Consider the following 288,358-nt stretch of genomic DNA (forward strand, 5'->3'; position numbering starts at 1 on the left):
TATTATATGCCCTTGTTCCCAACATTTGTACCTGCTGCATAAAAATCCAAGTTGGCTGATGAGTTTCCTGTACATGCACGTTAGTCTCTTTAGACTACTCTCTTGTTTCTTACTCATCAGAATTATTATTCCTTGTGGTTTAAGGTTTTCATTCTTGAGAACTTCCCTTGAGGATTTTAGGCCTTTGGATCCTATTTATCTTTTGAAGTCCTCTTCATATTTAAAGAACATTTCAGATGATACCCAACTTTCTTCTCATTTTCTATCATCCCTGGTCCCCCCAACCCACTTCCAACCCTGCTCAATCCCTGCTAAGGTTTCCATAATTTCTACTTCAGCATTCACTTGCTCCTTGTTGGAAAAAATTAGGTCCAAAGTTTCCCTTATCACTTCTTCTACTTTTACAAGTATGAAAACATCATTTCAGTAAATAAAGAATGTATAAGCAGCTCTTATTTTGGAGGGGGAGAGAGAGTGTGTGTGTAATATTCATTAAGGTGGGACTTTTTTTTACTGTGCTAAAGTAATCAAGTGCCTTTGATTAAGTCTTACTAGGTGCAAAACCCCAGGCCCACACCCTTTTGCTGATTAGATGTTAAGCCTTCAGGCCCTAAGAAGGGTATATAAACTCAGAGGTTAGCATTTTCTTTGGGGTTCTCACTCACTGGAAGAGTGTTGGTGTGGAGACTCTGGGTAGCCATTGTTAAAAGCCTCCCAGATTTGAAAAAAACCAGATGTTGGTGCTTCTTTGGTAACTGTATATTGTGATTTTGTCAGACAGAAATCTGTCTGTTGATTCGTGTTTATTTGCTCTGTTTATATAATGTATGTTTGTAATTTCCATTTGTATTTGCTCTGAAGTTCAGGGTTCTGGCTTTTCCCCCTGAACTAAGTAAATGATATATGTATGCTGATTAAAATTGTGATTGTTAACCCCTTAAAGTTGCTTTCCTTAGAAAATCAGATCAAAGAACCTGTGCTAGCAGCCCTCTTGTGTGCTGGTGTTTTTGGTCCTACATAGCCACAGTGGTGGCAAGTAGCATTATTGTTACAGAGAGAAAGAGAGAGGAGAGGGTGAGAAAGGAAGAGACAGAGAGAGAGAGAGAGAGAGAGAGGAGAGAGAGAGAGATTACTAGATAATTTTCTATTACTATAATATGCCTCTGTGAAAGGTTTGTTGTCTCTTTCCCTAATTCTTCATATAGTTTCTCCTTATGTTCAGGCGGTCTGTATCATTGCCTACTGCTTCTGTTTCTCCTTCTATTCATCTTTGCTCAAATACTCATCACTGTGTTTACTCCTTCTTGATCCTGGATTTCCTCACCCAAGTATATATTTCCAATATACAATGCTATTATGCTCACCCTTTATCCCTTTGTTCTCTTTTGGATAAGTTAAAACATTCCAGAGTTGTATTACACTCATAAAAGCTGTTTCACCAACTCTGAGTGATACTTATGAAGTCAAATTAGCCTCCTTATCTAGATTTTCTGCTTTGTTTTGTTTGTTAGCCATGCTAGGGCACTTGTTTTATTGCTGGCTTCTTTCTTAAATTTTTTGCCTCCTATAAATTACTGAGCATCTCTATTGCTATTCTGCTTGTACGGAAGCTATCTCAAGTAACTAGCTTGATAGGCAGTTATATAGCTCTACAGAAAACCTGTAGACAGTTTTCTTCCTTCCCTTCTACTTTCAATTTCAAGTATTTTTAATGAGAACTATAAGTCTAGGGAAATGTATTTTTATAAAGCCGCATTAAGTGTATTATGTCCTTTGCCAAGAGTCCATCATCCCTGCCTTTTAAATTGTGGTCTAGAAATCCATAACGTCTTATCAGACATCATCTTCTTATCTAGTGGCTCACTTTGCAAAAAACAAACAAAAAAAAACATGCTCTTGATTGGCATCATTGATGAAACTAATAATAATGGAGGCAGCTAGCTGGTGTAGTGAATAGAGCACCAGCCCTCACTTAATCTTGTTTGCCTCAGTTTCCTCATCTGTAAAATGAGCTGCAGAAGGAAATGGCAAATCACTTGAGTATCTTTGCCAAGAAAATTCCAAATGGGGTTAAGAAGTGGCAGACATGACTGAACAACAACAAATTATCTTCAAAGGGTTATAATGTTTGTGTACTAAATAATAAATTGTTAAAAGCAGCCCAGGTCCATATGTGTAGTTTAGGAAAATATATGTGTAAGTCAGGGTTCATTTAATACTTGACCATAGCCTTGGCAAAATGGAACATATTATTGGGAAATCTAAAGAAGAAGGAGCTTTATTTTCAGGCAGAATTCATGCTTTCTACAAAATGTTCTGTTCCTTAGTCATTTAGCAAATAATCTACTGTAGGCCTGATGAATTTAATCCATGTAGGCAACCAATCTATGCCCATAGTAGACTTTTAATAAATGCTTTTTGATTTATTGACTGGATTCAGGCAATAAATTCCAGAGTTACCTTCAAGAGAAGCATGTTTGTTGAAATCATTCAGATACTTGTCTGATAGCCTATTCTACTTTCTGCCAATGTAGCATAAAGTTAAGATTTGCCACAAAATTCAAGATCATACTACTTTAGAGCTGGAAGGGGGAGGTCTAACATTCATTTTACAGATGAAATTATAGCAACTTATAGTCTATGGACCAACTGCCACTTCATCCTAACTCCTTATACACAAACCAGTATTTTAGGAAGCCAGATTTGTAAAAGTTCTTTATTTCCCAAAATGTACATTTTAGTAGAATTTTAATAGTAAGAAATTATCTTCTTACTCACATCTTGGAATCTTGTACGATCTTAATGTATGCATAAGGGATAACTTATTTGACCTGCATTTTGTCCTACTAAATCTAATGTTTTTCCCCCTCTCAAATCAGTAAAGTGTGGAGAGTGCAGGTAATGAATGACTGGGCAGAACTCCAGAAAGAGATGGATGAAAAGGTTTAAATTTCTGCCTCAGCTTTTGGTGTGGGGCATAGGATCAAACTTCTTTTATGGAGAGTAGGGGGCTGATCACAGAGCAAAGAGTGATAGTTGGTTACAGCCAGCAGAAAGAAAACAATCTAACAGCAAGATGATGGGACCCCATAGTGAAAGAATATAGACAGTCACACTGTTGGCCATCTTCATTAAAGGGAGGGGTTAGGAGACCTGGTTCCCCAAGAGCCTTTCCTCCAATCAACACTTGAATAGCATCATGACACATCCAAAGTCAAGAGTTCAATTGGTGTTCATCATAGCAGTGAAGATGTATGGATGAAGTGAGGGTTTTTTGAGGATGGGGGAAACATGAGCAAATTTGTAGGCAGCAGGGAAGAAGCCAGTAGACTTGGCTATTGAAGAGAAATTGAAGATAAATGATAGTGAGGATGATAGAGGAGGAAAAGATGGGATGGAATAAGATCACTTGTGCTTGTAGAGAGGTTTGCCTTGGCAAGGAGAAAGGCTACCTCATTATGTGAGACAGAAGTGAAGGCAGAGATAGTGGCAGAAGGTGTCTGGGAGGTACGAATTGAGGATTAGGGGAGAAGAGGAAGATCTCAGTGAATGACCTCAATTTCTTTTCAGTATAGCATGAGGACAGGTTCTTAGCTGAGCAGGGAATGAGAGGGGAGCTATGGGAAGTTTGAGGAGGGATGAAGAGATTTGGAAAAGCTTTTGTGGTGAGTAGGATAGTGGGTTAATTAAGGAGGTATAAAAAGATTTCCCTGTTATAAATTTTGTAGTGGATCTAGTCAGCACCATTTGGAGACTTTCTGCCTGAAAAAGGGCTGACAATTGGAGGTACAAGGACTTAGGTGTCCATATACCAGGGGTATAAACTGACACTAATTGGAAAGTTTTTTTTTTCTCCCAAAAGTTTTCAAAAAGCTGAGATATATAATAACTAACTGTTTGTTGGAGAAATGTGATCTTTCTTTTCCTTTCTACAGCAAAGCTAGAAGTAGGTAAGAATGTGACTCCATGAGACCTCTCTGTAAGTAACATTCAAATGTAAAACATAGGCCAGTCTTGGAAATACTGGCATTTCTTCTCTTGAGAGCCCTTCATCACTGACCTCATACTAATAGTTAACTATTCTCTATCCACAGGCAGGTTTCCTTTTCGTCACTCTCCACTTCTGGACCCTGGCATAGATCATCATACACACACATATGTATACATATAAATATACACACATATGGCACATGCTTCCATTTGTTCATTAGATCTTTTTCCAACAATTCTACAAAATCCTTCTTATGAGATCTGATGTAGAAAGCTAACAGATTAAATATAGCTTTCTTCTAATATACATGTTCAACACTATTGTTTTAATTTTGTGTATGTGTATGGTCTTGTGTGAGTATAGTGTGACATATATAGTCTTATTTAATGATTATAAACACCTTGAGGGCAGGAATCATTCTTCATTCTCCTCCCCCAATCTCAAATTGCTTGTTACTAAAGAAATGTTCGTTAAATTTCTGTAGATGCGTATCTGAGTTTATAGTATGAATCAGCCAATAAAAAAGAATTTATAAAACATAATAAAAATATGTATGAACAAATACATAAAATATATAATAAAAGTGATTATTATATGCTGAGTTGCATTAAGTGCTAGGAATAAAAAGGAAAAAAAATAATACTTGTCCTCGTGGAACTTTCATTCCAATAGGGAGAGAAATATATAAATAGGCAAAGCACAAGTAGCTGGTGGTGAGCAGGAAAGATCTCTTGTGCCAGGTGGTGTTGACGGGGTGGTGGGACCTGGACCTCCAAAAGTCTTAAGACCATGTCTCTGAAAGTAATCCAGGTCCCCCACCCCTTGTGAGAAAATTTTCCCTTGTTGCAGGCCTGACTCTGTAATTCCCTTATCAGAGTAAACACAGGGGTGCCTGGCCCAAGGATTTTTTGTCCCTGGCTGGCCCAAAGACTCTCTTGGAGCCAGATTCCCAAGGCCTGTGCCTCTGAAACTCTCTCAACGTCTGGTATACTCTCTATACTTTCCCACCCATAGCTCTCAAAGACACCTGGACCCTTAGATTACCTAATTAGCATCCCTGGCATTCCTATCCCTGCCCCCTTTCTATATAAGCTCTAGATTCACCCCCATCAAGGAGTGTTCCCCAAAGGAACTTCACCCACTTCTACTGGCATTATAATAAACTGTTTCTTGACTGAAAGACAGCTTGAATGTGTGAATTCATTCCAGGTGACTCTGCCTTGGCACTCTTGGGGTCCCAGAACCCTTAGCCTCTACCCCAAATTTCATTAGTGTTTGAGCTGAGTCTTAAAGGAAGTCAAAGGTTCTAAGAGGTAGAAATGAGGATGGCAATCATGTCAGACATGAGAGAGAGCTAGCACAAAAGCACAGAGCAGGAATGTCATATGTGAAGAACAGCAAGGAAGACTAAGACTGGACTATGGAGGGAAGTAATATGTTAGAAGACTGGAATGAGAGGACAAGCCCAAGTTGTAAAGAGCCAATGAATTTATATTTGATGCTAGAAGTAATAGTAAGCCACTGGAGTTTATTGGATGGAGAGTAACAAAATCATACCTAAACTTTATTGTTTGGTTGTTTTGAGTCAGTTGTCCTGATCTATCTCACCATTAAACTCCAGTGACTCTGGAGGAGAGAGTGAAGCTGATGATTTGCACAGCTCTGCCTCACTTAAGTCCAACTCACTTGCAAGTCAAGACATCACCCTTCTGATGTCATTGCTCCAATTCGAGATGAAGGAAGAACAACAACGTCGGACTCTTCACGACTCCATTTGGGGTTTTTTGGCAAAGACACTAGAGTGGTTTGCCATTTCCTTCTCTAACTCATTTTATAGATGAGGAAGCTGAGCTAAGCAGGGTTAAGTGACTTGCCCAGGGTCACACAGCTAGTGTCTGAGGCTGGATTTTAACGCAGGTCTTTCTAATGCCAGACTCAGAGTATCTGCTGTGTCACCTAGCTGCCTTGCACCACCTAGCTACTCTAAACCTAAACCTTCCATATATCATTTTGGTGGTGGTTTGGAGAATGGAGTTAAGTGAAGTGATGCTTTAGGCGAGGAGATCCATTAAAAGGCTATTGTAGCAGTCCAGGAAAGGGAAAGGAACTAGGGTGATGTTGGTTTGGCAAACAGAGGAAAGGGGACATATCTGAGAAGAGACTGTAAATAAACCTACCCTTTATTTGATCTCCCCAATTGGTCTGTCAGAGCTTTGGAGGCAAAGGCTTCATTGTTCTTTATTTTGGCACTACACAGAGCAGAGATCAGAGGTATGTACCAAATAATTTAGTTTGTGTTTACAAACATTTAATAAATACCTACTATGTGTAAGGCCCTGGAGAAAATACTAGAATGGATAAAACATAGCCCCTATTAGAACCATAACAAGGTTGAACAATGAAGATTTGTTCTAGAGAACCAAAATTTAGAGGGTGCTGGCAGCAACTGATGTCTTCATCATACCAGAGATAACTTTTTTTTCCACAATTATTTAAGCAAGAGTAATTAAGAATGACGTTACTAGATCATGGATTGGGGACTATGACTCAGGTGAGCTCGTCCCTGACCTGCTGGAATGGTACCTCCTAACCAATCTGCAGCAGCCCCTAGAAGCATTTTAGGGAGTGTGTCATGTTGTGTGTACTGTTACAGTACTCTCCCCCCCACACACACACCCTGGTGGGGACATGGGGGTGGTGTGTGATGATGTCCACAAATCACTACTTACAGCTGTGCTCTCTACCTTTACTAAGCCTATAGTCTAGGTCTCTAGAAGAGGAGGTATAACACATGCAAAGCTAATTATAATTTTGGAAAATAAAACCTTGAAGCGCCCAATCTCAGTAGAAAGTACTATCTAAGAGTTGAGGAAGGATGACTCTTGACCCGGAGGATTTACGGAGGAGAGGGCATTTGAATGGGGTAGTGTGCGATGAGTGAACAGGCTTGGGTGGGGGCATAAGTGATGATTTTTCAGCAAAATTAAGGATATTTCTGCAAGCAATTCAAATAACCACTCGTGTGTTCTGACACATCCTTTAGTTGTTTCAGCATGTTCAGAAACATTGTAAAAGCATACCTGAAACCACAAAAAAATCATAACTTTTGAACAATAGTCTGTATATAGGGCTTCTCTCCTGGAAGATGTCTTGTTCTTTGTAACCATTCAGTAAGGTTCAGGTGAGAGTGTTTTGCTTAGAAAACAAACAAACAAAAAAAAACCAACTCTTACATTTTTGGAGTCAAGGTCATAGGTTGTATCTAAGTGTAATTGTCTTTAAGTCACATGATTGATTTGGTAGGAAGAAATATAAAAGTATGACAAACCCTGTCACTTGGTAGTGAAGATGTTTATTCAAAATATGTCAACAAACCATACACTTCAGAAGAGTGCAAAAATAAAAGTCAAGTTCTGGTAACTTAAAAATAAGCACCATCTACAAATAACTATGTAGCATCTGTTGTTTAACTATAAAATCTTATAATTCAATCTAACCTTTGACACACTTCAGCACTTTCTTCACAGTTGAAGGTCCACTTACCCTCCCCCCTCCCCATTTCTGTGCTAACCTTTCACTTTTTTTACTTTACAGGAATACTTATATACTTTTTTTGACAAATGATACAGACTATTGTTATCTTCTACATAGAATTTATCAAAATAAAAAGCAGTTCAAATGAACTAGAAACTATCTTTGACTATCTCAAAGTTAACAGGTTAGTGCAGAATTTGTATTTCAACACTAGGTGTAATACAGTATTTTGAAAACATACGTGAGATTCTTTAAGGGAAGTAGCTATAGGACAGAAAGGAAATCCTGAAAAACAAACTTCCAATTAAAAAAAAAAGCAAACCACTAATTATTGTAATGAGGAAGAAAAGGGGGAGGTATCTAAAGAGACTGGTTTGAATGTACAGGTTCCCCATCAACAAACTTAGAATTCTAAAAAAATGTACAGAAAATCACTGACGTTCAAATTTACATAGTGTTTGCAAAGCACTAGACAGGAAAAATGAATATAAGTAATACAAAGGTCAGACCAAGCTGGGGCTAAAAGTAAATCCCTTTAGTATGTTTTGTTGGAATACAATGACAACTGAAAAAGAGATAGACCCCCCTTTGCTTCTCTTCTAAATCCTCTAGATTAAATTTTACCCCCTGCCCCCAGCCTTTTAGCTCTCCTTTGTGGTTGTCTTGATGTCTCCTCCATCCCCCCATTAGACTGTAAGCTCCTTGAGGACAAGTATTGTCATTTTTTGCTTGTATATATAGCCCCATTCCTTTGCTCCCTTCCTCCTGTCCTCCCACCCTCTTTTGTCCTTCCTTCCTTCCTTCCTTCCTTCCTTCCTTCCTTCCTTTCTCCCTCCCTCACTCCCTTCCATCCTTCCATCCTTCCTTCCTCCCTCCCTTCCTTCTTTCCTTGCTTTCTTCCTTTCTTCTTTCCTTGCTTTCTTCCTTTCTTCTTTCCTTGCTCCCTCCCTCACTCACTCCCTCCCTTCTTCCTTCCTTCCCTCCCTCCTTCCTTTCTTCCTTTCTTCTTTCCTTCCTCCCTCCCTCACCCCCTCCCTCCCTTCTTCCTTCCTTCCTTCCTTCCTTCCTTCCTTCCTTCCTTCCTTCCTTGGCACTGATACTCTAAAAGGAGGTGTTTTCTTCCAATTATAGGCCAATGAATTTGATTTCTCTTATTGACAAAGCTCAAGGATGTGTTACTGAAGGGTTGGTTGTTGGTTTGTAACCATTTAGAGAGGGAAGTATGATTACTAAGAACATGGGTTGATCAAGGACAAGTTGTACAGATTAAGGCCATTTTCCTTTTTAGATGATGTTATCAGATTAATAGATTAATGGGAATTCCACAGAAATAACATACCTAGATTTTAACAAGGCATTTGGCAAAGCTACTCAGCCTATTCTTTTATGTGATAGAGAAATGTAGGCTTGATGACAATAGTTGGGTTTTCTACTCAAACAATGGTCACATATGCACATATGTAAACCTGGAGAGAGGTCTTCTGTGGAATGCTCTAGGACTCTGTTCTGTTGAAACCTCTTTTGAATCAATTACTTGATTTACTTGGCATATTTAGCAAAACTGAAAATGACATGTAAATGAGGGACAGTTTGAAAGACTCAAGATCCCCAAAGATCTAGAAAGGGATCGATCTGAATATTTAAATATGAAATTAAATAGGAATAAATATAAAAGTCAACACTTGGGTTGAGCGTAAGTACACAATGGGAGAGACATGGATGGACAGTAAATTTATAAGAAAAATACATGGGTAATTTAGTGGATTCTTACAAATCAACAATTTGATATGTTAGCCCCTGGAAAAGCAAACAAACAAAACTAGGGTTTTAGGCTACGTTACTAGTTTTAGGCTGCCTTATTGGTATATCCAGAACAATGGAAGTTATAGTTGTACTGAACTCTTCTGCCCTGCTCAGACCCACAACTAAAGTGTTGTGTTACATCCAGTGTGCCTGTTTGGAAGGCTGTTGATAAGTTTTTAACACCTTCTGGGAAGGAGAAGGAGGAAGAGGAGGAGGAAGAAGAGGATAACAAGGAATTTGCAAGCCATGTCATATGATGAGCAATTGAAGGAATTGGAAATGTTTAGCATAGAGAAGATGGTACAGTGGAAGCTGTACTGACTCTAGAATCAGATGACCTGAGTTCAAATCCTACCTTTGATGTGGAATGCCTGTATGAACTTGCTTAAGTTTCTTAAACTCTGTGGGACTCAATTTTATCAGATTTAAAACAGGATAGTTAGATTAGCTAACTTCTAGGTCTCTTCTTATTTTAGAGCTATAATCCTTTATAAATGCTACCTCTGAATCTTCCCACTTGACCTTGGAGTCTCTGAACCTTGGAGAGGCACCTTGGTGGTACAACGGATGGAGTCCCTGGGCCTGGAGTCAGGAAGACTTGAGTTCAACTTTGGTCTCAGATACTTACTAACTATGTGAATCTAGGCAAGTCATTTAACCTCTGTCTGCCTCAGTTTCTCAGCTATGAAATGGGGATAATAGCACCTACCTTGCAGCTTGTCATGAGGATTAAAGGAGATGACAGTTGTAAATGCGCTTCACACAGCGCTTGGCACATAATAGGCACTATACGAATATTTGTTCCCTTCCCTTCTTCATTGAAAGAATTGGGCTAGAGAACAGATCTATTATCCTATGTAAGTAGGACATCATATTTGAAATGCCTAACAATTAGACCTAAATAAAAATGGAAGCTGACTGCCTTGGGAGGTAGTGGGTTCATGTTTTCTGGGGTTTTCAAGGGAATGTTAGGTGCCCACTTGTTGAGTGTGGTATGCAAAGGAATGCTGTTGAAGTTTTGGTTGGACTAGATGGTCTTTGAAGTCCCTTTGACATTTGGCACTGGGGTTCTATTAGTCTATAAACTACTCCTGAAAGCTGAATTTACAAAGTGCTTTTATAACACTTACTGGTCAGTTTTTGTAAAACCATTCTATTATGAAAAAGCAACTGTCAACTATCGTCAAATTCAATATAGAAATAAGAGAGACACAGGTGACAGTGATCTCACGAAAGGTTTTTCAGGAAATTAGTAATGTAGGCAGAGTATAAACTCATAAGCTTCTGACTCCCTTTTTATGGGACAGATTTGTCTTTCTATGATTTAATTTCTATAATCTTTATGAAGAAAACTTTGTCATGAGACAGTATGCAGATCTCAACAATTAAATTTAAAACAGAGTTTCAGACCTAGATAACCTAAAGAGGACATTGTGTAGGGTATTAATGGGATAAAATGTGGAAGAAAGAATAGACTTGACCAGAAACAAGTTTTTAGCTATAAAGAAAGCAAAAGAGGGCTGTGGAGGGGCATGAACACACAACAGGTACAGAACATGTTCAGCTCCTTGTGACCCCATTTGGGGTTTTTTTTTTGGCAGAGACAATGGGGTGGTCTGCCATTTCCTTCTTCAGTTCATTTTACAGATGAGGAAACAGAGGGCTGAGTGACTTGTCCAAGGTCACACAACTAGTTTCTGAGGTCGGATTTGAACTCAGGTCTTCCTGAATCCAGGCTTAGCATTGTATCCACCGTACCTTATTAATCAAGCTGCCCTTATATTTCCAAATTAATTAGCTATATTTTCATAAACAACTTTCATAAGTCTCACCTCTCTTGGAGTACCTCATCACATTTTATTTTTCATTACTCCAGCTCAGTTATTTGTCCCAATAACTGGTAAGGGGGGCAGCGCCATTTTACATATGGAGATATGGAGGTGTAAAAATTTTAAGGAAATTGCTAAAGGCCATAGGGGAAGAAATCAGTAGTTGGAGCAGGTATTATAATCTAAGCTGGTTTTGAGATGGAAGCAAAGACTAAAGATAAGCAAGAACTTTAAGGTCCCTGGTGGTAGCGCACTACCCCTTTCCTCTCACTTATTTATTTTTGACATCCTCATTGGCACATAGGATTATGTAATAAAGGTTTGTTGAATTTAGAGAAGTATAAACAATTGAGGAGCCCACAGGAATTAAGCATTTTTTGATATTTTTAATAAATAATTTAGAAGCAAGAGTAGGCAGTGATAACTATGGCCATGGAATCAAAGCTAAAAAGGCACCCTACAAGTTAACCACCATCTTGTCCATTGTCTTCGTTTTAAGGATGAAGGGACAGGGGCTCAGTGAGGTTAAGCAATTTACCTCAGGTCAAACAGGTGGTATTTGAACCCAGGTCCTCTGACCCTAAATCCAGAGCACTCTGGGCTATTTACATTCTTCTGGGCAGCGAAATGTTCAATAGAAGTGATAAATTATAGGAAGTTTTTACAAGGGAGACTGAGTGGGGAGGGCAGTATCCAATAAGCTTGACTGTCAGTGCATTTTGGGGAACTGTACTTAAACTATTATAAGCACTGAGAAATCAGGTACAGCTAAGAAAAAGAATCTAGTACTCATTTTATTTCCCAATATGATCGGCCCAATGAGCAACTGCTGCAGAAAATGTAGCTTATTTTCACAAAGGTCTTAGATATAGCATGGGGACAGGGAAAGCTGGATGCAACTCAGGCTCATGCCCTGCAAGAAGGGCAGAAAGGAACTGGAGAAGATCTAAATAGTATCCAATAAAGGGATGCAAGGAATGCATCGTGTTCCACAGGAAAAGAGACGTCCAATGATTGGGACCCTCCAGTCTGGGGTGGGGGTGGGGAGGCTGAGGGGAGATACTTTAGAAGTTTATCAAATGATGAACTATATATACATACATATATATATATATATATATATATATATATATATATATTGAGAGAGAGAGAAAGAGAGAGAGAGAGAGAGAGAGAGGATGACCACATTATTTCATAGCTCACCTCTGAATACAAGAATCAGGGAGCATCCCTTGAAACTTGAAAGAGGTAGTTTTGAGGACATTTTTAAAAATGCTACTTTCACAGCCCTGTTATCCTAAATGGTTTTTCAGCACAAAATTACAAATGGATACATAAAGAGTTCTTTCTTATCAATAATACTGAGAAAGATGCTCTAGAGTTCTATATGTACCTCTTTCTTGGTCATCAGAGATAGATTTTCATTTCAATACCTCTGTTATACCAGACTCCTCAAAGATATTTTCATCTCCTTTAGAAAACTTTCACATGTCCAGTGCAAGAATGTCAGGTCTATGTATCCATCCATCCATCCATCTATCTATCTAACTATCCATATACATGTGTGTGTACATATGCATATACATACACATATACATACATAAATACAGAGAAGCAGAAAGACAGAGAAAGAGAGATATATATGTGTTTGTATATAAACCCTTCTGTGTCCATAAATATTTTGAGCATGCCTTAACTGCTTTAAATTCAAGGAAAAACATTCTCCGCCTCCCTCCTGCATCCTCAAAAGCAGGGTATTAAGAGGTAATGGAGCCAGCTTTGGCAGTAATGAATATGGGCATTTTTGAATGTGAGTACGAATGAGAATGCATGGATTTAGGTTTCAAGTGAAGAAGACACTCGACCTCTCTAGATTTTGGTCCCATTTCTAGTTGCATAGTTATGGCCCCACGATTCTATGATCTTGTTAATGGAACAAGAATAAACCCTAATGAACAGCAATACATTTCCCATGATAGGGAGTGTTAGAAAGCAAAAAAAAAACCAGATATAATACTATCCTTGAATATCATTGACCTACGGAAGAAGAGGCTCCTCTCTCTAATCCTGTTACATCCTTTGCCCCTCTTGTCCTTAACTGCTGGTAATTAGCAACCAAGATGACTAATCTTTGGAAAGGGACACAGAATCATAAATCTTAGAGCTAGATTTGGAATGGGCACCAGAGATCATCTAGTCCAAACACCCTCATGTTACAGATGAGGAAACTGAAGACTAGGCAGAATAAGCGACCTGCCCCAAAAGTCAGACATCACTGAAGAACGAATGAACGACAAACTGTGACTCCAGGGCTAGTGCTCTTTCCACAGTAGACATAAAGCAAAGCAGGGCCAAGACCAAGGATGGGGCAAGTTGGCAGTCGCAATAATTAAAGGAGGATGAGATGGAGGATAGAGAACATAACAAGGGATACTTAGAATATTATTACCATTTTTTACAAAAGCACACATTGTTAGTGCTACTATTTAAAAATTGCAAATAATTGAGTCATGAAGTGACAAAGATAATCAATACTTTGGAACGGCATTTAGTGGCAAAGAGGTTCAGACATCAGAAACAAAGTAGACTGACTCACGTAGAGTTACTAATAATTATTAATCTTGCCCGGGTGCTATGGGGCTATACCTTTGGAGACTTATCCAAGTGCAAAAATAGCATTTTGCATTATTAGTTTTTGTTATTGTAGTTGAGTCATTTCAGTTGTGTCTGACTCTTGGTGACCCCTTTTGTGGTTTTCTTGGCAAAGATACTGGAGTGGTTTGCCATTTCCTTCTTCAGCTCATTTTTCAGATGAGGAAACTGAGGCAAACAGGGTTAAGTCACTTGCCCAGGGTCACATAGCTAGTGTCTGATGCTGGATTTGAACTCAGGTCTTCCTGACTCCAGGACTTGTGCTCTAACCATTGTGCCATCTAGCTACCCCATTTGTTTTTACATTGCTACTACTGAATCAGGGAAATAGGAACAAACTTAAATTTTTTAATTATTTAAATATAACATACGAAGGACTGCCAAATCTATGTTGCAGTTACTCAAAACACAAAAAGGTGGAGGGCACTGGAATTGACAATTGCATAAGGAGTTACGATTTTGCTGTGCTGCTGTTATACTTCTAAGGTGATAGACTCTTTTAAAGCAGTCAAATTGTATTCATATTTTCATGGGGATGGAAGTTACACATTTTAAACCCTGATGAGGCACATACACATATACCTCAAACCAGCTCTTAAGAAAAGACATGGAGGAAATATTCTACTGTGTACAACTCTAAAACCCACAGGGAGACTGATGAGAGAAGGCTAGCAAAGGCTATGCTTGTAAAAAACAACCACCAAGAAACATGCTGTCTCTTAATATGGAAGGGGATTTAGAAAACACATCACAAAGGGGGAAGGAAGAAACTAAATGTGCTCCCCCACTGGGCAGATAAGGCCTGGGAAACCTAATGAGGGGATTTATTTAATAAATACTTATTGAGAACCTACTATGTGCAAGGCACCATGCCGAGGGCATCAAAGACTCTGATTCTTTTCCTAGACTAGCAGAATTAAAACTTCCATATTGTACTCATAAGACCACAGACATCTTCAAATATGGGAAATGTAGAAAGAAGGGGGGAAAAAGCTTTTTGAGAAAGGGTAAATCACTGTCATTTAAGAAAAAATCCAAACTCATCTCTTGCACATCTGGCCAATCCCAGCTTTTGAAACAGTTACATTTAGTGGGACTTACTGAGCAGCTGGTGGGTTGCTATTACAGCCACCAAATGCATTTGCTCCTGGAGCCTGGGCTGCCTACAAAATGAGCAATAAAGGATGTGTGTTTAAGATGGGCCTGCACACTTCCCCTGGAAATGCAAAACTGCCAGCCTAAGCGGGTAAGTGCTCTGGGGATTTATTCTAGTTTCACTGTGTCCTAGTAAATCAGTTATAGGAAGAGTAATCTAATATTAGCCAGGGATTACTTCTGTAAGCCTCCCTCACCTGCCTTGTAGAGCCAAACTTCCAAATTTAAATGGACACCGTCAAGTTGTCTGGGACCCAAATTTAGGGACCAGTAGGTCACTTTTGGATGACATTTCTCAGTTGAGGATAAAGCTGAATATCCCTTTTGAGATCCTCTTCCTGCTCAGCTCAATATTTAGAAACAACAGACAGAAGGCACCAGGAAACACTACTACAAAGTTTATGTGACCTAAGTAACTATGGCCAACAACTGCAAAAATCTATGGGTGTATTTTAGAAAAAAAATCATTCATTTTAAAAGAAAAAGGGAAATTGCTTATTAGACTAGTTAGCTATGGGAGAAGGCATTTAAATGGAGGCAACTCATCCATAATCCACTGAGACGTAATATATAGATGGGCAGGGAATGGTGCAGAGCAGAGAGAATTAAGAAAGTAATGCTTAAGAGTTTCTGAGGTCCAATGTACAAATGGCAACTCCACAATTCTGTGTTTTCCTTTTCATTCATGTTGCACTAATGAGGGACCATAAGGCTAACCTCATCTAACATCTCATCAGGCAGGACCACATATTCAGTCCAGACCTAAGAACATATTTTTAACACCTCCTAAAGAGCAAACACTCTATGGTGTTGCTCAGTAACTTTCATGTATTTGTGCGAGTATTTATATGCTTTTTGTATATGTATTCAACTCCCATCCTCCCTTTTCTCCACCATTGTAACCACTACTCCCTCCTTCCACCCATTTTTATTTAGAGATATTGAAGGGGAATGAGGAAACTTTGGACCATTTGACACAATTAAAACAATCCACTGCTTGAAAAACAGGTCAAATCAGTGCCACCATTTTTCTTTGTAGTGTCCAAACATTTTTTTGGTGGAAAATTCAATGATCCTTGCTCTGCTAACCAGGTAAACTACTGGCAGCCCTTCAAAGCTCTCAGGTTGAAGAGAATTAAAGGCTAGAGCTTGGGGTCTGTGCACACAGATGATATAAAAGTAGAATTTTGTTAGTTTTAAAACTCTCTTTCCACTAGACCTCAAAGTGAGGAGCTAATTCAAAGGTGTCTCTGTAGCACAGAAATGTAGTAGGCAGTTCTGAAGTAGGTGTTACATAGAAGATAAGGAAGGATGAATTAAAATACAGACATGGGGCAAAGGCAGTTGTCTGGAGGTGGCATAAGTGGGTTGGATCAGATTTCAGTAGCAGAAGGTGAACATGTCAGATAGAATAAAGTGGGAAAAAAAAACAAAAAAGATGTTGAAGTCTAGGACAGTTTAGAATAGGTTCTAAGAACCTAATATTTGGGAAGGATATTATGAGGGGTATAGAGAGTCTATAGAATCCATAGGAACAATGATAAAAGAAGAAAACCACACCTGGTCATTGATAGAAAGGTGGACAAAGCAGCAGCTGAATAGTTTAGGTCATATTCTATACTGAAATTCTTTCTTCAAAGTTGTGGTTGAGAGACAGCTGGGTGGCATAATGGATATAGCACTGGCTCTGGAGTCAGAAGAACCCAAGTTCAAATCTAGCCTCAGACACTTACTTAGTAGCTATGCAACCCTGGGCAAGTCACTAAACTCCAATTGCCTCCAAAAGAAAGAAAAAGGAGAAAAAAAGTTGTGGCTAAATAGAAATACACATATAGCAGCCTCATAAGGGTTAAAACCTTCCAACTAGCTTTAAGCTGGAAAGCTGCTCTCTCTTGCTCTCTCACTCCCCGCCCCGCTCCCTCCCCCCTTTTGTGGTGGTGGTTGTTTTCCCCACACAGAGCAAATTATGCCTCTTTCCTTGGGTCTCTATTTGTACACAGGTATTGTAATTTTATTAAGCATGTCAGGGAAAGACAAATCCCAGAGAAATAATTAGTGGAATGGATTCTAAACTCATTTTCTGCACGTTTGAATTACAGATGAATGGGCTGGCAGGCCTGAAACCCAGTGAGGCTAGTGCAGCCAGCTGGGGCTCTATTTCTGGAGACTCACAGCAGCTATCACAGGCACACACTGGAATTTTAAATGAAAATGCCATTGCAGGCCAAATGTTACTAGTTTTTTTTTTAAATGAAACACACACACACAGAGCTATACTCAAATTCACAGATACAGTCAGTAGTTGAGGAAAATCTATTCAAGGCCATAGGCTGGCCAGTCAACTCTAAGTCATTCATCAACACTCCAGATGCACTTGGTCCAGCCCCATGAAAGTCAGAGCTAAGAGATACTCTGCTTGGTGTTTCCTTCTCCCAGTATAAGAATGAGTATTTTGTCAAGATGTCCATAATTACACGTAATGTTCTCGGGGGTTGATGTAGGATCTTCCAGGATCTGAGTTTTGCTGATGTTTGTCACAGCTCCAGTCTTTGTAACATGTCTGACTGTAAAGCGGATACATCTGCTGAAGCCCATCTTCACCCTCTGGATGTTCATCTTCATAGTCGAACTGTCTGCCATTTACCACAGTCTAAAAATTCAAACATTGCTTACATTAAACAGATCAGCTGTTTGCATTCTTCTCTTCTTGGTTACTCTCAGGTAAGAATATGACTCAGTCTATTTGTCCTTACCTCTCCCTCACATTCACCTCCCTGGCAATTCTTCCACCAACAATTAAGTTAAAACTACAATTCTCTTGTCATTTGGGGATGAAACAGAGATCATTCTTGGGGCAAAAGTGGTGTCATTCCCAGGACATAGATATTAAAAAAATTAGGGATATTTAGCATGTGACCAGGTTCAGATTTTTGAATTTAAAAACAATGTCATTGAGAATATCATTGGAAAGGCAAACAACTATGGAAGACTTTAGAACTCTGATCAACAGAATGACCAAATGTAGGACTCAAGATGAAATGTGCTACCTACTTCCTGACAGAGAGGTGAAGAACTCAGAGTGTACAGTGTAGACCTAGACTATTTTTGTACATGGGTAACAGGGTAATTAATTTCGCTTGACTATACATGTTTGAAACATGTGTTTTTTATTTTTTCTCATTTGTGGTGGAGGGAGGAGGAAATGGGAAGGAGAGAAGGTGAATTGTCATTGATTGAAAAAATAGAAATTTAATATAAAAAGAAAGACAATGTCACTTCAAAGGTTAGCTAACTGCATGATAAACTAGGACAACTGAAGAAATGGAGGCCCAAGGAATCTGTGTCTTAGCCAATATCATATATGTAGTTAATGAAAGAGGCAGGATTTGAATGCAGGTCTTTTAACCCTAAATTGTATATTCTTTCCACTACACCAAGAAAATCTATAAATAAAAAATGGAACCCCAGTTCACATGCCTTCCTCCAAAAAACTCCCACAAAAATCCCTTCCTTGTTTTTTTTTCTAGCTTATATCAGGACTGACACCTCTTACATAATTCTTAATAGTGTCCATGCCAGCGTCTCCTAACTTCCAGTCCAAGGCAAGGACTTATGAGTTCAAAAACAATTTTAAAATGGATTCCCTCCCCCTTGCATTTAGTTTTTCCCTTCTATAATAAGGCCTACTATACTCCAGCTTTCATCCTTACACACCAAGCAATTTGAGTATTTAAAAGATAGAGTGGTTTGTGGTGAAGAATCGTAATACTTTACTGGTCAGCAGTATAGTTTATGTAAAGAGACACTAGTCTAAGACACTATAAGCAGGTAATGTTCCTCTTGGAAGAGTTATTTATTTCATGGGACATCATCTCATAGACATCATGTCTACTGCTTAGGATGGACAAACCCTAAATTTTTATCAAATTTTATTCTATCAGACACTCAAAAACAACACTGAACATAAAAAGAAAAAAAAAAAAGAAGAATCTTCATAGGCTTAAAATAGCACTTTACTACTATGAAAACTGTGGCCTGGCCAAGTTCACACCTAGAATATAAGCTTATTACTTACAGTATGCTGCAAGCTGCCTATTTCTCTTTCTTTGTACTGACTCTGCAAAGGAAAGTGTTCTCTCTGTAGAAAAAAACAAAACAAAACACAAATATAACATATTTGCTTTTATCACATATACAGAACTATTGCAAACCACATCCATATATAATATAAAGAATCGCATATAAAAGAACTGGCTTTAAATCTTATTAAAATGTATTTAATTCACAAAAATCTCAAGGGCAATATTGAAAAAAGTAGGAAGAAACAGGGCCTAGCAGTACCACATCTTAAAGCAGTAATTATCAAAATTACATGGTATTTGGTTAAAACTTAAAGAGGTTGATCAGTGGATCAGATCAGGCACACAACATAAAGAAACAAATGGATATAATATTTGATAAGTCCAACTTTTGGTATAAACTCATGTTATAAAGACCCATTCTTCAAATACAAAAAAAACCTGCTGGGAAAACTGTAAAGCAAACTGCTAGAAATTAGATACAGACCAACATCTCACACCATATACCACCATATGGGCTTTCAAATGGATGCATAACCTAGCTAATGATCATATAGTACAAGAGTTCATGACCAAATAAGGGATAGAGAAGGTCATGGAAAATAAAATGGGCAATTTTGATGCTACAAAATTAAAAGTTTTTGTACAATCAAAACCAAAATAGTTAACTGGGGAAAAATCTTTACAGTAAGTTTTTTGATAAAAGACTTCAAAATAAATAAGGATCTGCTTCAAATGTATGAGAATAACAACCATTCCTACAATAAATAAATAGTCAAAGATAAACAGTTTTCTTTTTGTAAAGTTTTTAATTTTTAATTTCTGAAATAAAACAAGCATTTCCATAACAATTTATTTTTTAGAAAAAAAAGATGATTGTACATGAAATTGCAAACCTGTGTATTACTTGCTATTCCTTATATATATATTCATTATATATATATATGTATGTATGTGATAGTGATCATGTAAATAGTGATCATGTAAATTTATTTTCTTTCTCTTTCTTTTTCTTCCCTCCTACCCTCACCCTAGAGATGGCTACCATTACATATAAATAATTCAAAGTATCAACAATCATATGAAATAATGTTCTAAATCACTAATAATCAGAGAACAACAAATTAAAGCAATTATCATGTTCCACCTCAAACCTATTGACAAAGGTGACAAAAAAGGAAAATTATAGCTGTTGGAAGGTCAGCAGAAAATAGGCTCACTTATGTACTGTTGGAATTGTGAATTGGTCCAGCCATTTTGGAAAACAATTTGGCACTATGTCCCAAAAGTCTCTAAACTCTTTGATTCAGTGATACCACTACAGTTTGTAAGACAAAGAAATCAAAAGAAAAAGAAAATGATGCCAATGAACAAAAATATTTATCTCCACTCTTTTTGTTATAGTGAAGAACTGGAAAACTAAAGAGGTGCCTATCAACCGAGGAATGGCTGGAAAATTATGGTATATGGATAGGATATAATGAATAGTATAGTGCCATAAGAAGTAAGAAGATTTACATGAAGCAATGGCAATTGGAGTGAGCAGAACCAGTCGTGCAATTTTCACAGGAGTGGTAGTTTTATAAAGATGGATAACTTTGAAAGACTAAAGAACTCTGAACAGTGTAGCAACCAATCATGATTTCACAGGACTGATGATGATCAGTCAAACCCACCTCCTGACAGAGAGGTGATAGATTCAAAATTCAGGATAAGACATAAACTTTCGGACATGGACAACATGATTTGATTTGCTTGACTATGCATGTTTATTACAAGGGTTTTGATTTTTTTTTTCTTCTAAATTGTGGGGGAGTGGTAGGAAGAGGGAACAAATGGCTTTTAATTGAAAAATGAAAAGGAGAAAAAAAATCTCTGGTGCTGGCAGAAAAAATGCAGGAAAGCAATATGCTGTATGGAAGAACTTTTTTTTATACTGGAGGCGTGGCTCAAAAGAAGGAAATCTCTCAGCTGGCCTTAGTCTGATATCTTGGATAGGTTCAAAGTTGGGAAAATATGTTCTGCCCTACACAGTGGCCTTTGTTTTTACGCTGAACTCTCCTCCATTTGTTGTTGTCTGTCCCATTTAGAGTAGAATGTGAGTTCCATGACAGAAGGAGATCACTGCCTTTTTCTATTTGCATCCCCCCACAGAGTTTGGCACATGATAAACACTTAATAAATATTTTTGTTCATTTGTTCATTTATCCCTTCCTCTACCCCACCCCAGCAACACAAGAATAACATAGGGATGTATCATACCATAGAGCAGCTAAGTGGTGCAGTGGACAGAGTGCTGGGCCTGGAGCCAGGAAGACCTGAGTTCAATCTGGCCCCAGATACTTACTAGCTATCTGTACTAGCTGGGCAAATCGCTTAACCCTGTTTGCCTCAGTTTCTTCATCTGAAAAAAATGAGTTGGAGAAGGAAATGGCAAAGCACTCCAGTATCTTCATCAAGAAAACACCAGAAAAGTGGTCATGAAGAAACAGGTATGACCGACACAAATGAACAAGATACCATACCAACCCCAAACTCGTGCACCAAGCACAGTGCTTGGCAGCTAGGAGGCATTTAACAAATTCTTGGTAATTGATTGATTAAAGGAATAATTATTTCTCTGCTCTTGAAGATAATGGTCAGTTCTTGATCATCTACAGGGGGATTACTCACTTCATAATAAGTGTGGTTCATGCTTACATAGAACTTTACAGTTTACAAAATGCTTATCTTCTAGCAAGTATATATTTGTTGGCAAATGTTCATTCCACCAATTTCACTAATCATCACAGACCAGCTTCTAGTTTACCTGTCCTACAGTCAGTGTCTACACCAGAAATTTAAACTGGTACAAGCCTAGCCAAGTATAATTAGGAAAGTATAATTGCTTCCCTAGTACACCCAAGGCAGGCAAACTTTACTATTTCTCTGTTGTTTTATATTATTCAGGCCGTTGCTATCCCTCCTTTAGTCTGAATCACGCAAAACTGCCTCTATGCATCTAAATGGAAGACTGGAAAATTTCCAAAGGCATTATAGTTATTTTAGTATGCCTTATTCCCTGTGATTGAGTACCAAGAGGCTAGGACTGTGTCTTTTTAATCTGTAAATCTCCCACAGAACTTTGGAAGTGTTCAACACATGTTTGTTGAATTGAATCAAAGTAGTTCAGGGCTCTGATCCAAGGCCAGATGCACAAGATGCCTAAGCTACTAAAAACTTAATTCATTCTTTTGATAAGGTGTGTCTGGATTTTTAAAAAGATAATCCTAGTACTTACTGTTTCCTTCCCTATATTTAAGCACCCTTTATGTCACAATACTAAATCAGGAAGGAATAGGGGGAAGGAAGGGACAACAAAGCTTCTCTTTTGCAAATGGCAGTGATTTTCAGCAACTAGCACATCCGAATCAAGTATTTTCTATAGCAGATCACCTGTCTGTTTCTAGATCTCATAGCTTTGTTTTACAACATATATAAAAAGCATACTGAAAGACCCTCAGGGCTTCTTAAATTGTGGGTCATGACCCCATATGGGGTCTCGAAAAATTTGGCAACAGTAAAAAGTTTTTGAATGTGCAATGACCAAAAATTAATTAAAAATCAAACGTGTAATGAATCCAAGGAGTTTCTGGCAGGGCTTGTCACAGCATGCTGCACTTTGGACTGCAAATGCCCTCAGGTCATGCAACAGCTGCCAATATGCAAAAAGGGCTACCCAGAGGAAAAACTTTAAGAAACTCTGCTCTAGACAACCACCAGTCTCCAAAATGTACAAATCATTGTTCGCAAATATTGGGCTCAGAAAAGATGTCTGGGAACCTTTACTGTTCCCAATGTTTCTCTCAGGTCTACGTTTCCTCTCCTCTGTGTTATTCTGGTGTAGAGAACCTAGTCAATTGTGGTGGAAAGGTGAAAAAGAGGGAAAAAAGAACCTACGACCTTTGGGAAGCAGTAATAAAACATGGACTTGAAAAGTCAAGTCCACACAGCATCTACTATGTGCCAGGTACAATGCTAACCACTGAGGGCAGTTCTTACTCTCAAGGAGCATAATGGGGAAAATAAATTCAAAAACTATGAACAAATAAACTATGTATACAAGATAAATAGGACATAACAAACAGAGGGAAGGACTCAGATTCAATCTACTTCAGATTCAATCTGGCCCACTTGTTGACACAAGCATCACAAAAGCTCAGACTCTTTGGAGTCTACCAATATGGCGAATCTTTAATAAACTTTGTTTTTCTCTTTGGCTGTAAGAAGGCTTGAGTCGAATTCATTCTGCAGGACCCAGAGTCTCAGTATTTTGTGGTCTCAAGCACCCCTAAACCTCTATAACATATGGTTCCCTGACCAGGAAGAACTGCTAATCTCAAGTTCTCCAGCCAAGACTGGAAGTTAGAGTTATACTGTTGTTGAGAATGAAAATGCATAGAAGTTTCCTATGTGATGCCCTTTTCTCAGAACCCCATCCTCAGAAAAGATTGTCTAGAAGAATCCAAGCCATACCCAGGTCTCAGAATCACCACATTTCAGAGTTGGGTGAAGCTTCAGAGGCCACCTAGGACAGCCAGTTACTGACCCACATGCCCTTCTTAAGTAAACTTGCCAGTCCTGCTGACTCTTCGTGACCCCATTTGGAGTTTTCTTGGCAAAGATCCTGGAGCCATTTGCTATTTCCTTCTCCAACTCATTTTAGAGATGAGGAAACTGAGGCAAACTGGGTAGAGTGACTTGCCCAGGGTCACAGAGCTGGTGGGAGTCTGGGGCCAGATTTGAGCTCAGGTAGATGAGTCTCCCTGATTCCAAACCCACCGCTCTGTGTTCTACTCCACCTAGCTGCCTCAGACAATATAAGATACCTGGGAATCTACCTGGGAATCTATCTATACAGATAAAGTCAGATTTAAATAAAAAAAAGAAAAATCTGGTAGAAGGTGGGATTTTCACTGGGACTTGAAGGAAGAGCCGGAGATAAAGATGAGGAGGGAGAAAATTCCAGGCATGAGGGACAGTCAGTGAAAATGGCTAATCATTGGAAGATGGTGTATCTTGGGTGAAGAAGAGCAAGGAGGTCACTGTCACTGGATCTCAGAGAACACAGATGGGAGTAAGGTGTAAGAAGGCTGGAAAGGTTGGAAGGGGTCTGGTTACAAAGTACTTTGAAATGCCAAACAGAGTATTTTATATTTGATCCTGGAGGTAACAGGAAACCACATGGATTTTATTGGGTAGGAGGGTGATATGGTCAGACTTGAATTTTGCCTGATCACTTTGACTGCTGAACGGAGGATGTACTATACAGTGGGGAGAGAACTGAGAGCAGGCTATTTCAATAGTCCAAGCATTACGCTATGAGGATCAATGGTGGGACAGTGGAAGTCTCAGAAAAGCACCCAAGAATAGAGCATCCTTTCTGGGGTAGGTTTATGCAAATAATACACAGTCTTATAAATGTATACTGCTTACAGATGTCTATTTTAATACCTGAATGTAGCCATTGTGAAAATACTAGGAGGGATAACTGAGTCAAACTATCCAATGCAATTGACTGACTTTTCCCTTATATCTAAGCATCCTAAAATGACTGATTTAGAGTTGGAACATGATTTAGAGGCCACTGAGTCCATCACCCTCATTTTACATGTGAAGAAACTGGGGCACAGAAAAGTTAAGTGAAATGCTTGGAGTCATACAGGCAGAAAGAATCTGACAAGAACTGAACCCAGATCTTCTTGATGCCAAGGCCAGGGCCCTACCCTCTATAATATGTTGCCTCCCAGGTGCCCAAGGAAGAGAAATCCACAACAACAAGGAGGCCTTTTCATTTGGCCATTCTTCTTAAAGTGGATGCTAATAGTTTTTTTTCTACGATACATTCTCATTTCATAGTGGCTTTTAAAATGCATTCTTATCTAGTTGTATATATAACATGCACTTAGTTCAAGGCCCTGGGGATGCCAGCAACAGAAATAGCTGTGCACCTGAGGTTTCAGGGTCATGGACACAACTGCTCACAGCTTTCCAGGGCTATTTAGAAAGCATAAAGACATAAGGTTGATGCTGGCGTGAGGCAGGAAGCATGATAACAGAAACTAGCCCCTGGATGTGCAAGGCTAGTGTATGGACAGACAAAACTAGGTTCAGGAGTCCATGTGGAGGACATTAATGTGACTGAGAGGGAGACTCATTTCAGCTGTGTTAAGTATCATATAGGACTTGAGATCCCTGGCAGCTCTTACGTGGGCAAGCAGATAAATAAGACAAATTACATCCCAGGATGCTACAAGAACAAGAGCCACTGTCAATGATCTTTCAAAGATCATGGGGAGAGATGCCCTCTGGGACTGGAGAGCAGGAATATCTTATTTTTGTAAGGGAAAAGAGTGTAGTTAGCAACCATAGATCAGTGAATTTGACTTCAACTCTTGGCAAAATTCTAGGATACATTATTAAAAGGATGGTTAATGAACATCTAGAAAAGGAGAAAGAAATCACAAAGAGATCACATTTCTCATCAAGAACAGGTCATGCCAGAATAACCTCATTTCCTTTCTTGGCAGGGTTGCTAGATCAAAGGAACATTTTAGATAGGGTTTACTTGGATTTCAGCAAAGTATTTGATGGAGTTTCTCATACTATTATTGGGGACAAGATGGATAGGTGTGGGCTAGAAAAGAGTACATTTACGTAAATTCAGAACTGGCTGAATGATTGAACAACTAATAAGCTTTTTTTTGGAGGGGGGAAGGCAGGGCAATTGGGGTTAAGTGACTTGCCCAAGGTCACACAGCTAGTAAGTGTCAAGTGTCTGAGGTCAGGATTTGAACTCAGGTCAACTTAAGTGACTTGCCCAAGGTCACACAGTTAGTAAGTGTCAAATGTCTGAGGTCACATTTGAACTCAGGTCCTCCTGGCTCCAGGGCTGGTGTTCTATTCACTGTGCCACCTAGCTGCCCCAAATAATCATCTATTAATGACTTGATATCATCTTAGAAGGAGGTTCCTGGTGGAGTGTCCCATGGATCTGTGCATGGGTCTGTACTGTTTAACATTTTTATCAATGACTAGGATAAAAGGATAGATCCAATGCTTATTTAATTTGCAGATGACATAAAACTAGGAAGGATAGCTAACATATTGCAAGATAGTCATGATACAAAAGTAATCTAGATAAGCTAGAGCACTGGGCCAAATGGAATAACACAAAATTTAAAAGGAATTTGGATTAAAAAACAAAAACAAAAACAAACCAAGTTCAAGGCAGGGAGGCATGACAAGATGGTAATTCATCTTACAAAAAGGTCTGGGGGTTTTAGTGGAACTAAAACGCACAGCAAGCTCAATTCAATTCCTGTCAGCAGCATGATGCAGGATCCAAAAATAAAACCATCTGTTGTTTTATGGGGAGCCAGGGGGGATAACACCCAGGCCTAGGCATCAGTTCACATCTGGAGTATTATGTTCTGTTCAGGATATCCCATTTTAGGAAGGACATTGATAAGTGGGAGATCATCCAGAGAAAGGTGGCTAGGACGAAGGATTTTGAGGTTATTCTGGATGAATTAAAAGAAATGGAGACGTTCAGCCTAAAACAAGAGATGGACCAGCGTACAATACATAGGAGAAATATTACCATTTTCTTCAAGTATCTGAAGGACAGTCACTTGAAAGAGGGGTCAAACTTGTTCTTTTTGGCTCATTAGGTAACTATCAATGGGCGGAAGTTGAAAAGAGGGAAATTTAAGGTAACTAGAGGACAGGGGAATGTTCTTAACATTCACAGGCATCCAAAAGTAGCACAGAGCAGCTAAGTGGTATGGTAGATGGAGTGCTAGACCTGGAGTCAGTAAGACTCATCTTCCTGAGTTCCAATCCAGCCTCAGACACTTACTAGTTGTGTGATCCTGAGCAAGTCACTTAACCCTGTTTGCCTCAGTTCCTGATATATAAAATGAGCTGTAAAAGAAAATGGCAAACCACTTTGGTATCTCTACCAAGAAAACTCCACATGGGATCACCTAGAGTCAGACACAACTGAAAAAATGACCAAAAACAACAAAAAGTTGAATGTGCAGTCCCAGAGAACAATAGCTTACCCTTTGTTGGCAGTCTTCAAAAAAAGGTAGAATCATCACTCCTGGAGTGTATTGTGGAGGGCATTCTTGTCCAATAATCAATAAAGCATTTATTAAGTGCCTACTATGTGCCAGGCACTGTGCCAAGATTGTTCAGAAATAAGTTGGAAGCTAGACTAGTGAGTGTCTGAGGTCCCTACTTACTGCAAACATCTGTGGAAGTTTAACATGTGTGTGCAGAAGGGACGGACTATGTTTGGTTACAGCACAATATTTATGTAGATTTCTTGATAAGGAGTGGCCCATTAACAATCAGGATTTAAATTCGAGATAAGGTGATGAAATATATCTGCTCTTTCTTCATAGTGGTTAATGAAGACTATATACCATAGCTTTACTGGTCTTGGGGATCAATATGAAAAAAACAAAACCAAAACCAAAATTAGTAAGATTTTGTTCATTCAAAAGGGACATTTCCAAGCTGTCAATCTTACATGGGAAAAGAAAATGCCCAGAGGTAGTAGGGGTGGGTTGGGTTTGTGCATCCCATGTTGAGCCCAGAGTTTGGCACATGAGCGTGAATAAGTCAGTATCTGAAACACGGCACTCCCCTAAGGACCCATCTCCAACTTGGCCTGAGGTAAGTCAGCAAGAAAAGGTTTGGAAGCAGGAATCAGCCACAAGTAGAATTTCTCCAGAAAAAATGTGCTTTCATTTTAAACAAGTGATGTGAGAGAGTAAATGGTGATGAGTGGGAAAAATCTGGAGGGGAGGGAAAAAAGGGAGAGGGAGGTATGGAGGAAAGAAGGAAGAGAAAGAGGGGGAAGGGGGAAGGAGAAGGGGAGGGAAGGAGAGGAGACAGACAGACAGAAACTCAGAGAGAGACAGAGACAGAGAGACAGAGAGAGAGTGAGAGAGAGAGAGAGAGAGAGGAGGTAGGAAAAGCCAGACAGGCAGACACTCATAGCAGGATAGATGCAAAGCTGACTAAGGGATTAAAACTAGAGATGATTATAAAAGTCTAATTATATCAAACTGAGTGAAGAGAGGCCATGGCGTACAGTGAGACAAACACAGGAAGACCGGGCTTTAGTCCTGGCTCTCCCATTAGCCAGCTAGCTGGGTCGTTCCTTGATGTTAAGCCTCAAATGCCTTGAATGAATAATTTGAATTCTTCGGGCTTCATTTTTTTCATCTATGAAAGTGGGGTGGGAGCGTTGGGTTTGACGACTTCTAAGGTCCTTCCTCCTATAGAAATGTTATGACTATAATTCTAACTTTATGATCTTCATTAATCCACTATGGAAGAAAGAGCAGATATATTTCATTAATTACTAGTTTAAATCTTGATTGTTAACAGTTGATTCCTTATCAAGACGTTCTTTGTGAGCTTAACATACACAAAGGATGTGCCTTATTCCTGGAACAAGGAGAGTCTTTAAGGCCTCTAAGGGACCCAGCCTTAAGGGGCTACCAGAGAGGCACAAAAGCACAGAAAGCTTGTTTGCTGTGCATGGTAACCCACCACTAGGAAATAAGAAATGGTCATATATCCTGGTGCCATAAGATCATAATTTTCTAAAAGGGGAATAAAAAATTTCATAAGTTTATAGACTTAATGCTGGAAAGGCTCTAGAAGAGCAAACCCCTTATTTTATAGATAAAGAAACTGAGGCCAAGATAGATAAGTGACTTGTCCAGGGTCATATGGGTAGTAAGTAAGTAGCAGAGCTAGACTTTAAAGACAGGTTCTCCAACTTCAAATCCCTTCTTTTTTATACGGTACCATACTAGTAATTGACCCAATCTAGCCAAGCTTTAGCATTATCTAGGACTCCGAAAACATTTAATAATAGGCCCAGCTCAAGCCTATATGGCTCATTGTTTAGGTTTTGATGGGTCAGAATTAGTATAAATAACAATTTTTTTTTCTGGCCAGAAATTTTGAGGGTCTTCTCCTCCTAGATTAATATCTTTGGGATGGTAAATTGGACTATCTTTTGTCTCAACTTTTACCTAGCCTTTAGTCATTGAATGGGTGTGGCTTCAGACAAACTGAGACCTGGGAAAGACCTTAATTTAGAATGGCCAAGGTCGCCCATTGCATCTTGGCCATTGCCAGTACTCTTGGCCTTTGTTTTGTCACTGGATTATGATGGCTCTGGAAAAGAAAGTGAGGCTGATGACTTTTACACCTCTGCCTCACTCAAATCCAATTCACCAGCCAGTCAAGACATCACCCTCATGATGTCACTGATCCTCTTCAAGAATGAAGGATAAACAACAACAACAAAATTCAACTGTCCTCCCTGACCCAATCCCCAGATTACCTTGATTTCAGGACCAGCATTAGTGTAGTAGCAATTTAGATTTGAAGATCTTTCCCACCCATTAATAGGCCACGTGACCTGCTTACATCATAGGAAGCCTAAGTTACATGGTGGGAGGAGCTACCTGACAGGAAAAGGAAGTTATGTCACAGGAAAATGCTGAAAGACAGAGAGATGTTATGGCTGCTAATGGCCACCTTCACAATTGTTAGAACTGAACAGGCTGACTTAGGTGTACTGTGAGTTTATTTTGGGGAAGACTCCAGCAGGGGATCAGAGAGGTTTTGGGATGGCAAGGCTCCACGTTGTGATATTCTGTATTGAATGTTTGGGGTTCCTTGCTGTTATGATGAAATGGACTGACTGGCTGTGGGAGCTGAGCATTTGGTGATGGGATATGGTTCTCTGGTGTCTGAATAAATGGTTTACTTCTTCTACCTTCTATGTGGAGAGTCTTGTATACTTTGTGATACAGAACTACACAGGCATTTTGACAATTATCATCTACATTGTTATTATTGCCTTACTGTTTCAACTAGAGACAGTATGATTTTAAAAGTGAAGGGAGGGCCTGCACTATGTTGGGGACACTGAAGGACTAGAGCCCAACTCTCACATAAGAACACCAAGTCACAAAAAAGGCAGGAAAAATGAGGAAAAAAAAGCTTGACTATAGAAAGTTACTATGGTGACAGGGAGGATCAAGGCATAAACTTAGAAAAGGACAATAGTGTCAAAATGGTTACATGTAAAGCTTCAAAGAAAAATGTAATTTGGTCTTAGGCTCAAAAATAATCCCTGGTAGAGCTCAAAAAGGATTTTAAAAAGCAAATTAGGGAAGTAGAAGAAAAACTGGGAAAAGAAATAAGAGTAATGAAAGAGAATCCTGAAAAAAGAGTCAATGGCATGAGAGAAGACATACAAAAATTTACCAAGGAAAGTAACTCCCCGCAAAATAGAGCTAGCCAAATGGAAAAGGAAATACAAAAGCTCACTGAAGAAAACAAGTCCTTAAAGATTAGACTGAGCAAGTGGAAGCTAATGACTCTATGAGACATCAACATACAATAAAACAAAAATTTTTTAAAATAGAAGAAAACATGAAATTTCTCACTGGAAAACTAGCTAGCCTAGAAAATAGATTCAGGAGAAATAATACAAGAATATTTGTAACACCTGAAAGCCATGATTTAAAAAAAAAGGCCTGGACAACATTTTTTGAAGAAATTATCAGATAAAAATGCCCTGATATATTAGAACCAGAGGACAAAATAGAAACAGAAAGAATTCACCAATCACTTCCTGAAAAGGATCCCAAAATGAAAACTCTTAGGAACAACATAGCCAAATTCCAGAGCTCACAGATCAAGAAGAAAGTATTATAGGCAACCAAAAAGAAACAACTCATAAGTGGGTCAAAGTACAAAACATAGAAACAATAATTTCATTAAAGAAAATGACAAAAATGAGACAACATATCAAAATTTATGAGATGCAGCCAAAGTGGTACTTAAGGGAAAATTTTACCTCCAACTGTTTACACGAATAAAATAGAGAAAAAAGCAGATCAATGAATTGGACAAGCAACTAAAAAAACTAGGGAAAAAAACAAATTAAAAATCCTGAATTAAATACCAAATTGGAAACCCTGAGAATCAAAGGAGAGGTTAATAAAATTGAAAGTTTAAAAAAACCCATTGAACTAATAAACTAGAAGCTGGTTGTATGAAAAAAAATCAGTAAAATAGATTAACCATTGGCTAATTTGATTAAAATAAGGAAAGAAGAAAATGAAGTTAGTAGTATCAAAAGCGAAAGGGGTGAATTCACCACCAACGAAGAGGAAAGTAAGACAATTTTAGGAGCTATTTTGCCCAATTATATGCTAATAAATTTGACAATCTAAATGAAATGGAAAAATATCTAGAAAAATATAAACTACAGATTAACAGAAGAAAAATTAAATACTTAAATCACCCAATCTTAGAAAAAGAAATTAAACAAGCCATCATTGAACTTCCTAAGAAAAAAATCCCTAGGACCACATGGATTCACAAGTGAATTCTACCAAACATTTAAAGAACAGTTAATCCCAATACTACATAAATTATTTTTTTAAAAATAGGCAAAGAATGAGCCCTACCAAATTCCTTTTATGATACAAACATAGTGCTGATACCTAAACTAGGGAGTGCCAAAACAGAGAAAGAAAATTATAGACCAATTTCCCTAATGAATATTGATGCAAAAAATTTTTAAATAAAATACTAGCAGAGATTACAGTAATATATCACAAGGATCATACACTATCACCAGGTGGGAATTATACCAGGAATGCAGGGCTGGTTCAATATTAGGAAAACTATCAAGATAATTGATCATAACAACAAAACCAACAGAAACCAACAGAAACCATATGATTATCTGAATAGATGCAGAACAAGCCTTTGACAAAATATAGCACCCATTCCTATTTAAAAACATTAGAGAACAGAGGAATAAATGGGGATTACATCAAAATGATAAGTAATATTTATCTGACCCAGTCAGCAAGCATTATCCATAATGGGATAAGCTAGAAGTCTTCACAGTATAATCAGGAGTGAAGCAAGGATGACCATTATCACCTCTATTATTTAATATTGTACTAGAAATAACAGCTATAGCAATAAGAGAAGAAAAAGAAATTAAAGGAATTAGAACAGGCAATGAGGAAACAAAACTATGGCTCTTTACAGATAATATGATGTTATACTTTTAAAATCCTAGAAAATCAACTAAAATTGAAATTATTAACAACTTTAACAAAGTTGCAAAATTCAAAATAAGCCCATATAAATTATTAGTATTTCTATATATTACCAACAAAGTTGAGCAGCATGAGATAGAAGGAGAAATTCCTTTTAAAGTAACTGTAGACAATATAAAATACTTGGGAGTCTACCTGCCAAGACAAACCCAGGAACCATATGAACACAACTATGAAACACTTTTCACACAAAGTCAGATATAAACAATTTAAAAACTATTAATTGTTCATGGGTAGGCCAAGCCAATACAATAAAAAAAAATGACCACTCTACCAAAATCAACCTATTTATTCAGTGCCATACTAATCAAACTATCAAAAAATTGTTTTATAGAGCTAGAAAAAATAGTAAAACTCATCTGGAACAACAAAGCTCAAGGATATCAAGGGAATCAATGAAAAAAAATGTGAAAGAAGATGGTCTAGCCATAACATATCTCAGCTTGTATTATAAAGCAGAAATTATCAAAAACAATCTGGGAGAGCTAAGAAGTAGAGTGGTAAATCAGGGTAATAGATTAAGTACAAATCACACTATAGTAAAGGATCATAGAGATCTAGTATATGATAAACCCAAAGATCCAAGCTTTTGGAACAAAAACTCATTATTTGAAAAAAAAAAACTACTGGGAAAACTGGAAAACAGTATGGTAGAAACTACCGTATTTCCCCATGTATAAGAAGCACCTTAATTTTGGGGCCTGAAATTTGAAAAAAAAAATATTACATAAAGTTATTGAACTCAAGTTTTATTCATCTGCTTATAGCTTTCAGGAATCTTTTGGGCAAGTCTGGTGCATGTACACATGCTTAGTCCATTCTGTTTCATGAACCTGAAGCACCAATTGTGTCCTCCTTTGAAATCAGTAACTTCTTTTTCATCAGCAATACTTCTTGCCTCATGCTGAGCCGTCTTTGTGGACACAGGAATTCCAATTACCCTTTGCTCTTCAATCCATATCTTCAATTCCCTCTCTAAATCAGGCCACTTTGTTGACTTGCCTCTCATGGCCTTCTTCTGCCGTGGCATTTTCAGTAGAGTTTCTTCTTCCTATAGCCAGTCTCGGATTGTTTTCTCAGCTGGAGGATGACAAAACTTACATTCAGCAGCATGATTTCCATTCACTTTTGCAAACTGGATCACTTTTAACTTGAATTCAGCACTGTATGAAAATCTTTTCTGAGCCATTTCTGGGCAGAATGTGGCAAAATGTAACCTAATATACCGGTAACAAATGAGAAACAATGAGCACAAAGACAACATGTGTGAAAAAGTGGGAAATGCAAATACAAAAAGCTACACCCACTGTACAAGACACACCCAGATTTTAGATCCCAAATTTTTCGGAAAAGGGTGCATCTTATACGTGGGGAAATATGGTAGGTATAGACCAACATCTCATACCATATGTCAAGATAAGATCAAAATGGATACATGATTTACACATAAAGGGTAATACCATAAGCAAATTAAGAAAGCATGGAATAGTTTATGTCACATTTATGGATAAGGGGATAATTTAGACCAAAGAAGATACAGGGAGCATTATAAAATGTAAAACAGAACACTTTGATTATATGAAATTAAAAAGTTTTCACAAACAAAACCAAATCAACCAAAATTATGAGGAAAGCAGAAAACTGAGGAAAAAATTTTGCAGCAAGTATCTCTAATGAAAGCCTCATTTCTCAAACATATAGAGAACTGAGTCAAATATATAAAAATACAAGTCATTCCCCAACTGATAAATAGTTAAAGGATTTGAACAGGCAGTTTTCAGATAAAGAAATCAAAGCTATCTATAGTCATATAAAAATGCTCTAAATCACTATTGATCAGAGAAATGCAAATTAAACAACTTTGAGGTACCACCTCACACCTATCAGAGTGGCTAATATGACAAAAAAGGAAAATGTTGGATGTTGAAGGGGATGTGGGAAAATGGACATAATGTATTGTTGATGGAGTTGTGAACTGATTCAAACATTCTGGAGAGCAATTTAGAACTATGTCCAAAGGCCTATAAAACTGCATGCCCTTTGACCCAGTTTTACCACTGCTAGGTGTATATCCCAATGACATGCAAAAAAGGGAAAAGGATCTATTTGTACAAAAAATATTTATAGCTGCTCTTTTTGTGGTGGCTAAGAATTGGAAATCAAAGAGATATCCATCAATTGGGACATGGCTAAACAAGCTATAGGATATGATTGTAATGGCATATTATTGTGCTATAAGAAATGACAATCAGGATGGTTTCAGAAAAACCGGGAAAGACTAACATGAACTGAGGCATAGTCAAGTGAACAAAACCAGGGGATTGTTGTAAACAGTAACAGTTACATTGTTTAATGAAGAACTGTGAATGACTTAACTATTCTCAGCAATAGAATGATCCAAGGCAATCCCAAAGGACTAATGATGAAGCATATTAACCGCCTCCAGAGAAAGAACTGATACTTGTTTGAATACAGATTGAAGCATGCTATTTTTCCCTTTCTTTGACTTTTTTCTTTTATTTGAGTCTTACTGTACAAAATGACTAATATTGAAATGTTTTTCACAAAAAAAAGTAAAAGGAGGGCTTCCCTTGCAAAAATTTTCCTACTATCTAAGATTCTTTTAACAGGAAACAGACAGCACTTTTCATTTCACTATGAGAGTTAAAAGTCTTGAAAGTACACATGACTGAAAGATATATTCCTTTGGGTGAAATAAAAAGTATAAATGAGAGTATAAGATATGTGCTTGTGCTCCTGCCATGGGGGAATTGAGAAAGGCACAGGGATCCTGAAAGAATCCCTGAAAGGGAATGCCACCAAGAAGGAAAATGTCACTAAGAGAAGGCTAGAGATGCTCCTGAAGACTCTCAAACTTCTAAATCATGCCTTGGGCCTCAATTTGGCTTGTACTAACAGAAATTGTAAGCCCCTCATATCCATCCCCAAAGCCCCACCTTAGCAAGAATTATTCAAAAAGATGAAGTTTGCATTCTGGGTCTTTTGTATTTTCAAACTGATGATTTCTTTGGTCATATTAATACTCTTCAATAAAATAGATAAATACTTCTCAAATACAGTAAAATAAAGTAAATAAAATACCTTTCATTCTGCTATATGAAAATATAGAATATGAAAATAATTGAAAAGGGCATATTACCTCTCTTTTACTAATTTCTCAATTTAATTACTGAAATTGAAAAAGCACATTCTCTCTCCCCACCCCCATAAGGCATAATAAGAAAGTATGTAGAATATAAGGAGGTAGTGACAACAAGAAATTGCCATGGAGAGTATACCTTTATAATTATTAAGTCTAAGTTTAATCACAAAGTTTATCTATTAGATTCTATTAACTCTTTCGGACCAATAGAGTAGCATCTAATTCTTTTTAAGGTAACATTCAATCATTAAATAGTATCCTGAAAATATTAATTATTTTTCAAAAGGGGAACAGCTTTTCCCCAATTCACTGGTAAGATAAATTTAATTACTTCTATCATGTATAAGTTCATTAATTTAATTTTGCAAGAGCTAATTTTGAAATTAGATATATCTTAATTGATTTTTCTTATCTAGGTTTACAGTCTTGCTTCATCCTTATATTAAAATACGTGGAAAAGAGACACATCACAACTAAATTGTCACATGTATGCAAAACAAGGTAACTAGAGCATGTAGATCAGAAAAGTGGTATGGAAACTTGTGTACATCTACGAGATATCCCTGAACATAAACTGTATCTGCCAAACAGTACAAGTAAAAATACAATGTGGCCAAATTACAAACTTTAGAATGACATATTGTTTCAACAATCAGGCTAGCAGCTTCTGTGGGGGTATAAGATCCACCCACAGCCAGCACCCAGAAAGCTACCAACAGCACAGGTTCTTTTGATCTGCTTAACTAATGAAAGCAAGGTGAAGGGGTTGACAAGCTTACTTTAATTCAGCATACAAATATCATTCACTTAGTTCAGAGGAAAAAGCCAGCACCCTGAATTTCAGAGCAAAAGACAAACAAATTACAAACATCGACAGACAAACCTTGTCTGATTCAAATCCCAATACATAGTTACCAGAGTTCAACAAAGTCTCAGCATCTGGGTTTACAAGCTGGAGGGCTCCTTAGCTATAGCTGCCCAGAGTCTCCTCATCAACACCATCTCGAGAGCCCTGCACAAATGGCTGTGTCCTCCCTTCTTATAGGGCTTCAGACGTCATCAAACGTCATCTGAATGACCAGAGCTGGTGATTGGTTCTTGACTTGGCCCCTGGGAGGTTCACATCCACATAGATTAGGTTAACACCTAATAGGGCATGGCTCTGGAGTTAGCACCTCCCCTTAGCCAGGCCCACCTTAGGTCCCATCTTAGTTACCAATACACACCCACATAGGTTTTTACACCTAATAGGGGTTTGGGCTCTGGAGCTTAGCACTTAGTAAGACTCAATGAAAATACACTGAATTACTCAAAACAAAAGCCAAACTCTTCAAGGGCACTTGTTGAACTAAGTGCTAAGGAGCCATTTTGCTTACCAACACACATATATACATATTATACACATACATATACACATATACATATTTGCATTTCTAAATATCAGCAAAAATAATAAAGTGATATTATTGTCTCCCTCATCTTCCACACTCAATCATTAAGTCCTACTGTTTCTACCTCTTCAATCTTCTTGGCATGCATCCTTTTGTTCTATTCCCCTTGCCACCCAATTGAACTACTGCGATAGCTTTTTTTTTTCTTTACTGTGTATCTACTTACTTGTGTGCACATCATATCCCCCAGTAGCATGGGGGCAATACTTGAGGGCAGAGACTGTACTTTTTGACACTGTTATTTCCGGCCAAGCACAGTGTCTCACAATAACCTTTTAACAGATTACTACTCCTGCACTCTCTTCCTTCTCTAATCTATCCTTCATATAATTGCCAGATTAATTTTTTCTTATGCACAAATCTGATCACGTCATTCTCCACTCAGAATCCTTTAATAGCTCCCTAGTGCCTGATGAAAGACATTCGACATTAACAGATTTTCGCAATTTGGCACTATCAAACCTTTCAAGTTTTTTCTTATGTAATTCCCCCATACATATAACATAAGTTTAACTGGGTTATTTACCATTCATTTTAAAGTCTTATCCTGTGTACAATGTTGCTTCTACTTGGAAATCTTCTTCTATACTTTTGTTGTTCAGGTGTTTTCAATTGTGTCTGACTCTTCATGACCCTATTTGGGGTTTTCTTGGTAGAGATACTGGAGTGATTTGCTATTTCCTTCTCTAGCTCAATTTACAGATGAAGAAACTGAGGCAAACAGGTTAAGTGACTTGCCAAGGGTCATCCAACTAGTAAGTATCTGAGGCCAGATTTAAACTCAGGAAGATAACTCCAGACCTAGCATTCTATTCACTTTATCACCTGGCTGCCCAAACATCTATACTATCAGCCCCCTAGACTTTTGTCATCTCCACCTGAAGAAATCTTACTCATTCTATAATGTCCAGTTTAAGCCCCACGTTCTTCCCAGGACTCCTAGAGCCATTCATGATCCACACTCTATCACCCCCTTAGACTTTGCATAGCATTCAGTTTGCACCTCTTATTTAAAAAAAATGATATATTTGGTTTTGATAGACATTTTCCCCAAAATATCCAATTTGTCCTAACAAAGTAATGCACATAAGTCTTTCCTGAAAATAGTTAAGCAAAACCACTTATTAGAGTGCTTTTAACTAGCGGCTCTTTGCATTTTCATAGCTTACCATTTCTTAAGCAAAAGGAAGTTGTACCTTTCTTTTAATAATAGAAGCTTACATTTCTATAGCAATTTTTTCAGTACACTTTCCTTTAAAAAAATTGTGAGATGAGTAATAATAACATTTTTTTTTCTATTTTACAGGTGAGACTTGCAGAACTTATAGTTAGTCTGTGGTCACATTATTGGTGACAGAGTCAGCATTTGAACCCAGAACTCTTGGGTTCAAGTTTGGTGCTCCTTTTACTACATCACTCAACAAGCATTTGTTAATCACCCTCTCTATGTTAGTCACTCTCCAAGGTGCTGAGGATACCAGGAAAACAATTAAATAGTGCCGAGCAGCATGTGTCTTATGTAACTTTATTATGACCTTCGGGTGGCTATCACAATGCTCTGCATGTAGGAGGCATTTTTAAAGTTTGATCTTGCCAAAAATGACATAAGTGAATAAATAGATCTCCAAGAACAAACAAATATGTCTTAAAATGATTCAGAATCTCCCAAATATGGCACACTTCACTGCATTTATTTCTCTTGATTAGATTATGGGAAGATAAACCACCTCTTTTTCATCCTCCCTAATGATTCTTCTTTTCTTCTGCATATAATGCAACAAATATAACTAAGATAGAGAACCTATAAGTTATCTGTTCCTTTGTGGAATAGTTTCTTCTCCTATTAAACAAAGCTGGATAAGAGGATCTCTGAATATTCCCAGCAAAAGACTATACTTACTTTCACTTCCTGGTTCTGATATTTATAATAGGTGCTTTTCAAATATCTCTTTTTTTCTTTTGAAAAGTTGCATGCAACCTGATCTACTGGTTTACCTCCTTCAGATGGAATGTAGGTAAAGAAAAGGAAAGAAGGTGGGGGAGGAGGAAGAATTTCTTGCTATAGAAAGATGCAGGTCTAATTTAACTTGCAGGTACACTGAGAAACACAATTTGGGAAACAGGATGCCCAAAGAATGCAGTTTTCCTTTGAATTAGTGAAGTCATTGTCTGGAATTGTAGTCTGGCCCTTTTCTCCACAATGGAGATAATGCTTAAATGACCTGCCTATAGAGCACCTTGGGCTAGAATCCAGCTCATAAATTAGGCAGGATCAGAATGCATCAGCTCACCAGAAGTGGGGGCCCACAATTGCTCCTGCAATGCAGGTGGAAAGTATGGGGGAGAGAAAGAAAGAGAGAGAGAGAGAGAGAGAGAGAGAGAGAGAGAGAGAGAGAGAGAGACAGAGAGACAGAGAGAGAGAGAGGAGTGTGTGTGTGTGTGTGTGTGTGTGTGTGTGTGTGAGTGTGCGCGCGCACGTTTTGATGGGAGGACATGAAAGGCTCTCCACAGTGAAATCTGTTGACTTCAATATTGATGCTGTTTGTCCTTTGTTCTCGAAGAGGTGGTCATCAGGAAGGTGATGCCATGACTTGCAAGGATTTAAGTGAAGGTGGGCTGATTTCAATATTATAAAAAAAGGGAGTAACTTTCCAGAAGCCAGACTTTAAATGGAACTACTGTTTGGATGAGATATTATTCATGCTCAGTGCCAGTATAATTTACTTTTCAATGTCAGTGTTAAACCATACTGCTAAGGAAGCACCACCTTGTTAGGTGCCATCTTTACGAGAGGGCAGGAAATATTCTCCATATGCATCAATGTAATGGCATGTCTGATAGGTGAAAAGAGCAGCTTATTGAGATCTAAAGCCACACAAACAGAGACAATATCTTTAATATTCTCTTGGTAACACCTAGTACAAACTAGAGAATTGCTGCCCAACAGGATTGACAACAAGCCACAGCCCTTGTTCTGCATTCAACTCAACATGTACTTATGGCGTGCCTACTATGCACCAGGCACTGTTTTAGGTGCTGGGGATAGGAAAACAAAAATGAAGCATTGCCTGCCTTCTTCAAGTTTATAGTCTGATAAAGGAAAACAAGATGTACACAGATAAGTATATAAAAAATATTAGAGGGATAGATATAGGGTCTGGACCTATATTTCAGCGGTATAGGGACTTCCTGGATGAGAAACTTCCTTTCTCAATGCCTATCAGCAACTTCTCTGATAATTACACTCATCAATGATTGATTGCCTGGAAGTATTGAGAGGTTAATTAAGTGACTTGTCCAGGATCACACAGTTAATATGTGTCAGAGGTGGGAGCTGAGTTTTCTTGATTCCGAGGGCAGCTAGCTATCTACTTGCCTCTAGCTATTTATGCTATACACACATATAATAGATATAAAGTTTATATAATAGGTATTAGAAATATATATACACACACACATATATATATATATATATATTCATGCACATACAGATATGTATGTGTGTGTGGATAAAACTCAAATTCTAGGATAGGAGAGCATTAACAACTGGGGAGATTACAGTTATCCTTCCATATCTCAACTTTCCCCCATTGCAGTTTCAATATATTGCTGGTCAGCATAAGAAATTAAATGGGAATTTGGGGGGAATTTTGAAGAAGCAGCAGACAGCCCATAAAGACCAGAAAACAACACAGGAAACTGAGAAATGCATAAAATATATGTGTAGTATTATGTAATATCAACTTATTTTATGCTTTAATATCATAAAAATTCAGACTTCTCTGGCATGAAGGGAGGGCCAAAAATTTTGGGTGGATCTTCCAGATCACAGGGGGTACCATACCCCTAGTCCCCAAGAAGTGAAAAGGATACCTTGAGTTGAGTTGAGCCTTGGAGGAAGCTAGGGGTTCCAAGAGGTGGAGGTGAGGAAGGAGAACATTCAAGACACCAGGGATAGCCTATTGGAAGTTATGGAGGCAGGACGTTAGAATATTGAGTGAATGAGGTAGAGTGATGAGAAATTAATCTGGAAAAAATTTAGAGCCAGATTGTAAAAAGCTTTAAATATCAGACTGAGGGATCTGTGCTGTATTTTAGAGGCAACAGGGAACTAATTAAAGTTATCAAGCAGAAGTGTAATATGTTCACAACTGCATTTTAGGAATATTCATTTGGCAGCCTCACAGAGGAGAGGTTAGAGAAGTAAGGGCCTGGAGGCAAGCAGACCCCTTAGGAGGCTATTTTAATGCTATGGGTGAGAAGTGAAAGAGGGCCTGAATTAGAGTGCTGACTCAGTAGAGAAAGGAGATGAATGCAAGAGATATTATGGAGATATTATTATGTCAACTGATTGGATAAAAGGAGAGGGTGAGAGAGAGGAAAGAATCAAAGATGATTCCAGAGTAAAGAAAACAAAACAAAACAAAACACGGGTGGCTACGAGGAGGGTGGTTACTGTGATAGAAAGAAAAGTCAGGATACAGGATAAGTTTTGGGGAGAAGAAGAGTTATTCAATTTGAAAAGTTAATGGTATATCAAGCGGGAGATTATAAAACAAGGAAGTGGTGTTACAGAATTGTAGTTCAAGAGAGAGGTTTGTATTGAAGAGGTAGATTTGGAAGTCAGCTGCATAGAGTTGATTATTAAACCCATGGAAGCTGATGAGCTCATTGAGAGGACATAGAGAGGAGCTCAGGACACAACCCTAGGGTATCCCTACATAAAGCCAAGGTGGTACATGGATTATGATCTAGCCAAGGAGATAAGAGAATGAATGGTTAGATAGGTAGAAGAACGAGGTAGGAGAATGAAATGTCAGGAAGAGAGTGGTCAACAGTGTCAGAAGCCACAGAAAGGTCAAGGAAGCAGAGGACTGAGAAAAGGCAGGTGGATTTATCATTTTGAAGATCACAGGCAAACATGGAGAAAACAGTTTCAGTGGAGTGATGGGGTCAGAAGCCAGACTGCAAGGGTGAAGAATAGGGAGGTGAAGAAAAGTATAGACAGATGTCTATACTTTGCCAGTGAAAGATTATGGGACAATATTGCCTGAGGTGATGGCAGGGTCAAGAGAAGGTTTTTTGCTTTTGTTTGTTTCCTTTCAGGAGAGGGGGTGATAGGCATATTTGTAGGCAGTAGGGAAGGACTTAGTGGATAAAGAGACACTGAAGATTATTAAAAGAAAGGATATCCAAATAAATACACTCTAAGAGATGGTAGGGAATGAGGTTCAAGGGCCCATGTACAGGGCAAAGGCAATGAGGAGGATCACAGCTTCCTCTAGGATTGATAGAAAGGAGGAAAGAGCAAGAAATATGTTGAAAGGAATTGAGATAGACAAGAAGTTCCTGAATGATAGTCTCAAATTTTCTCTATAAAGGATGCATCAAGAGAACCATGGAAACAGACACTCTCAGGATCTGAGTTTGAATGGACCATTGAGAACAGCTTGTCCAAACTTGGACTTCATTCAGGAATCCCTTCTCCAACACCTCTGACAGATGGCCATCCACCTTCCATGTGAATACTTCCAGTGATAGAGGTCTGACTCATGGGGAAGCACATTTTGTTTGGGAGCAATTCTGATCATTAGAAAACACTGTATTTTCTGTTGAGCTTAAATCTACCTCCCTGTAATTTTGCCCACTGTTTTCTGTTCTGGACCCTCTTAAAACCCTTCCAGCATCTGAAGGCAGCTACCACGTTTACCCCAAGGCTTTCCTTTTCTAAGCTAAAGGCGCCAATGGAAGGATGTCATCATGGCCTGATGAACTGTCTGCACTTCTTCCCTGAGGTGACTTGTCAAAAATAGGTATCTGTGGGTAAGTGACTCCAAAGGAACAGACTATGAGCTAAGGAGTAGGAATGAGAAAGGAATTTGTGAAGGATTAAGCAAGAGGAGCAAGTTTAAAAGCAAACGACTGAAATTGGATGGTTGTCCCATTTTAAAGGCCCACATCTGGATTAGGGAACAGGAGCAACAAGGTTGAGATTCCAAAGAATCTAGATAGCCATTGAATGAAGAACAAGGAATGTACAAAAGGTAATGAAGATAATGAAGAAACATGCCCCCCCCCAAAAAGAAACTGCTATATAATACATTACTAAAAATTGGGGGACCTCAGTGTTTCTCAAGAAAAAAGCTGGTTCTCTGTACTTGAAATTCTTTAGTTTTTAACATCTGGGTATCTTTGATCCGTATCTGCTGGCTCAGATTCGCCCTAGACTGGGACAGGTCTAGACATAGCCACAACCAACACAGGGGAAAAGAGGAACTGCTCCAGGGTGCCAACATGTTGTGATGGCTTATTTGTTCCACAGGAGGGCACATTTTCATACCTCTTCCATCTTGCCATCTGTCATATCCCTTACCCTGCGGTCCTCCAGAAGTACACTGCAGAGCCACATCAGTTTCTGACTCTCTCCTTCCCACTACAACCCCACCCCCTACTAGGCTGTCCGCTTGGATGAAGCACCTTGTGTCCATGGGGTCTCCACCAAGAGAATTTGCCTCCAAGTGAATTTTCGGCAAGTTAAGGCTCTAAATCCAGACCTTAAGAGGAGAACCTGGATCTATAACTCAGCTGGGTCAGTGGCAGTTCAAGCTTGCTATTGGTTCCACTCTCTCCTTTTGGGTCGTTCTTAATATAAAGTTCTTGACTTAGTACTTGCAACTAACTCCCAATTGGTATTTCAGTTCCCACAAATTTCTGCCTTATTCTTCATGCCGAGGGTCCTACTTGGCACTTCTGTTTCTTTGGGACTGATGTCCTGCCTTCCCCCTTCTTTCCTTGGGTCCCCAGCACCAATGGCTGGGTCCCCATTACCATACTCAGATATCCTTATGGCTAACCTTTTAAGGTTAGCCATTTTTTCCCTTCTGTTTTGAGTCTTGGTGGAACTCTGTGAAACTTCCTGCCTGCCTACCTGAAATTAGTGATACTGCCTTCTGGGGTCACATAAGCTGTATGAAGGATTGGGGAAGGCTTTTGTTCAGCAAAGGAGAATAAGGTTGTTTTCAAGAATACAATAATAGAGAAAGGAATTCCAGTTCAGGGGGAGGAAGGAGGGGCAGGCAAAGGAGGAAAATAATTGTTCTTATAGAAAAGAGAAAGGCTGTGATACCCTGGTAGCAATTGATCAGTTTACATTACAGACACATAAAAGACTGTCAGGATGGAAGAGGAACAGATGGGGGTAGAGCTGCTCTGGAGAGAAAAGAAAGGGAATATTGTAAAACTCATTTGCAGAAGGGGAAGCCCTTAAAAAAAGAGAGAAAGCAGTAGATAGGAAATGGGAAATACAAGTCATTGTTATTAGTTATAAGACCTAAAAAAAGTCAGAAGGAAATAGATTTTTAAGGTAGAAGATCATGAGTTGAAAATCAAAAACCACCAAAAAAGAATGAGGTTAAATGTTCATGGAAAGGATGGGGGTGGGGAGGGGATGGAAGGCTCATTCATGAAGATGAGGAGCAGCTGCTTGTGCAGAAAAAGACCCTACTTGCTTATAGACATGAATGAAGTTCTTTGTATTAAAGAAGTTCTAACGCACTTGGAAGAGGAGTAGTGTTTTTCTTTTTCTTTCTTTGGTTTTTTTTTTTTGAGGCAATTGAGGTTAAGTGACTTGTCCAGGGTCACATAGTTAGTACATGTCTAAGGCTGGATTTGAACAATTAAACCAAGGATGAGTGCTTTATCCACTGTACCACCTAGCTGCCCCAGGATTAGTGTTTTTCTAAGATGCTGACCTAGGATGGGTAATGTCATTCATGTATTAAAGTAAAAGCCCCATCGACAACACCCCCCCCCCAAAAAAGGTGTTTTTGATTCTGGTTTGTAGAAAAATGCAAAAATCTCTACGCAAGTTGCATGGGAGGACAAGAAGATGAGTGCTATCAAGACAAGGGGTAGGTAAGATACGCACTTGCTTACAGCACAAAACTGGTGGGAGTGTGTTTGTGCTGATTTGCCACATGTGGCAGGTGACAAGTATTTTAAGACAGGAGATCCTAGAACCTCTGAAATTTTAACTTGCAAATATTAAAATAGATAGGTATACAATTCCTAAGGTCAAGCAAAATAAGAGGGTTGGCAACATAGGTAAATGATAATAAATTACGACACCTGACATAGTTGTGCAAAAAGCTTTATTCATATGATTTTGTTTGATTTTTAAAACATCCCTATGAGGTAGATACCACATTGTTACTGTCATTGCTACTTGGTAGTGTCTGACTCTTTGTGAACCCATTTGGGGTTTCCTTGGCAAAGAGACTGGAGTGGTTTGCCATTTCCTTCTCCAGTTTATTTTACAGATGAGGAAACTGAGGCAAGCAGGGTTAAGTGACTTGCCCAGGGTCACACAGCTAATGATTCCTTGAGGCTGGATTTGAACTTCAAAAGAGATGTCTTCCTGACTCCAGGCTCAGCATTCTATGCAACATGATGCCACCTAACTGGCTGGAATCCAACTCTACCTGACTTCCAAGAGTGGCCTACAGTCTGCTATTCCAGGCTGCATATATTCTCTTTATATTCTTGAGATGGCACGGAAGTGGATAAAGCACTACTCTTAGAGTCAGGAAGAGCGGGGTTCAAATCATACCTTAGCCACTGACTAGTAGGGTGATCCTGAGCAACTTCCCTAACTTTTCTGATCCTCCGTTTCCTGAATCTGTAAAAGGAGGATAATAGCCGCACATACCTCACAGGGTTGTTGTGAGGGCCAAATGAGGTAATGTATGTAAAGTGCTTTGCAAATCTCCAAGTCCTGCATAAATGTGAACTGCTATTATATTAAGAAGCTTAAGTAATCCAGATTCCTCTTCATTGAAATAGGATCTGGAATGACTGACTGAATTTCAAATTTTCAAAGTTGATGGAAATGATCATCTTCATATGTGCCCCCCACCCAGATTTAAATTTCAAGCTCATTTGCATTTATGAATGCTTATTTAACTTGGCTACACTACTAAATATTTCATCTGAGCTTCCAAAAGTCTCATAGTGACAAGCACTAGACCAGGGGTAGCAAACCTATGACCTCAAGGCCACATGTGGCCTTCTAGGTCCTTGGGTATGGCCTTTTGACTGAGTCCAAGTTTTACAGAACAAATCCTTTTATTAAGGGGATTTGTTATGTGAAGTTTGGATTCAGTCAAAGGGACACACTTGAGGACCTGGAAGGACACATGTGGCCTCGAGGCTGCAGGTTCTCCATCACTGGACTAGACTAACATGTGTATGGTTTGGGAAGCAAGGGAAAATGGGAAGAAGGTGAATAGGGCAAGGGAGCATTGTAGGAAATCAGCTGCCATAAGAAAATGGCATCATTAATGTGGAAAAGAGGATGAGCTAAGATTATAGGAATCAGTAACATACTTATCAAAATCTAATGAAGACAAACAATAGAACATGGCCAGAAGAGGAAGAAGGACAGGAGGACTGCAAATGGAACGGTTTTATGGCTTTACAGGAAAGTTGTTTTAGTGGTATCCTGAGTTCTTGACTATCACAGATGGGCATTTTGACAAGAAGACATCAAAATCTTTAGGTGGCCAAGGCTAAGCAAATGCACAAACATCTGACTACTTTGTGAAGTTTTTTTTTTTAATTTACCTTAATGTATGTGCTATAAAGCTCTGTAGCAGATTTTTTTAATGAGCCAGATTGAGGAGTGAGCTGCCTTGAAAAGACGTATGCCCTTCAAGTTGTAACCAAATGTTCCTCACCTACCCTAAGGGTGACAATCCACATGCCGACTGTTTTCAATTGAATAGGTTTTCCAGCCCTTCCAGCCAACCCCTGCTGGCATCCCATCCATATTTACTGTGCGGTCATATGATATCTTCCTATTAATAGCTTTCAAATGGCAAGATGCACATGAGTCTGGGGCATTGGTCTATAGAGATGTAAAGACACCTGATGTGTGTTGAAGCCATTCTGTATTAAATTGCAGCAGCTGGGTGTCTGAAGGTCATGACCTTGAAGGCTGTTGGGTAATCTGGCTCAGGACAGACTAAGAGAGGGATTCTATTTCTCCTTATCAACCGACAAACAGCAACAACAAAGTAGTAGACTTCCTTGGTATCACAGGCTATTAATAGATAGGAATGTCAGAGCTGCAAAGGACCATGGAGATCATCTAATTCAAACCTCTCACTTTACAGATGAGGAAACAGTGACCCGGGGAGATAAAGTGACTTGTCCAATGTTGCATTTTCCTTTGAGGAATCACCACTGATAATTATAGAATTTCATATTTGGAATTTTATTTAAGATATGTACCTCTCTTCTCCAGTTCCTTCTTATGAAAAAAAATTGAGTTCATAAGAGATGATATATTAAAAATGCTAACTATAGCAAAAAGATGAGCATGAAATTAAAGACATAAACATTTGCAAAGGGGAAAAGATTATCCCTGTTAGTAGACAATATGAGAAAACTCTATAAAATGAGAGATGAAACTGGAGTTGAATAATAGCTTTAGTAAAGTTGCAGGAAACAAAACTAATTCACAAAAAAAATCATTTCTATAAATTACTAACAAAAAACAGGAAGAAATGATAAAAGAGATTGAATTCCATTCAGAAGAACTACAAAATACAGACAATATCTAGGAGTCGGCCTACCAAGACACAGGCAAGGTTTATAGAAATATATTACCAAACATTCTTTGTAGAAATAGAGGAGACTTGTGTAATTAGAGAGAGACCCACTGTTCATGATTGGGCCATACCAATATAATAAAAATGGTGTTGCTAGCTAAATTAATTTATAGATTGTGTGCTATATCAATTAAACTATCAAGGGGAAACTTTATAGAACTAGACGAAGTAATAACAAATTTCATTTAGAAGAACAACAAGTCTAGAATCTCAAGGGAAATAAAGAGAGAGAAAAAAAACATGAGTAAAAGGTGCTTAGCATTTGCACTAGACCTCGAACTTCATGATAAAGCAGTAATAATCCAAACTATTTGGTCGTGGCCAAAAAGCCCCAGAAAAGTTGATCAGTGGAAACAGAATCAATTGAAAACAGTAGTCTAGTGTGTGATAAACCTGATTACATGAATTACTAGGGGAGGGCTTCCCTCCTTAACAAAAACTGGTGGTAGAACTGGAAAGGTAGCTCTCAAACTTTTGGCTGGGGGCAGAATTATTAAACAAACAAAGGACAGGGCAGATCATAAGACAGGAAATAGACAATCGTGATGGCATAAAGTTAAAAAGTGTTTACACAAATCAAGGAAGATAGAATAAAAAGAGAAACAGAAAAAGTAGGGGAGATATATGCACCAAATAATGCTGATAAAAATCTAATCTCTAAGATATATAGGGATTTGGAACAACTATATGGCACCAAAAGATATTCTCCAATAGATAAGCTGTCAAAAGGAATAAAGTTTTCAAAAAAAGATTGCAAACCATAAACAACCATTTGAAAACACATTGCCAATTGTTAATAAGTGAAGAACAGACGTTAAACCATTTTAACCATACTCCATACTTTTATTTACACCATCTGGTCCCAATCTATCTTTCTGGTCTCAGTGGACGTTACTTTCCCTCCTGTACTCTGCAATCCAGCCAAACTGCCCTCCTTGGTTCGTCATACACATACCTTTTCACTTGCCATTCAGCATGCCTGGAAAGTACTCCTTCCTTACCACTATCTCATAGAGTCTATCTTCTTTAAGATGCAACTCAGGCACCATTTTCTGCATGAAGCTTTTCCTTATTCCTCACCCCACCCTACCCCAGTAGGTAACTGCTAGTACCTTAGGGATTATTTCATTCTTTGTATTTGTACCCCCAGTGCCTCGTATAATACCTGGCACAACAGAAGGCTTATCAACTCATTCATTGATTGATAATCATTTCTACCAACTGCTAGATAATAGAAGAGGCAAATCAGTCCAGCTAAAGCAGTAAGACATATAAAGGGAGTGACAGGAGGAAGCACTTCTCTAACAAGTCAAAACACCTTGACCACTACTTCCCCTCAGATACTAATGGAGACAGTCTAGGACAATGAACACAAGAGTCTTGAGAATTGCAAAGCTTATAGAACAGTGTCCCTTCTTCCAGCCCAACTCCTGCAGCCATCATCTGGGAAAGCAACCCTTGTAAAGAAGAGGATGACTATCTCCATTAACCACCAACCAACTGCCACCTACAAGGCAAGCAAGCTAACCAAGCAGATATCACCCAGACCACTGGTCCTGCTTCCAACCTGGTCCCTGAAGCCATAGCCCAGAGAAGCATCAACTCTTGTGGGGAATGTGACCTAGCAACTTCCTCTGAAGGTACTGGAGCCCCTGCTTCCTCAGCAACCAAAGCTACGGAAGACCCAAAAGAGAAAGTACTCGTCATCAAAGTTCTTGGTAGCATCAGATTGCTCAGCATCAGAGATATGATGATATTAGTGGAAATGACATCAAACTAGATGTATATCACCTGCTTGGTCACTATACTATAAGGACCATGAGACCTTTCCACACGACTTGCAGCTGAAGTCTTAAGAGGTATAAGAATGTAAGCCTTTTGAGAGCAAGAGAATACACTGCTTTTCTATTTGTATCCCTAATGCTCAGTACAGTGCTTTGAACATGATAAAGCTTGATAAACGGTTTCTCATTCATTCATTGGTTCATCTATCCATTCATGCATACATTTATCTATCCATCTATCCATTCATTCTCAGTGAACTTTTCTTTCCAATGCCAACCCTTCACTTTGCTCCAGCTCATTCCTGATGCTCTTAGGCACTATTTCCTGGCAGGGGCAGAACTGTCTAAATGCAAGTGAATTCTCTGACTTTGAGTACTGCCATTCCAGAGAATGCCACCTCTTCTGCCTTGCTGGTGAGAGATGCGGCTGCTGGCACCACAGGCATCTAGGACTTTTGACAAATCTCAAGGCCCAGTACCAAAAGAAAGACCACAGAATAGGGATACAGCCTTATGACAGTCATTGGTTTGACTAAGAAAAGATATGTGATCACAGTTTGGGGTGGGCAAAGGTATTGATAGATCATAGTCTTTCTCATTAACCACTATTATTAAGCGTTTACTATGGAGAAATAAGAGTTTACTATGTGTTAAGCTCTATGAATACAAATACAAGTAGAAAGTCAGTCTTTGCCCCTTAGGAGCTTATATGCTAACTGGGAAAGATGACACATGAAAGAAGGGTGAAAGGAGAAGATGTCTGCGGAGGGTATGGGAGAGAAAATTCAGTCGAGAGTGGAGATCCAAGAGGAATGAAGGCATAGCTGGCCTGGACACTTTTCTCAAAAAGATAGGTTCTTTCTGGAAGGTATCAACAAGAGGAAGGAGCTGTAGGGGGCCGAGTGCATTTCCAGTTGAGAAGGATGGAGAAGCATGACAGAGAAAGTCCAGATTAGAAAGTCTTCCTCACAATTGGAAACCAGAAAGAAGAGGGCAAGGCCTGGGGCAAGTCACCCCTTTAATACAGCATATCCACAGAGTTCTAGCTCTGCAGCCAATAAGGGGATTCACACTAGTAATGAGTCATGTATGGACAGAAGCAAGCTTCCACGTGGTCACCAGAATAGCTACTAAGCATGCTCCAAAATGGAGGGCACCTGCTACATAAGTATATGTAAAATATAGACAGAATCAGTATAGTGTAATTGCTGGATATAGGATTAATGACTGGAGGGATTAGCAAAGGGTTTATGTAGAGGGTAGAACCTGAGCATAGTTTAGAAGGAAATAATGAACATATCTGTTTAAGAGACAGAGAAAAGGAATGTACTCCCAGCATTTGAGAGGTCAGTGAAAAAGCAAATAGAAGATGCATGTCCAGCAGGAAGGCCAGTCTGGTTGGACTAATGAGTGGCAGAAGGAGAGTAATGTAGAAAAAGAACAGAAAAAGACCCAGTGAATGTTAAATTTCATTAGGTTAGTACAATCTCATGTGCTAGCATTAAAAAGTGGAAATTAGCAGAAGGTCAAAGGGTAGAAGAGAATTAAAATGGCTGAAAATTTGGTCAAGACTAAGGAAAGGTGGTTTGATTATCGTCCTTTGTGCTGAAAGAGGATCAAAGTGACATCACTTTGTGTGGGTCAAGGTACAGTGTGTCCAACTGGCTGATCAGATGAATATGAGCTCAGAGCATAGGTCAGGTACAAATAGTCCATATGAACATTTGGAGTGAAGACGTTTTGAGCTATTGCAAAGAGAGACAAAGACCTATTTATTGGGCAAAAGCCAGATTTCAGTAAGCATTAATATTTAAGGTAGGAGCATGGTTAAGAGGTTTAAACATCATTCCCTTGTTACAGCTCAATAAATTAACACAATACGGCTATAAGAACCAGGGTAAAGCTGGAAATAAATCTATTTTCCTGATTAAGTTCATTCTTCTAGCTCTAGGATTACTTTGTCAATATCTAGTCCAAAGGTGGGGGGAAGGCAAGGTGGGGTGCTTTATAGGTCAGTGATGTTCTCCGAGAAGAAATATCAATTGATGTCAGGTCCTGATAGGTTAAAGTAAATGAGGAATTGATCAACCATGACTTTAAAATGTGCTTGAGCAAGGATACTTCTAATCTGTTAATAATCTGGTGTAGCAATACTATTTTTCAAAATGTATTTCTCTCATTCTTTAATTTCTAGTGCAGTCTTCCCCCCCCACCCCAGATAATTTACTCATTGATACGCTCAGCTTGTTTTTATTATGCTTTGCTCAAAAATTTGATGGAAAAAGTCAGGCATTTTGAACAGCCTGCTTAACTATCTTTTTTTGTCAGAAACTTTTTAATCATCTTTAGGTTGTTTCTCAGTCTGGTACAAATCATCTTTTATCTTGTTGGTTTTCTTCTGCAGAATAAAGATAGATGCGTTTACTTTAGTCTTTCACTAATCATTGTTCTGTTCACAGTCAGAATAATTGAAAGCTCCTACGATAAGGGATTTTCATGTTTTCTTTCATTTATACACAGATCAGAGGAAGAAGATGCTTCTATTCCACAAACCCACATCAACTTCTCTTCGGTCATTTTACTTACAATCTTCCATCTAGGTGCAGTACGAATTTATGGATGAGGGAAAACCCTCTGCCACCATCCCCTGCTCTTTCTGGTATTCCCATTACAGGATCCCAAAGCAATAAAGTACTATAGAAGATGTGCTACAGAAATATAGTGAGTTTCACTAACTAGATCAATCAATTAACCCATTCACACACATATTGATAGAACTAACTCTAAGGGTCATCTGTTCATCTTCAGGTTATAATATAGGTAGTATGACTTTTTCATCTGCTTTTTTCCCCAATATAGTTAGCTAGATCTCTTCTGCATGATTGCATCAAGAGTCTGTATTGTTTGGCTCTTGAAGCAGTTAGGACAATGTCAGATGCAAATAGGATTTGAAGAGTGTTAGAATAGATGGGGAATTCTATTTGGTCTCTGTGGAATATCATTCATGATAATGGTGAACACCTTAGGGAAACATGCTTTTCTATTTTCTATTTCATTTTATATCAAAACTCAGAAGATTATTATTTTAGTGGTCACTTAATAATAGAATCTTGTGTGGTTTTAACACCTGTGGGAGATACTTTGTTTGAGAAGTGCCTCTAAAGGTGTATTCTGCTCTGTCAAATGCTTTTTTTTTTAAATCAACCTATAGACACAGTAGGATCTTATATTCTCTAGAGTTCTCAGTCAATTATGAGACTTTAAAGATGTGATTTGCTGTAGGGAACACTTTTTGAAAGAGGGTTTTTGGCCTTCTTGTGTTTTCAAGGATATCCTTGACAACTCATAGACTACTATAAAAGATTTTATAGGGAAAATAAAGTAGCCAAAGAAATAGGAAATGGCAAAAAATTTGCCCCTCCTACTCCCTGCCCCCTCCTCTGCCCTTTTTTGGTAAAAGCGCCGCCTGTGATTATTTCCATTCTTTTGGAATCTTCCTGACTTTGAGGGGTCATTGGATCATAGACCTCCCTAAAGTGCCTTCAAAATTGTTTTACCTCTAGCAAGATTTCTTCTGAATATATTTGGCTACTCTGACTTCAGGTGCCGTTAACATTTCTTCTTGGAGTACATCGGGTAATACAGATGATAGAGCCCAGATGTGATGGGTGTACTATCACTAGTGATGAGAGTACATAAATAAAGAAATTCAGATCTGTTCCATTTTACACTTAGTCAATGGCGTTCTTCCAGGTTCATTTAGAGATATGCTAAGGATGATCTGACTTAGTTTGAGAGCATGTTTTTTTTTTATTTTCCCCAATTTTTCCCCCATTTGTGAAGTGATACTGCTCTTGACCTTCCGATACCCTCCTGCATAATGTCTTGGAAATGAGATTGTCTTCTATAGGGCTATGCCTTTGACTGCTATGACTGCTTGGCCAGGAGATCAAACGTTTGCCAGAAGAAATGGGTTTTGAGCTCTTCCATCCTCCACATTGTGTTGATTGTTTTGTTTAGTTAGACTTCCCCAGGTAATGATTATAGAATCAATGCAGAGTTCTTTGTCCATTGCCCATGTTTTTTTTTTTTTGGTTTGTTTGTTATTTTGAATCAATAGCTTGTGTTAAAATGGAACTTACAATAAAATTTAGTGCCTTCTCATCTTTATCTTTTTTTCTATTGATTTTTACCTTTTCCCAACGTCAATGATTTGACTTCACATTACAGATTCTTAAACAGCTCTTACATCAGTAGTCCATCATTTTCAAGTCACCACTGCCATTGATCCTCTCAACACTGGTTGGTTCTGATCAACTATTACTGCCTCTGTTCTATGACTGGTATGCTTATGCCTTGCCATGCAGGCCAGAATAGAAATCAGGCCCTGGAGAACCTAACTCTCTTGTATGCAGTTCTCTTGCTTCAGTCACTTGCTATACTGAGGACTTGCTTCAGCCATGCTTCACTTCACTCTCCAGACATCTCATCTCTAGTCACCAAGCTACTGTATGTCTCTCCCAGTTCTGGAACCATAATCAAATCAACTCTGTCATTGCTCCTAAAAAAAGGTGTCAAATTGCTTCCGTATGTCTTTACATCTCTTTCCAAACTGAAATATTGTTCCAAAACAAAATAACTTTCCAAACCAAAATATCACTCTAAAGTCATCATTCCCCTGTTTCTCTCTATCAGAATGAAAGTTTCTTTATGGCAGAGACTATCTTCATTTTGGAATTCTGTATCTCCAGAAATTAGCATAGTGCCTGTTACACAATAAATGCTCAATTTTTTTTTCACTCCTTTCATGTTAATATAATCCTTGTAACTCAGTCATCACCTGATGAGGAAAAATGCCTCACATTTCCCAATACATTTTCATTTATACCTTTCTCTAGTCTCATCTGCTATCTTTGCCCTATATCCACTAGAACCTCCAACCCTACAATTAAATTCACCACCTTATTTTTATACTGTCGCTAATCTTTTCTTCACAGAAACCAGATTTTTCCAGAATGTTCCTCAACCCCTATCACTAGCTACTTTTTTCATGACTAACCCTGATATGCTGGGACAGGAAGAAGAATCAGAATATTCATTTTCCTTGAAAACACTTATCCCTTCTGTCATCATTCAGCATCTCCTTCTTTGAGGTTTAATCTATCCATTTATATTACCCATTTGAGATCCTTGTGATCAGCTATCAGCCTCTAAGTCATTATTTCTCTGTTCTTCAAGAATACCGGGCTTACCTAACTTTTCCCCTTCCTACCCAATCCTTAGACTCATTCTTGATGATTTCAACATATACAATGATGTCCCATTGACACCCCAGCTTCCCAGTTCATTAGCCTCCTCAACTCTCATGGCCTCCCTCTCCAACCTACTTTATTCATGCAAGAAAGTAGTAATGTCTTAGTCCTCACCATCACGCCAAATTGTTCTGTCCCCTGATCTCAAACCTAATATTCCCTGTGATCCCAATTTCCTTTCCTTCCATCCTTTCTCTGTTTTACTCCTAAAAACCTGTGACTTGTCCTCTTCTTTACACTCTATGACTTCATTCACTAGCTATTCCCAGAATACCACATTCCATCTCCCATCTTCCTGTTTTTGCCCAAGCTGTCCTTCATCCTTGGAAGGCATCCAACCTTTTCTTCTGTCTCTCAGAATCCCTAGGTTCCCTCAAAGGGTCAGTTCAGATGCTAGAAGTGATCCAAAGGATTTTCTGATCACTTAAGTCTTCAGCGCTCTCTCTCCACAAATTATCTTCTGCTCAAGTCATATGTATACTTGCTGATTCCTTCTCTCCCCTCCCTGCCCGGTTTTATTTCTGGCTTTGTGACCCCAGCACTTAACGCAGTACCTTATACATAGTAAATGGTTAATGTCTGTGGACTTACTTGAATTGAGTTTCTGTAATCATACGTCCCTCAGTTTTCCCTATCTATCCCTTGATTCTACCCTAACTTTCATTGCTTTTCAATCTTAACCCAATAGTTAATCAGTTCAACAAGACATTGTCTTCCATGGTTGAATCTCTTGGTTGTCTCGTCGTTGTTCTTTTATGCCCTCTCAGTCCTCAACCTTAGGCCACTACTACCCCATCTGTCTTCTCCACACTGACTACTAATCACCTGAAAGCAGCTGCTGGAAGCTGTGAAACCATAGTGACTGGAGCTGATAGGGCATCTAAATGTCTTTCAGACTGTGCTTAAATACTTTTAGGGATGAGGAACTTGGCAACCCATCTCATTGTTGCATAGCCGTAATTGTTTGGTGGCTTGTAACGAAAAGAACATCAGACTTGGATCCAGGCCAGAACCGTGTTTGAATTTTGCCTCTGATACTTATTTGATGTGTGACCAGGAGTAAGGCACTTTATATGAACCTCAGTATCCTCATGTATAAAAAGGAGATTAGACAGTAGAACCTATATCACCTAGCTGTTGGGAAGATTCAATGATGTCACGTAAGTAATGACTGCACAAGCTACAAAGCGTGATATAAATGTCAGCTATCAATATTATATTTAATTAAAAAAATCATCGCCCTCTACCTACTAGTCTCTCGCTCATCCCTCTAGAGAGAACTACTTCCATTATGTGTAATCCCAACAAGATAAATACTACACATCTTCATTTCAATATTTTCTAATATGATCCATTGGGCAGCAAGTATTTATTGAGCCTACTAAGTGCTCGGCCTTATGCTAAGTCCTATGAAACAGAAGAGGGAGTCAGGAATAATAATCGTACATTTGTATAAAGCCTTAAAATTTACAAGGGAATTATAGAAAAATGCAAATCCTAATTCATCTACACAAAGGACACATCTGTTCAACTTCTCTGGGCCTCAGTTTCTATATCTATGAAATGAGAGCTTGGACTAGACTTTTCAGGTACTTAACAGTTCTAATTTTATCATCTTAATCTTAAAATTAGACTTAAACACATCAAATAATCAGAAAATACAAGACATTGAATAATCAAGGTCTGAAGCATAAGGAAGTTCCACCATAGTGACCAGGTGGCCAACCATGTTTTCTTGCCTCGGTGGTGGGAACATCTGTTTATCTAATCTGCCAAGAGCAATGGATAAAGATGACTGCCCCACTAAGCTTTTCTTTGGCTAATTCCTACTTTAGTCTTCATTCCTATAAAAAAAGATCATTTTTTCTAGCCTTTTTTCACCAACTCTTACCTACAACCCTCCTCTTCTCCTTCCTCACTTTACTCATTGTAAAAGAACAAATACTTCAGGTCTTTGCAAAGTGATACATAGAAGAAGGGAGACAAAAACAGTTTTAGGGAAAAAATGGTCATCTCTAATTTGTTCCTTAGTTAAATCTTTTCCTCAAAAGCAATATCATTAAGTCTTCTACATAGGAAAAAAATACATTCAGAACCAGTCTGGTGGTCCTTGATTCCCTCACCTGTAAACTAGGGATCATAATACTTATGCTTCCTTATCAGTGTTTCATTGTCAAATGAGATAATGTATGTAAATATACTTTATAACCATAAGATATTGTATAAATATAAGCTATCATTATGAGTAAATATATATTTGAATAGTAAATTTATATACCTACAACTGGAAAGGACCTTAGAGATCATGGAGTCCATCCATCTTGTTTCACAGATAAGGAAACTGATATGAATCCACATAATTAAGTATATAGACACATGCTTACCACAGATTTGGACAATAAAAAGAGACTGTGGCCTATGTTTTAAGGATAATATTCAAAAAGACTAGCAGTTTGAAATTCAAGATTTGGAATAAAACCAATGAATGAATGGCATTTTCAATATTCTAAATGTTTTCAAAAGAGCACTTATCCCATAGAAACCAACCTCCATTAGTTGACTTCTAGTATTTGTTATATTGAGACAGACTTTAAATTAGATTGGGTCCATCTAGCACATCAAATCAAGTACAATTATGAATTGGACCATGAGATAGTGAAAGAAATAACATTTTTTTAAGTATTCAACCCCCATTACAATGAATGGGCCTTGCATTTACCCTTAGATAAGATACTTTTATTTTATTTCTCAAGGTCACATGCAAGTCATCCAAAGAGTCCAGATGGGAGGAACACTGGTAGATTGCTAGGTCTTAATAACTAGGGACTGTCTATACTGTTTATGGATGATCCAAGATCCCCTTTTCTCCTTCTACTCATTCTCTGCTTGTCTTTTGGCCATTTCACCAGAAAATTGTCAGGGGAAGGGAGTGAAGCAGGAACTGAAATCTCATAACCAGTTGATAGTAATGGAAAAAAAGTTTGGTGGGAAAGTTTAAAACCCATAGGGAGATTCTTGCTTCACTGTTCTTTTCTCCTACTCCCAGGGTAACTGAAAATTAATTCTGTTTTGGATCAGTGGAAATAAAAATGACCCTAAATACTTTTGATTCAATATAAAAATCCTCAACATTAAAATTATTTACAATGTGGGATAACTTCAAAGCACAGATTCAAGATCACTGGACTGGGGCTGAGAAGATTTTGGTTTGAGTCCTGGCTCTTTGATTTATTACCTGTTTGTCTTTGGCTAATTCATAGATTTCTGGGCCTCAATTTCCTCATCTTAAATGAAAGCATCCACAAGATGGTTGTAAGGTCCATTTCAAGCCTAAATCCCATGAATGCCCATGAATGAAGGATTCCATTCTCTTTACAGCTACCATGGCCATTTTTTCATCTTTGTATCTGCAACACCTAGCACCTTACAGTAGATACCTAATATGTATTTTTCATTTGGATGCTAAAACTTTTATTTTCAAACCATTGTTGGTCACAATGCTTCCCAGGCAGCTTTTCCAGACACAGTTCTCTGTTTTGCATTAGAGTGTGCTTCACCTTTCACCCAGGCTAATGTCCTGCATCACAAACTGCCCATTGCCCATTTTGATCCTGGGTGCTTCGCAGGAGTCTCAAACTCAGCATGCCCAAAACAGAATTCATCATTTCCCACAAACTCGCCTTTCTTCTGAATTTCTCTCTTACTGCAAAGGGCGGCACCATCATCTCAGTCACCCAGGTCTTCAACCTCAGTATCATTTTCAATGCCTCCCTCTCGCTCACTCCATATAGTCAATCAGTTGCCACATTTCATTGTTTCCATTTCCACAGCATCTGTCGTATACATCTCTTCTCCTCGCTTACACAACCACCACCCTATTTCCAGCCCTCTTCATCTTTTGTCAGGATGAGTGCAATAATCTCATTGGTCTCCCTGCCTCAGGTTCCTTCCCACTCCAATGCGCTCTCTGCAAATCTATTAAAGTACAGGTCTAACCATCATTCTCATTTTCGATAAACTCTGGAGGCTTCCCATTACCTCTAGGATCAAATACAAGCTGCTCTGCCTGGCATTTAAAGCTCTTTCTACCTTTCCAGTTTACTTACCTTTTTTCTTCTAAATGAACTCTATGATCCTGCTCCACTGGCCTCCTTGCAGATCCTTAGACATAGCTCTCAATTTCCCACCTCCATGCTTCTGTGATCGCTATGCCTGATGCCTGGAATTGACTTCTTGACTTATGATGAAAAATGCTGTCTACCTTCAGAGAAAGGACTGAGGAGGTCTGAATGCAGATCAAAGCATACTTTTTAAAAATCTTATTTATAAAATTTTTATTTAAAATTTGGGTTTTTTTGTTTGTGTTTTCTTTTACAACATAACTAATAAGGAAATATGTTTTGCATGACTTCACCTGCATAACCTATATCAAATTGCTTGCCTTCTCAATGAGAGGGGAGGAAAAGGGGGGAGGGAAACAATTTGGAACTCAAAATTTTAAGAATGAATGTAAAAATTGTTTTTCCATGTAATTGGAAAAAATAAACTATACATATTTATATATATATATATATATATTTAAATAATATACTCCTTAATTTCTGCCTCTTAGAATCCCTGGCTTCCTTAAGACTATACTCAAACATTACCTTCTGCAAGAGGCCTTTTCAGGTCCCTCAGTTATTAAACTACTTTGCAAGTACCTTGCATATGCTTATAGATGCATGTGCCTACCCCATTAGAATGTAAGCTTATTGGAAATCAAAGACTGTTTTTATTTTTTTTCTCTCTATCTTCAATGGCTGTAACAGTACCTGGAATATTTTATTGTTGTTCAGTTGTTCGAGTCGTGTCCACCGCTTCATGACCCCATCAAGAGTTTTCTCGGCAAAGATACAGGAGTGGTTTGTCATTTCCTTCTCCAGCTCATTTTACAGATGAGGAAACTGAGGTAAACAGGGGTAAGTGACTTTCCCAGGGTCATGCAGCTAGCAAGCGTCTGAGGTCACATTTGAACTCAGGTCTTCCTGACTCCAGGCCCAGCACTCAATCCGCTACACTACCTAGCTTGCCCTATAGTGGCATATGGTGTGTTATAAATCCTTGTGGACTGATTTCTCAAATTCTGATTTTCTCGAACAGTAAAATCATGGAATCATCATTCTCGAGCTAGGAGGGACGTTAGTTAGCATGTAGTCCAAACCCCCTCTGCTCTCATGACAACACCCAGATACAACTCCTGAGATTTTTGCCGTTCTAACTCTGCCACTAACTTCTGGCTATACGACTTTGGGCTCATCCTTTCACAGCCTCAGTTTCCTCATCTGTAAAGTTAGGTCAGGTAAGGATCTGATGGGATCATGTCTAAAGGCCATTCAAGCTCCAATGATGTCTCATTTTATTGCTGAATTTCTTTTACTAATTATCCTATAACTTTAGATCTAGCCCCAAACCTGTAAGAAGCAAGCCAACTTCTTACACATGCCAGTTTCTCCTTCTTACTTTTATGTTGCGATTGTTGATAGATCAGTCCAAATCTCTGTTTAAAAGTCGTTACAAACTGTGTTGAAAGTTTTATGCTATAAAGGCTACTGGCCCCTTAAGGAAAAGGTTTGGAAAACATTTTTTTTCTGGATACCTTAAGTTACTGACTCAAGGTACTGCTATTTGCAATCTATTAGGAAAATAAGCAAATATTCTACAAGCCAAATGAAATTACATCTTTGCACTAGACAAATGAGTTATTAAACAGTCAATGAGAGGGAGGTTAACTCACAGGAGTCAAGTGAAAAATATTCCTACTTTTAATTGGAAGGGGAAAAAGTTACTGAGCTGGGGTGGGGTATGTTTTCAGAAGCAAAATGTCCTACTTTTCTACAGAAAGGAAGCAGGGGTGCTGAGTTTGAAAAGGTAAACTTGGGCTTTCCTTATGATTAGCCCAAATATCCTAGGCAGAATGAATAGATGGCCCATGGTTAAAAGGAAGAGTAGCTGCCCTCTGAAAGATAAGCGGTCAAGGGCACTTTGATGAACAAATCCAAAGGCTGGGGACAAACCACTAGGAAACACATTTGACTCCAGGCCAGGATTCAGGGCAAGTAATAAAGAAAAAAATCAAAAGATTAGGTCCTCAGGATGCCAGGATACAAAGGCATATATTTCTTTAAAAATGCTGCCTTATAGCCAGGTTTCAAAGCCCTGGGGTCAGTCAGATCTAGGGGCTCCAGGAAATTTAAAAAAAAATGTTTCAGAAATTACATGGCTATGCCAAGAAGAATGAGTTTATTTTCAGAAAAAACTACAAGCCTAGGTACAAGGCACTTTAAGACAGTTCTACCCTGAGGTGCATCAAGACAGGTCATCTCCCTATACAAAGTTCTGTTTATAGGAGGGATAGCTCGGACTTTGATCTTTCTAGACTTTTATTACATCATTCTATCTGCAGTTAGATACAGTTATAAACTCTCAGACCTGGAAGAAAACTCAAAAGTCAAATGATCACTTTCTAGGAATTTGGCTGTGAAAAGGAAGAGAGATATAATATAGTTGCTTGAAGACATGGTAGGGTTCAGTAAAGGTTTTTAAGGATGGGAAGACTTGGGTTCATGTGTAGGCAGTAGTCATTCAGTCAATAGACATTTATCAAGTGCCTACTATGTGCCAGAAACTATGTTAAGTGCTTGGGATACAAAGAAAGGCAGAAGACAGTCCCTGCTTTCAAGGAGCTCACAGAAAGAGAGGTGGATGACTGAGGAGGAAGGGCAGATGTAGATCTGGAAGGGACCTCAGAGGTTATCTATTCCAATTCTTTCATTCTAAGTATGAGGAAATTATGTCCCAGAGAGAAGAAATGATTTATCTAAGGTTACACAGGAAGTAGGTAGTGGGGTGGGAATTCAAATCCGGATTCTCTGACCATGAATCCTAGTTCAATTCCTACTCAAAACATAGTGCCTTGCTACACTATTTCCGACAAGGGTCATCTAGTCTCTGCTTTAATACCTTCCAAGATAGAGAACTCACTACTTTCCTCCCCTGCCTCAATCCCCTTGAAGTAGCTCATTCCATTCTTAATTGTCCTAATTATCAGGAAGTTTTCCTGAATGTTAAATCAAATTTTTTTTGTCCATTTATTGGTTCAAGTGCCACCCTCTGGGGCTATGGCAAAATAAGTCTATTATTTCCCTCTTTCGCTTCTACCTGACAACGCTTTATATCATGCTTCCCTTAAGTCTTCTCCAGAATAAACATGCCCAGTTCTTTCAGCTAATACAAACCTGGCTTTGTTTCCACTATCTTCAACATCCTGCTGTCCCTCCAACGAACACGCTCAATGTCCCCTCTAAAATGCAGCCCTCAGAACTTGGCACGATGTTTCAGATGTGGTTTGAGGTGGGCAAGGGAAAGTAGGTCTCTCACATCTCTTGCTCTAGACACAATTCTTCTAGTAATCCTGCCTGAGGATGCATTACATTTTTCACTGCCATATCCCATGACTGATTTGTCCTGAAGCTACAATCCATTAACCACTTGCTGGCCATCCCTCTCCAACCTATAATTGTAGTTAATTTTCTGAACATAAATGAGGGGCTTTACATTCATCCCCCACAAATGTATAGTGTTAGATTTAATCCACCATGCTAGTCTGTTAAGAAGATTTTTGGGTCTTGATTTCTATCATCCTACTTATTAGCTAAACTTTGCTACTTCTGAAAAGTTGATACCCATGCCCTCTATGCCTTCACTCAAGTTTGTTGTTTAGTTGTTTTCAGTCACGTCTGACTCGTTATGACCCCATTTGGGGTTTTCTTGGCAAAGATACTAAAGTGGTTTGCCATTTTCTTCTCTGGCTCACTTTACTGATAAGGAAACTGAGGCAAATGGGGTTAAGTGACTTGTCCAAGGGCACACAGCTAGTAAGCGCCTGAGGCCAGATTTCAACTCAGGAAGAGGAGTCTTCTCTATCAACTCTGTCACTCTAACTGTCTCAGGACACTGGAGTGGTTTGTCATTTCCTTTTGGTGAACTAGGGAGATGTTTACCGCAAGTATGTGAAGACTTCCCTGGTGAAATGGGTAGATGAGAACAATTTGTTACAACAGCCATGAAGGCAGCTGAAGCAGGCGCTGTGGAGCTCTTAGAGCTTGGTCAGGCACAGAAGATGCTAAGGACATCCACTGCATGCTGGGCCATTGCCGGTCCTCTTGAATTTTGTCCTGCCACTGGACTTGAATGGTTCAGGAAGAGAGAGTGAAGCTGACAACTTTGCACAACTCTGCCTCACTTAAATACAATCCATGCACAAATCATCACCTGTGATGGCACTGGTCCTCCTTGAAGGATGAGCGATAACAAGGCAAACGGAGATTAAGTGACTTAAGTGATCCAGGGTCACAGTTAGTATGTGTCTGAAGCTGGATTTGAACTCAAGTCTTCCTGACTCCCAGCCCAGTGTTCTATCCACTTTCATTCAAGTCACTGACAAAAATACTAGCACAAGAGGACTGAGAACAGTGAGATGCCATACCAGAGTCCCCCCTTTCTGGTTGACAGAGGATTGATCATGAGTTGGAACTGACTTTAGAGACCATATGGTTCAATACTCATATTTTATAGATAAGGAAGAAGAGGCAAAACTCATCTGTTGAACCCACATTCAACTAATTATAAAAGTACCTAACTGTACTATCTAGTCCACATTTGTTCATTTTTTTAGAAGAATTTCATGTGAAGGTATCAAATATCCTTGTTGAAATCCATACGGCATTACCTCAATGACCAAGTCTAAATAACGTATGAAAAAGGGAGTTAGCATGGCACGGCCACCTCCTTTCATCCAGAGCAGCTGGGTGGCCCAGTGGAAAGAGTACTGGTCCTAGAGTCAGGAAGAACTGAGTTCAAATACAGCCTCAGACAGCTACTAGCTGAGTGACCCTGTACAAGTCATGTCACATCTGTTTGCCTCAGTTTCCTCACCTGCCAAATGGAGATAATACTAACACCTGCCTCCTATGGTTGTTGTGAGGTTGTAAAGCACTCAGTATAATGTATACAGTAAGAGCTATATAAATGTTAGAAAAAGGTAAATTAAGTGACTTTCCCTGCTAACTAGTAAGTAGGAATATGTATTGGGATTCAAATCTAGATCCCTTGACTTCAAATCAGCTTACTTGTCTTCCTCCAGGTTGAATCTGTAAAACTAAAGACTTGAAATAGCAGTATCTGTCAAAAAGAAAAAACTTAAAAGTCGATCCTGGAAGTAATTAGGTCAAAAAAGTTTCCCTGGATCCTACCATAAGGCCTCATGTATTGTAGCAAGCTCTCCACTCACAGCTTCAATTTTATTACACAACTACTTGCATGGTGTTTAATTTACAAATTAAAAAAAAATTTCAGATAAGATGTGATAGGGTCAAACAAATCTAGCTCCACAGCCCAGTGTTTGGGACCACTTTTTTAAAGTCAGCAGAGATAGTAAACAATGGCTGAGATTTACAAGAACTATAGGGATGTCTATCTCACAGTTGGGTTTAAACAGATAATTTCCAGCACATTTACTGGGTTAGGTCATTATGCTTCACTTCCTGTGAAGCTGTTAAACTCAGGATCCCTAAATGGTGAGCAAAGGAGTTCTTACGTCTCTTGTTTCTCATCATTTTTGGTCAGGCAGTGAGGTTCAATAGATGCCATGTGCACAAATGTTTCTGCAGATAGTTTTTAAAATCTCAAATGGCCCACATGATTAGTATCCCTACGGCATCAACCTCAACTCCCTCAGAAGAGTTTGATGGGCTAGCTCTGCCAGTGTCCTGAGGGTGGGGCTTTTCATAAATCCCAGAAATTAAGCAGCATTCGCTTTGTTTCTCTTGCACAAACATCGGCCACTAGAAATAGGAGCAGCAACTGACCCACCAACAACGCAGCTAATCAAATTCCACTCTACAGTGTTTCCTAGGGAACAAATAAAGCAAGGGACTGGGAGGCCCTACACAAAGCAACAGCAAAAAGAAGACAGACTGCATTTCTGCTCTGTCCTATGCCCCTCCTCCCACCTATTTACCTCTGTGCTGCACACATGAGAAGTGTGAGAAAGTTATTTCTAAAAGAACATAGAATCTACAGCCTCGAAAGGATAGCCTGAGGATAAAGGGTTTGGTCATTGAAGTTGGGCTATCACAGCTTCCCCAACACCCACTTTAGTGGTATCCTCCCTCTTTTTAGTTCCCCTTCTCCCCTCCATCCTGCTGTCTACCCACCCCAGTGGAACCCTGGCCAGACCCCATTCCTGCTTCCTCCATCTGTGTCCTGCCCCCCTTAATAGCTTGTCTGTCCTATTTCCTCAGGGTTGTTCCTGGTACATGATGGGAAGGTAGTGTGGTTTAGCAGAATGCGGGGTTAGGAGTATGAAAACCAGGGTTCTAGCCCTTAGCATTTGTGTGACCATGGGTAAATAACCTCTCTGGCTGGTTTTCTACTTCTGCCTGGCCTATTTTCTCAGGGTTTCCATATGAATCAGACTCAACAATGGATATAAAACTGTTTTGTTTTGTTTGTTTTTTATCATCCTCTTCCCTCTCTCTCAGGTGAGGACCTTACTCATACTTTAATTGGGAATATTAAGAGACTGTTCTCAAAGAAACCCCCCTTCTCTTCACACAACCCCTGGACATCATCCCTTATTCTCTCTTCCTTTACCAGTCTGCAGGGGCAGGTTTCTAGCTTGTTTACTGTGCTGGATTTTCAGATGGGAGTCCTTTCCCAGCACCCTCAGGCTTCTGGCTGTCTTTTTGTTCAGGCTTGGGCTGAATAGAAGCACTTACTGTACTTTCCCTTTGGACTTATTGATCATTAACTGGTGCTCTTTTTAGATCTTTGCTGGTTAGGCTCCTATGTAACTATTCACACAATCATCTTAAATGGAAATCACGGCATCTGACATCATTCACCACCCTCTCCTCTTGGATACTCAAGCCGCTCGAGATTTTTACGTTGTCTCTCTCGGTTGGTTCTCCTCCTACCCAGCCGACTCTATCTTCTGGGTCTCCTTTGATGGCCCAGCAACCATATCATGATCTTTTGACTGTGGATATAACAAAAAGGTCTATCTTTGGCCCTCTGATCTCCCAATATTTGTTGTCTTGGTGACTTTTCCATCTTACATGGGTATAATTATCAACTCTATGCAGATGACTACCAATCTACACATTTAGCACTAATCTCATTCCTAAGCTCTTTACCCACACCATCATCTGTCTATTGGACATTGTTTTTCTTTTTAGACATACCCCTATTACCTATATGTATATGCTTCGTATATATCTATGTAGTGTGTATAAATACATATCTATGTAGTGAATATATATACATATGTGTATATATGGATATATACACACACATGATATAGAGACATAGATATATATTATAGTCTATGATAGAAGATGAGTCTATATAGTCTATGAATATGGTCTCTATAGTCTATGATGGAATATAAGGTCCCTGAGAGTGGGGACAATGTTTACTTGTCTTTGTATCCCCTGCCCCCAGTCCAGTACCTGGCACATAGGACTGTAAGATCATAGGGGACATTAGAGGCCATTGAGCCTAACCCCTGCATTGTACAGATGAGAAGCTGAGGTTCTTGTCCAGAATTATAGAGCTAGTCAGCATCTGAAGCAGGATTCAAACTTGCCTTCCTGACCTCTTTCTATAATTTCTCTTACTAATTGTTAATTGATTTCTAACCTCTAAAGCTCTATAGAAAAGTAAGGTAATATTATTATTAGATGACAGGTAATAGAGTGATGGAATCAATGTCTGAGCATTGGAAAGGACTGCAGCGGTCATTCAATCCAATTGCTACTCAAATCATGAATTACATTGGTAAGATTCTCAGGAAGTAATTATCCAAACACCAACTAAGAGCCTCCAGTTATAGTAAGTATAATAAGTGGGATGGCAGTTGCCAGACTTGAGCTTAAATCTGAGGTCTGATAGTACCTGTTCAACGTTAGGCGAGACAACTAACCTTTTTTGGCTTCAGTTTCTTTATCTGTAAAATGAGGTGGTTGAATTAGATGACCTTTGAGGCCTCTGCCTCCTTCTTCTTCTTTCTCTTTTCCCACTATCGCCTCCCCAAAGTGAACCATTTCATTTTGGGATAACTCTAATTTTTAAGAGGGCATCTAGGTGGTGCAAAGGAAAGAGCACCGGTCCTGGAGTCAGGAGGTTCAAATCTAGCCTGACACACTTACTAGCTATGTGAGCCCGGACAAGTGGCTTAACCCCGTTTGCCTCAGTTTCCTCATCTGTGAAAAGAGCTGGAGAAGGAAATGGCAAACCACTCCAGTATCTTTGCCAAGAAAACCCCAAATCATGAAGAGCTGGACATGACTGAAGTGACCGAACAACAACAAAAATTATCAAGAAGATAAGTGGAGACACGTGGAGACAAAATCTATCCTTAATTTACATACGCTTGCCTTCTGGGACAGAGTAAAATAAGTCTAATCCACCTTCCAAATGACAACCCTTCAAATATTTGAAGACCACCCTAAAAGTCCTCTGAAGATATCTACTGCAACCCATCTGAGCTTTCTGTTTACTCTTTTATCTTGGCTAGACTTCGCTCATAATGGGATAAACGCATTTTATCCTTCAGTTTTAGAGTTATCCCTCCTAGGTGGCTGATAAATTTTAAGTGTTATATATACGTTTTGTGCTGTACTCAGAGTAGCTGCAGTAGCTATTCCCTGGGCACTAGGCACATTGTTCCTTCAGGGCATCATAGCCTTGGTGGTAGCAGTTATTCTTCTCTAAGAGAAGATTCCCCAGGAGCCCTTATGTGCTATAACATGGGGTTCCAGCAGGGTAAAGCCCTTTGGAAGCCGCTGCCTCAGTGTTAGTACTTATTACTGCCTGAGAAAAACATAGTTCTGTTCAGGTCAAGAGGTTCTTGGCCCTTCAATAAAGCTATAATTCCCATCCCAATGATTATTTCTCTTTCTACTTTGGTCTGTACAAGCCTGCTTCTCTCTCCTGAGTAGCTCCTATCTAGCACAAAGAGATGGTGAGATGCAAAGGCATGCATGTGGCCATACTTAGTACTCCTGTCCACCTTCACATCATCTCCCTCCAAGCAGAAGTGAATCCTGAGCAAGGTTCTTTCACTCCTCTACCCCTATAGTCTTCATCATTTGCAGTCTTGCTATTCACATTCATTGTGATTTAACATTTATTAGATATGTTGTAAATGAAAGACACAGACTAGGAATTGGAGAGAAAAACATAGCCCCTTCCTTCAAGAAGCTGATGTGCATATTCATACTGTAAGAAAGGCTGGAGAGAAACATATTACAAATATAATACTCTAGCTCCTTGGGGATTATATCCTAATGGTCAGAAACCTTTACTAGCTGTGAAAAAGTGCTTTTGCCATTCATTGTGAGTATTATATAAAGGCCACTAAATTGTGGCTGCTCTGACAGTGACCACCCAAGCCCCATCAACTGAGGCAATGATTCCTCTGTCTTCCTTACATTTCCCTTTCTCCCTCAAAATTCTGAGGATGACCTGGCCTCAAAGATGACCTGAGTTTCATCACCACATCTTCTTTTACTGTGCTTGTTTTCCTTCCCTTCATCCTTTGGGTCCTACAGCCTCTCTTCTCAACCAGGCCCATGGTATCACGCAGCACTTTTGTACAGAGCACGTACTTTTGAAAAACATCAGATTCCAGAAGAGCTGCTTGAAACATATAAACATATGAATATAGCACTGACTGCTGTTGTGTTCAGTTGTTTTTGACCCCATTGGGCAAAGATACTAGAGTGGTTTGCCATTTCCTCCTCCTGCTCACTTTACACATGAGGAAACTGAGGCAAACATGGTTAAGTGACTTGATCGGGGTCACACAACTAGTAAGCATCTGAGGCCAGATTTCAATTCAGATTAGTCTTCCTGACTCCAGGCCAAGCACTCTGTCCACTGTGCCACCTAGTGTCCCCTAACAGCACTTACTGACTGCCATGGAAATATCAATGTAGCTACCTACATAACTGTCAAGAAAGAAGTATTCAACTGTGCTGATCCAACAATTAAATTAATTAGTTCGCTAGGTGATATAGCAAAATTAAGTTGTTATCATTCCTTTCTTTTGCCAGGCCTATGATTTCATTTGTATAGTGAACCTAAGAGAAGGAAAGTGTCTGACAGGGGAAGATCACAATGATCTTTGTAACCTATTCTAGAGAGTTGTGTGGGGCACTGAGAGATTGAGTTACCAGGGTCACACAACCAGGATGCAGCAAAGAGAGGGCTCGCTCTCAGGCTTATTTGACCATCCACTATAATATGTTGTTCTTATCTTTTGCTACTGTTCTCATCACTGTGCCTTAAACCAATGGCTGGAAATCTTCTCTTTCCAAATATGCATTCTATGTTCAAGTTAAAGTTGAATGATAATGCTGCAGAAATATTCATTTTTTCATTTACTTTTCCTAATATGTATGTGTCTTTGCAACACTCTTACTCTGATCACATGGCTCACTCTATTATCAAACATTAAGGGCTGTTAAGCTCATTACATCTTTGGATCGCCTGAATTATTTTAATACCAGAATTTGGCATAAGAGATCCGCATAGCGGAAATGATAATTTGACAATCATACTCTAAAGATGGTGCTACTCCAACATTTGAAGAAAAAGAATAAAATTTTTCCACTAAAACTTTTGTTGTTTTGAATTTTAAAGGTACGAAGATGCCGCCATTTTTGTGATGTTGAATGTCTGGGAGAGAATCATAAGGGTTCATTTCATAGACTATGATAATATAGAAACCATCATTAGAAGTGTTTTAATATCAAAGATTAATTATGTAATACACACGTACTTATACAGGGCATCCAAAAAGTTTTGTGCAGATTTTAGTTACAATAGCTTAAATTCAAACTTCTATAGTTTAAAGCTACACTTAGGCTTTGTGACATCCTGTATCAAGCAATGATCAGTTAAATTCACATTCTAAGAGACATTCAGCCAAACTACTTGATAGGATGAGAAGCACTTAAATTTCTAATAAAAAAGGAACTTCTTAAAGTAATTGTGATTTAAAAAAAGCACCAGCATGCTGATATGCTTTCCCCCCATTGGTAGACCACATTAACCTTCTAAAATACTTTTTTGTTAGAATTACTGTTGTTGGATACATTTGCCAGCTATAATTACACTTTACTCTTCAGTTCAATTTTAAAAATATTGTTAAGGACCTTACTCTGCTAGATTCTGGGGATATAAAGTAATAAATCAATAAATAGATAGATAGCTAAAAATAAATAAATAAATAAACAAATGAATGAATACATAAGTAGATAGATAGATAGATAGATAGATAGATAGATAGATAGATAGATAGTGGATGTGCCATACCAATCAAACTACCAAAAATTATTTTATAGAGATAGAAAAAATACTAACAAAATTCAAAATCAAAAATTCAAAATATCAAAATCTGGAAGAACAAAATGTCCAGAATATCAAGGGAATTAAGGAAAAGAAATGCTAGGGAAGGTGGCCTAGCCATAACAGATCTTATATATTATATGTTACATGTATAATATATAACATATATTATTATAAAGCAGCAATCATCAAAACTACTTGGTACCGGCTAAGAAATAGAGCGGTGGATTAGTGGAATAGGTTAGGTATACAAGACACAGTAGTCAACGACTATAGTAATTTATTGTTTGATAAACTCAAAGACTCCAGCTTCTGAGATAAGAACTCACTATTTGACAAAAACTGCTGGGAAAACTGGAAAATAGTATGGCAGAAACTGGACATAGATCAATGTCTTACACTTTATGCCAAGATAAAATCCAAATGGTTATACCACTTAGATATAAAGGCTGATAGTATAAGCAAATTAGGAGAGCAAAGAATAGTTTACTTGTCAGATTTATGGAGAACAGAGGAATTTATGACCAAACAAGAGATAGAGAACATTATGAATTGCAAAATGGATAATTTTGATTACATTCAATTAAAGTTTTTGCACAAACAGAGCTAATGCAAGCAAGATTAGGAGGGAAGCAGAAGGTTGGGAATTTTTACAACCAGTGTCTCAGATAAAGGCCTCATTTCTAAAATATATAGAGAACTGAGTCAAATTTATAAGAATGCAAGTCATTCCCCAATTGCTAAATTGTCAAAGGATATGAACAGGCAGTTTTCAGAGAAAGAAATTAAAGCTATCTATTGTCATATAAAAATGCTCTAAATCACTATTGATTAGAGAAATGCAAATCAAAACAACTCTGAGGTACCATATCACTCCTGTCAGATTGGCTAACATGACGAAACAGGAAAATTATAACTGCTGGAGAAGATGTGGGAAAATTGGAACATTAATTCATTGTTGGTGGAGTTGTGAACTGATGCAATCATTCTGGAGAGCAATTTGGAACCCAAAGGGATATAAAAATGTGCATACCCTTTGACCTAGCAATACCACTTCTAGGGCTGTATCCCAAAGAGATCATAAAAATGGGAAAAGGACCCACATGTACAAAAATATTTATAGCAGCTCTTTTTGTGGTGGCAAAGAATTGGAAATTGAGGGGACATCCATCAACTGGGGAATGGCTGAAGAAGTTGTGGTATATGAATGTAATGGAATACTGTTGATCTTAAAGAATGATGAGAAGGCAGACTTCAGAAAAACCTGGAAAGACTTGTATGAACTGATGCTGAGTGAAGTGAGCAGAACCAGGAGAATACTGTACACAGTAACAGCAACATTGTGCCATGACTGACTTTGATAGACTTAGCTCTTCTCAGCAATGCAAGGACCTAAAACAATTCCAAAAGACTCATGATGGAAAATGCCATCCACATTCAGAGAAAGAAATATGGAGACTGAATGCAGATTTAAGCATACTATTTGCTCTCTTTTTTGTTTTGTTTTTTCTTTCTCATGGTTTCTCCCATTCGTTCTAATTCTTCTATACAACATGACTAATGTGAAAATATGTTTAATAAGAATGTATATGTAGAGCCTTTATCAGATTGCACACCATCTTTGGGAAGGGAGAGGAGAGGGAGGTGGAGAAAATTTAAAACTTATGGAAGTGAATATTGAAAACTAATAATAAATAAATTAATTTTAAAAAACAATAATAGGTTCCTACATCTAAAGAGCTTGGTCTAAAAATTATGATATTTTCCTTCAATTTAAGTTGTTATTTTATGTTGTTTATTATTTAAATTTTTAAGAACTCTTATTTTAAGCCCTTTTTTGAGGGTTTTTTTTTATTGTTTTACCTCATCCTTCACAATCATAGAATCACAGAACCTTATTGTTGTGGAAGCAATCTCAGGGGTCAGCTAGTCTATGCTACCTGAATTATAAAGAAGTTTCACAACAGTAGTTCTCTATCTTTTTGATCTCTGGATTTAAAAATTATTGAGTGCTTCCACTCTCATTTCAACAGCTTTTGTTTATGTGGGTTGTATCTATTTCTATTTACCATATTATAAAATAATACATCTTAATGTTTTTATGAAAATAGTTTTGATCTCAAAGACCCCCTGAAAAGGTCCTAGGACCCCTAGGGATCCTCAGATTACATTTTGAGAATCATTGCTCTACAATATCCACGAGTCATCCAGTCTCTTCCTGAATCCTACCAGCGTCTCAGAACCTAATACCAAAGGAGGTGACCCATTCCATTTCTGAATAACTAATTTTAGTTCTTCCTTATACTGAGCCAAAATCTGCCTTCCTTTAACTTCTGCCCATTGATCCTAGTTTTCTTCTCTGGATCCAAGTAGAATAAATTTAACTTTTCTTTTACATGGCAACCTTTTCAAATATCTGGAGATGGTGATGACATTCTCCCCTAAATCTTTCTTCTTTCTAGGCTAGAAATGATTTTGGGGTTATTCTAATCCTGGTTATACCCTCTTCTGGCCAATCTTATGAAATGGGAGGTCCTTTCCTTCCTTCAATATAATTTCTCGGTTTTTCTTTTAAATTTCTCTCTCCATACCCCAAACACTTCCTTCCTGAAATATTAATGCCAGTAGACTTCCATGATGCTTCAATGTCATTTTGACAAATCCTGCTTGGCCCTTACAGTCTGTTTCTAGAGTTCCCTTTCTGAATTATTTTATCTATATTGATATTTATATATTCATTAATTAATGCTGCATTTGCATATTTCAAATAGCTCTGGAAAGAACAGAAAAAAAGAGTATTGAAATGAAGTCAATTGGTTCTACAAGAGACCAACTCTGAAGGAGACATTTTGCAATATGAAGCAAGGTAATTTAAGGAAACCAAGTAAATTTATAATGAGGCACTGAAATATGAAACAGTAAATGATAAAAGCTGGGCATGATCCTACATTAAAAATTTAAGGCTTTTTTTGTGAAAATGAAAAGTAGTTGGAGAAATCCTGAAAGTGTCTTCCTTTCAAACAAGGGGCCTCACTCAGTCAATAAATATTAAGTGCCTACTATGTGTACAGGAGATATTTCTCTTTGAATAAGCTAGTAAGGGGTTGGGAGAGCATTTCAGTAAATCAGAAACTGGGAATTAAAGATAGACATGAAGCTCTCTCAGAGCCTAGAGTACCTACTGTGACTAGGAATTCAAATATTACTGAATGACCAGGAGTTAGGTTGTAAGTAGATCTATGACTGAGAGCTAGAAAAAACCATAGAGGTCATTTGGTCTAAAGCCCTCATTTTACAGATGAGGGAACTGAGGTCTAGAGGGATTAGCTAACTTTACCAAGGTTGGCAGAGCTGCAATTTGAACTTGGATGCCATGATTACAAGTTTAGTGGAGTTCAGCATTCTTTTGCCTATACCCCACTGCCTCTGGTATAGACCAAACATTAAACCCTCTTTGCTTGCAGTCCTCCAAGTGCAGCCACATCTGTTAAAAATATGGCACAAAGTGATGTCTTCTAGACAAAGTACTGACCTGGAAATGTTTATATTAATATGAACAGTCACTAATATGACTTTGCATTCAGATTCTCCCATCTGCATTAAGAGAAAGCATAGTGTAATAGAAGGGCAGCTAGGTGGCACAGTAGATAAAGTGCTGGCTTTGAAGTCAGGAAGACTTATCTTGGTGAGCTCAAATCCAGCCTCAGACACTTGCTAGCTGTGTGACTCTGGGCAATTCACTTAACTCTGTTTGCCTCAGTTTCCTCATCTGTAAAATGAGCTGCAGAAAGAAATGGCAAACCACTCTAGCATCCTTGCCAAGAAAACCCCAAAGCGGGGTCAGGAAGAGTGGATATCATGAAAAGACAGACCAACAACAACAGTATAATGAATAGAGATCTGGCCTCAAAGCCAGGAAGATCTAGGTTGAAAACATAATGGAGCAGAAGGGCAAGGGGAAAGGGGGAGGGGGAGGAGGAGGGGGAGGTGAGGGATATAAATATATAAATAAGGAGTCCCCAAACTTTCTCTGCTCAAGGCACCCTTAGTGTCACAGTAATTTTTTCACCCCAAGGTCAAAAGAAATACTGAAGAATTCCATTTATTAAGGAGTTAGATCTAAACAATTTAATAAGTATTTATGGCCTAACAACTTAGTAGGCATTTGAAAGAACAGTGCATATAAATTGAAAGAAAAAAAGTGTCTATTTCATTCTGGAATGACTACAATTACTTACAAAGAGGATGTGTGTAGTGTTGAACACTGCACAATTTCTCAAATCTTAGAATTGGAATGGACACTGCCACCCTCATTTCCTGTTTAACATTGATTTTTCTGTGGTATTTGCTTTTTATCACAGTAACCACTGAAATCCTAGTTTCGAAAAGACATGATGCTGCAAATGAGAAAGGTCAAGAAGTTACTGGCATAGCCAAAAGTACAAGTAAATATAAACATTTTTTCTCGAACATTAAAAAATGTTCTTGAGAGGAATGTAGCTCAGGCTGATGTTGAAATTGTAAACTACCTCAAGCTAGTAGTTTGCACTGTATGCTAAAGATGTTGAATACTGCTGTTTCCCTCAAAACTTTAAAATATACTAGGGAACTCTTGTGAGTTGGCTGGGGCATATTGGGGCACTGCTGATATAGTTTGGTAACTATGGGTATAAACTATCTTTCTGGTTCTGCTCATTTCATCCTTCATCAATCTATATCAGTTTTCAAAACTATGCATTTTTATATTCTTGATGTGACAATATGAATTGTTCTTTCGGTTCTGCTCACTTCACTCTGTATCAGTTTGTCCAAGTCTTTCTATGTCTCTTTGACATCATCTATTTCCCTATTTCTAATGGCATGATTGATGGGGCAGGGAGATGGTGCAGTAGGTAAGAGTGCTGGTCCTATTTGCCTCAGTTTCCTAATCTGTAAAATGAGCGGGAGAAGGAAATGGCAAACCACTCAAGTATCTTTGCCAAGAAAACCTTAAATGGGGTCACAAAGAATAAGACGACTGAAAAGACTGAACAACAAAACTGGCACAATAATATTCCATTACATCCAAATACCACAATTCGTTCAGCCATTAAAAAACAAACTGGAAATTAATGGGACTTCTCTTCCTCTCACCTCACCAACATTTTTAAATGGATGAAAAGTGATTAAAATTATCAGATGCAGCTGTGTTTGAAGTGCCAAAAAAAATTGTCAATGAAAGTATGATTTATATACTGACTCACTGTTTTTATCATTTTGACCACCACTACCTCCTCCTGCTACCTTGACTCATTGTGCGTGTCTGCTTGGTCCCTTTATCATTTCAGGTCCCCCAAAAATCAGGGCCCAGAGCAATAAGGCTCTGCTTGTTGTTATATTATTAGTTTGTAACCGTTCATCCTCCTTCATATGTGATGAAACCATATGAGCATCAATAAGAAATGACAAGCATTGCTTGTCACATTGTTCATTAAACAAACAAACAAAAAAATCCTAGGGATGATAGAAAGTATAGCATGGGAAATGAGTAAGCAACAGGATGCCTGAATTCTTCAGATAATCTAGATCTCATATACAGTACTCAAATGGATCTTTTGTGTCATCTACCTAATTTCCTCCAATATTCAGATGACAACACATCCACGCCTACTCATCCTGTGCCATTTTTGTCCACGTCTTACTCAGCAGGAAGTCCTCCCAATGTTCGGTTGGTCTTTCTTACTTTCTCCTGACGTGGAGAGAAGCAAAGAGAATTTTGACTGTCTATGTCCTTGGTGACCGGCCTATCTCCTTTGCCAATCATATACTTTGAAGACACTTTTTATTGTTCATTTCTTATATGTTACAGCCTACTCATATCCATCATGTATTTTTTCCATTGCCTGCCACAAATATCCTTTTTTAATTCTTCTTCTACTTTCATTGCTGTATACAAAAACTGGTAACGTGTGCTTTTCTTAAATGAGCCTTTGCTTCCATGGGAACTTTGACATTGTTAAAGGAACAATAGGCTCATCAAGCTAGCCTATTCACTTCTTTCTCAATGGTGGATCCAACTCACTATCTGTGATGAATTGTCTATGTCAGATATAGATACATCCAAACGCATGTTAGAATCTTGGCAACAGACATTCTTCATTCATTTTGTCTTTCCTATGTTGATAGGCAGGCCAAATTCTTTTGAATGGTTACAGGTATCTTCCAGGAGTCCACATAAGTAGCTTAAAATAGACTAATACTGATACTGCACAATATAAAGTGCATATTATTTATGTACTTTGTGGCATATAAAATATTTCACATAAGTTATTTTAGTTGGCCTTTACCATACCCTCATAAAATTGGCCATACAATTATCCCTATGTAGATGAGGACAATGAAAGAAATTTAGATTAGGATTAGATCTTGGGTGAGGAGCTGGGGTGGGGGCGGGGAGACTTTAGAGACCATAGGCCAACTCCCTTTTTTAACAGATGAGGAAATGGAAGGCCAGACAGTACAAGTTACTCAACCAAGCTCACACTGTGGTTTATTAGCAGAGCTCAGATCTAAAATAAAGTCTTCTCACTCTCTATTTGGAGCTCTTGGCTCTTTACCACAGCTACTTCAGATTCATAGATGTTGTTCAATGCAGCATTACGTACTGGCTCCAATTTAACTAAGGTCTTCTGATTCTGGGCACCCCGGTGGCACATCGGACAGTGCCGGGCCTGAAGTCAAAAAGAATCATCTTCCTGAGTTCAAATCTGGCCTCAGACACTTACTGGCAGTGTGACCCTGGGCAACCCTCTTTGCCTCAGTTTCCTTATCTGTAAAGTGAGTTAGAGAAAAGAAATGGCCAACCACTCTAGTATCTTTGCCAAGAAAACCCCAAATGGGGTCACGAAGAGTTGGACATGACCAAAATGACTGAACAACAGCAACAACTTCTGATTCTGAGTACAGAGCTCTTTCCATCTTGCCATTTCATTTTCCAGATGAGGAAATCGAGACCTAGAGATGGTAAATTACTCATCCAAGGTCACACAGCTAGTAAGCAGCAGAGCTGAGACTAAAGCCCAGGCCTTTGGGAACATATAATCACATATTGTATAACTCCCCATAAAGATTCATATACATGCGGATACTTGGATCAGTGATCTTTTCAGTTTGGATGTTACTTTCAGAAATGCAGATCCTTGCCTGTCCATCCTCAAATCAGCAAGCATTTGTTTATTTTGTGTGTCTGGTATTGTGCTAGACTCTGGGGCTATAAACAAAGGGGTTGAGAGATGGAATTTCTTCTGTGAAAAACAGCAGAGAGGCTAGTGTCACTGGACTGCAGAGTATGGGGAGGGGAGGAAAGTATGAGAAGCCTAGAAAGGTAGAAATGGACCAGGTTGTAAAGGGCTTCAAAAAACAGAGGGTTTCTATTTGATTCTGCAGGCAATACAGAGCCATTGGAGTTTATTTTATGAGGGAGCTACATGGTCAGACCTTGGCTTTATGCAGATCACTTTGGGGGAAGTGAACAGAACCAGGAGAACAATCTACAAAGCAAATGCAACAGTGCAGAAATAATCAACTGTGAAAGACTTAGTAACTGAACAAAACAGTGATCCACCACAACTCCAAAGGACTCATAATGTAAAATTCCATCCTCCTCCAGGCAGAGAACTGATGGTCTCAGAGTGCAGATTGAAGCATATTTTTATTACATTTTTTAAACATAGCTAATGTGGAAATGTTTTTAAAAAAGCAAGAAAAAATAAAGGGAAAAAATATGCTAAAATATGGCTAATGTGGAAGTGACAACTAGGTGGTGTGGTAGATAGGTTTTCGGGCCTGGAGTCATAAAAACTCATCTTCCTGAGTTCAAATCTGGCCTCAGACACTTCCTGGCTGTGTAAGCCTGGGCAAGCCACTTAATCCTGTTTGCCTCAGTTTCCTCATCTGGAAATAACAAACCACTCTAGTATCTTTGCCAAGAAAATCCCAAATGGCATCACCAAGGGTCAGACATGACTGAAACTACCGAACAACAACAACGATGCAAAAACATGTTTTTAAAAATTTCATATGTATAATGAGTAACATATTTTTTACTTTCTCACTGAAGATAAAAGGGGGAAGGGGAGGAAAGAGAATTTGGAGGTGAAAATAAAAATAAATTTAAAAAAAAGATCACTTTGGCAGCTGAGTGGAGGATGGACTGGTGTGATGAGAGACTTGATGCAAGGAAACCAACCATAAAGCTATTGCAATGATCCAGGTGAGGTGATGAGGGCTAGTATTAGGATGGCAGTAGTGTCAGAGGAGAGAGGGGGGAAAATACAAGAGATGCTCTGAAGACAGAATCAGCAGGGTTTGAGTGATACTGAAGAGTCAAGGATGACTTCTGTGTTTTAGGGCCAGGGGACTGACTTGGGGATGGTTTTGAGGAAAAGGTTAGTTCAGTCTTGGTCATGCTGATTTTATGAGATCTAAAGGACATTCAGGTTCAGATGTCAAAAAGGAGATGAATGACTGGAGGAGAGGAGTTAATCCTAGAAAGAGAGATCTGATAATCATCTGCACAGAGATGATCTTTGAATCTATGACAGTCAATAAGATCACCAAGTGAGACAGTATAGAGGGAAAAGTGAGACTCATCCATGTCCTTATTCATGTTTGCCATACGAGTTCTACTCAAACTGTTGGGAGACTTTCCTCAGTTTCTCCTGATACTAAGGAGATACTGAAAAGATTCCTTGGGCAAAAATGAAAAGCAATGTAAGAGTGCACTTTGAAGCAAACCTGTTAAGTGAAAATAAAAATTTGCATAACAGATAAACAGAAAGGGGGAATAATTCTTCACTTTACAAAATGATTCATAATAGGATTCCTTTAAATGTTATAGATTTAAAACACATTTAAAACATTAGATTCCTCAAGACTTAATTTACACAACAGTGTTCTGATACATATTTATTGCCCAAAATGAAGTATATGTACAAAGATACTTTCTTATACAGTATAAATAAGAAATCTACTAAGCTCTTAGGTGATATTTTTAATATCGGAATGAGACACTAATAAGAATTACATCTGAAATTATCCAGAGTAAAACTACTGGCATCCTTGTTTCTAGGCATACACTAAGCATCAGGTTCAATCAGGAATAAAGAGGCCTATTGTCATGAAAATAATTTAATAAATAGTGGCTTCACAGTAATTTAATTCATGATGACTAAAGGGCATAAAAATCTTTCTCCATTGTGTAGCACACTACAAAAAAAATCATTGATATTTTGTATTTCTAAGCCATTTCACAATGGTCATGATCAGAAAAAAAGAATACTGGGTTAGGCTGACCACTGAGGCATTTTATTATTTAATCTTTTGAATTTAAGAAGACTAATATAAGGGGTAGCCCATCAGATCTACAGATGTTAAGGCACCAACAAAAACTAATTAAGTAATGCTAAAAAATTGAGTCGTCATAAATATCTAGGCATAAGTGGAATTATGGATGGCTAGCAGAAAAAATCCCTAAAGGAGAAGTTAGGATACCTGGCTTCTGGGTATTGGACTACTACAAATAAGAATCTCAGAAAAGCAAAATAATCTCCCTGGGGTTCTGAGCCATCTACATTTCATCCATATATTGAATTGGGGGACTAAAAGTGAGAATAATAATGATGATGGTAATAGCGGCAGCTAGCATTTATATGGAACTTTAAGATTGGAAAAGTTTTTGTAAATATTATCTAACTTTACAGATGAAGAAACCAAGGTAGACAGAGGTTTAAGTGACTTGCTCAGTCTGGATTTTGACTCACATCTACCTGACTCCAGGTTTAGCTCTCTACCCACAATGTCACAGAGATATAGTCTTGGTTGTTTTCTGATTGTTTTCTGTATATTAATTCTACTTGATTATAAGTTCTTTGAGGGTGCTACCTCTGTATCCCCCAGAAAGTTTAGATAGTGCCAGGCACATAGTAGGTGCTGAATAAATACCGGTCAGTGGATTGATAATATAAACTGTTTTGAGGATCTTTTGAATAAAAGTCTTATGTGGATGGAGCTGTCCTTCAGAGATAAAAACTGAAGTGGAGAGGGTAGCGGGGGAAGGAGACCTGCCCCGGACTGTGCTTTGAAACAGGGAAATGAAGGGAAACCAAACTCCTAAGGCCTAAGAGGCATAAAATAGGGAGGATGTTAAAACCAGACTCTGTTCTGGGGTTGGGGTTGGAAGGTACATCATAGAAAATGAGGTCCACAAAGATAATGGACCTAACATCCCTACGATCATCACAGAACCTGAGAGAGTATACTGCTGATGGCTGCCTGGCAACCGTACTCTACAGCCCTACTTCTCATGTATCCCTCGGGCTACAAGGCCTTTTGTGGCATTTTCTTTTCCCTTCAAGTTAATTTTTATCATATTTCACTTGTATGAAAAAGAAAAGGGGGTATAGAAGAAACACAGCCTGTGACTTACCTAGGACACTGCCTAGAGGAGGTCCTGGATGTAAATACATTATTAACAATGCTATGATCTCAAAAGAAATAGATCTGCTTACTTTTTTAATGTTTTCCCTTAATTAAATCTAACTGAAATGCTCCATTACTTTAGTTCATAGAATAATTATGTTTATTGATTTTACTAAGTTAACTCCCTTATGCAAATAAGATACAATTTGAAATCAATGTTTTTCTTTCTTTATGTCAATTGTCAATTGTTACTGAAAAAGGAAACCAAAATAATAGAAAAAAATGCATGCAATTATTTGTGGCTGATTAAAAAAAATCTCAAATACAATCATACAATATTTACAACAAACATTGATCCTCTCCTCCCCACTCTATCCTCCCAAGTAAAATTCTATCATAAACTGAAAGGTAACTAGATACAATCAGAACACTTTCCAGATGTGCCTCCATAGATCAGCACATGTGAATGAATACACACACAGTTTAATATGTGCTGTCGTCCCTTTCACACTCAAACACATGCACCCAGTTTTAAATGTAATTCATCAAAGCAGAAAGAGGCCAAAGTAAAATTTTTCAACTTTGCAGTTACATTGTCTCCAAAAACACCTACAATTTCTCAGGGCCTACTTACAAGTAAAGCTACATTTTCACACCATCCTCCTAAAGTGTAATTTGTGGTTTCCATGGCAACATATACATCAATAACGAGACATTAAAATGTTTCAACCAAATACATTTACATGCCATTTCCTTTAAGAAGCAGGATGGATCACCTAAATAATTGTTGAGCGCCAAACAATTGAAATCAAGATTATTACCTTCTCTAGAGTGCCAATGAATTTATAATAGAAATCATTACAAAGTCGAGCATTTAAAGGCCTTTTAACAATTCTTATCCTATTTTTCCCATGTACTCACATACAGAAAATTCCACAGTTCACAAATTTTCTCTCTCATCCCAAATTCATTACAGTTTAAGCAACTGTAAAGATATCACTCAAATCATGCTTTAGATTTTTAGTACCTATGCAAGCAGTCAGACAGTCATGATTGTGACAAGGCCATAAAATAAGTACATAATTCATACGTTCAAGGACAAAAAGAGCTCATCTCTTTGGCAAAGAAACAAGGGATCATTCAACAAAATAGTTTTTGCCTCCTCAAGATACAATGGTGCATTTTGGAATGTGGCAACGATTGCCTAAGCGTGGAACAAAACACAAGGTGAAGTGACTCACCTGCCGTGTGTACGCCTTCAACGGCTGATTGTCTAACAAACAAACACTATTGATCTGTGTGCCTAACATAGGATCAAAGATCTCTAAAGTCAATCTTTAGCTCCTAGAGGATTGTATTTAGACTTAATGTCAACATTGCTTTCCTACCATCCACTAGACATTCTCATTAAGGAAAAAAAAATCACAGAACCTCAGTGTAGGAAAGGGATTTTAGAGGTCATTTAACCTCCCACTCCATGTAAGAACCTATTGTACCACAGCTTTGATGAATTCTAGTTTAAATATTCCTGGTTAGGAAAGCTCACTCTTCACAAGGCAGCCTATTCCTTTCTAGGTCATCTCAGACTGTCTGAATCAGAATCCAACGCTCTGTAACTGCCACTATTCCCAATAGTTCAACTCCCCAGTGCTACATAGAATGGACTTAAATCATGAATACTGGCTACTTATTCTCATCACATCTTTTTGCTGCCAGTTGGGTCACTTACGAGGTTGATTCTTCACAGATCATAATGTTCCGTGACTCATAGCCATATAGCGTCACTGTAAGCTCAGTGTTAGCATGGGCTTTTGTAGCTGGAGATCATTTAAAGCAGGACATAATTTCCCAAAAGTACCTTAGCCCACTCTCCTCTCATTCTATTCTGGGCCTAACTCATTGTCTATATGTAATCACACACACACACACACACACACACACACACACACACACACACACAATCAATGGAGTAACTCAACTACACAGCATGATCTGAGCAGTACGTTGGTTTATCCTGTGTAGATGCCAGTCTGATCTCTTATGAATGCCCAGAGATCACTTCAAAGGAATGTGGAACAAAAATCCTCATATTTAACTTTATAGGTTTAGGTATTAAAATAAGTATGTTAAAGCACAATTTTCTGGAGCAAGATCCCAGTGGAAATAGCGTAGAACAGAAAATCCAATAAACTTAAGTTCTAGAGGTAGGTAGGTGTGTAATATATAGACTGCTAGCCCTGCAATCAGGAAGAAATGAGTTCAAATCTGGCCTCAGATGCTTACAAGCTGTTACCTGGGCAAGCCACTTAACTTCTGTCTTTCTCAGCATCCCCGACTGTAAAATGGGAAAATAATTGCACCTACCTCAAAGTTTGTCGTGAGGATCAAATAAGATAATATTTGTTGGGTTTTTTGTTTGTTTGTTTTTTGGAGGGGGGAAGGCAATTGGGGTTAAGTGACTTGCCCAAGGTCACACAGCTAGTATGTCAGGTATCTGAGGCTGAATTTGAACTCAGGTCTTCCTGACTCCAGTGCTGGTGCTCTACTCACTGCACCACCTAGCTGCCCCAAGATAATATTTGTAAAGTGGTACTTATCACAGTGCCTAGCATGCTAGGCAACAGGCTCTTAGTAAGTTCTCCCTCCCTGTTTCCTTACCTACCTTCCTTCCTTCCTTCCATCCACCCTTTTAGCCATCCATCTGTCTATCTTGGCTTGGCCACAAACTCACCCTGCAACTTTTTAAATCCCTTGTCCTTTCCAGGTCTCTATTTCTTCTGTCAATTTTGGGGACTCAACTAGATTATCTGCATAACTCCTTCTTGCTCTAACATTCTATGTCTCTGATCTTAAATTAAATATTATTCTCCTTCCTCACTAAAGGCAATTTATTTCTCTGTAAAGTTTAAAACTATTCTGTCAATACATTAGAGTGGGGGCATGCCTATTTGCTTTGTTCACAAACAAGAAGGTTAACAAAGAATTTCAGCAGGAATTAGATGTGCTAAGTACCTTCTTGAAATTAGGCAGCTTTTCAGGTAGACATAATGAATTCATAACATCAAATGAGCATATCCTATGGAACATTAATTTAACATTTTGTTTCTAACAAAATGGTGTAAAACCTCCTAAAATTTCTGTCTCTACTTATCTATTTTATAATATAGAACTGTTCTCAATAAGGAAAATCTCTTGTGCTTTTTTAGATAAAGAAAGCTATTAGGTCCTCTCAAATGTGTGGGGAAATTTCTACATCCTGCAAGAAAACATTGTATTTAGCTTCAATAGTCCTTTTGCTTCTACTTATTCAGGAGTCAATCAAAAACAGCCTCTAATTAAGACTTGCAGTCCCCTGATGTCACTGTGAACTTAACACAAGTCTCAAATAAGCCACTCAAAATTTAATGTACTGATCAATTCTCAAATATGAATAGTCTAAATTTAATTCTTTAAAAGTCAAACCACAGAATACAATTTAAGTAAATTAATAGTTACAGCAATACCTTTCTGTATTAGCTCTGAAGTAGCTTTAAGCCATTAAAACAGCTAGAAAAAATTCAAGAGTATGTATCAGAGTTAAAATGCAAGCTTTTTCTGTGACATGTATTTTTTCTTTTAAATCTTTTGATGGCAGGATAAAAAGGACTTTTGTTGTTGTTTTTTAAGGTTATAATCTGATGGTAAGTCTTGTAACTCGTAAAGGATTATGGGAATACAGCACTTTTTCAAATGTTTCACCAATCCAACTAAGATTCCAAATTTTATACATACATATATACATATATGTGCATATATATGTATGTGTGTATATATGTATATATACACACATATATTTTTCCTTTTGACATGGACATTGGAGGAATTTGTTCTGTTTGACTATACATGTTTGAAACAGAATAGCTTGTTTTTCCTACTTTCTCAGTTGGAGGAGGGAAAAGGTAAGAGTGAGAAAATGCAAATCTGAAAATAAAATGAAATTTAATTTCATTGTTGGAGAGGCCTTTATTTTTTTAATATTTTTTAAAATTTCTTTATTTTTTCCCCAATTACATGTAAAAATGATTTTAACTTTTTTTTTAAAGATTTTGAGTTCCTAATTCTCTCCTTTCCTACTTCTCCCCCCTCATTGAAAAGGCAAGCAATTTGATATGGGTTATGCATGTGTAGTCATGCAAAACATATTTCCATGTTAGTCATGTTGTGCAAGAAAACACAGACAAAAAGAAAGAAAGAAAGAAAAAGGAAGTAAAAAAAAACAACAAAGTATGCTTTGACCTGTGTTCAGACTCCATTAGTTCTTTCTCTGGAGAGAGATAGCATTTTTCATCATGAATCCTTTGGAATTATCTAGGATCATTGTATTGCTGACAGGTTAAGTCATTCACAGTTGATCATCATACAATATTGCTGTTACTGTATACAATGTTCTCCTGGTTCTGCTCATTTCACTTTGCTCATATAAGTTTTTCTAGCTTTTTTTTTCCTTCTGAGAGCATCCTGCTCATCATGTCTTATAGCACAATAGTATTCCATCACAATCATGTACCACAACTTGTTCAGCCACTCCTCGATTGATGGACATCCCATCAATTTCCAATTCTTTGCCATCACTAAAAGAACTGCTATAAATATTTGTGTATATATAGGTCTTTTTCTTTTTTGTGTATCAAATATGGATACATACAAATATATACATATTTGTGTACATAGAGGTCCTTTTCCTATGTCTTTGGGATACAGACCTAGTAGTGGTATTGCTGGGTGAAAAGGTATAAATGGTTTTATAGTCCTTTGGGCATAGTTCTAAATTGCTCTCCAGAATGGCTGAATCAGTTCACAACTCTATCGACAATGTATTAGCGTCTTACTTTTTCCACATTCCCTTTAACATTTGTCATTTTCCTTTTCCATCATATTAGCCAATCTTATATGTACAGGGTAGTACCTCAGAATTGTTTTAATTTGCACTTCTCTAATGGATAATGAGCAATTTAAAAAATTTTTTCACATATGACTATAGATAGCTTTGATTACTTCATCTGGAAACTGCTTGTTCATATTCTTTGAATGAATCCACCGGATCACCTCCTGAAAGAGATCCCAAAATGAAAACTCCTTGAACTTCCTGGAAGGAAGAGGGAATGGAATACAACTGGGTCTAGCTATTCTAGACAGAAGGTAACTGGGCCAGGGTTCATTACAGATGAAAAGCAAATTCTCCAACATGGGAAAAAGCACTGAGGTACAGGTATACTGGGAGGGGGGAAGGGGGGCTGGGGAGGAAGAAGAAAATTAGCTCACTAAAGGGAGAGAAGCTAGAAAGTGAATACCAAGGGAATATAAGGGGAAAAAGACCAAAATCACCAAAGACTTCAAGAGGAAGACAATTCAGTTAAAAACCTAGACTCCAAGCAGTTAAAATAGAGGGATTAATTCAATCAGAAGAGAAGATGAATATCAGAACATCCAAAAGATTACAGACCTCTATAAACAAACATTTCAGAACAACAGGAATTGAACTAACACCTGATTAAACATAGAACCCTGTGGGGATCTCCAAGAGAGCAAACTCAGCAGTATTCTCCAGAGTGCTTTAAGAGAAAGATCACAATCTTGAGAGCAGTTAGGGGGAAATAAAGGGCAAAATTTCTGACCTACACAGCAGAAATAATTAGGAAGATAGAAAAAATTTGAATCTATGGTGCATAAGTCTTTCCAAAGAAATAAAAGAGAGAACGGATGGGAAGTCAAATATATTGAAGTGAAGAACAATCTGGCAGAAGAGAAGTCCAAAATAGTATAATTAAAAGAACACATGATCTCTAATTGATTTCAAAGACCAGGACATACAGAGACAACTTACAAATCATAGTCCTTCCAGAAGAATATGACGTGCTAAAAAACAAAACAAAACAAAAAACCCTTAAACACCACAATGCAAGAAATGACATAAGAAAACTGCACAGAACTTCTGAATTTAGAAAATAAAGCCCAAAAAAACCCAGATCATTTGAACCCCAGATCATTTGCAGAGAAAAAAATGTTTAAAACTCCAAGAGAAACAGTGGGTAAATTGAACAATTCCAATGATAAGCAACAAATTCTGCAAGTGACTGGGTGAAGATAAGTATTTAGATTATCCAGAGCCATCTCCTAAAATACAGACATACAAGTGTCAAGTTGGGTGGAAAGGGAGAGAATTAGAAGGATAAAGAATGATGATAGTTTTATGGAGTAAATAAGCCAAGAGTCATCAGTTTAAAAACAAACAAACCCTTTGTGGAAGAAATAAGTCTTCAAGGAAAATAGACATGTTTCTGTCAGGTCTGGTCAACGTAAGGATAAAGCCTTGAAGGACTCTTTTCCTATTTTTAATCTCTTATTTCTTCTTATTTTTCCACACACTTTTTCTGTCTTCTTTGGTACTGTAGGATTGTCATCAAATTACACACACACACACACACACACACACGCACACACGCACGCACGCACGCACACACAGAGCTGTGTTTTTTTTTGAAAAAAAAAAAACCTAGAAGAAATGAGGGAAATGAAAATCAAAACAACTTACAACTGTGACACTTACTTCACACCCTGCAAACTGGCAAAGACTGACAAAGATGGGAGTAGTCAGTGTTGGAAGGGTTGTGCAAAGACAGGCCCACTAATACACTGTTGGTAGAACCATGTATTAGTCCAATCATTAAGGAAAACAATTTGGAATTATGCTAAGAAATTGACTAAAAGATCCATACCCTGCAAAGGATATGGAATCAAAGAACTGGAAACAAAGTAGATGTTCATTAATAGGGGAATGATTAAGCAAACTGTGGCACACAAATGCAATGGAATATTTCATGCAATAAGAAATTACGAATATGAAGAATTCAGAGAAGCATGCAAAGATTCCTATGAACAGAAGAAGAACTAATAAAACAATACTATAGTGACATAAATAGAAATAACAATGACAACAACATAAAAATGACCCTGAAACTGAATGTTCCATTATGGCAATAGCTAAGTTTGGCCCTCAAGAGGAGAGGGGCCACATCCCTCCCCTCCTTTGCTGATATGGGATGAGCTCTGCATATGGAACACTGGGTATACTCTTATACTTAACTGACGTAACAGTCTGCTGAACTGCTTCCTCCCTCCCCCATACATACACCTTTTATTCTCTGAGACAAAAGATGGCTCTCTGAGGGATGGTAGAGGGATATATTTGAAAATAAAAGTGATATGAAAACAAAAGATAACATAAAAATTAAACAGAAAAAAAGACAGGAAAAAAAGATATGAAAAACGTGTATCATTTAGGAGAAAAAAAAAACAAAAACTAAATATGACCTAAATTGCTCCACTCAACACAAGGCCTATCCTCAAATCAGAAGCAGATAGGGATGAGAAATAAAGATCCTTCAGTCCAATTCCTTTGTGAAAATTATATACATGTTTAATGTGTTGATGTTGGCAGAATTTTTGTACATTTTCATGCCAATAAAAGTTATTAAAACTGAATTGAACCCAGACTCCCTTGGCTGGAAACTATAATATTCAGCATTCTCGGGCCAGTAACAGAGAGCAGACATGGAATTTAGAAGTACCAAAGCACAAGAATTTTGGATGTGGAAGAGAACTCATATGTCATCTAGCCCAGCCCTCTCCTTTTTAGAGATGTGGTAAATGAGGCTCAGAAAGATCATGTGCCTTACCCAAGGTCACAGTATCTAGTTACTTGCATAGCTAGGACCATAACTAGGTTTCCAGATACCTAGTTACAGTGCTCTTCCCACCATACTGCTAGTAAGTGGGTATCAAAGCTGCCAGTAGTCATATTATCTCTTTTGGAGTATTTATACAAACCACAAGCAGCATAATATTATGCTTGGAGTCAGGAGATGTGGGTTTAAATCACATATCAGATGCTTACCAGCTATATGATCAAAGGGAACAACCTCCCTGGGCCTCAGTTTCCCCATCTATAGTAAGGGGACACGACTACTCATATTTCTTTCTTCACAGCGTTGTGGTTAGGAAAGTACTTTGAGAACCTCAAAATGGTATATAAATGTGGATTATTACCAGTATTGTCCTTTGTTTAATGAATGAGTTATCATGATTTAAACATACTCTCTGACTGAGAATGAAATGGCTAGTTCACAAAATTGTTCTACTGGTTACTAGTAAATTAATGTTTTGGTTTTTTATTCTAAGATGCCAGTTACCTCCTGTCCTAGATTGTGACTGCTACACCTCTGAATGCTAAGCATCCACAATGTCACCCCGATACCAACACAATGTAATGGTCCTGATACCAAATTTTCCTTTCTGTCTGTGTTCTCAGGTGAGATGTGGAGGAACTATGCTACTTGAAATTTCCCTTGAGAATTCTGGAAGGAAACGTGAAAACAAACCACTTTGCCTCTTGGTGGATAAGATCTGAAGGAACCCATCATGATCAAAGAAAAACTATTTTCTTCAAATCACGTCACTAATTTTCATAATTTGTAATGGAGGTTTGCACAGGAACAACACTGAAAAGAAATGATACATCGTAAAAATATATTATCCAGATGGTTTTGATTTAATAACATAGCAACAAACTCAAACAGGCATTTTGCCTCATCCCAAATAGAAAGCACAAGACATTAAAATGTCATCATAGATGTTAGAGACAGAAAAACAGTATGATGAATAAAAAATGTAGACTGTGTGCAACATTAATTTCACTTCATGTAACGTTTAGACACAGTATAAAATATAAATAATTTACAAAGGAAACGTGCAAGGCCTAACTTTGAAAAAAAAATATGACTTGTATTATTCTGGTGCAATAATAATGACTTTGTCCATTAGGTTCTTTAACTAGGATACTTTTAGAAATCCATTTTTAAAGAACCTCTAGGTCCATCTAATTGAATGCACTGTTTTTTTAAACAGTTATTGTCATGGAATTAGCTGAGAAATGATCTATTAAATTGATGCTGATACTCATTTAGAAGAATTTCTCACTTTTTTAGGGGAAAGGCATACACACGCATACACACACACACACACACTCACGCATACACACACTCACGCATACACACACATTTTTTAAAACAGCAGATTTATGACTGACCTTGGAACCTTTACAGTGACTTTTCATGGCCTTCCATGTCAAAAATAAACTCCTCCCTTCCCATGAAAGCTTTTCACCTGGCCTCTCTTTTTCTCTATTCCCTAACTCTTTTTGTCCCTTTCATTCCTGGGGGGGGGTGGGGGTGGGATGTATTTTATCAATTTGTTACAATGTCTAACACATATGGGCATAATGTAATGAGAGCCTAGCAGAGGGTCTACCACTTAGTACTAGCTTAATAATTACTGGATTGATTGACTGATTGGCCCTGGAATACTTATGAGTGAGCAAAATTTACAATTTTGTAGAAAATTCTATTTCCCTACTGCTCCTCTCTCTATTGGCTGATAAGCCATATCAGGTTCTAAACCTAAATCAATCAGAGTACCTTACTTAACCAAACCAGCTCTTGCTGCTGAGTTCCCTACTTCTGGTAGTGGCACTGAGATATGGAACCTCAAAGTCATCTTATACTCCTCCATCTCATTTGCACTCCCAGCCCCCATTCAAACAATTACCAAGTTCCATTTAATGTGTCTCCTCGATGTCTAATGCATGTATTCTGTCTTTTCCATTCCCTATAACATCTACTTTGGATCATTAATCTCTCAATGAAAATTTCTTTTGCTTGGTCTCCCCACCTCTCCAACCTAAATCATCCTATACATCATAGCCAGATCATCCTAATGCACATCTCCAATCACATTACTTCGCTGCATAAAAATTTGCAATGGTTTCCCAAATAAGATTTAAATTCCCCAATCTGGCATTTAAATCCTTCCATAATATAGTCCCAATCTATTTTTCTACTCGGTTCCTCTATATGTACCTGGAAGTAATCCTCACAAAGCCAGTTCCTTTATTTGTCTCTAAATACAAGCTTTTCTTCCCTCCCTCAGAATTTTTATTTATACTTTCCTTTCTCTACAAGAGACTGCCTCCATCTTATCAGCCCAAGACCACCCACCCATAGAAATTCCACCCATTCTGGAATACTGGATTTAAAATCAGGAAGGTATGATTTTGACTCTAACCTCAGACACTTAAGAGTTGGGTGATTCTGGGCAAGTCATTTAACTTCTCCAGGGCTCCTTTTTCTCATCTTTAAAATGAAAATCATAATACTTTAATACTTACCTCACAGGGTATGTGCATACGATATATACATATATATATATGTATACATGTGTGTGTATATTTGTGTATGCATATATGTGTGCGTGTATTTAAAAAGATAAATATGCATATATAAACATACACATATATATCTTTATAAGCTTTAAAATGTTATATAAATATGAGCTATCTGAAAAACTATCTCCTTCCTGAAGTCTTTCCTGAACTCCCTATGCAGATATGATCCCTCCCTCCTCTGAAACCTCATAGCACTTTATGACTCTCTTATTATACTTTGCCCTGTGTAATGATAATGATGATATTAAAATTTGATGTTTGTATGGTATTTTAAGGCTTACCAAATGTTTTTATTGACTATCTCACTTGATCTCAGTCATACATTTGTCATAGTCTAACTACTAGACTGCAGACTTCTATTGACAGAGACTGTGCTTTAGGAGTATCACAAGGTATTTTGTATCAAAAAATCTAGCATTACCCAAAAGGCAATCAAACTGCATACCATTTGATCCAGTAATAATACTACTAGAGATCAAAAAAGGGGGGAGGGAGAAGGACCTATTTATACAAAAAGATTTATAGCATCTCTCTTTGCGATGGTGAAGAATTGGGAATTGAGAGGATGCCCATCAATTGGGGAATGCAATGGAATACTATTGTGCTGTAAGAAATGATGAGCAGGATGCTCTCTGAAAAACCTGGAAAGACTTACATGAACTGATGCAAACTGAAGTCAGCAGAACCAGGAGAATATTACACATAGTAACAACAACATGGTGGGATGATCAACTGTGAATGACGTAGCTATTCCAGCAATACAATGACAATTCCAAAGGTCTCATAAGGAAAACTGTTATCCATTTCCAGAGAAAGAACTGATGGAGTCCGAATGCAGATAGAAGCATACTATTTTCACTTTCTTCATTTTTGTTGATGTTTTTTTTTCTTTTGGTCTGTTTCTTCTTTCACAACATGACTAATATGAAAATATGTTTTGCATGATTGTACATATATAACCTACATCAAATTGCTTACTATCTTAGGGACTATCTTAGGAACTGAAGGAAGGAGGGAAAAATTTTGGAACCAAAATTTTCAAATGAAAATTAAAATTTTTCTTTACATGTAATTAGAAGAAAAGTAATACTATTAAAAAACACAAAATCTAGTATTGAAAGAAAACTTAGAGAACATTTAGTCTGATCTCTTCCTTTTACAGATGAGAAATTTGAGATACAAAGAATTTAGATAACTTGCCCAGATTTACTTAGGCAGTAACAGGTCTGGGATTTGAACTTAGGTCCTCTAACTTCAAATTCATGCTTCTTTAACTACACTATGTTCCCTTCATCTTTGTACTTCCCAAAGCAGTGTCCTGGGCCCTCTTCTTCTCCTCCACTCTTTTTGTCACAAGGGTTATGTTATCTTTATTCAAGAGACTCCCGGATATATATTTGTGTGTTGCCTTGAGACAAAAATAGAAGAAACTCCTAGAGAATGGTTCCAGCAGCCTTAAGTCTGCCCTGGGCACCCTTTCTCTCTTAGAAGTGGGAAACCAAAGACCTTTACTTTAGGTCTACCCAAGCCATGGCTAGATGAAAAGTTCTCACCACTACTGCTCCTGGGCTTCCTTAGTTCACCCATTTCATCTAATTGTGTGACATGAGAGACACTGGCACAGGACCGCTCAGTATGGCATATCCACATCAGAGAAGGTGCTGTGCTCTATAAGCAAAGCAGAATTGAAGTAGCTCAAAAACAAAAGAGAACAAAACAAAAAACCACAAGATGCACAAATTTAGAGAATCCACCCCAAATGTTCACATGGACTATTTGTGCCTGACCTGTGGTAGAACATTCCTGGCTTGTATTGGTCTGATCAGCCACAGTCAGACACACTGAAACTTGACTCTAGCATACTGATGTCTTTTGGTTCTCTTCAAGAATGAAGGACAACCACCAACCAATCATCTAATCTTCATCTAGTCCTGCAAACCTCACTCATATGCCTTGTATAAAGACTCTCCAGAAACCCATGCAATGCTTCACCTAGACCAGCCAGGTCCTCCAGAAATTCCTCCCCTTCTCTGTGCTTCTGATGGCTAAGTTCCCTTCACTCATACTGTTTCTCCAAGTTCCCCACTGAGCAAAATTCAATAGTGGAAACCACTAAAAGAGCTGTGCTCTCTTGTGCTAGAACAAATCTTAAACTGAAGGCAACCTATATTTGGGGTGCACACACAAACATATACACACACACCTGTATGTGTGTATGATATATATTCATATACATGTACATGTATATCTTTATATGCATTATGTATATGCATACATCCATGTATACACATGCACTCCAGTGTCATATTGCCAACTATTTGCCGCACATCTCTACCAAGATGTCCCTTCAGTATCTATAACCCAACAGGCCCAAAATAGAAGCTGACATCATCACCCAACTTCACTATTTCAAGTCACCTCTGAGATTTGGATAGTCTTCCTTCTCCTTCACCTAGATAAATTCTATCTCTACATATCTCACCATTCATGCTGCTATCTCCAGTGCCACTCCCTACCAGGGGTGGGGAACCTGCTGCCTGGAGGCCCCATGTGGCCCTCTAGGACCTCAAGTGGCCCTCTGACTAAATCCAAACTCCACAGAAGAGATTCTCTTAATAAAAGGATTTGTTCTGTAAAACCTGGACTCAAGTCAAAAGGTCCCACACAAGGACCTAGAAGACCACATGTGGCTGCCCTAGATCATTGGCTTAGCTTTTATCATTTGCCCTACAGCCATCATTCAATGAAGCAATCTCTATGGACATAAGGTTAGCCATCACCACTAACTGCTAAGCAATTTCCACCAAGGGGCAGGCAAACCAACCTAACTGAGGTCACAGGGCACCCTGAGGAATATACTTGAGGTGGCATACACCAGGCATGCAAAACCACTGCCATCACCTCACTTCAAATCATAATAAATACAACACAGGATCCTGAATCCAAGAGCCCAGGGAATATCAGTGTCCTTCGGATCACTATTCCTGCTTCCAGACCTGTCCCAGAAGTCATTGCTCTGGGAACCAACCCTGATACAGATGTCAACTGGCAGCCTTTGCCTTCTCAGCAGCCACAATTACTGAAGACCGAGAAAAAGAATATTCTGTCATATGGTTCAACATCAGAAATAGATATGGTTTTATCAATGGAAGTACCATTAAGATTCATTACCATAAACTTTGCTGATGCTATGACTCTGCAGTCATGGGCTTTTCAATCTGACTTGCAGCTGAAACCTCCTACATGCTCTCTCTCTCTCTCTCTCTCTCTCAGTCTCTGTGTGTGTATGTGTGCACATGCACGCATCTGTCTATCTCTATCTCTCAATATGTGAACTGAGTGCAGGGGGTCTGCCCAGCTTCTATTTTTGTATCTCCAACATTTAATTAAGTCAATAAGTATTTTTAAGTGTTTCCTATGTGCCAAGTACCATGCTAACCACTAGAAATAAAAATATAATCAAAAAGAAAGTTTTTATCTTCAAGAAGTTTATATTCTAATAAGGGAAGATAACATATAAAAGGGAGTTGATTTTTAATTGATTCTGCTATCCATTTCCATTTTGCAGGTTAGTTCATCACATTCACATCCAAAGTTATCATTACTATTTGTGAATTTTCCTCCATTTTATTTTTACTCACTATGTCCTTCTCAGCCTCTCTTTTTACCCTATCCTTGTTACCTTATCTTCTCCCCTTACCCTCCTATTCCTTATTTTACTCACCTCTCTGAGTCCCTCCTTTACCTTCTCCCCCATCCTCCTAAATCTTAATTTATATGCTCTTCCAAAAATCCCTCCGCAACTTTGTCCCCCAAGTATTCTCACCTCTGTACAAGTTTAGAAGACTTCTACACACTTCCAGATGTACACACTGTTTCCTCATCAACCCAGATAAAAGTAAGGTTCCAACATTATCAGCCTTCTACCCCCACCTACTTCCTCTGTATCAGTTCTTCCTTTCACACCACAATTTTATGACATCATCGCTCCTTTTTACCTTTTCCTACCCAATTTTGTTTGTTAGAATCACTTCATCATACACAACTCAGCCTTCAACTTTTCTTTCACACTACCTCTGGAATGATGAGTTTTAAGAATACTGATAACATCTTCATATATAGTAAGCAAGCAGTTTGACCTTAATGAGCACCTTAAAATTAGTCTTTAATATACTTCTTTGGATCTACCATAGACAATGAAGCAATATCAATACTGACCTATATGCGCCAAATATAATGGCATCTCCATTTTTAAAAGTTAAATGAATTACAATTGGGGATAGGTGGTAGGACTGTAATAATCGGGGACTTTGAACTGTAACAACCATTCTGGAGAGCAATCTGGAATTATGCCTAGGGAGTTATTAAATTGCCCATATCCTTTGACCCAGCAATACTACTACTAGGTCCATTTCCAAAGATGATTAGGGAAAAAGGAAAAGAAACTCTCTATTCTAAAATGTTTATAGCAGTTCTCTTTGTGGTGGTAAAGAACTGGAAATTGCAGGGATGCCCATCAATTGGGGAGTGGCTGAACAAGTTGTAGTGCATGATTGTGATGGAACACCACTGTGCCATAAGAAATGATGGGCTCTTCTCGTTCGGTGCCGCCAACATGGTATTCAAGTGCTACATGGAGATTGGCCGGGTGGCCTACATCTCCTTCGGGCTGCACGCTGGCAAGCTGGTAGCTATTGTGGATGTTATTGACCAGAACAGGGCTTTGGTTGATGGCCCGTGCAGTGGTGTGAGGAGGCAGGCCATGCCATTTAAATGTATGCAACTTACAGACTTCGTGCTCAAGTTCCCCCACAGTGCTCGTCAGAAGTATGTCCGGGCTGCTTGGGAGAAAGAAAAGATCAATACAAAATGGAAAGCCACAAGATGCGCCAAGAAGATCGAAGCCAGAGAGAGGAAAGCTACGATGACAGATTTTGACCGTTACAAAGTCATGAAGGCTAAGAAAATGAGAAACAGAATTATCAAGCATGAAGTGAAGAAGCTCCAGAAGGCATCCACCCAGAAGGGCTCTCCTAAGAAGGGAGCTGCCCAGAAGGCACTTGACGCAAAGGTCTCCGCCAAGAAGATCCCCTCAAAGAAGGCTGAGGGCCAGAAGGCAGCCCCTGCCCAGAAGGGTCAGAAAGGCTCTGGCCAGAAGGCCCCAGCCAAGAAGGGACCTGCCCAGAAGGCAGCCCCTGCCCAGAAAGCAGCTGCTCCAAAGGCCAAAAAATAAGAGGCTGCCAGAAATCAAATAAAGATTTTGCTACACACACACACACAAAAAAAAAAGAAATGATGGGCTCAATGATCTTAGAAAGATTTCCACAAAATAATGAAGAGTAAAATGAGCAGAACAAGGAGAACATTGTATACAGTAACAGCAATATTGTTTGAAGAACAACTTTCAGCGAATAAGTCACTTTGACTATTACAAATACACAAATTAATTATAAAGGACTATGAATGAAGATGCTATCTGCATGCAGAAAAAGAACTGATAAACAGAAGTATGTAGAGGACAATTTTACATATCTATGTATACGTATACATATGCATATATATGCACATATGCATATGTATATACATACACACATACCTATTTGTATCTAATGGTACCCATGTCTAGGGTGTGAGGAGGGGAAAGAAAAAAGAAATTTACACAATAACTTTATTACACATTTAAAAAGAATATCAAGTTGTACACAGTAGATTTGCAGTTTCATGTGAATTTTTTTATTATTACCATGTTAAGGAAATGATTGTTTTATTCCACAAATTAAATTTTTTTTTTTTTAAAAAGGGAATTGAAGTGGGGTTTGGGGAAGAAGGCATGCACATGGCTGCTTAAGTCTGGTAGGTGTTCCATACATAGTAAGCCTTAATAAATGCTATTTCATTCATCTATCACCTCTCAGAGGACTATTTCCAATAGCTTTTTAGCTGGTCTCCCTACTTTGATATATCTTTCCTCTCTCCAATCCACTGTCTTCTGAGATGTCAAAATAATTTTACTAAAGCATACAGCTGTCCATATTTCTCCCCTGCTCAAAAAGCCTTCAGTTGTTTCATAATGCCATTCTCCTAAAATACAAAATCCTTAGTTTGTCATTAAAGGCATGCATGGCTTGGCTCCTGTCTCTCTTCTCTAACTTATTTTAAATGATCATCGTGGTATACATGTTAGAGGGCAGGGAGGGGGAAGGTCAAACTACTTGCTTACTTGCTTACTAGGCTTTTGTTGTATCCTCAATATTTAGCACATTACTTGGCACACAGTAAACACTTAATAAGTGATTATTGACCAGCTTCTTGAACATTTTCCAGCCAAAATGTCCAGAGTATTCCATCTCTCAAGTCTGCCTTTGCACTCACTGTCATTGACGCCTGGCATGCACATCTTTCTCACCAGAGTCAATCTTGTAGAAGGCCTACCTCAAGGGTGGCCTTTCCCAATCTCTCTCTCTTCACCCCCTTCCCAACCCTAACACATATATACAAACTTTAGAACATAAACTCTTAGAGTTCTGTTTCCCCCACCTTGGTCTTTATATCCAGGGCTTTTTATATAGTAGATGATAAAAAACGTTAAGTTGTGCCCATCCCATCTTCTCTTCCTGCACATATACTGCCAGTTCTTGACCACTCTGGCAATCATCAGCATAGCCACACAATACCACAGTTGAGCTTCATTTTACTCCTATTATTTTTTTTCCCTTTCTCTGCAAAAATCTCTGAATCTCTGTGTAGATTCAACACACAGTTATAGATTACCTATTAGCCTGAAGGCAACTGAAGATCACATTCTCATATTCTAGTCCAAACCAGTGAAACTTTACACAAACCCAGATCTCTTTGTTAGTCTGTTAAGTGCCTCCTTAGTACTGGGCTCCAAGGCAGCTGCACACAAATTACTTCCCCACTTCTTCAAACCTCCCTCCTTCCATTCTATACCCTTGGGGAACAAATTAGCAAAGCACCAGAACAAAGGCTCCAGAGGTCTACTCTGCTCTTGGAGGGTTCAAAACAATTTAAGACCCTAGACTCAATCTTCACCCTGACAGCGGAGCCAAAAGTTCTGAGGCCTATCCCAGAATATTGCAAGGCTAAAAGCCAAAAGAGAAGTTCTATGGGAGTCAACCTCTAGGTGATTCAGAATCCAGATGGAGGTTGGGTCCATTTAGTAATGCACCTTGATAAAAATCCCAAGTTTACATGGAAGATTTTGCATGTTCAAGTTACTAGTGTGGTCCTATGACTCCAAAGAAGGCATCAAATAAAAAGTGTTGAATACTGAGGGCCAGGATCATCTAATCACAAAGTATTAAGTTCATAATTACTATAGTTCCTTTTAGCTTGGCTAGATAAATGACACAAACACAACCTGTGAGTAGACCTAGCTACCTGAATGGGGACCCAGATAGTTGGGTAACACAGTTCATCCTCTCCCTCTCCCTCTCCTTCTCTTTCTCCTCTCCAAAGGAAGTAAATTTTGATGGCCAAAAGCTGCCCACTTAACTTGAGGTTTACTAGCTAGATTTCTTCCTTTCCTTCTTTCCTTCCTCCCTCCCTTTTTCTTCTTTCTCTCTCTCTCCCTCTCTCTTTCTCTCTCCCTCCCTCCCTCTCACTCCTTCCTTCCTTTCCTTTCTTTCATTCATCTTTCACAAAATCTTAGACCCAGTTTACTATGAAGCTCATACATTGGACCACAATAGTTCCCTGCCCAAGCTCCACTTAATGGCTGTATTTTGGGCTTTTCTACCTTAGAGTGAACGTCAATGGTAACTGTTTCTTTGGAACAGCAACCCTGGGGATCTTCCCCTCCCAGCTTGATTTTTTTAAATCTTTTTTTTTCTAATAAAAAGGGCCATCATCCCTTGACTCACTTCTTAAAGAGGCCTATTCACTGAATGAACATTGCCTCACTCTTAAGTGAGTACATGAAAAGGCCTTAGCCTGAAAGGGCCAGGGTCTCCCATTGCATCCTGGGTCATCTCCAGTCATCCTGATGAATACCTGGTCACTGGATCCAGATGTCTCTGGAGGAGAAAGTGAGGATGGTGACCTTGCACAGCCCTCCCTCACTCACATGATGTTATGGTCTTCTTCAAAAATGAAAGACAAAAGATAAATGACAACAGAATATTTAAGTGCAGAGTTGGCTTTCTGTAGGAGCAGAGTAGCAATGGCCTATATAGTTTGATTACATGAGTTACAAGAAAGCCCCAGGTCTCCCCACCCCCAATCCATCCAGCAATGGCCAAAATTGAATGGTTAGAACTTTATTCCTTTTGTTGTCCTCCTAAAATGCAAACAACCCCCTGGGAAGGTGTCATACTCAAAGTGCTATCTGTTGTGTCAGTATAAATGTTATTCGGATCCTTTCTGGAGAGCTGGGAGAAACAGAAAGCTTTCCATGGAGAGGAACAGGGATTGGGTACCCGAGGAAGAAAAGTACTAGACAATTATCAAAGGGATCCAGAATGGGGAAACTAAGGCCAAACTTCACCTCCTTCATAATTATGCCCAGTTTGAAGAATTTATTTAATGAGACAAGTGCCAGAGGAGTAGGCTGGAAATAGAGACCCTTTTTCTCTTGTCTGACCATGAATGCATGCATTCTCCAAAAGCTAAACTTGGAGCCAGGAGTCCTGGGTTCCAGTACCAGATGGTATTTATTAGCTTGGGTAGCAAGGTGGCACAGTGGATAGAGAGCCAAGCCTGGAATCAGGAAGACACATCTTCCTGAATTCAGAGCCGACCTCAGACACTTATAGGCTGTGTGACCCTGGGCAAGTCACTTTACCTTGTTTGCTTCAATTCCCTCATCTGTAAAATGAGCTGGTGAAGGAAGTGGTAAACCATTCCAGTATCCGTGCCAAGGAACCTCAAACAGGGTCAGTCAGAGTCAGACACAAATGAAATGACTAAACCACAAAATTTATTAGCTTAGGAAAGTATTTTCAGGCTCTTTGGATCCTTGTTTTTGCATCTATAAAATGAATTGGGACCACATAGTGTCTAAGATGCCTTCCACCGATGACATTGTGAGAATCTACAAGGACAGAGGTACAGACTATACTATTAAAATACCAGCCACAAATGTCAAAAATAGATCTAGACCTATCACCACTTTTAAGGTTAAATTGACTTAGTCTTTTAAAAAAGGAAACAACACCTACACCTTAAGAAACGCTTTTAATTATGATCCTCATAATAAGTCACATTTATATAACAGTAGTGACAAAGCTCTTTTACATACATTATATCCTTTAATCTTCACAATTACCCTGAAAAATATAATTATTCTCATTTTGCCTACAAGGAACTTGAGGCTTAATGGGATTAAGTGACTTACCCAAGGTCACACAGCTATCACATATCAGGGCTAAGACCCGAACCCAGTTTTTCTGACTTCTGGTCTAATGCTTTTCCTATTGGGTAATACTGCCTCTTTTAGGGGTCTGGGAGAAAATGGTAAAAGTCCTTCCTAGTAGGATAGTTCTCTGTTAATAATAATGCCTAAGGGAGAAAAAAAATCTATCTCTTTCAATTTAACAAGCATTTTAGACATATTCTTGGAGCAATCATTCCAACTATTTTTTTCCTAATTTATTTTCACTTTTTATTTAGTTAAGACTGTTGTTTAAAAATTGACACTTGTTCCTAGCCAGTTGTATCTTGAAGTGAGACAAAGGGAGTATGAATGCTGGCATTTAGTTTGATTAATGAATAGTCATTTGATTCCACCAGCCATTATATTTTATTAAATAAATAAACTATTTCCTGTTGAAAGAGAATATTAATTAACTTGTTTGGCAGTTATCTGAGTAAGGCCATCACAAACTGCCCCTGATGACGGTGTCCCTTTCTCTGGCTCTCAGTTACGATTTTTGCCCCAAGGCTCAACTGTAGGTGACAACCATCAATTGTTGAGCATCATTACCCTTTAAACTCATCACTGTATTTACTCTAGTAATTAACCCCTTCACATTTTCTCCTCCCCAGCGTGGAGGAATAAAGACTCCCCCTCTCCCTGCTCCTGCTTGAGGACCATTACAGTTGGCAGTCTTTGGAAAGCTGCCAAAGGCAGGAACTCTGCAGCTTGCTCCTGAATACTGTAGCTACCAGAAGTCTTTTGTTACCTAGCAGACACTGAGGACCATCGCTTCTAGAAATTAAATCATGCCCAAGGGTGAATTTGGCCAGGGGTGACAACGTTCCAGAAATACAAAAGGCTGAAGGAGTTTTTCAACCAAATTGCAAAAAAAAAAAAAAAATCTTATGGAGCAAACATTGACTTATTCGCCAAATCTAGGAATATTCAAAGTGAGGGAAAGGGAAGGGGGAGTGCTGGAAGCTCTAGGTGGCTGTTGTTATCTGTCCTTCCTACTCAAAAAGGACCAATGAAACCACAAGGTCAGGGTCAATGTACAGTGTGTTTCACTGCGGCTGATCAGTCCAATAGAGCTCAAAATGCTCTATTACAGGTTGGCCACAAATAGTCCTTTTAAACATTTGGGATGGCGATGTCTCTGGATTTGTGCATCTCATGTTTCCTTCGTACTATTGAGATTCTGTTTTGTTCACAGAGCACAGCACCTTGATTTGGGCATGCTGTGCTAGGCAGTCCTGTGCCAGTGTCTCCCATGTCTCCCAAACGATCCCAAAGTTCTTCAGAGATCTTGAGAATGTCCTTGTACTGCTTCTTCTAACCTCCATGCCCACACTTGCTTCATGTGAGTTCTCCGTAGTCTTTCAGGTAAACATACATTTGGCATTCAAGCGACATAGCCAGCTCATTGAAATTGCATTCCCTGCAGGAGAGTTTGAATGCTTGGAAGTTCAGCTCAAAAGAGGACGTTGGTCTAGTACCTTATCCTGCCAGGTGATCTTCAGAATCTTCCTAAAACAATTCAAATGGATGGAGTTCAATTTTGGGGCACCGTGCTAGTACACTTTTCAGGTTTCACAAACTTACACAATGAGTTCAGCACCAAGGTTCTATAGACCTTCAGTTTGTTATGTGGACTAATACCTCTTTTCTCCCCCACTTACTTTTGGAGCTTCCCAAAAGCTGAGCCAGCTCTAGCGATGCATGCATCAACCTCATCATCTGTGTGCGCATCTCTGGAAAGTATACTGTCTAGGTAAGTGAATTTACCCACAGCATTTAAAATTTGTATCTAGGCTTAGAACAAATGAAGAGAAGTCCTGCCAAATTCAGCAGGTATAAAACTCCACAAAAAAGGCTGTATAAGCTGGGACTAGAAGAAGGCTTAAGAAGTATTTCCATACGTTCACTGAATGAGTGATCAAATCAATTAACCAATAATCATTTGTTAATTATCTATTTTGTACCAGGCCTTGGGCTGGGTGCTGGAGATTCCAAAGACAGATATGAAAGTCCCCAACTCCAAAGAGGTTATTTTCAGTTCAAGAAGGCAATATGTACATACAGAATTTATATATATATATATATATATATAGTATATATGTATATATGTATGCATATATGTGTGTATGTATATGCATATGTATGTATTCAAATGTAGGTATATATATTATTTATGTGATATGTGCAGAATAAATGCAAGGTAATTTTGGGGGACAGGATTTAAACAGCTCAGGGGATCAGGCCTCACACAGAAGGTAGGGCTTGAATTGTCTTTGAAGGAAACAAGGATTTCTAAGAGACACAAAGGAAGAAGAAATACACTACAGGCATAAGGGAAACTGTTCAAAAACATGGAAACAGAGAGACAGAGAGTCGTGTGTGAAGAAGAGTAAAGCTAGTGAGGTTTCTGTAGAGTATGGGAAAGCAATTAATGTATAATAAGGCTGGTAGGGTGAGGAGCCAAGTTACCAAGGTTATGCATTCATAGTAATGTATAATAAGGCTGGGAGGATGATTAGGAGTCAGGTTATAAAAGGTTATATAAATGCCAAACAGGAATTTCTATTCTATATTAGAATAAGGAGCCACTAGAGTTTTCTAAGTAGGGTAATAGAATGGTTAGATCTGCCCTTTTGGAAAATTATTTTGGTAGCTCTGTGGAAGACAGGAGGCAGAGACAGGTTAGGAGCTATTGTAATAGTTCAGGTGAAATGTGGTAAGGGCTTGAACTAGGGGACTGGGGCAATAGATGAGAGGATCATAGAATTAGACTGAGAAGGGACCTTTTAGAGAGACCAGCAAGGGACTTGCCCAGGGTCACACAGCCAGTAAGTATCTAAGGATGGATTGGAACTCACATCTTCCTGCCTCCAAACCTCCACTGCCAGCACCTGTCTAATGTGGAATTAAAATCAGCAAGACTAGGTAACTGATTAGATAAATGAGGTGAAGAAAAGCCAAGTTTTGAAGATAACTCTGAGGTTGCAAACCTGGGAGACTAGAAGGCCTATAAAGTCCCTAGAAAGGAGTTTGTAAGAGGGGTGGGTTTGGGGAAAAGATAAGGCACTCTATCACAGACAGGCTGAGTTTGAGACATCTCTTGGACATCCATCCAATCTGAAATGTCCAATAGGCAGTGGATGATGCCAGACTGACCAAAGCTCAGGAGAGACACTACAGCTGGATATATGAAAGGCCTGGGCTTGGAGTCAGGAGGACAAGTTTCAATTTTCCCTCACATACTTACTGGCCGTCTGACCCTGAGCAAGTGACTTAACCTCTGAACCTCTTTCAGTAAAATAGGGAAAATAAAGTGCTAAAGTTGTTGCAACAATCAAAGGAGATAACCTATGTAAAATGCTCTATAAATCTTACAGTTCAATATAAAGGCTACTATTATTATTATTATTATTATTATTATCATAATTTTGTGAGTCTGGGAATATGACTGCAGAGATAAAACTAGACCCATGGGAGCTGATGGGGTCACTGAGAGAGCATAGAGAGAAGATAATAGGGCCAAGGACAGAGTTTTAGGAAACAACCACATTGGATGGGGGTATATAACCAGCTAAAAACCCAGAGAAGAATCATTACAGGTAACAGAACCAAGAGCAGCAGTATCACAAAAACGAAGAGCCTGCAGGAGGAACGGTTAAAATCTCAAATGGGGGGGGGGGAGGGAGAGAGGGAGAGAGGGAAGGGAGAGAGAGAGGGAGAGGGAGGGAGGCAGGGAGGGAGGGAAGGAGGGAGAGAAGGAGGGAGAGAGAGATTGAGATTTGGCAATTAAGAATTTGTGCTAACTTTGGAGAAAGTAGTTTCACTTGAAAGTTGAGGTTAGAAGCCAGATTGCTAAGAACTGAGAAGTGAGAAGAGTGGAAGCAAAGAGGATATTCTACTGTTTTTAGGAAATTTGACTTTCAAAATGAAGAGAGACAGGAAATTATATTGATGGGATGATAGAGTTAAGTAAAGGTTTAAGGATATGAGGATACCCGGGAAGCAGTACAAGAGTCACTAGGTAGGGAAAGATTGATTGGGGGGATAGGGGTGCAGGAATCTGCCAGAGGAGATAGGAGGGGATGGGAATAAGGATACACGTGCAAGAGCTGATTCTGGAAAGAAGGACCACCTTTTCATGATGTCATTAAGAGACACTCTAGTGTTTTAAATATATCCCCAAATTTTGAGCTCAGGGTCAAAGAGGAGAGATAGCCGTATCTTTCTCTATACAGCAAGTCCCTGGTAGCTTAAAGGATGGGATGCCAGGTTAGAAAGACAATGGGTCTGACATAATATGGAATTTCTTATATGCTTGTTTTATATTGAAAGTGAAAACTTTGATTTACTTTTGGTTCTGGAGGAACATGGCTATTCTACTGGAGTGCCTTTACCATGTTCCCTAGGGCCAAAACAAAATGGCTTGTAAACACCTACTGACCAACAAATGCTTCCACAGTCATTTGTGTGGCTACTTCACATAACTAAATTACAAAGACTGATTACTTAGACTTTCTGGTGTTGTTACTGGTGCCAATGCTGTTGTTTAGAAGACTAATGCCCTTTAGACTCTGTAGTAACCATCTGTTAAATGAATGTCAAGTGTAGTACTTGTGAATTAGTGGGTTGTTTGAAAAAGAAAATCCTTCTGTGTTTTTCACTTGTTGAGGTGCATCCAGTAAGTGGAACGTTGCTATAATGATGTGCATGATTAAGCATTCATTTTCCTTTGAGACAGGGAGAATTTACTTTATTGTGCATTTTAAGCTTATGCTTTCAGTGACACAAAAATCATGCCAAATCTATTTGATTGGAAGGTTCTTGAGAGTAGGGTCAGGTTCTATCATTTTTTTGTATACTCAGAATCAAGCATATTGCCTTGATTAATAATTTTTAAAAGCTAAATTATGATAATGTAGTCACCTAACTTCTGGTGGAGAAGGGAATAAGGATGAGGTAGAATGTTCCTAAAGGCACATTTGTTCAGTCACTTATAGTTATGTCTGACTTTTTGTGACCCCATTGGGTTTTCTTGGCAAAGATGCTGAAGTTATTTGCCATTTCCTTCTCCAGCCTACTTTACAGATGAGGAAACTGAGGCAAATAGGGTTAAGTGACTTGCACAGTGTCTGAGGCCAGATTTGAACTCAGGAAGATGCGCCTTCCTAACTCCAGGCCCAGCATTTTATACACTGCACCATCTAGCTGCCCAAAAGGCACATTGGCATTCTCAAATACAGTTATTAGTTGTTACAGCCCCATTTTTCCCCAAATAGGACCAAAACTCTGATATAAGACAGTAGAAAACTAGAATTATGTACTACAAGTAAAAGTTTGCGTTTTCAGGTACATGCCTAAGACATAAAACAAGGCCAAACCGTAAATCAAATTAAAAAGCAAAACAAGCTTTCCCAATGTTCTCTATCTACCAACATCATGCTGGTTTATAGTAGCAGCTTTAACGGGTAATTTGACACTTTTCTTTTTCACCCATAAAGCTCTTTGCACTTAAGGAAAAAAAAAGGAACTCAAGATCTATTTTAAATATCTTCACATACACTAGCAAAATAAAGAAGAGGGAATCTGGATAAGAGCAGCTACATCTTGCTGCTTTCCAAGCATGCTAACTGGCTAAACAGTTCCTTTTCTACTATCATGCTATACTGAGAAATCCTGACATTTTGTTCCATTCATTTTATTTTCATTGTGCAACGTTCACACTCATTACCACAGTATGTGTTTAAGCAGGAATTTTTGTTGTTGTCGCTATTAATGGGTTTACGAATGTTGGTATAATGACTCGTCAATGTTTATTTTTTTGTAAGCATCCCAGTTATTATGTGAGGTCTGCTGAGCACAGCAAAGCCGTTTCTGTACATATTCTATATCCAGAATGGGCACACTGGCATGTTCTGCTAATTAGAATCTCTTTTGTGCCAAAGGGAAATTTCTAATATGGCACTAAAAAGCCATTTTTATGGGCTGACATGAAAATCTACAAGTTGTGGTTATTTATTTAATTGAAGTAGAGGCAATGATCACACAGGCAGGGATGGAAATTTATAGCAAAAAGTCATAATTTTGCAGGCTGGTTTTGAAGACAATACGATTGCATTCCAATACACTTGCGGGGTTGCGCGCGTATGACTATGTTTGTGTGTATGTGTACAGATAATAGAAATGAGACAGATTTTCAGGATTTTCTTGTTTTCAATATTTTTTCCTCACCTTTTGACATAATCAGAAAAGCTAACTTGCATTTCTCAATTTAATACAAGATTGTTTTGAGACAAGAAGACAAATGGTGAAATGTTTCGAGGGAAGCACAAACTGGGAAAAGTTACTGTTTGTTTAAAAGAAAAAAAAAAGAGGGATAAGTTGTCTCCAGGTTTGGAATTTCTTACATATTCCTGAATCCTGATAATGGAAATAAGCCAGGTTCTTTCTGAGAACAAGTCTGAGGGTCTGGAGCTAAAGGATGTTGGTTACCCCACAGTCTGTATTTCTTTGTTGCACTTTAGTGTCCTTGTCTCAGTAAGCAGTATTTTCATGGACTTGAATTCAAGTCCTATTTCTGGCTACGTAACCATAGGTAAGCACATCACATTTCAGTGGTTCAGTGATTCAAAAAAATGCAAGTTATTGATCTGCCTCCATAGAGGCAATACACAGATGAAGTCACAGAAGTTGGATTAGGTAACACTTTGCCGAAGCGTATTTTAAAGCCATATATAAAGATGCTTGATAGGTACAGGGGATAATTAGTGGAGGTGGCCAAAAATTGAGCTGAATTATATCAAGACTGCAATCTATTATATATGTACATATATATTAACCAAGAAAATGTAAAAAACACCAACTAGTCTCTCTTGGCTCCTCCAACTCATATTATGGATTCTACTCACAGAGTCCTGAGATCTGGAGATGGCCAGGACAAAACAATAGAACCCCGAGAGATGCCAGAAGACCCCAACTACAGGAGAGTACAGGAGCTGAACAGTATCCCCACAGAATATCCCTGAGCAATCAGACGAATCTGCTTTATTTAGATGCATGAAACAATGGACCTGGAGTCAGGAAGATCAGGATTCATATCCTGCTCGTACCTCACATTTTTGTGCCTGGATCACTTTTGCAGTCTAGTGAAGCCTCTGGATCCTTTCTCAGAATAATGCTTTAAAATATATAGAATGCACAGAATTATAAAGGAAATCAATTATATTGAAATAACTGTATTTCTTTCCTGTCTAAGTTCATGGATTCCCTGAAATTTCTTCATGGAACCCATGAAGGTCCATGAACCCAAGTTAAGAACGCCTGTTCTAGACACTGTTTGCCCCTGGGCAAGGCACTTTTCTGCCTCAGTTTTTTCATCTATAAAATGGGGATAAAAGATAGTCCCTACCTCACAGGGTTGTGCTGATGAACAAAAACTTGCAAACACTGTTGAGGACTTTGCAAACATCATTTCTCATTATTTGCTTAAAGTGACATGAGCTGACCTTTTCATTTTGGATAGAGTGCCAGGCCTGGAGTCAAGATGATGAGTACAAATACGGCCTCATTTAACAACTGTGTGAGCTGGCACAGTCACTTAATCTGTGTTGGCCTCAGTTTCCTCATCTGTAAAATGGAGGTCATAGTGACATTTGCCTCCCAGGGTTGCTGCAATAATTAAATAAGATTGTGACAGCTTAGCACAGTGCCTGGCACATAGTAGGCATTCTATAAATGCCGTTATTATTATTTTAGAGGTCCCCAAAGCAGGAGTGACTAGATCTATGATTTCATTGACAATGGGCACTCCCAGATGAAGAATATCCTTCTACAAATGAGTCTTTCTGTAGCAGATGCAATGCCGGACATTGATTCGCAAACACCTGGTTTGGCACACTGCTGCTGCTACTTAGTAGCTTCCAAACCAACATTCTCCCCTGATCCTTTAAGGCCCTGTCCTAGAATTATGTTCTATTCATTTTGTGAATGCATGTTTCATATACACACATTCACGTACACTGAATTCATATTGGATGTGTATTCGTGCCGCCTCCAACGCCCCATCCCACCCCTTCCTCTGGAATGTGAGCACCTTGAAGGCAAGGACAGTTGTTCCACTTTGATCTCTGGATCCCCAGTGCTTAGCATGGTGTTTGGCACACAGTAAGTGCTTGATAAGTGCCTAAGTGACTGTCTTTTGGCCTGATACCTAGGGACTTGGTTCTCTAGACTTTATGTGTTCTCTACATAACACAGATTCCTAGAAGATTGGTTTTTCCAAGCCTTGTTCCTCCTAACTTCTCTGAACATTTACTTTCTGCATATGATACAGAATTCAAACTACTTAAAAGGGTAATCCACATTTATTCCATCCACTTCCCTGGGGCAACTACGTGTGGTCCAGTGGACAGAGCATCTGGGGTCAAGAAGAGCTGAGTTCAAATCTAGTCCCAGATGCTCACTAGATCTGTGACCCTGGGCACGTCACTTAACTCTGCCTCAGTTTCTTCATCTGTAAAATGAGCTGGAGAAGGAAATGGCAAACCACTCCAGTATCTTTGTCAAGAAAACCCTAAATGGGGTCACAGAGTCAGACACAACTGAAAAACAACTTCCTCATGACCCTCTCTGTGTTCAAGCCTTTGCAATCTGACTTCTATCCTCACAACTCTACCAAAATTGGCTTCTCAAAAGTCCTCAATTTCAAATACAGTGGCTTTTCCTCCATCTTCATCTTCCTTGCCTTACAGCTAGCATTTGGCATTGTCGAACACCCTTCATACTTTCTCTTGCCTTGGCTTCTGTCTTACTAGTTCTGTCTTCATAGCTCCCCCACCAACTTAGACAACTTCCTCCTCTCACCCTCAAAAGCTCCTTCCTTTGCCCTTCTTCCTCTCTTGGTAATCTCACCTCTTCCCATAACATCAGCTGTCACTTCAGATGACATCCATAGTTCTTTACAGCTTCAGCCTCTCTCTGGATCTCAAAAGCTTCCTTAATTTGGCACTCGGGGCACCACCTTAACTTTCTAGCCTCATCACTGATACCATTTGTCCAGGGTCACACAGCTACTAAGTGTCTAAGGCTGGATTTGGAGTCAGGTCTTCCTGACTCCAGGCCTGGAGCTCTATCCACTGTGCCACTGGGCTGCCTTTCAGTATTCTGTCATACTGGTCACCTTGTGGCCACTCACTATGTATATCCTGCACCTTCTTAACTCACAGCCTTCAATGACATCGTTCAGGATGCCCACAGTGCCTGCCTCCTTTTACTTTACCTTTACCTGCTGAAGCCTAAAACACAGCAGAGTATAGCGGAGAGATTGCTGAGGTTGCGGTTAGGAAGATCTAGATTTCAGTCACAATCTCTGACTCTTACTTTCCTCATCTGTAAACCAGGAACATGATACCTAAAGTACCTGCTTCACAAGGTTTGTGTGGCCCATTTGAGATAATATACGTAGGTACTTTCTAAACTTTAAAGGAAGACAAATGTATCTTATCGTTGAATTCCTATATACTTTAAAATTCAATGCAAATCCTATTCTCCATGAAGCCTTCTTTGATTCTCCAATTGTCTCACTGTACTGCGCAATTATTTTATTCATTTATGTATTTTTTTAATAATTCTAGTATGTTCTATGATTTTACAGGACTAACTCTCATAAGGGCAAAGGCTATTATGTTTTTTGTCTCCCCCAAAACCTAGAGTGTTTTTACATTCAGGAGAGTGAACAAAGTGACTGAACAAATGTTTGAACTAAGACTTGAATTTTCAACTGCTTATTGTATATCTCTACTGGAAATTCGGTATATGTAAATGTAAGCTTACCCAAATTGTTCTTCGTCCATACTTTTCTATTTCTTTTAATGGGCCATTTTTTCATTATCCATACTCAAAAACTTAAAATTGTCTTTGTCTTTCTCCCTTACTCTCTTCCCTCCTAATCTCACTAGTCACTAAGTCCTGTTAATTCTGTTTCTGAAATCTCTTCTATATTTCAAATTCCATCCTCACAGTCACTACTCAATCTCGGGTCCTTATCATCTTCCACTTGGTTAATTCCAAGTCTCTTATTCAATTACTCTACTAGTCTTTCCCCCTTTTATTTTTGTTTTGAGACTGGATCTCCCTATTCACCCAGGCTGGAAGTGCAGCAAACATTCACGGCCTAATCCTACTACTGATCAGCATGGGAGCTTTGACCTGCTCTGGGCTAACCTAGGCCAGTTCACTACTGCCTAGGGTTCCTGGTAGGTCCCTCACTATGTTGGGGTGGGATAGTACAGACACTTGAACATCTTAGACCAACGAAGCTCAGAACTCAGCAGCTCAAGCAATCCACCAGTCTCCCTGGCAACAAAGATTACAGGTGAATACAACTTTACCTGGTATCTCTCTTCCCCTTAATTCTTCCTACATACAATGCCAAATTAATGTCTCTAATTCACAGGTAATTGGATTTCTCTCCATTATTTATTTAATGGCTCTAAAATGCCTATCAAAATCTTGTTTTTTGCATTTAAAGCTCTCCATGTCTCCAAATTATTTTTCCTATCTAAGTATTCCTCTTCATGTATCCTTCTGTTACCTAGATAGGAATTCTCATTCTTTGAACACATCTCTGAGTTTCCTGCCTGTGTACATTTTTGGCATAAGAGAACAAAATCTTTGCCGTATAGACCTTCTTATGCATAAAATGCCCTCCTCACTAGCTTTGTTGTTGTCATTTTTCAGTTACATCCAACTCTTTGTGACCCCATTTGGGGCTTTCTTGGCAAAGATACTGGAATGGTTTGCCATTTCCTTCTCCAACTTATTTTACAGCTGAGGAAACTGAGGCAGAGTTCAGTGACTTGCCCTGGGTCACACAGCTAGTTAAGTGTCTAAGACCATATTTGAATTCAGGCCTTCTGGACCCTAGACCCGGCCCTCTATTCACTGTGCCACTTCACTGCTTCACGTACTGAAATCTTACCCATACTTCAAGGACTAAGTTGAGGGCTAACCTCTCCATGAAGCTTCTCCACTCTCCATTAGTGAGAATACCTTTCTCTGAGTAGTACTGAGTTTTGCACCACTCTGACGCACTTGTCACACATTATCAAGGATTGCATTTTTCACCTAGGCTTTAAACTTTGGTATCCTTCAGCCTTAGCCCATTCATTGCCAATTCTGTTGAAATTCTCTCACAACTATTTCCTCCTTTCAGTCTCCATTGCAAGTCCTTAGTTGGCTATGAGGGCCTGATGGAGGCCCTCATCATCATCTCTCTTGGGCCTGGATAACACAGGCAAAATGACTGCTCTGCACATGATGAAAGCCTGGGCTAACATATTCTAGGCCTCTATCTGATATCAGAAGAGCTAACAATTGTATAAATGATTTTTATAACCATTGACCTTGGACACAAGAAAGTCTGTGAGGTTAAGAAAACCTTTCTATCAGTTTATGATAGTGTCTGAGTAAGTCTGTCTTCAGGTTCTCCAATCCAACCTTCAGAAACCTATCTTTCTAATGCTTCATTCTAATGACTTCACACCTCTCTTCAAAAGCCTTCTATGGAACTCTAGGCATAAATTCATCTGGGCACTAAAGGCATTTCAAAATCAAACTCCCATCTACCTTCCTAGCTCCTTTTCATCCAACTGCCACTTATAGACTTTACGTTCCAGCCAAACCAGACTATTCTCCATCCCCGTTACTTGTCCCATGCTTGGAATGAACAATCTATTGAAATCCCTTTCTTCCTTAAAGGCTTTACTGAGTTGGCATCTTCTCCATGAAACAGCTAGAGCCAGGCCTGGAGTCAGGAAGATCTCAAATCACATCCAGCTTCAGATGCTTACTAGAGATGTGACCCTGGGCAAGCCGTTTAACATGCCTGACTCAGTTTCCTCAACTGTCAAAGAGAATAAAAGAGACAATAACAACACCTACCTCCCAGAGTGGTTGTGAGGATCACACAGGATAGTTGTAAAGTACCTAGCATACATAGTGCCTGGCCCATAACAGGTGTAATATAAATGTTGTTACTACCCATGAAATCTCTCATCATCTCAGCTGGAAGTGTTCTTGTCCTCATTTCTCTGGACCTCTCCTTTGCATTTTCACAAACTATAATACAAGGGAGTATATGGTACCTTACTCCATTAGACTATAAATTCTTTAAGGGCATGCTCATTTCACTTCATCTTTATATCTCCAGCACCTGGTACAATACCTTGCACACGATAGACACTGAATATGGAATTACTGGGCTTGGTAAATTGCCTGTTCATTTTTTACCCCCCTCTCCCTTAGCATTTAGTATAACACTACACACATAGTAGGTGCCCAATAAATATTTACCAAAGCAAATTACATGGAAACAACGGTTCCATTTTTTGGAAAACCTAATAGTTGACGAGTTCAGTCATCTTTTAAAATAGTTTTAGTGGTTTGCCCCAGGCCAAAATCGAAAGACTAGAGGAAAATGGGAACAGGAAACCATTGAGAAAATATGGTCCTCATTAAGAGGAAAGAAACTTTAATCTAGTTATTATGAGTAATCAAGGAGAAGTACTACTCTTAATGACAATACCTGATTTACTGCACTGGGTGATAAACACAAAGGAATAGCTATCCCAAACCTGATCCCAACATTCTGCATCATTTTTGTCTGAAAGAACCATACACGAATCAAAGTGCGGGTTCTGTTCAGTGTCTGCCATGTCCACTAAATAAAGCTGCCGGTGGTACCAAAATCAAAAATCTCACCTACGTGATACAGTCAGAAAATTCCTACCCATTGGTAGTTGGAAGGAATCTTTAAATTTTTGTTCCTTAAACCTGGGGGTTAAGGAGTGAGATTTGAAGCCTTTTCTACTGCTGTCCTCACCAAGGCATTGAAATGAAATATGGGGAAGTGTCCACCTGAGTAGACATTTTGTTTTCTGGGTGGTGAAAAAATTAGTCACTACTTAACTAGATAACTGGTCCAGCTTGTTCAGTGTCAGTTGATTTCTAGTTACGATTGATTTCAACAGTCATAGAGGGGGCAGAAAAGAGGCATAAAGAATAGAGATATTTGGATCATCCAGAGTTGGATGGTTGTTTTCCTCCTTTAGAATGATTCCTAAGTTTTATGGGAAAGATGTTCCCTAAGGAAAGAATTATTTTGTTATAAGAAAGCTCTTTGAAGAAACTGAATTTTTATGTGCATATAGTTTTATACAAAAACACAGACACACTTAACTCTAGCTGTGATGTTGATGGTTTCAAAGCTCTAGAGGAATCTCTGCTAATTGCTTTTTAAAAGTAGGCTGGGTGAGTGAGTGAGTGAGTGAGTGAGTGAGTGAGTGTGTGTGTGTGTGTGTGTGTGTGTGTGTGTGTGTGTGTGTGTGTGTTGGAAGGGGAAGACTCTCCTAAGATTTTGAATTGGGAGAAACCTTGAGATTTTTAAGTTCTAGTTTCTCACTCCAGAAACGAAGGGAACTGAGGCTCAGAAAGGCTAAAGAATTTTCCCAATGTTACAAAGTTTTAAGCAAAATTAGGATCTGAACCCTTGTCTTATGATTTCAAATCCACTAATCTTGCTTTTAGTATCAGGTTGCCTCTGTCATAAGTAAAGATGCCTCTCAAAACAAGACAGAGGACATCAGAGCTGTATCAGGGAGTTACCCAGATATAAGATTTTATTTATTAGATGGTGAGATACTGGAGATATGCCTAGATAGCAGCTGGTCTGAAAAAAAAAGAAAAAGTTTCTGAGACTTTCAGTGTACTGCAAGTTCAATGTTAAGTCTACAGTGTGAAGTGGGGTGGGGGGGAGAAGCACATTAAGAGGTACAGAAAGCTGAAAATAAGAAAATCATCACCTCATTGCATTCCACTCTGGTCAGACTACGTAATACTTACATTCAGTTCTGGGCGCTGAATTTTGGGAAGGACACTGATAAACTTGAGTGTCCACTGGAGAAGCAATCTAGATAGGAAAGGGCCATTAAGACTTTGATATATAAAATCCAGTTGAAAAGACTGGAAAGTCAGGATTTGTATCTTTTGTCCCTGAAGCCAATAAGAATTAGATATCCTCTAGGAAGTTGGAGATAGGTAAGACAGCTATCTTCAAGTATTTTTAATATTTGACAGGGAAGATATTTTAGCCTTATTCGGCTTGGCCCCAGGGACAGAAGTAGGAACAATGGATGGAAGTCTCAGAGGCAAATTTTAACTTGTATTTAGGAAAAAAGTTTTTAAAAATTGGAGCTATCTGTAAGTGTGCCAGCTTGTCGCCAGAAGTCTTCAATGGGAAGCTAGATGACTACTTGTTGGAAAAAGGCAGGATTACTATCTAGGTACTGGTTAGACCAGCTGATTTCTGAGTCTCATTTCCAAATCTACCACCAGCCACTTGTATTATTTCTATTTTATTTTACTGTGAATACTGTCAAGGTATAATTTATCACATTAGCTAAATAATGGCTTTTTAGGAGGCAAGGGATGGTACTTATCTACTGTTTTAGTATTATATATTTAAAAAGAAGCCCCCAGTTAGAAAAAATTGTTTGTCGTATGTGTTAAGAATGGTAGCAACCAAAGACTATTCCGGGGTAGCTCCCCTGATGACTACCCTGTAGAGTTAGAGTGTACTCTGACCATACCAATAGTTTCCTCTTTATAACTAATTACAAATTTCTCCCAAAGATTTATCTGACTTCTCCTGAAATCTATATTGTTAGTCCTGGAAAATCTCTATGCCTCAAAATTGCTGCATATGAATATTTTTAAAAACAAACCTATAATGATCTTCAAGCTTGAAGGGAATCTCCCTTAATTCACACATTCAATAAATATTTACTCAACACCTACTATATGCAGGGCAATGTGGAAGACGTGCAGATGGATGCACGTATGAAGTCTTCTGCTGTCATGGGTTTATAATGTAGTAGTCTATAAAATGCACAAATAAACAATGATACGTGGAAAAATATGATATGTGTAACAAAGTACAACGTGAGTTAAGACGAATGGCAGGGAATTTCTACTTGAGGGAGTGGAGGAGTGGAGCAGGGTAGATGTCATGGAAGAGATAATATTTGAGCTCAACTTGGAAAAGATAGGATTTTAAAAAACAGCATGGCAGACAAGAGCCAAATAGTCAATGGGAGACGGGTAAATTTGGGCAGTACTGACCAGTTTGGCTACTGCATAGAGTATATGTCAGGGGTATAGTCTATTAGAGAGTTTGGTTGGAGCCAAGTAGTAGATTTTCTTATCAAACTAGCAATTGCTTTACTAGGCATCGACCTGATTCCCAGTTAAGAACCAGGTTTTAAGAAACTATACCCTGGCTATAAAATGCTCCAACCAATTCCAGAAGGAGATAAGTAGAAGGAGAGCTCTGAGGAGAATGGCCAAGCTCTCTGTGCTTCTTAGAGAGTGGCAATCCTTGGTCTCCCATTTGACTCTTCTTGGGGCAACACTCTTCTTTTAGTCTGTGTGTATTAGGGGCAACTTTATTCGATCGGGGAAACTTCATCTGTCTTTCTGAATCTGTAGCATCTCAATGAAGAACCTCAATCAAGTGAATAGTTATTAACATGACATCTACCACACTGGTTACCAGACAAACATGGATACTGTTATAGTAAGTGGTGGTGTTTTTTCATTCTGCCACAGCACCTGCGCCCACTGTGGCTGTGTCTCATCAGATCTCCCAACGCTTCCTCCCCTCTTCCTTCTGTTCCCCACCCAACCCCCCATTTTAGTTTTATGGGCAGTACGAATGACTCATTAAACATGAAAAAACATAACCTGTTTCACTTGAATGACAGGTAATGTAGCATGTATCACAGAAGTAACACTGGAGGAGGTATTAGGAGATTTGGGTTCCAGTCTTGACTGCATTATTACCTAGCCAGTCATTTAACTTCTCTTTTTCTTAAATAACTGGATAAAGATTTTTTGGGGGAAAAACTTTAAGGACCAGATGGTAAAATGTAATTACTATCTGAACTGATAGTAAATGAGAAATTTGGAAAAAAAAAAGCTTATGTGACAAATAGTTCCTCTTATAGAGGAATTAAACTACTGATTAGTTTGATTAACAAATCTTCTCTTCTCCACCCCCTCCTAATAAAGATTAAATTTGAACCCAGTATCTCTAAAAATTCTCATTTTGATCTGTTAGTAGAACTTATCTATAATTTATACTAAGTATATTGGGAATAATGGGGGGGGGAATTGACAATTATATAGTGCTTTAAGATTTCCAAAGCATTCCTATTATGTCATTTATCCTCAAAATGACCCAGGAAAATGGTTACTACAGGTATTATCCCCATTTGACAGATGAGGAAACTGAGGCTAAGATAGGTTCAATGATTTGAGTACAGTCACATAGCTAACAAACCACCTGAGGTGGAAGAGGGACCCCAGGGTTTGTCCTGACTCCAACTGAACGCTTTTTTTTTAAATGACACCATCTCTCCAAACCAAGTGTGATTACAATTCACAATGAACGCATCATTTGAATGGTTGGATCTGAGTATATCTATTTTTTTATGGTAGACATAAAAATCTAAATAGAATATGAGATGCACATTTTAGAATTGATGGTTTTATAACTTCCAGATTTATTTCTTAAGAACCAATTTGAAAACAGGTATTGAATCAATTTGTTTTGATGATCTATTTCCAAGTTGGATCTATTTCTAAGTTGTAACTTTCTTTTCTCTTCAGAGGATGTTAAATGACTAATTTTGTGCCTCATTCATACCTTTTTTCTTAAAGAAAATACTGGCTTGGGACTAGTTCCCCTTTTTATGTAGACAGTAGATAGGACACTTTTATCCTAAGTCACAAAGCATGAGGCAATAGGATGCTAGATTTGGAGTCACAGGACCCCAGTTCAAATCCTGAAACATCTGTAAAATGAAAAGGTTAGATTAGATGCTATGAATCTTTTGCAATCTCAGTATATGCGCCTATAGCCTATGATTATCTATCCACTGGAATGATTTTTAATGACACAGTTTAGGAAAAGAAGAATTCTTAGAATCTATAATGCGGATATTTCCCCCCAATTCCTTCATAAGTCTATTCACACACGGAGATGATCTGTAACCAAATTTAAATACTGTCAACATTTTTACAACCTTAGGTGCAGAATATATAATTGACAACTAACGAGCAGTATTTTATTAAGCTTTTACTACTACTATCTTTACTACTTATACTTTACTACAGTCATCTTAAAAGGGACGGAATTTGTCTCATGCTATATTTATATAGTAAAGCCATCTGATAAAACTGTGCTATGTTATAATTCACTTTATCATGACTTCAGGTTTATATCAGAAACTCATTTGCAAATATTTTCAAGAATTATAATTTCATACAGGATGAAGGGGAGGAAAAAAAACTCTCTGGCATACATAGAATAATTGGACATAATAATAATAATTCACTGTAATTCACTTGGAAAAACAATTTCCTTCCTTTTTTACAGTTATAATTTGTACCACAAAAACCATGATTCCAATTAATTAGAGATTTCACCTAGAGGCTATTGTTAGAATTTAACATCTGGATCCTTTGTCCCTTCTAGAACCTGTATCCTTTGTCTCTAATACTGATGGCAATTGGATATTCTCCAGGAAAACCCAGATCCCTATAGTTTAGTTTGAAGAGGAGCTATAATGTTTCAAGCAAGTTATAAAGCTGACCGCTGCATTACATAGGACAGTAGTGTAATTGATGTAGGTGACTACACAAATTAAATGTCATTTACTATGACTTTCCAAATGATGTCCCAGAATAAAACACTTGTAAGATATCAAGTTGACTTGGAAGGGGTGAGTTATTTGGTTATCCTGAGCAAGTCTGGGCACTACTTTGCGGGAACTAATTCATGTAAATGGTTCCGATTGAACTTAGTAAGCCTTAGTTTCAAGAGAATCATTGTTTTTGGTCACAACTTTTGCTTCTTTTAGATGATCTAACCTAGAAACCTAAAAGCATCTCTTGACTTAATGACTACGTTTCTAAGGCAAGCATATATTCAACTGAATAAAAATAAATACTAAAATAAGAATAAAAACAAAGGTCTCAATTAATTTACTATAGAAAAACTTAGATATCAGTTTTTACAGTACACAGCCAGATGCTTTTTGTTTACATTTTAATTAAAGTATTTGTAAAGTTATCTACAAGTTTATTCCTCCTCAGAGTCTCTAGGAACTGAAGAGCAAATTAAAATATTCTAGATTAATTTATCTGTATAAACAGAGGGGGGAAAATTAATCATTTACCATGTGTTATTTCTTTAATATTTTATTCACCTTAGTAGTTTTTAGGACCTTAGTGTTTTATTACCTGCCCTTCCATCATCTATTTTAACCTACCAAAATCCTGTAGCTTTTAAAAATAGCAAAAGTATTCTAAATCTTCTGTTGGTTGGGTTAATTTTTAGATTTAAATTATTCCACTTATTTTATTCACCAATATTAACTTTAAAACAATATGCACAATGTCTCTTTGAAGCACTGAAGCATTTCTCTTGCACTGAGTAACTGGTGGTTTTTGAAAAGCTTTTTTTAATCTATGATAGATCATTATTTTCATAGGGTTGGTACAAAGTAAATGTTCAAAATTACAAAAGTTCAAATATCTTATTTGAAAAATAGAATCTGGTTCTTCTGTATAATCTCAAGAACCGGTGCATGCTTACTCTGTAAGTTTCAAAATTTCTGTAAAATTCAGAAAGGTAATAACTTACACTTGTCTCACCTTCCCCCTCTTCCCTGCCCTACACTGGAAAAAGTTCAATTTTGGAAAGAAAAAAAGACCTTGTTTTAGGGGAAAATGCTATTATATTTTTGAGAGCCACAGATGAATTACTCTTTTTGTATCACAGATCCACTTTGGTAGACTGGTGAAACCTATGGATCTCTTTTAAGAATAATATTTTTAAGGGAACATCATAATAAAATAAAAATGCTAAAAGACAAAGGATTATATAGGAAATCAGTTATACTGAAATAGTTATTAAAACATTTTTTAAGTTGACAGGACCCCAAATAAGTACCCCTGATGTAGAAAGATTTGTTTCCGTAAGAAGAAAAAATGGAACTCAATCTCCAAAGCTGACAAAGACCATAACACCAATACACCATCAGAATGTTGCATTCATGCTGGGGATCCTCAGTAAACATGAATAAATAATATCAGAAGAAAATGGAGAACTCATTGTTAAGTGTTCATTCTGAAATGTACATTAACACTTTCACGTCACAAATCCTTGGTAGTGACCAATTGAAACATTACATTTACTTAAATTCAACTCATTTTTATTAAGCACCTACTACAAATGAAGCAACGGAGATAAAAATTTGGGATCTCCTAGGCTAGATGACATCTTGTTTTAAATCCTACAATTCAAAAAGGATAAACAATTGTCTCTCTCTAACAATAACAGCTAACATTTTTTACAATGCTATGTGGTTTACCTTATTTGATCCTAGATAACCCAGTGAAGTAATGAAGATAGACTGACTTATCCAAGGTCACACAGCCAGCCAGAACTTAGCCAGTGTTCTTTTCCGTACATAAGGACTACGAGGAATTTACCATTTAGAAGGGGGAAGAACACACACACACACACACACACACACACACACACACACACATACATATGGATGTATATATATAATGGTGATACTCATTCAAATGAGAAAATAACATTGGAGAAATGTCATAAGGAGAGATATCTAAAAAGTTTTCCCTTGTAATAGTAGGTTTATCACTTTTGGGTATCATTGGAAAATTATAAGTCTTTTATTTTGCTTCTGTTAATACCTTGACATTTTTACAACATTACTTGTAGTATGCTCTCAATTATGATAAAGCAATTTAAAAGTCATTTTATGGAAATTTCATAAATTCTGGAAATAACCTCATTTAGGATATATATATGTACACACATATACACACACATACATGCGTGCCCACACACACAAATATAATTTCTTTTTTTTTTTAATCAGAGAGAATCTCTGGCATAATCAGGACCAAGACACAGGTCTCTGCATGTAAAGTACAGAGTACTACATGCATGCCTAGCTGAAAAGTGACTAATATACAAATATATAACAACTAATGGGGATAATAAAATACCCACTACGCTTTGTACATATTACCGTGAACAAAGTGCTTTATAAAGCCTTCACAAAGGCAGCTTGATGTGGCAGAAAGAGCACTGGGCTCAGAGTCAGGAGACTTGGTCCATATTCTGGATCTGAGAGTAGCTGTAACCCAAGGCAAGCTACAGGATCGTTGGGTCATGATCTATTGCTGAAAGGGGCCTTAGAGGTCATCCAGTTCAACCTCCTTGTTTTGTAGATGAGAAAACTGAGGCCTGCAGAGATTTAATGACTTGCCCAAACCCACTGCCTGCTGCCTGTCTGAGGCTGGATTCAAACCTAGGTCTTCCCTATTCCTAGCAAAGGGCAAATCATTTAACTGAACCCTTTTACTCGCAAGTCAAATACTTCACAGTGTTTCAGTATCACAGTTATTTGTTTTTTTTAATATTTTTTTTATTTTTAGTTTACCACACACGGTTCTACATAATTTTGAGTTCCAGATTTTCTCCCCTCCCTCCCCAAGACGGCATGGAATCTCATATAACTACCATGTATAACTTCGCATTGAATTAATTTATACACTAGTCAAGTTGTGGAGAAGAATTATGACCAATGGAATGAATCATGAGAAAGAAGAGACAGAACCAAAAAAAAAACCCCAAAAACAATAACAAAAGAGAAGAAAAAAGGCGAGCATGTAGTGTGCCTCAATCTGCATTCAAACTTCACAGTTCTTTCTCTGGATGAAGATAGCATTCTCCATCGTGAGTTCCCTGGAGTTGTCCTTGCACCTTGCATTGCTGAGAAGAGCGAAATATGTCAGGGTTGGTCCTCACGGAATCCATATATCTGTGGTTGTGTACAATGTTCTCCTGGCTCTGCTCCACTCACTCAGCATTATGTCGTGTAGGTTTTTCCAAGTTGTTACGAAGTTCGTATCATCCCCACTTCTTATGGCACAATAGTATTTCATTACCTTCATATACCACAGCTTGTTCAGCCATTCCCCAATTGAAGGGCATCCCTTTGACTTCCAATTCTTGGCTACCACAAAAAGAGCCGCTATAAATATCTTTGTACATATGTGTCCCTTTCGCTCTTGATCACAGTTATTTGTAAGCCATAAAATGAGGCAGTATTATAAAATGTGGTTTGTGATGACATTTTGGGCAAGTTTTATTGCTTTCTTATAGTACATATTTAAGAACAGGAAAAAACCTTAAGTATTCACTGAATGTTGGGAAAAAGTGGGGAAGACCTTCAGCAGGTTAGATGGACACGCACAGACCAACTTATGGGAGGACAGGAGCAAGAATCACAAAGCACTGCCAGGCAGGGATGGGCTGAGCCGCATTGATGAGGGGCAATCTCAACTGATGAAATAACATCTGCCCCAGTTGGAGAAATGAGCTAAATTTCTACATGTATAGTACATTGTTTACATTAGTAGTATGCATTCTGTAGAGTTCTATATTAAATATGTAATTAAGAAACATGTTTCTGCGGTGGTTCTGTCGTTTTTCAGGTGTGTCTCACTCTTTGTACGGGGTTTTCTCGGCAAAGATACTGGAGGGGTTTGCCATTTTCTTCTCCAGCTCATTTTACAAATAAGGAACTGAGGCAAATGGTGTTAGGTGACTTGCCCAGGATCACAGAGCTAGGAAGTGTCTGAGGCTGGATTTGAATTCAGGTCCTCCGAGATTCCAAGGCTGGTGGTGTCCTATTCACTATGCCAGCTACCTGTCCATAAATATGTATACAGTAGATTTTAAAGATGCCTCCTTTTTCTTTGTTATTAAACATGAGGGATAGTTTCAAATAATTACAATGATAACTGCTTACATTTAAATAGCATCTCAAGGTTGGCAAAGTACTGTGCAAACATTCCTTCATTGGCTCCTTACCTCTAGATCTGATAACTAGATTTAACTAGATAGAGCCATACAATTATACACAGGCTGATAGGTAGAAACCAAAGGTGGATGAGCAGCCCATCGCTAGTCATCCTGGTTTTTGGCCTGCCACTGGACTCCAATGACTCTGGAAGAGAAGGTAAGGCTGACAACTTTGTGCAGCTCTGCCTCGCTCAAATCTAATTTGTGATCAAGTCAAGACTTGTAATGTTGTTGGTCCTCTTAGAAAACAAAGGACAAGCAACAGAGACACACAGGCTGGTCTATTATCGCTGTCTCTTTCTGCCTCTTTTATCTTATTACCTTGGGACCTGGTCCATGGCAATGGTGGCCTGGGGGTTCAAAAACACCAAAGGGAGAACGTAGGATTGGGCCTAAAATCCTTGGCTGTTTCTCCCGGTTTAAGTTTCTTTCCCTCTGTTCAGGCTGGCAACGAGCAGGCAGTGATCCTCAAAGTTGAGAGTTTCCAACCTAGTCGTAATCTTGTGAGTCTGAGAGTTCCTTACTTGGTGCCAACCCCCCACCTGAGGGAGGTGCTTCCTGAAACTGACTGATTCTTGGAGAAAAAGACCACCACCAACAAAACTAGCCTGAACATGAAGAGACCAGCCTGCCTGAAGATACGTGAGTCTGAGGTCAAAGAGAAATATCTATTCAGCGGTTTCATGAAGAAATCTTTCAGGGAGAGAATAATAACAACAATGATTATAGTTTCATAATTTAGGTTGTTAAGGCACATTTATGAGTCTTGTATTTTATATAACCAGCTGTCGTACATGATGCATGCTTTGTTCACTAAGCGTCTTATCTAGAAGAGCCACTTTTAGAGACCACAGGCATGACCAATACCAAGCTTGTTTTACAGATTTTTTTTCCTAGAGCTAGAGAGAACAAAAAAAAAACCTGTCTTTGAGGTAAGCCACTTCTAGGATAAATCCAGCTTCCACGTGAGTCTAGAGCATGAACTCCTTATATGAAGTGAGGCCCCTACAGCCCAGGTTACATCAAACTGGAATAATGGAACTGGACTCAATGATATCTAACCTTTCTAGCTCTAAGGTTACGAACTTATGAAAGTATTTTTTTATCTGCAAAAACCTGAAACACAAAACAAATGCTTTAAATGAATCACTCCCTATTTTTCACTATTTTGGAATCACCTTTAGAAGTCTAGGAAAGCAATACAGGATACACAGACATTATGGCACTATTTGGGTTATTATAACCCTCCGCCAAAGCTTACGGTGTTCTAAAAAGTAAGCTTTCACCCTAGTCTAGAAACACTCAACTCTCAGAATCTCTGGCTGCTAGCTGCAGACCTATGTTAGTGGGAAGGAAACACAAAACAGGAGAATAGCCAGGGACTTTAGTTTCGATCTCCTCTCACCCAGAACAAGGCCTTCACGCCACTTGTGGCCATCATGAAGCCTCCACTCCAGCGATCATCTCCATCTCCCTCCCACCAATGGAATGTTGGACTTTACCCCCTGGGATGCCAGGCTCTCACATGGTATGCTTTCCTCTTACATTTACCAGGACTAGTCCTCCATGACATTTCTAGCCATCTCTAGAACATGCCGCTGGTGCCACATACACCCTTTCACCAGATTTTTGTTTTTCCCTCCATTAGAATGTAAGGTCCTTGAATGCAGTGATTATCTTGCTTGCTTGTATTTTCTGTATCAACAGTACTTAGGACTGTGCCTGCATAGTTAGCATTTAATATATGCTTTATCAACTGAAGGATTACCCTGAAGCCTCACCATAACATGGAGGTCACCCTGGGTTCTTAAAGACTATGCCAGTGGAAAAGAATGAGACAGCCTACGTTGGAAGAGGCTAAGCACCAGATTAGCAGCAAGGAAATGATATTTTTGGCCTGAGAAACTCCAGAAGATCCTCTACTGAGCTGCAGAGAGATTGAAGGATGAACTCTTGGCTGCTGAAGAACAGAACTTAATATAAAAGCCACATAACCTGTGCCTCAGCAATTTCTCCATTTATCAGGGAGAAATCATAATATTAATTTATGTCATAAGGCTGTTAAACATAAGTTATCATAAAAACAAATACCTATGATCTGAGACCATCTTTTGGGCAGGACTTAGGGTTTCGTGGACAAAGGGCCCTCGTAATGAGGAAACTCCTTCCACTAAAACATATTAACAACTTCTCTCTAGACTTAAGAGAGTTACCTTGGGCACAACGACATTAAGTGACCTGCCCAGGCCACAAAGCATGAGCTAAAGAAGGGACTTGAACCCATGTCTTCATAATTTCTAGGACATATCTCTAGCCACCTCTTATATATGATCATGAGATTAACATAAGTGATTAATACTTAGATAAAACTGCAAGAACTTGTCAAGTTAAGAACATGTTAAGAACTTAACACGGTTAAAATTTAAGAAACATGTAGCTGCAACAGCACAAAGTAAACAAAAGGGATTAATGATCAAAAGCTCAACCATATAATTGCTGGCAAAGTATAGAAAAATTTCCACGACCAAAATCAGTGGTAATGAGAGCACCTTTTGACTTAAAAACTCAAAGGAACTAATCTTCACTTATAGACATTAAATTCCAATTTCCAAAACTTCAGTGACTTGTGCAAGGTAAATAATTTATTGACTGACAAAACATATTGTAATTTTTAAACAGGCCTTTAAGGAAGATATACAGGATATGGGAAGTCACTAGTATCTTTTAACACATGGGTATCAGAAGCACTAACTTGAAGATAAACACAGAGACAGACTCGAACACTAATCCCACCCCCCCAACTTCCCCCACCAAAAAGGCTAAGTCAAAAATATTTTCCAAACCCCCAAAATGTCATTTTTTTCTCACTTACTCAGTGTTAACAACAAAGCAATGGTCCTGATGAGTTCAGTTGTCTTAGTCATCAACTGAAAAGTCCAGAGCAAAGCTTTTTTAACCACAACAAAATCTTCCAAGTCAACACATCGTTTCAGGTTTTGAAACCTAAAAGATTTTTGCTAACAGCCCTTAATCAGCAAAGCAGTGAAAATGATTTATTGATAATACTTATTCTTTACTGACAGTCATAACTATGAAATTGCAATGTTCATTCACCCATAATGCAATTTAACAAGAGGGTAAATGACATTCCAAAGAGATGTTGAGTAATATCAGTGTTAAATGCAAAGTATAAGGTTACTCATGTTAAAAATATTTTAAGTGTATACATTTTGTTGTTAGTGTTTTAAAAATTCTAGAAAAAACCTTAACAGCTCATTTCAAAACAGGGAGTAACATAGCAAACTTGAATAACAGTATGAAGTTAACAATTTTTTTTCAAAACTTTTTTTTTCAAAGTTTGGCACTAGCTAGGATATATTTAAAAGGCAAGAAAAATGGAAATGAAAAAAGAAAAAGTTTAAGGCTCAACCAATTTGAATAAGCTCAGGAGAGATGATCACTACTTTCTCTTCTATTTAAACCTCTGATAGGAATCTATAAAGAATGTATCTTGCAAAAATGCAATTACACTTAGTAGCATGAGCTCATTACTCGTCCAGATACCAAGACAGCATGCTGCCTTTTGTGCCCATTTCACATGGGACAAAACTGATGACACAAAGGAAAGCTAAGGATCATGCTTAAATGGATGCCTGAAAAAAAAAAAGAAATATTGAGACTTTCAGACCAATATTTCATCCACCAGATATTTCTTATACACCTTTCCTTTTGAAAAAAAATATTTATTACCAGGTGTGGTCTCAAAAGAAGGTCTGAGGAAATGTATCTCCCTGTCATTCTTTGCAGAGTTGGGGGATGGATGTGGAATATTGCATATATTGCCAGATGCGATGATTATACTTGTCGACCTTGCTGAACTGCTCTTTTTTCTTTTTTTTTTTAAATGCAATTTATTTAACATATTTAGTTTTCAGCATTGATTTTCACAACATTTTGAATTACAAATTTTCTCCCCATTTCTACCCTCCCCCCCACTCCAAGATGGCTTATATTCTGGTTGCCCTGTTCCCCAGTCAGCCTTCCCCTCTATCACCCCCCTCCCCTCTCATCCCCTTTTCCCTTCCTTTCTTGCCTTCCTTTCTACGCCCCATTGCCCCATTGCCTGTGTATCTTATTTTCTAGTTGCATGGAAAAACTTTTTTTGTTTTTGAACATCTGATTTTAAAACTTTGAGTTCCAAATTCCCTTCCCTCTTCCCTTCCCACTCACCCTCCCTAAGAAGTTGAGTAATTCAACCTAGGCCACACATGTATCATTATGTATAACCCTTCCACAATACTCATGTTGTGAAAGACTAACTATATTTTGCTCCTTCCCAACCCATCCCGCTTTATTGAATTTTCTCCCTTGACCCTGTCCCCTTTCCAAAGTGTTTGTTTTGATTACCTCCACCCCCATCTGCCCTCCACTCCATCATCCCCCCACCTTTTATTTTTTTTTTTATCTTCCTCCCTCTTCTTTCCTGTGGGGTAAGATACCCAACTGAGTATGTATGGTATTCCCTCCTCAGGCCAAATCTGATGAGAGCAAGGTTCACTCATTCCCCCCTCACCTGCCCTCTCCCCTCCTCCCACAGAACTGCTTCCTCTTGCCACCTTTATGCGAGATAATCCACCCCATTCTATCTCTCCCTATCTCCCTCTCTCAGTATGTTACTCTCTCATCCCTTAATTACATTTTATTTCTTTTAGATATCTTCCCTTCATCTTCAACTCACCCTGTGTCTGCTCTCTCTCTTTTACATATATATATATATAAACACACACATATATATATATACACATACATACACATACATACATATACACATAGATATATACATACATACACATTCACTTATATATATACATAAACATATACATATATATATATATATATATATATATATATATATATGCATATTCCCTTCAACTACCCTAATACTGAGGTCTCATGAATCATACTCATCATCTTTCCATGTAGGAATGTAAACAAAACAGTTCAACTTTAGTAAGTCCCTTGCAATTTCCGTTTCTTGATTACCTTTTCATGCTTCTCTTGATTCTTGTGTTTGAAAGTCAAATTTTCTATTCAGCTCTGGTCTTTTCACTGAGAAAGCTTGAAAGTCCTCTATTTTATTGAAACTCCATATTTTGCCTTGGAACATGATACTCAGTTTTGCTGGGTAGGTGATTCTAGGTTTTAATCCTAGCTCCATTGACCTCCGGAATATCGCATTCCAAGCCCTTCGATCTCTTAATGAAGAAGCTGCCAGATCTTAGGTTGTTCTGATTGGGTTTCCACAATACTCAAATTGTTTCTTTCTGGCTGCTTGCAGTAGTTTCTCCTTGATCTGGGAGCTCTGGAATTTGGCAACAATATTCCTAGGAGATTTCTTTTTGGGATCTATTTGAGGAGGCGATCGATGGATTCTTTCAATTTCTATTTTGCCCTGTGGCTCTAGAATATCAGGGCAGTTCTCCTTGATAATTTCCTGAAAGATGGTATCTAGGCTCTTTTTTTGATCATGGCTTTCAGGTAGTCCAATAATTTTTAAATTATCTCTCCTGGATCTATTTTCCAGGTCAGTGGTTTTTCCAAGGAGATATTTCACATTGTCTTCCATTTTTTCATTCCTCTGGTTCTGTTTTATAATATCCTGATTTCTCATAAAGTCACTAGCTTCCACTTGCTCCAATCTAATTTTTAAAGTAGTATTTTCTTCAGTGGTCTTTTGGACCTCCTTTTCCATTTGGCTAATTCTGCCTTTCAAGGCATTCTTCTCCTCATTGGCTTTTTGGAGCTCTTTTGCCATTTGAGTTAGTCTGTTTTTTAAGGTGTTGTTTTCTTCAGTGTATTTTTCAGTATTTTTTTGGGTCTCCTTTAGCAAGTCATTGACTTGTTTTTCATGGTTTTCTCGCATCCTTCTCATTTTTCTTCCCAATTTTTCCTCTACTTCTCTAACTTGCTTTTCCAAATCCTTTTTGAGTTCTTCTATGGCCTGGGGCCAGTTCATGTTTTTCTTGGAGGCTTTGGTTGTAGGCTCTATGACTTTGTTGTCTTCTTTAGGCTGTATGTTTTGGTCTTCTTTGTCACCAAAGAAAGAATCCAAAGTCTGAGACTGAATCTGGGCGCCTTTTCGCTGCCTGGCCATATTCCCAACCAACTAACTTGACCCTTGAGTTTTTCAGTGGGGTATGACTGCTTGTAGACTAACGAGTTCTATGTTCTACGTTTGGGGGGGAGGTGCCAGCTCTGTCAGAGCCGCACTCCTCCTTCCCCAAGGACCCCCAGTCCAGACTGGGCTTAGATCTTCAGCAGGCTGTTGCACTCCTGCTCTGATCCGCCACTTAATTCCTCCCACCAGGTGGGCCTGGAGCCAGAAGTAACAACAGCTGTAGCTGCCCCACCTCCGCTGCCCCCCCGGGGCTGGAAGCCGAACCGCGAACTCCTTAAACTCCAGCAGCTTTTCCCACTAACCTTCTCTGCAGTCTTTGGTGTTTGTGGGTCGAGGGGTCTGGTAACTGCCGCAGCTCACATATTCAGGGCGCTAGGGCCCCCTCTGCCCGGCTTCTGGTCTGGATTGTCCACGCCGCTCAGGCTGGGCTCTGCTCCACTCCGTTCCCAGCTCCCAGCTCCGTGTGGAATAGACCTCACCCAGAGACCATCCAGGCTGTCCTGGGCTGGAGCCCTGCTTCCCTCTGCTGTTCTGTGGGTTCTGCTGTTCTACAATTGGTTCAGAGCCATTTTTATAGGTTTTTGGAGGGACTCGGGTACGGAGCTCACTCTAGTCCATGCTTACCAGCCGCCATCTTGGCTCCGCCCCCCTGCTCTTTTTTCTTTTAAAATGTTTTTTACAATAGATGGCTTGCTCAGGTGGGTGGTGTGGAAATGAAGGTGATATAAAAATAAAAGATGCCAAGAGAAATAAAATAAAAATGGAAATTTAGAAAGTTAGCAGAATCACCATAGCACCCTTACTGTCAGCGCCCATCAAGGATAGGCTCAAGAGAGATGAAGCCCTAGGATTTCTATTTTTTTTCTTTAACATGTGCACTTTTATGGGAGCTGATTTGAAGTCAGTGCAGAGTTGCAGCTCCTCCCCTCCCAAGTACTGGTGCCAGTCTGAAAGGGAGACTGTTAAAAAAAAATTCACATCTATGTCAGGAGGAGCAGGCAGGGAAAGAAGGGAGCCATTATGGCTCTGACAAAATAAAAAAAAAGTTATTGATTACATGTAATCAATAACTACCCACTTCCCCCTCTCTTAACTTCATTTATGTTAATAGCTCCTTCCATACAGCAGGGTCACTGTCATAGAGACAAGTATAATTTGGAATGACTTTTTAAAAATGCAGAGTCCTAAAGACACACTCTAAAAATCTGAGAATTTTAACCTCCAACATACTTAGATTGCTCGTAACCTTACTGTTCCAGTTTATAAATCCTGAATCAAGCCCAAACAATAAAGGAATAAAGTCACACCAATCTAATCTTTTTTTCAGGCACACTCAGGCAGGGCAATGATCTTGATTTTTCATTGTGCTATGGGCTATGGTTGTAACCTTTTTAGTCTTATCAAAAATGCCTGTGAACAAGGTGGCACCACCAGACAATAAGGGATTGGCATACAGATCCTTACAGATGTCAACATCACATTTCATGACTAAGTTAAAGGAGTTTCATGGGTTCTACAAGATTCCAAATATGAGAAGTACGGTTGGAAGAGAGCTACATGCAACAGTGAACATCTTCTGCTTTAAGCCTATGGCAACATAACAAGCTTCTCCTTGACGGCCTAAACAACTTCCCTCTCAGCTGTGATTGTAAAGCTATATCTTCTCTCAGTCAGAATCTTCATGAGGTAGTAGTATGTCAGGTCATAGTCAGCCAGACCCAGATGGAGGCTGACATAGGGCAGGAATAACTCTCATAGATGGCCATAGCATGGGTCATACTATCACCAGAGTCCATCACAATACCAGTGGTGTGACCAGAGGCACACAGGGCAGCACAGTCTGGATGGCAAGTACATAGCTGGGGTGCAGAAGGTCTCAAACAAAATCTGTGACATCTTTTCTCTGCTGCCTTTGGAATTCAGGGGGGCTTCTGTGAGCAGCACAGGGCCATGCTCTCTCAGTTGGTGACAATATCATGTTCAATCAGGTATTTCTGGTTCAGAATACGTCTCTTGCTTTGGGTCTCATTCCCCATGTAGCTGTATTTCTGGCCCTTGCTTACCATCATACCTGGCCCATACTCACCATCATGCTCTGATGTCTTAGGTAAGACAGCCTAAAGGGCAATGCCTCCTGTAAACCCAGTTCTGTACATTTTAGAGCCACTGTCAACAATAAGGACAGTAATATCATTATCCACAGTGAACTTTTTGAAGCAGTAAGTTTAAATTTTTAAGAGAGAGAGGAAGTGGTATCACACCTACAGGGAGAGGGGAGGCAAATGCACACTGGGTGGAAAAGCTCATGGCTTCTATTAAACTTATAAAGTTTTATTCACATGAAATGCAAAGATATATGTAGATATATGGATATGCAGATATATGTAGATAGGTGATCTATACATCAGCTTACATGCACTGTAGCTATAAGACTTCCTATCTAGGCATAACTACCTGAGTTATAATCATTGATCTGTCCAGAGAACATCCAACTTTTATGGTACAGATAGCCTGATGGTGGACATCAATTATTCAAAAGAAAAAAAAATCAATTGCCAAGTACTTATTGACATATAATATATATTCATTAATGTCCTTGATGGTGTATATAGAGAACCCTGTAATAAAGCCCTAAATTTTAAAACTTGAAAGCATTTTTGCAATGTGGTTTGCTGAATCTTTAATAAATTTGCTTTGAAACATTGCTTACATTTTATTCGTAGTATCACAACAACTAAGTTGTTAAAGCTTAAGCATTCACAAGAACTTGATAAAGACCCTGTGAAAGAAATGGGTTTTGCCAACAATGAGCTCAGAAATCAAGGTGAGGGAAAAAAGATACATGCAGCAATTATTGAACAAAGCTTTATAGAATGTGAATATGAAGCAATGAAGAATTCCAGAAGTCAAACGGAGAATCAATCTCATTACTGTGTCACCTTCCCCCTCTTCCCTGCCCCACACTAGAAAATGTTCAATTTTAGAAAAAAAAAGACCTTATTTTAGAGGAAAAATGCTATTGTGTTTGTGAGAGCCACAGTCGAATTACACTTTTTGTATCACAGATCCACTTTGGTAGTCTGGTGAAACCTATGGATCTCTTTTCAGAATAACATTTTTAAATGAACATCATAATAAAATAAAAATGCTAAAAGGCAAAGAATTATATAGGAAATCAGTTATACTGAAGTAGTTATTAAAACATTTTTTAAGTTGACAGGACCCCAAGTAAATATCCCTGATGTACAGATTTGTTTCTGTGAGAAAAAAAATGGAACTCAATCTCCAAAGCTGACGAAGACCATAACATCAATACACCATCAGAATGTTGCATTCATGCTGGGGATCTTCAGTAAATATGAGTAAGTAATATCAGAAGAAAATGGAGAATTCACTGTTAAGTGTTTACAACTCTTTTCCATTTTTTGTCCTGTTAGGTTAGTCCAGAAATGTTCTTTGGATGATCTTGCATAGTTAGGCTTCCTGCAACTTTTCTGTAAATGTTTTCTTCCTCTACTGCTTTTTGATGTTTTATGAGATGGTACTACTTATAAACTTCCATTGTTGCCCTCTAAAAATTTATAAGCAAGTTTATACTCTGAGCCCTACGCTATTTCACATTTTTATCAATGACTTGGTTAAAGGCCTAAGAGACACATCTACCAAACATGAAGATGGCACAATGCTAGGTTTCAAAATGCTCTTGATAGGTTTGAATGGTGTACAAATGTAAAGGGGTGAAATTTGATATGGAAAAGCTACAAAATATCTACTCATGGGAGCTGGTGAGGTCACTAAGAGAGACAATATTGAGAAAAAAAGGACCCAGAACAGACCCATGGGGGACACCCACAGTTAAGAAGCATAACCTAAAGATCTAGCAAAGGAAACTGAGAAGGGGTGGTTCAGACAGATTAGAAAAGTATCAGAAGAAAGCTGTTTCCTGAAACTTAAGAGAGGAGAGATTATTCAGGAGAAGGTGATTGAAATATCAAATGTTACAGTATCAAAAACTAGATTTGGCAAGTAACTAAATGACCACCAAACTGGCATCTTTGGAGTGTGGTTTCTGGACAGAAAGTGACGAAAACAAGTGGAAGTGTTAGTTTAGCTGAGAAGGGGAGGTAGATAAAGGATGACAGCAGGGATGAGTTTTTGTTTTGTTTTTACTTTTTTAAGATGGAAGAGACATGGGCACGTCTGTAAGTAGCAGGGGGAAAGCCAGTAAACAGGAAGAGGCTAAAGATTATAGAGTGGAATGACAGAGGATCTATCTAATCTAATCCACCAAAGAAGGAAGATGAGACGGAATCAAGGACACATGTAGAAGGGCATGTTTTGGCAAGAGCCCTATCTTCACAAGAGGAAAGTGGAGAGAACAGTTGGAGAAGACATCTAAATTGATGTCAGATGAGAAAGGGAAAAGACAAATGACCTCACTTTTTTTTTTTAGTAACATATAAGACAAAGTCCTTAACTGAGATGGTAAAGGAAGGCTGCTTCTGAGTCGGAAGAGGAACAAAAATGTTTGGAATGGCTACTATGGTGGGTAGGAAAAAAAATAAGGGACAGGCATTACCCAGCTGTAGTGATGACCCAGTTGAGATTAGGTACCACAAATTTATGGTAAGCTTAGTGGTACTTCAATAATGCTGAAAGGATTAGTGTCCAAGTGAAGAAAGGTAATAATTTGTTCCACCCTTTCCTGACATCCAGAATATTGTATAAACTTCTGGGTATCATGTTTGAAGAACGCCAAAAGAAAGACAAAGAAAAATGGTATGTAAGTCTCAAAATTATGCTATACAAGAATCAATGGCAGAAACTAGGAATTGGGAAACATGAGATAAGTTGTCAGTTATTTCAGGGGTTCTTAAGCTGGGGACTCAAAAACCTACTATATCGAAAGCTATCATTCAATATGATTAGTTACATTTGTAACCCTATTTTATGTATTTAAAAATAAGATTCTGAGAAGGGGTCCATGGCCTTCACCAGATTACCAAAGATGTCCATGATACATAAAAGGTTAAGAACCCTTGACCTATCTGAAGAACTGTCCAACGAAAGAGGATTTCTCCTGCTGAACCCCCAGAGGGCAAAACCGAAATCAATTGGTAAGAAGTTGAAAAGAGATAAATTCAGGTTTGAAGTAAAATGGTTCCTAACCATTAGTGGTATCTAAAAATAAAATGGTATGCCTCCTGAAGGTAGTAAATTTGCCCTCACTGAAAGTTTTCAAAAGCTGGATGACCATTTGTTAATAAAAGTTTCTGGAGGGTTGGGGCTATTCCATATCTATTTTTGTACCCCAAATGCCTAGCATATTGCTTGGCACATAGAAGGTGCTTCATAGAGGTCCCTTCCTATTCAGATTCTGTGATTTTTTTTATATTGGTGTTAACTTTACCTTCCATCTCTTTTCATTTGGCAAGGAGATTAAAGATTTGCTGGTCAAGGGAATTTTAGACTCTTTTGCTCTCCTCAATGTAGTAATGGATTAACATAGTCAAACTTCTTAGGAAAGCCTGTATCAGTACATGTTCTTATCCATACTGCATTATTCAATCTTAGCAGCTAGTTTAAATAAGTCATGTATTTTTATTTTTGTATTTTTAAATATTTATATATATATATCTTATATATAATATAAATTATAGATATTATTTACATTTAATATATTTATATTGTTATATGTTATATATTAAATATGTTTATATTTAATATATAATACAAATATATTTTACATTTATTCTAGCAAGTCAATGATTTGACTAGGAATAGTAAATTTTGCTCCAAATGTGATTTCATCAGTTTAGAGACCTCTCAATGTGAAAACTTCCACCACTCATGCACAGATGCCCCAGGGACACTGAGACATTTAAGTTATTTGTTCAGGGTCATTTAACCTGTTGTGTATCTGAGGCAGAACTGGAATCTAAATTCTCTTGACCCCAAAACTGGTACTCTATCCACAAAACCACACTGCCTTTCCATCTAAGCCTATATGTGTGAATGATTATACAAAAACTGATTTATTAACTCAATGATTTCCATATTTTCTCTACTGAGAAATATGATTGGGTCACAACTCATCTCTGTCTGTCCGGTGCAATTACTGTTCAAGTACTCTCATAAGTTCACCTTGAAGGGTCTCCTTTGTATGCGTGTCTTCCTCAAGGACACCATAAATAATAAATAGTGCGTGTGCCTTCGCTTTTCTTTGATGTCACCAGCTCTGATACTTAGGCATGTCCATTGTCTATAATCTTTTTTGCTCAATAACGGCATTACTCCACTTCTTTGAAGTTCCTTATGTTGCAGTCTTCTCACACTCACCATAAGCTTGCAGAGCTCTCCGCAATATTCATTTTTAATACTTCAAGAGAAGTCTGACTCTTATAGACAACAACAAAAACCCCAGGAAAATATTGTTATTAGAAAGACAGGTTTCTGGGGGAAACGCTTTGTAACGTCTTAAAGGTAATCTAACCTACTTTCCACCTCGTCCTCTTGTTTAATTCTAGGCCTAATTTATTGTCTATTTTTATTTGTATTTCTCATATTTGCATATTAAAAGACAAGCACTGTTGGTTATCAGACTGTATGACAAATTTGACAAATGAACATTTTTCATTTGTTTTGTTGTTTTCAGCATGGATAGCTAATTCGAATTTTTGAGGGGTGAGAGATAAAGAGGCTAAGTGATATTCCAGGGCTGATGCAACATGCTGTCTTCTACAAATGAAGAACTCTCCATCTATATAGAATCTCTCTTAATTTGAGCTCTGCATCAGTGGCAAACATATCTGATGAACATATGGTTCCCTCTCATCTGATCTCTATAACCAATGGGTCATTGAACAAGATTTCCTGTTACATCCTTCAAGGAATTTTTAAACATGTAGATGTAATGAAAACTCTTTGTTGGAAGAGTTTTTAAAGTGGCATATTACTGTAATGAAGAGAGTGCTTTTTAAAGAATCAACAAACAAGCCCAGTGAGATATTGTATTCACTACATTTCTCTGTCATTTGTGTGATGATAAAGATTTGGTTCACTGTAGAATATTGCTTACAAAAGCCTATCTATACTCTACTAACACAGTCATCAAAAATGCCTTTGATGCAAGAGAAAAAGCATCAGGAAAAAGTGATATGGATGTGTCTGTAATTGTTAATGATTCCTTGGTTGCCTTACTTTGACAGTAATTAAGCCCAAGGCTTTACTCTCTGTACCCTTTCCACACACATCTAACTTTGGTATCTCTTCTTCCTTCAGAGACCATGTAAATCAACTCCTGTATTGGTAATTAAGATGGGCTTTTAGCACTTATTCAACCAAGTGTCCTTGAAGAGTTTGGCCTTTGTTTCCTTGATTAAATTAGGAGTCCTTGATGACCTCCTCGCCTCAAGGGAAAGTCTAGTTTACATGGGTTTGAGTGACATGTTTGTGACATCAGAGGCTTTTAGACCATGTGGGTCACGTTTTTGTGACGCTTTTAGGTCACGTGGGTGAGTCACGTATGTGACTCACCTTTGACCCTGAACAAGATATATAAACCTAGAGGTTGGCATTCTCCCTTGGGGCTCTGAGCCACAGAAGTGGTGTGTGACTCTGGGCCAGCCATTGTCAGGAGCTCCCCAGCTCGTGAACACAGATGTTAATGCTTTTTGGTAACTATGAATTGTGATTTGGTCTATTTCTAATGTATGTCTGTAATTTGTATTTGCTCTGAAGTTCAGGTTGCTGGCTTTTCCTCCTGAACTGAATAAGTTTATATGTATATGTTGGATTAAAGTAAGGTTGTTAACCTCTTAACTTTGCTTCCCTTAGTAAAGCAGATCAAAAGAACCAGCGCTGGCAGCGTTCTTGTTGCTGCGCTTATGTTGGTCTTTCACACCCACAGCAGCTGCTAGCCAAATTGCTGCAAATAGCCATGGTTCCTAGAACAACTCCTTAATGTCTTCACAATTATAGTGGCTCTGCATTAATCTCTTCCTCAGATATTTGGTGTAATTCAGAGGCTTTTCTTCAATTTTAGGCCATTCCTAAAAGCCCATCTGGAGCTGTGATATTAGAGTCCAAGGGTGGTGGCTCTACTGTTCTTGATAGTGGAAAATTATAAAAATCATTGCAAATTGTTTACATTTTTCTTCTGTTTGTTGTCCTATTTCTATTTTCATCCTTAAATGCCCTAGGAATGACTTTGCAGAGTTGTATGTAGATAAAGAATTTTTCCATGTATATGTATGTAATACATAAGATATATATATATATATATATATATATATATATATATATATACACACACACACATACACACATATCTTGAAAAGGCTATAAAAACACGTACACATTAAACTTATGCACAACATGCATGTATGCATACATACAAACATATGTAAGCAGACATATACATACACATAAACACAATGAACTAAACCAAAGGGTTATTACTAGGAGACCAAGCTAGACCATATTTAGAAAACTATGCAATTATTTTGATACTCCTTAACAGCTTTCTGTCACTATAGTACATCTTCCCATCTTTTAAATACTAATATTTTCCAGTATTTTTCAGAGGACATCATATATGATGGTGACATGTTTTTTTTTCCTGTTTTACTGCTTTTTTTAAAAAATAAGTACAGAGAATCATCGATCTCTTTAACTCAATCTCTTTGCAACAATCAAGGAATCATGTATAGTTATAATACATGCAAAGGAAACACCTATTTAAAGAAAGCCCCTAGGGTTTTATTCTTCTCTAATGAATCAAATGTGTGTTTGTTTGTTCATTCTTTCAATCAGCAAACATTAACAAAGTAGGATTTTGTACTCTCTACACTTTTGAGTCAACTATATAATTTGAAAAATGTAGTCAACTATAGAAAAGTTTGTGAAAGCCTATTTCTTTCCCATAATGACAAAGGAGGTAGGCAACTTAATACCTGTTTTTTTTGTAATAGTACCATCTGTGACATTTTCAATCATTACGAATTTTCCCCTCACTACTGCAGGTGAAATAAGGGGCAATGGAGAAATGCAAAGTGGGCCTAGGTAGGCTATAGCAAATTACCAATGACTACCTGTATAAACAGAAAAGAAAATGGTTATGTCATGAATGATAGACAATATCATAGCTTGACTGAATAATTCTCCCTATTATTCTTCTTGGTGACAAATCATGGAACACTAATTTTGACCAAAAAGTTAAAATTTCAGATAAATCAAATAGAAAGATTGACATAACTTATAAATAGGATTAAGCATTATCAATCACTGAACAGAGGAAAATGTCATAAAAGACATAAATACATAAATTACCAGAAAGGGAGGCATAATGGCCATGTGCTTAATGTGAAGCGTAGTAGCTAGCCTAAATGTTTTTGACTCAAATGATGGCCTACGACACATTAAGAAGAGTCTCTTTAGAAATTTTACAGAAAGACATGGACAAGAATTTTTTTTAAATTAAATTTTATTTTCATGAAGATGTCTACTTTCTCTTCTCACTTCTTCCCTGCCAAACCACATTCTCCCATTAAAACAAGCAGGAGAAAGAAAACCATACCACTGTTACAAATGCGCATAGTCAAATAATACAGATTTCTGCCTTGGACATGTCTTAAAGGGGGTGGGGGTGGGGAAGTTGTCTCATTCTGCACTCCAAAGAATAAGATTGTAGAATGAGAATGGATCTTTAAGGGTAAAGGAAATAAATACACTATTGGAATCATAGATCCACTGAAGTGTTATACAGTCATGGGGATGAAATAATCTACATTAATCTAACCCAAAAGTTAAGAGATTTTTCAAACATGCAAAGAGCAGAGTTATAGTTTTACTAAAAACAAAGAATAGATTGTGATCAAGATATACAAAAGTGTCTACTAAATTAGTGTGTGCATGTAAATGTGTGAGGTTGGCGCAAAAAGTTTCACATGGATGAAATTACCGATCTTGAATTATCAAAGCATTATCTCCATATTATTAGATAGGCACATTTAAACATCTTTGATATAGCTGACACTATTAATATCAGAATATCTCAAAATTAGTAGAATTGTTATCTCCTAATAGACTTTTTGCCTTGGGTTTGGTAACCCATACAGAAGACATATCCCTTAAGTAGCCTTACTTCAAGATGGTAATGATACTCACTAAGAATAATTTCTTCTATATAATACCAAGTGAAGGAGCCAGAATGGTTTAGATGTCTTAGGGCTCCTGAGTCACTAGTAACGAGAAGGGAAAGTCGGCTAGGTTGCTAAGATGTGTAAGTAAATGGAGATAGGGAGATTTAATTCTGCTGCTGTTTTCCCCAGGGAAATCACTAGAGGCTGAATAAGTGGGTGTTAGCTCTTCAATAGAAATGACAGTAGTTGAGACCTGGACAAAGATCATTTTACAAAAGAGGTCTCGATCTGGTGCCTATGCCTGGCTCTGAGAACAAGTACCAGCAGCGATGATCAGTGTCTTTCAGTTATGTCATGTATCCTTTCTTCACTAGGAGAATAAGCATGTTTCTAAGCATTTCTGGTAAGTATCACAAGGGCTATTACAGCAGATAAACATAACGTAATATGTACAAGGACTCCTGCAATGAAATACCTGGGTGATAACTAGGTGCTCTTACAGATCTCTTGGAAACTGGCAAGGTAAAAGGCAGTTACTATGTATTTTACATTTTGATATCACAACATTAATATATAAATAACCATATAATTATTCTATGACTAGATTATAATATATGAATCATAATTTTATCTTACAAGTTGATTGCTAATTTAGCTTTAAACGTCCAAATGTTTTACAGACTTGGGAATTATTTCATCCAGCACTCAAGTACAGACACTCCTGGAGAAGTTAAAGCCATTACCTTAACACTCAGTATAGTATATCATAGAACCCCAGTATTTTAAATCTAGAAGGGACTTGGACCCTTTCATTTCACAGTTAAGTATAGAATATCGGAAAGGTGAAGGTTAGTAGGTGGCAGAGCCAAGACTATAATGTCCTAGGATTCCTTTCATAGCACCATGAAGCAAACCCTCTCCTCCCAATATGTTTTTCTAACTTCACCTTTCACTATTCTTGCAAATCTCTTCCCCTAAAACATTCAAGCTTGCTATTCCCTATACATGGTAATATGTAACAGTACCTACCTCTATGCTTTTGCTTAAGCCATATCTTGAATGTTTCTTTCCTATTCAAATTTTCTTATCTCTTCCTAAAATCTCCAGCTCTAAAATTACCCAATTTCATAATTAACCACATGACACTTTATTTATTGTGAGGCTCCTCAACTTACTGTCAAGTTTACCATTCCCACTAATAGGTCCTCCATGGATTAATATTGGAAGATATAAGGTTTTCTCCCTCTTTGCCCATTAGTACCATCCCTAGCTAATCATTAACTTTCTTTATACCTGCTTATTTGTTTTTTCCCCTGGGGAAAGTGGAGCAAGGAATAAGGTCTCTTTATAAAAAAAGGATAGGTGACCTGTTATATATCAAGTCAAGTCATCCTCTAAAAAAAAAAAAAAAAACTAATTTATTGAGGTAGTATAGCTGGAACTTATGAGAGGCTCCCAGGCTCTGGCAGCAAACAGTAAAGGACATGAACAATCCAGAGGAATAGGGAAACAGTTAAGGATCTCTTAATAAAATTCTTCCCTGTACAGTGATATTGGGATTTCCTCCTACTTCCATGACACCCCCTCACCTAAACAAATTTAATTTCTATTAAAGCAATTTGTCATATCCAAACTGAAATGGCAGGAAACATTCTTAAAAGTTAACAGTATAACTACTCCAAAATTTCCAAAGATAAACTTATGAACATAACACAGGGTCCAGTGAGTTTACTTTTTTATTTTGAATACTCAATATCTCCCATTATTATGAAAGAGAACATAGCATCCATTTTGAAAAGCACTATTTAAATTTAGACTCCAATAGACATACTTACCACATGTTAATGTTCCATAAATCAAGAGCCATATTTTTAATGAAAATTTTATTTCTAAGCATCTCAAACAAATTTTCCCCAACTCCTAAAAGAAAACCTCATACCACCAATCATCAAGAATAGAGACAAAAAGAGGCTTGCACTACTTCAGTTTTCAGAGCAATGAACAAGCTATAGTGCTACATAACCACTATTCAATTTCAAGAAACAAACCTTCTGCATAAGGCGTGGGTATTCTGCGCTCTATTTCAGGTGATTTTTAAGTGTACTCATTAACCTACCTGATGTGTGATTTCGTTTTGAGGCACAGGGAGGGATCTTTCTTCATACACAGGAGGTGGTTTATGTGTGGGTGGAAGATCAATCCTGCATTAAAAAGAATAAACAATATGACTGCCACATTTAATGAAAACAAAAGGGAAGTTGAGGGAGTGAGGCTCCCTGTAATTCTAAACATGATTTCCGTGATACTGTTTAAACTGTCTCAAATCTTTAATATTCAGCACTCATTTTCATTTACCCTTCAGAGCTGAGAAAATAAGCCAAATTAGAGCTTGGACAACCCACATATTGCTGCTAATATCAAAGGTGCAAGTACATAATACTATACACATCCCAAAGTTTGTAGAGAGGGTTTTATTTTTTAAAAAAACTATACTACAACTTTTCATTATTGACATACACACACACATACGTTTATACAAGACATTCCCTTAAGCAGTATCATTAAAACCATTTTTCAGGTTTATTAAATGATGGGATAAGAAAAATATTCAACGCTGACATTTTTTAAAAGCTTTCCGTATGTGCAGAAAACTCAAAATATCTTGGCTTGTCACCCAAATATCAAGGTTCTCAATGCCATGGGCAACTGGGAATCTTGCTTTTCAAGGAAACAGAAACTTTTCCTTCTAAGATAGGGGGAAAACACTCAGATATTCTAATAAGAGTGATTACTTCTCTTAATAATTGTACAAACTTTACTAACATGAAGCAATATTAGAATGGTGTTCTGATTTCTCAAGACCACCAGTAACAATCTAAATATATGTAATTAATAAATTAAATGTAAATCTTACCAAAAGTACCAGTCTTAGACATTGTAGTTATTATGGTGGATTTCATAAAAAAACATAAACATGAAATAAGGGATGTATTCTAAGAACCGCATATTCATTAAAGTAATAATAGAAAAGTAAAAGAATGAAAAATACATCAAATGTCATATGTAAAAAGTTATAGATTATTTAGATTTGTAGAAACCTAACATTTGATAGTTACAAAAAGAACGGAGCTGTTCAAGCATCAAAAAGAAGGACCATGCTAAAATTTCATTTATAATAGTAATAGAACAGAAGTAGGCAAATGAAGAACTTCCTTAGACTCTGCATGAGACCGTACGAAGATGCCAGTCACCTTTATAATAAGGCAAACTGAAGATTAGGAAGTCCCACAACATATACACAAAAACATTCTAGTCAAGCACCGCTATAGTAAGACAGGCATTTAAGGAAATCATTATTTGCTGCTTACCAAATGACCTAAAACTTAAGGACTTGGGTCTTATAAGGGGGACAAGTATGTTATAGGGACTAGCCTGAATGAGGCATTTTACAGTCCCTTTAACAGATAATTCTCCTTCCTTCACTTCTCCCTCCCGACCCCAAATACCCACTGCTAGAGAAAGGTGGAGAGCAGAAGAATAGAATCTAAGGAATGGAAGACCTTGAGGATTATCTAATCTCTCTTAATTCACATATAAGTCAGTAAAGGTTAAATGACTTATAGGCCATACAGATAAAAGTAGTAAAAGCTAAGAAATGGAGCTCATTCCACATTTCTGCCAATATGCCACTCTAGAGAGAATTATGTCTGGTTTGTTTCTGTATTTAAAAGAAAAAAAAACATCACTCGGATAAAGCCAATTATGCCAGAGCCTCAATTTATATTGCTTTTAAAAAAAAATATAAGATGTCTAACTCCATAATTTAACCACATGTCACATAAAAAATAAATAAATTCTCCTGAAGAAAGATACTATTAAAAACATTTTCAATAGCTCCCAGTGGGTTGCTATATGAATTGTTACACAAAACTGAGGCTAAAGATGTTTGTGACTTAAAGCCATATACACTTTAGAAGACATTCACATTTATTTTTAGAAGTCTAATTAAAAAGAAAATATACACACGAGAGAGAGAGAGACAGTGAGTACACCTTCTTCTGGGGCCATAGTAAAAGAAACTTAATGTACTTTAGGTTAAAATGTATACATTGCATTCGTCTTAATTGGCCCCTTATTTTTTTCCCTAAGGTATAGGCTGAAATGTCCCTTCATGAAGATGTCTTTATCTGTTAAAATATGTAAATTTAATTTTACTCTCTTCCCTCAAATGTTTAAGTATTATATTTACAACAAAAATTAAAACCCCTGAAAGCATTCACAATCAAAATATGCAAAAAAAAAAATACCTACACTTTATCAAGATAGGATGGTCTTTTCTTCCGAGGAGTCAGCAACACAGTCACAAAGATAGTAATGATAAAAAGTGCAAGCACGGCTCCAATGACTGCTCCAGCTACTGCTATGGAAGAGGTCTGCTTAAATGGAACATCTGGAATGTAATACAGATTAGGATTTTTGAGGCAACTGGTAAAGAGTAAATAATGAATGCATACGTATATGCCTGTAAGATGCAGGAAATATTTTTAAATTAAAGTATGATGTTCAAGCCTGAAAGCCCCCAAATCTAATTCACTTTTTGTGGCTACAGACACTACCAATTTGATCAATTTTCCTATGATTTCCATTCAAAATATCATCTCCATACCTTTTCCCCACTGTTCTCAATGTTGGTGCCTTCAGTTTAGTGTTCATAAATAACTATGGCAATAAATTTCTCTCCATAAGTTATTATAGGGGTCTAGGAGAAAAAAAAATGAGGCCTAGAGGAAAGATGTACACAACAATCCAATGAGAGGTGATGAGATTCTGAATTAGAGGAGCAATCGTTTGGAGAGATGAAGATAGCATGAGATGCTGAAGCCGATTAATTATTACAAAATCAACATGGAGAGTCAAAGAGGACTCCTTGGCTGTGAACTGCCAGTAAAGAAAGGATATGGGTTTGAAAGCTTGAGAGGGTAGCCAAGAGGTCAAGTCAAGGTTTGAGAGTATAGGTGAATGCCATTTGCCACTAACTTTTTATTATGACCCCATGGTTCCATGAGACATGAGTATATTTCCAAAAATCAAGGAAGGAGCAACTAAGTTGGATTAAGGGGGTCTGACTCTTAATAGTCTATAAACATTTACTAAGCACCTACTACACACCAGGCACAGTGTTGAGTGCTTGAGATACAAAAAAAGATAGTCTCTGCTCTCGGGGAGCTCACAACCTAACAGGGAAAACAACAAGCAAATGTCTACAAACAAGCTGTATGCAGGAGATACACACAAACACACACACACGAAAGCTATATACAGGATAAAAAGCAACTCATTAAATGAGGGAGGACACTAGAAATAAAAGGAGTCGAGAAAGGATTCCTGTAGAAAATGAGATTTTGGTTGGGACTTAAAAGGAAGCCAGAAGTGGAAATGAGGAAGAAGAGCATGACAGGTGTGGAGGACATCAAGGAGACCACTACCACGAAGAGTATGTGACAGGGAATAAGGTGTAAGAAGACTAGAAAGGTGGTGAATGCCAAATAAGATTTTAGATTTAATCCTGACAGTGACAGGGAGTCACTGAATTTATGTAGGGAGGTGATATGGTTGGTTCTGTGCTTTAAGAAACTCACTTGGCAGCTGGATGGAGGGTGGATTGGAGCAGGGAAGAGACTTGAAGCAACAGCAGGGTATTGCAATGTGGCTTATTACCCAGCGGGTCTGCTCCAGAGTGTTAAGAGGATATTAAGGGGCACATTTTTGAGAGATGTTGCAAAGATGAAATCCACAGGCCTTGGCACTAGATTGCATGTGAAGGGGTAAGGCATAATGAGGAGTCAAGGGTTATGAGCTTGAAGCACTGGGCTGATGGTGTTGCATGGGAGTGTTCGGAAGAAAAGACGATTTTTACTTTGAGTTTAAGATATCTACTGGCCATCTAGTTCGAGATGTCTGAAAGACAGCTGGAGATGCTCGTATGGAGGTCGGCTGAGATGAGGGGGCAGGACAGATAGATTTAAGAATTGTCAGCACAGAAATGGTAATGAAATCCATAGGAGCTGATGAGACCATCAAGTGTAGTATATAGAGAGGACACCCAGGACAGAATTGTGTAGGACATCTATGGTTAGAGGGATGAGGAACCTAGCAAAGATTTGAGGAGTGGTCAGATAGGCAGGAGAACTAGAAGAGAGTGATGTCTTGGAGGGAATGACAAACGGTGTCATAGGTTGCAGAGAGGTCAAGGAGGAGGAGGACTGAGAAAAGGCCATTTATTTGGATGTGGCAATTAAGAAGAAATCATTAGTAACTTTGCGGAGGGCAATTTCAGTGCAATGATGGGGTTGGACTGGCTAAGGTGGCAAACTGCTAGGACACAGGAGAAGATGAGATCAAAGGCTTAGGTATGAATAGACTTGAAGAAAATACTTCATTTGAGAGTAAAGGAGGATAGTGCATTTCGTAGTCTTCTACCTTGCACCACTCACTTCATCTTCCCTGTCCTGAGTCTTTCCTCTATCCCCTTTTATACTGTTGCTATACTTTTTACTCATTTCTCAGTTTCCTCTTTGAAGTTTTCTTTACATAAATCTGAATGAAAGCCAAAAAGGAAAATGAGTGCTTCAGAAAATAGAAAAAAAAAGTTTGAAGTCTTCAAATTTTAAACTTGTATTTAGGGTTGATACTTTTAAAAAGATATTAATTTTTTTTATAAGGATTCACTATTCAGTCTATTTTTTTTCTTTAAGGCTCTCTCCTGGAGAGCTTTCCTCCAACCCCACCCTTCTCTCTCCCAGATAAATCAACACACTCCATTATCATCCTTAGAATAAATGAAAATATATTTTCCTGTAAATATCATGGTAGCACATTGAGTCTATGATATGAAGCAGCATTATCACCTATTAGGGCACCCTGAAAATTCTAATGTAACCCTGAATCTATCCAAGCCTAGGGCAGTTTTGTTGAGAAGACAAACCTGTTCTGCATAGTGTTCACACAGTAGAAGACATAACTCCTGATTTGCTGAAAGAATGATTAGCAAGAGTTTGTTGCAGAGACAAAAATAGAGAGAAGGAGCTCCTGGAAGGCAGGCAAGAGAAACTTTTGAATGGCAAATCGGAGGTCTCAGACACAAATACATATGAAAGCTGGCCCCATCACGTTCCTTGAATACCTGAGCTTATAATTTTAGAACCGGATAGAACCTCCCTTGAGGAAAATCATTCTTTTTCCTCACTTCAGCTGATACTTTATCTTGCTTCTGCCAACAGAACTCATTTACTCTTGTGTGTGTGTATGTATGTATGTATAGTCTTTGATATATTTTAATTTGTAGAACTACAATCTTTATTTACTGTCTCTCTTAGATAAAAAAAGGTTACTCAGTATTCATTATTTGTGGTGGTCTTTTGTGTTATTGGTGTTCGGTGGGAAGGGGTTAAACTAAAGGCCTACCTCAAGGAAGGTAGGTGCTTTTGGTCTAAACTCCTAAACATTGTCCATTTAGAGATATTTAAGAGGTGGCCCATAAATATAAGTCTTGCTGATATTTCTCTCTGGAGATGCAATCTTCCAGCCTTCAGCAGTTTAGGACCTTCCCCCACTCTCACAGGCCTTCCTACTACTCACAAAACATGAATACAGTCTCTTCAGAGACAGAATGGGTCATATCTATCCATGATGTGTGTGAGTCACATCAAGATTAAACAGTCCACACAGATAAATTACATGTAGAGGCTTATCTGCAGGAATACTTTCACAATATGATTCTTGATGGCTTCTTTTACAAAACATTTTATTTAAAAAAAAATAAGTTCTGGAATTTGAGTCTTGATTCTGAGGTTATACTTTATTTTTTCTCACGTGTTGCCTATTTTCTTCTTCTGAAAGGTTGTGCTTAATGATTTCAACATAGCCCCAGGCTATCAGCCTTAACTCTCCATTACCAATGACTATTCAATTGTTAGTGGAGATTAAGTTAATCTATAACCCCACACTTTCAATTTTAAAAAGGTGAGGTTGGTAGCAGGTTTTGTCTTACTTTTTGACTTCTTGATTTTCATTAGAATGTTCAATGCATTTCAGAGAGAAAGGCAAATTTTCAAAGAATTATTTTTTGAACGACAGTTCTGAATCCTACTGGGATCTTACTTGTCCTTCATGGTCTCAAATATTTTGTTTGGTATCTCAGAAGACTTCCCATTCTAGAAATCACATTTCGTTTTCTTTCCTCATAGTGGGGGATTTTCTTTTGAGGCATGGATAATTTTTCTCCTTAGCTTCATCTAGGAATTGTTTCCCAGGGAATATTTCAGAGAAGCCTTCGTTATTTAAATACATATGTGCATAAATTTTCTGAAGAAGAGCTTAAATTCACTATTGTGCTTCTTCCTATCGAATACTAGTTACACAAAAGACCATCATAAATGGCAAATAACAAGTGAATCCATATCTATATCCAAGTATAACAGCAAACAAACTGGAGAAGTGCTACAGATTAAGACATGCTGAAGAATACACAAGTGTAAACAAGCTTTTCAGCAGAAAGTGAAAATAAGATCTCAGCTCAGAGCAGGAGAAAATGATGTCACTTAGGGGAGGTCTGCTCCCAAGCAGTTTCTACAATTCCAAGTGCTAGATGACAAAGAACACGATTGGGCCAGCTCACATAAATGTCAGTGACTTGAAAGGTTCTAGTCACCACTCAAAACTCGCTGTCTTTCTCTCTACTGCCTTCCTGGAGTTCTACTCTCCACACATCTATGACGTCTCTGAAACAAACAGAAATAAGATCATTATAGAGGATGACAGTAACATGCTCAGCATTCTCATTCTCTCAGTCAATCCAGACGGAGTTAAGGCTCCTACTCCTTAAGTATCACTGGGTGCAGGGCTGTCCCCTTGGCAGCAAAACCACTCAGTCTTGGGCAGAAATATTATTATACCAGCATGCGCAACTTTGGCTAACTAAAACAATAAAATAAAGAGAATTAAGATTTAGTCTTTATATATTTTGAAATAATAGAATTTTCTGAATACTTAGTATAAATATTATCTGAAACACTTATGGTAAAAAGACAAACCCATTACTATAGAGAAACAATATGATTATTGAGAACAAAAAGTACAATTGACTATAATTAAAACTATGACGCTTATACTGTGCTGGCAACAATATTATTTCTGCAGTCTTCTGCCAGTTTTCAGCTTATCTGATCCTGAACAGAGTAATGAATTATCATGTCTTTAGAAAATAAAATCAATGTATCTATTTGCATATTATTTAAAATTAAAGCTCAGGTTTCTTTACATTCTGGCTGACACAAATGACAACACATTTAGAACCTAGGCAAACCAATTACACATCTGAAACACAGGTGTGAATATTAACTTTTAGACAAGATTGAATGGTACTATTACAATTACAAAATATTAATATTACTGGCTTCATTCATTTCATTCAAAATTACCTGAAACTGCGAAAAAGAGCCCTCTTCTATTTTCATATTTAGCAACCCAGTGCTGCCTCTTATTCACATCAAAATGTATCTGTGATCTATACTTTTCTCATCATTTTCTTGACCAACATCTTAGCATAGGTTAATCCTTTATGAATATGTTATGACAATATATCTGGTCTCCTTGCCTTATGTGCCTCCCAGTCACCTAACTCAAATCATACAAATATACTGCTAAAACAATCTTCTAGAGAAATCACTCCCTCTTAACAGTTATCCAAAACTCTCCAATAGTTTTCTAATACTTAACACATACAAACTCCTTATAGGACCAACTTTCTAGATACTCAATCTTTCTTATCTTAATCTTTCCTAAAACATGCCTCCTTTTGGGTGTGGCCAGACTCTGATCCATATATGCTTAATCCTGCCTTAATTTTTGTTCTCTTGTGTACCAGCTGTCTAAATATTATTAAGATCTAGGTTTTCCATGAAATTTTTTCCTAACTTCATGAAACAAAGATCACATTTTATTTTATATTGTTTTCGTACATAAGTTGAGAAAACTATGCTTTAATCTGTGATTGAGAACTAAAAAGGACCTCAGAAGTTAACTACCACTCATCATTTTACAAATTTGAAAACTAAGGCCCAGAAAGATTTGGCAACTTACTCAAAATCTTATATATAGTAAGCAGCACAGAGGCACACAGGTCCTCCAACTCCAGGATCCAGTGCTCTTTGAACTTCATCACATGGAATATGTGAGTTATTCCAAAATTGTACACATTAATCTCCTGATATTTCCTCAAGTCTTTGGCATCTGGAATCTCTAGACCAGACCATAACGTCAGGTGGCAATATCCTTACATCTTCTATACTCTACCCAATTTTATATACTCCCCCAAAACACAATGTTGAGTACAGAGTAGGCATTTAAAAGGAACATCATACAAAGTCAAAGTGATAGATTTTTCTTCAAAATGAGAATGAACAACTATCACTGTTTAAGACTCTTGAATAAGACTCTTGAATGCATGTGTTAAATTTAACTCTTGCTAGTTTTTGACAAATATCTATGTAGGAAACATTTAAATTGTATCATTTAAATTTTAAATTGCAGGTGACTGACACACATACACAAAAAGGATAACTACTAATGCAACTATTCTAGGCAGTGATTCTCAAATAAATCCCATTACAAATAGTAAATCTGGGTCATGAGTAATCAAATTAGGCTCAGTCAGAAAAAATTTGGTTTATCTTATTGTCTGCTTGCTTTAGCATAATAATTATGGTTTCAAAAAAATTAACATAAGTAAAACCATCAATAAAGGATAAATTTCTATTGTTACAATTTAGACTAGGAGTACATAAAGTGAATTACAGAATTTTACATAAAAGCATTTAATTGGCTTCATATGTAAGGGGGTCGGGAAACCAGGATGTAGAGAATTCATCACACAGCAGAATGGCTAACTCAAATATTCATCTCCACGTGTTAGGAATTAAATAGTAAAACAATTAATGACAAATACTAATTTGTTACTTTACTGCCACTATCCAATAAGTATAGCTGAAAGGCCATATTATATGTTAAGAGATAAGCCACACTTGTCAAGCGCAGTGATTTTAATTATATTCTCCCAATGAAAATAAGCGCTTGGAAAAGTGAAAATGTGTTTTGGATTATTTATGCAAGAGAGATATTTATGGTTATTTACCAAACATATTACCAAATAACAACACAAGTTTTATTCGCATAGAAGACTAGACCGCAACATAAATTGCCAGAAATTCGGGAATATAGTCTGTTAGGAGTGTTGTATTGTTATCAATAAGAAAATATGAGTATTGGTTCATTATGCAATCTGTTACTTTTCAAAAATTCACTAGAAGTATCATTTCATACATTCTCATAGATTTTTAAAGAGGCTGCATTGCTTTCATCTATTAAACAGATGACATAGTTTTAGGAGTATCAAAACTTGAAACAAAATAAAACTTATGTAAAAAAGTATTCTTTGGCCAAAAAAAAAGTTTACTAATTCACTCAATGACTGCTTTCTGCATTTATTTTCTGTGGTCCTTACATGAAAGTCCACAGTCCACATTATCTTCTATCATTATTCCTGTTTACAGTTTTGAAAAAGGCACAAACAACTCAGTATTTCACTTCTTTTGCTTCTTGCTTCTGAAAATCTAAAATAGTTTCTCTTTAACCTTACAGACTTTCCCCCATATTTAAGTTTAACTTATAGACATCCTTTAAATAAAATTGCATTATACATATAGAATTTGCGAACCATTCCAATTATATAATTCTCCTCAAATTTAACTCCATCAAAGCGGTTACCCAGAAAACAAGGAAGGTCTGATAATTCTTTCCTTCTTGTACTACCACCACCAAAAAAACAAAATAAACAATATTCCTACATAAAACACTGACAAGGAAAAAAGAAAAGGCACATTGATTTCTCCATTGTACTCTCCCGCAGTTAATTCAAATAGGCAAAAACTATTCAAAGGATGTGAGAGAAAGGAATAAGATCATAGAAAAGGAAATATAAGACCAAGATTTTTTCTTAAATTAACTAATCTATTCCACAGGGACAGTTTCTTGCATTTTTACACATTGCTAGATTAATTAGCTGTGTACATCACTTGTATTCAAAAATTAATTTAACAAAAATGTTTATTTCACACAACTATTCATGTTTACAATCAGGTCTCTATTTACAGCAACCATACATAATGTCATAAGAAACAATACTGCAATGCTTTTGAAAATTAACACGAGTATCATCAGTCTGAAGTTAAGCTCTGAAACTTTGTAAAGTTTACCAAATTATTTACCTTGGTAAAGGATACACCGAGTATAGCAAATAATCAAAGGTCTGAATATTACAAAAACTCTTAAATTTATAGAAGGCGCAAAATATCCCACATGAAAAAGTGAGTTCACAATTAGGTAATTTTTTTCTAAGACAACAAGCTATCTTTCAAAGATAATATAGTAAATTTTAATCTTTGAACATTTGAAATATAGTTTTAGAAATACATTATACATTTGTTTAGAGTTACTCCCAAGTTGAGAATTATGTACAGTATCTGGTTTGTGATTGTTCTAAATATGAAACTTTGGTCAAACAAGAAACCAAAAACATATCTCTTAACGGATAAAAAAAGAGTTCAGATTTTTTTTTGGTGGTCAAAACACCAACACTAACGGTATAAACATGGAGCAACAAATTTTCCCTTCAAAAGATTTACTTCAATCACAGTGTACTGTCTATTTTTAAAATATGGATACTGTATTTGTTGTAAAGCTCTAAACACTGTAGGTCATTTTGAGGTGCTTTTGCCACTTAAAAAAATACACATTTTCAAAACTGGGTAACTTTCATATTGTTTCAAATTCATATTTTCTAGTGATGTGGATAATACTGCGTTATGCTTATTAGTTAGTATTTAATTTCTAAGAGAATCTTTCAATGACAGACTTTAATAAACTATTATGTTTATCTTTAGCCTGATATTATACTTGCAGTATTTTACCTTGAGGGAAGTACTCATTTTCAATTTCCACAAAAAGAGTTAAAGTCAACAGTAACTATTCCATACATATTCACAATCTTGTTTTTAGGTTTTAACCATTATAAAATCTTTTCAAATGAATCTGTTCTATATAACCTTAACTTTTTGTTCAGAGTTTGCATTATGCCTTACTCAAAGAAAACAACCTCAGTAAATACCTCTAATTTGCTTTTTCAATCACAAGATTTTCTACTGGCTTTAATAACTCCATTTTCCCTTTAGCGTCACAGTAAAAAAGAAAAAATCAACAAGAAAAAAAATTAAAAACAAAAAGAAAAGAAAATCCCAGATATTACCTTATCAGTAAATAAATCACAAAATGAGTTCTTTGGACTGCATAATATGTGAGCCATTGTGTGATAATTCCAGGTCTTCACTGTAGAAACATTTAAATTTTAATTATTTCATGAAGAAAAACAATATTTGAAGATTAGGAGGACATTAACTTCTCAAATACACATACTTCAGAAAAGGAAAAATACTTGTTATATTTGTTATACTGACTTTAAATTAAAACTCAACAATTTTCAAACACTGATCTAAGAGCATACAGCAAAAAAAAAAAGTTTTAGGAAAATATTCTGGCAAACTGGGTTAGGTATGAAAGTACCTACTAGTCCTACAATTTACTAACTATAGCCAATCCAAATATTGCAACTTTAGGTTCATGGAGATCTCACTATTTTTCTTCCACCTCTGACTAAAGTCAACCTTAAATGACTAGAAACAAATAAGTCTACAAAATACATAAAGCCTTTAACTCAGAATATATTTTTCTTATTTGCATATTATAACCAGATCTGGTCTATACCTCATAATTCCATTTGCACTAGAAATGACAGTCTATCATAGATTAATCCTCTACAAGAAGATATTTTGGAAGTAGCTAAGAAGCAAGAGATAGATTTAGCACTTATTGTACCATAACTAATGTTAACATCACCAAGGCATTATTTTTTTCCTCTCCACAAATTATAAAGTATATGCGAAATTATTTATGAATTTCTATTCCGTTTAACTCTTATATGCTTCTTAAAAAACAAACTATAAAGGGCAATGGTGTTACACAAAATCTATTCATTTAGTTAACTAAACCCATTCGTCAACTAGTAATCTCAGTGCAAAGCATCTTTAAAAGTATACCTGACTCTATAGTCACAATGGCAAGGCTCATTTAAAATGAAGAGGTATTCATTCCTTTTCTGTTAACCTTAGAAAATATTTTTTTAAAAGGGGAAAATGGTTCATCAGGCTGAATGTTTTTGAATATATAAAAACAATTCTTGAACAAATCTAAGAGTCAATTTTGATGTAATATCATTTGATGGTGAAAACTTTTGAGATCAAGAGGTATATGTTAAACAAAGTTGAAAATATAGTCTTAAGTAAACATTTAATACACAATGCCAAAGTAGTTGTTTTTTTTTAATTTTTGTACCAAAACAAATTATACATTTAACTTTAAGTTAACATTTTTCTTCTTACCTGTGCCACAGACCAATAAAGTACTCTGCATTAAAATTCAAATCTTGAGACAGTAGTACAGCATTGAAAAAAAATATAAAGCAGCTCAGATACATTTAACCTAGATTTTACATTTCCATTTGTCAAGTTAGAATATAAAAAGTAAGCTTGAAAATCAACTTCAAAAAGCTTATTTTTTCCTTCAAGAAAAAGTATGAACAATCTGAAAATGATCCACAACTAAAATGAATGAAACATTGTACAGAGTCACTTTCATTTAGTGGTTGCTAAACATACCACTCCCTCCTGGAAATTACTGAACCATCTACATGTGAAACTAAGTCATCTTCGTTGTCATCATAGCTCTCCTCACCGACAAACTTCATTCCCATTTTTATATCTTCATAATAATCCATTGGTCTTTCAAACCTGTTCAGATTGTCTACATTGTTCCACTGAGATTTATCAGGTTCCTCTAAGTAGTCTTTAGATATTAGATTGTTAACTGGATGTTTATTTTCTTTTTTTACACTGTCAGGGTAAGAATCAAGCTCATCTTGATGAAGAACATCAATTTGCGATTCTTTCTGCATATCTGATGGTGGAATGTAGTTCTTAGCAAAGTAGTCACCACGGAACGTCCGTCTTCTCCTATAGAAGAATATTCCAACCAAAACACTTACAAGTATCAGGAAGAGAGCCCCACCCACTGCACCACCGATGATGGTGCCAATTGTGCCATCCTTAATTGTTGCCAAAGTTGATAATGGGAAAGGCAATTTTTTAGGTGGTGCATCTACATCTTCAAATTCAACTGTTGAGAAACGCCACTGAACTGTAGGTGGTAGGGTGGTAGTAGTAGGAGGATCTAATGGAAACAGCAAAGATAGACAAGACACAGAAAGGCAAAGAATGTCAATGCAAGCTAAATCAGTAGCAAGTTGAAAAGAAGGCACAGTTGATGGATATATACATAGTAAAAATAGTTTTTCATTCTTAATTTGATAAGACTAAGGTGCCATGTTATTTCATTTGACCAATACACTTAAAAATTACAACAAGACTGATATCTGGTCAGTAATCACTGGTCTACCACAAAAGAATTAAAGAAATTACATATGGTGTAATCCCTTAAACTACTATATTAAAGATTAAGTTGTTGTCACATACTACACACCAGGAAGGGGGAACTACTTGCTTAGTTACATAAATTATGTTCCTGGGAAAGGCTCCTCTACAATTATGACTTAAGAAATATTAGTATCAATATAATTTAATTTTTCAGCCAGTGGCAGAGGGGAATAAAATGACAGAAGAGAACCAAATTTTTTTGGTTTGGTTTTACTAAAACTAAAAAAAGAGAAAAATTTAGATTTATTTAAATTTTATATCAGAAGCATATCTTTAAAGAATGAAAAACTATACATTCTTGGTAAGTGGGCAGAGTAAGCTAATTGTTTTAATTATTCTCTCAAAAATATTTTTCTTAAGTGAACAGACTGTCCAAATTTTGGAAGCCAAGGAAGTATTAAATATAGATCATTAGTAATTTTGAAAATAAAGATCATCACATTCTCACTTGTTTAGATAAACAGACCACACCATGAGAAAAAGACATCTAAGTATTTTAGGCAACTAAAAAAATTCCAACACTATCTTCAAGAAACAGATTCTTCCATAATGTGTGGAACTGACATCAATAGTAATGGATAATATTTTAGAGAGAACATTCTAATAATGCTAAAACATTAGATGCAAATGATCCTGCATATTGCTACTATATTACCATGTAAATGTCCATTAACATTAAGAAGTACTAAATATGAGTAGTGAAAAATAAACATTGGTTAATCATCAATTAAAGTGGCATTTTAGGACACTTTCCACAAAATTATGTTGTTTTAGAAGAAACTACATGTTACAAAGGTTTAAATTCCCTATAAGACTAGATGACCCAAATGATATAATTTCATAGTTTAGATTAGCATTTGTAATGAGTTGGTATTGAAAAACTTTTTAAATGTTAGAACACACTAAATCTACATTGGGAAATTATTCTAGTGTTATAAGCTGTAGAAAAATACTTACTGAGGCCAGTTTCATCATGGAATGCCGTATGTACAGAATATGATGAGAATTTAGCAGGTACAGCATAAATACTGTTGAACATATAATACTAACTAGCTTCCTATAAGTTTAAACATATATAGGATTGTAATTCTGTTGAGCATATCAAAGAGGTGAATATTAGTTCTTATAGTGTTAATAAATGAAACAGGACTTTTGAAACTGTGGGAAGATACAGTACATAGGAGAATGTGAAGTAATCTTGACATCTAATCTCAAGTTCAGCTTGAAAAGAAAAATTATAGCAGTCATAATATAAAAAGTATAAATTATTCACAAAATCTAATTTAATAGAATTAGCACTTTATAAAATGAGACAAAGGATTAAATGATTTTTCTTAATGCTGTTGTTTTTTTGGGGGGTGTGGATGAATTTAAGTTTCAAGTAGCAAAACGTATCTTGGGAAAAAATGTGCATGTGTATGTATTGCTCATTTTTTAAATATGATTTAGAACTTATTAAAACAAAAAAACCATGAGAGTCAATTATAGCCAGACTTTCTGAAATTATTTTTGTTTCACCTTTAAACTTATATATCCTCACACTCTTCTTTGAAGATTTTAATTTTTTCCAGAGAAAGAGTAAAGTTTTTAATGCTCATATTTGACTTTAATATTTATTATTTATTTCTTCCTAATCTTCTTTAAAGAAATTTGATTTTTTAAAAATTTGAAATAAGTAAATTTTTAGAAACTAGTTATCAATCTTAAACCAGATGCTCTTTTTCTCAGTGGTGTACAAATATTCTCTCTCTCCATATATATATATATGCATGTTTATATATATATATATATATATATATATATACATATATATACACACATACATATACATATGTCATATACACACACACCACATACATGTGTAATCAACCAGAGTCTCAAAAAGAACACCAAAACTAATTGCATCTTCCCCATGGATGAACTGGATATGAACAATCCTTTTCAATACATATATATGTGCATTTCACTTTTCCCATATAGTATGTGTTTTCTAAGGCTTACTGTTCTTTTTTTAATGAGAAAACTACCAGTCAAGATCAATTCAAAATGAATCTGAACATATTCCTATAGAAGTTTGATTGCTTTAATGTCAAGTCAGTAAGAGGTACATCCATTCAGGCACTTTGAACAAACACACTCAACAATGCGAGCACCCACCTTCCAGGGAGAATAGAGAAGGGAAAAGAAGAGCTGTAGAAAAGCTCCAAAAAAATAACCTCCTTGCTAAATGGGTAGTTATTATTAACTTTTAGAAAAGGAGACTCAATTCAATCGAACAGTCCAATTATTCAATTCCATTATATTTCTGCAACACAGATGTTACAGTTAACAGCTAATAATAAACTGGTCGATGTAACAGTCAATGGAATGAAGAACATGCTGGCATTATAACAAAGGGAGAAAGGGAGGGCAAGAATCACTGGAGTGCTCCATCTAATTATAATGCTGCCAATGAGTTAGATGGACATGGTTAAAAAAAATTACAGATGAAACACATAGATTAATGACTAAACTCCCAGGACAACATGAGTAGCCTGGAGACACAGAACTCCCAATAAAACTTTTTGACCATACGCATAAAATATAATGGACTAGTTTCATTTATGGAGGGAAAGATGAGGTTAATTTGGAATCAAAGTTCAGCATAACAAATGATTTTTAAGAAAGTGACTTAGAAATTCTAAAAAGGCAAGGAAATTGCACAAGATCTAATTCAATTCCAACTTCATGTGATATTTTAGTTGCTATTAACAATTAAAGTAAACATTTGGGCCAAATGGTAACATTCTTGCTCTTCTCAGTCTATTCATAAGAAGAAGAAAAAAGATTTTGGAAAGACAACAGGAGACAAAATAGAAATGCTATTAGGCAAGCATAAAGAATCCACAAATCTTAAGAGTTAGATGGAAATGGAGAGGTCACATAAAATCACTTCCCACAAAATTCCAGAAATTTACATTCTTTTACAGGAACAGCCCTAAAAGATATTCATCTAACCAATCCGAAACTATCTTCCGTTGAAGAGCTAGCTAACTTACATCAGGCAGTGCACTATCCACTTTGGAAAATCTACTTAGTGTAAAGTCCTTCACTGCATGAGGGGAGAAAAAAACCTGCTTTTAACTTTTATCCATTAGTTCTATCTTGTGTTTAGAAGTCACATAACTACTTTCCTTTGTTAAAACATTCTCCTAGTACAGTCCCCAATTTCTCCAAATGATCTTCATATGACACTTTTCTAGACCTTTCACCATCATGGTCAAACTCCTCTAGACAAGAACGAATTTGTCATGGTCCCGTCCCACATAGTTAATCAAGAATAGTAGGACAATTCCTTCCCTCATTCTGGACAGTATCCTTTTAATAACAAAAACTTCAGATTAAAAGGAAATAGTGTGATGTAGTGGATAGAGAAGCCTGGCCTCGGAATCAGGAAGAGCTGCGTTCAAGTCCAGACTGACAGACACTGGCAGTGTAAATCAAGGATAAGTTATTTATAACTCTAGTGGTTCCAAGAAACTCTCTGAGACCATAAAATACTACAGAGTTGCTGATTTATGTTGGTGGAGAAAATTTTTGACAGTGAAGGTTCCTTATAATCATGAATACTGTATTTGGTCTTCCAAGCTGACCCCCTAACCCCACCCCAAAAAGGAAAATGCATTTGTATACAAGCCTTCATTATCTCACACCTGGATTGTTTCAATAATATTCAATAGTTGGTCTCCCAGCCTCAAGTTTCCCCCTTCTCTGGTCTATTATCCTCCACTCAGGGGTCAAAATGATCTCTGGTAAAGTGTAAGTCTGACCACATCACTCCTACTCCAAAGGCTCCCTACTGCCTCTAGGATCAAATATAAAGTCCTCTCTCTAAATTCTAAAGTCCTTCACAAATTAGCCACTTCCTACCTTTCCAGTCTTCTTATACTTTATTCCTCTTCGTATACTCTAAGATTAACATTGGCCTTCCTGCTGTTCCTCAAACACCACAATGTATTTTCCAACTCTGACTTTCCACCACCTGTCCACCATGTCTGTAATATTCTCCTTCCTCCTCTTCGCCTCTTGGATTCCCTGGGTTTCTTCAACACACAACTGAATTCCTATTGACTGCAAGACACTTTTTCTGGGTCTTTCCCAATTTTCCCCACTGTTAATTGACTTCCCTCTGTCAATTTACCTGTATATGTCTTATATGTACCTGGTCGATTGCATCTTATCTCTCCCATTAGAATGTGAACTCCAGGAGGGCAGGGATTGTATTTTGGCCTTTTTTGCAACCCCAGCACTCAACACAGCTCCCAACACATAATAAGTGTTTTATAAATGCTCGTTGATACTGCTGATGATACTGATACTTTTAAAACATTACTAAATTGACAAAAGTGATTGTGCAGTGTGTCACAGAATCTTTAACATGGTTATTTAACAAGGAATATTTTTAGTAATATTCAAAAGTAGCTCTTCAAACTGAGGGGAGTGGGGGAAACTCTTTCCATGGTCAGCCTTCTTTTTTTTGCCCCTGGTCCAAGGCTATTGTAGGATGAATGGAATAGCAGAACGATAAGGAACTTGTAAATCTTTTAAACAATGGAAAGTCCCAACACTTTAGACCAGAGTCATAGATTCAGAACTGAAATGGATCTTTAAAGTCATGTGGTCAAATCTTACATTTTACAGATTACTGGTTGGTCCCAATCATACAATGGAAGATTCTAGGTCTGGTAAATCCATGAAATTGCTTTAGATGACACAATGTCCTATGTTTTTCCAACTGGCCTTCTAGGGAAACGCTCATTGCCAGAAGGATAAGGCAGGCAAGTAGTTAGTTCTTCAGTTCTGAAGGATAATAACTTTAGGAGAAATCACTGCCTAAAAATTAGAATACTTTTCATGTTTACATACTGGAAATGAAATTTAGGTCATATCCTACTGCAAATGAAAATTTCTAAGAAATGGAACAAGTGGTATTTAATATAAAAAAATCTATCAATATGAAGCAGTGTTTACTCCCTTCGAGTTCTTTGTAATGAGATGGGGACTACATCCTAGTTTATTACAGTTATAACGAATACTTTTTTTTTTAATGTTTAGATCTAGACCTGTGATATCATCGGTTTACAGGTCTCCAGGCCAGTAAATTCCATCTACTTGTGCAGATAGGCATGCATCTCTTTTGTAACTTATGGTCTTAGTGTATTACCTTAGGTCACTAAGGTTTTAAGTGACTTACCCATGGTCACAAAGAGGCAAGACTTCAATCTAGATTTTTTTTTTACTCCAAGGTCAGCTCGCTAGCCTTACTTAATAAACATATTTTGAAAAAAAAAATGAAATTCTAAATATGTGCTGGGATAGATTTCTACCCAAAGTAGAACATTACTTCTTAATAACTTAATAAATTCTCAATTTCACACCCATTTTAAATGACTACTTTAAGACCACCAAAAAAACCAAAATTATCAAATTTAATCTTCAGTTATTCTTGCTGGGATATCTGTGTGTGAAATTAATTCTGTTGTGTGTGTATATGGACATTTAATATTCATGTCTTCTACTAAAGTCCTTCCACAGTGATTCATAGTGGCACAGATACAACGCTGAGTTCTTGCAGGGCAAAACAGTGGAGCGAAAGCTCTAGTAAGTCCAACTACATTAGAAAGTTTCAAGGTACGGGTCTAATGTGTTGTTCAGGAGTCACCAAGAAATTATCCAAAACGTGATTAATTTTTCTTGGCAACAGCAACTCAGCCAACTACCTACTAGGGTATGAAACAAGCAACACTTGGATAAAGCCAATGATCCTTAAAATCCTAAATATACACACTCATACAACAGTGTGGAACACTAGAAATAAAGCCAGACTAGGAAGAAGAGATCTTAGAGTGAATCCAAGCTCTGCCACTAGTGATTATGTTGTTTTGATAAGTCAATTCCCCTTTCTTGGCTTCATTAGACCATATGGTCTCTACGGTCACTTCCTTAAGGTCTAGCTCCAAAATGATATGACATCATATATGTACATAAAACTGATATTGAATCATGATGATCCATTATGATGCTGACGGATATGAATAAGCATAATTTCAAAAAGATATAAGGAAAGTAACGTCAATATGACTAAAAGAATTTCAAAAAATAATAAATATTAAGTTATAAAAACAGAGATTTTAAAATATACAGTCTGGAAGCAAAATAGAAATAATACCAAACCTAAAAATCTATCATATTAGTGTAACATAAACTACACTGTATCACATAAAAATTATAATTTATACTTTCCACATGTCAAGGCATATGGTCAACAACTATATCATTATGTTTTTACTAATTCAATCATAGATAGATAAAAACCTAGCCTATCCCTACAGAAACCACCACAAAATAAGTTTTTTAAATTATTTATAATTATATGGAGGGTCTCCATGTTGTGAACTTTAGATAAATTTTAAAAGGCATATCCAAGCATAAATTCCCAATTCTCTCATAACAAAACCTGGACAGAATATTTAAGTACAATTTTTATGGCGACAACTAATTTGGAAACTGAGAATAGAAAAATATAATCTCTGTAATTTCACATAAAAATATTCCCAATTTGAAATCAAAGTGCCTCACTTTGGAAGAGTCTTGATCTGTATAAGTCACTGTTATTCTCAATAAAAATAAACAAGATATCAAAAAGTAGGTCATTGTTTACTAATAAGGCAAATGTAGAACTTTTCTGCCCTAATCAATAAGTTGTCAGTCTTGACAAACAGGACTGAAAACTCAAAGCAAATAGAGGGACAAGAAAACTTTGTTTTAGATGAGTTGATAGAAGAACAAACTATTTTAAATAAGAAAATTTTATTAAATCCATTTGTTTTCTCAAAAATCTTTAATCAAAAAAAAATAAAATAACACCAAAAAGGATCTTTATTTAGCTCTAGTTAATATCACTAGGACATCTGAAAGAATACTTTAAAGCAGTCAAGTACAGGGAAATGGCAACTCACCTAATATGTAGATGATCTTTTGGGCACTTCGTTGGCCAAGGGAATTTGTAACCTTACAGATATAAACACCGGAATAATTGTAAGTCAGTGGATTGATAAAATACAGAGTATTCTCTGAAGTCTCTAAACCATCAGGCCACTGTCCATCCAACCTGAAAGATGTTCAAATATGTTAAAGACATTTCTAGAATGCACTAATACTCATCTATTTAAGATCCAAAACATTATTATTTGAAAAGAGGCAGGAGGTATAATGTATAGAAAGCTACCCTTAGGGTAGAGTACTTGGGTTCAAGTCCCTAGCCTGATCACACTGGTGGTGTAATCCTAGGCAAGTCACTTTACCTCTGGTAACTCAAGAAAGTATCTAATGCTGTTGATTATGAACAAATTGTATTAGTAGAGGAAGCTGCTGATTTTTTTTTCCTGAAAGTTCCCTATACCAATGAAATCAGATATTAGATACAAAACATTTTAAAGTAATTATTAGCAAAGGAAATTTTATTACTTAAATCCTTTTTTATTATTTTACAAATATCTCCTCAACCTCTCTCAATTCCAGTTCCTTCCCTCTGTTACTTGTCTTATTTATACAATATAAAACTTCTTTGTATATTTTTTTTGCATTTGTCTCCCCCATTAAATTGTATGTTCCTTAAGTCTTTGGGCACCTTTTGTAGTCCCAGCACTCAGCAGAGTGCATGGCACATGGTAAAACCATCCTAAACAAATAGCCATTTTATAATTCAGTAGTCTTAATACTTTAGTTAACAAAGATCATTAACATTTTTTCTCTTGAAGTACAAGTCTATTAAGAAGTTAAATCAAAATACCAGAAATGCAGAGAAAAAAAGGTTTTTGAAGAACTTTAAATGATATTTCAACTTTTATTCTTTACTTCGCACTTATATTTAATAGTTGCTAAATTGAGTTCTTAAATGTCAATTAAATTAGAAAATGCCTTGGTTATAGGAGCATTCAAATGACATCAACTCAACAAACAGCACCTTCTATAATGTGGAAGGCACTGTGCTAAGAATAGAAAATAGAAAAACAAAAGCAAAAAAGCTTTGGCTTTCAAGTGGTTTGCATTGTCCCTATAGGACTGCAATAACTACCTAGACATAGAAATATAAGATAATCTGAGGGTGAAGACAACAGTAACATTTTGTGGGTTAATCAAGGAAGGCTTTAAAGAGGAGGCAGCCTACTCAGACCCTAAGAGGGTACATGAGGACCCTGAGAAGTAGAGAACAATGGAGGAAGGGACAGAGGGAAGGAGTACACTGAAGCTGGAGGATAGAGAAGGCAGAAGACAGAATGCTGACAGAATAGGGGGCATGAAGTAAAACTAGAGAGGAAGCTCATAACCAGATTGTGAAGGGCCTGAAATGTGCTCTCAAGAGTTTGCATTTTTGCTTTATTAATATCAGGAGCTGCAGAAGGGTTTTCAGCAAAGAAAGAACACGGTAAGACATACCCCTAAGAAAGATTAATATCAACAGCTATGAGCCCAATAATGAAGCTCTTACAGATGAGTTAAGAAGGATACACTTCAGGTGAGAAGTGATGAAAGCCTAGACTATCCCTGTACCTCATTGCCTCTTGAATATAAAATCTTTCCTTACCATATGACTCCACCCAGCAGGGATTTTCCAAGCTATCATACCTGCTTCTAGTCTCATTTTATCCCTTCAAAACCTTGACTCTATGGTTGTCCAGTTCAACTTTACAGTGTCCGCTACCTTTAAATCCCTTAAGAGGCAGGATGATAAGAGTAGATTGGGTATTTTGTCCCTGAAGTTCAGAACTGGGTTCAAATCTAGCTTCTTACTAGGTATTTACTAGCTGTGAGACCCTGGGCAACTCACTCAACTTTTATGTCCTTCAGTCCTCTCATCTATAAATATACCTACTGTTAATAATGTCCTTTTCTATTTGCAAAACAATGATTTTAATAGCCTGCTGCAGTCCTGCCCTTCCTACCTTCCAAACTCCACCAATGGATTATTCCCATCTTTCTGGCTTCCTCCACTCCTATTGTAATGCTGTTTAATCCCACTAAAGGAAGTCACAAACCAGGAAGCCTAGGTCGCTACAAATCTGTTCTCTTATCTCTAGTGAGCCAGAGGCAAGCCAATCCAGTCACCCTTTTCTGAATGACTCTCTATCACTTACTAATTCCCATCAGCATCAACAGGGTACAATGGAGAGATGCATTTAGTCTCAGAAGTCTAAGCTCAAATCCTGGTTCTGTGGCTTAATACTCCTGTGACCACAGGAGCCACTTAATCTCAGTTCATCATCTGTGAAATAAGAAAGGAGAACAAGATGGCACCTCGTAGATGGCACCACTGGATGGAGGACTTTAAGGCACATCCCAGCTCTACAACTAAGATCCTATGATCTAATGCAAATCTCCTCCTTAAGGTACCTCCTCTACTCTCTGCCCTCTTACATATCAGCTTATTGAGGGGAAAAAAAAGGTCACTCATCAGGAGAAATCTTTTTCTCTACCATCTCTAACTTAATTCAACATCATCCTGCCATTCTCTCCCCTTTACCCTGGTCTAGGGTTAAGGATATTTCTTCTCATCCCCTATGGTCTCTTCTTGCAGCTTGCCCCTTGGATCACCTCATCTCTACCTTTCTGTATCAGACTGTGTATTCTATATCCTTCCCAAGAATCAGCGGTCCAATTCTAATACTCTTACCTATAATAACTGATAGAGCTTAGAGACATCAATTACAGACATAGAAAGTGAAGGACATGAAGTACTGCCATCTATACTTTTCAAAATATATTTTACAGATATTTTCATCCTTTAAGGTTTAAAATATTCTTTACCTGCTCCATTTAGACTGTGAAGGTGGTGGATTTGCATCTGCATTACACTTAAGATTAACATTCATTCTTCCAACAAACCAATTCCCATCATACCCTGTGACTGAAACTTCAGGGGCATCTATAAAATATAAACACATCACCGATGAAGAACCCAATATATCATTCTGAAATGAGTTACACAATGCAAATATACATATAAGGCACGTCCACATACTTAAGATTTTACTTTGTCTTATTTATTTTTGGACATATAAGTGTAGCTAATATTCCAATTTTATGAATAACATTGAAATGAGTCCATGCTAAAAATAATTCGAGAGTCAAACTTACCAAAAGCAAAACAAAAGAAAGATAAAGCAGTTCACAATAACAGCAGTGGATGGTGGTGTTAATAGTACTATTAATACCATGTGACATTTACTTAGTGCTTCAAAGTTTACAACATAATTTACACCTATTAAATGAGTTGATTCTCACTGAAATCTTGTGAAACATTGCTGGTATTATTATCTGCATTTTACAGTTAAGAAAGCTGAGGCTTGGGAGCATTAAAAACTGATTTAGAGCCATACGCTGGCAAGTTATCATATTGGGGTAGGACTGAACCTCTATCTTCCTCACTACTCAGCATTACATGCTGGGAGCCTTTGGAGGCACATATAAGTAACACACAAAACTTTCCAAAAGATGTAACTAATATACAAAAGACATCAATTTTCAATGGTCTATTACACAATCCTTTTGTGAAGAACTAGTTATTTTTCATTTTTCCAAAGCCAAATAACCAGGATTTAAAGGAAGGAGGAGGAGTGAGGGCTGTGTCTGTGTGTATATGTGTGCCTGTGTGTATCTCTTCCTCCTTCCTTTAAATCCTTTGTACATATATGTACATGTGTGTATATATGTATATATATTGTACTGTACAGAACACAAGGGGGATAAAAGTATATAACACCTGGGTAAGGAAGACAAGATTCAAGATACTGTGGGTTTGGGGGAACATTATGTTAAAGGAGAACTGACTTACTAAAAGCAATGGCCTTTGGAATAAAAACAAAACAAAGACTTCATCAAAGATTCCCTGAGTTTGTCTCACAAATCAAGTTATAATTTTACAAATTAAATGGAAATGAAATATGATGAAACTGCTCACTCACCCTGCATAAGCAGTAAGAATAAAGGCACATTGTTCATTTCAAAGTTGGTTAAAAATAATGGTGATAATCATAACGATGATGCCCCAAGTTTCACAGATGAAAGAAATAAAAGATGCCAAATAAAATTAAGTCAGAGAATTACAATACTTAATTTTTTTTAAAAAAAGCACTCATGTATCATTTAAGTGTTCTCCTTAAAAGAGTATCACATATTAAATGTATGCATTTTGTATGTATTGAGACACCTTCCCACAAACTATGTTTACTTTAAAAAACAAACTGTTCAGGGAAGGGGGGAGGGGAAAAAACCACCACTACTTCCTAACTCCAAAAGAACATAATCTACAGTCAGGGAACCCAATCACTATAGAGAGTCAATATGGAATACTCTTAGTTTTAGGACTGAATGCAAGAATCTATACGAAGAAAATGTCAGAGTATGTTTATTACAGATACTACAAAAAAATTCTATTTATGCTTACAGGAGGAAAAATGGTAGATAGAAGAAAAATTCCATTCTAAAAGTATTTAAGGATGGGAGCTGAAATGTATGAGCTTACTAAAAAGTTAAGAGGTCTTGAAGGCCATGCAGACAAGAAATAAGATTCAGTTATCTGTGTTCTCCCTGTTTCTCTCCTAGGAACATTTTCAGAATTGAAATTATTGGAAAGTTAAAGAAGAAAAGAAGTCATAAAATGGCTATCATACCTGAATACAGTGCTCATGTTTAGCAATAAATGAGGAAGATGAATCTCTGAAGTAGTTACAAATTGAAAATGAAATTATTTAGCAAGTGACCACTCTTACTACTCAGTCAATAAACATTTATTAAGCACCGACTATGTGTCAAGCACTGTGCTAAGTGTTGGAGATTAAAAAAAAGAGACAAAAGGCAGCTCCTGCCATCAAGGAGCTTATAATCTAACAGGGAGGACAACGAGCAAAAAAATATATACAAAGAAGCTATATACAGGAGAGATAGGAAATAATTAAAGAGATGGGGCACTAGAATTAAGAAGAAATGGGAAAGACTTCTGCAGAAGACTGGATTTTAGTTGGGACTTAAAGGAAGCCAGGAGGCAAAAAAGAGGAGAGAGAATATTCCAGGATGGGGGACAGTCAGAAAAAAATGTCCAGAGCTGTGAGATGGAGTGTCTCAATCTGAGGGGAAGGATGTAGGAAAAGTGTGGGAAGGGAAGGGTATGGGAAGGGAAGGGTGTGGGAAGGGAAGGGCTGGTTATGAAGGGCTCTGAACACCAAATAGGATTCTGTATTTGATTCTTAAGTTGTTAGGGAGCCAATAGAGTTTATTTTGGGAGAGGGAAGGGGGAAATCAGTTGGTCCTAAACCACTTCAGCAATTGAATAGAGGATGGAATAGGGTAAGGGGACTCGTTTTTCTGTATATATTTTATTTAATATTTTAGTTTTCAACATTGAGTTCCACAAGAGTTTGAGTTACAAATTTTCTCCCCATTTCTACCCTCCCCCCATTCCAAGATAGTATATATTCTAATTGCCTCGTTCCCCAGTCAGCCGTCCCCTCTTTCACCCCATCTCCCCCATCCCCTTTCCCATTACTTTCTTGTAGGGCAGGATATATTTCTATGCCCCATTCCCTATATATCTTGTTTCCCAGCTGCATGCAAAAAAAAAAAAATTTTAAGCATCTGTTTTTAAAATTTTGAGTTCAAAATTATCTCCCCTCTTCCCTCCCCACCCACCCTCCCTAGGAAGACAAGCAATTCAACATAGATCACACATATATCATAATGCAAAACACTTCCACAATGCTCACGTTGTGAAAGGCTAACTATATTACCTTCCATCCTATCCTGTCCCCCTTTATTCAATTTTCTCCCTTGACCCCGTCCCTTTTCAAATGTCTTTGCTTTTGATTACCTCCTCCCCCATCTGCCCTCCCTTCTATCATTCCCCTCTTTTTTACCCCCTTCCCCTTACTTTTCTGTGGAGTAAGATACCCAACTGAGTGTGTATGTTATTCCCTCCTCAAGTTGAATCTGATGAGAATAAGATTCGCTCATCCCCCTCACCTGCCCCCTCTTCCCTTCCAACAGAACTGCTTTTTCTTGCCACATTTATGTGAGATAGTTTACCCCATTATGTCTCTCCCTTTCTCCCTCTCTCAATATATTCCTCTCTCACCCCTTAAATTTATTTCATTTTTTTAGATATCATCCCTTCATATTCAACTAATCCTATGCCCTCTGTCTATATTCCCTTCAACTCCCCTAATACTGAGAAAGGTCTCCTGAATTACACACTTCATCTTTCCATGTAGGAATGTAAACATAACAGTTCAACTTTAGTAAGTCCCTTAAGATTTCTCTTTCACCTTTTCATGCTTCTCTTGATTCTTGTGTTTGAAAGTCAAATTTTCTATTCAGTTCTGGTCTTTTCACTGAGAAAGTCTGAAAGTCCTCTATTTTATTGAAAATCTGTATTTTGCCTTGAAGCATTATACTCAGTTTTGCTGGGTAGGTGATTCTTGGTTTTAATCCTAGCTCCATTGACCTCCAAGCCTTTCAATCCCTTAATGTAGAAGCTACTAGATCTTGTGTTATCCTGATTGTATTTCCACAATACTCAAATTGTTTCTTTCTGGCTGCTTGCAGTATTTTCTCCTTGACCTGGAAACTCTGGAATTTGGCAACAATATTCCTAGGAGTTTTCTTTTGGGGATCTTTTTCAAGAGGCAATTGGTGGATTCTTTCAATTTCTATTTTACCCTCTGGTTCTAGAATATCAGGGTAGTTTTCCTTGATGATTTCTTGAAAGATGATGTCTAGGCTCTTTTTCTGATCATGGCTTTCAGGTAGTCCAATAATTTTTAAATTATCTCTCCTGGATCTATTCTCCAGATCAGTGGTTTTTCCAATGAGATATTTCACATTGTCTTCCATTTTTTCATTCCTTTGGTAATGTTTTATAATATCCTGGTTTCTCATAAAGTCACTAGCTTCCACTCGCTCTAATCTAATTTTTAAGGTGGTATTTTCTTCAGTGGTCTTTTGGACCTCCTTTTCCATTTGGCTAATTCTGCCTTTCAAGGCATTCTTTTCCTCATTGGCTTTTTGGAGCTCTTTTGCCATCTGGGTTAGTCTATTCTTTAAGGTGTTATTTTCTTCAGTATTTTTGGGGGGTCTCTGTTAGCAAGTCATTGACTTGTTTTTCATGGTTTTCTCACATCACTCTCATTTCTCTTCCCAATTTTTCCTCTACTTCTCTTACTTGCTTTTCCAAAGGCTTTTTGAGCTCTTCCATGGCCTGAGCCCAATTCATATCTTTCTTGGAGGCTTTTGATGTAGGCTCTTTGACTTTGTTGACTTCTTCTGTCTGTATGATTTGATCTTCTTTGTCACCTAAAAAGGAATCTAGAATTCGAGTTTGAGTCTGAGTTCATTTTCACTGCCTGTTCATGTTCCCAGCCAACTACTTGACCCTTGAGCTTTTTTTGTCAGGATATGACTGCGTATAGAGTAGAAAGTACTTTGTCCCAAGCTTTAGGGTCTAAGCACTGCTGTTTTCAGAGCTACTTCTACTCCACCATAAACCTAGGCTCTGTCTCAGCAGCGCTCCTCCTCCCCCAAGAACCGCCAACCAGGACTGCAGTACAGATCCCAGCAGGGCACAGCAAGAGAATCTGCCTTTGTGCCCACAAAGGGCTCCTTGCATTCCCACTCCATCTGCTGCTAGATTCCTCCTGCCGTGTGAGCCCGGGACTCAGGAAGCCACTGATGCTGGCACTCCGGAGGCAGCTGCTACCACCACCGCTGCACGACCTCCTCCACCCCCAGGGCTGGCGGCCAGACCACTCTGAACTTAATCTCATAGTTTCCCCCTAACCTGCTCTTTGGCATTTGCGGGTTGATAAGTCTGGTAACTGCCACAGCTCACTGTTTCAAGGCCCCAAGGCCTCTTCCGGCTGGCTGACTCTGGGTCTGGTCTGTCCTGGCACAGACCGTGCTGGACTGCCCTCCGCTATCAGCACCATGCGATAGACCCTTCCCGGTGACCATCCAGGCTCTCCTGGGCTGGAGATCTGTTTCCCTCTGCTATTTCGTGGGTTCCACAGCTCTAGGATTTGTTCAGAGTCATTTTTTACAGGTGTATGGAGGGATTTGGGGGGGAGCTTAAGCAAGTCCCTGCTTTCCTGCCACTATCTTGGCTCTGCCCCCAAGTAAGGGGACTCTTGAGGCAGGCAGACCCACCAGCAGGCTACAGCAATATTCCAGGCATGAGGTGAAGAGGCCCTACACCAGAGTGGTGGCAGTGTCAGAGGAGAGAAGGTGGAGTATTATAGAGACGTTGCAAAGGTGAAATCATGGGACCCTGGTTGGGTGGGGGGAAGGAGGAGAGAGATGGTGAGGAATTGAGGACAACTCGTGGTGTCTTCTACAGTCATAGGGAAAGTAGGAAGGGGAAGTGGCTAGGAGGGAAAGTTAATATTTTCTGCTCTGGAAATACTGAGCTTAAAATGTCTTTTGGAAATTTAGCTAGAGATATCTGAAAGGCAACTGAAGATGTGAAACTGGAGGTCAGTGGAGAGACTGATGAAGGATAGGTAGATCTGAGAATCATCAATGCAGAGATGGTAACTAAATCTATGGGAGCTGAGGAGATCATAAAGTAAAGTAATATTAGAGGGAGAAGAGAAGCAAGTAATCAAGTTGCATGTCTGGGTTAAAATTTGGAACTGAGTATTAAGGATGAGAGATGTGAAAATAAGGTTGAACCTGACCACAGATATTTGGGTGTCATATGAGAAAGGATGGAAGGAAAGGTGGTTTGGATGAGACAATAATTAAGAACTGTTTTTATTTTTTTTTTATTTAGCTAACTCATATCATTCTAGAAAAATCAGGTAAAATCTTACAAACATTAACCAAGATCAAAAAAAATCATAGACCCATATGTTTAAAGCTGGAAGAGACCTCAGGCTATTTGGTCCAATCCCTTAATTGAAGCTCAAGGAAATTAAGGGACTTAGTCAAGAACACAGATACACAAAGTAACAGCACCAAAATCTGGAACTTAGGTCTAGTGATGCCTAATCCACACTATTCCGAGGATTTCTTAGATCTAAGATATGTTCCTGACTTTTATAATGTGGATTAATTTTAGCAGAACTGAAAAAAGGCCAGGTTTGTTTTCTTTAAAAAGCTCACTAAGTAAAAATTACACATACATTATGTGGTACTGTTAATGGTGGACAGGGGAGGGGGAGAGGAACCTGTGTTATAGGCGTGAGAATTCCCTAATTCTCTAATTCCCGAATTCCCTAAGGCTATTGCATGTAGCTATTGCTACATGCAATAGCCTTCAGAGCACTGTCTGAGGCTCAGAGAGGCCAGTGACTTCCCCATGGTCCCAAAGCTACTAAGTGACAGGGACAGGATTTGAACTTGCCCTTGAACTTAATTTTAGGATGTTCAAATGTTTCACCTTCACTTGTCAGTACATAATACTCCCATTCTTAACCAATAATCACCAGGCTAAAAGTACTAAAGCTTAATAAATAACTAAGGGTCAGAGAGCTCAACCACCAAAATACATTTTTATGAAAACCAAATATAGAATAAGAAAAAGAAAACTTAGTATCTTGAAAGTTGGAACAAATAACTGAAATACGAATTTCACAACTTGAGCAAAACTGAGAGATCATTTAGTCCCAGTCTCTCATTTTGTATTGGAAGAAATGGGCCAGAGAGATGCAGTGCTTCACAAAGTCAATGGCAAACCTGCCGACGGAACTCTGTATCCTGACTCCCTATACTGTAGTGTTCTTTCCACATTACCATATTATTCCCCAGGAAGCAACGATTAATTTATTGTGAAATCCAAACCGAAATTTAAGACAAGTGCAAGCAGTTTGGAAAAGATAAAAAGGCATAAGGACAAGGACATAGTACACCAAAAATCCCTACATATGTTTACACACACACGCACTCTCAAAACTGACTTCTGTTCATTGCCTACCCAGACTTTTTGTTGTTACTGAGGGCAGGAGGAGGGTCACTCAAATATTCACAATTATTATCATCTAGGTCACAAGTATAACAATTACCATAGCCAACTTTTCATTTCTTTGAAGTAACACAAGAATAATCACGTTCAAAACAATAAAAACCAATTTCCTGGTGCTACACAATTTAGAGTAGGTGTGCAAGAAATTAGAACAATAAATTATAAGTATAAAGTGACGGATGTGTTTATAGTGAGGTCTCATTAGAATACCATGCTACAAAGTAGAATTCCATAAAAAGGTGGTTCAGTTTTGTACCACATCTCAGGGGTCTGGTAGCCCCATAAGGATGCAATTGTTAAATCGTTTCTCATCACATGAACACACTAGAAGATATCAAAGTCAGGCTTCAGATATTAAGTGCACAAAGAAAAGGCAGCCCCAATTTTCAGACAAATTCACGAAAAACTATGTAAGTTTAACATCAATACACAGTAATAAGCTCAAACTATGCACTCAAATACTTACTGATGGCTATACTGATAAAAGACAATATGGTACTTGTTTATTACCAATAAGAAGATTTTCTGGCAAATTCTCAAAATTTAATTCATCTGAGTCTCTTTTAAACTCAATGTTTAGCAAGTGCAAAAATAAAGTTCATAGAAGAGTTTATGGTAAAAATGGCAATGATAAAGCAAAATTCTAGGAAAATAAAAAGTCATTAAGATATTTTAATTATATGTAGTATATACTCTGAAAGCGTCCTAGAAGAAAAAGATGGTCAAGAAATATGTGTCTAAATAAAATGAGTAATGGTTCATGGTAAATACAGATATTACTTACACTGTATATCCAACATAAAAGAATATCGAATTTCCTTTTCCAAAGCAGGATGTCTCACAACACAAGTAATACGTCTTCCTCGAGCAAATTTCGTTGGAATAAGCTTATATTGGCTTACGATTGTCACAGTCTCATTTGGAAAAGAAGTTACAGTGGATTCCATTTCACCAAGATCACCTTCCCAGTCTATCTGTGCAACTGGTTTTCCGGTGGCTGCTGTACAAATGGCTGCTACTGTTTCATTTCCACCATCAATTAAAGGGTATGGTCCTTTTTTTAAGCTCACAGTAGGTTCAACTGTTTAAAATTTAAAAAAAAAGTAAAGGGGGAAAATTAATGTTTGTTCAAACAAAACCAAGCACTCCTAATATGTATGGCTTATGATCCACCTAATACCACTCTTGGGTTGGTAGCTTCCAAAGCAGTGCCACTGTCAACTCTGTAGGTAATTTGCTATTTTATCAAGTTAAAGGATGCTGGGAATATATCCCATCAACAATCCTGGTTTCAAATGCATCCACACCAAGGTTTGCTAACTGTGGAACTGGTGCATCTTAATTCAGGTGTTCATTTCCTAAAAATTGGCTACAGATGAATTTCTACAAATTGAATTATGTTTTCCCACTTATAATCATTATAAATATATCAGTTTGTCAAGGATGTGTAACTTCATTAGTTTCAACATCAACAAAGATCACAACCTCTTTATATAAATGAATATAGGGGTTCTTCAAAAGATACTTTGTCCAAAGAGTTCATCACCCTATAGTCAACTGGATTCTTAATAACCCATGCAGCCCATCACCAGGATTGCAACTGAAGCCTTTCCAGATTAAAGAAGCATGTTCTATTGTGCTCATTTTCTACTGGTCCAGCCTTTAAAAACCCAAGATCAGCTTCACACTGTGATGTGATAATAGAGTGGGGTTTTATGACAGCATCATTATTAAACTGGAGCTACATTCTTATAGGAAAAAAACTGGTTGCAACGTGTAATGAAAATCATACTTAAGAATGCACTGTCTTTTAAAATCAAAATGGTTTTATTTTTTAAACACATCAACAGTGACTATACAGAATATTAGTTACTTTTGAGTTAGATCCATAACATACGTAATATGTATTTTCTGATCCCCTAAATTAAGTTTAGGAATTTCTACTTCTAAGTACAGAAGTCAGGTCTTTTAAATTCCCAAATATCATTGCATTTATTTAAATACCCCTGATGAGAGCTATATTGGCTAATATGTCATTAAGTATCTTTTATAAATTCTTTACTCTGTGGGATAAACAAAGTATTAGGCACCAAAGAAAGTTATCACTTTCACAATTCAACAAATACGCATTTCCATGTAGTAGTTTTCCTCTAAAGTACATATGTACTTACACAGTAACGTCGACTGATTAGGTGATTACATAGATTAAATGAGAATCAAATTACAAAAACAGTACCATCCATCAACTTAAAAAGGAAAATGTTATTTAATGTTTACATTTTCTCTAAGATGTATTACGATGTTCACTGAGCCATCTGTGAAGCCAATATCACTTAAGGGGGTATTGGACTCCTGCAGAATAGTGTTTACTTTATACTAATCTCCTAAAATCTGAGTCTAAACACACCTATTGATAAGTTAAGAAACAGGAACCTTAATAGAAGTTTGAAGACATTTCACCAGACTAAGGCTTATCCCACTCCCTTGAATTTTTTTTTAACTTCCGTGTATTCTCTGTAACCCCACGTAGAGAGATCCTGCACAGCCAAGATGCAGATGCTCATCCTCAAGTTCATCCCACAGAGGATTCCCAGTCATCCTTATTACTGAGCGGAGGCAACCCCTGTCAATCCACTTGCTGAGCAGGGTCTTACACAACTTGTCTGCTGCCACTGGCTCTATGGTCAGTTTGGCTAGAGCTGGAGTTAGAGTTTGTCTAGAGTAGAATCTATGCCCCAAAGCTGCCTCTACCCTACAGTAGCAGTGGAAGACCTGTGAAGAACTAGTAGTGGGAGTACAGAGAGATGCTACCTGAGAAGAGATGTTCACAGCCTACCCTGCTAGGAAACAGTGCTAAGATTTAAATAAAACAGGATGACTTAAGGGAATGGCAAGGGTAAAGGTTGACCTATATGGCACGCATAGCTCAATTCTTAATTTTTTAATCAAAGTAAAACTTATACCTTCCTTCCCCCAAATGTCATTTTTTTTCTTTCTCCCTACACCTAGAATTTTATACTATCAATCATCTCACAATCCTATTAGAAGTCTAAATTCCTGCTTTATATAAAAAACTTTCTCCAAGCACATGAAGCAGGTTCCTTTTTCAATAAGTATTGAAACATAACTAGAAACTAAACAATAGAATGAAAGTTTCTAGAAGCTAAAGACTACCATTTCTGTTTTTTTAATCCACTGCTTTGTAGTGTTATTATAAGATCATAGATTTACCAATGGGTTATTAATTGCATATTTTTAATCTTCTTAACATTTTTTTAAAGAAAGGAACTACTTACTGAGAAGTATTTCACTACTTTAAGGATGCCAAACCAAATAAATATTCTACAGTCAGTTCTAACATACACTTGATCTCACATCTCATTGTTTGTTCCCTTTTCCTTTAGATCAGACAAGGTAATTTAAAACACACACACACACACACAGACAAGGTAATTTAAAACACACACACACACACTTTCTCTCTTTCTCTCTCTCAACCCACTCAACCAGGTTACCGGGCCCCAACTAAAAATTTTGCCTTATACCTTACCAGCTCCATGAAATCTTTACTAATTAACAAAATCTGGCAACCAGAATCCCTCTGTCCCTTTCACAAAAGGAAAAGCACCTTTTCATCCAACTCACATTCTTATCCCTAACCTCTATCTCCCCTTTAGCTGTCAAGTGCTTTTCCTACAGAAGAGGGTGAAGGGAAAAGTTTTGTCTTCACTAACCTTTTCTTTAGAGAAAATGATTTAAAACCTGCTATCTGAGTAGCAATCATTTTAAAATTTTAATTATAGACAGACTCCTAGCACAAAGACAATCAAGAGTTTTTATATAAGTTCTTTGGTTAAATCTTACCCAAAAACTACATCCAGCCCAATTTACAATTAATGATTAGTTGAGATAGCAATAGAAGGAAGCTACAAAAATCAAAATGCTTGAATTATATATCACATTTTCTTGGAACATATCATTTTCATATATTATATATAATGGTCAAAACTCTTTCAACAGCTTATTTTCACTACATTTGAATTCTGTTTCATTTTAAAATTATGCTCAAAATAACTAGGCCATCAGCGGCAACTTTGAAGATAATGTTACTTTAGATCGTTTCCCCTTCTTTCCATTCTCACTGCTATCAAAAGCTGAAGGCTCATCACTCTTAAGACAGTCTGCCCCATGATAATGTATTTACCACAGTATTCATTTCCACATTTTTTAAAATGGAAATAAAATAGGTATACATTGATTGGGAAATGGCTTCAAAAATACTCCCATATATGGATGTCATAGAATATTATTGTGCAATAAAAACCAACAAATATGAGGAAATATGTAAAGATCTGTAGGAATGGATAAACTGCTAAATAGGGTAACATACACAATGACTTTAACAATGTAAATTAAAAGATCAGTAAAGTCAATTTCTAAATCAAATCAAAGGTGCTAGGAAACAGAACACAAAACATATCTCCTCCTGGGAGGTGGAGACAAATAGGGAGAATACTGTATACCTACTCAGATAATTGTAATGGATGTTTTTGCTTAATTGTTCTTTGTCAGAGTCTTCAATCTGGTTGGCACGGTAGTGGGTGAAAAAATATGAGTGAAAAGAAAAGACATCAATAAAACTCATTTTCAGGACTTCCTGGGATCAGAGTAATCTCCCACTATGTGCCACTTACAACCTCAATTTGTTCATCTATAAAAAAATCACTATACTGAATGACATCTCAGGTTATCTCTAGTTCTAGCATTCTGATTCTACTATTCCTCTGAACTCATAGTTTTTTTTTTCATAACACATATATGTACTTCTTTCACTGTTTTTTTTAATTTTTCATGTATTTGTTTTGTATCTCAATCAGACTGAATTCCTTCAAAACTTCTTTGTATTTATTCACTCTATTCAGCACCAAGACACTTTTTTTTTAAAATACATCGAAGACCTAAAGATTTAAGTTGAAAAAGCTATCTGAAGCATTCAGAAACTCCTAAATTTATCTTAGTTACATTCACACCAAACGTTATAAAGCAGGGAAGGGAAAACCTGTAATTGTACAAAATACAGAAAAATATCTGTTATAAAGGCCATGAGTTCAAAGAAAACCAGCTGAGATGCCCAACCTACTCTGCTCTGATAAGTGCTTTTTGGATCTATTAAGTGCAGTCAAAATATTCTCCAGCTATGTGAGAATGTGAATTCCCATTTACCAAAGAGACGATTAGCATTTTTATACATTATATATTTCTTGCTATGACACCTTCAACAATTTCACTGTACTGAAATACTACACTTGTAACGATTAATTTCTGTGTCCTTTGGTCCATCTATACTATAATCTGGTTTTCCTAATTTTTAAGATTAGAAAATCTGTTTCCTTTGTTTACCTGAAATGATGGCAATGCTAAAAACAAAACAAAACAAAACAGTTGTGTGAGATACATACTATCACTAGTACTAGATTAGGTGTATTGCTGTTACTTATATGTGGCAAACATTCCCCCGCCTTCCCTGCCTTTGCACAGGATGTCTCTTGGGCTTGAATGTTCTCTCCTCTCTCTCTCTCTCTCTGTCTCTCTCTCACTCTCTTAGAATTCTAGGCTCCAAATTAAAGCTTGGCTTAATTGCCCCAGGGCTTCTCTGGAAGTACACTACCCTCGTACCAAAATTGTTTGGGGATCTGTGCACATGCTGTCCTCACACTTCCACCATCAATAGAATGAAAGTTCCTCATGCTGTTGCTTTTGTCTTTGTATCCATAGTGCCTCACACAGAATAGAAACTTAATAAATGTTTGTTAAATTTAATTAAATCTAAGTGGAAAGTCAAATTAAAAGAGCTTCAAACTTACATGGCAATTAAAAATGTAAAGTGCTTTTAATGGATTCTGAGATTAGTGCTCCTAGAAATCTGAATATTTATTTACAGCTTGATGCTTAGGTTTGTAAAGGCACCTGAGAGAGAAGGATTACAACTAACCTAAAAATCAGTGATCCAAAATTACAATGGGGGTTTTCTTCAAGAATTAACAGATACTCCCCTCACTAAAGGCTTATCAGGAAAATTGAGATCAGTTAAGGTTTAGACTAGATGATCTGAGGTCCCTCTCAACATTCTGTGACTCTGAGTGTTACCAGTGAGTCAGTTAGCATGAAGCTAAGGGTACTATGAAACAAATGCTCATGGTAAGGGCCCATTTGCACTGTGAATTCTTCAAAACCGAAGTCTTTCTTTTACGTTGCCAAACCTCCTTATCACTACTAGAAGAAGGAAATCTTTTTCCCTTGGCCAGGGGTAATGTGTAATGCTTTCTTTTTTTCCATTTGTTCTTGCTCAAACAGTTAGCAGTGACATGTTCCCCAGTTTGAACTTACCCATATCCCTCCATGCTATTTGTATAAGTGTTTTTAAGCACCCCAAAAGCAAGCAGCAGAATCTATTTCTGCTGCTAGTCGCAGAAAAGGAAGAGGAACCAGCAAAAATGGGGAAATGCTTCTAGTGACAACTCTGGAAGGCAATTACCCTTATTAGTAGTGTCCTGACTACAATTTTGGTTGAGAGCTCATTGACACTGTTCTGGGATGAGCTGAAGTAAACAAGAGCAAGACTGGGGGAGTAGAGGTGGGGGTGCAGTACACAGTGATGAGTCAAATGTTAGTAGTTGTTACTGCTATTTCAACAAGCCACCAATTAAAACTATTTGTCCACCAGAATTGCACAATTACATTAAGTCAAACTTTTCTATACCAATTCTTTCATTGTTTCAGCCTAAGTGAATGTCAAATATAAAATTGAATTCGTTTTTAAATTTAAAAATTTCAAGCCCAATTTTACAAAAAAGAACACAAAAAGCTAGCAATAAATGTAAAAACTAATTTATGAAAAAGGTAAAGTTACAGACTATTATTTGAAAACTTTAAAAAAAACACACATTTTTAGTTTCTAATGCCTTAACTGAATGATTGCCAATTATATTATATAGTTAGTCATGCCAAATTTCCAATCAGACCTTCAGCAGGACAATTTAACTCTCAAGAAAGCTTTCTTATAATTGTTTACTATCTTATCTCCAAGCATTATGACTGAATTGCCCTAACTAAAACTCTTCAAAGTAATTCATAGATTTTGTAATTAAACACAATTATTTCCAAAATTTCATGGCAAAAGAAGTAAAAATTATATTTCCTAACAATTAAGTTAAGGAAATCTATTCAAATCTAAGAACAAATTTTACTTTAGAAACATAAAGTCCATATTTCAAATATAATTAGATGTTTATTTAATTATCTGAAAATTCCTGTGTTTCACAAATTGCAAGTCACTCACAGCAGAACCAACTTAAGTAATTTTGGTTACTTAAATAGTCAGGGAAATATAAGAAATTTAACTAGTTTTTTTTTTTATTTTTGCTTCTACTTTGGAAAACTGCTACAAAGAGCCGATGTGCAAATAACCTTAAAACTGAATGTTCAATGCTGAGACACAAAGTCAGGGAAATTCTCAGGTATTTTTGATTGAAAGTTTAAGTCATCTTACACCTTTTATTTAAGTTTTCAAAAAATAAGTCCAGAAGTAGAACTCTCTTTCTGAATGGTAACTGATAACAACTGTTTTGATTTTTGTGAAGATTAAACACTAGATATTATGGATATTATTCCCTAAAGCCTCTGTAGAATAGTAAAGATCTATAACAGATGAAAAAAAAACAAAAACAAAAAACAACTAGTCTAAAATATCCAGAGACTGTTGTTTCAAGGATACCAGGGCTTAAACTCACGTGAATTTTTTTAACTCAATTAAAAATGGAAATGCTATTAAAATTTGAAAACCCAAACAGAAATGATTAACTGTTAAGCTGAAGCAACTCAGGTTCAAAACTACATGTCCAGGAGAAACATTTTAAAAAGAAATACATTAAATGTACGAGATTCATGTAAACACACATGGTGAAGACTTTAGAGTTAGAAGGAACTTCAGTCTTCAGTACTATTCTAAAGTTTAATCACTTCATCTCCTTGAAAATATCTTCATTATACATGATATATTTATAAAAATTAGCCAAATATACCTACCCAGTACAGTTACAGTTGTAGATGACTGTGCATTTCCTAATGGGAATGTAACTGCTTTGCATATATATTCTCCTGCATCAGAGAAGTCTATGTTGCGGAGAATAATTGTTGCATCGTTAAGTGAATGATTTTTAAATAAGACTCTCCCTTGATAGGCCTCTTGAACAGAAAATCCATATTGAGGATGATGAACTGCAACAGTCTGTGAACTTCTGCCTTGGATCTTCTCCCATGAAACTTGTGTTATTGTTTCATTTACTTCAATTATACACTTCAGTGAAACATTCTTCCCCCACACTGCTGTGACGTACGGCTCCACGATAATCGGTCCAGCTAAGGCACCTACAAAAAGGGTAAATATTAATAAAGTTAATTAAAACTGAGGACGCCTGTGAAATCACAACTAGATTTTTCTCCTTCAAAAAATGAGAGGATTTTCCAATGAAGATTCTGAGATTCTGGTCCTGAATCCCTCTGACCTGGAGATATTGCCAGGTTGGTAGATTGAACGCTCCTACCCATCTCCCCACCCCTTTCCTTCTCTGTCGCACTTCTCTCTCCTCCCTCACCCTCAATTACTTGTTACTAAAATGTGTTATGGAAAATAAGATGCAGGAAAACATTAAAAATTATGCTGTATCAAATCAGACGCCATAATAATATACTTTTACCTCCTGTTTTGTCCTTGTCTCTAGATCCCTAGGTACTTCATACAGTGGCCAGCGATGCTTGCTGAATTAAATATATCAATATCAACACAAAAGTACAATGAAATACCTTCAGCAGTACGGGTACCTCAACCTTTAAATAAGCTCAATCCAACCCATTCTCCCCCAGGGCATGACCGCATAGAGTCATAATATATGTTTATGAATGGTGACACAAAATAAGACAAAGCTGTAATAAAGAGGTCTGACTGAAGGGCAATGACCACATCTTAGTGTTTTTTTTTTTACCTTCCCAGCACAGATCTTTGCCCAAAGGTATCAGATAATGATAAATAATTGCTAAATAACTGAATGATTATTTGATAGTCACTGGGAAACTAATAAAAGTTCCCGACAGAGGAATGCCAAGGCAGACCTGTTATTAAGAAGTCAATCTGCCAAGAGTGTTTAAGACCGATTGGAAAGAAGAAAGACTAGAAGAAAGGAAAGGGACGCTACTGCAATAGTCTAGGTAAAAGTTAATGAAGGCTTGACCTAGGATGGCAGCAGGAAGAAGGGAAGGAAGGACATAAGTAAGAAATATTACAAAAGTAAAATAGATGGGGCTTTGACCACTGTTTGGATGTATATCTTGAAGGAAAGAAGGCTCAAAGATGCTTCTAAGGTCAAAATAGATAAAAGGTAGAACTGGTGATGCCAGCTAACTATAGAAACATATAAAGAATATGCTTTAAAGAAAGAAGAAGCCAAGTTTGGACATATTCAATTTGAGGTGTGAGTGGAACATCCCAGGTAGAAGTATCCAGGAGGCAGATGAAAATGTAGGTCAGTAGCATAGGGCTGGGAAATAGATAAATCCTGGAGTCATGTGGATATAAATGACAGCTGAAACCCTGTGCGTGAAAGAAGGAAAGAACATAAAGAAGAGGGGAAAGCAAAAATTTAAATGCCAGCATTAAATAAAGGGGAGAGGGGGAGAGAAATACTGTTTATTTACACAAAGTTAATAGAGCTCTCAGGCCAAGATGCTAACTCAGTGGAGGTAGGCTGCTAAGTTCCCACATGTCTGCTTCAGCAAAAACCTAAAATTAACATCAGACTGAATAATGATCACAAAATTACCAATAAGATGGCAGACTTAAGACATTTTCTCCAGTCCTCACTAATTCTCAACTCTCCCCACAAACAAAAATCATACACCAAAGGAAAAGCAATTACAGCACTCTCCGTAGAATATTATTGGGTCACAATAAATGATGAAAGAAAACTGCAAAAACATTGTAAAGTATGGGCTGATGGAAAATGAAGAGAACAGAATGAGAAGAGCAATTTATAGGACATCTCTGTAAAGAAAAGCAACTTTGAAAGACTTAAGAACTGTGATCAAGGCAATGACCAACATATCTCCAGAGGATCTATGATAAAACATGCTATTCAGCTCCTAGCAAGCAGATAATGGACTCGAGACGCACAAAGAGATATACCTTTTTGGACAAAACCACTGTGTGGAATTGTTTTTGTTTGACTACACTAAAAACAAGGTTTGTTGGTTTTTCCTTTTTCAGTTTTTTAACTGGGGATCCATAGTTAGTATTACTGATAAAAAAAAATGAAAAGCCATTGCAATTTTTTTTTAATTCATAGAAGAGAATAGACTAAAAGAAGCACAAACAAGCAGAATAATTTAAAAGTTATGTGTGGAATTCATTATATACTTCTTTTTCAAAAGCAAAGAAGTATGAAATGGAGATTCAGAGTTTTACATATAATGGAATTTTGCTTTACAAATGGAAATATTCTTTGTCTGGTATTTAAATTAATTTTTCCCCAAAAGTGGCTCCCCTTTAAAGAGTTTGAAGGGGTCCTTTTTGATACTATGTGTAGTTAGTTTCTTACTGCATTGAGTACACAGGTAGGCTGATACTGCATTCTGGGCTTGATGATAACTTGATTCATCATCTAGTTTGATGGTCTCCAAACATTTTTAAAAACTGTACACTCTCACTAGTTAAAAATACATTAAGTCTGTACACCAATGTCTATGTTTACTCATTTACAAATTCTATGCACGTACTAACATATTATTATGTACTTTATAACATTTCTTTGGCTTGATTTAAAAAAGAAGAAAACAAGTTACTAGGGCCAGGTGAATGTGGTGTCACACAAACCAAAGAAGAGAATATCAAGAAGGAATGGTCAATGATGATATACCAATGATTCAGAAGAGCTCTTATCTCAGTAAGTGTAGAGGCTTTCTCAAGAATTTTAGCCATACAAGTGAGGAGATACAATTAGGACAATAGCTAGCATGGATGAACAGATCAAGCAAGGGCTTTGCGAGGGGGAACAAGTATATCTGTTTGCAGACAGCAGGAAAACAGCCAGTAGATACAGAGAGGTTGAAGACAGGAAGAGGAAATCTGCTAGAGAAGACAGGATGGAATGGGATCACTTGTACATGTAGCGGGGTTTGATCTTGGAAAGAAGAGCCACCTTTAAGAGACAAGAGTGATGGAGACAGAACGGAAAGACATCTGAGTGATATGAGATGATAAGGAAAAGGGAGCAGTTGGTGAATGGCCTTAATTTTTTCTGTAAAATACGAGGCAAGAGTTCTTAGCTAAGAGAGTAGAGAGAGGAGGAGCAATGGGAGATTTAATAAGGGATAAAAAGGGTTGGAAAAGCCACTATGGTTAGAGATACAGTGAATCAATTAGGATGGTGTAAAAGAACTGCACTGCTGCAGAAACAGTACACTTGAGATTATATAACATAAATTTATGACATGGATTTTGCCATCAGTATGAAGCAGAGGAAGTGGATTGTCAGAATGATCCAAGGCAAGACAAGATCAGAAATGGTTTAAGGGGAAAAGGTACTCAAGAGAAGAGGATAGCACACACTCAAGTTGCACAGAGAGATACTTTTTTGGACATGACCATTGTTTGACTATGCTAAAAGCAAGGGTTTGTTTCTTGGTTTTCCCTTTCAGTTTTTTAATTGGGAATCCATTGTTAGTATTATTGCTAATGAAAGAAAAGGCAGCCACTGAACATTTTATTTATGTCTCTTTGCTCACCTTTAGTTGAACTCTATGATATCCCCCTCTTCTCTTCAGCCCCTTGCCCCTTTACATCATTTCTGATCTTGTCCTACCTTGATATATTCTGACAAAGTTCACCCGAAGGGTCAATGTGGAGAAGGAGAATATAGCCAGGAAAAGAGGGATGGCCTAAGAAGAACCAAGGCCTAGAGAGATTAAACATAACAAGATGAAGAAATTAGGTTTTAAGGTAGAGGGAAAGGTGGAACAAGAGATTATGAAGGAATTTCAGAGTTAATGAACACAGAGGTGAACACTTGTTAGTGAATCCAAGATATAGGGTATGACCATCTCTGCGTATAGCTTGGGTGGAGTAGCGGAGGTCATAGGAAATGAATAAGTTGAAGAAATACAAAGTAAAAGCAAAAGTGTATGATAGAGTGTGTGTGTGTGTGTGTGTGTGTGTGTGTGTGTGTGTGTGTGCGCGTGTGTAATAGGTTGAAATCTCCTAGTATTAAGGCAGGAATTGTTGAAGGAAAGAAAGACTTATGAGGCAGGCAACGACTTCAATGAGGAAGGAGTAGAGGGGAGAGAGAGACAGAGCATAGACAACTATCCTGGAATGGCTCCATGTCAATCATTTCTGCCTATCAAAATAATTTTTGAAAGAGGGATGCTCAACAGGTCTGGCACCTCCCAATTCTTTTCTCCAAAACTCCAAGATTTTTGGATGTATAAACATGCTGATTCTGTGCAGTATATATGCTTTTAGCCTCTCCCATTCACAAGCCAAATCTTCAAATTTATTGTTCACCATCCTCTGCTAACTACCTTTGCACCCAAGTTACCAAATATCATAGATGACGCCAATTTAACTTGGAGAGTTCAATATAATGTTGTAGATCAATAAGAATTTATTTAAAAAGGCAAAGCACAGTTCCTGCCCTTAAGGAGCTCACAATCTAATGGGAGCTCTTAAAATTTCTTTACTTTAGCAAAAGAGGATGGTACATATGTCACAGTTATCTTCTTGGTAGCCTTCCTGCAAATCTTGATAAGGTCTACAATATGAGATGAACCAATATACTATCCCACCTGAAATGTCATTTCTTGTTTTCTTTGCATATATTACAATCAAGACTTTGCGTATGAACCATCCTTCCATTTCACAGCAACTTCCCTTTGTCCTCTGCTTTTGTTTATAATGAGAATGTCAAGATTGAGACAATTCAGTTTCCCCAACAATGTCTTCTTCCTGACTATAAGACAAGGATTTAACAATTAAAGTACCAATAACTTAATGTTAATAAACGATCTAAGGACCATTCTTAGCATTCTCTACTCCCTTTCCTCCTCCCAACCTGCCATTATGAATGCAGAAGCTTCCACACAGGACTAAGGCCTATTTTGTATATTTTTCTTTATTTCATGGGTTGCCATGGTTCAAGAATTAACCAAGTAACCAACCTACTGGTCATTAAAGCTACATTTAGCATGGCTGACCCTAAGAAGATAGAACCAATGTGTTACTAGGACCATACTTAAAGTTTTTTCTAGGGAGAATCTAACTTATTGCTTTTCATTTTTAGCTCCCCCACCCCCAATGACATAACCTTCAAGAATTCCACACCAATAGAAGGAATCAGAGTAAGACCCTGTGAATCAGTGTTAAAAACTACATTAAAGTCCAGAAGGATGGTGACTAAGAGGAGTCCATTGGACTTGACCATTAAAAATAACTGGTGATAACAGTAGAATGATAAAGACAAATTGCAAGAGGGTTGACCACCATTGCTAAAAAAGTATTATTACAGGTCACAGACTTTTGTAGACTCCAGGGGTCTGATGTGAAGGGGGTGAAATAAGAAGTACTATGGTAGTTTCAAGGAATATCAAGGTCAAAGGAAGTTTTATTTGTTTTAAGAACAAGGAACACATAAATGAGTGTTAAAATGAATTGTTTACAGGCAGAACTCAAAGGGCATACAGTTGAGTATCTAGCTGCATAAGATTTGATAAGAAAGGAAATAGACTACCTCCTCAAAAACTACAAAGACAAAAAGATGGGCAAAGATGTAAATAAATTAAAAGAGAAGTTTGGGGTCTTAGCAGAAACTAGTCAAAGCAATTCATATCAACTTTAACCAATTCACATGGTCTCAGTAAAGTGAAATGCTGACAGTAATGGGAAAGGTACAAAGATTTGCTTATGAAAGACAAGGTTTCAATCAGTCACTGACAAATACATATAAAACAAAACAGTCAATTACTGATTTCAAAGCCTATTTAATCACAAAGATCAATCAATCAATTATCTATTAAGTAGTAGGGCCAAGCACTGTCCTTACAATATATCCAATTTTCCAGTCAGGTGATGTTCTGTTCAGAATTCTATCCCATCTTTATCAAAGCAGCCCCAATGCCTGAAAATAGACTCCCATGAGGCTCCATATGCCTCTTCTCTGCATGACAGAGTATTTGGAGGTTAAAAAAAAAATGAAAGGGAAATAGATAATAAAGAATTCCTGGAAAGTAGCTTAAAATGGATCCTAATGCCTGAAACAGGCATAATGAGTGGAAAAGGGCTGTTCCAAAGTAAGAAAACTAAATGGTGACAGAAAGGAAGGCAATCTGCCTATAAGATTTTTTTTAAATGACCTGACTAGCTATGAGGGATGGGCAAATCTGAGCAAAATCAGTTAAGGAATATTAATTTAAACCAGAAACAAAAAATTAAGGGCTCTGAATTGTCCGATATGACCTGGAAAAGGGACTTATGTACATACAAGGGGTTCTCCTAAGTGCTATACATATTAAAGACACATAATTTCTTCATTTCCTGGTTCTATAGTGATCCCTTTCCCCACAATTAAACAACTAGACCCAAACTTCTGAGATGTTCATGTACAAAGACTGAAACAATTATATGACAAACCCCTATCGAAAGCCGGAACTAGGAAGTTATTCAGTTTTGCAACATTCAGGGGGATGTAGAAAAAGTGAAAAATTTTTATGTTACTTATGGTTATATATTCAATTGCATTCTGCTTTTCATGGAACATTCCTATTTCTTTTGTGTTATCACACCACATGCTACAGTAAAGTTTCAAAGCTTTCATGGGATCCCAATAAGTTGGATAAAATTTTCAAGCAGAAGGGGAGGGTAATTTCAGAATACTACATGTATATGTACACACACACACACCCAGCATACGCAAATATTTATTAAAATTTGATCCTTCCACAGAATACCTACAAGGAAAGAAGCCATACCTCAAAGATTTTATAACAGGATCAAGTGAGAATACATAGGAAAACACTTTATATGCAATAATAATATGCAATATAAATGTAAAGTGACAAAATTTTAGAGCACATAGGGACCTCAAAAGCCACCTAAAACCAATCATTATGAGAAGGGGAATGCAATCTACAACATCTGGAACAAGTGGCCATCCAGCTTTCCTCTGAATATTTATACTGAGAGCAATCTATTACCTGTTAAGGCAACCATTCCACTTGTAGCTAGCTCTCACCCTTAGCATTTTCCCCCTGACAACAACCTTGACTTAGTAAATCACATCCATTGCTCTTATTTTTGCCCTCTGGTGCTCCATGAGAACAAATTCACTCCTTTCCACAGAAATTCTTCAGATACCTGAAGATAGTTATATCCAATATCCCTTTCCCAAGACTTCTTCTCAAAGTTAAATATCCCTCGTTTCTTCAACTAATAGTTGTATGGTATCCTCTGCTTACTCTCTGGCTTGTGAACTCAGACACCCATAAATGTCACACCCAGAACTAATCACAATATTCCAGCTGTGGTTTGACCCAAGCAGAGTCCTTTGCATTGAAGTATATTTAAAATACTGATTAATTACAGTTCTGAGTATAAATGAAAAAACATGCAATGATAAGAGCTCAATTTTAAAATAATTTTTTCAACCACCCTCCTCTTTCAACATTAGTATCCTAGCAGATTTTTCAATTTTTCCCCCTCAGTACCACAGAAAGTAATAGTAGTAGAGAGTTAAACTCACTAGAAGTTATCATCTTAGTTGTTTTTGGTTTTTGTTTGTTTTTGGTTTTTGGCAGGGCAATTGGGGTCAAGTGACTTGCCCAAGGTCACACAGCTAGTTAATGTGTCAAGTGTCTGAGGCCGTATTTGAACTTAGGTCCTCCTGACTCCAGGGCCAGTGCCCTGCTCAATGCGCCACCTACCTGCCCCAGTTGTCAAAACCTTTAGGAAACTCAGTGAAACTATGGTGTCGCACAGAGCATATTAGTAATTGCAGTTAGTAATGAAAGATGGTGCAATAACATTTTTTCTAATGTGACTTCACCTATACTTTAGTACCTCCCAACTATCTATCATCATACTTATCTAATCTTTTTTCTTTTTTTTTTTAATTAACAAGCACTTTTTTCTTCCAATCAACCCTAACCCCATGGAGTGGTCCGGGTGTGAAAGGGGAGGAGAAAAACAAAACAAAACCCCATTAGGTTAACAGGAATAATCAAGTAAAACAAATTCCCACATTGGCCACATCAAAGACATGTCTCATTCTGCATATTTAGTCCATCACCTGCCTGTCACGAAGTAATTTAGCATTTATCATTTTCAGTCTTCAGGAAACACAGGTAGTCAGTCATTGCACTGATCAGTCAGTTCAATCACAGTCAATTAAAAATTGTTCATTTTTAATCTTACATCTCAAATTAGATATTGGTAAAGAAGGGTTACTGCTAATTACTTCTATGATCTGCCTCCTTTGCCCCTACAGATTGCTGAAAAGAGAAGCAAGAAATCACAAAATAGAACTTCCAAGGTCCTGTTATCTAATTCTTAACAGAGCCCCTCACTGAAACAAAGAGATCATTCTATTTTTCCCTAATCAATTCACTCTCCCACTTTTCAGAGCACTGAACCAAACTGAGGCTCTTTTCAAGTCTCCCACCCGTCTCTGCTGAGGACTTAGCTTCATATAAAATAATTGGGGCCATTTATACGGAGTTCCGTCTTCTCCCCTCCTCCTCATCTTCTACCACTATCTCCTCACTCACTTCTATCTCAGATGAAGAAAGGGCAGCTAAGCAGCACAGTGGATAGAGTACAGGGCCTGGAGTCAGGAAGACCTGAGTTCAAATCCAGCTTCGGACACTTATTAGTTGCACGACCATGGGCACACTTAAGTACATAATCCTGAGTGCCTCAGTTTCCTCACCTATAAAATGAACTGGAGAAGGAAATGGCAAACCACTCCAGTATCTCTGCCAAGAAAATCCCAAATGGGATCATGAAGGGCCAGGTCAGCCATGACTGAAATGACTGAACACCACCAGACGAAGAGGCAGCTGTCCCTTCTCCTGACCAACCATGCACCTTTTTCTCCCATTGTTCCCCTCCCTTCTAACAGACAACCATCACTTTCATCTTTACTCAAAACTAGCTATCATCCTATCTTTCTCCTTCCCTTCTCAGTTAACTGTCTGTGAGTGAGTTGTCTATGTAAAGTGTCTCCACTTCCCTCTTCTCACTCTCTACTAAACCCTCTGAAATCTGGCTTCTAACCTCATCATTTACATGAAAATATTCTCTCCAAAGTTGCCAATGATCTTTTAATGGCCAAAATGCATAGCCTTGTTCAATCAATCCCCCCTTATCCTTCTACCTTTCACTGCAGCCTTTAACACTGTCGTACACCTTACATCCTGAATACTCTCTCTTTTATAGGTTTGAATGACACTACTCTCTCCTGGGTCTCCTCCTACATGGCTGTACTGGTTCTTGATCTGCATCGCTCTCACTATCATGAGTATCCCCCAAAGTTCTGCTCTGGTCCCTCTTCTCTTTCCCTTCTATACTATCTTTGCTGGTTGTCTCCAATTCATCCTGCATATATCTCCTTTGTACATAACTGTTTTCATGTAATCTCTTCTTTTAGACTATGAGCTCCATGAGAGTAGGGACTGTCTTTTGCTTTTGTCAGTCTAGCGGTAAACCTCAATGCCTGACACATAGTAGGAGCATAATAAATGCTTGTGGACCATATGACTTGGTGATCTATCTGCTCTCATGCATTCAACTATTACCTCCATAAAAATGATTCCAAGATCTGTACATCCAGGCCTAGTCTCCTTCCTGTGCTAATCATCTTTCACCTTTAGGGCATACTGAACTGTATGAAGCCATCTCACATTCAACATGTCCAATACAGAACTCACTGTCCTCCCCAAAATCCATCCCTGTCAAAAATGTTTCTATTACTAATGAAGGCACTACCATTATCACCCAAGTTACCCTACTTTGTAACATCAGTATTAACCCTATCTCCTTACTCTCACTCTACCTTAATATCTTATGCAGAGCCAATACTAGTCTATCTTCATAATAGCTGTCTTATATACCCCCTTCTCTCCACTCACACAGCCACAGACTTAGTGCAGGCCTTTATCACCTCCAGCCTAGATTACTGCAGTAACCCCAATGGTCTCTTAGTCTAAGTCTCAATCCATTCTGATCCACTCTTCACCCTGCTGCCAAGGTGATTTTCCTAAAACAGAATAAACCACATCCATACACACACATGCACACGCGCATGCACGCATGTGCGTTTTGAGCTCCTGTAGTTCCCCATTACCTCCAGAATCAAATAAAAAGTCCTCTTTTTTTTTTTAAAGTCTTCACAATCTGGTCCTTTGCTATCTTTCCAGTCTTCTTATACCTTCCTCCCTCTCATGCATTCTACAACCTAACTAGACCTGCGCTGGCCTACTTGCAAGCTTCATTGATTCATGTCTGGTCTATTACAATGATCTGCTGGCTGATCTCTCCTTGCTTCAGTCCATTCTTCACTCAGCCTTCAAACTGATCTTTCTAAATCTAAGTCTGACCATATCACCTCCCCTATTTAATCAACTCCAACAGCCCCCTATTGCCACCAGAATCAAATACAAAATCCTTTGGCTTGCTGAGGCTTAAAAATTAATCGCTTTACTGGAGCAGCCAGTGAAATGATGAATACATTATTCATATTTTTCAATTATCTGTATCTATCAAAGATGATGATGGTCTTCAATTGATCAAAAAGCATTTACTAAGAACTTAAGAACTTATGTTCCAGGCAATAGAACTGGGAATGCACTGGCTATACAATGAAAGGCAAAAACATCCCATATCCTCAAGGAGCTAACATTCTAATGTGTGTGTGTGGGGCAGGGGGGCCGGCAGGGGGAAGGGGCAGAGACAGAGCAATGCATAAGTATCTAGATACATACATAATGGAAGCTTTGTAAAGTGATCAATTTGTCAGCCTCAGTAAATCTTAAAGACACTAACTTTTCAAGGAATGTAATCTGTATAGGTGGAAGGAGTACCTACACTACAAACAGAAACAGGTAACTGGAGGAAAAAATGAAGTTTCTACAATAAATTCCTTCATTCAAATATTGAGTGTACCTACAACATGCAATAATGACTGAAAAAAATGCTGAGGGATATAAAGACAGCTTATATTCTAACAGCGGCATACAACACAACCACAAAGAATTAAACACACTGTACAAAATAATTTAAAGATGGAGAGAATACTAACATGTGAGTGTATTGAGAACGGATTCTAATAAGAGAAGCACCTTAGCATGCTTTAAAGGAAACCAAGTGATTCAATGAGGTGGAGGTAAGGCGGGATCATAGAATCTAGAACTGGAAAGGACACTAAAATAATTTAATCCAACTTCTAAATTCATTTTAAAGAAAAGGAAAGAAATGTCAGAGAAGTTAAATCAAATAGATTAAGTGGTAGAGCTGGAATTTGTACCCAGATCCTCTAGAGAGATCTCTCACCTTTAACAGGACCATCTAGCTAGCTACTACTAGAAGGCAGAATCTATCAGAAACCCAAAATGTAGCATAGTAGAGAAAGTAATATTATAACAAAAAAGTTATGTGATAAGTACCATATGGATGGGAGAGACTCTATAGGAGTTCAGAGAGAGTACTTCCAGCTGATATACTTACAGAAGGTCAAGAAAAGATAGTTAGAATTAATAACATTTGAAAACGGGAGTGTCAGCAAAGAAGAGGAGGTGAAAGTATTCCAGCTAAAGAAAAAGACAAGAAAGCAAGAGATGAAGCCAGTCAATCAATGAGCATTTATTAAAATGCTAAGTGGCAAGGAGTGTAGAGAGTGCTGGGGATACAAGGAAAGGTACATTTCTTCCCCCCTAGAGGAACTCACAATCTAATTAATTGGAATAAAAAATATGAAGGAACCAGAAATATTCCATCCACCTGTAACTATAGGTTTCTTTTGTATAATGAAATACTGGGAGATAAAGGTGGTAAAGTAGTTTGGGTCTGGATTGGAGGACATCAGTGCCAAGCCTTTATTGTACATTTTCCTTAGTACCCAAGAGGAAAGCACAGGATGACAGATGCCTCAAAGGCCATTCAAGTCAAATGATCTCCTTTCTTTTTTTTTAAATGTATATTTACTCATTAGTTTTGGAAATTAAATCTCTTTTTCTTTTTTTTCTATATATATTTTTTTAATTTTTACTTTTAGTTTACAACACACGGTTCTACATAATTTTGAGTTCCAGATTTTCTCCCCTCCCTCTCCAAGACGGCATGGAATCTCATATAACTACCATGTATAACTTCGCATTGAATTAATTTATACACTAGTCAAGTTGTGGAGAAGAATTATGACCAATGGAATGAATCATGAGAAAGAAGAAACAGAACCAAAAAAAAAAACCCAAAAGCAAAAACAAAAGAGAAGAAAAAAAGGTGAGCATGAAGTGTGCCTCAATCTGCATTCAAACTTCATAGTTCTTTCTCTGGGTGTAGATAGCATTCTCTATCGTGAGTCCTTTGGAGTTGTCTTTGCACCTTGTGTTGCTGAGAAGAGCGAAGTCTGTCAGGGTTGGTCCTCATGGAATCCATATATCTGTGGATGTGTATAATGTTCTCCTGGCTCTGCTCCGCTCACGCAGCATTATGTCAGTAGGTTTTTCCAGGTTGTTATGAAGTCCGTATCATCCCCATTTCTTATGGCACAATAGTATTCCATTACCTTCATATACCACAGCTTGCTCAGCCATTCCCCAATTGATGGGCATCCCTTTGATTTCCAATTCTTGGCTACCACAAAAAGAGCCGCTATAAATATTTTTGTACATAGGGGTCCTTTTCCCACTTGTGTGATTTCTTTGGGATACAACCCTAGAAGTGGTATTGCTGGGTCAAAGGGTATGAACATTCTTGTGGCCCTTTGGGCATAGTTCCAAATTACTCTCCAAAATGGCTGGATCATCTCACAACTCCACCAGCGATGTAACAATGTTCCAGTTTTCCCACATCCTCTCCAGCATTTATCACTTTCCTGTTTTGTTATTTTAGCCAATCTGACAGGAGAGATGTGGTATCTAAGAGTTGTTTTAATTTGCATTTCTCATCAGTAGTGATTTAGAGCATTTTTTCATATGCCTATAGATACCTTTAATTTCTTCCTCTGAAAACTGCCTGTTCATATCCTTTGACCATTTCTCAATTGGGGAATGGCTTGTATTCCTATATATTTGGCTCAGTTCCCTGTATATTTTAGAAATGAGGCCTTTATCAGAGATACTAGCTGTAAAGATTTTCTCCCAATTTTCTTCTTCCCTCCTAATTTTTGTTGCATTGGCTTTTTTTGTACAAAAACATTTCAATTTAACATAATCAAAATTATCCATTTTGCATTTTGTAATGCTCTCTATCTCTTGTTGGGTCATGAATTCTTTTCTTTTCCATAAATCTGATAAGTAAACTATTCCTCGCTCTCCAAAATTACTTATAGAATCAGCCTTTACTCCTAAATCATGAACCCATTTTGACTTTATTTTGGTATATGGCGTAAGATATTGGTCAAATCATCTCCTTTCTGATATGAGAATACTGAAGTGACTCACCCAAAGTCACACAGCTAATAAGCACAGAGTCAAGACATATTTTTGAGTGCTGTTAAAAACGGCGAGTGACTAAAAGGCTAAATCGGTGTTTCAGGAAGATCAATCTGATGGAAAATACAGTGGACTTGGACAGGAAAAGACTAGACACAAGGATACCAACAAAAAGATTGTAAAATATTCCAAGCCAATTAGGGTGGTAGCAGTAAGAATGGAAAAGAATAAAAACAAAAAATAACACAAGACTCTCTCCTTCTCAATGATGACTCCCAGGGCCTAAAACTGGTAAACAGATTAATAGTGAGACAGTAGTCCCAACCTCTTTTATGAAAAAAAGATGTCAGACTTACAAATTATAAATTAGGCTATACAAAATTGAAACAAAAGAAAAACGGGGCACTTAAGGCAATGGGTGAAATTCGGAGTAACAAAAGCATGTTCTCCTTAAACAGTTTATCCCAATTTGTACTGTTATTGTTGGCTAGATGACATGACTATAGGGAGAGAAGTTGTTGAGGTCTAAAGGGAACAGAAAAATTAATTTACTGATTCTAAAAAGAAAAGTTCAAAATCAACATTTATTAAGAATCTACTACATGCTATTAGGCACTGAGCGCTCTAAAAAAAATGAAATAGTTCCTACCCGCTCTTGAGAAACATAAATATATTCTGGGAAACATACGTATCTTTAAGTATAAAAAACAACATGGAATAAATAGAAAATAGTTAAATACAAGACAGTTGGGGAATGTAAGAATCAAGAAAGGCTTCTCCTAGAAAGTAGTGGTACTTAAGTTCAGTCTTGAACGCGGGGGATTCCCAGGAGGAAGGTGAAGAAGGATTGATTCCAAGTCTGGGGCAAGGACAGTGCAAATAATAAAGACAATAGTTCATCCATTTGTGTTTGTAACTTCATTAAAATAGGGACAAGAGAGTTATACAGGTATTTGTCTTCTCTTCCACACTTTTTTAAGTCGCAGAAAGGTGAAATGGAGAATTTACTTCCTATAGTCAAACCATAGCTGTAATTTCTATCTAGAATTTCAATAGCACAAATTCTGGTCATCAGAGTTTACCCTAGTAACATCAAAAAGCAGTATTTTAAATTATAAGTTGTCTCATATTTCTAACAATCCACAAGCTCTAACACCATTTCTTCTATTACAGCAAACTGACAACTAAATAAATAGTATCTGACATAACTGACAAGATGCTGCAATCTATGGTTTACAAAGAAAATAATAATTTTAAAATGGTGTTAGGGCAATGTTTTTGGTTGTTAATAAATTTTAATGACTTTCCAAATATGAATGTGAGATAGTTTAAGTAAACCTTTTAAATTCTAGATCTAATTTTCCAAAAAAAAAAGAAAGAAAGAAAAAAAAGAGAAAAAAAAAGAAAGAAAAAAAAGGACTCACTTAGGGCTCTTCGTTTCACTTGGTGTAAGAAACACCAAAATTATTAGGCTGTCCTTTTCAAATGAACTTCTTTTTAACAGAAACTCCTTGGTAAAATCTCAATTATACATTCAGGGAAAGGGTAACAATTTATTCAGATCAAAACAATAACCAAAACCAAACAAACCACACTCTTCAACAAGGTTCTGCAGAAAAAGCAATTAAATTACCCCAAGACTAAAGATAACATTGTGTTGCATGTAGGAAATTGGCTTAGACCCGAGAAATAAAGAGCAAGGTAGAATGATCCTTCTCTTAGTGATTTAAAAGTAGGTAATAAAGTCTCCTGCAAGGATTTGCACTAAGGCCTTATTCAATACTCTGAAGATGTCTAAAGAGGGAGAACACAATAAAATCCCAATAATTTTGCAAATGAAATTCTTTTGGATAGAATGCCAAGCTGCTAATAATTTTACGGAAGATTTCACAAGATTGTAGGTGGAAAAGTAGCTTAAGAATGAGCCTCATTACAAATGACTCTAAGGTAACACATGTTGAAAAAAATAAACACAAAACTAGTTTTTGTTTGTTTTGTTTTTAATTATAGGTCTGAGTTATCAGGTATATCCCAGTAAAGGGATATCACTGTTGGCTGCTCCAAAAAATATTATTAGTCAAATTTGCTGTTTTTACAGCTATAAAGATAAATATCTGCACATAAAAATCTATTCCTTTCTAAAAAAAATATGTAATATTTTTGGTTTTGATGGTCGTAACTCAAGAAGGGCTGAATGAAAACAAAAAATTCAGGGAAGTCCAACTAAAATCGTCAAAAGACTTGAAAAGATTCTATATGATCTTAGAGTGAAAATACAATTCTTCCATGAAGAAAGATGGAAAGACAAATAAGATATGTTCAAAGTCTTTATTTCATTTTTCTGAAACAAAAACCCATTCTTTGACACCAATATTCTTCTAGTAATGGTATATGGTTGCAAATAATAAAATAGCACAATCTTTGAAGAATGTAAATTATAGATGACCCAAGGGACAAAAGAGAAGTATAATAGTAAGCTACACCCAATGTTGGGAACATACCTGTACCTTCTCCTCACTTTGCTTCCATATATTAGAATCATTAAATCCTTCAAGACTCAGATCAAGTGTCACATCTTCCACAAGCTATCCTGGATCCCCTACTAATATCTTCTCCCTCACGCCAAAATAAGTAAATGAATGAATAAAAAAAAAATGTTCTCTTCATTTTGTATGTATGTTGTGTTTATTAATTTAGGACTATGCTATATTATTTTCCCTTAATAGGATAAAAAGTCCTTGAGGGCAAAGATTATCATGGTCTCATGTATCTGTAGATGGGACAGGCTTCAGACAACCAAGAATACAAAAAAAATTTGGTCCCATGCAACCAGAGTAGATGCCAAAAGAAAGTCACTAACAGTCTTTACTACTGCATTTATGAATGGAAGTCACAGGGCGTCATATTTTGGCTCAATATAAAGGAAAACCTTTCCAACAATGAAAGCTGTCCAAAATTAGAATGAAACATTTTATGATGTAATCACCAGCATAGTGCCTGGCATATAACAGACTTAAATGTTTTTTTTTCTTTTACTTATTTATTCATTCACTATTCAACAGTTTATATATCTAATTCTTCACAATGACACTAACTCATCAAGTGATTTAAGTATGTTCTCAATACTGTTTAACAACAAAAAGAGTATTAAATCAAAGCACTTAACACTGAACAATACATGTTACACATGGTACGTGTTTATCAAATAAATATTAGTTGAACTGAATTAAAAACTTTCAGTACCAATTTTTTTTAAACAAAACATTTTTGCTTGAGGTAGCAAACCCACAACTATCCAGAAAAGTATACTAAGTAGAAAATGTCACTCCCATAGTATCACATAGCTGAGGTCTTACTGTGTATTATATAATTCTACTACTTATATTGTGTTCATGTCTCAATGACCCAGACCACTACAAATTCAAAATTCAAGCTATCCAATTTGAGAGGGATGGAGGGGGAGGGGAAAGGAGGGAGGAAATATCTAACTTTTATCCCTCCTCTTTGCTGCGATCAGCTTACCTTAGCAACTACAATAGATAAACCTCTTAGTTCCTTTAATACCCAAGCCTCTCTTCTATATTTTCCTCCTTTTCTCTTTCCCTCATTTTCTGTATATTAAAGGCACTGGGCCACCGTTTCCACATTTGCCTTTAATATGACTCTATATGTATTTTCTCATTAGTCTCTACATGTTACAAAAAGGAGGTAGGCACATGAGTTGAGGCTATAAAGAAGATAAAGGATGTTGGAAGGTCAAGATGAGGAATGAGTACACTTCTCGTATGCAGGACAAAGGCTACAAAAATCCATGGAACCAGGAACAGCTGAGTTTGGGGTTGAGCTACAAGTCTTGGCTTGACTAAAAAAATATAGTAGGTAAAGAAGAATATGGTAACGTAAGGCTGGAAACCTTACTGGAACCAGATTGTGACTGTCAGGCTAAAGCAATTTTCCAAACTGGGGTACCACAGACAAGGACCAAAATAACTGGATATTTTCAAATAAAAACCCACAAAAATAATCCATTTTATTCAATTAAACACAAAGTTCAAATTAAACCCCACAGAAGATAAACCTGGTAAACTCATTTCAACTTACAGTGAATGTGATTACTTAATATAACCTAAGTTCATTCAGATTTGAGTTGGTGCCTATTAAATCTTGACATGAGCCCGCCACTGTCAGTTGGTGTAAGCTATTAACACAGATGAGTTGTACCATCAAGGCTTACTGCATTTAAACATTAAATGTCAAGATTTGAAATTAATCTTCATGTGGAAGCTAAAAGTACAATAACAGCTACTATATTCTCGACATCATTCATTCTATAAGCAGTCAACAAGCACTTGCTATGTGCCAAGCACCGTGCTAAGTGCTAGGTAAAAACCAGTCTATGCCCTGAAAGAGCACACAATTCTAAAGAAGGAGATAACATGTAAATAACTAAATACATATAAGATACAGAGTAAATGACAGTAATATCAAAGGAATTAGCAGTTGAAGCAACCAGGAGTCTTCTACAGGTGAGATCTGAGCTGACCATTGAAGGAAATAAAGAAAGCTGAGAGGCAGAGGTACGGAGGGACCACATTCTAGGAACTGGGGAAAGCCAATGCTAAGGCAGGGAATCTATCTGGAACCTGAGGAACCGCACACAGGCTACTGCAGTTGGCTCAGAGTGTGTGTACAGGGATGGTGAGGTATAAAAACTAGAAAGGTAGAAAGGGGTCACATTATGAAAAGCTTTAAATGGCAAACATAGGACCTGGGAGATGAGAGGGAGAACAATTGAGTTCCATAGGGGTTAGGGGCATAACACAGTCAGACTTAAGCTTTAGAAAAGTCACCTTGACAGTGGAATGGAGAGTGGACTGGAGTGGGTAGGGAATTAAGAAAGGGAGACCAGTTAGAAGACTGCTGAAATAGCCCAAGCAAGAAGGATGAGAATTTGAAGTAGGGTTGGGGCTATATGAATGAGTACAGAGAAGGAGGCATATAAGATGTAAAAAGTGAAATTGAAGAGACAAGACTTGGCAATGGATTGGATATGTCGGGTAAGCATGATGGGTTGAGGTATATGACATAGGTTTCAGGGCTGAGTGACCAGGAGGATGGTGATACACTAAACAGCAACAGGGAAGTTGAGAGGAGGAAATGGGTTTGGGGGTAAGGCAATTATTTTTGTTAAGGACGTGCTGAACTTGAGATACAGACAGCATAATCAGTTCTAGATGTCTAAAAGACACACAAATAGGAATCATCTGAATAGAGTTGATTATTAAACCCAGGGGAGCCAATTAGAACATTAAGTCGATAATATTAAAGCAAGAAAGCAGAGACTTAGGATAACACAATATAATAAGCTTGTTTTTTTATCTCCACAAAAAGCTGCAAACTTTTAAAAAGTTAAAATAACTACAGAACGGCCATCAGTAATCATTCTAAATTCAAACAAGTAAAATTTAATTGTCTTTTTTTTTAGAAATGAAGTGATGCCCCTCCATGATGGATAAATATAGTATGGGTTTAAAAACAAAAAAAAATTCATTGAAGCAGCTGAAACTACTAGAAGCAAATAACATTCAAGTCAAGTCAAGTACCTACCAAGTCTCCAGCACTGTGGGCTAAGCACTACAGATACAAAGAATGGACAAAAATGGCCATGCTCACAAGGAGCTTGGAAGCAAAAAGTGGAAACAAACAATATGTGTACAAACAAGATTATAAAGGATAAAATGGAGATCAGTTCAGAAGGAAGGCACCAAGGTGTATCTGGAAAGGCTTCTGGCAAAGATGGGATTTTAGCTGAAACTTGAAGCCAAAGAAAACAGAAAGTGGCGATGAAAAGGCATGAGGGATAGCCAGTGACAATGCTCAGTGAGGAGATGGGAGTGTCTTGTGTGAAGAACAGCCAGAAGGACAGTGTCAATGGACTGTGGTGTACACGGTGAGGGAGAAAGAAGACCAAAAAGATAAGAAGAAGCCATGCTATGAAGGCCTTTAAAAAACTAAACAAAGAATTTTATTTACACTTGATCCTGGAAGCAACAGGTAGCCAGTGGAGTTGAGGGCCGTGACATCATCAGACCTCTGCTTTAAGGAGGTCAATTTGACAGCTGACTGGAGAGAGACTTGAGATGGAGAGACCAAATAGCAAACAACTGCAACAGACCAGGCATGAGGTGATAAGGGCCTATGTCAGGTTGCAGAAGTGTCAGCAGTAAAAGGAGCATATAGAAAGGATGTTACAAAGGTAGAATCAACAGAACTTGCCAACTAATTAGATACGGTGGAGACAGTGAGGAGTCAAGACCGATACCAAGATTGTGAGCCTGAGTGAAAGGACTGTTTACAGCAGTGCTATAAACAGCAACTGAGTAGAACTGGACATTCAGTCCAAGATGTATAACAAGCAACTGGAGATGCATGAATGGAGGAGAGAGAGAGGTTAGATCTGCAAAGATCCTCTTCCAGAAAGAAGGATGAACAAGAGATCTGCACTGAGATGATAAATGTATTCACAGTGAAAATACACAAACACAAAGAAGAAAATCCAGATCCACAAAATAAAATCCATTACATTTACCATTAAGATTCACAAATAATTTTACTGATGGAGAAAAAAACTGTTGTGTGTACTTTGCAAACTGTTTAGTACAATACCTGGTACATAGTAGATGCTTAATAAATGCTTGTTTCCCCCACACACATGCCCCTCGTCCCTTCCCCAAATATGAATGAATAAGGAACCCATCTGCCATGGGAAAAAAAAGATACATTTTGTCTTATTCTATCTCGTAAGGATATTTGACTTGTCTTACTAAAAGTATGATAGATCTTTTCAGCATTGGGAAATAAAGAATTCTCTAGTTTAACAAAGCAACATAAAGGCAGTTTGGTAAAAGGAAGTGAGTTTAAATCTGAGGACCTGGATTCAAGTTCCCTTTCATTCTAGATTTCTTTCATTCCCACTCTACCTTCCTTAACTTCAAAAAAATTTAGTTTCTAAGGAAGATCCCCAATTCCTGGCCATCCTCTTCAGTGCTGGCTGATTTTGTTTTTTCTCTCATGTCCCTCAATACAATGGGCCACAAGGAAGAGTCGCCACTCCCCTCTTCTCTCCAGTAATGTTTCTAGGCCTTTCTTCTGCTATCATCATTTTGTAACCTCTCCTCCTTTGAAGTTCACTCCATCTATCTCTATCATATGTTCCAGATGCTCACTGCTCTATTTATCTGTCTCTAGGTCACTGCCTCTTCTAAGCAGTGAAGTATCCTAGCTTGCTTTCCACCCCAACCCCTGCCCTCATACTTAGTGACTACAATATTGATTTCCTCTTAAACATCCTGACCTCCCAATTTTATCAACCAGGAATACTGGTTGAACTCTCAACACCAATACCTCCGATATGTGTGATCACAAGCAAGTCATTTAACCTCTGAAGAGTTTACAAGACTGTTGCGGGGAATGTTCTATATACTATAAAGTCCAACTCAAATTTCACTTCCCACAGGAAGCCCTTTCTAACCTTTACAACACTAATTTATTTACTTATTTTTATCATAGTTCACTATTTGGCATACCACCTACTGGACTATAAAACTCCTTGAAGGCATGTATCATGTATTTTTAAACTTAAGTCTCTTCTCAAAGACCATCAAGTATTCTTACTCCATATGATAAGCATTTAGATATTCCTTACACTGACTTATCTACAATTGCCAATTCTAGAGATCAATCATTTTCCCCTTTTCTAGAATGGCCTTTCCTTTGCCTCTTCCTATCCTACCAATTCTTCAAGGCTGCTAAGTCCTACCTTACTGTGAATAGTGAATAATGTGCTGGTTAAGATATAAAGTTTATAAAGGTCCTTGCCCTCATGCAATTTAAGGACTAGTGGGGTGATAAACAAATACATATAATACATAAAACATTTTTATGTAAGGTTTGATGGGAAAGCCATTCCCAATTACAGGTTGCTCTAGTCCTCACTGATCTCATTTTCTCAACTCCTATAATATTAAAATCTGTACTACATAAATGTTATGAGGGTTAATAGGGCATGCCCTGAGGAACTTTACTGATGATGCCTCAAAGATAACTGGTGATAGTTGGAGAAGAAGGGCTCTTGCAGAAGAGTCTCCCCCTTCTGCCCTCATCATAGTGGTGAGCTGAGACACCAGCTAAAGCTTCTGAACTCTCTCCACATAGAACTTCCACAAGGAAGTGCCACAAGAAAGGGAGGGGGAGGGGATAGCAGGAGTACTCCAAAGGAGTAGGTAGTAACTTGTAAGTAAAGCCCAGGGAGAGCCTAAGAGGTGAGTTTCTGAACCATTTACTGATTGCCTTCTGGCCTGTTTGTTTTCTGAGTAAAGGTCAGACACTTGAGGTTCTGAGAATGGTCTTTCCTGAACTGAGGAGGTAGTCAACAGTTCCCTAAAGGGAGATTTCCTTGGTTGCATCTTTGGAGGAGAAAGAAGACTACCCTGCATCTAAAGAATTGACATGGGGGGTGGGGTGATGGTGGGGCTGTACAGAAAAAGAAGTTGGACTTTGCCAACATGAATATATATGAGTACGGGTCTAATGTGAACTGATGTGAAAGGGGGATTATCCAGCAACCATATGAAAGCGTTTTACCTAGGGAAAGTGGGTGGGGGGAGTGAAGGCGGGTATCTAACGAGCTATTTAATTACTTTGCTTTATTACAATTTTTCATAGGAGTCATTGACTCCTTTGAATCTTAAGGTTTCCCATAAGAAATATCCACATTGTACAGTGAGTGCCTATGAAGTTAAGGACCCTATTGACTACTTTACTGATGCTTTCTTTCTGCCTATCTATCACTATCCACTAACCAATTCTCCTTAACTCCAACACAAACACACATCTTCCCAGCAGAAGCCCTTCCTTGCAGTATTAATCAACACATCTCATTATGCATCTCTAGAAATGAAAACAAAATAGATGGCCACCAATCAGGAAATGTCTGAAAAAACTATTGTGATGGAATACTGTTATACCATGTGAAACTGACCAATGGATTCAGGGAATTATGAGAATACTTATGCAAACTGATGCAGAATGAAATGAAGAGAACCAGAACAATTAACACAATTACGATAATATAAAGAGAAACAAATCTGAAAGACCTCAGAACCCTAAAAAGAACAAACAATGGTGACTTCAAAAGTCTTACTTTCCTCAAATTATAAGCAACCAGAAGACAAAGTACAAATTTTATAACCGCTGTATTCCCCACAAAACTTAAGAGTGTTGAAGATAAAATAGTGCTCAAATAATTACTGCCTCATAACTGATCTCTAGTCTTACTTATGTCCCACCCTCTGGGAAATTACATCCTTTCTACAATACTAGTATTGGATACATCAAGTGACTGGAAAACAAAATTTTGTCCTTATCACATTGAAAAGGTCAAATCCATGGCTCATTTAGGCAACTGAAATGTAAAAGGCTGGCAGCGAATGTCTTCATAAGGACTATTCTGGACAACTGTAGAGGGCAGCAAAGCAACAGCATTTTTTTAAGCTCAACATGTTCCTATGTAACTTCAGATTAATTTTCCATTTAATGTTATTTGCAAGTCTGAAAAGTTTTTCAACTTTTAGAATGTAAGAGCTTGTATTTTCATATGTCCCACAAAATTCAACAAAACTTCATTAACTGCTTATACATTCTTGAATGTTTTCACTAATCACAACTAAAACCTGCCATAAGATTCTGATCTCTGTCTTAGGAGCACAGATTTTAAACAGACCTTAGACATCATACATTCCACTCTCCTGATTTTACATATTTGGAAACTGCAGCCCAGAGGTGATTTGCCCAATGCCACACAGTATAAAGTAAGAAGCAGAGTCTGGATTCAGATTCGGGTTCTCTGACACTATATATGTGAATCAATCCATTTTATAAACAGAAGTTGGCTTCGACATAGTAAAAAAGATACTGTTAGCTCCTATGTGATTCTATTTCAATGGTTTCATGAGCATATCGGCTGTAGTCAAAACCCATCCACAACTTTTCATTCTGTGAGGTTCTCTGTGTTGTCCCTGAAAAATAGCTCTATTTCAGAACTACTACAATTATTTTTATGAGAACAGAAAAAGATGTCCACCAGTTTATAACTAGCTAACAATGTTTGCTGGCTAACATTTTTGCTAGGAAATACTATGGATGATCAGTGTTTATTGTCCTTATAGAGATTTATAACACTAGCTAAAAAGGTTTGATGATATAAAAACCTGTCTCTTATTATGGGTGCAACTCTTACAGGAGAAAAGATGAATTTAACACCTGACTAGACTCTCAGTAGAGTTTAAAATCTAAAAGTCCCCAAATTTCTGTAAGTGTTCTACTTATAAGGGAAACCTTAATATTAACATGGTTAAAAATTATTACTAAGCTGACTAAATTTAACATGCCATCAAGCCCATTCAATTCCATAATCCTGCAGTTGGTTAGGTATAAATGAGGAGATACCTCTCGATGTCTATGATGGAGGTGACAAAGATGTTAGCAATATTAACATGAGTTTTTCCAGTTTGGAGTCTTTTTCCTGTTGAAAGATTAGCTCATAGAAATGCTGAGATTTACAGTGGTTAATGTAGCTATTAAAGCAAACAGATGCCAACACAGTGGGATAAAGGCTGCTGAGTGCTTTCCTGATTGCTCCCCATTACATGCCACCTTTTCTACCCTTAGAGAATGATAAAACTATCATAGCCATGCTCCATCTCTATGGACCTATTCTCAATCTGCCCCCTACAATGGCAGAGTCTAACTCTTATATTTCTTGCAACAGATGGTACTTTGGATACATACAATCAAACTAGTTTTAAAGCAGAATCACAAAGCTAGATCATAGGTTTATCTTTTACTAAGATTTGGTATATTCTCAGCTTACCACATGGGCAGATGTTTCAAAATATAGTTCAGGTAAGCAGGGATTTATTTTTATTTGATAGTCCAAAATGTGAAATGAGTCTCAACTTAAGTCCATTTCCTAGTGGTTGTAACATTAAAATTAACAAGCTACTGATAAAGAGAAGGCCTCAGATATTATCCTATTAATGTTCTATGACAAATACAAAGGTTCAACAAACTCCCACCAGCAAAAAGTTCACTTATTTGCTCCACAGTTTAAAATCTGCAAAATCTGTAATGGTCATAGAAATTAAGTCTCCGAAAGCCTGACCACAGCTTTTCCCATTTTTATTAAGAATATCCTCATATATATGAAAAGATAAGTCAATCAATGAGTACTAATTAGTGATTACTATGTGTCAGACACTAACTGTGCTAGGTGCTAGAGATACATGCCAAAGGATGAAACAATTCTTAATTGTAATCAGGGAGGCCACAGGTACATATAAAAACAAGTACAGCATAAATAAAAAGTTAATACATATAAAATAGTTTGAGAGGGAGGGCGTTAACAGTTGGAAGGGACTTTTTTCATAAAAAAAGATGAGCTTCATCTTTAAGAAAGATAGGGCTCCTATGAAGTGGAGATAAGGAGAAAGTTCACTCCAGGCACAAGGTACTGTCAAAGACAGGAGATGGACTGTTTTGAGAAACAGAGAAAAGTAAATTTGGTTGGATCACAAAGTACCTATAGGAAAGAGAGTAACGGGCAATGGAGATGAAAGCTAAATTGAGGCTTTAAAAGCTAAACAAAAGGGCTTATGGTTTATCAAAGACACAATAGAAAGCCACTATGAGTTGATTATGAGAACCCTAAGATCTGTGTTTAAGGAAAATTACTTTGGCAACACTATGGGATAGACTGGAAAGGTGAGAAACTTGAGGCAAAGGTACCAATTAAGAGGCTGTTGCAGTAACCTAGGCAAGAGGAGATGAAAGCCTGAACTAAAGTGGCAGCTGAGTGAAAAGAACTGTAGGTATATGGGCCTAAAGACTGCCTTTTGTAGATAATAAGATGGCTTTACAGTACCTTTCCTTCTTTCAGTTGTTTTGAAAACAGATTACTTAATGTTTTTGAAACTGTTTAACTTCTAAATTTCTTACATATACTTGGTCTACTCCATCTGTCCTTCCTGACTTCATTTTCCTAATTGCCATTTTCTACTGCTTCCTCCTAAGCATATTAAGAACTGGGGACCAAATGGGCCAATCACACAGCCACCAATTATAAGAAGAATTTGTGACAGAAATACTGACAATTCATATTCATTTTTGTCTGTTCTTTTTTACCTTGAAATTTAAACTACAATTACTTGGGATGATGTGGTTTAGATGAGTATCACCCTATAAGCTTTCTGCAAACTCATTCTCCCCCTATGTCCTACTTTATAGGGTGATACTACTCAAATTTTCACCATCCTCCGTAACATTCTGTAAATGAGTTTACATTTTCAACTGCCACGGTCCTTGGCTACCATGCCTCTCTATATGGCAGAATCAAATGTTTGTTAGAGGAGGTGGGCTGCTAGCCTCCTCACACCTGTATTTTAAACTTCTCTATGAAAAGGTGATTGTGTGTGTGTGTGTGTGTATGTATGTATGCGTGTGTGTGTGTGTGTGTGTGTGTGCATATATATATATATATATATATATATATATATATATATATATATATATATATGTATATATAATCCTATTTTTCAATTTGTGGGTGTTTGCAGCATGTTCCAAGAAATCATGCCAGAGCTGCTATAATATTGATTTCTCATCTGTAGCCTTTCTTAGAACTCACTGCTGATTTTGACCACTGATCCAAACTAGTCAATCATGTGCAAACAGATCTGTTTCAGAAAGAGCACCCACACTGGAGCTCAATGGTTTTCTTTTATTTAGTTTATGCATACTCTGAACTTACAAAATGGATATTTCAATATACTTTGTAAAATAAAAAAAAGGAGAAAGGATTGCACATGAAACTGCAGTTCTCCATTACATACAGTTTACTTTTCAAATACATGTTTAACCTGTTACTTCCAAAACTGACCTGCTTGTCTGATTCTTTCTGGCCTTCCTTCTATTCTCTTCTCTAGATTTTTTTAAAGATGTCAATGACCTTTTTTTCTCTTTTCTCTTTCTACCCTATCCTTATCACCTCAACCTCCCAACCCACCAATGAGAAAAAGGAAAAAAGAAAAATTAAGCCATAGCAACAAATATGCAGAGTCAAGCAAAACAAATTCCCACACTGCCCATGCCTAAAAATGTATATTCATTCTACTCTTGATTCCATCACCCTTCTGTCAAGAAGTGGATAGCATGCTTAGTCATTAATCTTATTGTATCATAGTTGTTTGCCGCATTGATCAAAATCCACAAAGTATTTGATTTTTTTCTTTATAATTCTGTTGTATAAAGTCATTCTCCTGGTTCTGCTTATTTCACTCTACATCAATTCATATAAGACTTCCCAGATTTATCTGAAAATATCCATTTCTACATTCCTTATGATGAAATAATGTTTCATGTCTTTCATATACCGTAATATAATTAACTATCCCCAAATATCATATATATGGGTCCTTTTCCTGTCTTTTATCTCTTTGTGATAGAGACCTACACAGTAGTGTCGCTGGGTCCAAGGGCATACAGTTCAGTAACTTTGGGAGCAGTTTCGAATTGCTTTCCCTAATATTTAAGGCAATCCATAGCTTCAACAATGGTATGTTATTGTGCCTGCTTTCTTGCAGCCCCTGCAACAACTGTCATTTTCCTTTTTTGTCATCTTTAAACTGATGGGTAGAAGGTAGAACCTGCACTGCTTCTATCTGAATTCAGAGATCTGAGGCATTTTTTCATTTGGCTGTTGATAGCTTGTATTTTCTTCCTTTCAAAACTACCTATCCATATTATTTGACTGTTTATCTTTTGAGAAATTAACTAGTCATTTTCTTTCTGTTTAATATAGTCAATTTTATTTTTATGTATGTGATCTTATTCCATCCATGGACAATGATACTAAGAAATTTTAAAGGAAGGAAAGGAATTCTGTGGCTAAGAATATGGTATGATCTTTGTCTTCAAGGAAGTGTAGATGAATTTATGTACCAAATGAGTAGTTTAACAATAAATATAATCATATGAAAGAAAGGAAACATCACTAATGAGTCAACAAGCATTTATTAATTACCTATCACATGCCAGGCACCATATGCTAAGTGCTGGGCAAACAAACATAGGCAAAAAACAATCCTTGTTCTCAAGGAGCTCAAAGTCTAATAAGGGGACAAGCAAACAACTATGTACAAACAAGATACATACAGGATGAACTTGAGGTATAATCTCAGAGGCAGGGCACTAAAGTTACGGAGGACCAAGGAAATCTTCAAGAAGGTGGGGCTTTGGCTGAGGCTGAGGCTGAGGCTGAGGAAGAGAAGAGAGAGGAGGTTCTAAACACAGGGAGGTGTTCAGTAAAAATGTCCAGTCAGGAGATAAAGCATTTTGTATGAAGAACAGAAAGGAGTTGTCACTGGATCAGAGTCCTTAGAGGTGAATGAAATGTAAAAATACTATAAAGGTAGGAAGGGTGCAGGTTATGAAGAACTTTAAAAGCCAAGAATTCTATATTAGATCCTAGAGTTAAGAGGGAGCCATTGGAGTTTACTGAATAGGAGAATGACATGTGCTAGAGTGGACTAGGAAAGCTTCATGGGAAGGACAGCTATAATTTAAACAAGTGGACTAGGAGGAGGAGGGCATTTCAAGTGATATGCATCAAAACTGAGAGTTGATGATCTGTTTCAGACAGTCATTCCACTGAGTTGAAACAGAAATATCAAAAATCACCTCATTCAAAAGGTGAGTACCTACTTTTTCAGGTTTGGCCAAATAACCAATAGAAATTTTATCAACTTTTTCAAGAACTATTCTCATTACCAGATCTTTAATTGGGCATGAGATAGATCTTCAATAGGGCTGTTGGTACACCTTTCTTCTTAAATGCTGCCCTCTACTGGTGAAACACCCAACTGGCTTCAGAATGAATAACCAAAACAAAAATTGCAGTATTGAGAAAGGCTAGGGAACTTCTAACTGAAATGCTGTTTATAGGCAAAGTCTTGGAAGAGTTTCACTTGTTTTACTCTCACCCATCTATACATTATGTGTCAATTTACTATCATACTACAAAGTACTAAAACAAATTAGTTTATATTAGTTATTCAGGCATTGAAAAGTTAGAGATGATGCTTCTGTATGCTTGCCCCGGAAACACGAATTCTTAAGTTATTCAGTAGCCAACTGCCCTTGTTGAAGCAGTCCTGTATTTCCCGGTTTGTCTAAACAGAAAATGAATACACTACAGAAGCAAGGACTATTAGCACCTACTCCTATCAACAAGCAATGATTACTCAAAATCTTGTGGAAATCTATGTTGCGAACTAAAATATTAACTAAACAATAAAATAAATTGGAAAAAAAACGAGCAATGATTAAGCACCTTCTACAGGCACTGGGGAGACTGAGCTTACAGTCAATGAATGAGCTTACTAGTCAGACTGGAGATGACAATGTATAGATAATGTGTATGTACAAAATAAATGCAAGGGTTTTTTTTGGTTGTTTTGTTTCGGGGGGGGGTCAGGGAAGAGTGGATCTGGCAGAGGCAGAGATCGGGAAAAGGCTTCATGGATATGGGAGTACTTCAGATTTAAATGAAACTAGGATTGCCAGATAACTGAATAAAAATGATTACAGACACAATATAAACAGTTCTTTCCAAAATCATCATAGCATATGGGCAAATGACCCATGCAGTAGTCAATAACTGAGATACTATCCAAATGTTTTTCGTGGAGATTATATGAGAATCTCTGACTTTTCCATGTCACAACTTGTTTACTATATTATATGAACAAATCAATTATAATCACCAAAAAAATCATCCTAAGTTTTTATCAGGAACAGAATAAGGAATTCAGTGAGAAATTCATTATAAGCTCAAAAGTAAAGGAAAAACAAAACAAACCACCATCTAAGAAAACAAATTATTTACAATCATTGCCCTAGTCTTTGAAATTGAAAGGCTGCCAGAGGAAAGCCCAAATAATTCCAGTTAACTTAAGAATAACAGTAATTTAATTGCACTCCACAATTTGCACTTTAGTAATTACACATTATACTTCTCTTCAATACTTGGAAATATCTGTATCTCATTCAAAAAATACTGTTGTGATCAGCTTTCAGAAACTCTGGCCAGGACATCTAACTTTAAATCAACTTTATATTTTTACCAGTAAAGTGATTCTAAATTGAATCCCGAACCTTCAATTTAACTACAATTGTAAACCTTACTTTTCTTCACTAATCACAAGTAAAAAATCAAAAGTTCTATTCCCCAACTATAGCCCTAATTGAGAGGATGTTAAAATAGGTTTAAAAATTAAGTGAGGTAAATATTAAGCCTTCCTAAATTCAATTTCTAGTTTGGAAAACAAGCGGTGGTTGGTTACAGAGTAAAGGTTTAGTTCCTCCTTGTACTCAATCCCCCTCCCTGTCATACAACAAAAAAACACAGGATCATCTTTCTAAGAGCTTGGAAGGGAACCTCAGAATCCAATGTCCTCATTTTACAGCCAAGGAAAATGAGATGCAAGGGATGAAAGTGACTTGTCCACAGTCACCAGGAGAGTAATCTCAGATTATGAAGCCAAGTCTTCTGACTCTGCACTGTAGGAAGGACCCCAACAAATGGAGGAAATCAATATATAATAAAGTTGCATGTATTGTGATTACTGTTCTTAATGATAAATGATGTCTCAAAACCACAAGCTCCTGGTTTTGAGAGGCCCTTTGAAGGCCTTCTCAGTAATCAAAAGAAGATTAATTTATGTTCAGTAAAGCTAAAGTGTTAAATTTATTTTAGTCTAATGTAATTCTTGAGAAGTATGGATTTGTATGTGCACAAAGTATTCCCACAGAACATTTTATTTCCTCCGATGATGGCAGATGTTAATGAGACAACAGAAATTTGTCATAAAATTTATGTGATTCTAAATCTGAATTTGGTAATTCAAGAATCTTAAAAAGCCATCTAATAGTGATCTATACATAATCTATGGCTAAATTAAAAGCCTCAAACCTCTTACATCTTTAAGATTACTGATTCCTTGAAAGATACTTCAAGAATACCTAAGTTCCAAGTGAGTAATAATAGTATCTTATATAAATTTTTTTTATCTCACCCAAATAGATAGAAAAATATTCTATACTTATTAGGTCTATTTAATAAACATTTGCTGAATTATTTCTCCTTCATCAATGAATACTGTTTTTAGTTTAACCAGATGCTAATGTTCACCACACCTGTTCCTTAGCAGAGCTCATCTGTAAAACATCAGGCTGAATTTTTATTTCTTGATGCATATAAAGAAAACAGGTTCTTTTCCTACTATTCACTCTTCTAATACAAATTAAAATCTTCTTTTGAAATTAAATTTAAAATACCTTCTCCATATACAAAATCCCTCAGAATTATTCTATATTAATCATTTAACATTTATTAGGCACCTACTATGTGCCAAACACCGTAAATCTTCAAGTGCTTTGCTTTCCAGACACTAAATCTAAGTAAATTATCCAAAATCTGATCATTAAAGTATAAAAAAAGAAATTATTAAAGAAAAAACCTCCCTTTATTTTATGAAAAATTTCACTTAGCCAAAACTACATGTCTTCTTCAAAAGTAAAAACTCAAACTTCACTAATCACTTATTCTACTTAACACTCCACCTAACAGGTCTTGTAAGTATTGATTACTTGTTGTGCGTCACAGAGCGCCTCACACATAGGTGATTTTTAAACATTTGTGGAAGAAATGAAAGAATAAGTAACATTAGATACTTTGGTGCTTTAGGTAATGAATGAAGATTGGGAATGTAGATTTTCAGACCAGCAAAATTTGTAAAAATGACACCTATGATTATTTCATAATTTAAAAATATTTAAGGATTATAACTATCAAGCATCAAGTTGACATACAATGTCTGTTGTAGTTATATCCTAAATTGTGTGAAAATGGATATTTTTCTGATAGAAATAACTTCTATGACAGAAGTTCTTAATAAAGCCTATGAATCCCTTCTCAGAAAGTTTTTAAATGTATAAAATATAGATTTACAAAGTTAATTAAATATAACAAAAGTTATTAAAATATATTTTAAACAAAAAAGTTCACAGACAACAGGTTAAGAACCCTTGTTCTATGTCTACCACTGAAAACAATAATGGTTCATGTGAAAACACGAGACTCACCATGTAGAAAATAGCAGGTATCTATTAAATACCTACAAAGAGTAGGTATTTTAAGTTGCAAACCACCTGCTATTTATATAAAATATTATAAATGTAATATTGAAAATATATTTCAAATATTAATAAAGCCAAACCAAAAACAAAATGAGAAAATGTTTTGTAAGGTATTATATGTTTTTTTTAAAAGGAACGGTACTCAAGGACTAGAATTCTTTCAATAAACCAAGAAATGTTTATTATAAAAATTAAGTGGTTAAGTCCAAGACTATCCCTTTCCCCCATCTTTTCCCCAAGTTCTATTATTAGATATAGAAAAAAATAAGAGAATAAATTGGGCAAGTAAGTTATTCTTTTGTTACTTTTTGATGCTTAGCTCCACCAGTCTTCTTCAACTATCTGTTCTACTTCAAATTTAATATACTCTCCATGCAGATTTTCTGCCCACATGGTCAGGAAATACTAATCAACAAAGAGACTGCTATCTTCACATATGGTACAGTATTACAGGTAATCTGGAAGATTGGAAGATCATTAAAAAAAAAAACATAACTTGTTGACTGTCAACAGATCCTCACCAACATTCTCTTCCCTCCTATCTAAACTCTACCAGTACTGCCTAAAAAGAAAGTAAAAAAATTTAACAAAAGCCAACACTAACAGTAAATTAATGATTGTGATTAGGAGAAAAGATCTATATTTGGAACTAGTTTATTATGAAACCAAAGGATGCTGTAAGAGCAAAAGTTAGAAATTTTCAATCATTTTTAAAAACCTATAAAGATTGTCAATTGGCAAAAAAAAAATTCAATTAAAAATGCAATTTCCACAATGAAAAAGAAAATGCATGCAAAAGAGAACAAAATGATTCATATTCAACAAACAAGAGCTCCCACTATGTGCAACGCACATTAAGATAAACCAATTAACACTCTTAAAAGAGTTTCCTGTGATTTGTTTTGTCCTACATCACCTTGTTAAAAAAGATTCACAAACTTGTGGACCTAACGGACAGGAAAAAACACCAGGAACTTTAGTTTGTTATTGCCCCAGGTAAGGCGATGCCAAATGTGTACATATATATTTTAAAGAGCATTACTGAGAAGATATACTTCATATGCAGAAACAAGACAATATGATGAAAATGCATAGCTTTTAATCCAAATCATCTTTTAAGATGAGTCTTATTTCAAACACTGATCAATAAGCATGTATTGACTTTTGCACCGTGTGTGTGTGTGTGTGTGTGTGTGTGTGTGTGTATAAAGTCAACAACTTACTTTTTAAAAATTTCAAGTGTCTAACCTTAGGAAGAATTCATAAGTCAGGCCTTCAAAAGACTAAATTCTAAAACTGAGGAAACAGAAAAACTTTCAGAAAACCTGATAAATTTAGGTGACCTACCACTGTTCAGAAAAAAGAAAAACACATTTGAATGAACAGTGGATTCTATATACACGGTGTCCCAAAAGTCTTAGTGCATTTTAAGTTATAAAAGCTTTTTTTAAAAGAGCTCAAAATGCACTAAGACTCTGGAGACACTGTGTATGTATATGAAAGTGGAGTTGCGTATCCAGTAACTTTAAAGTAAAAAGCCTTAAAGAAACATCAATAAAACATTCTATATGCTTATATCGAATGGACGTAGTAAAAAAGATTTTTTAGTGCTTGAAAACAAAATAGCAAGTCCCTCAAGAAAAACACTTACACGTTAAAGAAAAACTTTAAAATTTTTTTTCTCTGTGTAAACCTCTGTGTTCCTTCAAAATGCAATCAACACTTCACTTGCACAAATACTGTGAAAAGGTTACGCAAGTCCCTATCCTTGTTTCAGCTGGTGCCACAGTCTTGATTGGGGCACTGCCTAACCAGATCTCCTTTTTTCCTGAGAAAAACATTCTTGTCCTTCAGTCCCTATTACACATCACTACAATAAAGATGTTACAAATTTTGGGGTTATGATGCAAACACATCAGTCACTCACTAAAAAAAACAGAAATCTGGGAAGACAATTAAACTAATACATGGAACAACACCATTGTTATTTGTGTCTTCAAGGTTTTCTGAATTTTAGAACAGAGAAGAAAAACTTTCTTTAGCAAAATTAAAAGCAAACCACGACCCTATCATGCTCAAACACCTAAGTCAAAAACAGTTTGTTAATTCATTATACTACAAAAGACGTAGTGATAAACCGGTAGTGGGAGTTCACTGCCTATAAGGGGCACTCAATCTCTGCAAGATAACTTTGTCCCCCTCACAACCATAGGGGCACAGCTGTCTTTCAGGATTTTCTCTTTCCTCCATATCACACTATTCATCAAATCACCATTTATCTACCAAAACTCTCAACAGTTTCCCTAAAACAGACAACCACCAACAGCAACCCACATTCACCCATTAACAGATTTTTTTTGGCGGGGGCAGGGGGTGGAATAGATCTAAGTTTCTATTACTACACCTTCCCACCAATAATCTCTGGCAGCCTTTAGAAAGAGATGGATGAGGATTTAAACAATCTCCAAAGACCATGGGGGGGGCGGGGGCGGGGATGGAATGGAGATGGGGCAAAGGGACAGAAATCCTTTCCCACTCCAGAGCACAAGAGGCAGTGATTTTTAACATGAACCAACAATAAGGTCTCTAGCCTCACACTCCTGGGAGCAAATGAAAACTACAAACTACAAGCATCCGGCGCCATCACTTACATGGTGGAGGAGAAACTGTGATCTAAAACTAATTCGTAAAACTTGAGACTAATTTATAAGAAAATAAGAAGGCTTGGGAAGAAGGGAAAGACTAAGACGCTGAAGGGTGAAGGGGGGTTTAGTTAGGCGGCTGGTGCAAATGGGCATTTAAAAAAAAATGCCTAACGCATACCCAGACACAGGACTTGTTGGGAGAAGGAAAGCAGACAGTGGGGTGGAAAGGGGGGTGGTGGAGAGCACGAAAAGGGTGGGGGGTGGGGAGAAGGGTGTCCAAAACCAGAAGGCTGGCCAGCCACTGGGATCCCGGTCAAAAGAAGAAGTGGCTTGCGCCCGGGTAGAAGAGTGGTGGGCGGAAGGAAGAGGTGAGTGTTGGGGTTGCTGCAGGGGTGACTAATCCGATGTTGCCGGACTCTGGCATGGAGAAGGGAGCCGAACTACATCTCTATCCAGCCTCCCGGGTCCCTGTCTGTTTCTAAGGGTTTCTTGCAACGGAGCCCAAGGTCCGCAAGAAGGAATAGGGAAGATGTGGGTCAGGAGGAGAAAAAAGAAGAGGGAGAAGGGCGCAGCTTCATTCTACTCGTGTTCCCAGTCCCCCTCCCCAAACCCAGGCAGAAGTCGCCCACCTCCGGCAACAGCTCCCAGAGAGGGAAAGAATGAAGGGGGGGAGAGAGGGAGAGAAGGGGGGGGAAGAGAAGGGGGAGGAGAGGGGAAGTAACGGTCCCTAGGACCCGCGGAAAGAACCCTTCGCACACCAACGCAGCAGAAGACTAAGAGGAATAAATAAAAACAAATAAATAAAACTCCCGCAAAGGGAGCCGGGCGGAGCGTGGCACCGAGGGATAAACTGGGGGAAGAGAGGCTGGGTGGAGACACGCCTTCCTCCGGAGCCCACCTCCCCGGGCCGGCTCTGGAGCTAGGGGCCCCGGGCTACCCAGATGCAAGCACACACATGCAGACACCCGAGCGCGCGCCCCCTTGCACACTTGCACACTTCCCACACTCTGGAGGGGAGCACGCGCACGCGCGCGCCCCGAGGAGCCGCCGGAGCAAGTCCTCGCCGCGCACCGGGGCAAAAGTTTCCAGCCAAAGTCCGCCGCCCCCACCGCGCCTCCAACCGCCGACCCCCAACCGCCTCCCGCCTTGGGGCCCCGAGCTCCCCGGCCGGGACCTCGCGGAGGACCGGCGGCTCCGCCCGCCCTGCCAGCCCCGGGCTCCGGTTTCACCTACCGCAGAACCGGGAAAAGAAGAACAGCGGTAAGAGCAGCAACAGCAGCAGCGGCGGCGGCAGCGAGAGGAGCTGGGCTCCGGGGGGAGAAGCGGAGGAAAGTTGTGCTTTGCCGCCTCCGGGATACGGCGGTGCCGGCCCCGGGGTCCGCGCCATCCCCCTAACCCTCCCCCCGGCGCCCGGCCCGCCCGCCCCCCCTGCCCGCCTCTACTGGCCCCGGCGCCTCGGGCTCCGGGCAGCGGCGGCCGCGGCAGCGGCAGCTGCGCCGCGCGCGCCTCCAACTCGCTCCGGTCGGGCCGCCGCCGTCTCCGTCGCCGCCGGGTGACACTGAACCGAGCGCTCGCTGCTGCCTCGACTCCGTCGTCGCCGACGCCGCTGCTGAGGCTGAAGCTGGAGCCGCCCGCCCGCCGCCGCTGCCGCCGCCACGGCCACTCCCCTCCCCCTCCACCCCGCCCGCCTCGAACTCCTGGGAACTCGGAACGCACCACCCCCTCCCAGGGCGGGAGGGGGACCAGGCGCACGACGGGGGCGGGGGCGGAGCGGGCCAAGAGGAAGGGGACCCCCGGACTCTCCCGCCCCTTCTGTCCAAACTCCAGTTCTCTCGCCTGGATCTTTTAGTCGAAACCGCGCCCACCCCCGCCCGAAAAAGAAAATGTCTTTTCCCCCCTCCCCCGCTCAGTCTAGTAAGGGAGATTCTCCCTGAACCAAGATTTAATTTAAAAGAAGAGAAAAGAAAGAGAAATCTGGAAGAGGTTAACGCACCCCGGCCCCTCCTTCCCCTTCCCCCTCTCTTCGTCCTCCTCCTTCAGTAGCCCCCTTCCTCCCTCCCCCCCCCGACTGTTTCCAATGGTCTCTCCCGCCTCCTCCCCATCGGGGTCCACCGCGCCCCAGCGGCAGACGGAGGCTGAGGGCGGAGGGGCAATCACTGCTCCGCGCTCGGCTGTCCGGCTCTCCGGGAGGCGGGGCGCCTTGCGCCTAGCGCCGGAGCCCAACTGGGAGCTGCGGGAGGTGGCGGGGGGGATCGCTGGCGGGGGAGGAGGAGAAGAAGAGGATTGTCCTTCCGTCGCCCATTTTAGAGGCTAGCCTCTCCTCCTCGGCCGGACTCTACCCTCCGCGACTTTGCTCTGTCCTCCCGGGCTCGGAGCACCGAGGGAAGTTGAGAGGCGACGGGGACCCATTTTCTCCTCCTTCCTTCTCATTTAGCTAGGCTGCGAGCGGCTCTTTCTTGTGCTGCTGCCCTCAGCCCCGGGGCTGGGGAGGCTCAAGTTTTCATGGGCTTCTTTTGTGCCCGCGCCTTCCCTGGGAGAGGCGGCTCTGGGGGCAAGGACGGACTGCGGGAGTGAAGAGGGACCCCTGGAAGACTGGGGGGACTTCCCAGGGTGTGTCCCCTCTCCTTTCTTTCTCCTGTGCCGGTCCCTGCGGGGAGGAGAAGCGATGGCTCCTCGGACCAGGTGGGGGGGGGGTATCTTTGGTGGGGAGGGGTTGGATTTCTAGCTTGTTCATATAATTTTATTATATCCCCCACCCCACCCCCTTTATTCCTTTCCATCCTTCGTCCGTGGCCTGAGCCCCGGAGGAGACTTTTTTTTTAAGTGCCTGCGGATTCCCTCCCCCATCCCTCCTAGCAAACACGCAGCCCCTGTGGCTGACCTTCTGGGGATGTACAGACGCAATCTGTGGATGGAGAGAAGAGAAGTTGAGGCGCTCCCCTACACACACACACACACACACACACACACTCTCTCTCTCTCTCTCTCTCTCTCTCTCTCTCTCTCTCTCTCTCTCTCTCTCACTCACACACTCTCACACGCTTGCATCCGTAGTGTGTTGCCTTCCTCCTGGTTTTCTAGGGAGCCTAATGTTGGAAGGTGGTTTGCGTTGTGTGGGGACACCTGTCACCAGGACTAGGACGATTAATTTCACATCGATCCAGCCACAGCCAACATAGTCACAAATCTACCCCCACTAAGCCGGAGCTGAGCCAGAACCAACAACCTCGACACCAGGGATGGCTCTGATACGTGATTAACATTTGCCTGTCACTGCTAGACTACTCTCGCCCTCCCCACTTAAATCATCACTTCGTGCTCCCCGCTCCACACCCACCGCCACCACCCACAGTCTTCATTCAAGATTAAATTTAAACTATTTTACTCACCTTCCAAGTCTAGCCACCATTCTGCCCCCTGCCTATTATCTCTTCTTTAGTAAGAGCTTAATCAATGCTTCTTGACTTCATAATTTCTGCCTCTCTTGTTGCCACCCTTTGCTCCAATAACGTACCTCTTCTTTTCATCCCATCTTTTCTTACCTCCCTGCATCCTCCTTGTTGCTCTGTAAATATGACTGGAAGAGCCAGCAGGGAAATAATCATGAAAAGACCCACTACTTCCCTCAAAATCTGCCCTCAGGAGTCACGGTATCAGAGAAGCCTATCCTGAACCACCTTAGGAGATCCCCTGGCGATGACCAGACTTGACGAAATGCTGCTACTCTAACACCGCTATCAGTCTAGACGCCACTCTTCCCTTGAGAAAATTATTTATTATAGAATTTCTAAAATCTGGTTCATCTGCACATGGAGACAGCCCAGTGGGCAGCCCGTGTCTGGATCCTAACATGTTTTGTTCATGCTTAATACATTATTGGTGCTCACTTAAATGTTAAGCCACAGTTTTTATATGCCTTCCAATCCCATCCTCCCAGATCCCAGCTCTCAGTTCCCCGATGGATCCAGACACCAGAAGAAGCCATTTATCCTTTTTTTGAAAACATGCCAAAGGATTTAAGTGAGGGGCACAGTACTATTGCTATAGAGACCATGAGGGATTAGCAAGTTTTGTGCTTCTCAAAAGAATGATATGGAGATTTCCTCCAAAAAATGTATTGCCTCCATATTTAGAGAAATTGGATTAGTAATATATGCTGTGATTATGCTCCTCTTTGACCTAGAGAGATGAGACGTAAGGGGAGAAGAGCAGTTATGTTTTATGGGCAGTAGAAGGGCACCATGCATATATAAGTGCATGTATGCACTTATTTTAATACCAATGATTTTGATCTAGCATCTTACAGCCAAGGATGTCAGAGCACATACTCCACAAAGAAAATGGCAATTATCATTATGCTCATTTGCCTGCAGGGAAAAAGTAGGCACAGAGAGGCTAAAATACTTTGTAAATACCACTGGCCATTTGTGGCAGCTTTCCAGATACAACCTAGGTCATGATTCCACTTTGACACTACTAACTACTCTAGACTCATTAAGTAAGCTACACAAAGAATGTAACTTTTAAGCATTTAAAGTAGCTTTACAGCTTTCTTAAATATATGAAGTTTGTACCCCTAAACATTTTCATGGATCAACAAATAATTTCCAAAGCGGCATTATCATCATGCTACTTCTTCCCTCAAGTATTTGACTTAGAGTAACATTTAAAGTGGTGTTTTACAGTTTCATCCACCATTCTTGAATTTTGTAATTTCAAAGATTATTTCACATTTGTGGTTTACTCTGTGTGAGGCAGATTTTTAGAGTGCTTAATACATTGCTGATGTGAATATTCTGAAAATATTAAACATTATATAAATATAAATATTTTGGCAAAGAAAAACATGTTCCAAATACCTAAAAAGATAAGTATGCTAGAACAGTGTTAATGGTTTTCTACCATCATGGGTTAAACTCCCTGCTCAGACAGTACCATGTTAATCTAGCTTTCTGCCACAGAGATTATTTGCCAAGTAAAAGGCTTCATTAACTCTTAACTGAAAAGCAAAACTTAGAATTTTAAGAAAAAAGTGAAATATTTTCAGTATTGTAAATGTTATCTCTAATCACATAATTCAGGTTACAAAGTTTAGGTTATTATTTCTTCAGTGTTATAGGTGAATGTTTACTGAAGGAAAATATTTATAGCATACCGTATAACTAAGAATCATACAAGTCAAATAGACCCATTCTGGTAATACTTTCACTATCAGCAAAGTGTCATATCCTGATGTGTGAAGAAGCATGGCTTTTTCTTAAGGGAGTATAAGCAATGCTTTACAAAATTTAAAACTTTCAGATCTTGATATTTAATAAAGTTAATCAACATTTTCCCAATTAGAAATGTATGATCGTTTAAACCTGCTAATGCAGTTAAATAAAAACTTCAAACCACAGAAATCCTCAGTTTTCTGCAAAATTATCCCAGATTTCAACACTATTTCCAACACAACTGTCACCTTCAAACACTGTTCTCTGTAACGCCACTCAGAACAAGAGTATAGGCTTACAGCCAACTAAGGTATATAGACGTATCAATTCCAAAGCTGGAATTGTTTGACGCTTTGTTGTTGTTTAGTCGTGTCCTACTCTTGTAACCCTGTTTGGGATTTTCTTGGCAAAGATACTGAAGTGGTTTGCCGTTCCTTCTCTAGTTCATTTTACAGGTGAGGAAACTGAGTTAAGTGACTTGCCCAGGGTCACACAGCTAATAAGGGTCTGAGGTCACATTTGAATTCAGGTCTTCCTGACTCCAAGCCCAGTGCTCTATCCACTGCCACCTACCTGCCCCCTTTTGTGATGCTACTCTACCACTCTCTTGTTTCCTTTTGTCACTTTTGCTTCCCCCAACCATGACCACTTTCCAGACACCTTAATTCCCTGCTAATCACTCCGTTAATCCCAGTAGGGGAATAGCTTTTCAATCTTTTTGAAATCATAGAAGCTTTACATTAAAAATCGAAGATTATTAAGTGATAATGTTTTAATAAAGTATACAAAGTATATTTGATATATGTCAAACTATGCACCTTTTGTAGTTGTGTTAAAGCATAGAAGTCTGAAATAATAAAAGTAAATGTTAGGGTGAATAAGGTTGAAGAGATTATAAGGATGTAATAAATTGTCTTTTTTCATGTTGTCCAGCCTATATACAGTAAAGTAAATATAATAAAATTTCCACCTATAGGTGGCAACACTTGTTTTTTCAACTTTTTTCTTTTTGGTATAATCCTTGATTATAGTTACAAACAACCTGCTACAAGGTAAAGATGAGGGTAACTTGGTGATCAGAACCTTTGATAATTCAAACAGTATTTTTAAAAAATTAAATAACTTTACAAATACATTTAAGGTCTAAATACACTAAACTCCAGCAATCCATGGACTGGAAGATTTCAATGTCATATAATCTGAAAAGCCCTGCTCTGAGTGACTTCCTTTCTGTAACCAAATGTAGATCTGGACCCCAGACTGAAAAAGGCCTCAGGGCATCAATAACAAAGGGAACTGAAGAGGTTGTTTAGTCTTAGACTGGTGGCAATGTGACATAGTGGGAAAAAATCATTAAAACAGAGATCAGAAGACCTGGGTTCTAGTTCTGGCTGTCCAATTTGTATGTTTGTGGCCATTATCTACCCAGTTTGTTCTGATCCTTAGTGTCATTGCATATAAAATGGTGATGGTAATCTGTCCCCTTTTTTTAAATAGAATTATTGAGGCATCACTTAAATTAATGAACATAAAAATACTCTGAAAAAACTAAAAATCCTCCTCCAAGAAGATTTATAAGGAATGATTGGACCAGCATTGATAAGAGTACACTAGGAAGAAGGAAAAGTGACTCTCATGCTTGGATTATATGAGGAGCCTAAGCCTGGCAGTGAATCACCCAGAGCATAGGTGAGATTGATCAGTGATTAAACGGAGTGATTCCAGACTGTGAACCTATAATTTGTCTATTGTGTGTATATTTATAACCTGGACACTCCTTTGCACTAGAGTAAAATAAGGTATGTGCTTTTAATGACTATGTGTGTCATGGGACAGACAGGGGGAGGGAAAGAAAAGTGAAATGAAGAAAGACTGAATCCCAGAGGTAGATTTAAAATAGAAACTGACCCTCTCCCTTGCTTCTATGAGTAGTAGCCGGACAAAGTTATACAAGCAAGCTATGATAGAACCCGTGCAGGGAGCTTTCTGTTGGGTGATGCCTTGAGGATACCCATTCCAACAGAAAGGAGTGAGAAACTTAAGAAGTCCAGAGCAGTGTCTCAGCTCAAAAATCCAGGACAACATCAGAGTGACCGTTAGTCTAGGCACTGTACTGAAAGTGAAATAACAGTAATTTGATTGTGGGCATTTATAATTTAAAAGTAGAGGGTAATATAGAAGAAAACACTGCTGATTCCCCACATACACACATTCATATACTTTACCTGCTTCTTCTGACTTTTCTTTACTCAATCTTCTTTGAAAAATGTGTTATCTTTGGGAACTAGAGGTGAAAGCAGGAAAAATTAAAGATAACATTAACAGGATTTGGTAATCAATAAATATCAAAAGGGGGGAGGGAAGTCAGTTGATTAACACATCCCATTCTACTTCCAATGTCCTTCACAATCGCCATTCCTTCACACTCTTTCCAATGCCAGCCCAAATAGTCTTTAACAGCCACCTAGACTAAATGCAATAACCTTTTAACGTGCCTCCTTCTACTCCGTCATTTATATGACTTCCAGGTTAATTTTTATGTATATCCCTCCAACATTCAAAGATAATTTGAGTTTTTTCCTAAGTAAAGCTAAAATACCTTTGCATGGCATTTAAGGGCACCCAGTTTTTTGCTGCACAAGCACATACATAAGCACTCATGCACACAAGCACAAAACTTTTCCATACTTTGCTACTCACCCCACAGTCACTGATCCACTCATAGGATCACTATCCTCCACACTTGTTCTGGACCCTCCCATTCTTTAGAAGTACTTCCATGCTTAATATCATAACAAATGATGGACAGTTTTACTTGATGTTTCTAACCTGTGGTGTCACCTTTTTTTTTAACAGTGTTTTTCCCAATAGTACCCTGAAGCTTTGTCTCAGATGTGGACCCAATAAATTCTCACTAAACAAGAAGAGGAGGAGAAAGTTTCCTCACTCATTTTCTCTCTCAAAAAAAGAAAGAACTTAAGGGTTTTAGCTTATACCATTCAAACGTAGAAGCTATTCACATAAACTACCAGATCACTGAAACTCGCCTCTCCCTCAGGATCTAGCTTTGCCTTTCCAGTTCCAACCTAAACCCTTTAAAATTCAACTCGAATATAATCTCTTCCGTGTAGCTTTTTCTTATCTCCCTCTGAATGGCCATAGTACTTTGTACGTCTTATCTCATTTTCATATTGTACTTGGTATTAAAGTCCCCATTTGAGCAAAAATTGTGTCTCATTCATCTTCATATTCTCTATACCATCTACCATAGGGCCTTCCACATGATGGGGGCTTAATAAATTGTTGGTGAACAAATGCAAGTGCCAAGAACATGAATAGAGAATGCAGAATTGGATTCAGAAAAAAAAAATGGAAAGCAATGAATTTTGATTCTAAGAGACCTTCACATGACCCCAACCCTACTAGTCCACTGAACACTTTTCTCAGATCTATCAGGAGAAAAGGAGGGAAGGCAATATGATATGGCGGAAAAGTAAGGAGTCGAGAGACCTAAGATCTTACCTCAGCTCACCACCAGCATGAGCTGAAGTCCATTAACCTCTTTACACCTGAGTTTCCGCATCTATAAAATGAGCATTGGACTAGATCCTAGAAATTGTAGCTCTAGAAATGGAAGAGAACCGTAAGTTCCTTTAATGCAGTGATCATTCTCCCATGAAAACAAACCTTACAGTCAGAATTAGTATGCTTAGATTAGGGCCTTTAGAGGTAAGTCACACAACTTTACATGACCAGATCTCTGACAGTAATGCTGTCCTCTAGACTAAATGGACACAAAGGAGTTTATTTACTGAACGTTACTTAACATACTTCCTGTAGTTTCTCTGGAGACTACTCTGAAATCCAAATACTGTATTTTCAGTTTCTGTTGCTATATTTCAAAACTACAGGGGGAAAAAAAACAACTGAAAACATTATCTAGAAGTTTATAGTTTCTTTATATTTAAGCAAGCATATGCCTAGTCAACTAAAAGCTATTGAAAATATATTTCAGGAAAGTTATAGGATATAAATAAGTATATATGTCATCAGTATCTCAATATATTTACCTACAAAACACAGTAGGAAGAGATAGAGAAATTGCATTCAAAATAACCATAAACTGTACAAAATCCTTGTGAGTTTACTTACCAAGATGTACACAGGAATTATAGGTATGTTACTACAAAATACTCTTTACAGAAATAGAAAAACCTAAAAATTGGAGATATATTAAGTGAACATGGTTAGATTGGCCCAATATAATAAAATTGAGAGTACTACCTAAATTAATTTATTTAGTACCATGCCAATCAAACTACCAAAAAATTACCTTACAGAACAAGAAAAAATAATAACAAAATTCATCTGGAAGAACAAAAGGTCAGGAATCTCAGGGGGAATAATGAAAATAAAAAGAAGTGTGAAAGGAAGAGGCCTAGGAATACCATATCTCAAATTATATTATAAAACAGTGCTCATCAAAATGATTTGGTACTGATTAAAAAAAAGTGTACAATATACAGAAGCAATCACAGTAGCCAATAAATTCAAAGACTAGAGCTATTGGGTAAAGTCTCAGTATTTAATAAAAATTGTGAGGAAAATTGGAAAGCAGTGTGGGGAAAATTCAATGTAGACTGACACCTCAAACCATATGCTAAGAGAAGCTCCAAAAGTACTTTTGGAGTATACATGACTTAGATATAAAATGTCACATCATAAACAAATTAGAGGAGCCAGGAGCAAAGTACATTTTGGACCTCTGGATAGAGGAAGAGTTCTTGACCAAGCAAGGGATAGAAAGGGTAACAGAAAATAAAATGAATGCTTTTAATTTTATAAATTTTTTTTAAAAAAATTTTGTTGCCCCAAAGCAATGCAATTAAGATTAGAAGGGAAACTAGGGAAAAATCTTTGTGGCAAGTTTATTTAATAAAGATCTATTTCTAAAATATATAAGGAACTGATTGAAATTTATAAATCTAAGAGCCATTCCCCAATAGATTAGTGGTTAGTTGATGAACAGGAAGCTTCCAAAGGAAGAAATCCAATCAAAGCAATCAAAACTATGTGAAAAAAAAATGTTCTAAAACACTCAAATTAGAGAATGCAAATTAAAGAAACTCTGTGGTTCTGCTTAAAACCTATCAGCTTTACAAAGATTACAATAAAGGAAAATGACAAATGGAGGGGCTAAGGGAAAATAGGCACATTCATGCCCTCTTGGTGGAGCTATGACTTGCTCCACCCATTCTGGAAAGCAACTATTCCTCAAAAGTCCCTGAACTATTTGTATCCTTAGCCCAGTGATATGATTACTGAGCCTATATCCCAAAGATGTCAAATGAAGAGAAGTGTCCATATGTACAAAAATGTATCAGATCTTTATACTGAGGGAATATTCATCATTTGGGAAATAGCTGAACAAATTACGGTATGTGAATGTAATGAAATGTAATTGAACTATAAGAACTCATGAGAAGCGACTGTTTCAGAGAAATTTGGGGATGACTGGAATAAAGTGCTACAGATAAAGTAGGAGTACATTTTATACAAAAACAACAACATTGTCAAGGCAAATAACTTTGAAAGAATTAAGAACCCTAGTGAACACAATGGCCAACCACGACTGAGCAGGGTGAATAATAAAATATGCCTACTACTTTCTGACAGAGATGATGGACTTTCAAGTGGCAAAATGAGACATACATTTTTAGATTGTGCTGTTGTAGCAATTTGTTTTGATTTACTTAAATACGTGTTTGCTGAAAAGAGTTTTGTTTTTCTTTTCTCCTTTTTAATCCCAGTGTCAGAAAAGTGGAAAGGAGAAGGAATAAATACTTGTTCATTAAAAAAAATATAAAGACAATTATCATATGTCCTCCAAATCTTCCCTTCCATAAGGTAACAACGGCTAGCATTTCTATAACACTCTAAGGTTTGCACTTCATTTTCATGTCTTATCTCATTTTGTACACAGTCCTTCTTCCTTCAGTGAGAAAGTTTAAGGTAAGGGGTTAAGTGACTTTAGATTCACTTAGTGAAGCTTATAATCTACACTACAACCTAAGCGTTTCCAATGCTACACATTAAAAGCTATAAACATCCTCAAGACCCTAAGTAATTGTCCCTTTGCCCAACTAATAAGTAATATTTCAAAGCTTCTAAGTTGTTAATATCTTGAGTTGGCACCTAGTCCTTCTTAAACCCAGGCCAGTATTGGGCACTTCCTTTGACTTAGTTTGCTAGTAACTCTAGATACCCCATTCCTTAATTGTGGCCAACACAAATGTTTGTCCAAGTTGAGACAATTTCTGGCCATGGATCAGAAAGAAGTTAGTGAGCACATTAAGAGACCTAAGTTATTACTCTGACTTTATTTCTGTCAAACTCTAATGTTAAATTAACGCATTACATATTGAATGTATATGTATATTGTACCATGTGATATTGAAGTGGCATGATCTGCTTGGGTAAGAGGGTAAGTTTAGGCAAGAGTATTCTTGCTTATTCCCCTCTTCCCCCTGTCTAATTAGATGCCTCAATAAGGGATAGAAAGGAAAAAAAAATGAGTAGTAGAGGAGAAAGTTTCCAAAGGATGATTTTTTTTTACTACCTTTCCTACAAGGGACAAATCACTCCATCTATTTGAGCTCCAATTTCCTCATCTGTAACTTGAGCTGGTTGAATGAGATGGTTTCTTACAACCCCAGATCTGTGATTTTCTGACACTCTAAGAATAGGGAAAAGTACCATTTTACACTTTCTCCTCTTTTCTCCGTATGATGAAGACAAGGATACATTTTAAAAAGACAGTTTCCTTGCAGAAACAACCAAGCTACAAGATCTTTATTAAAAAAATACGTAACCATCCTAAAACAATATACCCAGTTTAAGCCCCATCTATAGATGTACTGTAAACATGTTGTCAGTCTAATAGAAACACTTTTCACTTATGTAAAACACAGGTTATCTGTGTCTTCAGTCTAGTACAATAAAATCACTTTGAGATGATTTTTCTAGTGTAAAGAAAAACAGCTACCAGCTAAGTCATTTAAAGAGAAGTACATAGCTCGAGCAATAGCGATCTATAAAAAATATTGATATGAAAAAATACAAAAGGTGGAATAAGCTGGCAAATTATTTGCATAATTAGATTCAACATTTGAAAAATTAAAATGAATATGTCAGACATTGTTACTTTTAAGCTTTCTGACCCAAACTTACCACTTTGAAATAAATTTGCTTAAAAATCCCTTGTCTCCCCAAATCCAACCTTTTACTATTAAAAAGAAATGTAATTTCTCAGGAATTGAATATTCAGATGTAACTAAGAATCTATTTGGTCATTTGAAACTATTTAAAACTAATTTATGAGACTTTACAGCAATTTAGCTTTCTAGTGATAGAACTTCATTTGAAACTATTAACTATAAACAAAATTAGATAAAAAATCAATAGCACACAAATATCAGTTAACTATTATCTTTATAAAGCATATAGTTGTGGATGCATGTATGTAAATGTATAAAACCGTATATTTTGTATATGTACGTAATCATTGACTAAATGATGCATTTGATAAAAAATAAAGAGAGTACTAACTTACTTTACAAGATTAGAGTCATGTTGTGGGTCAGCATCCACTGAAAACCATAGTTCGCAAGATCCTACCAATCTGATTCTTTTATTAGAGCAACCAGGGGATACACGTTCAAAGCAAAAGACGTTTAACCAACATTTACCAACCACCAAGCAAGTAAGTTTATTGCAAGAAAGAAAAGGCTCATCTTTTAAAAAGAAAAAAAAAGTTGGTAATATTCTATAAACAGATTCTAGAAGTTATCAAGAAACTCAAGAATGTTTAAATTTCCGTGATGAAATAATTCTGATCACTAGAAGTAAGATAAGTAGCATAGAAGGAGGCTTCCTGCAGTGAATCAGCCATCAGACATGAGGAACAACCTGGGTGTAAATTTGCAGAGGTATAATCTATCACACCAACATTTCCTCACACTAACATCTTTTTTAAAAAATTGTACTTTTATTTATTTTGTTAAATATTTCCAAATTGTATTTTTTAAATTCTTTAACATTCATTTTAAAAATTTTGAGTTCCAAATTTTTTCCCTCCCTCCTACCTCTCCCCCACCCATTATATATCAATTATACATGTAGTTATAGAGAATGTAATTCCATATTATCTATGTTGCAAAAAATAAATAGGCAAGAAAAATGAAGAAAGTGAAAAATATACTTCAATCTGCACTCAGAGTTTATCCATTCCCTCTCTGGAAGTGGATAACATTTTTCCCCATGGGTCCTTTGGAATTGTCTTAGATCATTGTCTTGATCAGAGTAGCTAAATCTTTCACAGTTGATTATCCTTACAATTGCTATTACTGTGTATAATGTTCTCCTGGTACTGCTCACTTAACTTGGCATCAGTTCATGTAAGTCTTCTCCTGCTAACATTCTAAGGGAAAATTTGGAATTGGTTAAAGTTCTACAGACTTAGCTAAATTCAGCTTACTCAGCTCTCTCCCTTGATCTGATCTATGGCATTCTAACTCAGCCTCCCTTTTTTCTGGCCCTCATTAGTTCACCCTACCCTTTGCCAGGGTCTTCCATGGTGCCTTTTGGAAGCCTACTCAGAGGTGATCTCTCTCTTCTGAATCCCTTGTAGAAATTAACTTTGAATTCTCCTTTGTATTTATCACATTTCAAATCATATTATTATCCAATCCATTAAACATTTAATGAGTGCCTACTATGTGCCAGGCACTGTGCTCAGCACTGTGGATACAATCAATGAAAAGAAAGACAGTCCCTGCCCTTAAGGACCTTGCAATTGAATGGGAGAGAGGGGAAAGAGACAACACAGAAAAGAAGTCAAGAAAGTGGTTCTTTCTTGTTTTGTGGAGTTGAAACCAGGCATAGCTGCAGTTGCAGAGTAAATTGGGCCAAAAAAAATCCTTCTAGAAAGAAAGGCACTGGGAGGAATTTGTTATTCCACCCTCCAGCTATCCAATCAGGGCAAATTATCACTTATGTTTTTGTTTTATCTATTCCTCACATAACTTTAAGCCCTTTAAGGATAGTGACAATATCAAATTTAACTCTATCTCCAGATGCATTACATATGGTAGATGCTTTTAAAATGTTTGTGAATTGAATTGAGTAGAAACTAGTAAAATTGAATGGAAATTTCCTTAATATTCTCATGTTTTTCTTTGAGTGCTTCCATCTTTTTACACTAACTGAAACACAACTTTTTCCTAAGAATACTACACCACTGAAAACTGTATACGAAGACAATTGTTTCTCCCATAAACCCCAAACTCACAGAGAGATGAACAACAAAATTATAGAATCTCAGAATATAGAGGTCATTTCCCCAAGCCACAGCTAAACAAGAATCACCTGAATAGCATCTCCAGAAATTAATCCTTCAGTTCTTCCTCAAAACCTCCAGCGTTGAGGAGTTCAGCACATATGAAGAAAGCCTTTTCCACCTTGTGAGCAACTCTAAATATAAAGAATTTGAAATCTACCTTGGCAGCTCCGACCCATTGGTCTTCTGGGGCCAAGAAGAATCAATCTAATCCCTCTTCAAATACTTTGAAAACTAGCATTACCTGCTAAACTTCTCTTCTATGAGATAAACATCTCAATTCTTTCTACCAAGCCCTGTATTGTATAATCTCTAGTCCTCTCACCATACGATTGCTATCTTTTTAATAAATTTCAGCATATTAATGACTTTCCTAAAATATGGTACCTGAAATGCAATACAATTCTCCAAATATAGTCTGACCAGGTCTGAGTCCAATGGAACCACCATGACCGTTGTTGACAGGCTATCATGTCTCTCTGCTTAAAACCCCAGGTATTTTTCATATGAACTATTGTCTAGCCATGCCTCCCCTATTCTGGACTTGGGCAGTTGAATTTTTAAACCCAAGTATGTGGTTATTCCCCTTGTATTCTCCTTGAATTTTCATCTTTTGGTTTTAGCACATCGTTCTACCCTAGTGAGATATTTTTGAACCCCAGAGCTGTTATCCAATATGATAGCTATTTTCCCCAGCTTTATGTCACCTTGCAAATTTGATGATTACAATGAGTAATTGACATTTTAAATATATACTTTACATTTTGAAATGCAAGATGAACCAGCTATCCACTGTACAGAGCCTCACAATACTTTCTCCTATATAGACTACATCTGGAAAATTATATTCAGTCGGAAGCACCATTGTGTAGGAGGGAAGTTGACAAAGTTGAGTGTATGGAGTGGGGGGAGGGAGAATGCAGGTAAACAAAGATAAGGAGAAGCCCCCAAACTGTGCCATATGAAGATTGTTTGAAGGAACTGTGTATATTTAGTTTCATTTTTTCCGTTTCTAAATTCTGAACTTTAACTAAAATGAGCCTACAGTATAGAGTAGGAGACAACTGCACATGAAACTATTTATCTCTATTATGTTCGGTTTACTTTTTTAAAAAATACATAATAAATTCCACATGTAACTTTCAAAGCTGTCTTATTTGTCTCTGATTTCCTTTTGACCTTTCTTATATTCTCTTCTATGCATTTCAAAAACATGTTTCCACCCGTCCCTCCTTTTTGTTGTTGTTTGTTTTTGGCTCCCCTCTTCCTCCACCTTCCCAATTAAAAAAATGCCTTTTTGAAAACAAATATCCAGGGTCTAGCAAATTAAATTCCCACATTGGCTTTCCAAGAATGTATGTTTCATTTGCAACTTAAATTCATTACCTCTTGGTAAGGTGGTGGAGAGCATGCTTCATACTGAGTCCTCTAGAACTAGACCGATCATTGTGTTAATCAGAGTTTTTAACTATTTCAAAGCTGCTTGTCTTTTCAATGTTACTGTTACGGTATAAATTGTTCTCCTGGTTTTGATTCTGCTCACTTCACTCTGTATCACTTTATACAAGTCTTTGCAAGTTTCTCTGAAGCCATCCCTTTCATCATTTTTAAGGCACAATAATATTTCATTATATTCATATGCCATAATTTCTTCCATTGTATATATGATTTAGAAAAGAAAATTTGGTGAAGGGTGGAGAGTCTATCCGCAAGAAGCAATCTTGTGGAACATGGATTAGGTTGGATCCTTCGCTGCTAACTAGCTGTGCTAATTATGGCAGAACTAGTAACAGTGAAGTGAAGTTGCAAAGAAGTAGATTTAGGTTTGATGCAAAGAAGAAAACAAGCATTTATTAAGCACCTACTATGTGCTGGATGCTGTGTTGAGTGTTTTATAAATATTATCCAATTTGATATTCACAACCACCTTGGGTGGTAGGTGTCATTGTTATCCTCATTTTGTAGCTGAGAAAACTAAGGCAGACAGAGATTAAATGACTTGCCTGAGGTCACACAGTCTGAGGGCTGTATTTGAGCTCAGTTCTTCCTGACTTCAGGTCCAGTGCTCTATCCAGTGTATCACCTAGCTGTAAGGGAAAACTTCCTAACAATGAAAGCAATCTAAGTGTAGAATGGGTTGTCTTTGGGATTAAGGCATCCCTCCCTACACCTCTTCAAGAGGATGCCAGACAACAGTTTAGAGGGATTGTTGTAAGGAGGGATTTTGGTGCAAGTAAATGTTTGGACTAGAGAGGATCTGTTGTGAAGCATGCTATCTATATGTTCATCCATATTATTGATGAAAGCATTGAATAGAACAGGACAAGGGACATGGCCTTGGAGCAATCCGCTAGATACCAATCCATTAATCAGAATTCTTTGGCATACAGTTAGCTGACTTAATTGAACTATCACTTGGCCTACATCTCTCCATTTTGTACTTGAGAATACCGTAAGAGACATTGTTAAATGTATTTCTGAAATCCAGGTGTTCTATGTCTGTAACAATCCTATAATCTAACACCATAGTAACCCTTTCAAAAACTAAAAGGAGACTTTTTTTGATACTGGTGCTTGGGAGGAGATTCATGATACAGGGAATGGAAACAGCACATCCAACAACACCAGTCCTTACCAATATCTAGTATTGATACTGACAGAAAAGAAAGAACTGTCTGAGGTTGCTCACCAAATTGTTGCTTAGACAAGAGGATTTTGGCAGCAGCTCAATCTATCAGTAGCATTGCAAAATTGCTGCTGGACCTCTAATTTTCCTGACTCCAGGCTAATCACTGTGCTATAACTCCAACTCTCTCTGTCTCTGTCTCTCTTTCTCTCTCTATCTCTGTCTCTTTCTCTCCAGGTCTCTGTCTCTCTATCTCTTTCTCTCTCTGTCTCTCTCTGTCTCTATCTCTGTCTCTCTGTATACATATATATATATACGTGTATATATATATATACGTATATATATGTATATATATATGTATATGTGTATATATGTATATATATAATGTATGTATGTATGTATGTATGTATGTATGTATGTATGTATGAGTTGAATAAAACAGCCTAACAATTAGAGCCATCTAAACGAATGAGTTGTCTAGAGGGCTATGGGTATTCTTTGCTTGACCTCTTCAAGACAATGCTAGATGATCTCTCCTAGGAAAAGTCATTTCTCACCAATAGCACCTCTTGGATTTGACTTCACCATCATCATCCCAACCAGCACTATCACCAGGAAACTGGTTAATCACCAGGAAACTCATAATCACATAAATTACATCTGCTTTGATGCACTTCATCAGTACCTCTGCTTGAAGAGATGGAAGGCAGAGCAAAAACTCTCCCCAAAACATCTATTAAAAGAGGGCTCAGAAGCCCAGAGTACTAGATGTACCCCTTGGATTTGATTCCACCTCTGTGCTTACTATATTCTCAATCTTTCTTCTTCCTTTTGTGTGCTGTCCACCTCTTTCAATTGTGAATTTAGTCCTCCCTATATCACTTCCATTCAGTAAATTCCAGTGGCTCCCGTAATATCTAGGAGCAATTATAGATGCCTCTGTTTACTATTTAAAGGCTCTTCAGAACCTGGCTCAGCTAACTTTCTTTTGGCCAGAAACCCTGAGGGTCTTGCCCTCCCAGTTTGATTGTTTTTGAGTTTTGATTGAAGGGACCATCCCTTGATTAATTTCTTAAAGAGGCCTATTCACTGAATGGACATTACCTCGCTCAAAGTGAGAACTTGAAAAGATCTTAGCCTGAAAAGATCAGGGTCTCCCAACGCATCCTGGGCCATCTCCAGTTGTCCTGGTGAATATCAGGCCACTGAACCCAGATGGCTCTGGAGGAGAAAGTGAGTCTGGTGACCTTGTATGGCCCTCCCTCGCTGAAATCAAAGTCAACTGCAAGTCATGTCTTCATTTCCCTGATGTCGTGGTCCTCTATGAGAGTGGACAAACAACGATCTTGAGGATAGGAATTGTCTGTTTCTTATTTGTATCTCTAGTCCTTAGCACAGTGCCTGGCACATAGTAGGCACTGAATAAATGATTATTGTATTGTATTATATTGAATTGGATTGGAATGGAACTAAGGACACAGGAAAATTGGTGCTTCTATTGGTACTTAACTTTTGACAGCAGATCACTGATCGAAGAATCATACCTGAAAGACATCCTTCTCTGTGAGACACTTCATCAGAATGTTTATCATCATTCATTACCCAAGATGATACAAACCAAAGGTGGTATTGAGGGTAACCAGATAGACAAGGCATAGTGCCTCTGGTTGGGAAAAGTGGTGGAATTACCATCCAAGGTCTGGATGGGATGAAACATAGAGTTTACTTTGCCGAGTTACACTGTGTACTGAAGATTAAGGATAATATACCTTCCATACTTGCTGTCCTGGAGAATTTCAATGTGTTAGGCCATTGTACCAGCCTTTATCAGCAGGATGATATTGTCTCCATTTAGTTTTTCTCCAGAAAAAAGAAATCCTCCCTCTTGGAGAGCATGATCTGAAGTGTGGTCAGTGCATCATTGAAAACATTTTGATTGCTATCTGCAGAACCCTGAGTGACTGCCATATTTACTTGGAAGGGACCTTGCTGAAGTCCAACATGGTCATACCTCACCATGCCTATACCTCAAAGTATCCAAATGAGGATACCATACTAGCTACTCTAACAGCCTTTTGCCTGCTGGTGCCCTCTGGAGCTGTCAGTGTCACATTCCTGTTTGGGGCCAAAATGAGAATTATGTTTCATTAATCAACTTTAATGTTATTAATATTTGCCTCTTGCACAAACTACAGACCCTGAACTTTTCTTCTGGCAGAGCTCTGCAGGCATTTGCCTTCAACACCTGGGATGGAAAGAAAGAAACCACTAAGGCTTACCAAAGAGAAATATATCAATCTGGCCTTGGCTGAGAGCTAAGCTGCTCAAGTCAAGTATTCCCTAAGTAGAAAGAAAGTCAGGATATGAAGCCAGGAAGTCATGCTTTATCTCTAACCTTGTATACTAAGTCAAGGCCTTTTACTCTGGTTTGCTCCAGGACTCCACGACCTTTCTTCCACAGTCCAGGAAAAGGTTGAGATTCCAGAGCTTTGTGCAGACCTTTTCCATCACTTCTCACCTGTGTGTGTTGTTTCTCTGTGCTTAATCTAGTGACTCTCTGCAGCCCACTTTCTCCAATAAATAACCATTTAACAAAAACAAATGAGGAAGGGTCAAAATATACTTTTTTCTCCACTGCTTCTTTCAGATCATAACTCTATTACCATCATTCAATAACCTCACTGCTTTTAAAGTTCTTCCATCTAATTACATTATTTTATCCTGTCAGCTCTGTCTATGATCCTTTTATTCCTCCCAACTGATTCTCTTAATCATACTCCCTGGAGTCTGTTCCAAATCTTTTCTTCTCTACTCAAATCTCTCACAGTATCCCCCTCCCTGTTTCAGCTGAGTGCCTTGCTTCTAATTTTACTGATAAAATAGATTATTTGCCATGACCTCTCTTTTCTACCTGAACACCACATGACACTATCTCTAATTTTCTCCGTCTTTACTTCAGTCTCTGATGAAGAGGTAACCCATTTTCTTAGTCAAAGTTAACCCTTTTACATGGACACATGATCCCATTTCCTCTCATCCTCTCTGGAAGATTGCCCCCAGCCCACCTCACCCCCTTTAATCTTCCCTCTTTGTTTATCTACTTGTTCTTTCCCTGATGTCAACAAATATTCCCAAGCTTCTTCCTTCCGGAAAAAAACAACCACCACCATCCTCCCCAGAGTCTTATCAACTTCTATCTCTTTTCCCTTTAAGGACCATATTCATGGAAAAAGCTTTCTGCTACTATTGCTGACACTTTCCCTATTCTCTTGCAATTGTCTGTGACCTTGAATTCTCCAAGCTTATCTCTGAACTGAAACCTTTCTCTCTAAAGTTAGTGAGAATCCCTTAGTTGATAGCCTATGTTAGGGAGTTGTGGGCCACGCAATACTATAGTTTTTGAAGAACTGAAGTTGAGGATCACTCAGAGGGCAATGGAAAAGGGCATGGTGGCTGTCACTAAGCTACAGCATTTTACAAGATAAGACTCATACAAAAGAAACAGTGTAAAGGATGCCATCAAAGAAATATGCGACTGGGAAAAAAGATGGTGTGGTCATGTAATGAGAGAGGAATAAGTGAAGGATAGTCCACATGCTCAATTACTAGCTACATAATGCCAAAACAATGTGAGGAATGCCCTTAGCAATTTGGGTGGACCCCTAATTTGTATTTATTGGAGAACATAAACAAGAGTCTCACAGAATAGGCGGTCGTGGATGGGTTCTGATATGCATCATTGGATAAGATTAATGAATCACTATGATATTAGAATAAGTTGGAATGTTCCAGTAATATTGGAATAATTTTGTCTTTATGTAGCCCATTGTTCAAGCTTATTCTGACCTTTTTGGAATTAGATTCTATTATATTAGCTGTCTCCCTGAGCTTCAATTTTTTCACAAACTTGAGAAGCATTTTGTCTTCATTTAAGTCATTGATAAAACATTGAATAGAACAGAGTTTAGCACAGAGGCCTGTAGAAGGACCCTAGAGATACTCCTTCCAACTAATAAGGATCTATTAATCGATAATCTCCTCATTTTCAATGAGTTACTAATTGACTTAACTTTATTGTTATTCAGCTCATATTTCTCCATTTTAGTCACAAGGATATCATGAGAAACTTTCCCAAGTTCTCTGAAATCCAGATACATTATATCTACAGAATTCATCTGACCTACTTACTATGCTAAAGAAGGAAATAGGGTCTTTCTGGAACGATGTGTTCCTAATGAACTTATGTTGGCTTATAATTATTACTTTCTCCCTTTAAAAAGTACTTACAAACCATTCTTTTAGCACTTAAATCTAGAATTTTGCTAGCTCCTTCAATTATCTCAGGACCATCGTTATGAACATTAAATATCATTACACTATATATGCATACACACACACAGACACACACACACAGGCCTGCACGTGAGTGTATGTGTATGTGTATGTATGTGTATGTGTGTGTGTATGTGTGTGTGTGTGTGTTTCTTGGGGCAACTAGGTGACACAGTGGATAGAGTGCTGGGCTCGGAGTCAGAAAGACTCATCTTCCTGAGTTCAAATCTGGCCTCAGACACTTACTAGCTGTGTGACCCTGGGCAAGTCACTTCACCTGTTTGCCTTAGTTTTCTCAATTACAAAATGAGCTGGAGAAGGAAATGGAAAAGCACTACAGTTTCTTTGCCAAGAAAACCTCAAATAGGGTGACCACGACACAACTAAAACACAATTGAACAACAACAACAGATATATACTAAAAGTGAGTTCATATAGACAATCTGCTAAATAGCCTGGATTTTGCTTTATTCCAGATTTTTCTTGATAGCTTTCCCCAACCTTCAAGTGCTCTCTCATTTCTTTCCTTACAATTTTCCATCTTTTCATTGGCCTTCACCTTTTCTTCTTTCTTCTTCATGTCCTTTGCAGCTAATAGATAGTTTTTCCCTTTTTTCATCATTTGATCTTCTAAGTGTTGCTTCTCTGTTTTCAGAAATTGGATAACTATTGCAAGGTACTTATTTCGGTGTTTAAACCCCTCATTAAATGAGGCAGCCTCTTAAAGGATCATTGCATACTTAACTCCATCTCCCCCAGTCTTTTACCTAATTCCCACAGTTTTATTAGGAACAATAGATTTACTTGACTCTAATGAGAGAAAACAGATCAGAATAAAAATTATGATATGCACATACATTAATGAGAAATGTGACTCGGATTTTGTAAAGATATCCTCAAAATAAGGTTCACTAACTACACTATAATAGTCCCCTTGCTAATGTCTTACTTCACTGCCTCATTGGGGTTGGAGGTGATCCTGGGCTCTTTAAGGTTTTGCTGTATGAGCACAAGCCTTGACATATCTGATCAAACTGCAAAGACTTAAAGAGTGAATCCAGACAAAGACCATCTATCATCCAAAGACCAGACTAGCTAAATTCAAAGAGCTTCATCACTAGTGGATTAGCAACCAGGTAATGAGTCTTTTAGCCACAGTAACTCATGAAGATGGTCTATTAAAGCGAAGATGGGTTGTCATTTAAGTCACTGCATGGAGTGTCTATACTAATGAAACAAAAAACCTTTGAAGTCTAATAAGTACTGTAGTATATAATGAATTCTCTACATTGCAAATGGTTCATAATTCAAGGCAGATTTAAGTGCTATCTCAATTTATTTTTCTATGACAGAACCAGGCTTTAAAGAATTCAAAATTTTTTTATTTAGAGTTTTATATTTATGAGGTAGTGACTAAGACAGAGTTGCTGCTTCCTGTGTATACTATGCCATTGTTTTCAAACTTTATAATGTAATCATAAAAAAATACTCCAGGCTAACAAAGTTCTCTGTAGTTCATTTTAACTGTCCATATAAAACAGGGTAATATGAGGGACACACCCTTCATTATTAATGATGAGAGAAAATACCTTATGCATGTTCATTCATTTTAATATTTTTTGAGGTAGTTTGTTTCCTTGTCCACCCTTCTCCATTTAACAAGGTCACACTGAAGCCCTAATTTTATGTTTTAAAAGCTTCATTTTCCAACTTAATATGATTAAGTTACTGATATATGCCGTGGGAAAAGTGGACCGTGGCATGATATCAATTCATTAATTTCAGCTGTCTTCACTATTGATAACATATTATGGAGGCCAACTATGTTGCATGGTGATCTGTTTTTATTGATAACATGATTGAAACTAAGGGTTAAGCAGTACTGTATTCTATTCATTTCATTCATATAGACATGACAGGCATGGAAGCAGTCCTTATTTTTGGAGTTAGAGTCCATGCCACCTAAATCCTATTTTCCTAATATGGTATTATGAAACTTAATTAACTAATGCCTGTGAAGGGATTTGAGATACTTGGATGAAAAGCTTAGTCAGTGTTCAAGGTATTATTCTATGATATTATTCTAAGACTTTTTTTATCCTAATGAGAAATTTTAAGCTACATTTAACTATGACTTTTATTTGACACAAAATGACAAAAACAGAGGCAACTTAACGTAGAGCTACTATGAAACTACATTGTAGATGGCGTTACTTATTTAACATTATGTATTTTAAAAATTCAAAGGGAAATTGACTTTTAAAAAATTATCATGCCTAAAAAAGACCATAGAGAAGAATAAAATATAGGCAGTACTTAAAATATAATCTATTTTATAATGTAACAAAAAACGTACCTGCAGACATAAAAGATAACAATTTAAATGATTTAAAGGTATTTCATGCTATGACTAGACATTCAACTTGTGTTAGTGATAGGAGACAGAACAGTCATTAATTAATAGGTGAGTTGAATCCTTAACCTTTTGGCAGGGTTGTTAAGTTGAGGGCAGAGCAACTGAAGTTGCTTGTGGCAGCTGAATGCTAAGAAAGGAGGAGTGTTGTTAGGCAAAGAAGTACCAATGACAGTACTGCCAACCTTTTACTTCATTTCAAACCAACAGTTCCAGGGAAAGGATACATGGGAAAACCCAAGATCTATTGTACGAAAAAAATGTACATTACATTAATGACACTCTAGCACCAACCTTGAAGGGCTTTTGTGAGAATCAGTTTGTAAAGTGCTGAGCATAATGCTTGGCATATAGTAGGTGCTATATAAATGCTTTAGAACTATTAAAGCCAAAAAAAAGCAAAGATTATTTTTAAAATATTATTCTGTTTAAAAAGAAGTCACCATAACGAAAGGCATTTTTACACTACAGACAAAACTTAAACCTTGTATGCCTTCCTCCTATTAAAACATGAACACAATTATTTTCTTTTTCTTTTATTCTGAACTTGACAAATATTAAACAAAATGAGAATTTCCATATAAAAAGTGGAACAGAACAAGATGATTGCGCATGAAAATGAAAATCTTTGTTATGTATAGCTCACTTTCCTTTTAGATATATAATAAATTCAACATGTAACTTTCAATGCTGTTCTGCTTGTCAGTTTCCTTCTGCCTTCTTTCTGTTGTATTCTATGCATTTTTAACAATTGTACTTTTTAAAAGAATAAATTATTTTAATCCTGAGCTACTAACAAAGATCATAGAATGTGATATGGACAATAACAATTTTGACCTAAAGGAAAAAAAAAACACATACACATTACACTTACACTTACATACACACACACAGACACATTCTACTTTCACTTTCACTACTTTTCATTAGGAGAACAATCTCTTCTATTCTACACCCAGGTATCCCTAGACCAGGAGTGGGGAACCTGAGCCTCCAGGCCACATGTGGCCTTCTAGGTGCTTGGATGCAACCTTTTGACTAAGTCCGAGTTTTACAGAACAAATCCTTTTATTAAGGGGATTTCTTCTGTGAAGTTTGCATTCAGTCAAAGGGTCGTGCTTGAGGACCTAGAGGGCACCATGTGGCATGAGGCTGCAGGTTCCCCATCCTTTCCCTAGACTATTTGGAAAGATAGTCTCCAAAACTCACCCTCTGGTGAGGGAAGTAATAAAGATTAAGGGTTGATTGAGCAATTCAAGTTATCTTGTCCCACCTAAAGTAAAGGATAAAGTACTTCCTGGTACTTTAGCTAAGTAGAAACTATCTAGATTGAATCAAAAGCATTACAACCAGGTGTGGAAAAGCCTCCTTAAATTTAGCTGTCTCTGATGAACTTTTGGATGAGTCGGGAATGACATTGCACAGGAAGAGTGTTTCAGTTAGCTGAGGGAACTTGGTCACACTCACACAGCTATCTCTCTCTGTCTCTCTGTCTTTCTGTCTCTCTCTCTCTCTCTCACTCTGTCTCTGTCTATCTCTGTCTCTCTGTCTTTCTGTCTCTCTGTCTTTCTGTCTCTCTGTCTCTGTCTTTGTCCCTCTCTGTCTCTGTCTGTCTCTCTGTCTCTGTCTGTCTCTCTCTGTCTCACCAGTTTTGGTCCAAGGCAAATGCAAAGTGTAGAGAGCATCTGGTGCCAGAGAGGAGAGAGACTCGTTCTGATAAGAGACTGCTTTGAGGGAAGCGATCAGAAAGAGAGAGTGTCTGGCCTTTGACTGATGCTTCTTCTCCCTCCCTGTCCCCAACTATGACTGGAGAAGGTACAAATTACAAACTTTGGATGCAGAAAGAATTTTTGTCATCTTCCAGTCAGCTCCTGCCTACATCCCTGGAACAGTTTTCTGAGGTGTTGGCATTAGGAGTCAAGGACAAAGGGGTATAAAATTCATGGCTTCACTAGGAAGACGGAAAAAAAGCTATATCTAAGAGGGGACCACACTATGGGGAAAAAAAGGTCTTCTAGTGAACAGAAGCTATGGTTTACCCCTTTGCCACATGAGCTTTCTAAACTTGAGTCCACTTTCCCTTTGATTGTGTATGTACTGGTGGGAGAGTATGCCACACTGTAGAAATAAAGACAGATCTAAATAATTGGAGAAACTAATTTCTCATGGGCAGATTGAGTCAATATAATAAAAATGACAATACTATCTAGATTAATGTACTTATTCAATTCTGTGCCAAATTCTCCCAAGGTATTTTATAGACCTAGAAAAATAATAATTAAATTCATATGGAAGAGCAATAGGTCAAAAATCTCAAGGGTAAGAATAAAAAAAATAGGAAGAAAAAGGGCATATTAGTATGAGTTCTCAAACTACACTACACTACAAGCTACAGTAATCAAAATTATTTTTTATTGGTACCCAATAATAAATATAATATATAAATAAATAGAATAGCATAATGCTTGATAAACCCAAAGAACATAGCTATTAAGGACTCAGTATTTGACAAAAAATATGGTGAAAATGGGAAAGCAGTCTGAGAGAAATTCAGTATAGACCAAGACCTCAAATCATATACCAAGATAAGCTCCAAGTGGATACATGACTTAGATATAAAAGGTTGGGTCACAAATAAATTAGGTGAACAAAGAAGAAATTATCTTTCAGATCTATGCATTTAGGAAGAGTTCATGACTAAAGTGATAGGATTACAAAAGATAAAATAGATAATTTTGATTATATAAAATTTAAAAGTTTTTGCACAAATGAATCTAATGTAGTAAAAATCAGAAGAAAAACAGGTAACTGGGGGGAAAATCTTTGCAATAAGCTACTTCGATAACGGTCAGATATCCAAAATAGACAAGGAATTGTTTCATATTTATGTCTGTGATTCCCCAATAGACAAAGGGTCAATGGATATGAACAATCCCTTCTCTTCCCTTTTCTTCATCCTTTTCTTCCTCCCTCCTTTATTCTTTCTCTTTCTGTCCCTCCCCCCACCTCTCTTTTATTTTATTTTTTTGGTAATACCTTAATTTGAAGAGTTTGTCAAATATTCCTACTACTTGGGGAACTCCTTTAATTGAGGGAAGGGAACAGGGCAGGGAAGGAGCTGATTTTTCTGCTCCATTCTCAAAAATCCAGCAGTACTCTTTAAATAGTCACATATTGAAATGATTTGTTTGAAGCTTAAGTTGCTGTCATAGGAGAGGTGTTTGCCTTTGCATCTCTCACACAAAAAAAACTGAGGATAAGGTCTTTTGGGATCTACATGGTAAAATTTCACTGGGCAGGTGCATCTTATTTGTTTACAACTTTGACAGGTGCTATCATCCCTCTTCGTGTCTGTTGTAAGACTTCTGAGAATTTTGGCAAAACTACTTGAAGCCAATCTTCTTGGTACCCTGAAGTCACCACACGTATGCACTTTTCCATCAAATATTGCAGTCGCTACAGGAAAAGCAGTCCTATTTCTGCTCTGAGAACTGAAAGCAGAGCTACATCTTTCTCTGCCTGCAGCACTGCATTTATAGGCTGTTCCCTTCGACCTTTTCCTTCACAAACTTCTCTATGACCTTTTCACCATCATTTTCGGGCCAGGGTTTCTCAGGCCTTCTTGTGGCCCATTGCCTGGTGGGCTTGGCTTGCATCTCGAGGCAGCAGCGCTAAGCCTCTGATCCCCTAGGTGATCCCCAGAGTGGCCTGGGCTTCTGGCTGGCCAAGTTGCAGACCCTTCCTTGTGCTCCTGCTCCTGTTCAGGCTGCTGATGCCTCAGTCTCCTTGCCCTGGCCTGGGACTCCTCTCAGAAGGTGGCAAAGCTGTATGAGGTCACTGGATCGTGGGCCCTGAGGAGCAGGCAGTTCTCAAAAGAAGGAATTCCTGGTTTCAACAATTATATGAAGGAATGCTGAAAATCATTAATAATTAGAGAAATGCAAATAAAAGCAACTTCGAGATTTCATTTCACACTTATCAGATTGGCAAAGATGACAAAATGCAAAATAACAAACGCTGGAGGAGCTGTAGAGGAAACAGATATACTGGTATGTTGTTGGTGGAGTTGTGAACTGGTTTAGCCATTCTGAAAAGCAATTTGGAAGTATGCCCAGAAAGTTAACAAACTCAACAAACTTTTTTGACCCAGTTAGAATACTACTACACCCATGTATCAAAGAAATCAAAGAAAACAGCAAAGGATTTAATGTGTAAAAATATTTATATCAGCTCTCTTTGTAGTAGCCCCAAATTGGGAACTAAAATTGGATGGCCTCCAATTGGGGAATGGCTAAACAAAGTGTCTTATTATTGTTGTGCAGTAAGAAATGATGAAATAGACAATTTTAGAGTAAATTGGGAAAACCTTTAAGAACTGATGCAGCAAAGTGAGCAGAATTGGAACAATTTACACAAGGACAACAACATTTCAGAGAAAAAACATCTTGGACTTTAGAATTCAAGCAATACAACTATAAACCACTAGTTCAGAAAATAAGAGACATATCATTCACTCCCTGATACACAGCTGATGAACTTAAGCTTCAGAGACATACATGGCCAAGTTTCACATTTTTACATGGCTAATGTGGGAGTTTGTTTTTCTGATCTATGCAGTTGAGGATTCTATTTATTTTGGTTTGCTCAAGTCGGGGTAGTCAGAGGGATAGATCAATAAAAAGGGATTTTCAATTAAAAAATAAAAGCTTATTTTTAAAAAAAGATTGTACTGTAGTCTTTTGGGGGATGTCTTATACTAATTATTGTTACTATGCCACCTTAGTCAATACCCTTTTCTAAAAGCTATACAACTCCTAACCCCTTCTGGAGATTTTAGGGGATGTAGCAGCTATGCTTTTGGGACCCTGCTTGCTAGTGCATGTGGGAATTGTGATAGTTGCCTCAGAGAATGTACTTATATGAAGGAGTGTTTTTGGTGGGAAAGGGGAGAGATTGAAGAAACAGAGATAAAAGCTAATAAATGCCACAAAAAAGAAAGAAGCGAGCATTAATAAAGCATTTAAAAATGCAGGAGAGAACAGAAGTAAGTTTAGGGGAGAAACAGACAATCAGGATAGATTTGGAACTGACATGTTCAATGTTCTGTATACATAAAAACAAACTATATGTGATAGGGAGATGTACTTTCATATACAATTTTCTTTTTCTCTTCTTTTTTATGTATGTATTGCAGGACACTACAGAGCTGCCTTACCTGCCTCTGCTTAACCACACATCTTTGCCCAGCACTTGGGCATATTATGTATGATGAAGCCCCTGCCTGGTTCCAACATGTCATGACAGCATCTGCCCTATTCCATGTGGAAATGTTCATGGCTACTACTATTGATAATTTCATAATAATAAAGGAAACATTTTTGAAACAAACAAGAGTGTAAATGAGGAGTGCACTTCAGCCATGGGGGGAAAGCCTGTGAAGGTTCATGGTGGTGGGAAATGTATGTCCTGCACTGGGACTAGTAAGCAGGTCAATTTCATAGAAATGTCTTGTTGAGTGATAAAGAGTAAGGTGTAATAAACCTGAGAAAGTAGACTGGAGCCAGTTTGTAAAAAGCTTTAAAAGTTAAACAGAAAATTTTATATTTTATCATAGAAGTAAGAGTGAACCACTGGAGCATCTTGGAAAGGGCAAAAAAATGGTCAGATCTGTGCCCTAGGTACATTAATTTGGCAGCTATGTGTGAATGAATTGTAAAGGAAGAGAATAGAAGGTGGGAGACTAATTAAGAGACAATTATAATTGTAATACTGAATTATGGTTGTGATATCAGTGGAGAGAAGGGGATAGATATGAAACATATTATGGGAATATAATTGGCAAGACTTAATAATTGATTGGATGTGAGTGGTAAGGGGGAGGAATGAGTGGAGAGTGATGATTAAGTTGTGTAGTCCTACCCTTTGGAGGGTTTGGTAGTCCCCTGAAGACAGACCTATGACTGTGAGTGTGAATATGGACACATGATTCTTGACTAGGTGAGAGACTTTTGGGAGAAAGGAGCAGAGGAAAAAAGGAGGTTTTTGAATGGCAAATGAGAAACCATCTCCCACACCAGCTGCAGACATGTAAGGAAACCCAGAACCTCAACATATCACTTGATTTCCATTCTCCTTCCCTAGATGGTTAAGAATGGATTCACTGGATGAGATAGTTTTCTCCCAGGTTGACCTAAAAATTCATATTGCCCCAGGGCACCAAGCCCAAGGCTCTTGTGTATTCTCTCACTTAAATTAATTTCTATGACTTTTCTGTCTAACTCTTTGCTTTGATAAATGTTTATTCATGACTTATGAATATCTTTTGTGTTTTGTATATATATGTATATATGTATGTATGTATAGATACATATATGCATATATTTGCCCTCTGCAGCACTTAGAAAAAAAATGGCTTTTGTCTAGAACCTTAAAAGAGTTTTTTATCTAGACTTCAAATATCTAATGTCTAATTTATGTAATTCTAGGCTAATATCTCTCTATCTCTAATACCTAGAAGAGTGAGGGAAGGAATGTTCAGTCATTGTCATCCTTCTATTATACAATGGTAGAAATCTATTGTCTTTAGGGACGTGGGATGGGTTATTTCCATGTCTTTCCATACATCCCTGTTAACATTTACAAATCTTCATGTTTGGGAGCATAATGATGTTCTCAACAAAAATTTGGAAATAAGGAAGAGGGGACATGTTGAAGAAAAGATAACAAGTTCTATTTTGGACAGCTTGAGTTTGAGGTGCCTATGAGGCCTTTGGTTGGAGATAACCAACTGGAAGTTGATGATACAGAAGAAGGTTTTGGTAAAAAGCCTGGGATTAGATATATAGGTCTGGGAGTTGTCTGCATAGAAATTATGATTGAGCCTTTGGGAGCTAATGAGTTTGATGAGTATAGATGAAAAAGACCTGGGGTAATAGATGTGTGATAGTATGGTGATCCAGGGTGATGATCCAGCAAAGAAATTGTGTGTGTATGTGTGTGTGTGTGTGTGTGTGTGTGTGTGTGTGAGAGAGAGAGAGAGAGAGAGAGAGACAGACAGACAGACAGACAGAGAGCATCATGAAAGTCATCATGCCAGAGAAGAGAATATCTAGAAAGGAAGGGGTGGTCAACAGTGTCAAATGAGGCAAAGAAGTCAAGAAGGATAGGGACTGCTGATCCAGAACTACCAACGAAAGTGGTCTTAAGAAGAACTTAAATGACTCTGATTATAATACTTTTCCTAGATCAAGAAAAAAAAAAGTATTCTAGCAGAGGACACTCCATTCTCTTAGCATTTACTCCAAGACATCAGGGATCATAATACCTTTCTGATGTATTGGTGTCCAGGAGTTAAAGATGATCAAACTGATCCTTTTAGTCAGCCCATATAGTCTTGTTCTCAAATGCCTCTTGAAAATGCCCTCTCCATGCTAGGCAGTGGGATGGGGCTGTGGGAGGCAGTGATAGGATTCAGGACTCTTAGACTGGTCTGACAGAAATTGAGTGGACATGAATGGAAAGGAGGATGAATGTAGTTCTTACACTTCCTAATCTACTCAGAATCTTTGCTGAACCAGAAATTCAGTAGCAAGATCTTTGGGCTAATTATAGATTTTATAAAAATAGTTCTTTTCTATTTCTTTTTTAAAACAGAAAACTTAAAAAATATATCAACTAGGATAAACATACAAGCAGTTTTTTTTAATATAATGTCTTTTCTAATTGTCAGCTGGTTGATCCAAAGCACATGCCTTTATTATGTCAACTATAATCGCCCACCCACCTCTTATGGTTTACCTTTTCCTCTCAAAGTAAATTAAAAAGGGGAACGCTAGCTTTCTGTTTGAAAGTACACTGGTTATTCCTTTCAACATTTATTGAGCACCTACTTTCCACAGTGTTCTAGCTATTATTGTAAAATTGCTCCCAAACATTTAGATCTTAATTCCACTCCCAGGTGCCATTAAAATACGAAAATGGTTGTATGGTGAAAAATTTTGTCTCCTTCCATTTGGTGTGGGGAAAAAAAGATTTTAAAGAATAAGTCATCTAAACTGACAGGGCTTTCAGAACTGTGAAAGAAATAAAATATCATGAAACAAAATAATTCACACTTTGTTCCTAGAAGAAAATGGCCATTGTTTTTTATCCTCCGAGGTAGTTTTTGGCATGATGGCAATAATAATTGAGAAAAATAGCTGTGTGTGTCACAAAAGCAGAAATGTATCTTTTCTTTTATATAAATAATCATCATCTCTTCCTGACAGTTCATACAGAAAAGGTATTTATATTCATGGGTATAATATGAAAAGGTTCTTATCTCTCTTTCTCCATACGTGTCATTTAAAATTCCACATGTAGTATAAACTATAAATATATAGCATATAAGGATCTAGAACGTACATACTTTACCCCAATGGAGGGTGTTTATAGATTACTCTTTTGCGCCTTGTTTCATAATTTCACAAGGGCATCGATGTCACAAAACTTGGGCATACAAAGGTATGCTAAAATATGATTTATGGCTTACCACAGTTGGATCATGTATTAATGGTTGCATGCATATTCTTGTCAAAGGGCAACATGAGGAAAAAATATATTAGAAAATTTAAATACCACTTGTGTTGCTCTAAATACATTGTTTTCCAACATCAGGAGAAGAAAGTCATTTGGTGGCCTTTTAAAAATCCCATGAACTCACAATTTACCGTGTAAAAGAAATACAAGAAGGTAGTCAACCAGAAAAAATATGGGGGTAGCAACAGTTAAGTCTTGATTTCTCCAGAACCAAGAAAGCACACAGGAAGAGACCACAGGTTGGCCAAAGATGATTCTTTTTGTATGGATTAGGTTCTGACCCAAGTAAAGGTGTTCTATCCTTACAGCTAGTATTGCATGAAGCTCCAGAGAGCCAGCCTTTGTATAGTCTCCATATTTTCCACCTTAAATTCTTAGTACTGAATGAATAGAAATCATCTGCTTGGGGTATGAAACTTTGGGACCTTTACTTTATCATCAATCCCTCGACATCAATCTCTAAAGAATTAGCTAGTCTAAGGAATCAGTTGTAAGCCTTCAACCTGTTAATTGTTCATATACCACCCCATTCTCCCAGCTTATCTTCTTTGCCTTCTGGAGAAAACGAGGGCTATTGCTGCTGTTTTACAGTATAGATGAATGTCGGTCATTAAAATACCTATCCAATCCATCCATATGGAGCATTAACTACTGACAAGATAGCTGGATTCTGAGTCAGATGCCCTGGTTTCAAATCTTGACTCTTCTGCTTCTAACTTGCTACAGTCTTAAGTAAATGATTTCCCTCTGGCCTTCATTTTCCTCAACCATCAATAAGTCAACAATAAACAAGCATTCAATAAGTACTTACTGTGTGCCAGGCACTATGCTAAATACTGAGGCTATAAATACAAACTGCCTTCAAGGAGCTTATATTCTAATAGGGCAAAACGGCACTTAAAAGGGAGCTGGTTGATGGAGGATGAAGGTACCTCGGGATGTAGAGATGAATCAGGAACTCAGCCAAGAGAGGAATGAATAAATGTGTGCTATGTGCTATGTGTGCTTGTGCTTGTGCTGTGTGTGTGTGTGTGTGTGTGTGTACTAGATGATTTCTAAGGTTCCTTCCTCCTCTTTATCTTACAAGCTAATGAATATGAATGAGGGAATTATCCATGCCATCCCAGCTCTAAATAGTTAAAATATCATTCTAGAATAGTCAAAATAGCCGAAATTGGTCTAGAGGAAATAGGTAAAAGTTGGTCTAGAATGGGAACTTACTTGATACTCTTTACCTTAGCTAATTAATTCATTTCAGGCAGTCAATCAGCTAATGAGTGTTTATTAATTGCCTACTGTGCACCAGGGACTGTGCTAAGCCCTGGCGATACAAAGAAAGGCAAAACCATTTCTAACACAATCATTTCCAGTTTTTTACCTTTTTGCTCCTTTATCCACTTTGAAGAAGTCCTTTATAGATTCTCAGTATCCCAGTTCTTTTTCTTAGTCATAGGTGAAATAATAAGTTAAAAATACAAAATTAATTACTAATAGATCATAATCAACAACACATGTTTAAAGAACACTTACTATATGCTAAGAGGAAAGCTAGGTGGCACAGTGGATAGAGTGCTGGCCCTGAAGTCAGAAAAACCTGAGTTCAAATCAGACCTCAGATACTTACTAGTTATGTGATCTTGGGTAAGACACTTAATCCTAAATGCCTCAGTTTGCTCATCTGAAAATGAGCTGGAGAAGGAAATGGCAAACAACTCTAGTATCTTTCTTTGCCAAGAAAACCCCAAACAGAGTAATGGAATTGGTCACTACTGAAATTACTCAACAACAACAACAAAAATTTTCTAGGTGCTAAAAAAAGTAGTTATATATACCACTCAACTGAAACTACCTGTCTACAGGGTTACCCGAGATCTCTTAACTGCTAAATCCAATGACCTGTTTTCAGTGCTCATTCTACCTGACCTCTCCCTATAACTTTTGATGCCATTGATTATCCTCCCCCCTGCCCATACTCTCTTCTCTTTTAGCTTCTCTCCTGCTACTCTCTCTTAGTTTTCTTTCTCATATTCCTTTTTTAATTACTGTCCTTCTCTCATCTATTAAGTGCAGACATGACCCAAGGCTCCTTTCTGGGTCTTCTTCTCCCCCCTGTAATATCAACTAAATTGGGACATTTTTATTGTTTTAGAATGATAAAGTCTCTTTGATTGAGCCTTACTAGGTGCAAAGCCCCAGGCCCAAACCCCTATTAGGTGCTAAGCCTATGTGGGCATGAAGCCCTCAGGGACCTAAAGGGAGTTGCTAAGACCAGAGCCAATAGTGGGAGCCTAAGTTCTGGTCCCTCAGATGGTGTTTGATGATGGCTAAAGAGTGTATAAAAAGAGAGAACAGAGTTATTTGCTTGGGCCACAGGAGGAGTGGTGTGTGACTGTGGGCCAGCCATTGTTATGAGCTCCCTGGCTCCTGAACTCAGATGTTGATGGTTTCTTGGCAACCATGAATTGTTTTTGGTCTGTTTACAATGTATGTTTGTAATTTGTTTGTATTTGCTCTGAAGTTCAGGGTGCTGGCTTTTTCTCCTGAACTAAGTAAATGATATTTGTATGTTGGATTGAAATAAGATTGTTAACCCCTTAACATTGCTTTCCTTAGTAAAGCAGATCAGAAGAATCTGCGCTGGCAGCATCGTTGGGCTTGTGTTGGTCTTTTACCCCCACAGCAGCTGCTAGCCCAATTGTTGTAACACCCCCTCACTACACTCTTTGAATTTGATATCTTAATCAGCTTAAAAGTACTCAATCATCCTCTCTATAGATGATCCTGAAATCACCATACCCAGTTTTTATCTTCCCCCCAACTCCAGGCCCACATTACCAAAGGCCTGCTGGACATCATCCCTTGAATATGATACAGGTGTTTCAAATTCGGCATATCCAGAAGAAACTTCATTATGTTTCTCCCCAAACCAACCCCTTTTCAAAACTTTTCTATTTCTATTGAAGGCAGTCACCCAGATTTGTCACTTTGAAGTCATGCTTAACTCCCCTTTCCTTTCTAATCCAGCGATTTGGCAAGTATCTTGACGATTCTATTTCTGCAGCGTCTTACCTGTCCCTTTCTTTCCCCTTAGCCTCTAGCATGTTTCCCATTGTCATCACCTTTCACCTGGACTGTGACAATAACCTCCTAATTGTTCTCCTGTTTCCAGGTTTTCTTTTTCCAATCAATCCTCTACCCAGCTGCTGTCAAATTAATCTTCCTACTCAAAAAATTTTAGTGGTTCCCCAACACCTCTAGGCTAAAATGGAAAATCTTCAGTTTGTCATTTAAAACCTTTCACAATATGACCCTCATATACTTTTGTCTTATTTCATGTTCCAATCAATCTTCCCATATTCTCCATGACAGTCCAACTAGTCTTCTCACTCTTCCTTAGGCACATTTCACTTCCTGCCTTTGTGCCATTGTGCAGATGGTCTTTCATGTCTGGCATGTATTCTCCTCCTTGTGTCAGCCATTTAGAACTCCTAGCCTCCTTCAAAGTACAACTTAGGTATCACCTCCTATAAGAATCCTTCTTGATCACCCTATTTATCAGGGCTTTGAAGGGAGCTGGGAACAGCTCTCTCTTGAAATGACTTGGTACATACTTTGTTCCCACATATACATGCACATGATGTAGCCCTAACTCTCATGACTCCTAGTTGAATAAGAAATCCTTAAAGTCAGGGATTATTTCATTTTTGTCCTTGTATTCAAAGACCTGAGCACACCATCTAGAACATACTACATGCTTGATAAATGTTTGTAGAATTGAATTAATTTGACATGATATGCAGATGCTTGGCTACCCAGATGGGCTATAGGTGTTGGCTTCACTGAAGACTTTAATTTGCTGCACGTGTAGAATCTCAATTATGTTTATTGTCACTTTTTCATGTAGGGGAAAAATGCTCTAACTATTCATTTTCATTTCATAATAAATAAGGATTTATATCAAACATTTAAAGATTCATATACTTTCCTATATTCATACCAAAAAGGTAACTGAAAAATAAGATGGGCAGGAAAAGTTACAATGAATTGTTTTGTTCCTAAGCATTAAAAAGGAAATCTTTGGTAACTGGCAAAGGAAAATGAATTATGGCCATGATCTCAACATTTCTGTCAAACGCTCCATGTAGGTGGAGATTTGTTATATTCTCCTTATGCATTTATCTACACTTTCTCATTCTATTCTCATCAAGGTGTCTTCTCCACTCTCATCAAGGTGTCTTCCTTTGTTTCCTTTATAAAGGGCAGTTCTCTTAAAAATACTCCCTAGGACGCTGTGATTTTTAAGGAGACATCTTTTAAATGAGCCATTTGCCAATAGGAAGCTTGGTTAGGCCTTAAACTCTACCAAAAACACAGCACTTACGAAAGTCACATAAAAGTTTCATTAAGGTCCATGATTCCCAAAATTGGCTTACTAACCTATGATTAGCTGAAATGGGCTATACAGACAGTGCTGCAAGTCTCTGAGAGCATATATGAGTCACCAAGGGATGTGTGTATGCGTGTGTGTGTGTGCAAGAGCGCATATGTGCACACATTTGTGCATGCGTCGGCATGTGTGGGGAAGAAAGGAGTGGGAAAACAGAGGAATTAGGTCATAAAAGTAGATAGTAATCAATTTCTTTATTTTAATTAGCACTTATGAGATCCTTTTAAGTTCTCAGACTCTCTATTCTTAGGAAAAGTATAGGAAGGTGAACAAAAATGAGACTAAGCCTTAACTTAAACCCCTGTGGAATTATGGAATATCATCATGAAAATCATCTGCCCAGAGAAAAAAAATTATCCTGAAAATTTTAATTCAAGTATTTGAATTAGACAATCTCATAAATAGACCTTCACAGTTACCCAATATGATTTCTGCAGTGCTATGATTACAGAAAGGGTTATAATTAGAAAGAATCTTCCATAGCCAAAGAAAAATTATTGTACTATATTACATAATTTTGGAATATAACATAATATTGTATTATTCTTCACTTAAAAAAATTGGAAACTTTCTTTTATCTCAAATAATGTGATGCTTAAGGGCTGTTGAATTACAGCTATTTCAGTTCAGTCTCACATCCGCCTTCGAGAGCTAATTTTTGTTCTTTTTGTGCAGGTGTTTTGATATGACATTAGTTTTTGCTACTGGCATAGAATCTCTCCTCCCTCTGATAAGGACCTTCTCACTAGAAAGGTAAATGTTATTTTGTTTGTATTTATGTTCTGTCATTGCTATGTGAGGAGGTTGCTACTCAGAAAGAAATAAGCTTAGAATTAATTTTCCAGATGTGGCAGATGGATTTCACACCTCTGCCTGAAGGGTTTTTGCCACATTTCCCTTGGGACTTGTGGTCCATGGGTTTAAGGTGACTGATTGAGGTAAAGTATATCTTAATCATTCATTTACTCATTGACCAATTTTTAAATGCCTGTTTCATAATGTACTATACTACATGCTGGTTATATAAGGATGAGAAATAACATATTCCTGCCCTCAAGGACCCTAGAATCTAGAAGACAGGAACAGAGCTGTTCTCTTTTGAAGATAATTAGCCCATATAGGGATAGAACTATGACCTTCGCTGTACTAGAGGCTCCATCTTCTCCCACCTAATTAGGTTAATCAGCTCAGGGTTTTATGTGTGTGATACTAAAGTTAAACTATTTCATTCTGGATTGTAATAAAGTGACTTTCTTCAACTTGATACTTTATTGTCTTTGTATCTATTTTAGGCACTCCCAATTAATGATAGTTTCTTTTGTTTTGTTATTTAGTTAAAAAAAACACAACTATAATCGCTTCTAATAAATTGTCCTCTCCAAGAGAATGTCTGCAATTCATAGGGTATACACACATATCCTCATATATGTATGTAAGCCTATATACACATGCATATTCTATAAGTACTACATACATACAATACATATGTGTATATACATATATGTGTATGTGTGCATATATGTATGTGTATATGTATATTCCATACCCGCAGATCATCATCTCTCTACTAAGAAGGTATATTACAGGGTCAGTCAACTAGAATCAATACTGGTCATTGAACTTGGTCTGAGTTCTGTCATCTTTTAATGCTGCCCTTTATTATAACATTGTAGCCATGTGTATATTGTTCTGGTTCTGCTTTCTTTGCTCTGCATCAGTTCCCTCAAGTCTTGCCATATTTCTCGTAATTCCTTGTGTTTATTATTCCATATGTCATAATACAATCTAAAAACATTCGGTTTTTTTAGTCATTCCCCTATTGATGTGTTTCTACTTTGTTTCCAACAATTTTTTTTTATATAAAAATTTCATCTGATCACTTCTAGGTACTCTGTCTTCCTGCTGCACTATAAACTTTGAGAGAGTCCTTTTTATATAGTCTTATTAGATTATTGGTATCTCATCTCTTAGGCATTGTCAGAAGTGAAATACCAAGTTGAAAATAAATAATTGGTGGTGGACAGATGCCTATATCACACTTCAGCTATTTTTGATTCAATTAAATATCCAATGACAAATAAAGAGTAGTACTACTGGGGTTGCCAGAGCACAACTTTGAAAGAAGAGAGAATTAACATTTAGATTATAGCAGTACTAGCAATGTTAAACTCTCAATAGATTTTAACTTAATAATTGAATGTCAGAAAATATTTTCATTGTTCTCTCTTTTGCAAACATCTGACCCAAGAGGATTCAGTGAATGCTATCAGTTCATTTCACCTTGTCTGTCTCTATCTGTCCCAGGCCTGACCAGGAGTGTGGAAGATATGCTTGTCCAGAACAGACAGTGTACCTGAACACCTCTGCTAGCATCCCAGTAAAGAGAATGCCATCAAAAGCAGCTGAAATTGATGACTCCATAGACTCTCTCAGAAGTGATGGCATCATCTTTCACAATGACCCAGATATTCTTGACTTATTCACTACCTTCTGCTGCCTGTGCTTTTGAGTTGGTATAAATACTCTTGATGCATAAAGATGACACTTTAAAGAGATTGTTTTTAATAGCATTGTCCCAGCATAACACCACTGAAGCCTAAGGATGGATTATTATCCTATGTCCCCTCTTCACAAATATTATTACTATGTTTAAAACTGAACTCAATATGTTTCCCCCAAAATTCTTCCTTCTCTCGAACTTCTCTAATTCTGTCAAAGACACCACCATCTTTCCAGTATTTTAGGTTTGTAACCTCAGCATTATCTTCAGTTCCTCATTCCCTTTCACTCCACATACCCAATCACTTGCCAAATCTTGCTATTTCTATTTTCATGTCCCTCACAGCTATAAGCAGAATGTCACCAAAACCCAACTGGAATTAATGAAGAGTCATTAATTCAGGCCCGTATCAGCATTCACCTAGATTACTGCAACAGCCTCTTAGGGTCTCCTTGCCTCAATTCTCTCAACATCCCGGTCCATTCTATATGCCAGTGCCAGGCAGATATGACCTTGTGACTTCCCTATGTACCACCTCCAAAGAAAGAAAAAAAAACCCCAAAAAACAAAACAAACAAAAAAACCCAAAAGCAGTCCTTATCCTCATTCATTTTTAGTATGAGAATCCCTTGCTAACTGAAAGTGGGAATACATTGAACTATTAAAAAACCATATATTTTTACCAGCTGGCCCTCTTTTCCTAGGGCTCTTCTTACCATAAATTTTGTCTCCGCCCCCCCCCCCACATCCCCCCCCCTCAGTGTAAGAGCTTCTGACACTCTGAGGAATTTCCTGTCATGTTGTATCAACAATCCAGGTAGCAGCTTCTGTAGGGGTATAAGATCCACCAACAACCAGCACCCAGAAAGCTGCCAGCACAGGTCCTTTTGATCTGCTTCACTTAAGGAAAGCATCGTTAAGGGGTTAACAATCTTACTTTAATCCAGCATACAAATAACATCCACCTAGTTCAGGGGAAAAAAGCCAGCACCCTGAATTACAGACCAAATACAATTTGAAGTTATCAACATCTGGGTGTACAGCCGGGGAGCTCATTAGAACAGCTGGCCCAGAGTCACATGTCACTTCTGCTGTGGCTCAGAGCTACAAGAGAGAACACTAACCTCTGCGTTTATATATCCTGTCAGGGCCCTGACCTCACCCAGGCTGGGTGTGGAGAAGTTCCTCACCCCCAACATCACATCAGATACAAATCAATGGCTCCCAATTGTCTCAGTGCTGAGAAATACAAAAACATCCCACTTTATCTGCCCCATTCAGACAAAGGCCAGAATCATTAAAAGTCAACAGCAAAAAGTCCCACCTTAATTACTATTATACATGTTCATAATAAAAACAACTTATTTACTTCCTAATTGAACATGATATCCAGCGATAGGCAGAGCCATAACTAGAGCAGGGCAACTAGGACTTTTTCCAGGGAGCGAAAATTTAGAGGGGACTGACAGAAACTGATTTTGCCCTGTTCCCTTCTTTAGTGGATAGTAATCCTGGAATCTTCATCTCTCCACCCACTGGCCCTTGTTTCCTGTAGCCCAAAGTCTGAGGTTTCTTGCTGCAGGCAAGTCTGTCCCTTGTGCTAGAATTACTCACTATAGCTCTGACAGAAGTGCATTGTGTGGGTAGAGTAGGCAATATGAAAGGACCACGTCATCAGCCATTGGAAAGACCTATTCAACTTAAAAAAAAATCCATGTTTAGCTTTAAGAATAATCCCAGGCTTTCTATCACCTCTCCAGTAGCTAACTATTGCTGGCATGCTTTTCAATAAACTATGCACATTTCTCTGTATATTATCTTTGGTTCTAGGCAACTATAGACCATATCCAGTCACTGATGCCAGCAGGAAATATATAGTATTTTAGAGCAAATAATACCTGCCTTGGATTTGACTTATTTCTGTATTCTGATCCCCAGTTCTGTTTTCTGAACCAGATTACTATCTGTTACATAACTTACTGCATTCTAGACTCTTGCTTACCTTGACCCATAGATCTCATTGTTCCTAGTCTTCATGTTTGATTTCCTGATTTCAAGACCCATTATTCTCATACGTGTGTGTATATATAAATGTATATGTATACATACATATGTGTATGCATGTAAATGCATAGGGTATATTATGCATATGTATACACATACACACATATATTTATGTATATTTATAGTGGGGACTTAAAGGAAGCCAAGGATTCTAGGATACATGTCCCAACTAAAATTCCATCTTCTACAGAAAGCCTTTCCCAGCCAGTCAATTCAAATGTCCTCCCTTTGTAAATTATTTTCTATTTATCCTGTATATAGCCCATTTGCACATATTTGTTTGCTTATCATCTGTCCTAATTAGATTGGGAGCTCCTTGAGGGCAGGGACTTTTTGTATCCCCAGCATCTAGCATAGTGTCTGGCACATAGTAGGTACTTAATAAATGTTTATTGATTAATTTTTTGATTGAGAAAAACAAAACTTTAAATATTTAGATAATTTGAGCTTATATAGCAGCAAGATCAGTGGAAATATACTTCATTGGTACTTAAAATTTGTTTTTAATTTCTTAGATTAATTGTAATCTTTTGAAGTTTATATCTGCATGCTATTGTTTAGACAATTACATTTTTAAAATGACTTATATTCTTGTATCTCTCAGTTATCTACAAATAAAGGAAATCTATTTGCTATGACTGGGTTACCCTATTCAGGATCTGTTGATCACCTGGTGTTTGCTAAGGAAGATGTGGGAATATTATATAGCTTGAGAGAATTAAAAGTCCTTTATAGGACTTTCCCTGTAACCTTATATCCTTTTCATTGAAAGATATGTCCAAGTCTTATTTAATGAATAAGATCATAGACTTAAAGCTGGAAGAGCCCTTTGAGATTATCTAGTCCAAGCTCATTTATTTTACAGATGAGAAAACTGAGGTCCAGAGAGATTTAGGCAATTTGTCTAAGATCATATAGGATTCAGTTTGGCTGAGACCCTCTCATGAGCTAGGGTGGGAAACAGAAAATGTAGAAGTAAGTGTGCCCCGATTAGTTCTTCATTTTATTCAATTCACTAGGGGCAGCTAGGTAGTGCAGTGAGTAGAGTGCCAGCCCTAGAGTCAGGAGGACCTGAGTTCAAATCTGACCTCAGACACTTGGCACACTTGCTAGCTGTGTGACCTTGGGCAAGTCACTTAGCTCCAGTTGCCCTGCCTTCCCCCCTCCAAAAAAAAACCCAAACAATTCACTATTATAGTCTGTCAATATGCATTAATTAAGTGCCTACTGTGTATCTCACATTGTGCTGAAAAGATGTTTTAGTTCTGCTGAAACTTCCCTTCCCCACCCCCCTACCCCCAGTCAGAAATTTTCAGGACACTTTTATTTATACTCATCTAGCTCTATCAAACAAAGATTAACTGTTTGAATGTGGTATACAGCATATATAGTACTAATGAACAGGGGTACCAATATTCATTAAAACAAATATATCTGAACTACCTCTGTGCACAATTCTGCTAGCTACTGGGAAATATGTTAAGCATGGCTCTGCCTTCATGAAATTTACAGGGTTTTTTTTTAAACCACAAGGGATCTACTTTTCAGTTGGCTGACCCTCCTCAAAAATATTCCACTAAACATCAGAGTGTGCTCTAGGTAAATGTCAGGCTGTCTATAGTTCTGTGAGAGCTGACTAACTCTATGTCCACCTTTTTTTTGGAGAGGGCAGCAGGAGGGAGTCAGGAAGAGTTAGTTAATCTAGTCCACAGTACTGTCTGGATTTATCTAATAGTTTTAGGTTCTTCCTTTCTTCCTTCCTTCCTTCCTTCCTTCCTTCCTTCCTTCCTTCCTTCCTTCCTTCCTTCCTTCCTTCCTTCTTTCTTTCCTTCCTTCCTTCCTTCCTTTCTCTTCCTTCCTTCCTTTCTTTCTTTTTCTTTTTCTTTCTTTCTTTCTTTCTTTCTTTCTTTCTTTCTTTCTTTCTTTCTTTCTTTCTTTCTTTCTTTCTTTCTTCCTTCCTTCCTTCCTTCCTTCCTTTCTTTCTTTCTTTCTTTCTTTCTTTTTTCTTTCTTTCTTTCTTTCCTTCTTTCTTTCTTTCTTCCTTTCTTCCTTCCTTCCTTTCCTTCTTTCTTTCTTTCTGCCTTCCTTTCTTCCTTCCTTCTCTTCTTCTTCCTCTTCTTCTTCTTCTTCTTCCTCTTCTTCTTCTTCTTCTTCTTCTTCTTCTTCTTCTTCTTCTTCTTCTTCTTCTTCTTCTTCTTCTTATTCTTCTTCTCCTTCTCCTTTTCCTTCTTCTCCTTCTCCTTCTCCTCCTCCTCCTTCTCCTCCTCCTCCTCATCCTCATCCTCCCCCTCCTCCTCATCCTCATCCTCCCCCTCCTCCTCCTCCTTCTTCTTCATCTTCTCCTTCTTCAACTCATCTCTTACCCACTTCACCCTCTTTCCTTCCCTAATGCTTTTGAATAGATATCAGTCATAAAAACACATCATCGGAGAGCTAAGCACGCAAATACGACTTTACTGTATGTGATCTTATTATCATAGAAAGCAAAGGAATAAAATAAAATATGTTAAAACAACTACCACCCAGGTATGTAACCAGTGGTTCTCTCAGACCCAGGCAGCTCTTATGTAATCTATCACTATCCCCAAAAGTAGCAGCAACTTAGTTCAAGTCCTTAGACTCAGTCATTCTCATGAGCTGCTTCTCTCAGGATCTGGCAAACCTTTCCAAGGTTAGACATTACATGTATCCTCAATACTATTTCATTCATGGTCTCCTAGGTATTTTGTTAAAACAAAATTTATTTATACATTAACAACGAGGACTAGAGATTTAGTTAAAAACAAGAAAAATATCAAAAGGATAACAGTTTATGATATAGTCTTGTGCAATAGAGAGAGGAGAGAGAAGACAGGTCATGAGGAAGTGGAAAACACACACACACACACACACACACACACACACACACACACATACATACACACAGGATGAAGGGAAGGAAGGCTAGCCAACCAGGATCAGGGCTTTTGGTTAGTCATCTGTTTGATGGAGCTTTCTAGCACATACTTTTTAAAGGCTGTGGGGTTTGTACAGAGTTCAGCAGTCTGTGTGTTCAATGAACTGTTGATGTTGGCTTCTCCCAGCAGGCTCTGGTTAGAGAGTATGATGGTCCTGATGTCAAACAGGGGTGACCACATGTCTCTAGGGGTGTTCAAGTAGATACCGCCTTGGGTATTCACACTGGGGTGGTAATAGTGTGTGACAAACTTCACAGTGGGAGCATTATATGGCTAGCCACTGAGTAACTCAGGGAATATTTGTACCTCAGGTCTTCATATACTGTCTCAGATGCTCTGTGGATGGTCCCAACCCACTTAAGAGATTGTTTGACTCTGAGAAGGCAGAAATTTTTTTGTTTCTGGAGAGCATTAGAGTCATCACTTCCTGCTATAACCTTTTGCCCACAGGCTTACAGACCCCACTAGCCCCAGGCTTATAGTCAACAGTGGCAGTGTTGGCTATGGTTGGGTCATGGTTTGGGGCAAGACCTAGAGGAAGAGAAATGCCCAGGTGGCAGCTTTTCTGAATAGTTGATATCAAGTCTGTTGAGGAAACTAGAGATCCAAGGCACCGATTCCTACTCTGCCCACTTTGTTGCTGGCTAGAAGCTTTGATCCTGTCTTTTAACAGCTTCCAGGAATAACAGGCTTATGGACCGGGCTGTGTGCATTCCCAGCCACTCTCCCCAGCTTATTTATCGCTGGTGAGGCAGTGGAGCAGGATCAATCACAAACCTATTCATGGAGGGAGTGTCCTCTCATGCCTGTGCTTCTTCCCTTTAGTCCTTAACTTCTGAAATGTCTATACAGCTGTATTCCGCATCATCTCTGCCCTGTTTGACACACTAGTTTTCTTGGCAACTAAAGCTTAGTGGGTACAGATATCTTTGGTTTTCTTTGAACTCTACTTAGTCCCTCCTCTGCCCTTCTACTCCTCCTGTTTCCTGGTCCTGGGCACATTCCGGCTGCGTTAGTCCTGGGGTAGGAGAAGAACAAAGAGTGAGCAGGGCCACTACAGCCTTGTAAGAGAATCTCTCTCTCTCTCTCTCTCTCTCTCTCTCTCTCTCTCTCACACACACACACACATGCACACATAAACACGTATTCACACCCTGAGATAAAATATAAGAGGAAGAAAATTATGATTTTATGTTGGGACAACAGCTCAGTATTTACCCTGGAGTGAAAGTTCTTCCTAATCATGAAATCAAGAAAGCAAAGCTGGATGTCTCTTCCTCTGTTTGCTCTATCATTTTCAAGGTCACCTGACACACTGACAAGAAGTCACACTGGTGACTAACTTAACATGCTCTATAATTTTTCTTTGCAAACACAATAACTACATATTTCAGAGCTTACCATGATTACAAGCTCTCTCAAAGCAAGAACAAGCTATGTTCTAGGTCAAGTGCTTGCAGAAATTTCATGTCCTTGTGACATGGGTTAGCATCAGAGTTTGGGGGTCTCACTGCTGGAACATGTGGGAAGGATCAGACAGACTGCCAGGTAGTGATAGGGGTTGGTATAAAAATGACCTGGAGACTCCAGAATGAGCCTGCAAATCTTGCCAGTAGCAATACTAACCCAAATCCCAACCCCTACTGTTACTAATTTCTCCTTATCTTAATTTCTTGGATCTATCTTCCTCCTCTGGATCTTTAGTGTATGCTTGGACTTGTTCAGAGACATTGCATTAAGGACTTTAGTTCTCTTGTATGGGGACCTTCTTATTATGATATCTAAATTCTTCTTGATAAAGGTCTATCTGAAGGAAGGTAAAATCAAAGCATGAAGACGATCTCCATCTCCAGACAGATCTCAAAGTAGTGTTGCGGTTTCATGGTGTGTTGTGGCAGCACCATCTCAAATAATTCAGTCAGACCACCTCTAATCGAAGCACGGTCATTTATTAAGGATTGATGCCCCTCAGAAGTGGACTAGGTTCATTCTAAGAGGAACCAGCAATTTAATAAGACAAGATAGGCAATTTTATAGTTAATGAAGCTGATTACACAACAGAAATTATGAATATTAAAAGGTCAGGAAGGATTTAAGGGATTAGGTAATGGGGAGGGGTCCCTTCTATGGTTCAGTGGTCAAACATCCTTGTCATTCTGCTTTCTGATCGGCTAGCTATTAGGTATTGTGGTCCTGTCTTGGGCTAAATGGTTAATGTGACCATGGTTGAGTACAAGAACACAGCTGTTCAAATATATGAATCGGATTTGGGGGCAGTGGCTATCTGGGGGCAGTGGCTAGCTAGGGGCAGTGGCTGTATTGAGTCTGGTGTCTGTGGTGTGGTTAAAATCAAATTGTGTGGTTAGGTCAGGACATGCCTGCTGTTCAGTGGGGCCCATAAGGAAGTTAGAATATTGGGGCTGGGGGCAGCTTTATTAGGATTCCAACAGCAGGATGTGAGAAATACACGCATCACTGGGTCAGCCTATAGTGGTAAAGCTATACTCCTGCCTGCATGGGTCCACAGTACCTTTGAAGCCCCTTACCAGAGAACACCTAGGGGATAGTGTAAGACGCTACCTCCCCTTCAACCTCCAGCCAAGGTGCTATAGCTCAGAAGAACTCTATCCCCTGCCTGGCTATCTATCTCCCAATGGAGTGCTTCAGTCTCAGTTTCAGATAGAGGTTGCTTTCTGCACCTTGGGCTTATAGCATCACAGATTTAGAGCTGGAACGGACCTTGGAGGTTATTAAGTTCACCTCTCTTTCAATTGTATGGATGAAGAAACAAAAGCAAAGTGAAGTTAAACAGTTTGCCCAGAGTCACACAACTAGTAAGCAGTTGTAGCTCCGTTCTCTTTGGCCTACAGCAGGGACAAAACCATAAAGCTTTTGAAATTTGTTCGTGTCACTTTCCCTCACTCTTACCAACTTCTTCTTTTCATACTCACACCTTTAGAATCTTCTGCATGCAAAGGAGAGAGATATTTTCTTGTATTTAAAATATGTGCATTCCTGAAAAGTAGATAGGGTATACATGTAGGGGGAATAATAAAGGAAACTTTTAACTATTAGCTTTTTAGGAATGCAAGAAAATATCTTCTTAGAATGAACCTAGCCTGCTTCTGAGGGGCATCAATCCTCAATAAATAACTGTACTTGGATTAAAGGTGGTCTGACTCTGATAAATCCAGCCACATTGTATTGCAATGAAAGTTCAAAACCTCTGGAGGAGTTGGGAGTTTGGTTGTAACATTTCAACCTTGCCTTGGGTTCAAGAGTGCCTTGTTCAGTTCCAGTTCTTCCCCTTTCCCAATAACATACAAGGTGGTAAAGAAGGCACCTAGTGCTGTCTGTTTTAGCACAAGTATTTCAACAGCAGCAACACACTTTAGATCCTTAGACCCTTGACTGAGAATATGCTGAATCAATTGAGAAGAGAGAAGGCATTGCCCCAAGTTACTTACAAAGTAGTAAAAGAAACAATAAACAACAGTCTGAGGATTTGGTAGTATCTACTATTGTTCCCACATTTCAATAATAGATACTTTAAATCCTTAGACTGTAATGCCTGTGTACTTCTTGTGATGGCTCAGTGTTAAAAAAAGCAATCACAACCAACATCCTCCAACATTCCAGCCTTTAATAATTGATTTGTCTGACCAATGATAGTTTTCTTTGGTTGTTATATTAATGATGGCTGGTATGGCATTTATAGCTTATCCAATCAGTGAAAATGGTAGGGTCTGCCAGTTGACTAGCATTGTATCACAGAAGCAAGTTGTGTCCTTATTTAAAAAATATTGTTGTCTTTTTTTAACAGTACTATTCCCCAAAATATGCTTCTCTCTCCTCTACCTGGAGAACCATTCCTTCCCTTTAACAAAGAATAAAACATATGTGTATATGTGTGTGTGTGTGTATAGGTGTATCTATACACACACATAACAATTCTTTCAGATGACTTGCACAAGAAAGTGGTCTAAATACATCACCAAAGATAGAGGAGACAGATTCATTCAGTGCAAGCCATCTGAAGTAATTGTTATATACATGTGCAGATATACATATATACATAACACACAACACACATATAGCACACAAATATACACATGTATGTGCATATATGTGTATACGTATATACTTCCTAATTCAATTGCACTTTCCATCCAGATACATGTCACATTTTAGGCAATGTGTATTTTTCTCATATGAGTGGAGAGACCCATTTCTTCTGCTGTTCCTAGGGTGTGGCAAATTGAGGTGACTTCCTTTTCCTTTGGAAGGCCCCTAATAGCTATATAAATTAGATAGCTAGGTGATGACCCAGGGACATCAAGTGGGAGGGAATATGGCTCCTGTAACTGGAGCTCCCACCTCTGGAAAGCATTCCCTGCTTACCTCTACCTCATTGAATTCTTCTCTTTCTTTAAGATGTAACTCAATCACCATCTTCTGCATTAAGCCTTTCCAGATTCTCTGAATTGCTGGTACGCTCCTTTATTGTATTTGCTCCCTTGTATTTACCTACTTTACTTTACATATAGGCAGCATATATATTTATATATACTTGTTGTCTGCATTATAATACAAGCTTGTTGCAAGTTTCATTCTTTGTACTTGTTTCTCTGGTGCCTAACACAGTGCTTGGCACATTTTTGTCATTGTTCAGTCATTTGTGTCCAACTCTTTGTGACCCCATGGACCACATGACTCTAGGCCCTTCTATCCTCCACTATCTCTCAAAGTCTGTCCAAGTTGATGTTCATTGTTTCCATGACAATATCTATTCATCTCATCCTTTGCTGTCTCCTTTTCCTTCAATCTTTCCTGACATCAGGGTCTTTTTCAGTGAGTCCCATCTTCTTATTATGTGGGCAAAATTTTTAAGCTTCAGCTTCAGTGTTTGATCTTTCAGTAAATAGCCTGAATTAAATTTCTTTAAGTATTGGCTAATTTGATCTACTGCTGTCCAAGGGACTCTCAAAAGTCTTCTCCAGCACCCCAATTTGAAAGTGTCATACTTGTGCTCCACTCTTCCCCAGTAGTGTACTGGACACCTTCTGACACGAGGGGCTTATCTTCTAATGTCATCTCTTTTATCGTTTTCATATTGTTCAGGGTGTGTTCTTGGCAAGGATACTGGAATGGTTTGCCATTTTCTTCTCCAGTGGATCACCTTTTGTCCGAACTCTCTAGTATGACCTCTCCATTTTGGGTAATCCTGCACAACATAGCTCACAGTCTTATTGAGCTACACAAGCCCCTCTGCCACATCAAGGTAGTGATCAAGTGGGGCTTGGCACATAGTAGATGTTTAGTAAATGTGTGTTGATTGATTATTTGCTTGCAATCTTGGTATATGATATGATTGATTTAAGCTTTGCACAGACTCTAGGTAGTCATGGTAATGGGGATATTTCCTTCAATAATTAGGATCCATGCACTCCAGATAGGCAGAATACTGATTCATTTTTCCCCTGTCTAATTTGAATCTTTTCATGCTTGTTTGACACTAGAAACTTCTTCCTAAAGGAAGATCTCTAGTAATATGTTATAGAGTTTTGTTTTGGTTTTACTGATCAATTAATCAACAAGCATTTATTAAGCATCTACTTTGTGCCAACAGTGTGGTAGGCACTAGGCTCACAAAGACAAAAATGAGAGTCTCTACCCTTAAGGGGCTAATATTCCATCACCATGCTCAACATTTTTTTTTAAAAATCAATCTTAGATGACAATATAGAAGGCATAGTTATCAAATATCTAGATGTCACAAAAATAAATTTAAAAGGTGAGAACAGGCAGAAAATGAGAAGAGAAAATTTAATAAGGATAAATATAAAGTCCTATATTTAAATTCAAAGAATCAGTTGCATATGTATAGGGTAGCAGAACTATATTATAAAAATAAGTCATGTGAGAAAAAACAGAGAAGATTTTATTTGTTGTAAGCTCAATTAGCCAGCTGTATGAATTGATTTTCTAAAATGCTAATGCAATCTTAGGCTATAATAATGATCAATCAACAAATATTTATTAAAAGCCTACTATGTGTCAGGCATTCTCCCAAGTGCTGAGTATATGAATACAAAGGTGAAATAGCTCCTTTCTCCCATGCTATCAAGGGAGACAACATGTATCTACATATGTATATACAAAATATATGTAAGGTGATTTGTGTGTGGCGGGGAGGGGAAAAAGTATTAGCAGTTTCAGGAATAAGAAATGGCTTCATGTAGAAGGTGGTTTTTGACCTGAAATGAAGAAAATAAGGAATCCTAAGAGGTAGAGGTGAGGGAAGAGTAGATTTCAGGAACTGGAGCTGACCTGTGCAAAGGCTGTATTCTCTCTGTAGAAGAGAAATTGAATACTATTTATGAGGAATAGTAAGAAAGGGCAGATTGAATTGTGGAGTGAATGAAAGGGAATATAGCTGGAAAAGTAGGATGGGGTTAGGTTGGAAAGGCCTTCAAGTGGCCAACAAGAGTGTATATTTGATTCTAGAAGTAGTAGGGAGCTACTGGGGATTACTGAGTACTTTAATAGAGGTACAGAGTCCAGATTAAGGGGGGCAATAGTATCACTGCAGTTTACATAGATTAGGCCACACATGAAGTATTGTATTAAGGTGTCACATTTTAAGAAGGACATTAGTAATATGTCCAGGGGAAGTCAATCAGAATGATGAAAGGTTTGGAAAACCTTATCATCTAAGACAGAAGGGAATAAACCCTTATTAAGTTCCTACTATGTGCCAGGAATTACGCTAAGTTCTTTACAAATATTATCCCACTTAATCATGTAAGAAATGGTTGAAGATGTAAACTAAGTGTGTTTAACCTATAAAAGAGAAGCACTAGTGGGAATAATGATATTTGAATGGTCAACCATGTGAAAATGGAGTTAGATATACTATTCCTAACTCCAGATGGCAATAAGACTTGATCCAATAGATAGGAGTCACAGGAAGGAAGATTTTGGCTTAATATGAAAAAGAGTTTTATACAAATTAAAGTTGTCTCAAAATGGAATGTATATATTCAGATCCTTGTCATCTAAGTGTTCAAGCATATTCTAGTTGACAACTTGTAAGTGATGTAATCTGGGTTCCTGACTTGGGTAGAATGTTAGACTTTAAACTTTTTCCAAGGTAGAAGTTCTATAATGTGATATATGGTGTCCAAGCTATCTTGAGAGCCTTTGAAAGTATCTGATTTCATCCACAGGAATGTAATTTATTATATTACACTTCATAATGAGAATTTTGTGATCATCTAGGTTGTAATGATGTGCACACCTCACAGAGAAACATATTGTTCACTAAGACATCATCAAAACATTGACTATGATGTTATTCCTTATTTGAAGATGTCTGTAAGGTACATGTTAGAATTCAAAATGTCTTCTCTTTTGAAGCTTGCTAGACTTCAACCTAACAACCTGCACTTCCTTTTCCAAGCGGTGATACTATTATCCTTTATTCTAATATAAAGACTCTCATTTCATACTCAGTCTCAAGAGCCAGGAGAACTCTCAACAAATACATGAAACCAACCTCTTTGAAATCTGATCTGGGCACAAAGTAAAATTTTTTTTATTCCACCTTTTTTTTGGAGGGGGGAAAGCAGGCCAATTGGGGTTAAGTGACTTGTCCAAGGTCACACAGCTAGTAAGTGTGTCAAATGTCTAAGGCCGGATTTGAAGTCAGGTCTTCCTGACTCCAGGGCTTGTGCTGGTGTTCATTGTACCACCTAGCTGCCCCTATTCCACCTTTTTAATAAGATCATATGTGGGTCCAAAAGAACTTAGTCTAAAAACTTAACCTAGTCTGATCATCTGATATAACCCACTGCTCAAAGCCTCTTTGCATAAGACTCCTCATTGATGGAGAATGATTACTTAATCCTCCATGTCTATGCAAGGGGCAAAAGAGAGATCCTCATCTTCTTTTCCCCTTAGCAAGTCCTCATGGAGTAAGATTAGTTTCATAAGAATATCTAAGCGCTAAGTTGTCCAATAACTTCCCTCTTTGAGGACATAGTTATGGCTGGATAATTAAGTCAAAAAGGGGGGGGGGTGGAGATAGGTAACAACAATCAAAATAGATGTCACCAAATTCTGTAGATTAAGGGTACTGTAGGAAGGACAAGAAAGGCTGCCACAGGGACATGTGCTAACAATATCAAGGACTGGCCTAACAGGAAGAGGAGAACAAAAATGCTAAAAAAAGAAAATAGACACAAGAACTATAAAAAACAGTCTGGGCCCATTTGATGTAAGGGTAAAAAATGATAATACAAGTTAATAAGTCCTGATGGTGTTATTATCAACTTAGTTTGCTTTAGTAAAATACGTTGTTTTAAATAGTTTATGAACCTGTGACTTTTTGTCCATGGAGGTAAACTCTCCACTGATGCTGATCACAACCCCTCTATAGTTTAACAGATTGTCAAGAATTACTGTGACTGATAAAGTCACCAATCTGTGACTAATCCGGTGATGAATATTGCTGAACTTACCTGGTGTGATCCTCTAATGAAAGACTACTATGACTATACTTGAAGCTTTTCTAGTGTGATAGGACTCTTTAGAGGTTGTCTTCTCTCTCTTCAAAGGTCATTCTATATCATGAGGAGTAGGACTTTAGTAGAAAATAACCACAGCACATGACAATTAGCATTAATAAAGTTGACCAAGAACCACTAGAAGAAATAAATCATGATTCATCCCAAATGGTTAAAATAGAGTATTAGCAACAAAATGGGTTAACTAAGACATCTGGAAAATTCAGCCATCTAGACTCATTCATTCTTCAAGCATTCAGCAAAGCCTTATTGTAATATGGACTTTGCCATATAATCTAACAATAATGGAGTCATTTTGTGGTACAGAAGCCAATAAATGTTGTCTTTATTGGTTTCCATTTGGCTGCAGTTCTGTACAACAAAATAGTTGGAACACTTTTGGGAAATTGAATAGCTCTTTCAATGATCCCAAATTACTCACTGCAACAAAACCCCAAATTCTGAAACTGATATTCTCCCAGGGTGCTGCATGGCTATCTTATGAATTATAAAATGCCTGAATCTTTACAGGATCAAAATTGAGAGTGACCCAAAGTACAGTGAACAGATGCATGGTGGGCATGAGAACATTGGCTTAGAGTTAGAAGGGACCTTAAATATCAACCAACAAGAACACATAATTCGAAAAGTGAAAGGGACTCCAATGACTCTTTTGTATAACCTATATGGGAAAAAGAATCCCTGTTATAACACATGTGACAAGTGGTCATCCAGCCTTTGCTTAAGAACTCCAAAGACATCCTCCTGAGGCACTGTATTCTAAAACTGAATTACTCTATTAGTTTGAAACTCTTCTTTGTCATCAAGCCCAAATTTACCTCTTTGCAACTTCTACCAATTGCTGCTAGTTTTGCTCTGCTAGGCAAGCAGAATAAACCTAATTTGCATCCTATATGGCAACCTTTCAAGTTCTTAAAGATAGCTATCATTTTCCCTTGAGTCTTTTCTTTTCCGTTTCAACTGATCCTCATAAGGCACAAACCTATGGCCTGCAGCATCATGGTGTCCCTCCCTTGTCCAGTTTATCAATGTCCTTCCTTAAATGTGGTGCACAGAAATGAACACAACATCCCAGATGTGATCTGACCAGACCACTCCCACCATTTTACAAACAAAACAAAAACAAAAATGGAAACTGATTGTCACATAGGCAGAGCTGCGTTTCAAACCCAAATGCTCATTCCAAATTCAATCCTACTGATTGTGAGTATCTTGCACACTTAACAAGGCAACTTTACAAAGTGCTAAGTAAAATATGTGACAATAAGGACCATAATGGAATCTTTACTAAGAACTGTGTCAATATTTACAGCCACAGAAATTTGTAGGCTTAAAAATAATCCCTCACCATTCTCATCCTTTTGGTAGTTGCCATCCTAGACTTTATTCGTCTTCCTCATTTCACCTATCTCTGCTTGAGGGGCACAAGCCTTACTGATTAACTATATTCCCTTTCCCTCCATGTGGGTGCAGAACACAACAGAATAGCATTTATTAGTATGTATTCTGGAATGAAGCTTCAGTTATTAGTTGGATGCTTATTGGTCAGTGCTTCAATTTCTTTCATTATGCATTAGTATTAAAAATTTCTTATTTACTGGAGAGGTATAAAACTGATTAGAATAAAAAATGGTTTATCATTATAAGCCATTTACATTTGCATAGCATTTATAACAAATATATGACTTGAAAACTCTTGTGATCTCACTGAAGAGATGTATATGTGAGCTCTTGGGGACTGAATTGGGCAGCTAGGTGGCACAGTGGTTAGAGAGCTGGGCCTGGAGTCAAGAAGACATGAATTTAAATCAGTTCTAAGACACTGACCCCGGGCAAGTCATTTAACCCCATTTGCCTTACTTTTCCTCATCTGTAAAATGAGTAAGAGTCAAGCCACTACAGTATCTTTGCCAAGCAAACCTCAAATGGGGTCATGAAGAGTCGGACACGATTCAGATGACTGAACAACAACAAAAAGGACTGAAATGTGCTTACTACAAATTCTCCCAGTTGTTTTGAGCAGAATCTCATTGAAACAGATTGTACTGAAAAGATTAGCATAAATCAACACACACATATTTCTAGAAATCTGTAACATGACTGTTTTGAGAAACTTTGACATATTGGAGATTTTAGTGCCAAGAAAGTCAATTTCCTGAATATCTGAGGTCGCAAACACTGTAATTTTAGAGAAAATTTATCCTTTCTAAAAACATACTGCACTCTGTTAACTAGAGTCTTCAACATCTGAATTGATTCCAGTTACTTAAATAGGTGGAAAATACATGCATTCAAACATATATGTATGTATTTATATCCACAGATATATGTTTGTATGTACACATACATATGTGTATGTACATACATATATATGTATATATGTGTACACACATATTGCAATCTCCATTTCTTTGACTCCTGTCTTATTTCTGGTTTACTTATGAGGCAAGTTGTCTTAAAGGTTATTCGCCATGTGATCTGCAGATGAGCCTCACAACCGTTGATGTTTAATTTGGCAGCACTGCAAAATATTAGAAGGCTGTGATTAAAAATTGAAAAGTTGCTGTGAAGTCCTAAAACTAGAGTTTGAAGATGTGAGCATTTGGCTTTTAATAAAAATAGAAACCTCTGGATATTCCTCCCAATCCCCATCTTCTAAAGAGCCAACTAAATCCCCATTCTCTGTGGGGTTCATTCATTTCAATTCTAAAAGAATTTCTTCAACCCCAGATACCTGCCATACACTGTGCTAATTCCTGAAGATACAAAGATAAAAAACAACATTGTCTTTGTCCTATATCCTTTAAAATAAATATACAGAAGATAAGAATTGAGCCCATGCATAGCATTAACTTAGCAGATAGTGTGGGGAAAGAAAGGATCCAACATTTATTAAGATTTTCTATTTGGTAGGCATTGCGTTAAGTGCTGGAGATACAAAAAAAAACAGCAAAAGAAAAACAGTCCCTGTCCTCAAGGAGCTTATGTTCTAATGGGCAAAAGATGACACACAAGAGAGCTGAAAATTTAGCAGGGCAGGGGCCAGGTTGGGGGGAGGAAGAAAGGGGATATTGTTGTTGCGTTGTTTTATTTTGCTACCCAGCAGGTTAAACAATTCAAGAAACCACAAGGTTTATTAATTAAAGGACATTTTTGAGTATAATAACAATGTTTTGGAGTACAAAATGATAACAATCAGCATTTACATAGTGCATTAAAGTTTGCAAAGCATTTTACATAAATTATCTCATTTGATCCTCATAACAGCACTGTGGGATAGGTGTTTTAATTTTACAGATGAAAAAACTGAGACTCAGAGAAGTTAAATGACTTGTTTAGGGCCACACAGCTAGCAAGTGTTTGAGGTAGTATTCAAACTCAGGTTGTCCTAATTCCAAGCCCAATCCTCTGTCTATTGTACCATAAATGCTGACAAATTTGCAGCCTCTGAAGTTCTCATTCTAGGTGGACCCCTTGATCTTACAATCTCTTATACTCACATAAAAGATACAGTTATCTAAAATTATATGAAAATATGTACCCTTAAAAATTCTTTTGATGCCTTAACCCCACCTCTTGCCCCAAAACTACAGTCATTTTCCACTATACTACACTCTCACTGGACCCTCATTGTAACAAACAAAACAATTAGGCAGAACCAGTCAATATAGAAGTTTCATCTGATAGCATGCACAATATTCCATACCATAACCCTTTCTCTAAAAGAGAAGCAATTTCTGTTTTATCATCTGTTATCTGGAACTGAGAGTGTTTATGAATCAATTAAATTTTGATTTATGTAATTAAAGTTTAATTAATTAAAATTAATTCAAGTTTGACTGGCTTTTAGTATTTACATTTACATTATCGAGGTTGTTTATATTGTTTTCATGGAGCTGCTTATTTTACTTTGCATTCATTCATATGTCTTCCCATGTTCTCTGAATTCCTTATATTTGTCATTTCTTACCATACAAGGGTATTCCATTCTATTCGTATGCAGATGCCCTCAGTGAAATGATCTTAAAAAATCCTAACAGTCATTCTGTTTCCCTTGCGTGGGATGCTTTTTCCCTTTTACCAGTAATTTGAGTCCTTTAAGACCCAGCTCATATTCCTTAGGTCTTCTCTGAATGCTTCAGTCTTAAAAGGAATACCTCTCTTCTGAATATCCAATATATTTCTGTCTGCACTATTAGTTTGACAATTTTTACTGTCATTTGACAGCTCTCAAAATGTCTTCAATTTTAATTGACCTCTTGCATTGCGATGTGATTTTTAAATGTGTTTAAATGTTGTATTTCCACAACTAGATTGTAATCTCCCTCGGAGCAGAGTAGTCACTGGATCACATTCTTCCTTGAGATTCCCATTGTGCCTAGCACAGTGCCTTTACCAGTTTCAATAAATAAATTTAATAAATACTTATTATATCTCCTTGCCCTTATAGAGATTATAGAATAGAAAGTGAAGAAGGCAAGGAAAGATACTGATAATATGCAATATTGCATCATGAATGCTTTTAGTAGTTACAAAACAAAATTCTGAGTAAGATCTGAGTGGGAAGATCGTATGGCAGGGGTTGGGATAGGCTACTTGGAAGATTGGCATTAGAGCTGAGCTTTAAAGGATGAGTAGGAATTTATTAGGCAAAGGGAGGAGGGAAAGACTCTAGGCTAAGGAGATGACATAAGCAACCATGTGAAAAAAGGAAAGCACAAGGTAGGTAGGGGATAATAGCACAGCATAGATAGAATACAGGTTACATGGAAAGGAAAACTTTGAGCCTAGAAAGCTATAGTGGCACCAGACTAAGGTGGCTTTGAATGCAAAACATGAAGAACTTAGACTTTTGCTCTGTATTTGAGATTTACTTTTGTGCTGAGGAGTGATGTGACTAGATTTACGCAAAAAGAGGATTGGCCTTTCAGTGATACAATAAAGGATGGATTGAGATTATAAAGGTGATTAGAGTTTGGAGGTAGGATGAACTGTTGGAAGGTTATTGTAATAGTCCATGTGGATTGAAATGAGAAACTGGAATAGCTCAAATAGCAACTTACATTTATAAAACATTTGGGGACTTATTAAATACTTTCTTCAAGGTGGTGCCAATATCTCCATTTTATTTTGTTTTAATTAATTCATTTTTAGTTTTCAACATTCACTTTTATAAGACTTTGAGTTCTAAATTTTCCCCTTTCCTTTCCCTCTCCCCTCCCCAAGAGGGCATGCAATCTGACATAGGCTATGCATGTACAATCATAGTATCTCCATTTTAAAGATAAGGAAACCAAGGTTCAGTGAAGTTAGATCTCTTGTTCATAGGCACAGAGTTACCGAGTGTCAGTATTCAAACCTAGGTCTCTTAATACCATGATCAATAGTCTTTCCCCTACCCATGTTGCCTCTCATGCATGCTTACACTTGACTGGTAGCACTGAGAACAGGGAAGAGAGGACAAATACAAGCACTATTGGATTTAAATCGATAGAAACTGGTGACTGTCGATATGAGAAAAAAAAGAGAAAAGAGTCAAAGATAATAGAAAGTCACAAACATGGGAGCCTAGGTTAATGGTGATATTAGCTACAGAAAGAGTAAAGTCAGAAAGAGGAACACATTTAGGGGGGAAAAGAGTAACAGATTTTGGACATGCTGACCTCAGGAATGTGGTGGTACATATAGGTAGAGATGTCCTGTAGGCAGAATGCAGACAGAACTTAATAAATATTTGAGAATCCTCAAGAGCCTCATTTCCTGATGCAAAGAGGAATATCAATCAATATGCCTTGGAGTTTTCAGGTCTCCCCAAATACCTGGAAACATGAGAAATGATGAGAAAGAATCTATTTTCCTCTTACCCAGAAGATTACTGGCAGCAACCCTGAAGGAGATGCTGGGGGCAGGAAAGAGTGAGACTGAGGAATTGCATTGGCATCCTTTTATCTGTTTCCTATACGACATACAGGAGGATATTGGTTGTGGCTTTATATAGCCCAAAGGCTACTCCAAACTGTTCCTATTTGTTAAATGCAAAGATATACCCTTCTTCCATTTCCTTCTTATGTCTCACATCCTCACTGTTCTCTTTATTGGGTGTGTTTTTAATTTTGTAAGATTAAATAGTGTAACTACAAAATATTTTGTGCGTGGTCCCTTAAGCTTTGGGATGATGGGGGAGGTGCTCTAAAAGGCAAATGTGATCATTTATAAATGGAGGCTGATGCAGTTCAAATCTAGCCATGCCACTTATATGACATGGGAGGAATAACTAATGAAGACTCTTAAAGAATTAATAAAGACTCTTGCTAGATATTCAACCAGATTGTACAAATGTTCAATTAAGGGGGTGCATTACTGATATTTGTATTAGTAGGATATTTGTAAACTCTGTAAGGTAAGAGATATTTTTGTTTTGTCTTTGGATCCATAGCACCTGCCTGGAATATAGAAAGAGCTTAGTAAATGCTTGCTGAATAAATGAATGAAAGAATGAGGGAATGAAGTCACAACTGCAGTGCACAAAAGGTACTATAGTAGGTCAAATATTTGGGTGCCTTCTGAAGTGCCTATTTAATTTAAAATAGTAAGACCACAGAAGGAAGAAGGAAGAGATTTGAATTTTAGTTCTAGCCATGCTACCCATTTTCTGTATGGTCTGGACAAGATACTCAATTTTCAGGCCTCTGTTTATTTAATAGAGTAGATGATCTCTAAGATTCTTTCTAGTTTAGTATTCTGTAATTCCTAGAGGGTTATTTCCTCCCAAAGAAGATTGGCTAGCCTCAAAGAACAGCTTCCTCAGTGGAGTGCTAAGAACAGCTGTTCAGATCATGGAGAGGGCCAGGACATCCTCGTCTTTGACATTCATTTTCTTTACCTGTCAGAGCTCACAGCAGATAGCATTGTTGAAGGCCTACTTCCCTATCCAATTCATTATCAAAGGAGTTAAGATGCCTTGTAACAACCTGTCATATCATACAAACCATGGTTGACTCATGGTTGACTATTATTATCTTATCAGCTTCTTGGAATCACAACACTGTTGGTTTGAGCAGCTTCTTGGGATTCATAACCCTGTTGGTTTGAGCAACTGTGTGCAAAAAAGTGGTTAGATAGAGCAAAACTAGACCAACTGATAGGGCTTCACTCACCTTGAAGTTGTATAGACCCTCCCTTTGTAAGCCTTCAGTTCTGTGGCTTAGTGAAATCCTCTGTTTTGTCAAGGCCATTGTCAAAGGCGAATAAGTCAAATCCTTAATCATCAAAATGATGAGATTAAGGTCAACTTTTCCCGCAGTCTTATTTGCAAGCAACCAGCAGTGAGGATGTAATTAAAAGCAGCCAACAGAGAGCCTGTACAATGCAGTAAATTCCTCTCTTGAAAAAACTTGAAACTTATTAACATGTGAATGCAGTAATGGGGGAAATTTGCTGAAAGTGACACATACCTTTCTACTGTTTACCAAAAAGCCACAGCAGGGTGAATGTCAAGTGCTACTGGGAAAGAGAGGGAGCAAGTTTCCATAAAAGACTGCAAGAGACCGACTTTGTGTATGACTTCAGGCATAGTATAAGTGAGACCCGATGCCAGCTTGAATAACCAAACTTATCCTCGCTACAAATGAAGAGCAACTTTATTTATTATCTTTAGACTCTTCAAGAAGAAGGTGAGGATTGTTTCTCACTTTTTTCCAAACAGCTCTGGATAGCTCTGCCTCCAACCCTCAAACCCCTCCCCCCCATTTATCTAAATCTTGTTCATCCTTCAAGATCCAGCTCAAACTCTCCTCTATCATAAAACCATAACAATTCTTCAAGCCCAACCTTTTATGTACCTTCTCTGAATGCCTATTGCATTGCACAAACACTCTGACATAAATTAGCACTTTGCTGTTCTCTGATAATTTAATTATGGTCTGTCTTCCCCACTAGATTATAAGTTCTTTGAAGGTAAATGCTGCGCATTATTTATTTTTGTATTATTATTCATACATATTTCTGTATTATTTATTGCATTTGTTCTTTGTAACTATTTCCTTTGTGTCATTTGAATTCTACACAGCACTAATCCCATTCAACAAATTAGTTAAATTTAGAAAACATTCATAGAGCTTATACTATTATTAAGTACTCACCATGTGCAAGTTGGAAGGTACTATGATATAATGGATGGAGAATCACTTTGGAGAAGATCTGGGTTCAAGTCCTGCCTTTGACACTCAAAGCTACATGACCAGGAGCAAGTCACTTCTTTCACTAATCCAGGCATCTCTAAGAGTAGAAGAGCTGTTGATGTGCATCAGAAGAAGAAGTTTCCCCACCAGGAACTCTCTTTATCAATGGCATCATAGACCTAGATTTTTTTCAAAAAGGCACAAGGTTCGGTGCAGAGCACCAAAAAAAAAAATGTCTGATGGATGTGCCTTTTCCTCAAGAAACTTACAAGCTAGCTGATAAGCCAGAATTAAAAACAATTAACACCTAGAGAAGAAGTGTTAAATTTTGTGACACTGACCATAAGTGTCAGAGGAGTTTACAGAAGAGGGGGATCAATGTTGATTTATTGATAATTGGACAAACACTCTTAGTCTTTGCATATGGAATACAGTTTCCTGTGTATGCCCGTGGCATACAGGTATACGCAGATTTTCTGTCTGCATTGCTCAGCCAGTTCTGCACAAAGTCAAAAGAGTTGATAGCCCACTTTTGCATCTACTGCAATGAGACCTGTCCATTCTTTGTGGGAAGTGTTTAGAGTTAGAGCTGGGAGGTGCGCCTTTAGCGTTAGAGTGGAGAGGCTTTTCCTTACTGATCTCAGCTAAACATTATCTGTGTATGCCAGGGGGCCGGCATGATAATTTGCGGTGCCCTTTCCCCACTCCCTGTGACTGTACTGGGTTACTCTGATTATTACATTAACAGGCACCTCCTGTTCAACCTTCCTTGCAACCACTGCTTATGAATTAACTTTATAATCAAGCAGAGGTTCGATGACCATCTGTCAGGAACGTTGTCAGGAGGATTCTTCCATTGGGTAGGAGACTGTTCTAAAAATCAAACTGCATTTTAAAAATTTGATACGATCTAGTCATACTACTAACATATAATATTTGTATTTTCTCACAAATCAATCAATTAACAAGCATTTTTAATGGTGCTTTGTGACAGGCACTGTGCCAACTGCTGGGTATATAAACACAAAGAAATAATCCCTATACCCAAGGGTCTTATGTCCTACCAAAGTTTTGTTAATCTGATTATATACATGTATGAACAAATAATAACTCACATTTACATGAAATTTCCTGGCTGATGAAGTGATTTTCTCCCAACCTGTGAAACAGGGAGCAAAAATATTATTCCTATATTAGAGATGAAGAAACGCAGATTAAATGAGTGGACTGAGTGATCTGATGAGTAAAACTCATCAAGTGGCAAAACTGAGGCCTAACTTCTGATTCCAAGGGACAATAGAGAGCCACAAACAACCAAAAATAAGGTCATAGGTTTGAGATCCCTGGACTAGATGACTTCTGAAGTCCTTTACTACTCTGTGATTTTTTTTAATGATTTTATGAATCCAAATAATAATGCGCATATGCACTTTTCTTGTAATGAAAATCTTTATCCAAGACTGGAAATCAACTGAGAGAAGAGTAGCACATGTGAACTCAAGAGAACACATTTCCAGGAATTTCCAGCTCTACCAGTAAGCAAATAATTTAATAGTAATATAGTCAGGATTTTAGAGGAAGTAATTTCCATTTCCCTCACTCAGCCTTCCTTCTCTCCCTCCATTCATCTATCCAACATCCATCTATCCATTCAAAAATATTTATTAAATAACTCTTTCATGTGTAATTATTGTACCAAAAGAATCAGAGAGGGATCCAAAAGGAATCTTGACTTAGGCCCTGCCTTCAGGAGATTATGATTCATTTGTAGAGATACCTCATGAAAAATGTTAAATAAGAATGATACATTGGAATGGGTGTTGGATTAAAGTTAGGAGGCCCAGTTTCAGATCCCTGATTAGCTACTTACCACCAGTGTGACTTTGGGCAAGTCACTTGATATCTCTATATCTCAGTTTCCTTATCTGTAAAATTAGTGTTTTGGACCAGGTGGTCTGTGAAGTGCCTTCCAATTCTACATTATATCTCTTATAGGACTATAGTTATCACCTTGCAAGAGACCTTTGAGATTATCTAGACCAGGGGTGGGGAACCTGAGGCCTCGAGGTCATGTGTGGCCCTCTAGGCCCTCAAGTGTGGCCCTTTGACTGAATCAGTCATGTGAGGACCTAGAGGGCCACATGTGGCCTTGAGGCTGCAGGTTCCCCACCCCTGATAAGTCCAATACTTTCATTTTACAGAAGAGGAAACTGAGGCCCAGAAGTGTCAAATGACTTGCCTCAGGTCACATAAATAATCAGTGGAGGATCTCGGATCTGCATTTGGATCATATAATTACAAATCCATCGTACTTTTCACTTTATTGTACTCCCTAGAACATAAGATTCTAATATAAGGCAGCATATAATTAAATGTCAAAATGAACAGTTCAGACAGAGTGCTATAATGTATTTCTTAAAATGTCCTTAGATATGTATGCAAATCAAAAAAGAAAAAAATGAATATCACCCAAATGCCTCTGAGTTTTAACATAAAATCAGAAGAACCAAATGGTAACACATCCTTTTTCACTCTTCTTTCTCATTCATCTTTCATATCCAGTCATTACTATAATAAAAAAATTAGCTCCTAATAGTTTACTTCCCATAAGTCTACTGCAACCACCCCTTTGTCCCTCTCCGTTTGCATTACTATCTCCTTTGTCTAGGTCCTCATCACCTCATATCTGGACTAGTTTTACATCATTCTAACTGATCTCCCTGTGCAGTAATTCTTTATCTCCCAAGTGTTACAAACCAACAGATTAATCTCCATGAACTATTGCTTTCACCATCTCCCCAACCACTTTTATGCAGCTCAAAAGCATTTAACGACTTCCATTGCCAACAGAATGAAGTCCAAAATCTTCAGCCTGTCATTCAAGATCTTCCATAATCTTCCTCTACAAAAGTGTATCTCACCCACACAAGGTCTAGGCCTTTTTACTCACTATCCTTTTTACAAGCCTTTTCTTAAAAAAGTTACCAATTATAAGCCTTTGTTCATGTTCTTTTCCCTAATATAAGCATCATGTGTCCAAATGTTAACCCAAGATTTTTGTTGTTCTTCAGTCGTGTCCAACTCTTCATGACCCCATTTGGGGTTTGATTGGCAAAGATACTGGAGTGGTTTGCCATTTCCTTCTCCAGCTCATTTTACATATAAGGAAACTGAGGCTAACAGGGTTAAGTGACTTGTTCAGGGTCACATAGCTAATAAATGTCTGAGTCCAGATCTGAACTTGGGAAGAATTTTCCTGACTCCAAGGACAGGTATTCTAATTACTGTGTCACCTAGCTGCTCACCTACAGTAACCTACTGAGTATTAATGCAGGAGAGAGTATAGTAACAAGCTATTATAAATTGGATTTGGAAGAACTAAAAATGCTTGAATAGAGAATGATGTTCAATTAAACAAAATTGGTTCAGGTAGACTTGTGCCTAAAACTCAGAGTACAGCATTGCTGTTATTCTTGTTATAATTACTATAGCTACTTTTTTTGTTAGAGAGGGGGGTTCTAGCTAGAGAAGTGGCAATACTTAGTTCTAGGACTAGAAGGGATAGCAGAGGCCACACAGTCTAACCCCTTCATTTTACAGATGAGAAAGCCAAGGAGCAGGAGGACTAAGTGACTTGCCTAGGGCGATACTGGTAATAGATTTCAGAGGCAGAGTTTAAACCCAAGTGCTCTGACTCTAGCCCCAGTGTTCTGTCCCTTGCATTGTGTTCCTGGGACTATAAAATCATCTCCCCCACGTCTACCCATCTTTTCAACAAGGATGGTATGAGAGACAACTGGTGATACAGAGGTACCTGGTGACCAGGTAGAGCACTGGACAAGGAGTAAGGAAGACCTGGGTTCAAATCACATCTCAGATGCTTACTAGATGAGTGACTCTGGGCAAGTCACTTAACTTTCATTTGCCTCAGATTCCTCAGTTGTAAAGTGGGGTTAATAATAGCACCCACCTTCCAGGGTTGTTGTGAGCATCAAATGAGATAATATTTGCAATTAGTATAGTGCCAACAGAGCTATATAAATGCTTATTCCCCATCCCCAAACTTCTTTTCCGCTCAAAAATTCTATGAATTTATTGATAGATACTTGATCAATTTATTCTATTAAATTCTACCAATGTATTTGTTCAGATACTCTATCAATTTATTACTTATGATATTTATTTTATTTTGAAAATCTGGAGGTACTTCTTGGTTTAGCTGATGATGCCCTTGGATCTCACAAACTAAATTAGGAGTCCCTGGGTTAGGAGGAATTTTTGGAATCAGTAACTGTGTTTAGTAATTCTTAAGAACTGACTAGTTTTGCCCTACCTGTGCAAAGAGGTTCTTGCTGTGTTCTTTCCCTTGAGTACCACAAGTTTGCCCTTTTGGAAAAAAAAAACAAAAAAAACCCAACAAACCACAAAGAAAAGGGAAAACGATCTCTGAAAAGCACTGAAACTTTGAAGAATCTACTGGCTATGGTTGTTATCTCAAATCAAAGCATCCACTTGTCTCATATTCTTAAAGGATTTTTGGTCAATTCAACCTTATTCCTAGGTAGTGAAACTGTTGAATTTCTGGCATCTACATTCGTACCATCTGTTCTCCCAAACATGAAGCCCTGTTGTTCAGGGGAGGGTATGGCTCTTATTTATTGTGAAATTTCAACCATCTCATTGCAGGTGAATAAAACCCAAATTGTCAAGAGTATCAAATACAATAAGAGCTTTATCTGCCTCTCCATCCTTCCTGCCAAATACACACCACAACTACACATTTCACCTCAGGGAGGGAAGGCAACCAAAAAATACTTTGAAGGAGTGAAAATCATTCAAAAGTTTCCAATTACTGTAAAAAGGAAACACAACAGCAAGGCAAATGAAGATCAGACTGATTTTCAAAGTAATAGGACACGCTTTAAATCCCTTGAACTCTTTTCTCTTTTGAATCCAGCCTATAGAGCTGCCTAAGAAGAGGGAGGGTATAGAGTTAGTTGGAATAATTAGTTTAAAAAATGCAATACCTAATATAATATCTGAATTAGTTATCTCTTAGTCTCTTCAATTTTTATTTTAATATATATGAATTAGTAAATCTACATTTCTATCATCACATTAAATTCCTCATTGCTTAAAATCATAAGCTTGGTTAAGATTTCCTCTTTACCTTAAGGCATCCATTTCCTCTCTAATTTTGCCCCAATTCTAGTAATAATAGTTTAATGTATATTATAATTCAGAGTTACAAAGTACAAATGATTTCATCTAATACAACTCTGTAAAGTACATAGTCCAGTAATTATCAAGTTTTACAGATGAAGAAACAGTTTAGAGAAATTTCCCAAGGTCACACAGCTAAGGAAGTGGTAGATGTAGGTTTCAAGGTTCTAGGTATTATGTCACCATTTTAAGAAAATATTTTAAAATATTTTTATCTTTTTGAAAACTTAAAAAATTTTCCTCACCATTCTTCTAGTTCTTACCATTGTAGAAAAAAAATGGGACATTCTGGTTTACATCATTGTAGGGTTGTTATTCATTTTTTTTGTATGTGTCTTTATGTATTTTTCATGTGTTGATCTTGTCCTGATGTTAAGTGATAAATTTTCTCCAGTGTGGGGATCATACAATTCCTTTTCCTTTGCAGTTCTCCACTAAATCTAGTGGAGTGTTCAGTAGTCTGCAGTGAGTGGTTGCTACTAATTCTCCCTTGGAGAAGAATGGAAAGAACAGAAAGGAAGAAACACAGAATGGAAAGCTCTGGAAATTTAGAAAGCTTCAACGGCTAAGTGTAACACGTAGAGGCTGACTACCAGTAGTCATGGCATTTGCAGAAAAGATTTTTCGACCTATGTGGAACAAAAGAATATGGCAGAGATGGCATTAAATATTCCATTCTTGAGGCTGTCCAGGTCTAGCATGGTTAATTTTGTGTTGGAAACATTTTGCTCACAAGGAGTTTAAAGTAAAACTAAGGGATGAAGTGTCTGTTGAACTTCATTTAAATCAATTCAGACATTTATTATGTTCAACCAACTATGTGCAAAACACTGTTATAGTTCCCCAAGGCTCGCCAAAGCTGATGATAAATACCAATGACACCCTACTGTCTTTACAATCAAATGGAAGCCCCTCTCCCTGCCCCAGTTTGGGTTTAAAGTCCTTTGTAGTATAAGCAGCTAGATTACTCAGTGGATTGAGTGCTGGGCCTGGCACCAGGAAAACCTGAATTCAAATCCAGCCTCAGACACTTACTCTAGCTGGGCAAGCCACTGAAGATGTTTGTCTTAATCCACTGGAGAAAGAAATGGCAAACTACTCTGGTATCTTTGTCAAGAAAACCCCATAGACAGTATTAGTATGCTATGGTCCATGGGACCATGAAGGGTCAGACACAGCTGAATACCAACAGTTTATGCCTAGTTTATCTATCCGAACTTATTATAAATTTTGCTAAGTAAATTAATGAATTAAAGAAAATATTGAGCATGTATTATGTGCCAATCACTATGCTAAGTGCTAGGAATATAAATGGAAGGCAAAAATGAGATGACCTCTGCTCTCAGTAAGCTCCTACTCTAACTGGGGGAGGCAACACATTTTTAAGACTTCAGCTGCAGGGGAGATCGAAAGGCCCAGGAGCCCTCAGGAACCTCTTGATTGCTAATTATTGCCAGAATGCTTCGACTTCCCCTCTCTGCCACACAACAGATGATTTGAGACTATCTCTCCATGTCTTTCTCCCCTCCCATGATACTATGGCTTTCCAGTTTACCTTTTATGTTCTGTTGAGTTTTGGTCACATTCTTGTCCTTCCTTGTCGCTTGGCTTTCATTGCATTGTTCAGTACTATCCCTTCCTTTCCCCATGCCCTTTTTCACCAGCATTCACCTCTATTATTTCTTTTTGAGAAAGGTCCATGAGCTGAGGGAGAAACCTCATTTAAAAAGCAGTTATGTTCATCACTGAACACATACTGGGTGCATACCATATTCTAATATTTCTTTTTAAAATTTTTTAAAAACATTTTTGGGAGGCAATCGGGGTTAGATGGCTTGCCCAGGGTCTCACAGCTAGTAAGTATCTAAGCTCAGCTTTGAACTCAGGTCCTCCTGACTCAAGGGCCTGTGCTCTATCTATTGTGCCACCTGGCTTGCCCCTCCAGCATTTATTAAAGAGCCTAAAGAAGTGGAATTGGAGTCCAGAGATTTCTGAGTTTCAGTTTATTCATGTATGAAATGGGAATCATGATACTTGCATTATCTACTTCATGGAGTTGTCTTCCTCATATACTGTAAAGTGCTTATGGTTATGTCAAGAGGGAGGAAAGGAACAAGCATTCATTAAGAGTCTATTATGTGCTAGGCATTGTGCCAAGCACTTTATAAATATTTTATCGTTTGATCCTCATGACAACCCTGCAGGGTTAGTGCTATTATTATGCTAATATAATATAACATTATAATTACATAGTTATATTATGTTGTATTATATCATATTGCATCATCTCATTTCCTCTTGTCTTATATTATTATCATTTAAGGAAACTGAGGCAGACAGAGTTAAGTGGTTTATCCATGCTCCCATAGCTAGTAACTATCTGAGACCAGATTTGAACTCAGGTCTTCCTGACTCCTGGCCCAGCTCAGGACATAGAGTTAGAGATAGGTACCTCATTTTCATCTTGAGGGGGAAAAAAGAAACCCCCAAAGATGCCACTCTTTTTCCTCGTCTCTGACTTCTTTATCACTAAAATTAAAGTTTTCTATGAATTATTCTATTGTACAGTGCTCTTGAAGGGCAGCATGAGGTAGTGGATCAGATACTTGGTATTAGAGCTAAGAAGACCTGAGTTCAAATTCTACCTCTGACATAATACTGTCTGTGTGATTGTGGGCAAATCACTTAAGCTCAAGGCAATTCTCTAAGTTACAGAGAAGTTGGCTACCTCCACTGGGAGAGAGAATTCCCTATATCAGCTAAATCATAGGTCTGGTCCTTATCCTTATCTATGTGACTCTCACTGTCATCCTCTTCAGGAGGCAGGGGTAGGATAGCCACAAGATCAAAGCTTCTGTATCTGCTTTCTGACTTTGGAAATGGGAGGATACTTGGTCATGCCTTCACTGGCGCTCCCAGTACTCTCCTTGCCTGTTTATAAAGGTCATGGTTCCCATGTGTCCCTTCTGATCTTTCCCCCTTCCATGGCCGTGTGGTCCTGAAGTCTACCTGACCTCCTTATCACCCTTTCTCTGATGCTCTGGTATCTATAGCCTAGCCCCTCATTCTCTTATCTATTGCCCTGTCTCCTTCTATCTCTGCCACAATCCTGCCTCCAATCCTCACATCACAGCCGTTAGGCTCATTATACCTCCCTGAATTTTTCATCTTAATCAAGCCTTGATGCTGTTGCAGCTGCTGTTGTTGGAGAGACTGCTATTATTATGGATCCTCACTGAATTTTGAGCTCCTGGGGAAGTTTTCATGAGTTGCAAAGAGCATGTGTTACAAACTCTGTTGCTTCAGTTGGCACCTAGAGCTAGACCTCCACTGGAGAAAACTCATCTAAGAGTAATGAGAAGGGCACACAAAGGAACAGGTCAGGGAGTATGTTGGTCACCACCGCTTGCGTTAGAGTCAGGACATAGCCACAGCAGGAATTTGTTTTAGGTTAATGCAGGCCTGACTGTTCTAGGTTGGCCCTTCATCTTTTCCCTTGCCACTCTTACTGAAATAAAAATCAACTACTCACCCCTATGATTGTGATATAGTCACCGTCACACACTATTGTGTCATGGATTCCCCCCATACCCTTAATGTTTTGCATATAGTAATAGTGATAATAACATAGCTGGGAAAGGGGGATCATGCTGGTCTTGGAATCAGGAAAACCTGAGTTCAAATCCTACTTAACATCTATATCTGTTTTGGTGATCCTGGGTCACTTTAATTCCTACTACGGATGCATCAGGAAATTCTCTGAGACTTATTTATTCAATTATAAACTGGTAGGCTATCTGCATCGATGCACGGGGTTCTCAACTAGCAGTTCCCAGCAAAGATCCTTCCTGTTTGGGTAATAATCATTAAAGCCACAACTCATATTTATATAGCACTTAGAGGTTTATAAAATAAGTTTCTCACAGAAGCCCAGTGAGGTAGGTAGTTAATAATAGTCAGTACTTAATAAAAATAGAAAATAAATGGAAGGTAAATTTCAATCCATTTTAGTACTCATCGGGGTAGGTTGATACCTAGCCCAGGAGGTCCACCCACACATAAAGGAGACTTGCTTCATTAATTTCAGCTCCTAACTCAGTCCATACATTCTCCTCCCCATGAAGTCTCCATATCAAACCCAATCTGATTAGCGATCCCTTACTTGCTTCCTGTCCTGTTTGTTTAGGAGAGAGGGAGAAAATTTGGAATGCAAAATTTAAAAATAATGAATGTTAAAAATTGTCTTTACATGTAATTGGGAAAAATAAAATACTATTTTTTAAAAAAAGAACTAGGGGCAGCTAGTTGGCACAGTGGATAGAAGAGTTAGGCAGACCTGAGTTTAAATCTGGCCTGACACTTACTAGCTGTGTGACCTTGGGCAAGTCACTTAATCTTGATTGCCTTAAAAAAATAACTAGGATAGGGAAAGTAGCCTTTGCTGGAATAGGAAGCTTCAAGAGAGGAAACTCTCCACAACTCATAGGCATAGAGAGACACTTAGAAATTAAATGATTTGCATAAGGTCACACAGCCAATATGGGCCAGATTTCAGCATTTGAATTCAGATCTTTCTGGTTTCAAGGTTGTCTTTCTTATTTGAAATGTCATCAATAAAAATGTTAAAGAGATGTTGGGGTAGTTCTGTATAACTCTCTAGCCTGAAAAACTCCAAAGACTCATAGAGGCCTATACTCTATCTGCTCCTCTTCTCCTAGTGAAGCTGACACCTAGATGATTTGTGTCCTGGCCATTGTTATTGTGGGGCTCCAATTTTAGCTATTCAAATTACATCACACTTCTCCTTCCACACATATGCTTCTAATTCAGCAGCTCTGTATGTTTACTCTTAGCATTTATACAAAACACATTTAAATGTTCACTTTCCATTTGCATCTGCCTTTAGTTCCTTATAGGAAAAAAAAGTCACATAACAGAGAAGCATCTGTCGGTATGTTTTTCCTATCTTATCCCAGAAGTTTGGGTTATTATTACTTTTTTAATTCATTTTGGATCACGTAATAATGGTAGCAACAATAAATGGGGGTTGTATTAGTCCTCTCTCTAACCATTTCAAGTAGACGGAAGACATTTCTTTCATATGTATCTTTAGTGTCATGATTTCACAACAAAGATCAGGTGATGAACACTTGGCTTGGAGTAAGAAGATCTGGGTTCTACTACTAGCTCTGGTGTGTCAATTCAATTCAGTTCCATAAGTGTTTATTAAGCACCTACTGTATGCTAAGCACTGCTATAGGTGCTACAGTTACAAAGACAAAAATGAGAGAGGAAGCAGAAGGAGGGTACAGGGGAAAAGAGAGGACCTGGGTTCAAGTCCTGCCTCTGTCATTTACTACTTGTACTACTTTGGGCTAATGACTTGATCTCTCTGGGCCTTGGTTTCCTCATCTATAGAATGAAAGGGGATGGTTTTGCTGGCCTCCACATTTTGTTCTAGTTCTAAACTTGTGACCCTATGACACAGTCCCTGCCCTCAAGGAACTGACATTCTGCTGGAGCAATATTCCTTTTCTAAAACTGGGGCTGAGTCCCCACTGGGTGACTTCTCTAAGGCTAAGTTACCTCCTCTGCAAAATATGGATAATAATACACTACCTATGTCAGAAGGGAGTTGTGAGCAAAGTGTTTTGTAACCTTGAAATACAAAATCACTATGAGCTAGGTGGCACAGTGGATGGAATGTTAGGCCTTGAGTCAGGAAAATCTGACTTCAGATCCAGCCTCAGACGGTTACTGTGTGACCCTGGACAAGTCACTTAACCCTGTTTGCTTCAGTCTCCTCATCTGTAAAATGAGCTGGAGAAGGAAAAGTCCAACCCCTCCACAGCCTTTGCCAAGAAAACCCCAAGAGGGGTCATGAAAGAATCAGCCAAGACTGAAAAAATGAATAAATGACAACAGCAACATGATAAGGTATTTTGTTAATTTAACTGTCCACGTATTTTGTACATACTGTCAAGCGGCAAACTTTTTATTAAGCATTTTCCACGTACCCAGCATTGTGTTGAGTGCTGGGGCCATTGGATGCTTACTAAATGCTTAATGAATGGTTTGATCCCATGAAAAGCATCAGGTTTTTCCTCTATCACCAGGTCAACAAAGGCACAGCTCAGGGAACCAGCCCTTTGCCACCAGTTCTGATGGTAAAGTCAGGCTTTCTTCCATGAGCCAGGAGTAGCATGTGGACATGATCCAATCTTTCTCTACCTCTAGATCCTATTCAGATAAAGACTATTTGGAGCAGTGGAACCTGGTGTATTCACCTTGTATGCACATCCTGATAGTAGCTACTTTGAATCACAGAATCACACTCCGAGATGGAGGACCTTCTTGTTGCTGTTTGTCCTTTGTTCTTGAAGAGGACCGATGGCATCATCAGGGTGATGGCTTGATTCGCAAGTGAATTGGATTTAAGTGAGGCAGGGCTGTGCAAAGTCATCAGCCTCACTGTCTCCTACAGAGTCATTGGAGTCCCAGCAGCAAGACATGAGTCAGGAAGACTGGCCGTGGCCCTGGATACAGTAGTAAACCTTGGCCTTTTCAAGCTGAGGATTTTTTAGCAGGTCTCAGTTTGTCTCAGGCAACACCCATTTAGTGATTTAAGGCTAGGTAAGAATTGAAGCAAAAAGTGGACTTCACAAAAAGGATCTATCTGCGAAGACCCTCAGAGTTTCTAGTCAGAACAGAAACAATTGCTATTTACACTCACTCTGAGCCATCAAAACCCAAACAATGACCAAGTGAGGCTTGGGCTGGGACCTATTATTGGCCAATCAGTGAAAAGCCAGAGTGATTTGGATTTAAAGGCAGAGTCATAGTCATAGCTCCATTCAAATCCCAATGGGCTTTATCAAAGCCGGTTAGAGACCCCCTAGTCCCACAACCCCATATGAGAAATCGGAGCCCAGAGAAATTAACTTGTATTTATATATTTTGTTTAAACTTTTATGTGAACATGTTGTTTCTCCTGATAGAAGGTAAGCTGTGTGAGGGCAAGGGATGTTTCATTTTAACTCTATTTCTCTAGAACTTACCTGGAACACCTAGTACATTTGTTATTGTTGTTTAGTCATTTCAGTTATGCCCAATTCTTTGTGACCCCATTTGGGGTTTTCTTGGCAGACATACTGGAGCAGTTTGCCATTTCCTTCTCCAGATCATTTTACAGATGAGGAAACTGAGGCAAACAAGGTTAAGTGACTTACCCAGGGTCACACAGCTAGTAAGTGTCTGAGACCAGATTTGAACCCACCAAAATGAGTCTTTCTGACTGTGGATATTTAATAAATACCTGCTGATTCATTGACTGATTAAGTGGTTCCCTAAAAACACATAGACAGTAAGTAATATGGCTGGAATTTGAAGCTCAGCCCTCTTACTCTACATCTAGTTCTCTTTCTGTATCATCAAGTTGTCTATTTTTTCAGAATATGTTTGTTTGTATTCCAGATTCTGCATTGATGCTTAAGGACATTCGAGGATGGGAAAGTAGCTTTCTGCTTGGTTTGGTGTGTAAGTAATGAGTTAGGATTTCTGATTTTTAAAAAGGCTATATATAATACCACTCACTTGCCATGTTGCTTGTTTTATCAAACTCAGTTTCTTTATCTGTAAGATTATATTAGTAGGCTATTAATGGTCATTTGAGTACCCTGTTTTAGGATCATAAATGCGAAAGAAATGGATGTACAGGCCATAAATCTACTGTTTCACTCTCTTCTGACATGGTTGATAGATTTTATACATTAAAGAAAGCTACCTTTCTCTAATCTTCAATGCATTTTTTTT

General features: G+C 37.8%; 2 protein-coding genes and 1 pseudogene across 3 annotated transcripts; 1 reads left to right on the top strand and 2 right to left on the bottom strand.

The window, feature by feature from the left end:
• Positions 1–17,225: 17,225 nt before the first annotated feature.
• NECTIN3 (nectin cell adhesion molecule 3) lies at positions 17,226–215,435 on the bottom strand. 2 transcript variants are annotated; one of them, XM_036745142.1, is made up of 9 exons: positions 215,263–215,416; positions 179,408–179,749; positions 172,107–172,403; positions 164,119–164,236; positions 161,271–161,422; positions 142,925–143,063; positions 140,730–140,814; positions 19,040–19,102; positions 17,226–17,614 (listed from the first exon to the last, which is right to left on the bottom strand). In XM_036745142.1, exons 1-9 carry the CDS (start codon positions 215,414–215,416, stop codon positions 17,435–17,437), a joined length of 1,530 nt encoding a protein of 509 aa, XP_036601037.1. In that variant the 3' UTR covers positions 17,226–17,434. The 2 variants fall into 2 exon arrangements, with proteins under 2 accessions (XP_036601037.1, XP_036601036.1); XM_036745141.1 differs by lacking the exons at positions 17,226–17,614; positions 19,040–19,102; positions 140,730–140,814; positions 142,925–143,063 and adding an exon at positions 152,933–154,009 and having other exon boundaries at positions 215,263–215,435.
• Positions 95,491–96,150, top strand: LOC118837974 (60S ribosomal protein L14-like). The gene has a single exon (XM_036745143.1). It carries the CDS (start codon positions 95,494–95,496, stop codon positions 96,109–96,111), a length of 618 nt encoding a protein of 205 aa, XP_036601038.1. The 5' UTR covers positions 95,491–95,493; the 3' UTR covers positions 96,112–96,150.
• Positions 215,436–258,555: 43,120 nt separating the features above from the next.
• On the bottom strand, positions 258,556–259,027 carry LOC118835322 (annotated as a pseudogene).
• Positions 259,028–288,358: the final 29,331 nt, after the last annotated feature.

This window comes from Trichosurus vulpecula, chromosome 2 (assembly GCF_011100635.1).
Source record: "Trichosurus vulpecula isolate mTriVul1 chromosome 2, mTriVul1.pri, whole genome shotgun sequence".
Lineage (NCBI taxonomy): Eukaryota > Metazoa > Chordata > Mammalia > Diprotodontia > Phalangeridae > Trichosurus > Trichosurus vulpecula.

What these genes read in the sequence shown, in the direction of transcription:
- LOC118837974 (XM_036745143.1), top strand. Translation starts at nt 95,494, where the DNA reads ATGGTATTCAAGTGCTACATGGAGATTGGCCGGGTGGCCTACATCTCC.
- NECTIN3 (XM_036745141.1), bottom strand. Translation starts at nt 215,416, where the DNA reads ATGGCGCGGACCCCGGGGCCGGCACCGCCGTATCCCGGAGGCGGCAAA. An exon ending in TTTTATGTTGGATATACAGT is followed by an intron (nt 164,237 to 172,106) that starts GTAAGTAATATC and finishes TATATTTTATAG; the next exon opens with ATGCCCCTGAAGTTTCAGTC. An exon ending in TCACAGTCTAAATGGAGCAG is followed by an intron (nt 161,423 to 164,118) that starts GTAAAGAATATT and finishes AACATCTTTCAG; the next exon opens with GTTGGATGGACAGTGGCCTG.